Source organism: Lethenteron reissneri, chromosome 55 (genome assembly GCF_015708825.2).
Source record: "Lethenteron reissneri isolate LAM-NWPU_2019-01 chromosome 55, ASM1570882v1, whole genome shotgun sequence".
NCBI lineage: Eukaryota > Metazoa > Chordata > Hyperoartia > Petromyzontiformes > Petromyzontidae > Lethenteron > Lethenteron reissneri.
Window position 1 is genome coordinate 7,810,803 of NC_083833.1, and position 237,537 is coordinate 8,048,339.

Genomic DNA, 237,537 nt, shown 5'->3' on the forward strand with positions numbered 1-237,537 from the left:
AGGGGAAGGACGGCAAACTAAACACAAAAAGTCATAACGAGCACCATGGGAGGTTTTACTGCATACAGCGGCGTATGAATGAATGAATAAATAAATGAAGATTTTTTTATAACACGAGCGATTCGACGCAGCTATCGCGAGCCACAGAGGTCCGGCGTTTATCGACGATTCGATGCACTGTCGCCGCTTTAGCGAGAATTGTACAATCTTCTACGCAGGCCGCTCTCACGCATTAGTTTTAGCGCCACTGTGGCTAGGAGATGTTAACTCCCTCGCCTGGTAAGCAGGAAGTTAAAATTAAAATAAATGAAAAAACAACTGAATTAAATTACGACGTTTCGGAGGCAACACAAGCTTCCATCTTCAGGTGGAACCGTCACAGTCGAAGCTTGTGTTGCCTCCGAAACGTCGTAATTTAATTCAGTTGTTTTTTAATTTATTTTTATTAAATTTTCAACTACGTGACTTTACCGAAAAAACAAAAGAGTATGAATCCTTGCAGTCACGAAAACTTAAAATCTAAAAGCAGGAAGTTGTGGGTTCGATCCCGACCCTGACGCCTGCTGTATATTTGTAGTTTTTGCACGATCTTCCCATGGTCCCATGGATTTTTCTCCGGTTTTTCCATGAACATTTAGAAACAGGCACTGAGAGTATTTGCCTATCATAAATTTCCAGGTGATGAGCCACTTCGCTGAGCTATCATGTGAGAGTCAGGTCAAGAGCTGTACAGCTCAGTGGGCCTTACCTGGTCAAATGAAAAATTAAAAGTTTTTCCCCTTTTAAAAACGTAGCAGTAAAAAAAAACCTAAAAATGACTATTATACAATATTTACCACGTATCTCATGCATCATGAAATACCTCGTAATAAATTAATGCGGGGGTTGAGCGGTGCCAGGGTATTTAAACTCGCTGACTTTACGAACCCGGGACACGGAGAGTTCAATTCCCGGTCACGGCCAACATCGATGGCTCGCGATACACGAACCCATCTTGGATGCTGCCCCCCTCCCACCCCTCCGGCCAGCCCGCAACTGACCGGCCTGGTGAAGCACGGTTCAACGAACCCCCACGACCGACACGGCAGGGAGACGCTGTCATTCGGCAGTGGATCGATACATTATTCATGAATGAGATTGGCCAAACAGCCCAGTGTAGGACCGTCCTGATGGAATAAGTCATGAGACTCGGCGAGACTTTCCTGGGTAAATTAACCCTTTCCCATTCCGAAGACGTACGTGTACACATCATCGGTTTTACTTCAGATTGCGTTCTGACGACGTATGTGTACGTACATATACGTCGTCAGTAATACTTTCGATTCCGGAAGCGGAATTAGAAGGCCATGCGGGAGGGCGTGTGGCACAGTTTGGCTCTAGCTTTCGCACAGTGCGGCGGTCGTGTCGCTGCGGTAAGTACGACGTCTCTAAAAACAACGGCGCTGCCACTACGCCTCTATAAATAAAATTAATACCAAGCCGCTCGCGCGTTCCGAGATTCAGCGATGAGCAAGGACCCCCCCACCCTGCAATTTGCAGTTGTCCAGGAACGGGAAAGGTTTAAGGAGATTGTTATTATTATAATGAATGGGGACAGCAGTGGCGCATTAGTTAGCGCACTACGCGACAAAACCCCGCGTCCCGAGTTCGACTCCCAGTCATAGTGAACATCAGTGGCGAGTGATATATGAACCGGTCCCGAGTGTCCCTCTGAGCAGCGTGGTGACGCACGGCCCAATCGATGCTGCCGTGTGGGAGGAGGCCTTCATCCAGCAGCGGAGCGACAAGGCTCCCAGTAGCGCAGACCACCTCTGGATACGGTGATAACGCTGCGCCCCGTGCGTGTCGACACCACCTTCTCCCCGGTCGGCACTGTCCCTTCCAAGGCCTCAGCAGAAGCGTGGGAGACGTCACATCTGCTGTGGGCTCCGTGTTGCACCCCTGCCACGCGCCCGCTTAGCCCCCCACCCCCCAAATCCCCTCCGCCCCCTCACACGAGTGTTTGGCACGCCACCCGCCCTAGTTTTCGCAGGATCGTCCTCTTTTTTTTAAAAGATAGCCATTCTGGGAAATCTGTACATCTTTCTGGGATGTTCAAAGTGCCGGGGGATTTTTTTTTCAGTTTGCATAAAATATAGAGTTCTCCCCCTCGGCTTCTGAGCGGCCATGAAATGTCTCCACTAGACACAGCTCTCCCGGAGATCATCTCTGGAGGGTTATTTTTTGGCCTACTCTTCCATGCTGGCACAGATAACCTGCAAGACGTGACAGTAGCAGCCCCGCCCTTTACCCAAAACCTCCCCCAGGGGTAATGACCTGCCGATCAGCTGTGGTGAACCCACTCACAGTGCTGGGTCGACACAGTTGGTGAGGGAAGGAGGGGGAGGTTTAAGAAACTTTCCGCATCGTTTCAGAATCGAATGGAACCTACGGCCTCTGGATCACCGCTGTTGGGACACGCGTGAAGAGGCCTCTTTAACGAGGGCATAGTGTGTCTAGCAATTAGAACTGTAACTCAGAATTTAATAAATTGCCAGAATGAGATTTAAAAAAAGCATTTTCCCTGAACTAAATTATGTTTACTACTATTTTTATTTTACCAGGCATGGCACGCTGAGCTACGTCGCTCTCTTTCAGAAGCGACCTGGCGATAACAAATGACAGTTCAACGAAGCGGCTCATCACGTGGGCATTTATATATCAGCCAAATACTCTTAAACGCATGTTTCTAAACGTGGAGGGAAAAACCGGAAGACCCGGAGAAAAATCCACGCCACCACCATGGGGAGAGAGAGAACACGCAAACTCCAAATATACAGGTATCTTGATTTGATGCTTTCGTGACTGCAGGAATCCATACTCTTTGGTTCTTTCGGTAAAGTCACGTAGGTAGAAAAAATAATAGATCACGACGTTTCGGGCACAACACAAGCGTCCGTCATCAGCTGGGAAAGCATGGCCTGCTGCTGATGCAGACTGTCCTTTAAAACAGTCTGCATCAGCAGCAGTCCATGCGTGATTTATTTTATATACCTACGTGACTTTACCGAAAGAACCAAAGAGTATACAGGCATCGTCAGGGTCGGGATCACACCCACGACCTCCCGTATACCACCGTAGTGCCCTCTTAATTTTGGGCAATGGTGGCGTTATCTCATTTCATTCCCGGGAGAACCGGCAGAGGCAGGAGGAGAGTCGTGGCGGCACAGCCGGCGACAGCCGATGCCGGCGGCTGCGTCGCCACTTCACAGCAGGGGAGCGCGCTACTTTAAATGAAAAAAATAATACGCAAAAGTGCGCGGGCGGTTTGAGGTGGCCCGATCAAGGTCAACATCAGGGCTAGGGGCTGCAAGGGTTAGGGTTATCACGCGGGCATCTTGGGCTGCCGGTTTTAATGCAGCGCGCTCACACTGGCACCTTGGGGCAGCGGTGGCGCGGTGCGGTGGGCTTTTCCACCAGGAAAAGGTCGATGAACCGGTTGAACCCCCGCAGCTGCCGTCACCACGGCACAGCTGGTTCTCGCGATCCGACCGCGCGAGAATATTCCTGATTACATATATTCGCAAATACTTATATACGTCCGGAAATAAAGCATTTAAGGAAATTATGCACCATGATATAACGATATTTTTGCGAAACGGAGAACATGATATTTGTGGATATCACGATGCGTGACATATTGTGGTATTGCCATATTATGCATCATGGAGACAAGAGAATCGGTGCCTTTTTTGCAAGGCTGACCCTGGGTTACCCAGTCATTTTAAAGCCCTCAGACAGATACAGAATACAAGTCAACTTCCCTGACCAGGAACTGAACTCAACCTTTTCCAACTTGCGAAATTGCAAACGACCTGAGCACCGGGCACACGCAAGTCCGTTCCGATCGAGGAAAATCAACTCCTCGCACAGGATTTGCATTTTTTCTTTGCCTCTGTGTCACAATGCGATGCTTACACACATGCCGAATTGTTCTCATTTGTGCTTCTGAACTCGGGTGGCGGAGGATAAACACGAAGTCATGTCTGAGCCACGGAGGGCAGTTGACCCAAAATAATGATCGTCATCGTCAGCAACAGCCATGATCAATCCACTGCTGGATCAAGGGCTCCCCAAGCAATCACCATCTCCAATGGTTCTGTATGTATGTTGAACCTCTTTCGCGCCGTACGAAGCCAACCGTGCTAATCGGAGGTGCAAGTGACGGAATATTCCGCACAACACCTGCAAAGGAGTCGATTTCATCATTCCGCCTCCACAGCGGACGTACTCTCGGATACATTCTCTCTACTCCTTGGCTGCTACTTCCGCCATTATTATTTCCAGACCATCGTCCCTTCAAGCCGCGACGTGTCCTGACCAAGCCCCACTCGCTTTTCTGAACAGTTTGAATGGCCGTCTCTAACCCGTGTGTGTGTGCGTTCTCCAATCCACGCGTTCCTCTTTTCGGCCTCTCAATGCAACTTCCAAGCACGCGTCTCTCCACGCTTTTCAGTTTTGTGTTGCATATTTTGTCGTGAACGACCGTCCTTTCTCAACCACGTCACAGCCGGGAGCGCACGCTTATTTGGAAGAAACCAACTCACCCGAATGCGCCAAACTACAACAAGGAAAAAAAAAACGCGTTGAATTGCTTTAGAATCTACGCGGAGATTATTTGCCGCGGCTTTTTCGCTTTGGGGGGTGGGGGGGTCATGAGTCTACAAGAAGCCGCACCTCGCGAACTGCGCCCAGACATATGACGCAATCTCGCACCTGCCATTAAAAGCGACTACAGCTGTCACTTGACCCGACGTGATGCATCGCGGTGAGCGCATGTGGGGGGGTCAGTTCCACCACTGCGGACGTACGTTTCAGAAGCCGTACACACGTGGGTAATTATCATTCGTTGAACTTCTTTTGCGCCGTACGAAGACAACCGCGCTAATCGCCAGTGTTGGGGAAGGACAACAAACTAAACACAAAAAAGCAGTTCGAAAAAAAAGAAGAGATTTCAATCTAGATTTAAAAGTACATAGCCTCCAGCGGCTTCCTAATATCGGAAGAGAGGTACAGACGGCCGCAGGAGAGCATCTGAAAGCGCGCGATCCAGTGACCGTTCGATGGCGAGCCAAAAGCCACTGCGAGGATGACCGGAGTTCACGTGATGATGGTTTATGTTCCTTGACGACTTGGGCATAGTACATCAACCAATGAGGGCGGTCATTCAGTTCAATAATCACGTGTCCATCATTTTTGATAAGGGAGAAATTCTCATAAAATACAGCGGTGTCGGACGTACTCAGACGAGCTGGCATATTCATTCAGGTCGGGATGGTGGTGCGTTTTTATGAGCCTCTAAAGTTTATGAAAAAAAATTGGACAGATAATTTCTTCTGAATTACAGTCCTAATAATTTTGGTTGTCAGACTATGCCCAAAGTGTGAAGCGGTGGCGTCAGTGATAAGCACACTTCGCTGAGAACCCAGCGACCGGAATTCAACTCCTTGCCACGAATAACATCGGTGGCGAGCGGTGCACGAACTGGTATCGGGGTCGTGCCTTTCGCCAACCCACACTGGCCAGCGTGGCCAAGTATGGGCCAACAGACCCAACGACCGCCGACACATCGTGGGCAGCCATTCATCCGCACCTCCGATTTGCACGGTTGGCAACGTATGGTTCGCAAGAACGTACATACGCACATCTATCCAATTGTGGATTGGTAATGGGCGGCCAATGAAACTGTAAGCCAACCATGACTTTTGGCAGTCAGATATCTCCATCCTTCCTGGGTGAAATCAGACAGTTGCAGGAAACCTCCGACAGTTCAACGTCGCGTGTCGCCGCCTCCTCCTCCATAATCATCCTAATAATACGTACATGGTGTCGTTTTGAGAGTGTGAATGTACTTTGAATTTCTTTCGCACCGTGCATACCCAACCGTGCTCATGGTAGGTGCGGGAAAATGGACAAGTTAAACACAAGGAGCAGTCTTAAAGAAGCGAGTTTTCAATTATGTAAGTACGTTGAAAGTTAATCATTGTTAATATTTTGATTAATATGGTTTGTTTGTGTATTTAAGCAGTAGGCCACTGCTCTGGAAAATCGGCTTTCGATTGGTTACATAACGATTTTTACAAGTGAGCTTCACAGATCAGTATTTGCACCTTTACGTGTTTCCACCTTCAGTTGAGGGCAGCGACAATTTCCATTTGCCGCTGATTTTTTTTACTTGGGTTTCTTAGGAGTCGGTGCAGACGAGTCAGGCAGCAGCTAAGAGCCAAACTAAGGCACGAGGACAAGTTGGCAGAAAACGCAAAATTCGCAATCTGAAAACCCAGTCAGTCTATTTGGGGAGCCTCGTTTCCTTGATGAAAACGCGTGGCAAGCCGTTACACCCACACGCGCGCGTCCAAACGCACGCTGGCGCGCAGCTAAACACGTATTTTTTAATAAAAATGCTTGAAAATAAAAAATATTCCGTTGCAAATCTCACTCCAAAAATCGGTGAGCTTGCCTCGGTGAGTTCCACAGTGATTGTTTTAGGGGTTTTGGAGTTTCTGCTTACGAGTATCACCTGATGGGTAGATGGGAATATTACCCAGGCATAACAATACGTCGCCTATCGGCTCATTTAAAACATTCAAATAGTATGCCCATGCGCATGAGCCCTTTTGTCAATCCTACTTTTGGGTGCAGGCCTCCACATGCAGCGTCAGTCACGGAGGTTGCGTAACCGTACTTTTCCACGCTGGTCAGTAAGGGTTGGGGGTGAAACATAGCGCGGTGGGTGCTGGTGGAGGCTAGGAATCAAACTCAGGTCGCCTGTTTCATAACGCGGCGCGTTTAACCACCGCTTCACCGCTCGCCCCGCTATTTACCTTTCCACGAAGAAAAGTGCCTCGCAACAACCCAGCACGCAGTAGGTACAATTAATAACTTGGCCTTAAGATTCTACCCATGACGTGAACACGTCGAGACGGTGATCGAACGGCGGACGTGCGAAACGTGCGAAAGGACCACTCGCGAATGACCCCCCCCCCCCCCTTTAATCTCGCTCTATATCCAACAGTAAACAGAAAAAGATATTGACCGTTACGGAACCAGAGGTCAGAATGTCGCTCGCGCGTTCTAGCGAGGCCGAAAACGTCTCTCCCGAAGAAGCGTAGGCCCGATGCCCTCTTGACCGTGAGGCGTGACTTACACAATATCTGCTGTTCGTCAGTCGTGTCATTCGTGCTGGATTTATCGGCTCCGGGAAATATTCCTTATCGTGACATTTTTCTCTTTCCCCCCACGCGCCCCCACCCTTTTGTGCTCTCTCAGCCGCTGATTCCGAGTGGATTCTTGCGATGTGCGTGCGTGCCCGTCACATCTTCAATCATTCTCATCGTTACCTTGGTATGTGCACTCTACTCCGATCGCTTGCAAGTTGATGTGGGAACAAAAATATATAAAAAGGCCTCATCCCGAAACCGTACGCCGACTGTGCCGCTGACGTCACGTGACAAAGAAAATCATTCGGAGCTCTCGCATGGCCGTGCCTCACCACGTGTTGGAGAACGGTCCACAGAAGGAGATATCACAGAACTAGAGTAGATTGTCGATTATCCGGCACCACGCGATTATACGGCTGCCTTCAATATTTTCCGGTGGTCCCGGGCCGATCCGGCGAAACCGGCAAAACCACTCCAAAGGCTGTGACCAGTCCGGCGGTCGGCACCGTGTGCGTGACTAAAAAAAGTAGCGATGCTTGATTTCAGCGTCAAATATGAAATATGGTACATTATACACTACATACAACTTAAACAGTGAAAATACTGCACGTATATACATGTTTCATGGCTAACAAATAAAGAAGTAAAAACAAAAAATATACACGGTGCGATCCGGCGAAAAGTGTGTTATGTAACTCGGCGTTCGCCGGAGCACCGGTCTAAAGGCTGCATCAGTCCGGCCATTTTCAAACTCATGGTTGTTGAAACGAGAGTGTAGTGGTGCCACGTGCATCACCCCATGCAGAGTCTTCGAGATTGGAGTGGTAAGTTCAGCACAGTAAATACTGTAACTTTATCAATTAGAATATACATTTTTGTCTATTTGTATGTTTGTTTATGTCAATTGCACATAGTAAACTAATTTAAAACAATAAAAAAAGTATTCACAACACCTAAAAACATCATGTTATACGAGAATGTGCAAAAATAAGCTATTTTAAAGACTGTCGTGATTATCCGGCATTTTTGAAAATCCGGCGCCCCTTCCCCACGAACCCACCGGATAATCGAGTGACCTCTTATCAACACTCGGGCGTTCCACAGCACTTTTCTGCCCACCCTGAAACTGAGAGTAATGTTAATCCCAAAAATCAATCAAACAAATTTTCTTAATTCTCAAGAGTTACAAAACCAAAATGAATCTTGAGGTCTTCTTCCTTTTTGCACAGTCACTGATGACAGAGCGGATGCTTTAACACGACTATTGCGTGAACCCGGCTCAATCACGGGCAGCTGAAACCTGGACTAAAACTGAAGACCTCAATATTATTTCAAGTCACTAATGGCAACATCCATGTGAGCGCCGATACCGGATGTAAGGCTTCGGAGCTTTCTTGCTCTTGAATCGAATCAAGACCTCGACGGAATTTAAAATCGTGCCGATGAAAGGCATATGCCCCCCCACCCCCCCAAACTGATTCACACCTCGATCAGCTGTCACGTCACCGATAGAAGACATCAGAAGGTCTTGAATAGCTTTGCACTTGGCATTGAACTGGGGCCCAATGATTTCAATAGAGTGCTCTTGTCAAAAAACATCTGGTAATCAAGCAGCATTAATTGGTTGAGCAAGTCTGACTTCACCGATGAGATGCCGAAGGAGAAATCCAGTTCGGAATTTGCTCGCTTGATATCATTGCTCTGGAAAGCCAATCGGCTGATGGACTGAATACAATTTGTATTCTAGGTGTAGAAACAGGCATCTGTGCAGGTGGTTGGATGGATTATTGCATAGTAGTGTAGTGACATCGCAGACGTCACTATATGGTGCCGGCACTAGAGAGATGTACTCACATCGCGTACATCACGTATGTAGCAACATCGGGGATGTTACTGAGTAATGCCGGCTCTAGCGAGGCACGGCGTGCGATGTGCTCACATCGCGGACACCCCGTATATGAGGGTGTAGGACCGGCCCTGGAGGGGCTCGGTGAGCGCTGAGTCATGGCGCTGAGTGGCACCACGCTTGGCGTGTAGTGCCGAGCCCTCGAGGATGGGGTGTGAGAGTGTCGGCCCGGGAATGGGGTTAATGTGGGCCATGGCACTCTGGTTGACCCCGGAGGGCACGTGACTAGTAAAGTCTACACAGGGCCCCCGGTGGGGGGGGCTGGGGGTAGTCACGTGTCGGGCGAGATCCTTCTAGAGGATTCGAGAAGGTGAGCGTGGCCAGGGTGGAGCCAGCCATGGCCAGTAAGGATATAAACCGGGTCCCCACAGGGACCGGAGTTCAGCGTTGCTGTTGTCATCTGCAGATCTACGTTCTACGTTACACGTCCAGAAGAGTCACCAACACGTAGACCGGGACCCAAGCCGGGGTCCCGTCCGTTGTAGCTACTCCCAGTGTGAATAGTGTAGCTAGCCTGGTGGTCCACCACCACAGGTTGTTCTCTGGTAAAGGGGCAGTTACCCCGTTGTGTTGGTATTAATAAATGCGTTGCCTCCAAGAAGTACGTCTGCGACTCAGTTGAATCCACAACAGTAGGATTGTGCGAGGTAGTGGTGACGGCTCAGGGAGGCCTTCATCCAGCAGCGGACTAACAGTGACTGATTCATAATCAACGTTTTTTGGTTTAGATTGCGTTATTTATAAATGTGTCGTAACCCTCCACCACCCGACACGGCCAATCATTAAAAAGTGTCACGTTGACAAAAGACAAATAGTTCACTGCTTTAGCCCACCGGTGTGTTGAAGCGTGAAACCACAACATTTACTATTTGAGTACGACGTTTCGCTGGTAATTTATCCAGCATCATCGGGCAATTCTGGCTTCAACATACCGGTGGGCTAAAGCAGTAAACTATTTGTCTTTTGTCAACGTGACACTTTTTACTGATTGGCCGTGTCGGGTGGTGGAGGGTTACGATACACATTTATAAATAACGCGATCTAAACCCAAAAACGTTGATTATGAATAATATTGGTCGCGAAAGCCTACGTGTTAAACTAACCGTGACTGAGGCTGACGATGTGTAGAGGCATGACGGAGTTCTGCCTGTATATATGGTTTGTGTTGAAAGCTCTCTTGACCATGGCACTAACCCCGAAACCCACGTGTTAGTATCGGGTTATTAGGTTTCTCATCACAGTTATGATTAACACGACATGCGCAAAACTAGGCTTCATCGGCCGCATAAGCCGTGCGCAACTTAAATACGACTGCCATTCAGAAAGAGATATCGGACACTAATAATAAAATTAATAACACATTAAATATTCCATGCACATTGGGGGGGGAAAAACACACACACACACTGCAAAGCTGGTTACATAATGCGCTGTGTTCAGTTTCCGCAACCGTATACATTTTCCACGTAGTTGCTGCACTGGGAATGGCTCGCCCACAAACGAAGTCTGCACTTAACCGAAAGGTTCGTTTGCTGATAATTTATGCGTCGGAAATTTACCAACGCAACTGAAGTGGTCATCAAATACCCAGTATCACTGGGGTGACCGGGTGGCTCAGAGGTCAAGGGCACTTCGTATAGCCACAGGAGAGACACAACGGGTTCAAGTCTAGGTTTCAGCCGCCCGTTATTAAACCGGGGTCTCAAGCGTGACGAGTCAATGGTCTAAGCCACGTCGCCAACGGTCGCTAAAAATAAACCATCAGATTGTTTTTCGTTAATTTGCCAAAATTTGGTTCTGAATTTGGCTAAAGTACGGCTCCGAATATGAGGAATATCATATTCTTAGGTTTTTTCCGGTAAAGTCACGTAGCCAAATTCGAAAAAACCTAAGAATATGAATACTTGCAGTCACGAAAGCTTCAAATCTAGAATGAGGAATATCAGTTTGACCGTCAAACCAACGGGACTGGTTTAGGAACGGTACGATAAACAAGGAGATGGAGCAATGCGCAGGAGCGACCATGGTGGCGGCATGGGGAGACCTTCATCCAGAAGTGGATAGACGATGGCTAATGCCAATGTGGACGAAAAGGTTAACAATGTAATGTCAATTATACATGTTGCATAACCACAGAAACCCAGGTCCCAAATGCGAAGTGTTTTTTTTACGCTCACACGGCGAAATTAATCACTACAGCAATACGCAGAACAATAAGATGCCACTTTGTCTTCATAAAGACACGAAACTACAAGCAGCAGATTACACTTCGCACCTCAATCATCTGGGATTCAAATGCTCACCGAGATCACGCGCGCGCAAAATTAAATGCAAAAACTCACGACAAAACAAACGCAAAGACGGGCGTCAACTCTGCATGAGGTCGGCCGGTCGCGCACACGTGGGTCTTAACACCACACAAGTTATTCTTGGTTCTTTCGGTAAAGTCACGTAGAAGGGAAACAATAAAATAAAAAAATATAAACCAATAAAATAATAAAAATATAAAACAATAAAATTATCACGACGTTTCGATTGCAACACAAGCAATCATCATCAGGTGTGAAAACCTGACTTTACCAAATGAACCAAGAATATGAATCCCTGCAGTCACGAAAGCTTTAAATAAAAAAATACCACACAAGTTAGGAAGAATCGTGCATACGTAAGGATTACTGTTACACTTTCAAACACACGTTGGTCTATTTAATTAGCAGCAAGGAAGCTGATGAAGGGGGAGCTGACAGGGCAAAAAAAATAATTAGCATATTTGCCTAAAGTCCCTTTTGCTACGGGTTGTCTCATCAAATTTAGTGCGATGCTTTTATTTCAAAATTCTCTAGGTCAAGTCCTTACTACCGACAAGACATTAGACGAAAGCTTCGCTCATTTTACCGAGCCACCCCCCCCCCCTCCCCCAATCTTGCTACGGTCAGGTGGACGATGCGAATGCAAATGCGCTTTCAATCTTGGGAATAAAACTCCCCCAAACAATATGCTCCGCCGCATTTTAACGAGACTCGGGGAGCTCAATTAAACAGCGATGCAATTAGGCAGTTAAATAATTACACGCGCAGGCTTGGCCGTACATCCGAACCGCAACTTCTTCTTACGCGTAAGAGCGAGTGGGTGAGACGCGGCAGCCGAGTTGAATCGGAGAACGCGCCGCCCGAGTAATCATCCTTAACGGGGTTTAAGGAAGGAAGAAAGATCCCGCACGTGCCTTGGACCTTGTTACGTAGACTAGCCGTAGCTTCAGCCGCACCAACCTTATCATAATAATAAAAAAATTTACCCGTAAAAACAAAGTTTTTCACTATAAATCCTTTATATGCGTGGCGGCTAGAGTCCTCTCGTCCTCTGGCTTGAGATGGCTGCCACCTATGGGTCAGATGATTGTCTGCCAGCATTAAGCAATTGGTAATAAAAAAATTAATTATTTTTCCCTAAACAGTGTAAAATTTTGGAAAAAAATGTTTCACGAAAATTAATTGTCACGCACAACGAGTCTGTGTGGAAAATGTCAGCTCGATTGGATCACGGGAAGTGGGTTAAAAAACGACCGAAAGATTTGCACGGTCGTAAGCAAGCAAGCACGCAAGCACGCACGCAAGCAAGCGAACTTAATATAAAGGATTTAAAAACTCCTATCCAGGGGCCTGTCCTGGCTCCTCCCCCCTCAACCAGTATATATACAAGGTCGGATCTCTTGGAATTTCTCATTTACTTGATACAGCAATCGTGCTGTGACGGTTCCACCTGAAGACGGAAGCTTGTGTTGCCTCCGAAACGTCGTGATTTACATTATTTTTTTTTATTTTACTTTAATTAATTTTAATTGTAACTTTTTACCTACGTGACTTTACCGAAAAAACCTAAGAATATGAATGTGCCTTGGGACTATTCAGATTATTTTGGCACGATAAATGTCCAAAACGATAGCTCAACAAAGCTATCGTTTTGTGGCCGAGTCGTTTCTGAAAAATAAGTACATACCTCAGTGGGCTTTGCCTTCTAGGATGGGGATGGTTTCGTTAAATTTTTATGTGTTTTGGTGATTTGTTTACCTTTCTTACTTTGCACTGCTATCATGTCGTCCAAAGTAGGATTGTTTATTATAACGTCTTGACCCAGTGCCCCTACTGGACATATAGCTCATCGGATTCCTCCAGTATAAATAAATATTTAGATTCTGGCTAAGCGGCTATCCAACATGCGTTTTCTCTCGGAGAAATTTAGCTGGTGAAAACAACGGCAGGGGCTCGCACCAGCGCCGCATTGGGTCCGTTTAGCACTGGATTGGGTCTTTGATACATATGGCTGGCTTTCTGCATGGTTAAGTTGTTGTTGTTAAAAGCTATGCAACTTTTCTTGAAACTTTAATTCGTATTGGATTATTACGACCCACCCTTGCGGACGGACAGACAGGGCTAATGCATTCACGCTTTAAACATTAAATATGAATTTATAACGCGTGTAAAAATAAGAGCATCTCAAGATGCCGACTGATGTAAATGTTTATACTTAAGAGACAAGCGTCGAATCATGCGTGTGGCAATAAATTATTAACAATTTATAAAAAGTCTTTTGAAAATTGTATGATCATATTCAGAGCTGGCACCAAAGACAATTGTAATTCGTTAATTGTAATTATAATCGCAGTAGCATTTGTAACTCCAGCTACCAATGCAGCTGTAATTGGGAGTGAAGGCATAGCAGTTGGCGCACTGCTTCACGAACGTAGCGACCTTGGTCCATGACTGAGCACGGCTAACATCGTCGGTGACTCACGTAAACTATAAATGACCCAACCTCCGCTGAAGTTGCATTCAGGCTAATGGCGCAAACGAGACAGAAAATAAGAATCGTCCATAAGAGGTTTTTGGGTTAAGAATCGTCATTGAGGGAGTGGGGGAGTGTCAGTCTTAATTTCCTACAAGTCTACCGAAAACGCTATTTTTGCCTTTGCATTCGCAGGAGGTCCCATGATGTAGATGCTCACCACGAGCTCTCATTACTCTGACAGTGCATTGTCCTTGAGCTGTACGCCTTTTGGCGTCCTCTGGTCTAACACCGTTTGAGACGAGGCTCAGAGGTTCAAAAGAAAGCTGTCTCTGGTGTGGACCAATCAGGTTCAAGGACAATGCATATATTATCAGAGTGTGTTTATTGTTTGCATTCTGACTAAAAGTAGTGTGGTTAATGCAGACATCATCCCTTGTAAAAAGGTTTCAGTTTTGTTGCCAGAAAAAAGGAGAAAAACCTTATTATACTTTTTTTTTTTACAAATTAGCCTTCGTGACCCCTCGCAGCCTTGGGGCAATTTTAACAGCCGTAAACCTCGCGGCGATCAAGCAACGCCGCCTTGGCAAAAGCGCAACTCCGCCGTGGCCGCGCTAAAAACTAACCAGCGACACCTCCGACCCGTGTCAGCAGTGCACGAGACAACGGCTCGGCGGGGGGGTGTAGGTCAGAGGGCGCCACACAAAGCGCTGGGAGCAAGGGCTGACCCCGGGCACCTGCAGCGTCGCGAAAGCAAACGCCGAGTTCTTGGAGAGGCACGTGGCGAATAGCACCGCGCCAACGCAAGCGACGGTACGAAGCCGCCGATAGCTGGCGTCCAAGTAGTTGGCGAAGAACAACCGTGAACGGTTTGAGTGTCGCATCGTAGGCCACGTAAAACTGCGGACGATCTCCCGACGGCCAACGTGTGTGCGGGAATCCCTCGTTTAACGCTGTTGGACGCGTTCCTGAACAGTGCGGCGTGAAGCGGAAACAATAAAGTTTGGCGAGATTCGACGCATGTATGCACGCGCAGTGAAATGGTGGGACAAATAACCGAGGGCATGCCGCCACGTTCACTGTATCCTTCCGCGGACTGTATCGCTGTACCGTTCAGCCACGCAGCTCAAGAAAGTAGTTCGTCATCGACCACCCAGAAACCGCGTGCGCACAGCGCGTTATAACAGTGCCCGCGTTCCACGTTGTACGAAAAGTGTTCCTGAATGGAACAAGCGCGTTATAGCGAAAATGCGTTGTGTGAACAATGCGTAAAGCGAGGTCGCCTTGCAGAAACATTCGCACTCGATCCTCGATTATAATTTTACTCTGGACCGGTTTCGACGTAAAGTGTCTCATCAGCAGCCAGGCTTACTCGAATCAATGCAGGTGAACTGCCATATGTTATGGGCACATTGAAATTATGCACTCCCAGAAAGCCTTGTGGTTGACGGGAAATGTACAAAAATACTTTTCTATTACATAAAGGAGGCGAATTGTCTGCATGTTTATTTTGTCATTTATATTCTCAACGAGGATGTTAATTAATATATTGTGTTAGGTGAAATATACTGGGTCACTCATTTATGGATACTCTGCTAAAAATAATAGAGCACAATGTTTCGTGAAAACAACAATTTATTTCAAAGCCTCCAGACATCTACCACCGATCTCAATTCACTTATCAAACCTCTTACACACTCTCCCGTACAATATTCAATCAGCTGTTGAGATGAAAGCAAGAGGACCATTAGCAATCAGTGGTGTATCAATAAATGGATCAGCCTCTATATACTTGTGTTTAACTGTGTGTGGGGGAGCGGTAGTGTCGCGGTTAGCCCACTGCACTACGAACCCGGTGACCCGAGTTCGATTCCCGCTCACGGCCAACATTGGAGGAGACGAATATCTGAACCAGTCCTGGGCTTCCCCTAGGTTAACTCAACTTAAAAATGAGTACCTGGTGCGGTGTGTAAACATCAACACTGGGGGAGACAAAGACCGGGGCCGATCGTGGTGCTGGCCACCCACCCCCTCGTGTGCCACAGTGCCGGCCTTCATTAGGTGCTACTCGCCAACAGCACTTGCCCAAACAAGTCTGTTAAGTTTACAGGGGGGTCTTTGTCTCTTGCCCGGAGCATCAAGCCCGCTCCTCTACCGACGCCGATAACCTCGGCAGATGCGCCGACCGCCGGCCGAGTGGCTGGTCAAGGGTCACCTGAAACGTCCGCGGACCGAACGTCGCCTGGATGGAGCAGAATCGGAATATCAGAATATTTAATTGATACCGGGGCAATCCGATAAGCTGCAAAGCTCTTTGTCCACAGATGCCCAGTGGAGAGCGACGGGAGACCCGCGAGAGCGAGCGCACGGAGCCGCGGCCGCGCACGAGATCACCGCGGCCGCCCCGGTTCCCGCGAAACCGGCCGCAAGCGACGGTACGAAAATGGCGCCTGGGGTGGGGTGGAGGTGCCGCGTTAAAAGCGGCAATTACGGTCGCCCCCCCCCACCCCCCCCTCCTAATCACCCTCTTGAAAGTAACACGAGATAAAATGTATGTACGTTCAAATTCTTTCGCACCGTACGTAGCCAACCGTGCAAATCGGAAGAGCGGTGGGAGAGGGGAAGGACAACAAGCTAAACACAACAAAAGTTGTTCTAGATTATTTTAAATTGCAGAGCTCCAGTGGCTTCCGAATATCAGAAGGAATAGCACTCCAAACGGCCGCAAAAGCGCATCATCTTCGGCCGCAGTGCCGGGATATTGACTACCTCACCTGGTATACAGGAGGTCGTGGGTTCGATCCCGACCACTGACGATGCCTATTGTATACAATCCTTGTAACCATTCACGCTACACAGGGAAACGTGCTATTGAATGCTCACACTCCTGCTGCCGGAAATACGTACGTATGTTGAACTTCTTTCGCACCATACGTAGCCAACCGTGCTAATCGGAGGTGCGGAAAGTGCCTCCACTGCAAGAAGAGAAGCCCCTCGAGGGGGTATTTGGCCTCGTCTTTCCTCGCCAACCAGGCTTTTGGAAGAGGTGACAGTACCCATACCCAACAGATAGTCGTTGCCACCAGATGTTGGCCATAGTTGGAAACCGAACTTAGTTTGGCGAATTCATAGCCTGGTGCGCCAACCACTTCGCCACCGATCCACCTCAGAGGATTTGTATCGCGCCACAAAAGCACAGAACGCGTACAGTTCTAAATGCTTTACAGTATAAAAACCATGCTTTTATGCCAGCATAATAGAATTCACTTCACTCTGACTGACTAAACACGGTTGGTTACTACTTAAGCCCATTGCTGTATATTGTTTCATAGTTGTGATATCAATCACTGCTAGATAACCGCTTTGCATCGTAGGGATACAATTTTATGACAGGTATGAGCTCACTGATGATCACCGTGGAGATGGAGCGATGAATTACGACCATGTGCAGGAGGCCTTCATCTCGCAGTGGATCGATCGTGGCTGAAAATCATAATGAAGAGCCCATTGTGGGGTGGTCAGTGTATTTCCCTGTGCTATGCACCCGTCAAATTGCTTAACATCTATAAAACTATTTAATAAACATTTTTATTCTACCAGGTAGGGCCCACAAAACTGTTTTTCAGAGGCGACCTGGCCACAAATGATGGCTCAACAAAGTTGCTTATTATCACGTGGACATTTAGAGCGGCCAAATACTCTGAACGCGCGTTGCTTCTAAGTGTGGAGCGAACAACCAGAGAACCCAGAGAAAAACCAACGCGACCACGGGGAGAACAAGCAAACTCCAAAAATAGCAGGCGTCACGGTCGGGATCGAACCCATGACCCCCTGTATACCAGGCGAGGCAGTTAACGTCTTGCCATCGCGGCACCCCAGCGGTGAGTGATATTTCCACTGGTCCCAAACGGCAAACCACACTGACCATTGTGGTGAAGCATGGTCGAACAACCCGCAACAAAGTACGTGTATTTTGCCACACTGCCCGAAAGCTTAGCCCCGGACAGCCTTCAACACCTGTTTATGCCCAGTTGGTGGTGACCCATCCAAACACTGTAAACAGGCTGAGACCAGCTAATCTTCCGAGACTGGACGGTATCGGGCGCAATCCCGAGTGATTCGGTCACAGTCCCACACGACGTCTCGCGTAACGTTGCATACCCGACTCAATGTTTACGCAAAAAGGGTTGGATATGCAGACATGTTTTGGAAAATGACAGTTACATAATTCACAAATTCTGTTACCGGACTTCAATGAACTGCTTTAAACATTCGGAACTGTTTCGACTAATGTTGACATAAAAAATACATGTGTGTGAAAAGATCGGATTTGTGCACGCACGGGCTGTTAATTAGCCAGGGCACAGACGCGCGACTGTCGGATACGCGGACGTCGGGCTGCACAAGCGTAGGAACCGAAAATGGGAACGCGGCTCGCACACCGATAACCGACAGAAAAAAAACCACACCGAAGCCACGACGATGCATCCCTCTGTGTCTCCCCCCACCGGACAGACGAAGGTGCAGATTTAACCAACTGAACCTTCTGGCCGTACCTCTGTTGATGGTCGGCGATGCGGCAATCGACTCATCTCGACGAGCTGTACACGATGCACTATTCAAAGTAGAATTTTTCGATGGTGTATTTTTTATGCTCATGTTTGGCGTTTCGACATCGCTGAGTAGCACTGATTTCGGATTGATTGGTACCCCAGTCGAGGAGTTAAGTAACACCCCTGGAAAAAATTGTGTCCCAGAAATAAAATATCTAATTGCCCCGGCCATTTTGTACTATTTGGTACCCCGGGGTATCGCCATAAGGATCATCAACTCCTGCCACCACTGCTGGCAAAGGGCAGAGCCGTCTTAGCCCCGGGGAGGGTGGCTTCGGAGAGTGCCCTTATTTGGGTGGTTACGTCACATCACGCGTGCGGCTGGGAACGTTGTGGGGGGGGGGGGCGGCGGGGGGCAGCTGTGGTGGGATGGTGGGGGTTTTGGGGCAACCGGGCTGACGTTCGCGTCCGAGAATTGGCGTTGTGCTCAACGCTCGCCGGGCCCCGGCTGGGTTAACGAGGTCAAGATGTGGGAGGCTGACATCAAGTGGCTGTTGATTTTTTTTTTACAAAAATCGCAGCGGAATTTTTTCCCTTTGCCGTTTTTTTCCTTTTTCTCAAGCACAGCAACTAGTTGTGAGAAAACCGGCGGCCAAGTTTCAAGCCGTAAAGATTTCGGGCCGCACTCCTGCCCTGTCATTATTGGCAGACTCGGGCCAATGCACTGCTGGATGGATGGCTCCCTCCACCCAAGCCACCACCATCTCCCGTGACCCTGCCGTGTCACGGCCGACACGACACCAGTGCAACGGGCTGATTTTATCACGCACCCGCTCGAATTCTTGGACGCCGCGCTCCGTTTGTGAGCTGCCACTCCGTCATAATCCTCAACCATCATCCCTTCCGGCAGTGATGTGTCCCGCCCATGCCCACTGACTTTACTTAGCAGTTTGAATGAATGTAATTAACCCAGATACACTCTTTCCGCCTCTCAATGTAGTTCCGAGAAAACGCCCCTCGGTGCTGCTTTCTAATGAACCACGCTGGTAACGACGCCTCCCATTTATAACGATGGTAGCCGCGGGAAGGTATTCTCTCGCGTGGGTTTGTACCTGATCCACGCTCCGATCTCGTTACGTTATAAGCCACCATTCGCACAACGGTCGTATGCACTGTCAAACACCCAGCCCTCGTTGGTTTTTACAGTGCACGATACGGTACTCTACGCTGTTGTGAACACTGTACACGTGTAATGTTTTCATTTTGGCATCTGACCAGGATACCCGCGCGAGAGGCACATTTACACGTACGCGGCGATGCGTTAAGGTCCTCCCGTGTTTCTTCAGCAGCCCAGGTTCAGATTGTCGCCACATCCCTCCTAGTGAATGCCCTGACATAGCAGCGAACTTTCTCCCAAGTCCACAAGCGGTCCGTTGTGACGAGGTAATACCCCTACAGCTAGATGACCCGACGACGCGAATGCGCCCTGTCGGATATTCGAAGCTAAAGCGAGGGGGGGGGTTTGGAGCGTGGTTTAGCACTTGAATGGGCGGCTGCCAACTAGATATCTGGGTCAAGGCAAAAAAAAAGAAACGGCAATTACGGCACTGTAGCAGCAAAATAACTGGGGTACGTTCGTATGGAATGAAGATCACGTTGTTGGTGGTGGTGGTGTTCTGTTGCGGTTCTGCGCAAGCTGCACCACGCTTGGATCGACATTCGCAGTCAAAGGCAGAGCTTTAAGGGCCAATTCTCCCAGCATGCAGCCTGAAACTAGCGGCGGAACTCAGAAGCTAAGCAGGGCTTTGGGGACCTGGTGACATCACGTCGCCGGTAAAAGAAAGTAAGCGGGCTTCTTGGCGAGGGCACGTCACGGCTGGACGAAGGAACGAGGGCCCCGTTGGTCGAGACGTGTGACAGACCATCAGCTCAAGGAGGGAACGTGCCCGAGGGTTACGTGCGCCGCGGAGACGAAGCGAAGAAATCAGATAGTGCATCGCAAATAAAAAAAAATTAGACAATCGATTGTCACAATCGAGCGTCATTGCACACGATTCAATGGATGTGCCTTGAGCTTAAGGATTGATCTTAATCGATTGATTTATACATCGCCACGCCTGTAATCCATCAAAAGTCAAGGTGATTTATTGCTCAAATGGGCACTGAGGTGGGTGCTCATCTCCTGTTCACAGAAATTCCGTGGTGGAAATTCCTCATTCCCATGGAGGGGGCGAGTCTGTCTACAAGACTGCAAACGGCCGCTCGCTCGCTCGACCTCCGAGCCACCTGGCCCGCTGATAGTGCAGGCAAAACTCGCCGATTCTCGCCAACTACGTTGCCAGGCGTACGAAGATGACCCTCCTTGTTGTGCGAACAACCGAATGTTTATTTGTACAAAACGCTGCACGGTGAATTTGTATGCACGCAGGCGTACGGGGGGACCCATCAAGGCCGCCGGCGGCTGACAAAGGGCTTATCATGACAACGGTAACAATGTGCGTAATTTACATTGCCTGCAACAAGTCCCTGCAAATACAAGGCGACCCATGAATGTTTCTACATTTCTACAGAAATTACACACGCCGAAGAGTAATATTAATAATAAACTCATGGGGTGTTTTTTGTTGTTGTTGCATGTTTTGGCACTATAGTTTCATCACAATAATAATAATGTAGAGCTATTTGCCAATCCACTGTTGGATAAAGGCCTCCTCAGGTAATAAGGGGGGTGGTGGTTTACTATACTTCACCGAGTAGGTGAGTACGGATTTGTAAGTGGGGGGAGCGGGGGGCGGGGAGGGGGTATTCAGAACCGGTTCAGGCGACAAACTCGCTCAATGGCGTTGGCCAAATATCCCTGCAAATTCCTAATTTGGGATGACACGTAGCGTCAACACCGGGGTCCCCACCGTGCGGAAAACTTGGCAGGAGCCAGCTGAAAGAGGGGTATTTCGAGGCTTGGTCAGATTCTTCCTGGGTAAACAAGCGTGGTGGTGGTGATAATAAGAATAACAATCCCTTGGCCGCAATAATTGCGGGGCGCTACCGACGCCTCGCGACTCTGAACCTTGTCGAGGTTTGCCCGTCCTTCTGCGGTTCTGTCAGGCGTCGTGCCGGCTTATCCGTCCGCACGATCGCATTTCACCATCCGATTCATCTCCGGTTGTCCTCCGCTCTAAGCCCACATTGAACGTGGTGAACAACAATATTACACGACTCTGGCAAACTGCACTCGAGTAATTGCACAGGGCTCTCAGCGTCCGCGAAAGCTGTAAACAGCCACGCGCTTTTGGCAGGCAGGGGTCAGGAGCGCAACCAGAAGCGCTTTGAACCGCAGTTAAACAAGCGAGTGCCAAAGGAGGTTTTATTTTTTTTGCATCGTTATTTCCCCCTCCCCCCCCATCCTTATAAAATGTATTCCAATTGTGCTGCTATCCGCATCGTATCACGAGATGCAGGAAGTTCCACTCTGAACTGTACTCTGGCAACTAGAAATGCACGAGCCCGCTGTGCGGAAGAGTAGGACCCCGGAAGATGACGTCACGTAACGTATTCTCCGGATTGTAATAAATATATTTTAAATAAAAGGTTGGGGGTATGTGTTACAATACGGTTAAGTGTGTGTATGTGTGTGTGCGCATGGGGAGCGGTAGTGTAGCGGTCAGCGCGCTGGGCTAAGAACCTGGCGAGCCGAGTTCGATTCCCACTCAGGAACAATAACTGTGGCGAATATATGAACCGGTCTTGGGCCTCTTCCCCTAGGTCGACTCAACCTCGAGTGAGTACCTGGTGCGGCGTGGAGAGACAAAGGTGGCCGGGCGTGGTGCTGGCCACCCACCCCCTCGTGTGCCGTGTCGGCCTTCGTAGGTGCTCGCTAACAGCACTTGCTCCAACAGTCTGTTAATGGCTATATGGGGGATCTTTGTCTTTGTGTGTGTGACCAGATTTGTATTATTATTTTAAGAATGAGCACACGCTTGGGGCGGGAGGCCTTAATTCCGGAGTGTCTTATGATTTGGAAAATATACGGTGCTGCTTTAGTGCGCGCCTTGATTTAAAAGTAAACCTATATACTCTTTGGTTCTTTCGGTAAAGTCACGTAGGTAGAAATAAATAAAATAAAACAAATCATATAAGCAATCCTCATCAGGTGGGACAACCACAGCAAGAAAATGCTGAAGTCGGCGGGAGAGCTGCCGTGGCAAGAGGTTATATAGGTAAGAAAGGGGGGAGGAGGCACATTAATCAAAACGAGCATTTTTAAGCCACGGTGCTAGAATTTTTGCAAATATAGGTGATGAAAACTCATTCTGCACGAATCATTGGTGACCGTGATATTCTAAACTTAAACTATTTTTATTTTACCAGGTAAGGCCTACACCGGGCTATGTAGCTCTTTTACACAAGCCACCTGGCCACAAATGATAGCTCAACGAAGCGGCTTATCATCATGTGGACATTCATTTCAGCCAAATACTCGCGACCACGGAGAGAAATGCAAACTCCCAATATACAATAGGCATCGTCAAGGGTCGGGATCGAACCCACGACATCCTGCACACCAGGCGAGTTAGTTAACATCTCCTAGCCACCGTGATGATGATGAGAGAGACACGCAAACTCCAAATATACAGCAGCAGGCGTCAGGGTCGGGATCGAATCCACGACATCCTGCACACCAGGCGAGGTAGTTAACATCTCGTCACCCTTGACACCCTCGTCATTGGCGACCGGGCTGCACTCGAGAACCCGGTTTAATCGCAGGCAAGTGGCCGAAACCCGTCTCTGACCCCTGATCCACCCGGCCACCTCATTTTTCTTTTCATTTGCAAGCCCTCTGCACAAAGTCCCCACAACTCGTCAAGGGATAATGTTATTGTTGGCGCGTCGAGGGTTTTAAGTAAGTATTTACGAGACGTATAAACAAAGTCCATCGGAGAGAGAGGGCAACTAATCCACGCTCGGGGGTAAACAGTTCACAAAATAAATGCGCGCTCGAGCGGAACCTAATCGGGTGGACGATTCACTCCGCCCCGCTCGGGGTCGGCACCAACTCCCAGGGATTAAGCCCAAGCTGCCGGGGACCCAAGACCAATCGGAAGCCGAGCGGTGACCTCGGAGACAAACACGAGCCGTTGTGGTTGCTGTCAAGCTGTAAAATTCCCACTGCTGGGCAAAGGCCTCCCCCACCCCCCGCCCCCATTATCTTCCATTCCTTCCTTTGCTTTGTGATTCTATGAGTCTAAATCTATGGGTCTCTGTGTGAGCCTGTGGGTCTCTGTGTGAGTATTATGGGTCTCTCTGAATCTCTGGGTCTCTATGCGAGTTGTATGGGTCTCTCTGAGTGTATGTGTCTCTGTGCAAGTCTTATGGGTTTCTCTGAATCTCTGGGTCTCTATGTGAGTTGTATTGGTCTCTCCGAGTCTTCGGGTCTCTATGTATGTCTATGGGTCCCAATGTCAATCTAGCAGCGAACCGTCGGACATCATGACGTTTCACCCAAATCTACACTTTGTCACCAATATTGATTCAGAGTCGATTCAATAATTAGTTTTCATTATAAAAATTTTACTGGCACATTTGTATCGTCTCTTGATTTATTTTTGCCTCATTTGTAATTAACATACATTATAACCAGCTGATTCTCACACGCACGATTGGATGCACGCATCGCGAGCATTGGAAACGATGTCGAATGAATCGACGCCTTGTGACGCGCCGAGCTTCAGTGAGAATCAGCATCGGGGTCAAATCACAGATGGGGTGACGAGTACATTTCCTGAACTGAACTGTCAGCCTTATCAAAGTCATCTGCTTTGAACGGAAAACCTTCGAGGCAGCAGAGGAGTCTCCTAACATATTGTCATAACATTACTGGAACTAATCTAGATTTTAAGTTTTTACTGGTAGGAACATCCTGGTTACACCAGCCCACAGGGGATTATTGTGTCCGTCCGTCGTGCAAGGAGGGGCTGGGTGGGGAGGGAGGGGCTGGGTGGAGAGGGGAGGGTGAGGAGGGGCTGGGTGGAGTGGGGCTGGGTGGGGAGGGTGGGGAGGAGCTGGTGGGGAGGGTGGGGAGGGTGGGGAGGGGCTGGGTGGGGAGGGTGGGGAGGGGCTGGGTGGGGAGGAGAGAGTGGGGAGGGGCTGGGTGGGGAGGAGCTGGGTGGGGAGGGTGGGAAGGGGCTGGGTGGGGAGGGTGGCGCTGGGTTGGGAGGGGCTGGTCACCCCGTGGTGGCCTTATAAAACTCAACGTTTAACCTACTCATGCCGGCTTGTGCCCGCCCTCACAGTCGGGCATATTTGCGGAATACACCACGCCGCCGTTGACCCTGGCCATTGACTGAGCAACCCAACGTTCCTACCAGCTCCCTCCGCAGGAATGTGTTCGTGACTGCAGGGATCCATACTCTTTGGTTCTTTCGGTAAAGTCACGTAGGTATAAAATAAAATAAATCACGACGTTTCGGGCGCAACACAAGCGTCCGTCATCAAGTGGGACAACCACAGTAAGAAACACTTGCCGAAGTGGGCAAAAGGGCTGCTGTAACAAGAGGCTATATAGGTAAGAGAGGGGGGAGGAGCCAGGGAGGCTCGAGGGATTAAAGGGCGAGCACTGTTGACAGACTGACAGCCAAAAGCCAAAGGAGAGAATCGGCCCGAGAGGACGAGCACCGCGGAGACGGAGCAAAGGGATCAGTCTGCGTGGAATGTCGCATCGCAGGACCATGCGGCATGGTGATGGCGCGAGGAGGCCTTCATCCAGCAGCGGACAAACAATGACCGGTGATGAAGATGATGACTTCACCGTTGTCGTGAGCAATTTGAAAGTAAACAATAATTTATTTAACTAAAACCTGCGTTCGATTTCTCGCCACGGCTAACATTAGTGGCGAGTGACATCTGAACCGGTCCTGCATTGACGAGCATGGCGAAGTGTGGTCAAACAACCCCCACGAGCCACACAGCACGGGGACAGGTCCCCATCCAGCAGTATAGAGACAGAGGGCTGTACACGTACCCGCATACGAACAGTAAATATCATAAAAGCAAAAAACGTAGGGCGATATAAAAACTGCACACACAATGACCATCTCTTGCAAATAATGCCACAGCTCCTCTCTCTCTCTCTATTTAACGTCCGCATCACCGCAGACTTGGGTAATGGATGACCGTATCCATTACCCGAGGTGTGAAACATCGGGACATGTCATGGGAAGAAAAATATCTCACAAAGACTTGAAGAGCGGAGAGCCAAAATGTAAACGCATTGTTTCGAATGGTATATCACTGCGCGATTTGATAATAACTGCGACTTTTCATGTTACGGCAAGGACTTACAGATCTCTCCAAGGGAGATGTCTCAACAAGAGAAAGAGGACGATCCTGGGAAAGCAAAGACGGATGGGCAAACTAAATAGCTCGATCGGGGTTACACGTAGCGATCATCGCCCACTACCGGCAAGACAAACGCCCGCTCGCAGACCAGGTGCCGAATAACCTTGTGCCTGCACAGGGACAGCTGCCACTTGGGGTGCCCTTTCGAACGTTCGAGGGGAGATGTGATGCGAGCTGTTCGTCACACACGTGACCCGCTCCGGGAGGCCCCAGCATATAACGGGTGGCAGCTTTAATTAAAAACAACTTATTATTGTTATTAACCCGGGTGGAGCGACACAGGTCCTCCCCTGGGTTCGACTACTGCCTATCAACTTGATTAATGAGGCCAGACCGTAGACCTTGAAGTGCGCCCGGCGAGGGTACACCCTGACCCTGACCGCCGTCATCGCCGCCGCCGCCACCGGGGCAGAGTCCTGGCGATGATGACGGTTGGCATTTTGCTCGCTTTGTTTTCCCTCCATCTGCGCCCCCCTGCACCCCTCCTGGCCCCCAACGGGCAATTAATCCTGACGACCGGGTTTCACACATATTGTTGGCAGCGGGATTAATCCGGCGACGGGCAAAACGATGGGCAGGCAGGCTCGTGCGCACGTGTGCGTGCGCGCGCGGGGAAAACGGCAAAAAGAGGCGACAGGACACACGGCGGCGGGCCGGCAAGCCGACAGACGGACTCGAACGGTTTCCCCCCACCCACACAAAAAAAGAAGCCCTCTCTGCGAAATGTAGTGAAACGAAATAAATAACATTTTGGCAACGAAACGGTGGAGGAGAGACACAGCAGATTTGTCGCCTGACCTGAAAAACGACTACTGTCCGTACGCAATGGCGAAATGAACTTGCAGCGGCCTGGTGCATTTTTTTTGTCATTAGAAATGGTGGTGGGTGGCGGCAAGACTGGTAATCTACTTAGGTGGGATTTCAGAGAATTAAGTAATTGTTGGGATTTAGATAGTCCTTTTTGTAGTGATTACATTTTTGGGGTAATTTCTATAAATAACTGACGGCGAAGGCACCGCAACCCTGAGCTTGAATCGCACCGGACTGACCTGCCGACCCGGTCGCGATATCTCACAACACATTCCACTCCGCTCTGAGTCACGACCGAGCCGTTGGGGTACATCTGATGAACGCTCGCGACACAGTTGGCTCAGCGCGTTTCAAGAAGCAAACACAAAAAGGGTGAAACACGATAAGAATGCAAAGCGGCTGGCACCCCTGAGCTACGAACCCGATGACCCGGAGGTACCCGAACTGACCCTGAACCGATCCTTGGCCCGCTCCCTTCAGCAGCCTGCATTGACCAGTGTGGCGAAGTATGGTCAAACAACACCCACGGCCGACACGGCATTGGTAGACCTTATTATATTTATCATTTCGTATTATAGAATTCCTAAGCACGCTTATTATTCCGCAATAGATATATTTTGCCATCCTTTATTTCACCACGCGAGCTCTCTCCGAGGTTCGTAATCCCTTTGTCGAAGGGAGACCTGGAGGGGTGGGGGGGGTACCATATACAAACATTGCTACTGCACGTAACTCACAACTGACGTCACGTGGTTGTACATGTCTTCCTTACGGAGCACGCTTTGCCACACATGACTGGGCGAGTGCCTTGTGACTTCTGCCAAGAATAATACCCAAGTTCATTTATTTATCCAGGAAAGCCTCACCGAGTCTTGAGACTCTATTTGACAAGAGTTTCCTGCCACTGGTAAGGGAAAACCAGAGAAGTCGCGTAATAATCCACGCAACGACTCGCCCAAGTTTTTTTTTTGGACGTACATTGCGTACGCTTTAAAGACGCAGGCAATCGTTGCTATGATCGCGAAAGGTGCGTTTCACTTTGGGCAAAGTGCGTCAACCAATTAGGAGTGTATATAATAGAGAAACGCTCATGACAAGCCGCGGTGTCGGACGTACTCGGACAAACTATGACTCATCCGCACTGAAATGGCGATGGATTAGACGGTTATCTTCACTTGTCAAACGAATGCCTTATTCCACAACTAAGCCATCATTTTCTAAACTATAATTAACGTCAAAATCACATTGAATACGTATCACTGAGAGAATTTGACATTTTGACTGCGAGAGAGAATGCCTCGCTTTTGGAACTGCACCCAAGGGTCTAGAGCAGGGGTCGGCAACCTACGGCTCCGGAGCCGCATGCGGCTCTTTACAGGCTGCTTCTTGACGATATGTACAGTATGTACATAGATGCATTGCGGCTCTTGAAATACTAATTTTTGTACCGAATTGGAAAGAAATGGCTCTTCTTGTTATTTTGGTTGCCGACCCCTGGTCTAGAGAGACAGACGAGGTTCACAAACCCACTTGCCGTACTGCCATCTACTGGCATCCTTTATTTCACCTTGTGAGAGGAGCCCAATGAGATCCGGTGGGCTCTTTTCGGAAGGCAGCGGGTGTATAATGGCCCGGAAACCACACGACGATCCTGGCAAATCCCGAGTTCGATTTCCGGCCGCGGCCGACATGGGCGATAAAAACCCGAACTGGTCCTGGGCCCGCCTATTCTGTGCGATCCACCCACGCCTGCCTCCCATTGTGGCAAAGCCACCCAACGGCGCAGCAGCCAAACCGCCGGGGCAATCCATCCGCCAACACCGGCCACAATGAAAATGCCCTTTCCCCCCCCCCCCCAAAGCTGTTGCTAAGTATGCCTCAACCACCGGGGCTTATTTATTATTTACCACTTCACCCGGTGCAACATTCATACTAATGCGGCCCCTCGATAACACCCTCTGCTTGATATGCATGCCAAGGTCTGCGCCTCTGGGTGGCATCTAACCCCAACGAGGGAGGTATCCGGAGATGATTAAAGCATGCCGACGAGCAACTTGCCACCGCCGTATTATAGTTGACAACCGGGGGGGTGGGGGTGGGAGGGGGCGGACGAGTCACAAAACGCAGGAAGCCAAGAGGCATTCCATTCTCAGCGGCGGCCGCGGAGGCTCGGGCGATGACGGCAGCGTCCGCGAAGAGGTGCAGCGCCACCGCCGCGTCTGGCTGGGTAAAGGTCAAGCGCTCACTTCCCTCCCCGCCGAGCCTCCGCGTGACCCCCCCACTCCCGACCGTTTAACTAAACGGGCGGCAGGCGGAGGCGTTACGAAGCCGGCTCTCGTTGTCGCTACGGCGCGCGACGCAACAATTTACGTTACTCACAACACGGCCGCTGCTGCTTCCGCCGCCGCCACCGCTGCTGCTGCTGCTGCGGCTGGAGGAAGATGAGGACGGCGGCTGCCAGCGGCTTTTGCCTGCCCGCCCGCCCGTACGGTTTAGCGAGCGCGCGACGGCGATTGCGGCCGCGGAGCACAGGAGAGCAGACGGGCCGCGCCGTCCATTTGCAAATTTCCCAGACGGATTTTACAGTGCGCGGGGGTGCCCGGCGACGTCTGGACGATCACACCGACGCACGCGCGCACACGCGCTCGCTCAATCGATGGGACTGCCAGTGCGGCAGGCAGGCAGGCGGGCGGGCGAGCAGGGAGGAGAGGCGTGCGTGTGGGGAGGCCGCCCAGACACACGGGAAGGGTGGGAGGGAGTGGAGGAGGGGAGGGGATCAACACAAGGTCGGCGCAGGACTTTCCGAGCGGTGACCTTACACAGCACCACGCTCCCGGCACACTGAGCCCCCCCCCCCCCCCACCGGGATTGAGGGAGGGGGGCAGAGAGGGGGAAGCCGTAAGAGGGGATTGTGCTGCCACCACGACCGCCTTGCCAAGCTAAAGCAGGGCTAAGGGCCACGGATAGGCCCATGCTACATTATTGCACCTGTTTGTGCACCCCCAATGAATTTGCGCACGCACTGGAGCGCTGCACGTCTAGAAAATGAACCGAGTCGGGTCTACGTTTCTTCAGTCGCGATCTGTCGAGCTCTAGACGCTTCTCCACGCATCATGCTGTGACGTACGGAACGGAAACATGAAACGCTGATCAAGAAAAGCTAAAGAGTGCACAAAGAAGCATAGGGAGGCGCATTCTGGGAATCACACTGAGAGACAGAAACAGGAACAAATGGCCAAGAGGACATACACTAGGCAGAGACATTATGACTGCCAAAAGAAAGTTAGTACACGACACCGCTAGAAGAGATGACGGCCTCTGGTCGAGACTAACGAGTAGAAGCCAACGGAGGATACAAGCTCGAGAGGACGTTCACTGTAAGAGATGGAGTGATCAAATAAGCTCGTACTCAGGTGCTAGTTGGATTGTCGCGTCGCGTAGTCGCGCGGAATGGCAGCATCTTGGTTGAAGAGGCCTTTATCCATCAGCGGATAGATCATGGCTGGTGGTGGATTGAGGAGGCTTTCATCCAGCAGTGGATTGACCATGGCTGGTGGTGGATTGAGGAGGCTTTCATCCAGCAGTGGATTGACTGTGGTGAATGCTTATTAGGCAGCAGCAAGTACGTGCGTTGCCCTGGGATAAATCTCTGCCCTGTGTTTTTTTCTTCCTCCCTTCATCTTGTGATGCCTTTCACACACAGATGCTGTCAAACCCCATAGGTGGCAAAATTCAGTGAAATTTTAAAAAGTTCTATACTCTTTGGTTCTTTCGGTAAAGTCACGTAGGTATAAAATAAATCACGACGTTTCGGGCGCAACACAAGCGTCCGCCATCAGGTGAGAAAGCATGGTCTGCTGCTGAGGCACACTGTTTTAAAAGGTTTGAAATGGGTGTAGCCCAAGGGTCATAAAGTAGTGGGCGCGGCTAGTGATGTTAATGTGAGAAATTATCATGTAACTGTAAGATCGGAGAGCGGCCTCCTCGCCGAGGGCACGGAAGTGGCTATGTTCATGTGAGAGATTAGCATGTTAATGTAAGATCGAAGAGTGGCCTCCACGAGGCAAGAGCGTCAACGCAAGAGAACCACCGCAACAGTGGCCATGCCAGTGAGACACACAGCCCATAACACAGTAAGAACCAACGATACATCGAGGCTAAGGGAGCAGAATTGGCCATGTTAGTGAGACCCCAGCCCGTTAATGCAAAGGCATCCCACGGGGCAATGCAACTCAGAGAGTCGCAGATAACAGCCAAACGGCAGGAAGGATGGAAGCATCACAGCGAGTTATGACTTTACCTGGTTAATAACGTCCTGCGATTGTGAGAGATGGACTGTAGGACATGTGAGCATGAGAGTGCAATCCAAAGGATATGTGGGCATGAGAGATCTAAGCGAGAGGGATAGAGAGAGAGACACAGAGTCGGAAATAACAGCTGACATAGGCAGGTAGGATGGAAACATCACAGTCAGCTTAAGACTTCACCTGGTTACTAACGTCCTTCCAAGATTGCTCAGTTTGTACCCATCTTCTCGGTTGAAGTTGTGTCTGTGTTTATATATCTGGATGGCTTCATGAACAAATCTCTGAAGGTAGCCAGTAGGTTTGCAGAGTACCTCCGTCTTCGAAAAATCTATTTTGTGTGAGCCCACAGCGTTAAAACAATGATCAGCAACGGCAGAGGTTTTGGTCCTACCGTGTTTGAAATCAGCCTTGTGTTCACGAACGCGGTCCGAGACATGTCGTTTGGTTTCCCCAATGTAACTGCTGCTGCAACCACAACTCAGTTTGTAGACACCAGGGTATTGCATGTCAGGAATCACATCCTTAACAGATGGGATTAAATAATGGATTTTGTGTGCTGTGTTTAAACGAACCTGGATCTTGTGTTTGTTTAAGATTTTGGAAATATTTTTGATAACCCCTGTTATATATGGGAAGGTGATGGTTTTGATTGGGTCCTCAGATGGTTGTCTCCCTATGGCTGGGGAGACAGCTTTGCCGATTGTACGGTCAGAATATCCATTCATCCTGAGGGCTTGGTGTACGTGCTCCAGCTCACTGGCTAGGTGGTGCTGGTTGGAGATGCAATGGGCCCTATGGTGTAGTGTTTTGATGAGGGAATTCTTCTGGGCTGGATGGTGGTGGGAGTCAGGTTTTAGATAGGCATCCGTGTGGGTGGCTTTCCTGTAGACCGAAAGTCCCAACGAGCCATCAGGTCTCTTCTCGATCAAAACATCCAGGAATGGTAGCTTGCCATCCTTTTCCACTTCCATGGTGAATATGATAGACGAGTGTATGGAATTGATGTGGTTGAGAAATTGGTTCAGTGCTGGCAGGCCATGTGGCCAGATGACAAACGTGTCATCTACGTATGTCTTCCACAAGGAAGGATGTAGGGTGGATGTCTGGATGGTATCTGTCTCAAATTTCTCCATGAAAACATTCGCTACCACTGGCGATAAGAGAGAACCCATTGGGGTACCCTCATTTTTTTTGTAGAATGTACCATTCTGGCAGAAATCGGGCCAGTTTGTAGGTGGGTGAGTTAATAGTGGAGACGATAGAACGGAGCGGGGTACCTACTTTGGGATTTTTGAAAGGCCATAAAATCTGGGTGGTCTAGCAGCCGAAGGTTTTAGGGAGCTCTGCTTGGTCTGATCAATTAGAGAAGTCGATTTAGTGATGATATTGTTGGTTTTTGTGGCTAGGTGGTTGGTGGAATCTCTGTTGATTTTGGTATAGTTGCCATCATTAAGAAGGTCCTGAATTTTGTTATTGTAAGTGGTTTTATCCAAGATGACAGTGGCATTGCCCTTTTCGGCTGATAGGATGGCAATGTCATCTATGTTTCTTTAATTTAGAGAGTTCAAAACGCTCGTCCTTGCTGATGTTGCTAATGGGTTTCTTAGCATTTTTGAGGATAGCAGCGATTTCAGATCTAGCAACGTCTGCCGGGATGTGTCCCAAGCCTGAGGGCTACGTCGACCTGGGCAATTATATCATCCACTGGGATGTGTTCAGGGGTGACTGTGAAATTCAACCCTTTAGCTTGTACCGATTTTAGGCTGTCGGAAATTGGGATATTACTATGATTGATGACAATCTTGTTAACATCTAACTTTTGAACGTGTGGCTCTGGCTTCTTTTTTGACAGGAGGTTGAATTTAGCGATCAAGTTAACTTTACATTTAGTTGACATTGAAGTAGCAGTCTGCCTCAGCAGCAGATCATGCTTTCTCACCTGATGACGGACGCTTGTGTTGCGCCCGAAACGTCGTGATTTATTTTATTTTATACCTACGTGACTTTACCGAAGGAACCAAAGAGTATGGATTCCTGTAGTCACGAAAGCTTCAAATCTAGATTAAAAAGTTCTACTCAACGCAGTAGCCGGATCGCTCAGAGGTCAGTCACGGTACTGACCTTGGTACTGCTGCAGATCTTGTGTCTGACTGCACATTTCGGCCACCTCCGATTCAACTGGGTTCTCAATAGACTAAACTATTAAACTACGTTTTATTTTACCAGGTAAGGCCCACTGAGCTATATAGCACTTTTGCAGAAGCGACCTGACCATCACAAATGACAGCTCACCAAAGTGGCTTATCATCATGTGGAAATGTGTAGCAGCCAAATACTCTAAACGCATGTTTCTAAATGTGGAGGGAAAAACCGGAGGATGTGGATAAAAATCCACGCGACCACAGAGAGAGAGACACGCAAACTCCAAATATACAGCAGGCGTCAGGGTCAGGATCGAACCCACAACCTCCTGCATACCAGGTGAAGTAGTTAACATCTCCTAGCCACCGTGGTGATGATAAAAGAGACATGCAAACTCAAAATATACAGCAGGCCTCATTGTCGGCATGGAACCCACGACCTCCTGCATACCAGGTGAGGTAGTTAATATTCAGCAGGCGTCAGGGTCGGGATCGAACCCACAACCTTGTGCATACCAGGCGAGGTAGTTAACATGTCGCCACAGCGGCGTCCCAATAACTACTCCAAGTAAAAAAAAAGAAACCCCATCACACTAAATTTGGTTTCCACACTAAATGTTTTGCTACATTCAAGCTTGGGCAATTACAAATGTCTGTTTGACGCTCGTGCCAAGAATTTTCCGGCGGGCGGGAAAGAAGTGCTGCCCCCTACCGTGTGGACCTGGGAGCTTAATGGGATTTCAGAGGTAGCTGTGATATCCGCTTCCATGGGCCGTTCTCTAACACAAAGGGCCACGCTGGTTTGCGAGGGATCCGAAAGGATTCTTCATCTCACGACGACTAAGAGGTTTTTTTCTCAAGGCACTGGCGCGTTGGCCTCATTCTGGCATCGCAGACCAATAAAAGCCGTTGTAGGCTCAGCATAAAAGGGGCCAAAACACAAACGGTTACGCATTTCCGCACTATCAGCGGAAATAATTGTTATTTTTAAAAGGAACGCTTCAAAGGCGCACGGAACACAAGATGTGTGCACCGTGCCACGAATCCTTCTGGCGCGATTTCCAATTTGCAAACGGGGGGGATAAATCCTGCCCCGCCCCCCGTAATAACTTTACAACAATGAAATAACACACAATCCGATGCCGTGCACCCTCACGCCCTCATGGAAAGCGACCCCGGCCATGGCAAATATGCCCTAATAAGCCTGTCACGTCTTGCCCGAAGAGAACCTCCAATTATAGCCCTGTGCATTGAGCCTTCTGCCTAACATAGCCCCAAAGAGTTTTTTTCCATTGTCCGCCAAGCAGTGCAGCCGGCCAGTGGTTTTCTTCTACGCTTTGAACTGCAGGGCTTTCGCCTTTGATTAAATAGTGGAGAAAAGATAGCATTTAAAATTAAAGGACAATGAGACTTAGATCCTCCCTCCCACACCACCAACCCCCCCCCCCCCCCCCCCCCCCCCGTGCGGTCTACACAGACTGTTTGAGCACAACTGCTGTTCGTGAATATCTACGAAGCACAGCAGGGCGTACACGAGCTGGGGTGGTGTGGCAAAAACTACCTCTGCCTGGCCGCCCTTGTCCCCCAGTGCTGTTTATGCACTGCCCCAGGTACTCATTTAAGGCTGACTGAGAGGATCAAGGTGAGGCCAAGGAGCAGTTCCGTGATGATGGATGCGAGTGGTAATTGAACTAGGTTTGTAGCGTATTGTGCTAACCATTGCACTACCGCTCCCCACATTAAAAAGTTCCTCCGTATAGCCGTACAGGCTGCTGTTACGCAAGCTTCTTAACAAATGCACACACGTGCACGTGCGCTCGTGTGCATCATGACACGCTAGAGCGCCGTGCAGCAGCAATAGACTTGAAACGAAGGATGCAACACACGGAACGCTCACCCAGCATAAAAAACCTCTCGGGAGGTTGGATAATCAATACCCACGCACCGGCACGGACGGCTTGTTGGCCCTGTGAGGCTTCACACGCGTACACACACACGCACACCTACGCAACACATTGTTCAAGATGAATAAAGAAACGTGTGTAATTAATTCTTCGAATTATAAGATGCCACTTTTTTTGGGGGGAGGAGGGGTTACTGTTATTTTGAAAACAAAATTTACGGGAGCGTTTTATCACCCAGTAGTTGCGTGCACACGTGTTTGCCAGATCTCAACTTATTTTTTCGCCGGGCAGAGGTTTGGGGGTGTGCCATTACCGAAGCAATCCACATTTGTGGGAGGTTCAACCGGGACACACGATGAGCTGGCAGCCTCCTCTCGCCGTACACCGGCGCCTGTGTGCGAGTAACCCACACTTTGCCCCACCGCGCCTGCGCTGCCGATCGACCAAACAGTGCGCGGTGTTATCCATTTATACTGACGACTGGACACAGGCTGAAGGGGTCAAGCCTCCTCCTCACACTGACGTTGGCTGGCCCCAGCAGCCTACTGCACGTAGGCCCCGGCAGAGGTCGCAATCGGGTACCCGATACCCGTACCCTACCTGATACCCGGCTACCCGTACCCGGGTATCGGGTAGGGTACGGGTACCCGTTTGCGACCCTGGTGCGGCCGGGTACGGGTACGGGTAAGGAATCAAAACCCGTTTGCGACCTCTGGGCCCCGGCTACTCCTATGCCAACTCCGCCCACGACTCAGGTAGCCCCACTCATTGTCCTCATCGTGAGTTGAGCACGAGGACAGAACATTTTAAACAAAGACAAAATTGACAATTTTTTGCAAATACCTTTTTGGGGGGGGGGGGAAGGGATGGGAGCAGTGGTGGGGGGGGGGGGAGACACCAGAACAGCTTTGATGAAACCACCGCGACTGCCCCGGCTGGGGGCCAAACTGGGATGTTTGGTGGTCTTTAATTAGCTCTGCTGCAAAGGAGACCTGGGTGGGTACTTAGGCTGTCTGTAATAGCCTGTCCAGCGTTCTCACTGTGTTGTAAAGCGACACCGCTACAGAGATATTGACAATGAACGTGGTTACCGTCACTCACCACTTTGTTTGGTGGTACACGATTCTGGGAAGTGCACCCCTCCCCCCCACCCCCCTTTAAACAATCCTCGTTGACCAGCATGGTGAAGTATGGGCAAACAACCCACACGACTGACGCCGCCACGGGATAACCTTCATCCAGCATTATGATACGTCGATATAAGATAGTGTGACATTAACTCCACGATGTGACGTGTGCACGTGCAGCCATTATGTCAACCCACTGTTGGATGAGGGCCCACCCCACGCTGTGGCAGGGAGCATAGACACGGAAGTGCGGTACAACAACTGGTTTCTCTGTACTGCCATCTGCTGCCAACTGTGTAGCTCCACAGGGGTCTACAACATTTGTTCTGTGCACAGTCGTTACCGGCTAATGTAACACACATACAGTGTCACCGGTATTGCCTAAACATGCAAGATAAAATGTACCTGCAAACTACTCGGTTTGGGTTACGCGCAGCAATATCGTCCCCGTAACTGCGAAAACTTGGCAGGACCCTGCTGAAAAAAAAACGTCTTGAGACTCAATGAGACTTTCCTGGCTAAGCAAGCATAAACATTATACTGGTAGGAACCTCCTGGTTACACCAGCCCACAGGAGATTATTGTGTCCGTCGTGCAGGGAGGGGCTGGGTGGGGAGGGAGGGAGGGGCTGGGTGGGGAGGGGAGGGTGGGGAGGCGCTGAGTGGGGAGGGTGGGGCTGGGTGGGGAGGGGCTGGGTAAGAGGGTGGGGAGGGGCTGGGTGGGGAGGGTGGGGCTGGGTGGGTGGTGGGAGGGGTGGGGCTGGGTGGGGAGGGGCTGGTCACCCCGTGGTGCCCTTATAAAACTCAACGTTTAACCTACTCACGCCGGCTTGTGCCCGCCCTCACAGTCGGGCATATTTGCAGAATACACCACGACGCCATTTACCCTGGCCATTGACCGAGCAACCCAACGTTCCTACCAGCTCCCTCCGCAGGAATGTGTTAATTAATAATAATGCAAGCACTATACACGGGCTCAAACACACCCGCTTGTCTTCTGGAGAGCTAACGGGGAGATGGGGCACATTCTGTGTGATCTGACGCCCGTCAGATAGAATACATCATCCTTCCCCACGGTGATATTCTAAGGCAAAAAAATGTAACCCAATTGCTCCCCTCTCTCTCCCTGCAGTCTGTCTACGGCCATAAAGCTCCGGGTGCAGAGTAATAGGACAACGCAGCCACACACGGCGAGTGACCTGGACAACGAGAAGAGTCACAGGAACTCTTCGTATTAAAAAAAATGGGCAAGTATTACTACAAAGTGCACATGCTTCAACGACGGCCATCGTGCATACTTTTTTTTATTGTATTTTTAATGGGTGATGTTTAAATGTTTTAAAAAATGGATAAAAATAACAGAGAGAAAAAATGTCTCAAGGCCAGGGCACTTGAAAGGATGTGATCTCAACTCATCTCTCTCATTGTCAGTAAAAAAAAAACCTCTTATGATTTTAATTAACCTGGTAGCCATTGTCTAATTTAGGATTTTGATCATTTTTTGGAAGGGTTTTTGTGTGAGAGTTATCCACAATCGCATGCTAAAAAATTATCATATCGATTATCGGTTTGTAGCACACATTGCAAAGTGTAATAATACAAGTAAAGTCCAGCCATGTGTGTTCGTGTGTGTGTTGGAACGTTGTGGGAAGCGGTAGTGTAGTGGTTAGCACGCTGCGCTAAGAACCCTACGGCCCGAGTTCGATTTCCGTTCACGGCCAACACCAGTGACGATTATTTGAACCGGTCTCTAAGCCTCAAATGAGTACCTGGTACGATGTGTAAACATTGCCACTTGGAAGACAAAGGTGGCCGGGTGTGGTGCTGGCCACCCACTCCCTTGTGTGCCGATCAGCCTTCATACGTGGTCGCTAACAGCACTTGCCCCAACCCCAATAGTCTGTTAAGGCTATACAGATGATCTTTGTCTTTGTGTTGGAACATTGGGTGGGTGGGGGAGTGCAGGTGGTTCGCGCAGGGCATTACGAACCCGGTGACCCGAGTTTTATTCTTGCACACAACCATTAAGCAGTGATGAATATCTGAACCAATCCTTAGTGGCTCCTAGGTCGACTCAGCTTGAAACGAGTACCTGCTGCGGTGCGTAAACATCAGCATTGGGGCCGACATAGGCAGCCGGTCGTGTTGCCGGCCACCCGCCCTCTCGTGTGCCGTGCCGGCCTTCGTAGGTGCTCATTGACAGCACCTGACTCAACAGAACCACATGGAGACCAATGGTCCCTGCCGTTGGTACCTGATGATGGTTGCCACTGACCAATCACACTGGAGCGCGCGCCTTGCGGTTATGCAGTTCGCGAGTGCCAATCAGTGTGATCGTTGCTAAAATTCCATTATCAATCACATGCTTTTGGAAATCAATAATAAATTCCGATAACGATTATGGAAAAATGGACGACCGATGAACAACCCTAGCGTAAATCCACTCACTGTGTAGGCAGCAATTTTTACAAGCTTAGACTTTTAATGGAATACACTACAAACACGGCATATCCATTTCGATGGGAACTGAGGTGCAGGCGGATATAGGAAAAGGTCAGATATGTGAACATTCACAGAAAATGACAGTTACACTACCATGCATTAACACGGCAAAGGACAAAAGTGTTGCTCCAAACACGGGGAAATGCTTCACTGCGCTTCAGAACTAAGCGGACGTACGCGCGAGATAACTTCACGGCGTTTGAAACGGTCGGATTTCTGAACATCCATACAAAATGACGACGAGAACGTGCACAAACGCTGCGTTGCATTGGGTTGCGGGCGGGCTAATTGGTCAGGGCGGACAAGTGACGGTCGCTTATGCGACGTTGAAATGCACTTGGTAAGCTGCAACTTTACAACTCCTCCCCCCATACTCTGACTCAATTGCTCGTGCAGGTATTTTTGAGCCGGCCCCGCAGGTTCTCGTTTTGTAGATCGCGTTATTACTTTTTGGTTGAGGGCATTTTGTGGAATTTTCTCTCAAAACATTTTGACCGCCCTTCACGAGCGTTTGCCGAGCGCCACGACTCCATATTATATTCTACGCGCACAATGCGGGCGACACGCAAAGCACACCGGGAACACGTATGCGTGTGTGTGTGTGGTTAGCGCGCTGCGCTACGAATCTAGCGAACCGAGTTCGATTCTCGCTCACGGCCAACATCAGTGACGATTATCTCAACCGGTCCTGGGCCTCCCCAAGGTCGATTCAGCCTCAAATGAGTACCTGGTGCGGTGCATGAAAGCATTGCCACTAGGGAGACAAAGGTGGCCGGGCGTGGTGCTGGCCACCTACCCCCTCGTGTGCCGTTCTGGCCTTCATAGGTGCTCGCTAACAACACTTGCCCCCACAGTCTGTTAAGGCTATACAGGGGATCTCTGTCTTTTTTTGTAGCGTGCTGCGCTACATAAATGGCGACCCGAGGTCAATTTCCACTCACGCACAACACCAGCCACGATAATCTGACTACCTGGTGCGATGTGTAAACATCACCACTTTCACGTGGTGCTGACCACCCACCCCCCTCGTGGTCCGTGCCGCTCTTCATTGGTAATCGCTAACACTGCTTGCCCCCACCAGTCTGTTAAGGCTATGGGGGGGATCTTTGTCTTCGTAGAAATAACACTGTGACAGGTTGTAATGCTCACAAACAGCAGGGAGGCACAGCTCCCATCACGCCTCATGTGCAAGTCACGTGAAACCTGACATAGCAAGTACAAAGCTGTCAGCCTTGCCTAGGCCGCCACATCGATGACATCACACCCGCAATTTAAGGCAAAAGACTGGAGGACATTTTCTCAAATCTGGCAAAACTTGCCCAATGATGCTGGTTGATAAATCGCTGTCTAACAACACACCGGAGGTGCTGAAGCAGTCAATAAATTAGAACTATTGTTCACGTGACGAATGTATGAAATTGCTGTATCGGGTGGAGGAAGTTTTACAACACACGATTTTGTTACGCTAAGCCAAAAATCAACGATGACTCTAGACCACCAACTCAGAAATGAGCTGAAAGTGCGGCCGTATTTTGTCTAGACTACCAACTCACGAGAGCTGAAAGTGTGACCGTCCCTTGAGGCGAGCGGTGAAGCTTACAGCATTGTACATGCAAACTGGCAGTCACATACCATGATGGGAAGCGTGCCCTTCCGGCAACGTTGAGATTGAAAACACAGAAACCCACGAATGATTAGTGATTTGTTTACCGTTTCCTCTACCTTGCACTCCGATTGCGTTTTTGTATTGCTGTCGAAAGATTCTGACCTGCCCCTACAGGACAGCTGTAAAAAAAACACCTTAATACCTCGTCGGATACCTCCAGTGTGAATAAATATTCCATTTGATATATATTCTGATCGATTTGCAGCTGCATGTTCTCACAGATAAAAGAAGCCCTGCAACTGACTTGCTCATGCCACTACGGGGGGGAAGGCCTCCACTCGGTTGAGTTATAAAGAAGACCTCACTAGAGGAGCATAAACCATCACCATGCTAACTCCCGGTCATCCTCGCAGCGGATTTTGTCTGGGCCAATCGAACAAAGACGGTCACCGCATCGCGCGCTTTCAGGTGTGCTTCCGCGGCCGTCTGGAACGCTCTTCCTGCCGATATTAGGGAGCCACTGGAGTCTATGCACTTTTAAATCATCCATTCTTTAGAACTGCTTTTTTGTGTTTAGTTTGTTGTCCTTCCCACTGACCCCCTGGTTGGCTACATACAGTGTGAAAGTTCTACATACCGACTCTTACACACTGGCCAGATGTCTTGGATAAGGTGAAAGTACCCACATTTTACCCCATCGCAGGCAACATGCCGATCGACTGTGTTACCTTGCTTTACACTTCTGGGCGGACTTAACAAAACTCGCACAATGTTTCAAATGCCACATCGGGAGATCGAACCGATGACCCTCTGGACTTGCAAGTCCACGGCCGCATCCCCCACCTCACGCATTCTTACTCCCCTTTAATTAACCCCCTGCAGCCAAGGCCAACATCTGTTGGGCCCACGCAAGACGTTATCACAGTTGACCCAGGTCAGAGGGCTAGGCGAGGCACAGCATTGATCATTGCATCTTAAAAATATACACGCGTGCAGTACGTCGCTTATCCAACAGTCACGAATCTGCCATGGCCGATTAAACTGTCCCCAGCGCAGTCTTTGTGTACGCTGTAACTTGTCGTTTTTCTATAGATGTTCACGTATATAATCGACCTTTTTGCACATCTGCCTTTAACTCAGTCCCTAGTGAGTCAGACATGCAACGCCGTCGTACTGGAATGCCGCGCAGACGTTGAAGTCATACAACGCCTTTCATGGGTTCACCTTACCCCGTGAGCTAGTTTGTAAAATCAGTGAACCATCCTTCCCCAGCCTACATCACTGACATGCTTGCACCCTTGTGTCCCCTCAAGGTCCCTAAGATCTGGGGATGCAGATCTTCTCTGTATTCCCAGATCGAGGTTTGGATTTATGGGTGACTGAGCTTTTTCCCGTGTAGCTCACATTCTATGGAACGCTCTTCCACGAGATATCAGGATCTCTGAGTCTGTAGCCATTTTTAAAATGCTCCTTAAAACCAATTAATATGCTTCCACCCATTACATTTTTACTTTAGAATTATCTTCTTATTAAATTATATTATTTTATGCTGAGTGTCTGCTGCTGCTGTGTCCTTTACAGCGCTTTGAGATCCTTGATGAAAAGCACGACATACATGTAATTATACTCGTTGCTTCTTTCGGGAAAGTCACGTAGGTAGAAATAAAATAAAATAAAACAAATCGCGTCACCTACGTGACTTTACCGAAAGAACCAAAGAGTATGGATTCCTGCAGTCACGAAAACTTCAAATCAAGATAAATGTAATTATTATTAATAATAATATCCTGCAGCACGTTTGCCAATCAAAATCCTGAATGAATACCCCCTCGCACGGTGTTGGTCGTAAACGTTGGCTTGCTGTTGTTCACCAAGCCGATCAATGCAGATTCATCGAAAGTGAGAGAGGCCCAGCACGAGTTCAGACTTCATATGCCACTGATGTGAGCAGGGGCCGAGAATCGAACTCAGATCACGAGATTCAAGGTACAGTATATGCAGCTGACCACTGTGCCACCGCTCGGCCAGCTTACAACAATAATGTCACTTATCTAGGAAGGAATCTCCCGAGTCTGGTGATTTTGTCGTCTGCAACGTTGAGACAAATATCATTCTTCGCGAGTGATTTGTGCGCGTAAAAAATGCACGCGTGAGCCATTCACATTTACAAGATGTGAAATAATGATCAGCCTCTAGGCAATCTGTAATCATAAACGCACCCGCACATGTTTTGACTTGTATCACTTAGCAAGTTTTGAATGTGGATCACAATGGTTGCGTATTTACCCGGGAAAGCGACACATTGAATGTGCATCACAATGGTTGCTTATTTACCCGGGAAAGCGACACTTTGTGGAGTCTAAATATTATTTGTTAGTCAACACAGGTGACCTTGTACGCTTTTAACTATGGGAAGAACCCGGAGAACCTGGAGGAAACCCATACAGAACGTGGGGAGAACAAACAATTGGCACGCAGTCAGGAATCGGACCCAGCTCCGTCTTGCTGCGAGGCACAAGTCTTAGAATTTTGCCAGCCTGCCACCAAAATATATTGATATCTCACACAAATCACTTGGAATGCACTCAGTCTCGTCAGACCTCAGACGCTAAGCTGACCATGGACAGTGTTTGGGTGGGCGATCGACAAGGATAACAGGTATTATAGGCTGCGGTACTGCGTGGTGGGTAGTGAGAGTAAGAGTTCAGCAAAAATACACTGTCCTACTGAACGTACATGCCATCCACTTCTGGATTTTTACTTGAGCAGAGTATGCCGGGTTAAATAAACTCGCGAACCCACGCGGCACGAGAAGGCCATCAATCCAGCAGCGGACTGAGAAAAATCTCTCAAGTCTTTGGAAAAGAAAGAAAAAAATACGCTTGGCAATCGGATGCGTTCAGGCAGCGCATACCGGAGAGAGAGAGCGAGCGAGCCTTAAGAATCTTAAAGGAAACTAAAAGGCACTGGGCACAAAGGTCACCGGGGTAAAACGCCACCGTTTCAAAATAACACGTGCCGCATCAGAGACCGACGGCCCTTTAAAAGACGCCGGTTTTAAAACGGCGTGCGCCTTTATAGCAAAGTGGAACACACACACACGCGCGCGCATACAAGCACACGCGCGCGGGTCTATGAATCTACACTGTACGCCCTAAGCAGGCCATTATAAACTCAGCCCTTTGACATCAGCTGCTTAAGGCGGGTTAAGGCAACGGCTCTCGGCGGAGCGACCGACGCTGAGATGTCATCGTTAAAAACCACCCCCAAAAAATCCACCTCCTCCAAACACTGACCGAAACAGATGCGCAATAGCGTAATGGGGAGAGACAAAAGTGTATGTGAATAATAATTAGGGTTTGCGTAGGCGGAAGGAGGAATCAGAGCGAGAGGCAAGGTCACGGTCAGAGTCACCGCCAGAGTCACTCCTTCATCCTTGCCATCATTAATCAATCAGCATCAGCAACAAAATGGTCATTGCTCTAAGCTCTGTCATTAGCATTGTCTATCGTCGCTGTTAGCATCGGCATTATCATAATTACAATTGTTGTACTATCTTCGCACCCTTAGCACCATTATAACTACCGGAATCATTATCACAATCGTCATCACGACAACATCTCTGCCACAACCAACATCAATAAAAATTCCATCCAAAATTATAATCAATTATCATGATTACCAATGTTTATAATCATTACCATTATCACCATCACTATCTCCCTTTCCAACACCATCATAATCACGATAGTCATCAAGACCACTACCATCATTATATTTGTTACCACCCTCATTATTAACATCACTGCAACTATAATCATTATCATTACCACCTCCATCATTTAATTACGAATAACATCAACATCATAATCGCCATCACAATTAGCATAATTAAATAATTATCAAAAGCACCACGATCATCCTAATTATTACTCATCATCGTAAAAATATGGATAATTAAGCTCATTAAGGTGATTATTAGCATCATCCTAATCATTACAATGATCATCACGATCATTACCGGCATTTCCATAATCCTATTTATCCCCATCACCACAATAATTGCAATCACTATCACAACCGTATTTTACCATTATCCTAATAACCATGATCATCCTCACTGCCCAGGATTGCCATCATCCAAATCATCACCACAACCATCACCCGAATATTCACCATCACCTCCGTCACTAAACATTAATATCTTTCAAATTTTCACCATCACCACTGTCATTACAATCACCATCGTCACAACCAACATCATGATCACACAACGCCACCATTACCAACACCATAACCATCACTGTAATCTGCAACACGACCGCCATCATCCTCATCAAGATTGTCACCATTAAAACGACCATTACCACCATCAATACCAGCATAACCATCAGTACCATAAACCTAATCATCACATTAATCCTAAACACTAAACTCAAGCGCACCACCATTACCATCGTCATAATCCTATATTCACCATAGCAATCATCAATACTGTACCACCACCATCATCCGAATCATCACAATCATCATAATCCAAACTAATATCACTATCACTATCATCACCACGACCGTCATTACCATCTTCGTAGTATTGACTATAATAACCACCACCATCATAGTACCTATCCAGTACTACCATCATTCAATTCACCACCATTATTAACATCATCCTAATCATCACCACCACCAACCACCATCACAATAATCGTGACTGCCATGACGACCACCACCATCATCACGATAATCTACACTTCCATGACTACCACCACCATCACTAACCATTACCATCACGACAATCTACACTGCCATGATTACCACCATCACTAACCATTACCATCACGACAATCTACACTGCCACGACTACCACCACGACTACCACCACCATCACTAACCATTACCATTACAACACCCACTGCCATCACTACCACCACCACCATCACTAACCATTACCATCACGACAATCCACATTGCTATGACTACCACCACCATCACTAACCATTACCATCACGACAATCCACATTGCTATGACTACCACCACCATCACTAACCATTACCATCATAATCCACACTTCCATGACTACCACCACCACCATCACTAACCATTACCATCACAATACACACTGCCATCGCTACCACCACCACCATCACTAACCATTACCATCACGACAATCCACACTGCCATCACTACCACCACCATCACTAACCATTACCATCACAATCTACACTGCCATGCCTACCACCACCACCATCACTAACCATTACCAACACGACAATCCACATTTCCATGACCACCACCACCATCACTAACCATTACCATCACAATCCACACTGCCATGATTACCACCACCATCACTAACCATTACCACCACGACAATCTACATTGCCATGACTACCACCACCACCATCACTAACCATTACCATCACAATACACACTGCCATCACTACCACCACCATCACTAACCATTACCATCACAATCCACACTTCCATGACCACCACCACCACCATCACTAACCATTACCATCACAATCCACACTGCCACATTGCAATTTACCCACCATCACCACCCTCACTAACCCATTTACCATCATCCAATTCCACATTGACGAGTGACCACCCTCACCACCATCACCTAACCATTACCATCACAATCCACACTGCCACGACTACCACCACCACCATCACTAACCATTACCATCACAATCCACATTGCCATGCTACCCCACCTCACTAACCATTACCATCACAATCCACATTGCCATGACCACCACACTAACCATTCCCATCCCACTCCACATTGCCATGACCACCATCACTAACCATTACCATCACAATCCACCTGCTATGATTACCACACACCATCACTAACCATTACCATATTCACAATCCACACTGCCATGACCCCCACCATCACTAACCATTACCATCACAATCCACATTGCCATGACCACCATCACTAACCATTACCATCACAATCCACACTGCCATGATTACCACCACCACCAATCACTAACCATTACCATCACAATCCACACTGCCATGACCACCATCACTAACCATTACCATCACAATCCACATTGCCATGACCACCATCACTAACCATTACCATCACAATCCACACTGCCATGATTACCACCACCACCATCACTAACCATTACCATCACAATCCACACTGCCATGACCACCATCACTAACCATTACCATCACAATCCACATTGCCATGACCACCATCACTAACCATTACCATCACAATCCACACTGCCATGATTACCACCACCACCATCACTAACCATTACCATCACAATCCACACTGCCATGACCACCATCACTAACCATTACCATCACAATCCACATTGCCATGACCACCATCACTAACCATTACCATCACAATCCACATTGCCATGACCACCATCACTAACCATTACCATCACAATCCACATTGCCATCACTACCACCACCACCATCCCTAACCATTACCATCACAATCCACATTTCCATGACCACCACCACCATCACTAACCATTACAAACCCGACCAAAGCACCGCCAACCTCAACCAAACCCCGGCTCGCAACCATCACCGTCCACGCGGCGGTCAAACAGCAGCAAGTCAAGTTCCGACAACCACTTAACAAGCGGCGGACCAGCATCAACAAACAGCGGAGGGGAAAAAGACGAGGGGGGGGTGAGGTAGGCGAGTTAGTACGAAGCGACGATAATTTCTGATTGTAATTGTTGTTGTGATCGTCATCGTCGTTGTACCGCGAACAGTAGCGGCCTAACGCATGCGTCCAGTCGAGTCCGACCCAGCGGCTGGTGGTGGTGGTGGTGGTCATCTTCTCGCTATTAACAACGTTTTGTGTAACGCCGCCACGGCTTCTCAACACAACAAAAGGGGTCCGGCGATGATGATTCCCTCACCACCACCAACAACAACACCAACAACAACCACCAACAACACCCCCCTCTCCTCCCGCAACACCAACGCTGCCGCAAAAACGCTGAAGAAGACGAAAACAAATGCTTCACATTAAATTAATGACGACTAAAACAGAGCGATTACAGCCGAGGCGCGGGGTGATGATGAGTGGAGTGGGGTGGGGGGCCTTGCAGCGCTTACCTGGAAGCCTCCCGCGTCTTCTCAGGCGATGTGCACGGCGATAAGGGGGGAAGAGGGGGGGCGAGGTCAGGGGTCGCGACCCCTCGGGGTCATGGGTCACGACCCCGCGTTAGCGCCGCGCCACTGGTCAGCCCCGCGCGCGCGCGTGCATGTAATTAGCATCTCATTAGGGGGAGGGAGGGAGGGGGGTTGGCAGCGGGGGGCGGGGCGGAGTTTCTCGAGGGGCGTGGCCTTCTCGCGATGGGCGTGGCCTGCTCGCGATGGGCGTGGCTATGACGAGGCAGTAGAGGCAGTAGCGTTGACATATCATTAAGATTTTTAATTTTCGATTTAAAGCTTTCGTGACTGCAGGGATTCATCTTCTTGTTTCTTTCGGTAAAGTCACGTAGACGGGAAGTAATAAAATAATAAAAATAAAACATGATAAAATAATAAAATAATATAATAATATAAATTATTATGTTTTATTTTTATTATTTTATTACTTCCCTTCTACGTGACTTTACCGAAAGAACCAAGAAAACATTTTTAATATTCTTAGGGTTTTTTAGGTAAAGTCACGTAGGTAAAAATGTTTTAATTAAAATTAATAAAAGTAAAATAAAAATAAAAAATAATAATAAAAGTAAAATAAAAAATTAAATAAAAATAAAAAATCACAACGTTTCGGAGGCAACACAAGCTTCCGTATTCAGGTGGAACCGTCACAGCCCAACAGCTGTTGCCTCCGAAACGTCGTGATTTTTATTTATATTTTTTTATTTTACTTTTATTAATTTTAATTTTTTACCTACGTGACTTTACCGAAAAAACCTAAGAATATGAATCCTTGCAGTCACGAAAGCTCCAAATCTAGAATATCATTAACATTCGATTTAAAGCTTTCGTGACTGCAGGGATTCATCTTCTTGGTTCTTTCGGTAAAGTCACGTTAGAAGGGAAGTAATAAAATAATAAAACTAAAACATAATAAAATAATTCTCACGACGTTTCGGCTACAACGCAAGCAGCCGTCTTCAGGTGAAGAATGAAACACTGCCAAGCTTGGAGCGTATATTTAAGATGGGTTGGAGATGGAAAAAGAGCTAATTCTTTTGTCAAGGCGCTCTTCTTCCACCTCCAACCCAGCTTATATATAACCTCCCAGCTTGGCAGTGTTTCATTCTTCACCTGAAGACGGCTGCTTGCGTTGTAGCCGAAACGTCGTGAGAATTATTTAATTATTTTATTATTTATTATTATTTTATTACTTCCCTTCTACGTGACTTTACCAAAAGAACCAAGAAGATATCATTATTCATAATCAACGTTTTTGGGTTTAGATCGCGTTATTTATAAATGTGTCGTAACCCTCCACCACCCGACACGGCCAATCAGTAAAAAAGTGTCACGTTGATCAAAGACAAATAGTTCACTGCTTTAGCCCACCGGTGTGTTGAAGCGTGAAACCACTACATTTACAATTTGAGTACGACGTTACGCTGGTAATTGCATCCAGCATCATCGGGCAATTCGCCCATACTCTGAGCGTCTGCCCGTTCGCTATACTATTAACATTAAATTATCATACGATTTACGTGTGAGATGCGATGGATGCCCTGGCCTGTGACGCACTAACGTCCGCATGCAATTCGCAATTAATTATCATCTCATTACCGTGAGCTTTGTAAGGAAGACGCTCGGGGCCGACATATAATTAGCATTAAATTAACATGTTAATTATACATACATTAACATTTGTTCGCGTTAGCGGATGAATATATGAGAGGGGGGTGGTGGGGGTTCGAGGTCGTGGCCCCCAATGGCTCTGAGTGACTTTGCAGAGTATTGCTGAGATGGGTTTAAATGAATCTACGAGTTTACTGCAGCCCTTCACAAACTTGAGCAAAGTTGTTATGATGACAACCGCGGCGGCCACAACGATAACTCATCGTCAAACAACAAACGACATTCATTTGTAAATTCCCCAAACCACAACGGAGATGGTCCAGATGTCTCGTGACCCCCAATTTAATTCACTAAAATTTTTTTAAAAGAAACGTCCATTTAACACGGACAACGATTACGCATGAGGGAGGCATGGGAAACAATGTTCGGGGTTAATTAATTGTGGAGGGTCACAAGACTTCTGGACCACCTCGTTGCACGCATGCGAGCGCCTTTGTTAATGTTATCCACCGCGTGCTGGTGATGACCGGGATCATAGAAGTACAGTCCAACATTGTGCAACAGCCGTTGCCTTGGATGTCCACCGAGGTAGCCTATAGCACCCGGTTATGCATGGCGGTCACGAGCAAATCATCGCAGTCTCACCACACCAAGCTCACGCATCACCTCCATCATCCACTGCTGGATGAGGCCTCCCCAAGCCTCCATCAGCCATGGCCAATCCACTGGTGGATGAGGCCTCCCCAATCCACCACCAGCCATGGCCAATCTACTGGTGGGTGAGGGCCTCCCCAATCCACCACCAGCCATGGCCAATCCACTGCTGGATGAGGCCTCCCCAATCCACCACCAGCCATGGCCAATCTACTGGTGGGTGAGGGCCTCCCCAATCCACCACCAGCCATGGCCAATCTACTGGTGGGTGAGGGCCTCCCCAATCCACCACCAGCCATGGCCAATCCACTGCTGGATGAGGCCTCCCCAATCCACCACCAGCCATGGCCAATCTACTGGTGGGTGAGGGCCTCCCCAATCCACCACCAACCATGGCCAATCCACTGGTGGATGAGGGCCTCCCCAATCCACCACCAGCCATGGCCAATCTACTGGTGGATGAGGCCTCCACAATCCACCACCAGCCATGGTCAATCCATTGGTGGATGAGGCCTCCCCAATCCACCACCAGCCATGGCCAATCTACTGGTGGATGAAGCCTCCCCAATCCACCACCAGCCATGGCCAATCAACTGGTGGATGAGGCCTCCCCAATCCACCACCAACCATGGTCAATCCACTGCTGGATGAGGGCCTCCCCAATCCACCACCAGCCATGGCCAATCGACTGGTGGATGAAGCCTCCCCAATCCACCACCAACCATGGCCAATCCACTGCTGGATGAGGCCTCCCCAATCCACCACCAGCCATGGCCAATCTACTGGTGGATGAAGCCTCCCCAATCCACCACCAACCATGGCCAATCCACTGCTGGATGAGGCCTCCCCAATCCACCACCAGCCATGGTCAATCCACTGCTGGATGAGGCCTCCCCAATCCACCACCAGCCATGGCCAATCGACTGGTGGATGAAGCCTCCCCAATCCACCACCAACCATGGCCAATCCACTGCTGGATGAGGCCTCCCCAATCCACCACCAGCCATGGCCAATCTACTGGTGGATGAAGCCTCCCCAATCCACCACCAACCATGGCCAATCCACTGCTGGATGAGGCCTCCCCAATCCACCACCAGCCATGGTCAATCCACTGCTGGATGAGGCCTCCCCAATCCACCACCAGCCATGGCCAATCTACTGGTGGATGAGGCCTCCCCAATCCACCACCAGCCATGGCCAATCCACTGGTGGATGAAGCCTCCCCAATCCACCACCAACCATGGCCAATCTACTGCTGGATGAGGCCTCTCCAATCCACCACCAGCCATGGTCAATCTACTGCTGGATGAGGCCTCCCCAATCCATCACCAGCCATGGCCAATCCACTGCTGGATGAGGCCTCCCCAATCCACCACCAGCCATGGTCAATCCACTGGTGGATGAGGCCTCTCCAATCCACCACCAGCCATGGTCAATCCACTGCTGGATGAGGCCTCTCCAATCCACCACCAGCCATGGTCAATCCACTGGTGGATGAGGCCTCTCCAATCCACCACCAGCCATGGCCAATCCACTGCTGGATGAGGCCTCTCCAATCCACCACCAGCCATGGTCAATCCACTGGTGGATGAGGCCTCTCCAATCCACCACCAGCCATGGCCAATCCACTGCTGGATGAGGCCTCCCCAATCCACCACCAGCCATGGCCAATCCACTGGTGGATGAGGGCCTCCCCAATCCACCACCAGCCATGGTCAATCCACTGCTGGATGAAGGCCTCCCCAATCCACCACAAACCATGGCCAATCCACTGGTGGATGAGGGCCTCCCCAATCCACCACCAGCCATGGTCAATCCACTGCTGGATGAAGGCCTCCCCAATCCACCACCAGCCATGGCCAATCCACTGCTGGATGAGGCCTCTCCAATCCACCACCAGCCATGGCCAATCCACTGCTGGATGAGGGCCTCCCCAATCCACCACCAGCCATGGTCAATCCACTGCTGGATGAGGCCTCCCCAATTCATCACCAGCCATGGCCAATCCACTGGTGGATGAGGGCCTCTCCAATCCACCACAAACCATGGCCAATCCACTGGTGGATGAGGGCCTCCCCAATCCACCACCAGCCATGGTCAATCCACTGCTGGATGAAGGCCTCCCCAATCCACCACCAACCATGGCCAATCTACTGCTGGATGAGGCCTCCCCAATCCACCACCAGCCATGGCCAATTCACTGCTGGATGCGGGCGTGCATGTGGAATCGTTCAAGTGGCGTGGAGCCCGTGGCGCAGAGGTTAGCGCACCAAAGTTCAATACCCAGCCGCGGTTAACATCAGCCACGATCCAGTTTATATACGAAACGATCTTGGGCCCCATCCCGCACTGACCAGCGTGGTGAAGTATGGTCAAACAACCCTCACGGCAGCCTTCGTCCAGCAGTGGCTTGACCGTGTGCCGTAGTTTAAAAAGAAAGTGTAATCCGTCTTTCTCGAGAAGGGGGAATCAATTATGCAATGCCACAGTGCTGGGATGGTAACAGTCTGCGTATAGTGCCAATGTTGGATTGCAACTGGGACTGATCACGGATGATGATTGCAGGTGACCCGCCATGCATAACCGGGTGTTATAGGCTACCTCGGTGGATAGTGGTGGACCAGCAGACACCAGCTTGTTGCAACAACGTTGGACTGTACTTCTGCGCCCTCGCCCGTTATGCTGTCGACCTGGAATGACCGGGTGGGGGAGTGCCGGATGATCCTAGTAGCCACGTAGCTAGCTACACGTGTAGTAGCTACATGTGTAGTAGCTACATATGCTACGGGCCCCGCACTTTCAAGGGCCCCGCGCTAAATGCTTTCAAGCTATCAATTCCGTTCTAGATTTGAAGCTTTCGTGATTGCAAGGATTCATACTCTTAGTTTTTTCGGTAAAGTCACGTAGGTAAAAAAATTTAATTAAAATTTATAAAAATAAAATAATAAAAATCACAGCCAGATTTGCTGTATCAAATCTGGCTGTGACGGTCCCACCTGATGACGGAGACTTGTGTTGCCTCCGAAACGTCGTGATTTTTATTATTTAATTTTTATTAATTTTAATTTCATTTTTACCTATCAATTCCGGTTTAGTTATTCTGCACTTGCTCTATTACTATAGTACTATACCGCCTTCAACTTTTACGAACGACCGGGTGTTTAAGGTTAGCGACTTGTGTTGTATTATCTGGCTGTACAGCAAATGAAAAAATACAATTACTTTACGATGCAAGTTCAAAATGTGTGTTTTAATGTTTTTTTTTAATTTAGGGCCCCTTTATAACATGTGCTACAGGCCCCGCACTAGCTTAATCCGGCACTGGTGGTGGGGGGGGGCATGCGCTGAACGAGCCTGTGCCGCACAGGGAGAGCTGCCACTGGGGGTGCCCCTTTCAGGTGCGGTGACTTGGGAGGGGGGGGGGGATGATGAGCTGTGCGGACGGTTGTGAAGCGCTCCGAGGCGCCGAGGTGGACTTACTGGGCGGCTCCGATGAGCACGGGTTGGCTATGTACGGCGTGAAAGAAGTTCTACATGCACACACGTCCAGGGTGCTTAAAAAAATGTTTTACCACTTATACGGGACTGTCGTTTTTAATGGAAAAAGAACGGATAAATACACTGTAACATGATAAAAAAAAAGTATGTTAATAGCTTCATAAAGTCCAATAGTTTCCACTCGTTCACCATCATTGTCAACACATGGCCCGGAATCTTCTCCAGGTGGTCTCCAGAGCCCAGAGGCGCGTTTCTTGTGGTGGTGTTGGTGCAAATTCTCACAATTGTTAAAAACATTTTGAAGCACCCTGTATTTAAAAAAAAAACGTGATTTTACGTGTATCGAATTTCTTTCGCACCGTACGTAGCCAACCACGCTAATCGGAGGTGCGTGAGAAGGACAAAACAACTAAGCACAAACCAGTGACTGACCGTATTCTTTCAATTATAACGACGCAACAGCTTTAACCTTTATGTCAGGACATCTTGAGGGTGCGTCTTATAATACAGTGTGTGTGTGCGCGCGCCCAGATTTGTATACAGCTACTTTATTGATATCAGGGCACACAGTATGGGGCCGTCCTTAAATGACGTCACGCGATTTTGAACGAGTTTTTACCCCCCCCCCCTCGTCACACAGCGTCACAAAAAGTCAGACCCCCCCCCCTCAAATGACGTCACAAAGCTCTGCCCCCCCCAAAAAAAATGCTTCAAATCGCATTAAACTATTGTCATTGTAGTGCGTATTTAATGCGGCGCTGCACTCTGATGTTGTAGGAGAAAACATTTATTAAAAAGTCTATTTAATTAAGTAGAACGTGTTGTCTATATTTATTTAAAGTTGCGCATTTTGATGTGAATTCACATTTCTCAAACCCCCCCCCCCCTCGTCACACATCGTCACAAATGTCTGACGCCGCCCCCCCCCCCCCAGGTGCGTTACGTCATTTATGGACGGCCCCTATTACTTTCAGGAGCGTCTTACCATCCGAAGAACACAGCTTATGCCAGCAGAGGATTGAAAGAGGGCTGAGATGCTACGAGACAGTCAAGGAACCACAAACCAAGGCTGTCCGCGTTAATTGGAACCGCAGCGCAAACCACTGCACCTAATTGGTGTTTCGTCTGACGCCCCAGCTGTTGCCGTGCCTTGCGAGAATTCGACCTTTTGACCCGATGATAATCGCGGTCTGGAGGTCTGCACGCAAAGGCCGCATGCCCTTGACCCCGTAATTGAATTCCATCAGCTGAGACCACGGGGGGGAAAAATAGCCAGGCAACTTCAGGTCGCCGTGTGTGTGTGTGTGTGTCATCCTTCCCAGCATGCACCCTTTCATTAATCATCATCATTATTATCAGCCAAGGTCAGGTCACATGCTCATGCTTCCCAAGCGGCAGCCAGTCCTCTTGAGCGGCTTTTGGCTGGCCATCGAACAAAGACGGTCACTGCCTCGCGCGCTTTCGGATGCGCTCCTGCGTCCGTCTGGAACGCTCTTCCTTGCCGGTATTAAGAAGCCACTGGAGCTACGCACTTTTACGTCGTCGAGATTGACAAACGAATTCACTTAGAACTGCTTTTTGTGTTAAGTTTGTTATCCTTCCCCCGCACCTCCGATTATCACGGTTGGCTACGTACGGTGCGAAAGAAGTTAAACATACTCTTAGTTCTTTCGGTAAAGTCACGTAGGTAAAAAAATGAAATTAAAATTAATTTATTGTTTTATTTTTATTAATTTTTATTTCATTTTTTACCTACGTGACTTTACCGAAGGAACTAAGAGTATGAATCCTTGCTTCAAATCTAAAGTTAAACATACATACATACATGCGATCCTGCGATACAATAATCCACCCGGCACTGGCACACGTGAACCCAATCCATCGCTCCATCTCCTCGGTGCACGTCTTCTCGGACGCGTTCAGCTCCACCCGAGCTGCCGCTCCGCGAGAAGTCTTGGCCATGGATCCCTTCCTGCTATGACGTCTCCTTCTAACCAAGACTTCAAATTTCCTAACGGTATGTAAAGTTGCGTGTATGTTGAACCTCTTTTGCACCGTACACAGCCCAACGTGCTCATGGTGTAATTCACCTGCGTATGTTGTCTACTCCACGTGCTCCCCCCCCCCCCTCCTTCGCCTCTTCAGTGCAATTGGAAGAATGCGTTCCTCCCAGGCTTCTTTGCAGGCTTTTCGATGTTTTGTTCAATCCTTGTTTGATAATAATGGACCATGTTTTGAAACCGTACCTCGGCTCGAACGACGTGACAGCCAAAACGCAACAACACACCGCTACACGTGCCGAGTTTGTGTGTAGTTTAATTTTAATATTTAAAAAAAGGTATTATTACACGTTTAAAACAACTGCCCCCCGGAAACAGCTTACTGCAACTGGAACGTCACTTTAGTTTAAACAAACAAACAAAATACACGCAGGCCAGGTGCTGCTTCATGAGCCAATTTCAAACGCGCTTTGTACACAATTAAGTTAGATGAAGCGTTCATATTTTACCCTTGTAAACAACGTGATCGCGCGAGTGCAACTTCACGCACGGCGAGCAGACACCCAGTGGCGTGGCACCAACGAGTGTGCAGGCGGTGCAACTGCACTGGAGGAGAGAGGAGAGGGGGGAGCGGTGTCCCCGGTGCCAAGCTGCAGAGAATGGAAGGGAGATTGGACGAAGAGAGCGAGAGAGCGAGAGAACGAGAGAGCGGCCCACCAACCCCTCCAATTCCATTCCTGGCACCGGAGCCCAATGCCAAACATGCCACTTGCACTCTCTCTCTCTCTCTCAGCTTGGCCAAATGGGATTCGTTGTTCGCATTGCCGTGCAGATTGGCCTCGGCGGAGACGAGAGAGGGCCCGGTCAGCCGTCAGGCTAACGCGGACGTGAGCAGGGGACAGACATTTTCAGCTCTCACCGCAAACCCAAAGGCACCGATGTATTTGCGTCTCTTTTAGGCCCCTTACGATATAAACTCGACGTAACCCGGGTGACCTTTCCAAGAGAGCCGATGTTCCCCCATGTGTCTCAATGGGAAAGGGGCGTGGGATTGTTATTTGATCTCGTGGTCGAATCCAGGGACTGTACTGCTGCCACCACCAGCCGCACGTGGCGAGGCTGTGGTGCGGCGTTTGGCGTGACCGTCGAGTGTGCAGGCGGTGAAACTGCAACGGGGACTGCACCGCAGGTTGCCAGAGGGGGGGGGGGACCCCAATTAATTCCTTTGCGCCAGGGCTCACGCCAACCATGCCACGCCGCTGTGGTACAGACTTGGTAGCTGCACGCAATTATATATTATAATTATTATTAGAAGGCACTATAGGTAGAATAATCGCCAACTTCCCACAGTTCAATGTGGCATTCTGGGGCCCACGTGATAAAAAAAAAAATTACGATAACCTTCGAGACACTGTAGGCAAGGGGCCCTTCCTCTAAATCAGTGTCACTTCACGATGCGTTTCCAAAAAGCTCCCCCGTCTCTCGTCCGCCCAGCGGTATAAACGAGTCGGCCCGAAATTAGTCGGCCGGCAGGTCGCGCGCGGTGGGGTTAAAGGGCGCGAGCGCTCGCACGCACCTATTGCGAGAGACGCGTGGCAAGCGCGCAAGAGGAGCCCTTCTAGTGGAGGCCAGCAGTGGCACGAGCGAGCAATTGCAGGGCCGCGCCTTTACCCGTTCGACGCTAAAACGAGAACATACATCGGTGGTGCACCTTGATCACAGGATTGTGATGGGACCCATCCACCTCTGCTGCTTAAGACAAACCCAATGAGTTAGTACTTTAGGCGAAAGTTCACAATAACAACTATCACTTAAGAGCGCTGGAAAGGGCAAAAGACGAACAGCAGACTACGGAAGAGCAGACACGCATAGGGGGAAAGGAAGGCGTGCGATGAGAATTCTGAACACACTGGAAACGTGCCCCTCGACCCGCGCTGCCATCTAACGTCCGGGCCACACCACGAGCAGTCAGTTTCCGTGCAACCAGAACGGCTCTTCAAAATCGCCGCGTGAAACTTCAAAACAGCGTTGCCCCCGCGGCCGCTTTGTCCACGTTCCGAGCGAGTGGTTGTGCAGCGTGGGTGCGTGGCCACGCTCGTAACCGCATGGCTCCACTCGTCCACGTCAGAATCGCGGCCGCGGAAATGTGCAGCGCGCGATCAAATCCGTCGCGAAAAAAAAATAACCCGCCGAGCAGAATCGGCGCTTGGAAGTCGAGTCTGTCTCTCCGCCACGCAACTGCTCGCAACCCCGTTGCAGAGGACGCCCCACGCGCGGTACGCAACTGAGTTTCGCGCAACTGACCGCTCAGGTGTGTGCCCGGATTAAGGAACGCACTGGACCCTGGTGAGAATTGAACACAAAGTTATGCTGATATGACAATCTTCAGTATTTGCGAATGTAGAAAAAAATGTAATACTTTAATTCGGACACTTCGTACGCGTAGTGTAGTGTGTATCTGCCAAACATCGATTTCCACAGTCAAGTAATCGCACACACGAGCTCAGAAAGCCGAAACGCGCGCTTCGAGTTTTAACTCCCGAGAGAACAGTATGGGCTAAATGAAGCCGAAAACTGCGCTCGAGATTTTCCCGTTGGCTTGTTTTTTTTTGTTCGTTTTAAATCTCGCGTGAAACGTACAGGGTGTTTGAAAAGGATGGACCCGATTTGAAATCGCTATATCTCTGGGAACACGAACCGCCCATGAATGAAACTCTTACCACTTGAAAGGGCGGGGCATAGAGAGGGCGGGGCACAGAGAGGGCGGGGCATAGAGAGGGCGGGGCATGGAGAGGGTGGGGCATAGAGAGGGCGGGGCATAGAGTTTAAAATGATTACCGCTCGATGCCTCTCCCAGCGCACAAACAGCCCCTAGCCTCAGTCGTTCGCAAGATGGTGACCCCGCAACACACAAGGGGCGTTTTGCGTTCTGCAGTTCAGCAAGACTGAATCCGTAATTGCGGTGCAGCGTGCGTTTCAACGGCGTTTTGGCATTGATCCGCCAATGTCAAAGAGCGTTCATCGTTGGTACTGACAATTTGAGGAAACAGGCTGTTTATGTAAGGGGAAGAGCAAGGGTGACCCACGCACCTCAGAGGAAAACGTGAGAAGAGAGGCGTTTGGGACGAATTCAACTATCGTCTCGATGTTGTCCGTACAGCAGGCGGAGGGCACAGAGCATTTATAAAATGGTTAGTAAAACTTGATAACTCATTAAACCGTTTTAACTTTTTGTGTAATTGTAACATGTTGCCATCGTGAAATATACTGCTTTGAAATTGGATCCATCTATTTAGAACACCCTGTATTCTCGCTCGTTCATACGCGGTCGGGGCCGAGCGAGACCGCACGGTCCAATGTCGGAGATGACGACTCCCCTTAGAACTTCACAGAGCGGCGAGAGTTTGGCAACCTACGGCACGGGGAGGCCTTCTCATCCAGCGGTGGAATGAACATGGCAAATTGTTATTATGATGATGACGATCGCCCGCCGGCAAATAGTTACAGGGAAAAAAATCTACCGAAAAAATCTCTGCGACGAACGTGATATTAATATTAACACGAGGGACATCAGCCGATCCAATACTGCAGTTGTTCCCTTACTGAATCTGCAAATACTGCCATTAATATACAACACTAGCGAGTGTGAACGGATATAGTTACCGCAAACTCAGAAAACAATTAAAATGCCACAGCCTGAGAGTCCTGCTCTCTGCCATACCGTCACGCAATCCCAACGAGTAAACAACCTTCATCCAGCATCGTACCACCGTGCGCTAACCGCTGCGCCGTCCGCTCGTTTAGCGACTGCAATCACTGCGGCCGCCCAATTGTCCTCCGAAATGTAAATCGGTCGCTGTGCTCGCCGCACAAGCCGATGATTGGTCAACGTGATCCACGTTGACACAGAGCGCTAACCCAAATTAAAATGGAGATGCGGTCTGTTCTCCTACAGCACCGCGTGTCGTTTTCACGACGCGAATTGGATATAATGAGATGATGAATGTAGGAGGGAAGACATTTTTATAACTGCGCATTCGAAGTGAATACGACGCTGATCGAGCGAACGGAAATGCGTCGCAGCGCGAGTAGGAGCGAGCGGTCGTACGGCTGCCTCGGCAGTAGCCTCGTCGCACAACAAGGCGGGATGCTACTGGATGCTTCTAGATGCTACCCACACGCCTCGGTCTTTCTTCGACCTGCGTGCGCATCTCACGTGTTATCGCAGACTGTGCTTTAACCCTACATTATTTATTTTAAAGCGACTTTCCCATAACGCGGTTATACGACTACTACCGCGTTATAGGAGAACACGACTGTACTGCGTGCATGTACGTGTGTACATGCGTGCCTCACGTGACACGTAGAGGAATTATTCCGAAGAAGAGATTCCTCTGTGTGTGTGCGTCGCACGTGACTCGCACGTGACCCTTCATAGGTGCTCGCGAGCATCACGATCTCCCCCAACAGCACTTGCGACACGTCTGTAGGCGGGGGACTTTTGTCTTCTTCATCTCTGGCCCACACAGGCTGCAGAGAGCACGGATTCAAGTTCAGAGACCTCGAGCGCGGGTGTACGTTCCGCGTGACGTCGACAGCACTGCGTGCACCATCACGTGATGTGGACGGCGCCAACTCGAATTAAGACGGGGATGGGAGGGGGGCGGGGTACGGGGTACGTGTTTAGCAAACATCCGGCATGTGCGACAAGCGTATAACGACTTCACTCGTGATTCAACGGAGAAGACGGGCAGCGGTGGAAAGGGGAAACACGGTAGGACACAAGGAACGGAGTTTGTAAACCCTGGGGCCTACCCTGCAGCCGACACATTACAGCGCGAACCCGTCTCCCACGTGCTCCCCCCGCTCAGCATCGCTGTCATGAATCCCTACGGCGGTCGCACGACGCCGACCCGTCCACTCCCGCGACAAAAACCCCCGGGGAAATAATTCTGAATTTCGATTTAAAGCTTTCGTGACTGCAGGGATTCATCTTCTTGGTTCTTTCGGTAAAGTCACGTAGAAGGGAAATAATAAAATAATAAAAATAAAACATAATAAAATTGTATTTTATTACCTTTTATTTTTATTATTTGACTTTATCGAAAGAACCAAGAAGAAAAATAATTCTGAGTTTTATTTCCGCACCCTCCCCACCTCAACCCCAACCCACGCGTTGATCGTGATACCCCGACTCGCGGCTGCACTCGGAGATGTGGGGAATCGTCGGTGCGAGGCTCGGGAGAGAAACGTCCGGCCGACACGGGGCTTCCGTCGTCATCACCGCCACCGCCACCACCGCCAGCCGCCGGCAGTCGCAGACACAGGGCGCAGCATCAGAAAGGGGGTGAAAGCGGATCGCCGGTCTCCAGCACCGTGGCCGCCTTTATAGCCTCCGCCCACCTGCGGAGAAGGTGAGAAAACCCGGGAGACAGTCCCGATCGTCAACCTTCGAGACCATCGTCTTTAAAACTATTTAAACTATTTTTATTTTACCAGGCAAGGCTCACCAATTCATAATAAAGGGTTTTGGGTTAGATCGCGTTATTTATAAATGTGTCGTAACCCTCCACCACCCAACATGGCCAAACAGTAAAAAAATGTGCCACGTTTACAAAGGACAAAATAATTCACTTCTTTAGCCCACCGGTGTGTTGAAGAGAGAATCAACAGCATTTAAAATGTGAGTACGACGTTTCGCTGGTAATTACATCCAGCTTCATCGGGCGATTTGCCAGAATGGCGAGGCTCTCCACTTGCTCCCGGTCTTAAATAGAGCAGCAGCAGGGTGACGTCATGATTTAATTCAATAAGGTGCAGTGATTTCAGGCAGGGAGGGTATTGTAATTATATAGATTGGTAATCATTCAATTGTTATTCATTGGTATTTGTTTCCCTCATAAGGAATTGTAATTGTATTATATATTGTATTTATTTAATAATACGCTTCCAGGCCGCACTAAGCCTGTAGCTGTCAGAGTGATTAAAGTTATTTCTGTTTCTCTCAATTTCAATGGATTCTCTAATTAGTCTTGGCCAGTAATAATTAGTTTTACACAACACTTCAACGTTATCAAAATCAATTGAGTGTACTTGTTGACAAGCATGCTCTGCCACTGCCGACAGTTGTGTTTGAGATAATTTAATATTCCTTTGGTGTTGATTCGCTCTTCAACACACCGGTGGGCTAATTATTTTGTCTTTTGTCAACGTGACACATTTTTTACTGTTTGGCCGTGTCGGGTGGGGGAGGGTTACGACACATTTATAAATAATGCGATCTAACCCAAAAACCTTTACTCTTTGGTTCTTTCGGTAAAGTCACGTAGATGAAAAATAAAAATAATAATACAAATAATTAAATGAAAATAACAAAATTTAGTTATTTTCATTTTATGAATTTTTATTTTTTTTATTTTACATTTTTCATCTACGTGACTTTACCGAAAGAACCAAAGAGTATGGATCCTTGCAGTGACGAAAACTTCAAATCTAGAACCAAAAACCTTTATTATGAATAATATTTATCGCGAAAGCCTACGTGTTAAAAAGGCTCACTGAGCTATGTAGCTCTTTTTCAGAAATCACCTGGCCACAAATGATAGCTTAATGAAGTGGAAATTGACAGTTTTCAAATATCTTCTTGGTTCTTTCGGTAAAGTCACGTAGAAGGGAAGTAATAAAATAATAAAAATAAAACATAATAAAATAAAATAATTCTCACGACGTTTCGGCTACAACGCAAGCAGCCGTCTTCAGGTGAAGAATGAAACACTGCCAAGCTAGGAGCTTATGGCAGTGTCTCATTCTTGACCTGAAGACGGCTGCTTGCGTTGTAGCCGAAACGTCGTGAGAATTATTTTATTTTATTTTATTATGTTTTATTTTTATTATTTTATTACTTCCCTTCTACGTGACTTTACCGAAAGAACCCTGCAGTCACGAAAGCTTTAAATCGAAGTTTCCAAATACTCACACGATTCTAAATGGAGGGAAAAACCAGAGGGTCCGGAGAAAAATACAAGCGTCCACGGGGAGAGAGACACACAAACTCCACATATATAGCAAGCGTTAGGGTGGGGATCGAACCCACGACCTCCTGCATACCAGGCGAGGTAGTTAACATCTCCTAGCCACCGTGATGATGATGAGAGACAGAGACACACAAACTCCACATATACAGCAGGCGTTAGGGTGGGGATCGAACCCACGACCTCCTGCATACCAGGCGAGGTAGTTAACATCTCCTAGCCACCGTGATGATGATGAGAGAGAGAGACACGCAAACTCCAAACATACAACAGCAGCAGGCGTCATCGTCGGGATCGAACCCACGACCTCCTGCACACCAGGCGAGGTAGTTAACATCTCCTAGCCAACGTGGTGTTTCAAGCGTGGCTGTAATCCGATTACTTAAGTCATCGATTACTCTACCAATTGTCGATTCGATTTCTCCACTGCCCCTGCCACCTACCCCTCCCCCCCCACCCCTCCCACCCCTCCCACCCCTCCCACGCTGCCCACGCTGCCCACGCCCCGGACCTGAGTGCGGTGGCGCTGTCCTCGGTGCGGAAGGCCCGGAAGAGCGTGGTTTTGTGGAAGAGCTGGAAGCTGCAATCGCGAGCAGTGGGGCCCTGCACGGTGAAGCCCAGCAGAGGCTGGCTCTCCATCGCCACCACGTCCTGGCACGGGGAGACGGAGGATGAGGAGGTGGAAGATTAAGGAAGAGAGTAATGGCGGTAGAGGCAGGGGAGGGAGGGAGGAAGGAAGGGAGGGGTGGAAGGGAGGGAGGGAGGGAGGTAAAAGGGGGAAGGGAGGAGTAAAACATTAAGATGGAAGGGGGTCATGAAGGAATTTGAAAATAAATCTTAGATTGAAAACCAATTTCTTTAGAACTGCTTTTTGTGTTTAGTTTGTTGTCCTCCCCCCGCACCTCCGATTAGCGCCGTCGCCTACGCACGGTGCTTTAAGATGTTCAACATACGCACGTATACATGTACACACGCACACACGTATGTATACAAGCACGCACGCACCTCGCTGGCGGCGTACGTGTACAGGACCTTGTCCTTCACCACGAACCAGAGGCGCCGCCACGGCTTGCGGTTGTCCTTGGAGCGCTGGAGGTAGCCGCTCATCGACGAGCCCTCGGTGCCTGCCACCTGCGGGCACAACACGCGCACGGGCGGGCAGTTGCGACACGCGCACGGGCGGACAGGTGGTTATGACGCGCACGCATGCACGCACATAACGCAGGTACGCACACGCGAGAACGCACACGCAGGCAGGCACACACGTGACACGTACGTGCACGCACAAATGCACGTGTGTGTGTGTGCGCGCTAGTACCGGTTAGCGCTATGCTGCGCGACGAACCTGGGGACCCGGGTTCGAGTCCCGCTCACGGCCAACGCCGGTAACGATGATTTTAACCGGATCTGGGCCTCCCCTAGGTAGACTCAGCCTCAAATGAGTACCTGGTGTGATGTGTAGTAAACATCGGCACTGGGGAGACAAAGGCGGTCGGGCGTGGTGCTGGCCACCCACCCCCTTGTGTACCGTTCCGACCTTCATAGGTACTCGCTAACAGCACCTGCCCCGATTTAAAGCTTTCGTGACTGCAGGGATTCATCTTCTTGGTTCTTTCGGTAAAGTCACGTAGAATGGAAATAATAAAATAATAATCAAACATAATAAAATAATTCTCACGAGGTTTCGGCCACAACGCAAGCAGCCGTCCTTAGGTGAAGACCAGGTCTGTCGAGAAGACAGAATTCGGGTCGACAGACCTGTTCTTCACCTGAGGACGGCTGCTTGCGTTAAGGCCGAAACGTCGTGAGAATTATTTGATTATGTTTAATTTTTATTATTTTATTATTTCCCTTCTACGTGACTTTACCGAAAGAACCAAGAAGAAGCACCTGCCCCGACAGTCTGTTACAGGCTACACGGGGGGATATCCGTTCTTCGTTTGTGCCTCCATCTGTTGGGCAGCGGTTGCCAGCACAGCAGCGCCCTCGCCGGCCGTGCCGGCCCTCAAGAGGCGCTCGCTAACAACGCTCGCTCCAGCGGCCTGTCAACGGCTACCCGGTGGGGCTGGCGCGAGGGGAAGCCCTCGCCTTGCCGTCCCGTCTGGGCGTCTGCGCGGCACGGTGTCCGTCCGTCCGCCTGCGGGATGGGCTGTCTGCACGCGCGGGGCATCCGTCGCAGTCTGCCGTGCGCCAGAGGTCGCAAACGGGTTTTGATTCCTTACCCGTACCTGGCCGCACCAGGGTCGCAACCGGGTACCCGTACCCGTACCCTACCCGATACCCGGCTACCCGTACCCGGCCGGGTATCGGGTAGGGTACGGGTATCGGGTACCCGATTGCGACCTCTGGGATGAAGCCATGTTGCAGGCGCGGGTGGCTTGATTCTAGGAACTTGAATTGTGAGAAGAGACAAGACGTTGGGAAATGAGTGACAAACAGTTACTCACCAGTGACTCACGGCCTACCCGTACCCGTACCCGGCCGCACCAGGGTCGCAAACGGCTACCCGTACCCGGCCGGGTACGGGTAGCCGGGTATCGGGTAGGGTACGGGTATCGGGTACCCGATTGCGACCTCTGCCGTGCGCCTTGCCGGCCTTCACAGGGGCTACGTAGGCTACGTTGGAGCGGGGGGGCGGGCCGAGGGGGGGGGGGCGGGGGTCTGTTGGCACCTGCTGGAGTGCCGCGGGAACCCTCTTGAGTTTGCGTCCGGGCGAGGGGGTGATGCTGTGTAGCACCGACGACAGCGCCCCCCCCGGCGAGCGGCTCTGAGACGGGGGACTCCGCCCCAGCAGCACCGTCTCGTCTGTCCACGCCGCCAGGGAGACAGCGCACGCAGCGGCGTCACTCGCAACAGCCGTGGGGGGAGCACGGGGGGGGGGTGGGGGGTAGAGCGAGGGGGGTGGGGGGTAGAGCGAGGGGAGAGGTAGGAGAGTGCGTGGAGGGGAGTAGAGTGAGATGAGAGGGGAGAGGTAGGAGAGTGCGTGGTGGGGAGTAGAGTGAGATGAGTGGGGAGAGGCAGGAGAGTGCATGGAGGGGAGTAGAGTGAGATGAGAGGGGAGAGGCAGGAGAGTGCGTGGAGGGGAGTAGAGCGAGATGAGAGGGGAGAGGCAGGAGAGTGCGTGGAGGGGAGTAGAGTGAGATGAGAGGGGAGAGGTAGGAGAGTGCGTGGGGGGGGGGGGTAGAGTGAGATGAGAGGGGAGAGGTAGGAGGGCGCGTGGAGGGGAGTAGAGTGAGATGAGAGGGGAGAGGTAGGAGAGTGCGTGGAGGGGAGTAGAGTGAGATGAGAGGGGAGAGGTAGGAGAGTGCGTGGAGGGGAGTAGAGTGAGATGAGAGGGGAGATGTAGGAGAGTGCGTGGAGGGGAGTAGCGTGAGATGAGAGGGGAGAGGTAGGAGAGTGCGTGGAGGGGAGTAGCGTGAGATGATAGGGGAGAGGTAGGAGAGTGCGTGGAGGGGAGTAGAGTGAGATGAGAGGGGAGATGTAGGAGAGTGCGTGGAGGGGAGTAGCGTGAGATGAGAGGGGAGAGGTAGGAGAGTGCGTGGAGGGGAGTAGAGTGAGATGAGAGGGGAGAGGTAGGAGTGTACGTGGAGGGGAGTAGAGTGAGATGAGAGGGGAGATGTAGGAGAGTGCGTGGAGGGGAGTAGCGTGAGATGATAGGGGAGAGGTAGGAGAGTGCGTGGAGGGGAGTAGAGTGTGATGAGAGGGGAGAGGTAGGAGTGTACGTGGAGGGGAGTAGAGTGAGATGAGAGGGGAGAGGTAGGAGAGTGCGTGGAGGGGAGTGGAGTGTGATGAGAGGGGAGAGGTAGGAGTGTACGTGGAGGGGAGTGGAGTGTGATGAGAGGGGAGAGGCAGGAGAGTGCGTGGAGGGGAGTGGAGTGTGATGAGAGGGGAGAGGTAGGAGTGTACGTGGAGGGGAGTAGAGTGAGATGAGAGGGGAGAGGTAGGAGAGTGCGTGGAGGGGAGTAGAGTGAGTTGAGAGGGGAGAGGTAGGAGAGTGCGTGGAGGGGAGTAGAGTGAGATGAGAGGGGAGAGGTAGGAGAGTGCGTGGAGGGGAGTAGAGTGAGATGAGAGGAGAGAGGCAGGAGAGTGCGTGGAGGGGAGTAGAGTGAGATGAGAGGGGTGAGGTAGGAGAGTGCATGGAGGGGGGGAGAGTGAGATGAGAGGGGAGAGGTAGGAGAGTGTGTGGAGGGGAGTAGAGTGAGATGAGAAGGGAGAGGTAGGAGAGTGCGTAGAGGGGAGTAGAGTGAGATGAGAGGGGAGAGGCAGGAGAGCGCGTGGAGGGGAGTAGAGTGAGATGAGAGGGGAGAGGTAGGAGAGTGCATGGAGGGGAGCAGAGTTAGATGAGTGGGGAGAGGCAGGAGAATGCGTGGAAGGGAGTAGAGTGAGATGAGAGGTAGGAGAGTGCGTGGAGGGGAGTAGAGTGAGATGAGAGGGGAGAGGTAGGGACCTTCACCGACCACGTTTGCCGAGCGATGCGTAGCACTGGTCGCACACGCGCTCTGGACGATCCTTGCGGTACTTGAGCGGGTACCGGTGGTAGGAGCAGCCCTGGCAGATGATCTGAACCCCCCCCCCCGCCCCGTGGGAAAACACCGATGGGGTGGGGGTGGTGTGGTGGGTCAGGGGTTGTGGTGGTGGGGGGGGCGGGAGGGGCGAAAGAAATGCGACGAGGGTTACTTATCTCCGCGCCGTTTCCTGCGTAACCGCGGCGCTATCGGCGGGCGCACACACATTGCCAGTTTCATCGAACACCAACGGCGCGTCGGATCCCAGCGGCACGACGCTCCCTCGGTTGTTGGGAGTTTTGTCGGTTTAAACGTCGCCGTTGGGTTATTTTTACGTTCTGTCATGTTGGTTACCTAAGTTCGCTCCTGCAAAGGAGGCCCTCTCCTTACCCCGGGGGGTCTCTTGAGTCTCAAGCTGCTCACACAAGATCAACTCGAACTCAAACTCGCTCGCTTACATCGCTCGCCGTCATCTCGCCGATTCATTTAGCCACTCACACGGTCAGCTCATTCGCTCGCTCATTCACCCAGCGTGGAGAGATGCGTGCTAGGAATTACGCTGAGAGACGGGAAAAGGAACATGTGGATTAGAGAACACGCCCGTGTCAATAATGACCTCATCCTAACTAAGCAAACAGATGTGTGTTTTTGTTAATGTCTTGCAGCAAGTACGTACAGAACAACAAAGACCTACTACCCCTTTGCCTGACCAAAACATACAGAACTCCTACCGAAGCAATGAGGGCAATTCACCAGCAGACTTGCCGATAAACACCCGCTACACTACGTCCACCGACGATCCCTCAAGTGACGTCATACCTCACCGTTACGTAGAGTGACCGGGGCTGGGCGGAATGCGCGATCGACTATAAACAATTTTTTTTTATTTGACCAGGTAAGGCCCACTGAACTACATAGTTATTTTTTCAGGAGTGACCTGGACATCACAAATGACAGCTCAACGAAGCTGCTTATCGTCACGTGGACATTTATAGCAGCCAAGTACTCTAAACGGGTGACGTCGATTCTAAACGTGGAGGGGGAAAAACCGGAGGACCTGGAGAAAAAATCCACGCAACCACGGGGAGAGAGAGAGAGAGAGACGCAATCTCCAAATATACAGCAGGCGTCGTCATGGTCGGGATCGAACCAATGACCTCTGGCAAACCAGTAGTCAACATCTCCTAGTCACTGTAATGAAGAATGAGATAGACACGCAACTCCAAATATACAGCAGGCGTCATCAGGGTCGGGATCAAACCCACGACCTCCTGCAAACCAGGCGAGGTAGTTAACATCTCCTAGCCACCGTGATGACGAATGAGAGCGAGACACGCAACTCCAAATATACAACAGGCATCAGGGTCGGGATCGAACCCACGACCTCCTGCAAAACCAGGCGAGTTAGTTATTATCTCCTAGCCACCGTGATCATGATGAAGAGAGATAGAGACACACAAACTCCAAACATACAGCAGACGTCGTTAGGGTCGGGATCGAACCCACGACCTCCTGCATGCCAGGCGAGGTAGTCAACATCTCCTAGCCACCGTGATGAAGAATGAGAGCGAGACACGCAAACTTCAAACATACAGCAGGCACCAGGGTCGGGATCGAACCCACGACCTCCTGCATGCCAGGCGATGTAGTTAACATCTCCTAGCCACCGTGATGATGATGAAGAGAGACAGAGACACGCAAACTCCAAACATACAGCAGGCGTCATCAGGGTCGGGATCGAACCCACGACCTCCTGCATCTCAGGCGATGTAGTTAACATCTCCTAGCTACCGTGATGATGATGAAGAGAGACAGAGACACGCAAACTCCAAACATACAGCAGGCGTCATCAGAGTCGGGATCGAACCCACGACCTCCTGCATGCCAGGCGATGTAGTTAACATCTCCTAGCCACCGTGATGATGATGAAGAGAGACAGAGACACGCAAACTCAAAATATACAACAGACGTCATCAGGGTCGGGATCAAACCCACGACCTCCTGCAAATCAGGCGATGTAGTTAACATCTCCTAGCCACCGTGGCGCCGTGAGGGACGTCGCGAATCACCTTGCCGCAGGCTCGGCAGTGGTGCCTACGCCAGGTGAGCGTGAAGTCGCAGGTGCAGATCATGCACATGGTGACGCGCGAGTCGGGGATCCAGATGGGAGCCTTGTGTCCCAGCTGGGACTCGGAGCGCTGGAACGTGTCCATCTGCAGGGGGCGGCGGGGCCGCGGGAAGGACGGGGGGGGGGGGCGTGGGGCAGGGAGGGGTGGGAACGCGCAAGTTCAAAGTTCAAGTTTATTTGGGGTTTCTAATAATAATTTTGAATTGTTGGGATTTGTAACGCGCCCAGTTTGCGGTCACTCTGGGAGACCGCGATTCTTATTTTTGGATGTTCGGGGGAATGACGAACACCGAAGGCACAGAGGGGCTGAGTGAACATCGCCACGGACGATGCGAAACTGCCGATCTGTAGGGACCAGAAGAAGTGCAATTTAGGGAAATGGCTTATCCAGCCATTGTCGCATCTTCAAGGCCCTGGTTTCTCCCAGGATTTGGCTGGAATTCCGCTACGCTCGGTTGACGGGGGTGGTGGTTCCATCCTTTTTGATGCGTTGGGCTACAGAGGGTGACCTCCGTTTAACTGACAGAAGGAGATTTGTTGACGGGTCTTTTTTGAGGGTGTGTTTTTTTGCTGTGTCAGTACGGTACAACACACCGTGGCATGTATGTCACACGGGAAAAGGTGTCAATATGTTGAATAACAAAAAAGAGACGCCATGCCACAAAAGACAACACAACTGGCGATGGGACGGTGGTGTTACAGCAATAACGCGGTGATGGTAACGTCCACGGAAGGGCGGTGGTGACATATTTTCATTTTTATTATTATTATAATACTCCTAATAAGAAGTTCGCTCGTTTCTCAGTCCGCTTGTCCTGGTGAGGGTCGCGGCGGCGGCAGCGTGTCGAGTAGTGATGGTCCAGATCTCCCTTTCCCTGGCAACAAACTCCAACACTACTACACTATACACTACACTACAATACACTGCTGTACACTACACTGCTGTACACTACACTGCTATACACTACACTGCTATACACTACACTGCTATACACTACACTGCTATACACTACACTGCTATACACTACACTGCTATACACTACACTGCTATACACTACACTGCTATACACTACACTGCTATACACTACACTGCTATACACTACACTGCTATACACTACACTGCTATACACTACACTGCTATACACTACACTTTACTCCCGCTCTTCTCTCTCCCCCCCTACTGCCGAGGCCTACGATACACTACACTATACACTACTATATAACCTCGTGCCACGGCAGGTCTCTCGCCTACTTCAGCAGTTTTTTTCTTGCCGTGGTTGTACCACCTGATGACGATTGCTTGTGTTGCGATTTACACTACACTGTACACTACACACAAATACATTGCTATACATTACTATACTGCTATACACTACACTACTATACTATACACTACACACAAATACACTGCTATACATTACTATACACTACACTATACTGCTATACACTACACTACTATAATATACACTACACTATACACAAATACACTACAGTATACACTACACACTACGCTACTATACACTACACTATACACTACTATGCACTACACTATACACTACTATGCACTACACTATACACTACTACACACTACGCTACACTATACACAACTACACTACACTATACACTACTACACACAGACTCTAGCTCTTCCTGGGGAATGCCCAGGCGTTCCCAGGCCAGCCGAGCGACATCGTCCCGCCACCAGCAGCGTGTCCTGGGCCGGCCCCGGGGCCTTCGTCCAGTGGGACGTGCTGCTGCCCGGTAGAGTTCCCGGGGCAGTCTACCCGGGGCATCTAATACCAAGTCATATTCATAATTATTTCCCTTTTTTTTTATCCAAGAAAGTCACACTGAGTAGTAGGGCCCTTTCTCAGGGGGGGGTCCTGGCATTGGGTTTTCATTTCAAGACGAGTTCTTTATTTTTATCATCATTATTATTATTATTAATCACGTGAGTGGAATGAAATCAGGGCGCGCCGATTAAAAAAGCCCACGCCTTGCGAGAGGGGACAACGCTCAATCCCCATACAGACGGAAACAGATGGCGATTCATCCACTCGCTGTAGCGCCTCCTGCTGGCGAGCTCAGGGTCAGGCACCGCCTCCTCGACACCCACTGGACGGGAATTTCGCAACAACGTCTGTGTATGCGGTGATCCACCAACCTCCCTCTCTGCTGCTGCTGCCTCCGCAGCGCTGGATCACTACAGGGAGCCACGTGCAGCGGCGTAGCCACCACCACCACCACTGCCACCACTGCCACCACCACCACTGCCGCCGTCACCACCACTGCCACCACCACCGCCGCCGCCACCACCGCCGCCGCCGCCGCCGCCGCCGCCGCCACCACCACCACCACCGCCACCACCACCGCCGTCACCACCACCACCACTGCCACCACCACCACCGCCACCACCACCACCACCACCACTGCCATCGCTGCCACCACCACCACCGCCACCACCACCGCCACCACCACCACCACCGCCACCACCACCGCCACCACCACCACCGCCACCACCACCACTGCCACCACCACCACTGCCACCACCACCACCACTGCCACCACCACCACCACCACTACCACCGCCACCACCACTGCCACCGCCACCACCACTACCACCACCACCACTGCCACCAAAGGCAAAGACACCCCCCCCCCCGTGTAGCCTTAAGAGACTGTTGGGGCAAGTGCTGTGATCACGTAGCACCTATGGAGGCCAGCACGGCACACGAGGGGGTGGGTTGCCAGCACCACGCCCGGCCGCCTTTGTCTCATTTGAGGCTGAGTCGACCTAGGGGAAGAGGCCCCGGACCGGTTCAGACATCGTCAGTGGTGTTGGCCGTGAGCAGGAATCGAACTCGGGGTCGCCGGGTTCGTTGAAAAGCGCGCCAACTCGCTTCACTCGCCACCACCACCGCTGCCGCCACCACTGCCACCACCGCCACCCGGCTAAGACTCACCTGGCCGCTGCCGCCGTCACCGCTACCGTCACCACCGTCACCACCGGCGCCTCCGCACGTGTGGGTGAAGGAGATGCGCTTGCGTGTGTAGTCGTCGATGGCGCGGGAGATCGCCAGCAGCCACTCGTCCCGCTCGCTCGCCGAGCTTGACGGAGGGGGGGGGTGGTGGGGGGGGGGGTCACAGGGAGATCGTCAGCCCACGTCCGTCACGAGCACCGGGAGATCCGGCACAGGGCACCGGCGATTCGTTCGGCGGAGGCACCGGGTGAGCGCACACGTCGGTGAATCGGTACAAACGTCAGCGCCGGATGGGCCGCGTCTCTCGTTCATCTTCCCGCCTACATCCCTCTCATCTCACTCCATCTGTCTCTCTCTCTAGCCTCCATCTCTTGTGTAATCTCACTTGGAGTTTATAAATGAAACTCGCCTTTTGCCCGTCCAAGGACCGGGTGTATTGCAGTAAATCTGAAACTTGCAAGGAAAAAGCAGACCGCGACGTGATATTCATTGCATCAATTCGTGTGCAATTTGTAAGGGCGCGGTGACACAGACCCATTTCATTTTAAGGTTATAATCCCTCGTTTATCATGACGTCCTTTTTACTTCGATGTCTACAACAGCGTCACGGAGATCGCGTGACGACGTGAGGGTTCTGCCTTTGTAGTGAGGGTTGTGAGTTGACCCCGAGGAGGGGGGAGGAGGCGCCTCGGCCCCCCATGTGGAGTGACGTCACCCGCTAATTATTATTAATGGAAGGGGGGGGGGGTGTCCGTTTGGGGAACGTCACCTGCTTATGATAATTAATGAGGGGGGCTGTTCAATGTTGAGTGACGTCACCCGCTCATGATTATTAATTAGGGGTGGGTGTCCATTTGGAGGACGTCACCTGCTCATGATTATTAATGCGGGGGGCTGGTCGATGTGGAGTGACGTCACGAGCGTTAAGGACATTCCTGGGTGATTATGGGTGGGTGGGGGCTTAGGAATTCCGCGGTGAGAAGTTCGCGACTTTGTGGTGCGTGGAGGAAAACCACCACCACCACCACCACCACCGCGTTCTGAGGCTCCGCGCAGATGGATGTAAGAATCTGTCGCTGCACTGCCATCTACTGGATGAAGCGTTACAGTTTTTGTAGGAATCCACAAAAACCCGCAACACACAACACACGACAAAAAGGCACGCACAAGAGTGCGCGGTAACGCTCAAGGCTCTGCACGGATGGATTCGATAATCCGTGGCCATCTTAGCGCCTCGTGGCCACCTCGCCGCCTCTCGTCCCAGAACTCGCCCCAGGCCTCGACCTCGACTCACCTTCTGAAACAGTAAAAGTCGGCCGCAAAGTCCTTCCACGTCTTCGCTTTACCACTCGCACTCCTCCGGACGCGACATTTAAAACTAAACTATTTTTTTTTGGCACCTAAGCTCCACCGAGCTATGCCGCTCTTCTTTCAGAAGGGACCTGGGCCACACAACGAAGCGGCGTATCGTCGTCGTCGTCGTTGTGAGAGAGACGCAGACTCTAAATACACAGCAGCAGGCGTCGTCTGGGTCGGGGTCAAACCCACGACCTCCTGTATACCAGACGAGGTAGTTAACATCTCCTAGCCACCGTGATGATGATGAGGGTGAGAGAGACATGCAAACCCCTAATATCCAGGCGTTGTCAGGGTCGTGATCTACCCCACGACCTCCTGTGTACCAGACGAGGTAGTTAACATCTCCTAGCCACCATGATGATGAGGGTGAGAGAGACACGCAAACTCCTAATATCCAGGCGTTGTCAGGGTCGTGATCGACCCCACGACCTCCTGTATACCAGACGAGGTAGTTAACATCTTCTAGCCACCGTGAGGATGATGAGGGCGAGAGAGACACGCAAACTCATAATATCCAGGCGTTGTCAGGGTCGTGTTTGACCCCACGACCTCCTGTATACCAGGCGAGGTAGTTAACATCTCCTAGCCACCGTGGTGATGATAAGAGAGGGAGACATGCAAACTCCTAATATCCAGGCGTTGTCAGGGTCGTGATCGACCCCACGACCTCCTGTATACCAGGCGAGGTAGTCACCACGGCGCGCGTGCAGAACCACAATGGACATAAATCTCAATTTGGTAAACGCGCTGCCGCCGTCGCCTTCGCGACCGAACCATTCCGGTGTTCGCCGCGGTCTCTCGTCGCCGCCCCCCCCCCCACCTCCCCGCGTCTCGAGGCCACAAAAGGAGCTTTGTGTCTCTTTAGCCGTTCAGCTGCCACACCTGGGTTCAATAAGGGACCACGGCGGCTTCCTCGCGCCTCGGCATTCCTCATCCCTCTCGCTTTCGCTCTCTTTCTCCCTCGGACGAAGCTAAAATGCGAAACATTCCGCTCTTGCGTTTGCCAGAGATACGCTCAGGAGCAAAGTAGCACGGCGAGAGGGCTTCGGCAGGGAGAGAGTTCGTGTCATGTTTCTGTTCCTCCTCCTCCGTTGTAGGAATGCAGACCACAGTGGCTTTACTGTAGACTAACACTGGACCCCTCGACTAACACTGGACCCATAGACTAACACAGGACCCATAGACTAACGCTGGACCTATAGAGTAACACTGGACCCATAGAGTAACACTGGACCCATAGAGTAACACTGGACCCATAGACTAACGCTGGACCCATAGACTAACACTGGACCCATAAACTAACACTGGACCCATAGACTAAGACTGGACCCATAGAGTAACACTGGACCCATAGACTAACACTGGACCCATAGAGTAACACTGGACCCATAGACTAACGCTGGACCCATAGAGTAACACTGGACCCATAGAGTAACACTGGACCCATAGACTAACACTGGACCCATAGACTAACACTGGACCCATAGACTAACACCGGACCCATAGAGTAACACTGGACCCATAGACTAACACTGGACCCATAGAGTAACACTGGACCCATAGACTAACACTGGACCCATAGACTAACACTTGACCCATAGACTAACACCGGACCCATAGAGTAACACCGGACCCATAGACTAACACTGGACCCATAGACTAACACTGGACCCATAGAGTAACACTGGACCCATAGACTAACACTGGACCCATAGACTAACACTGGACCCATAGACTAACACCGGACCCATAGAGTAACACTGGACCCATAGAGTAACACTGGACCCATAGACTAACACTGGACCCATAGACTAACACTGGACCCATAGACTAACACTGGACCCATAGACTAAGACTGGACCCATAGACTAACACTGGACCCATAGACTAACACCGGACCCATACACTAACACCGGACCCATAGACTAACACCGGACCCATAGACTAACACTGGACCCATAGACTAACACTGGACCCATAGACTAAGACTGGACCCATAGACTCACACTGGACCCATAAACTAACACTGGACCCATAGACTAACACTGGACCCATAGACTAAGACTGGACCCATAGACTAACACTGGACCCATAGACTCACACTGGACCCATAGACTAACACCGGACCCATAGACTAACACCGGACCCATAGACTAATGCTGGACCCGTAGACTAACACTGGACCCATAAACTAACACTGGACCCATAGACTAACACCGGACCCATAGACTAACACTGGACCCATAGACTAACACCGGACCCATAGACTAACACTGGACCCGTAGACTAACACTGGACCCATAGACTAACACTGGACCCATAGACTAACACTGGACCCACAGACTAACACTGGACCCATAGACTAGCACTGGACCCATAGACTAACACTAGACCCATAGACTAACACTGGACCCGTAGACTAACACTGGACCCGTAGACTAACACTGGACCCGTAGACTAACACTGGACCCGTAGACTAACACTGGACCCATAGACTAACACTGAACCCATAGACTAACATAGGACCCGTAGACTATGTTATTCTTGCCGTGTGGCAGCGTTGTAGTTCAGGAGCTAAGTGCCAATGTCGAGGTCTGCTGCAGCTGTCACGACGAGAGGGCTTCAGCAGAGAGAGAGAGTTCGTGTCGCTGTTCCTCCTCCTCCTCTGCTGAAGGAGCTCAGACCACAGTGGGTCTACTGTGCGGTCCATAGTGTGGGTCTCCGAGTCGTTATGTCTTTATGTGTGTCTGTATTGGTTCACTATATGGGGTCCACAGCTTTGGTTGCATGGCCACAACCACACTAAATGTTGGATGTGTCTTCAATGTCCCATCGATGAAGGAGATTCGCGCATTGGCCCGCTGTTGGATGTTCTCCTGATGCGGTCGATGGGTTCCACCGGGAGGAATTTCAAAGCCGCGAGGTGATGACGTTTGGGTCTCGAATGAGGAGGCGTTTACGATTGCGGACGTCCGCGCTGTTCCACTCTGTTCGCCAGCGATCTCCCGGGCCTGGGTGGCAGCAGCAGCGGCGGTGGCGGCGGCGGTGCGATCCCAGAAGGGTTGGCGGAGGATCTTGAGTCGGCTGCGGCAGCAGCAGGCCGACCGCGTCGAGAGCGCGGCGTGTTCACCGTTGTGGCCGGGTCGCCCACCCGCAGGAGCGGAGTACACCCCCACCGTGCGGCGGTGCCCCCCGGCGCTCGCGGCACCTCCCGGCGCTTGCGGCACCCGCAAGGGGCCCCAAGCGGCCCCCACGGGGCCCACGACACAACGAGGAACGGCCGCGGGCCGCTCGCGCGTTTTGCGCCGCGTCCGCGATTCGCGCCGGCAAGCTCCGTCTCTAAGTCCAGGGACGCGGGGGGCGTGGGAGGGGGGGGTGGCCACTCTCTGCGGGGGCGGACAGCAGCTGTGCTGTGCGCACGTGGGGGTCACGCACTGCCAGCACACACGCGGTTTCCTCATTAGCGATGCCGCCCCCCCCCAACCTCGCCCTCCCCCCGTCGTGATTTTATTTTCATTTGGTCATCTTTCTGCTCGTAACGCGGGAGCCGCATCCGTAGCTCATTGCGATGCCGATGCAATATCCGTCTGTCTGCCCGCCCGCCCGACCCTTTCCTTCTGTCCGTCCGTGTGTCAGTCAGTCTGCCTGTCTGCCTGTCTGCCTGTCTGTCTGCCTGTCTGTCTGACTGCCTGTCTGCCTGTCTGCCTGTCCATCTGTTTTTCCATTTGTCACCCTGTCTGACTGTCCATGTGCCTTTCTGTCCATTCATCTGTCTGTTCATAAGTCCGTCCGTATGTATGTCTGTTTGCCTGCCTGTCTCTCCATAGGTCTGTCCGTCTGGTGGTAAATACAAGAAAAGAAAAAAACAAACATCGTCTTATTAATAATAAAAATAATAAAATAACGTAACATTATACCCGCGTCCCGGCGCAGAGGTTACAACGCGAGTTGGGAGCGTGCGAGTTGGAACGCGTTCGTGCGTGCGTCCGTGGGTGTGCGTGCAGTGAAATCCCCAGACTTACACAACAGAGGCTCACTTATAGAACGGAGTGGACAGCTTGTGTGCGTGCGTTTTTTTTTGTTTTCACGTTCTCAGAGAGATCCATTTTCACGATTAAAAAAAAAAGTACGTAATGTCGGGCCAGACAAAGGAAGAGGACGCGTCCCAAAGACCACGACCGCCACGGAGATGGATAGATCGGATGGATCGGTTTTCTGTGCATTGGTTTGATGGAGCGGTAGCAACACCGGCACCGTTACGGGCGATGACGGTTCATCCAGCAGTGTATAGATGCTGATTATTATAAAATAAATAATAACACTCACAATGACCGCATCAAAAAAAGACAAAGATCCCTCGTGTAGCCTCAACAGACTGTCGGGGCAAGTGCTGTTAGCGAGTAGCACCTATGAAGGCCGGCACGGCACACGGGTGGGTGGGTGACCAGCACCACGCCCGGCCGCCTTTGTCTCCCCAGTGCGGATGTTTACACACCACACCAGGTACTTATTTGAGGCTGAATGACCACCTCTTACACACACACACACCGAGGCTCGCTCAATGTCCTGACCTTCCAGCTTGCCGTTTGCTCGACAAGTGCTTTAAGTTTCAGTCAAAATCTCTCCCCTTTGCAAGAGTTTTGTTTAAACTTGTTGAGTTGAAAATAAATTGCCAGGCATGACTGGCCCATGCACGCGCATACACACACACACGCACACATGCACGCACACACAAAAACGCGCACACACACGCGCATGCACGCGCACACAAGCACGCACGCGTGCACACACACACATGCACGCACACACACGCACGTGCATGCACGCGCACGCAAGCACGCACGCAAGCACGCACGCAAGCACGCACGCATGCACACACACGCACACACACGTGTGCGAGCTTTCCGTTGGGAAACATTCCTGGGTCGGCGTGCAGCACGCAGCTCCCGATTGGTCGACTTCCTTCCATCGGCACAAACGGACCGAGTGGCAGCCACGGGGCGTCCAATACCAACAACCTTTCGTGCGCCAGATCTAACTCTCGCTCGCTCTCTCTTGCTCTCTCTCTCGCTCTCTCTCTCTCTCGCTCTCTCTCTCGCTCTCTCGCTCTCTCACGCTCTCTCTCTCTCTAGCTTGCCCTCACGCCTTCTCCCGGCTTCGTGGAAAACGTGACGACCGCACCGGCGGCGGAGACGCCAGCGTGGCACGGTAGGCCTCGCTCTCGAGTAGCCGAGCAAAGTTCAGGAGGTCATCAGACAACGATGATGATCATCATCATCGTTTTAAATCGTCGAGATTGAAAACTCATTTCTTTCAAACTGCCCTTTGTGTTTAGTTTGTTGTCCTTCCCCCACACCTCTGATTAACACGGTTGGCTACGTACGGTGCAAAATAAGTTCAACATACACGCGTGCATACATGATGCCAGGTCATTAGATAATTATGATGAATGATAATTGACAATGGTATTGATGATGCCATTAGGTCATGACATAAGCACGTTGATAATATTAATGATGTCGATAATGGCCAGGAGGCCATCAGAAAATGCTGTTAATGATGCCAGAGGTCAGAGAAAATCATGTTGATGATAGTGATGATTCCAGGAGATCATGAAATAATGATGATGATGGTCTTGATGATGATGATGAGGATGCCAAGTTCAAGTTGATGTTGTGTGGCCAGGGTGAGGACACAAGAGACCACGATGAGACTCGCCCCCCTCCAAGGACAGCAACTGTCCTGCTGTGTCACCCAGACTGTCACTGTGTGTCACCCAGACTGTCACTGTGTGTCACCCAGACTGTCACACTGTGTCACCCAGACTGTCCTGCTGTGTCACCCAGACTGTCACTGTGTCACCCAGACTGTCCCTCTGTGTCACCCAGACTGTCACTCTGTGTCACCCAGACTGTCACTCTGTGTCACCCAGACTGTCCTGCTGTGTTACCCAGACTGTCCTGCTGTGTCACCCAGACTGTCACTGTGTCACCCAGACTGTCCCTCTGTGTCACCCAGATTGTCACTGTGTGTCACCCAGACTGTCACTGTGTGTCACCCAGACTGTCCCGCTGGGTCCATCCGCAACTCGCCCATCACACCGAGACCCGAGTTTGGGGGGAGGGGCCGTAGGGGACGTGGGGGGGGGGGAGGCCGTGTGGTCACTTGGCCCCCACCCTCCCTCTGCCAACCCAAACAGGATCGCGGGCGGACGAGGAAGGAAGCGATGCCCTCACCTGGCGGAGAGGATGAAGGACCGCTCCACGCTCACGATGATGAGCTCGTTCTGGTAGGCCTCCTGCGACGGCTTGCTCACCTGTGCGTGCACAGTACACAAAGACCAAGGCAGGAAGAACGTTGAGATTTATAAGGGCACAAGGTGATCAATACGGTCTGAATTGGTCCGTAATAAGGTAAGGCACTGATAAGGGGTTGACAGGTATGTTAGACACGACACAAATATACACTACACTATACACTACACTACACTATACACTACACTACTATACACTACACTACTATACACTACACTATACACTACACACTGCACTACTATACACTACACTATACACTACACATTGCACCACTATACACTACACTATACACTACACACTGCACCACTATACACTACACTACACACTGCACTACTATACACTACACTACTATACACTACACACTGCACTACTATACACTACACTATTAAACTATACCTGATAATTGGTTCTTTACCCTTCTATCTGGCAACAAAACTGACACCTTTTTGCAAGGAGTCATGTTTGCATAGACCGCAATACCTGCAGTCATAATACAAACAAAAGAACATAACTCTGATAATGTGCACTGTCCTTGAAGTTGATTGGTCCACACCCGAGACAGCTTTCCTTCGAGCCTAGTCTCATATGGGTTGGACCAGATGACGCCAAAAGGCGCCTTTTGGCATCATCTGGTCCAACCCATATGAGACTAGGCTCGAAGGAAAGCTGTCTCGGGTGTGGACCAATCAACTTCAAGGACAGTGCACATTATCAGAGTTATGTTCTTTTGTTTGTATTATGACTGCAGGTATTGCGGTCTATGCAAACATGACTCCTTGCAAAAAGGTGTCAGTTTTGTTGCCAGATAGAAGGGTAAAGAACCAATTATCATATTTTTACTGGCAAATGAGGTCCCCATAGTGTAAACTATACCTGTCAACCCATATAGTTTATTCCCATACTTTTGTACAGGGAAACTGAGATTTCAGGTCCACATGGCGTACAGCCGTTTCAATACGGGCACAAACATTTTTGTTTGCCTATTTGTTAGTGTTTCTTCCTCGTGATGGGACTCTGCAGGATGAACGTTGAGATGTATAAGGGCCACGGGGTGACCAACAAGGCCTGAATTGGTCCGTAACAAGGCAAAGGCCTTGTTACGGCAACACCACCAACAACGACGACGACTCCCCGTGACGTACCTTCATGCCCGCGAGCGACAGCATGTTGTTCAGCTTGTAGGTGCCTCCTTGCTGCGGCGTGGTGTACAGCAGAGTGTCGTTCATCTGTGGCCACGGGGCACGGGGAGGTAGTGAGAGTGGGGGGGGGATAACAGCGCAGGTTGAGAGCGTTGCGTGCGTTGGGTCCGTCCGTAGCGTGGGGTCAGGGACGGCACTCGTGGGCAAGATCCGATGCGGTGAGATCAACGTCGGTTGTGCCACTCGCACGATACAGAACCGGGCAGATTGATCAGAGGGTTGGTCAGAACTTGGCGGTGAATTCCAGCGGCATTCGGATATGCCATGGTGGCCAATGTTATGATGTCAGCTACCCATTCCAGCTACACACACCTACCCACTCACTCACCCGTCTACTTACCTATCCAACAACACAGCTACCTACCCAGATACCCATCTCCAAACCAGGCTAACCCACCCAATCAACCAGCTACCCATGCAACTACCCACCCAGCTACCCAGACACCTACGCAGCTACGCACCCATCTACTCAACTACCCACCCAGCTACTCACCCACCCAGCTACCCAGCCACCAAAACAGCTACCCACCCAATCAACCAGTTACCCATGCAACTACCCACCCAGGTACCCACCCATCTACCCACCCACCAAGCTACCCAGCCACCTATTCAGCTACCCACCCAGCCACCAGCCACCAGCCCACTCAACTACCCACCCACCCAGCTACCCAGATATCCACCCACCCAGATATCCACCCACCCATCTACCTACCCAGCTACCCAGCCACCCACCCAGATACCCACCCACCCATCTACCTACCCAGCTACCCAGCCACCCACCCAGCTACCCACCCACCCATCTACCTACCCAGCTACCCAGCCACCCACCCAGATACCCACCCACCCATCTACCTACCCAGCTACCCAGCCACCCACCCAGCTACCCACCCACCCATCTACCTACCTAGCTACCCAGCCACCCACCCAGCTACACAGCTACCCACCCATCTACCTACCCAGCTACCCAGCCACCCACCCAGCTACCCACCCACTCATCTACCTATCCAGCTACCCAGCCACCCACCCAGCTACCCACCCACGTATGTTTTCTAGTAACCCGTGAGCGTGCTCTCGAACCCTCCGAGCGCCGGCTGTGCCACAGCCTCCCGATCCGCGGCAGCGTTTCCGCTCCGCGCGCGGCAGTCGCGGCACGGCACATTCCAGGGTCCCCCCCCACCCCCCCTACCCCCCCCCCCCCGTGTGCCTCCCAGCGTCCCCACTGACCCACATTTGCAGCTGTTGCTCCACACCGCCGTGCCACGTGTGTTTCCGCACAATGCTGCTGCTGCTGCAATGTGTTCAACTACGGTGGAACAGAGTCCGAGACTTGGCCACCACCACCACCACCAGCAGCAGCAGCGCGAGCAGCAGCCGTGATCGATCCACTGCCAGATGGAGGCCTTCCACCTCAAGCCGTTTGCGTCCCTCGGGGGCCCTGCGGCCGAGAGACTCGCGCCGCCTCTTAGCTCGTCTCGACGACGCCGGCGCAACGCGGCACGGGCCCCCGATATCCGCCGCTCCATCTCCGCGGTAGACGTAACCCCACCCCCCCCACCACCACCACCGCCGCCACCGCCACCACCGCCACCACCCGCCTTGCCTTGGCTGCCCCCGTGCTCGCTCCGAGCTGCATCTGGCTCACGGTTGCCCAGCGAATGCGTAACGAGGTCGCGCCCGGTCGCACGCACAAGTGCTCGCCGCAAATGAACCTCAATAGACCTCGCCGATCTGGTCAAGCGGCGTCAACCGTCGTCACGCCAACTCCGGCCGCCACCCTCACAGCGGCAGCGGCGGCGGCTTTCGGCAGCTCGCAGTCGAACACAGATGGCGGCGGTTACCGCGGCGTCGCGCGGCGCTTTCAGGTGCGCTGCTTCTGGGGCCGTCTGGAACGCTCTTCCTTCCGATGTTAGGAAGCCCCTGGGAGCTGTGCAACTTTTAAATCATCATCGTCTAGATTTGAAGTTTTCAAGAGCAAGGCATTTTGCCTTGCTCCTAATCCCTCTAGCAGCGCTCCACTTCCCCTACCCCACACACCCCCCTCTCTATCTCTCCTCCCTGGCTCCTCCCCCCCTCTCTTACCTATAAAGCCTCTTGTTACAGCAGCCCCTTTTGCTCACTTCAGCAATTGTTTCTTGCTGTGGTTGTCCCACCTGATGACGGATGCTTGTGTTGCGCCCGAAACGTCGTGATTTAATTTATTTTATACCTACGAAACTTTACCGAAAGAACCAAAGAGTATCTTTTAAATCATCATCTAGGTTAACAAACTCACTTCTTTAGAGACGCTTTTTGTGTTTAGTTTGTTGTCCTTCCCCCGTAACCTCCGATTTTCACGGTTGGCTACGTACGGTGCGAAAGAAGTTCATCGTACGTACAGTGAAACCTTGGATTGCGAGTAACTTGGTCTGCGAGTGTTTTGCAAGATGAGCAATTTTTTAAAATAAATACACTGGTCAACAAAAAATTATAATTTTTTTTCTGGCTTGGACTTTTCCAGCTGTTTTAGACTAATTTCAGGGTGCCGATTCCAAATCTGATCTCAGATTTGCTCTATCACATCTCATTTTATGCTATCGGCATACCCCATTTTCATTGATTTTACCCGAAATTAACTCTGTCACTTATGATTGCAAGTTGTTGTGAGTCAGTGACTGCTTTAGTGTTAAAATATGGTGCTGTATTTTTAGGATAGTGTGTCTATAATATAATTTTATGTAGATATCCACATTTATTTAATATTTTTCTTCTGCAGTTTTTATTGAAAATGCAATATTTGATATCTTAAAAACCTGATATGATAGACAGCACCCCAAAATTACCTTAAAACCGTTGGAATACCTTATGCCAGAAAAAGTGTGTTGACCAGTGTAATAATTTGATGAACGAGCGATGTCTTGCAATACGAGCAGTACGTACAGTATACGCTTTGTCTGCCGAGCGTCACGTGATCACAACTGAGCCGATGGTTCTCTCTCTCTTTCTCGCTGCGGGATTGTGGGTAATCATCTCCCATGCTCGGTCTCAGTCGGCGTATACTGTTTACTATAGTACTGTATAGTGTTGTGACCACGAGTCTGTGCGTAAAGCGTTGTTTTATTTTGTGTCCAAGTGTAGTGACTGTTCTTTAGTAACTGTACTGCAAGTGAAAGTCGTCCTCCACAATAACCCTCCTCCTCTCCTCTCTCTCGTCTCCCTCACACCAGCCACGATTAAATGTAATTAATAAATGTGATTACTTTATATTAAATAAAAATAATAAAAATATAAAAAGCTATTATGTATTAATCATTTTTATATGAACACAATATTATTGGGTTGCGGAACGAATCATCTGAGTTCGCCATTATTTCTTACGGGGAAATTCGCTTTGATACACGAGTGCTTTGGATTACAAGCACATTTCCGAAACGGATTCTGCTCGCAATCCAAGGTTTCACTGTACGTGCATTGCTTGCTGTTCTTTCCCCGCACCTCTGGTTTGCACGGTCGGGAGATAGGTACATAGGTAAGTAGGTAGGGTATGTCGGTGGGTAGACAGACAGATGCGTAGATATGTAGGTAGGTATAGAAGTATGATAATTGGTTGTTTACCCTTCTAACTGGCAACAAAACTGACACCTTTTTACAAGGAGTCATGTTTGCATAGACCGCAATACCTGCAGTCATAATGCAAACAAAGACATAACTCTGATAATGTGCACTGTCCTTGAAGTTGATTGGTCCACACCCGAGACAGCTTTCCTTAGAGCCTAGTCTCACATGGGTTGCGCTTTTTGGCGTCATCTGGTCCAACCCATGTGAGACTAGGCTCTAAGGAAAGCTGTCTCGGGTGTGGACCAATCAACTTCAAGGACAGTGCACATTATCAGAGTTATGTCTTTGTTTGCATTATGACTGCAGGTATTGCGGTCTATGCAAACATGACTCCTTGTAAAAAGGTGTCAGTTTTGTTGCCAGATAGAAGGGTAAACAACCAATTATCATATTTTTACTGGCAAATGAGGTTCCCATAAGGTATAGAAGTACTGAAGGTAGTCATGCATGTGGCTATTTAGGTAGGTTCATAAGTAGCTAGATCAATCAGTGGCTCGCTAGGTGTGTAGATAAGCAAGTTGGTTCCGTGATGACGTTGTCCTGCTGCTGCTGCTTCTATTTAAGACCGCAAGCAGCTGGATGGCTTCACTATTCTGGCAAATCTCCCGTTGATGATGCCGGTTGATGTAATTACCAGCGAAACGTCGTACTACTCAGATTGTAAATGTTGTGGATTTACTCTCCAACACACCGGTGGGCTGAAGTGGTCACTAATCGGCACGTTTTGTTCGCGTGACAAATCTCTTACTGGCCGTGCCGGGCGGTGGAGGGTCACGACAACAACATTTACACTCGCAGCGATCTAAACAATAAAACCTTCATCGCGAATAATGTTGAGCTGATTGGTCAGAGACACGGCGAGGAGGGAGCTGAGCGGTCAGAGACACGGCGGGGAGGGAGCTGAGCGGTCAGAGACACGGCAGGGAGGGAGCTGAGCGGTCAGAGACACGGTGAGGAGGGAGCAGAGACACGGCAAGCGAGCGATGCGGCAAGAAGGGAGGCTGGCAGAGAGGCAGGAAGGGAGGCACGGGGTGGAAGGGAAGTGGAGAGAGGTAAAGAGGGGAGGTGTGGAGAGGGGGTGCGGATAGTGGGGGAGAGATGGGGAGGAGAGGGGGTACGGAGAGGGGGTGTGCGGAGAGGGGCCCTGATGAGGGAGTGAGGAGGGGGGTCAGAAGGTGGGTCAGGAGGGAGGGTTGAGGTGAGGAGGTGGGGTGCGTCTGCGCTCCGTACCAGGTAGAACACGCGGGGCTGCATCACTTTGCGTGAGAGCTTCATGAGCGTCCCCTCCTTGAGGAAGACCTGTGCAGAGCAGCAGGCGGTGGCCCCGCGGGACGGGGGGGGGGGGGGGTCACGCGGGGGCAGCGGCAGGCGTCAGACGCAGCTACGCGGCGGGGCGAGCGACCCCCGTGCGACCCGGCGCTCGGGGTGAAGCTGCCGCTGACGCGTCGAGCGGCGGCGCACAAACTAACAACAACGACAACAAACTCGACGCTCGCGTCGATAACGGCGCCGCGGCCTTAAAAGGAAAAAAATTGGTGTGTTTTTTTTTAACAGGCGACGTTTCGGGCGATGGTCCTAACTTATGAAAAATAAAGAGCCCGGAGGGATAGAGGGTGGGTGTGCAAGTGGGTGAGTGGGTGGGTGAGTGTGCAAGTGGATGAGTGGGTGGGTGAGTGAGCGGGTGAATGAGTGAGTGGGTGAGTGAATAAGTGAGTGAGTGGGTGAGTGAGTGAGCAAGTGAGTAAGTGAGTTGGCGAGTGAGCAGGTGGGTGAGTGGATTGGTGAGTGGGCGAGTGAGCAAGTAGGTGAGTGAGTGAGTGGGTGGGTGAGTGAGTGGCTGAGTAAGCAAGTGGGTGAGTGGGTGGGCGAGTGAGCAAATGGGTGAGTGGGTGGGTGAGTGAGTGGGTGAATGAGTAAGTGGGTGAATGGGTGGGTGGGTGAGTGGGTGGGTGAGCGAGCAGGTGGGTGAGTGGAATGGCGAGTGAGTGGGCGAGTGAGCAAGCAGGCGAGTGAGTGGGTGGGAGAGTGAGTGGGTGAATGAGCAAGTGGGTGAGTGGGTGGGTGGGTGAGTGAGTAGGCGAGCGAGCAAGTGGATGGGTGGGTGAGTGGGTGATCAAAAGGACAAGCAAATGTTGTTCAGCGACAGCGCGTTACAAGTTGACACGATCATTCCTATTACAAGAGTGAGAGAATGATGCAATACGAACAGGCTTCACCCATTCTGGCTTTATCCAGGCGTTAGGATATCAACACACCGACTAGGCACCTATAACAAGTCTACATGACCCCCGCGTACTTGTGGTAAAACACGCCAACGAACATGCCAACAAGCATGCTTTGACAATGCACGCCTTGTCCTTGACGCCGATTGGCCTGCGCCAGAGAGAACCTCCGATCGCCAACGGTTGGCCACGTACGGCACGAAAGAAGTTCAACACACGCACGTACGTTACGGATGTTCGTCAGCGCTCGAGACGAAAGGGCCGCCGAGAGGCAAACAGTAACAAGGACCATGCAAACGTCAAAGCATGAATAGCTCGAGTTTAAAATCTGTTAAGGCGATACAGGGGAATCTTTGTTTGGCATCGTTGTTGTTGTTTATTGTTGTTGTTTATGGATGTTGTGGTTATGGTTGCTGTGGCTGTGGTTGTTATTGTTTATGGTTGTTATTGTTTATGGTTGTTGTGGTTGTGGCTGAGCTAGCAACCACTCACCCTCCCGGGCTGAACTATCTCGTGATGTCCCGTCAGGCTGTACTGAATCTGCATCAGCTTCTCAAAGTTGTCCTGCAGAGACACGTGGAGAGATGGACACACAAACAGACAGACAGACACACAGATGGACATGTGGAAAGATGGACAGACGGGACACGTGGTGAGACGCACGGGCACACGGACAGATGAACACGTGGACAGATGAACATGTGGACGTGCGGACACACACACAGATGGACAGATGGACACACGGGACAGACGCGGGGGATGTCAGTGCTAATGACCCGACCATGTGGGGTTGTTCAGGGTCATGCTAATCCTAAACAAACACACCCAGCTTATCCGCACAAGGGGAGGGGGGGGGGGGGCAGCCACGATCATTCGGATTAGGGGAAGGGGGGGTCCAAATCAGCTCCCCACTCAGTGGAGGAGGGGGGGGGGGGATTGGGAGAGTTCACAGCGATGAGATAACAGGGGTCAAACATCATACAGGATCATATTATCAGTCCCAAGGACATGATCAGCAGTCGCATCAGCAGTATCGTCTGCAGCCAGAGCAGCAGCAGCAGCAGAAGAATCAGGATCAGGATTCGTAGAAGCGGTAGAATCGTCAGCGGTCACGGCGGCAGCATCATGATCAGTAGCCAGTATCGTCATCAGCAAGAGTATGATAATGAATCAGCAGCTGTAGCAGGCAGGCAGCAGCATCAGCGGCAGAAGCGTCAAAACAAATGATAGCACAGCAGGACGATCATCATCAGCATCGCCATCATGAGCAGCAGCAACAGAATGATCAATCATAAAGACCTCTGCATTATCAGCAGCGTCACTCTTGTGTTTGTGTGTGTGCGTAGGGGTGTGAGTAGTGGGGAGCGGTGGTGTAGCGGTTAGCGCGCTGCGCTACGAACCTGGCGACCCGGGTTCAATTCCTGCTCACGGCGAACAACACCGGTGACGATTATCTGAACCGGTCCTAGGCCTCCCCTAGGTCGACTCAGCCTCAAATGAGTACCCAATGCAGTGTGTAGACATCGCCACTAGGGAGACAAAGGCGGTCGGGCGTGGTGCTTGCCACCCACCCCCTCGTGTAATGTTCCGGCCTTCATAGGTGCTCGCTAACAGCACTTGCCCCTACAGTCTGTTAAGGCTATACGGGGGATCTTTGTCTTTGTTGTAAGGGTGTTAGTGTGGGGGTCCAGCCTCAAATGAGTGCCTGCTGCGATGTGTAAACATCGCCACTGGGGAGACAAAGGCGGTCGGGCGTGGTGCAGGCCACCCACCCCCTCGTGCACCGTGCCGGCCTTCATAGGTGCTCGCTAATGGCACTTGCCCCAATAACCTGTGTAGGCTATACGGGGGATCTTTGTTTTATGAATGAGTGTAGGGGTTTACGTGTGCGTGGGTGGGTGTGTGTGGGTGTGTGTGTGTGTGGGTGGATGGGTATGTGTGGGTGTGTGTTGGTGGGTGTGTGTTGGTGGGTGTGTGGGGGTGTGGGTGTGGGGGGGGGTGTGCGTGTGTGCGTGTGTGGGTGTGTGTGGGTGTGTGGGAGGGGGTGTGGGGAGGTGTGGGTGGATGCGTGTGGGTGCGTGTGTGTGTGTGCCGTTATCGTGTCACCTACCCCCTGTTTCATGCTGTCGTTGGCATGGTCAGCCACCTCGCTCACCATCGCCAGGGCGGCTGCTCGCGATGGAACACAAACAAAGACAAATATCCCCTGTGTAGCCCAAACAGACTGTTGGGGCAAGTGCTGTTCGCGAGCACCTATGAAGGCCGATGCAACACGTACACACACACACGCGCGCGCGCCCACGAGCACATGTCCGGTAATTTCCCAACGACTCTGTTCCCGATTCCTCCGTCGGCGTCATTCCCGGGCGACGGGACGATCCGTTCGGATCTCCCCAGCGGGGGGCAGGGGGTGACATCGATCGCGTGAGAGAACGGCCCGAGGAATCGGACATCGCAGATCTACCTCCGAGCCTGCCGCTCAAGTGACCTCTGGAGGCGCTGCCCCACCCGCCCTGCGACCGGGACCGATGGTCGTTTCGTGGCAGCTGCATTGATCGTCGTGTATCATTCTCGGAGTTGGAATTTTAAAACGAAATTAAGTAAAAAAAAACGGTGAAATTGCGAGTGGATTTTAAGATACTGCTATGAACCTTTAAGGCTCAAAAAGGACTCACACCACCCCACATCACTTGCAAGCGATTAATACATTTATATATCCCGTCAAGGTCCTTCAGATCTTCTAATCTCCAACTGCTCAGCACTCCCAGGTCTGGGTTGCGCTCTTTTGGCGATCGTACTTTTGTTAGCGTGGCACCCAAGCTACGGAACGCGGCTTTGCCGCTTGAAATCATCCAATGGGAGTCGGTGGATATCTGCAAGTCTGCTGTGAAACCCCCGTCGCTTCAAAGTGGCGTTCCCTGCTTCAGTGTTATCGCTTTCACCGCTGGTTCTGGTTTTGTTTCACTGCTTTTCATGCACGGCGCATTGCGATCCCAGGATGGAAGGCCGCATTATACATTTAAATCTAGATTTTAAGCTTTCGTGACTGCAGGAATCCATACTCTTTGGTTCTTTTGGTAAAGTCACGTAGGTAGAAAATAAAATAAATCACAAAATAAATCACAATTGTGATTCATTGTATTTTATACCTACTTGACTTTACCGAAAGAACCAAAGAGTATACATTCGAATTATTATTTTAACAAGAATCTGGCATGATGGCTCTTTGTATACGCGTGTATGCTGTAAATGCTTGTCACACCGTGTGTAGCCAACCATGCTCATCAGAGGTGAGGGGGAAGGACAACAAACTAAACACAAGAAGCAGCTCTGTGTTCATGTGAAGTCATTGGTAACAGGCGTGAGACCAATCAACTCAGCGGGCTTGAGAGAACCCGGTTTAATGACAACTGTGTGAGCCTATGCATCTCTATGTGAGTTTATGGGTCTCTGTGTAAGTCTGTGGGTCTCTGCGCAAGTCTATGGGTCTGTGTAAGTCTGTGGGTCTCTGTGTAAGGCTGTGGGTCTCTGTGTAAGTCTGTGGGTCTCTGTGTAAATCTGTGGGTCTCTGTATAAGTCTATTGGTCTCTGTATACTTTGTGGGTCACTGTATAAGTCTATTGGTCTCTGTGTAAGTCATTCGTGACCGGGCTTAGACCATCAACTCACTGCACTTGAGAACCTGGTTTCATCACAGGCAGCGGGTAGAACCCGGATTCGAACCCATGGGCTCAGCGAAGCTGGCTCTGCGACCTCTTAGCCACTCAGCCACCTACCTCCACCATTTTTATTCTCATTATTGATCGAATAATGATTTTAATCCATTTCGGTTCCGTTCCTGGATTTGGAAATTTTGGTTCCATGTCGGTCGCAGTCTTCCGATCGTTCATTCTGGGCGTTAATTCGCTCCGTTCCGCGTTCTGTTCCGCATTCCGTTCCACGTCGCTCACCGTCTTCCGATCGTTCATTCTGGGTGTTAATTCGCTCTGTTCCGCGTTCCATTTTGCGCTGCGGTCCATATTTCCGTCGATCGCTGCACTGTCTGCGGTGTGGACCGCCGGCGAGGTACTCGGCAAAACCCAGGACCGGCCACAACCGCTTCTCCCCATTTCGGAACGGAGCGGGGCGGAGTTGGGGACAGCAGCGGAGGAGAGACGGAGGCTTTACCTTGCGTGTCCTTGTAGTCTGCGGATTCCGGAGTGAGGTTCTTGAGGTAGTCTGCGGGGATACAGCGACAGCAGTGCGATGAGACGACGTAAAAAAATTGCCACGGGAAAATTGCCACGGAGAAATTGCCACGGAGAAATTGCCACGGAGAAATCGCCACGGAGAAATCGCCACGGAGAAATTGCCACGGGGAAATTGGCACGGAGAAATCGCCACGGAGAAATTGGCACGGAGAAATCACCACGGAGAAATTGCCACGGAGAAATTGCCACGGAGAAATTGCCACGGAGAAATCGCTACGGAGAAATTGCCACGGGGAAATTGGCACGGAGAAATCGCCACGGAGAAATTGCCACGGGGAAATTGGCACGGAGAAATTGCCACGGGGAAATTGCCACGGGAAAATTGCCACGGGGAAATTGCCACGGGGAAATTGCCACGGGGAAATTGCCACGGAGAAATTGCCACAGAGAAATTGCCACGGCGAAATTGCCACGGGGAAATTGCCACGGGGAAATTGCCACGAAGAAATTGCCACGAAGAAAATTGCCACGAAGAAATTGCCACGAAGAAATTACCACGAAAAAATTGCCACGGAGAAATCGCCACGGAGAAATTGCCACGAAGAAATTGCCACGGAGAAATTGCCACGAAGATATTGCCACGAAGAAATTGCCACGGAGAAATTGCCACGAAGATATTGCCACGAAGAAATTGCCACGGAGAAATTGCCACGGAGAAATTGCCACGGGGAAATCGCCACGGAGAAATTGCCACGGAGAAATCTCCACGGGGAAATCGCCACGGAGAAATTGCCACGAGGAAATCGCCATGGAGAAATTGGCACGGAGAAATTGCCACGGAGAAATTTCCACGGGGAAATTGCCACGGAGAAATTGCCACGGAGAAATTGCCACGGAGAAATCGCCACGGAGAAATCGCCACGGAGAAATCGCCATGGGGAAATTGCCACGGAGAATTGCCATGAAGAAATTGCCACAGAGAAATTGCCACGGAGAAATTGCCACGGAGAAATTGCCACGGGGAAATTGGCAGGGAGAAATTGGCAGGGAGAAATTGGCACGGAGAAATCGCCACGGAGAAATTGCCACGAAGAAATTTCCACGAAGAATCGCCATGAAGAAATGGCCACGGAGAAATTACCACGAAAAAATTGCCAAGGAGATGACGTGGGAGGGGGAGGGGACATCCAGACTGACAGCTGCAGAGAGACAGAGAATCCAACAGGCAGATTGAGGAGACACACAGACTGACAGACAGAGGATTGGGCAGCCAAGGGACGTAGAGAAAACAAAACTATATTTTTTATTTTACCAGGTAAGGCCCAGTGAGCTATATAGTTATTTAACGGAAGTGACCTGGCTATCACAAATGATAGCTCAACGAAGTGGCTTATCATCATGTGGAAATTCATAGCAGCCAAATACTCGAAATGCACATTGATTGTAAATGTGGAGGGAAAAAAGAATGGATGACCCAGAGGAAATTCCACACGACCACAGGCAGAGAGACACGCAAACTCCAAATATACGGGCATGGAACTCACGACCTCCTGTATACCAGACGAGGCAGTTAACATCTCATAGCCACTGTGGCGCCCCACAGAGATGAGGAGAGGGAGAGAAACCGAGAGACACGGGCAGATGATGGAGCTTGGAGGACAGACCAGGAGATGGGACAGGCAAACAGCCGAGAGAAAAAAAAACACACGCGAACAAGTGACGTGCACAAGCAGGCAATCCGACTTGCAGGTAACACAGACGTATGTCTGCATCCATAAGAGGGTTTTTTGGGGGGGTTAAATCGCGTACACACACGCGCGCACGTTTCCAAAACTTTTCAAGAAACCTGTCCGAGCAAACTTTTATTCGGGGGAAAAGTATTTTATTTAGAAATTAACTTACAATCGTGCACCCATTTAGATGACTAACAGTTACACAATTATTTTTGCACTAATCCCTTAGTTCGTAATATAAATGTGTCGTTAAACCCGCCGCCACCCGACACAGCCAATTAGTAACATATGTATGTATGTTGAACTTATTATGCTCCATACGTAGCTAACCGTGCTAAGACAGATACACACACAGACACAAAGATTCCACCGTGTGGCCTTAACAGACTGTTGGGGCAAGTGCTGTTAGCGAGCACCTATGAAGGCCGGCACGGCACACGAGCGGGTGGGTGGCCAGCACCACGCACGACCGCCTTTGTCTCCCGAGTGGCGATGTTTACACACTGCACCGGGTTATAATTTGAGGCTGAGTCGACCTAAGGGAGGCCCGGGACCGGTTCAGATAATCGTCACTGGTGTTGGCCGTGAGCGGGAATCGAACCCGGGTCGCCAGGTTCATAGCGCAGCGCGCTGACCGCTACACTACCGCTCCCCACACAGACACACACACAGCTACACACACAGCAACACACACAGCGACACAAATACACAGCGACACACAGACAGCGACACACACACGCAGCCACACACACAGCGACACACACACAGCGACACACACTGCGACACACACACACAACGACAGACACACACAGCCACACACACACAGCGACACACACACACACAGCGACACACACACACAGCGACACACACACACACAGCGACACACACACACAGCGACACATACACACACACAGCGACACACACACACACAGCGACACACACACACAGCCACACACACACAGCGACACACACACACAGCCACACACACACAGCGACACACATACACACACAGCGACACACACACAGCGACACACACACACACACAGCGACACACACAGCGACACACACACACAGTGACACACACAGCCACACACACACACACACAGCGCCACGCACGCAGGCACGCGAGAGCTTGCCCTTACCGGTGAGCAGGAGCCGGTACTGGGGGATCCTCTGCACCGGCTTGAGCAGGTGGTGCTTCAGGGCCAGGTTGGCGCAGCGGGGGCTCATCTGAGAGTCGTGGGGGCGGGGCGGGCGGGGGCACGGGGGGGGGGGGGCGGGGGCACGGGGGGGGGGGGGGCGGGCGACGACAGTGGGGGGGGGGGGGGGGTTGCCTACGTTGAGCACGAGTTTTGACGCACTTCTGAAACGCTTGGCCAAGACGGTCCCTGGCACCGGAGTGATCGTCCGGAGCCGGTCCCCAGTCCTGGAACGGGTCGGCGAATCGGTTCCTGGGAACTGGGGACGGGGAGAGCTCGGGGAGCCGAGTCAGCCCCGGCTCTCGGACGCTTCAATCAACCGGCCCCCCGGGTTCTGGACCAGCCGCGGCTCAAGAATATATATTTTCTCCCGCGTCGGTCAACTTCTGGTTCTGGAACGGTTGATCGAGCCGGTGACCCTGATCTCAATTCCCCCCCCCAGAAAAAACGGCTGGATAAAAACTGCTTCCAGATCTAGAACAGCTGGTTAAGGCAGTGCCCCCCTCTCTCTTCTTGAAGACTTGGCTAAGCTAAGTCAGGTCCTGTGAAACTTTGGCTGAGCCCGTGCCGGTTCTGAAACCCGTGCCGGTTCCGGAACCCACCTTGATTGTATAACCTGTCTGGGATCTACAACCCATCTACGTTCTAAAACCCCGTCACGGTTCCAGAATCCATCACATTTCCAGTCCTCTCTCTCTCCGAGTCGTCCTCTCTCTCTCTACGGCAGCGAGCGAGGAGCGAATGCTGCGCAGCGGCAGCAGCGGCGCCTGCCGTCGCAGGCTTCCGGCACTATTGATATATCATCATCATTTTAACACGTAGTTGGCTTTCGCGACCAATATCATTCCTTGGGTTACATCGTGTAAATCGACAATTACAATGTTGCGGCATGGCTCACCAGCACACCGGTGCGCTGTACTAGAACCGAATTGGCACGTTCTGTTTACGTGACGCAATTGGCTGTGTCGGGTGGTGGCGGGTTTAACGACACGTTTGTATATTTACGCGATACAACCCAACAAAAACCTGCATCATCACCGTCATCATCACCGTGACGACGACGATGATCATGATTTACATCGTCCATCGCGACGCTCTCGCCGAACCTCGAAGTCCCGCACGACGGCGGCGAACGGCGGGAACTTGCGGCAGCACTCATCCAGCAGCAGGGTGATGCGGTCGAACTCCTTGATGTAGGCCGAGTACATCTTGAGGTAGGGCCCCTTGCGCATGATCACGTCGGCGATGCGCTCGCGCTCCTCCTCCCTGACGCGCGCACGGACACGCACGCACACAAAGACAAAGATCCCCCGTGTAGGTTTAACAGACGAGGGCAAGTGCCATGGGCGAGGATGCGCCTACAAAGGCCGGCCGCGGGCGCACGAAGGGGGTGGGGGGTGGCCAGCACCACGCCTGGCCGCCTTTGTCTCCCCAGTGGCGATGTTTACTACACATCGCACCAGGTACTCATTTGAGGCCGAGTCGACCTAGGGGAGGCCCAGGACCGGATCCGATAATCGTCACTGGTGTTGGCCCGTGAGCGGGAATCGAACCCTGGTGGGGGTGGTGGTGGTGGTGGGGGGGGTGGTGGTGGTGGGGGTGGAGGTGGAGAAGGTGGTGGTGGTGAAGGTGGTAGTGGTGGTGTTGGTGGTGAAGGTGGTGGTGGGGGGGTGGTGGTGGTGTTGGTGGTGGAGGTGGTGTTGGTGGTGGTGGTGGGGGGTGGTGGTGTTGGGGGGTGGTGGTGCTGGGGGTGGTGGTGTTGGTGGTGGTGGTGGTGGGGGTGGTGGTGGTGGTGGGTGGTGGAGTTGGTGGTGGTGGTGGTGGAGAGGGGTGGTAGTGGTGGTGGTGGTAGTGGTGGAGGTGGTGGTGGTGGTAGTGGTGGAGGTGTTGGTCGTGGAGGTGGTGGTGGTGGTGGAGGTAGTGGTGGTGGTGGTGGTGATGGTGTTGGTGGTGGTGGAGGTAGTGGTGGAGGTGGTGGTGCGTGTGACTGACCAGTGAGCCATGCGCTCCTCCAGCTCCTGCAGCAGGCTCTGGTTGAGCTCGTAGAGCTGGGGCAGGTAGAGGAGGATCTGGGACAGCGTCTTCTCGTCCACCAGGGGCTTGCCCGCCTCCACGCCGGCGCTCACCACCGCGCCACGGAAATCCTGCAGCGGGCGGGTGAGCGGGTTGATCAGTGGGTGAGCGGGTTGACCAGCGGGTGAGCGGGTTGACCAGCGGGTGAGCGAGCGATTGGGCGAGCGGGTCGGTGGGTTAGTTAGGCGAGGGAAAGAATAAGTGAGTGAGTGAGTGAGTGAATGAGTAGGTGGGTGGGTGATTGAGTGAGTAAAGAAGCCGGTTGGTGAGTGAGTGGAGAGGATGGGTAGCTAAATGGGTGAGTGGGTGGGTAACTAAATGGGTGAGCGAGTGGGTGAGTGAGCGAGCGAGAGGGTGGGCGAGTGAGTGAGCGAGTTGGCGGGCGAGCGGGTGGGCGAGCGGGTGGGTGGATGAGTGAATGAGTTAGTGGGTGAGTGAGTGTGCAAGTGAGTGATGGCATGAGCGAGCGGGCGGCATGCTGAACAACTGAATGTGTAAATAAACTAAAAAACTCACAATGTGTAGCAGCTTCAGGACATCAACAAACCTAGAGAGACACGAGGCACATGGTCACGACACTTTGTGTGTGCAGGCCTAAGTGTTCAAGGCGGGTCAGGGATAGAGGTAAGGATAGGGTTTGTGTATTAAGAGTGGAGTGGAGGGGGTGGAGGTGGTGGAGGGGTGGGCCGCCGTGATACGTACACTCTCTCCGAGCTGACCATCTCGCGCGCGATGTGGAACGCCTTGTTCCTCTTCACTTCCACATCGCTCTGAGAGAGAGAGAGGAGAGGCACAAACAACAACACAAGCACCAAACCCTTTAGCCTCTAATCAAATAGCAACCGCGTGAGAAACGTTAGTCGCATACAAAAGGAATTAGAATGGGTATTCTGTATGAATGAGAAATTCACATGTGAACACCAAAAATGTAATTCTTACATCGGAGGCAAAGCTGCAGCCCTGCAACTGAAAGTGCGCCACGGTGGCTCGGAGATGTTAACTACCTCACCTGGTATACAGGAGGTCGTGGGTTCGATCCCGACCCTGACGCCTGCTGCTGTATATTTGAAATTTGCGTGTCTCTCTCCCTGTGGTCACGCAGATATTTCTCCAGGTCCTCCGGTTTTCCCCTCCACATTTAGAATCAACATCGCGCGCTCAGAGTATTTGGCTGCTGTGAATTTCCACACGACAAGCCACTTCGTTGGAGCTATCGTATCTGAGAGCCAGCTCGCTAATGAAATAGAGCTACACAGGCTCAGTGGGAACTTGCCTGGTAAAATAAAAAGAGTTTGGTGAAGAGTTAGTTAGCTTGCTCGCGCAACTCCTGGCGGCAAGGGCCCTCTCCTACATGACAGCCCCTCTTGACGATTCTCGGCCTACTCAGAACCAGGATATTTAGCTTCACCGGAGGAATCCGATGAGCTAGCAAGCTCTTCTCCACAGATCTCCAGCGGCTCACAGATGTCCAGTACTCGCCCACGCCGGCCAGACACGCTGGGAGAGGTTGGCGTACCCACACTTTACCCCACCGTACGCGACCCGACGGCCGGGTGGGACAGAGGCGATGGAGGCGGAACGAAAAGGTTCTTGCGCAGCGACAACGCCGCGGGGGGGGGGCGGCGGGTGGAGCCGAGAGCCAGGCCACTGTGCGTCCCCTGGCCGCTGTGCCCTTCCTGGCCGCTGTGCATCCCCTGGCCGCTGTGCGTCCCCTGGCCGCTGTGCGTCCCCTGGCCGCTGTGCGCTCCCTGGCCGCTGTGCGTTCCGTGGCCGCTGTGCGCTCCCTGGCCGCTGTGCGTCCCCTGGTCGCTGTGCCCTCCCTGGCCGCTGTGCGCTCCCTGGCCGCTGTGCGTTCCCTGGCCGCTGTGCGTCCCCTGGCCGCTGTGCGTCCCCTGGCCGCTGTGCGCTCCCTGGCCGCTGTGCCCTCCCTGGCCGCTGTGCGTCCCCTGACCGCTGTGCCCTCCCTGGCCGCTGTGCGTTCCCTGGCCACTGTGCGTCCCCTGGCCGCTGTGCCCTCCCTGGCCGCTGTGCGTTCCCTGGCCACTGTGCGTCCCCTGGCCGCTGTGCGTCCCCTGGCCGCTGTGCGCTCCCTGGCCGCTGTGCGCTCCCTGGCCGCTGTGCGCTCCCTGGCCGCTGTGCGCTCCCTGGCCGCTGTGCGTCCCCTGGCCGCTGTGCGCTCCCTGGCCGCTGTGCGTCCCCTGGCCGCTGTGCGTCCCCTGGCCGCTGTGCGTCCCCTGGCCGCTGTGTGCTCCCTGGCCGCTGTGCGCTCCCTGGCCGCTGTGCGTTCCCTGGCCGCTGTGCGTCCCCTGGCCGCTGTGCGCTCCCTGGCCGCTGTGCGTTCCCTGGCCGCTGTGCGTCCCCTGGCCGCTGTGCGCTCCCTGGCCGCTGTGCGTCCCCTGGCCGCTGTGCGTCCCCTGGCCGCTGTGCGTCCCCTGGCCGCTGTGCGCTCCCTGGCCGCTGTGCGTCCCCTGGCCGCTGTGCGCTCCCTGGCCGCTGTGCGCTCCCTGGCCGCTGTGCGCCCCCTGGCCGCTGTGCGTCCCCTGGCCGCTGTGCGTCCCCTGGCCGCTGTGCGTCCCCTGGCCGCTGTGCGTCCCCTGGCCGCTGTGCGTCCCCTGGCCACTGTGCGCTCCCTGGCCGCTGTGCGTCCCCTGGCCACTGTGCGCTCCCTGGCCGCTGTGCGCTCCCTGGCCGCTGTGCGTTCCCTGGCCACTGTGCGTCCCCTGGCCGCTGTGCGCTCCCTGGCCGCCACGCCGAACCGGGAAGGGAGTCGCACGGTGGCAGCCAAGGGCGTCGCGGCTTCCACCCCGTGGCACACAAAGAGCTTCCCACCCCCCCCACCCTCGCCCCCCCCCACCCTCGCCCCACCCACCCTGCCCCCCCCCCCACCCTGACCCCCCCACCCTGGCCCCGCGGAGGAGCGTGCGCGAGCTGCAGAGGAGCCGCCGTCTCCTTAGCAGCGGAGCTTCCCGCGCCAGAACCCACGACGGTTTGGGGTCGCGGGGGGACCCGGGAGGGGGGGGTAAGGGGGTAAGGGGGAGGAGGGGTGCGGAGGGCGACGGTGGCGGAAAGGCGGCAGTGGCAGTGGGGAGCGGCAGGGTGCCTGCGTGTGTGTCCCTGTGTGTCTGTGTGTGTCCCTGTGTGCATGTCCCTGTGTGTGTCCCTGTGTGTCTGTGTGTCCCTGTGTGTGTGTGTCCCTGTATGTGTGTGTCTGTGTGTTTCCCTGTGTATCCCTGTGTGTGTGTGTCTGTGTGTGTCCCTGTGTGTGTGTCCGTGTGCGTGTCCCTGTGTGTCCCTGTGTGTCTGTGTGTCCCTGTGTGTGTGTGTCCCTGTGTGTGTCCCTGTGTGTCCCTGTGTGTGTGTGTCCCTGTGTGTGTCCCTGTGCGTGTGTCCCTGTGTGTGTCCCTGTGTGTCTGTCTGTGTGTGTGTCTGTGTGTGTCCCTGTGTGTGTGTGTCTGTGTGTATCCCTCTGCGTGTCCCTCTGTGTGTCCCTGCGCGTGTCCCTGTGTGTGTGTCCCTGCCGATGACTGGTACCAGCGGTATCAAGATCGGCCTCAGTGGAGGGGGGACTGGGGGGGACGGGGTTATGGGGGGGGGCGGAGGCAGCGGGGGGGGGGGGGCCCTCAGTGGCTTTCATCTGAATGCGTCCATTCACGGGGAAGATAGAGCGGTTGTGCAATGGGGGGTGGGGGGGGGGGGAAACCGGATTGTCCGGGGCGGTTTGGGAAGGGGCCGCCAAGTCACGACGCCTGTGTGATTAATGTCCCGTGCAGACCTGGGGTCAATAACAACAACGATGATGATAGCGGTAACGATACCTACGACACTTGCCGACAGCAAACGTGAGCTGGAACTACGATTCACGACCGCGCTGCGATTGCGGTTCAGTACGACTCGCGCAATCGCCGCACCTCCGATTAGCACGGTCGGCTACGTACGGTGCGAAAGAAGTTCCACGTGCGTAGTTTCTTGTCCTTCCCCCGCACCTCCGACTAGCGCCGACTAGCGCGATGGGTTTGGCGCGGCGCGCTCTGCAACCGGCGACCCGAGTTCGATTCCCAGCCGTGACTAACGTCGAGTGGCGAGTGATAGCTTAATCCCCCCCCCGCAACTTCACCAACACACATTGACGGGCGCGGTGAAGTATGGTCAAAATCTTCCATCATTGAGATGGTGTGGGGAGGCCTTCATCCTGCAGTGGACTGGTGAAAAGTGCGGTAAATAAACTTTTGATCATTCTAGAGCCTACTAATAGTCTCCCCATTGCAGCACACACCGTTAGCGAGCACCGATTTAGGCTGGGCCAGCTGACATTTACACACCGCACCAGGAGTCAGCCTAGCGGGAGGCCTAGGAACGGGTTCAATTGCCGCTCGCCACTGATGTCAGAATCAGCAACTTTATCAATTCCGGAGAAATCCGATGAGCTGCAAAGCTCTTTTTCACAGATGTCCAGCGGGGGCACGGAATCAGAAAGAAAGACGTAAGCCGGGTTCGTAACGCGGCACGCTAACCGCTGCACCACCACTCCCCCATGCAAAGACAAAGATTCCCCGTGTAGCCTGAACACAGCTGTTGGGGCGAGTGCTGCGACTAGTGAGCGCTCGTCGATCCGTGAGTCTTCCCGGCACGTGAATCACGGCGCCGAGTCTCACCAGCGGCGGAGCACGCGGGCGGCAGCAGCGTTCCCGGCTGCCTTGAGCGACATGGAGCACCCCGCCTTCTCCTCCTCACGCTCCTCCTCCTCGTCGTCCTCGTCGTTATCCTCCGACGAGGTGTCGGGCACGTCCTCGTCCGACTGGATACTGTCGCCGAAGCTCTTCATCCGGCCGGTCCTGAGAGTCGCACGACGATGGTAAAGACGCCGGTAACGACTGGCTGACAACAACGATGACGACAATGACGATGCCGGCGACAATGACAATAATGACGATGACGACGATGACGACGACAACAATGACGATGCAAACGCACGCTCCCACGCCCCCACGACCCCACGACCCCGCGACCCCACGACCGCGCGACCACACGACCCCACAACCCCTCGACCCCTCGACCCCTCGACCCCTCCGCCGCCACGCAATCACCTGGCGCCAGCGTCCGAGAAGCTGCCGTCCTCTGCGTCCAGGAAGGAGTTCATGTCCACGTAGGAGAAGGGTTCTTCTTCTTCGTCGTCATCATTGTCGCCGTCAACACGGCGGCGGCGGTCCGAGTCGCCGCGGAGGGCCTCCACGCGGGGGTCACCCCACCGTGGGTCGCCGCCACTGCGGAGGAGATCCTGGAGGCCGAGGCTTCTCCCACGCGGGCGTGGCGGTGGCACCGCCGCCACGCGCTCCACCACACGCTGCTCCACGCGCTGCTCCACGCTCTCGTACGCGGCGTCTGTTGGGGCGGGACGACGGTCGGCTCCTGAGTCAGCACGAAACGTCAGTTGGCTCGACGGTCGGTTGGCTAGACGTCGGTTGGCTCGACGGTCGGCTGGCTAGACGGTCGGTTGGCTAGACGGTCGGTTTGCTAGACGGTCGGCTGGCTAGACGGTCGGTTAGCCAGACGGTCGGCTGGCTAGACGGTCGGTTGGCTAGACGGTCGGTTTGCTAGACGGTCGGCTGGCTAGACGGTCGGTTAACCAGACGGTCGGCTGGCTAGACGGTCGGTTTGCCAGACGGTCGGTTGGATTATAGCTCTGTCGACTTGTTAGTTGGCTGACCAGTTGGATTATGGGTCAGTAGTTTAGTTAGTCAGTACGCTGTTCAGTTGGAAAATGCGTCAGACAATTAGTCAGTCGAAAGACAACTCAGTCGATTAGTCGAACAGTCGGTTAGCCAGCGAGTCAGTCGGTTGTATGACGAGTTCATAATTTAGTCAGTAAGTTTGTTTGTTGGTCAGTCAGCTGGGTAAAGGGTCAGTGGGTTACTCAGTTGGTTCGTCGGGTCAGTCCACTGGGTGACTTAAGTTGTAAGAGGCCGGTCAGCAGGCCGGTGAGCGGCTCGTACCCGAGTCAGCGCACCCGTGCTTGGGCGTGCTGGCGCATGGGAAGGAGATGGAGCGTGGTTTGGAGGGTGGCGTGCGGAGCCCCAGGGGGAGAGGGGGGTCCACCACTCCGTCGTCCCGCGTGACCCCGCGCGACCCTGTGCGCGTGTACGTCCGCACCTGCACGTGAGACAAAGCCGCCGCCGCGGCGACGGCAGCGTCATCTCGGGGACTCGGCGAAGGGAAGCGAGCTCATTGGTCAGCCAGCTGGTGACGTGATTGGTCATTTAGTCAGTCAATGGGGCAAACAGCTCATAGGTCAGTCATTCTTTGGGAAAGACTACGAGTCACCGTAGAAGTCTGTGGGCCTCTGTGCGAGCCTGTGGGCCTCTGTGCGAGTCGCTGGGTCTATATGCGAGCCTGTGGGTCTCTTCGCGTGTCTGTGGGCCTCTGCACGAGTCTGTGGGTCTATATGCGAGTCTGTGGGTCTATATGTGAGTCTGTGGTCTTCCTCACGTGTCTGTGGGCCTCTGCGCGAGTCTGTGGGCCTCTGCGCGAGTCTGTGGGTCTATATGCGAGTCTGTGGGCATCTGTGCGAGTCAGTGGGTCTATATGCGAGTCTGTGGGCCTCTGCGCGAGTCTGTGGGTCTATATGCGAGTCTGTCGGATTCTCACTTTGCTGCGCTGCACCTGGCTCTCGCTGCTCCTCCGCGTGAGCGACGTCGCGAGCTCCCCCCTCTGCTGCTGTTTCCCTCCTCGCCACCGCAGGTCCCTGCCGCCGGGCGAGGGCAACGGTCACGGTGGCGAAGCGAGGCACGAGCGAAGCCACGACAAAGTTTCGCATCCCAAGCAGTTGAAGGGGGGGGCCACCCCCGAAAAAAATATACTGGGGTGTATCCAGCATCGTCAACTATAATTCAGCTTAGAATTTTTTTTTATAAAAGTAAAAACACAAATTCTTAAAATAACTCGCTCATTCTGAAATCATCGTGAAAAATGATCCAAACTCTGTACGGACTCCACAATTAAAAAAAAAAATTACTATTTTTTTTACTTTAAACTCTGTCAGACGACGACCACATTAAACATTTTAGGCAATTTGTTACCAGGCTCGCGATTGGCAATAAGAGGCTACGCCGTTACGCGCGCCTCGTCAACCAAAGTGACTTAAAAGTCAGGCGCTAAATGAAAGGACAATCAGGCAGCTGCGATGACGCCGCACCCCGCGGACTTGTGCGACGTGGCGGGAGTGCGACGTGCCGCCCCCCAATTCCCGTTTCCCGGTGCGGGCGAACCTCTCAGCGCGTCGCACGCAAGAAGCCGTCCGGCTCTACACGCCCGCGTCCGTGTCGGCGCCACCGCTCACCTGCAAACCCCCTGCGCCGGCGCAGGTGACGACTCTGTGCCCCCAAACAGCCGGATCTCGACTTTGCTCTTTCCCGAAAACCGCAGTGGAAGGAAGCTCCTGAAGGAGCTCCTCTTCTTCCCTTCACCGGCGACGGCGCCGCCGCTCCGTTCGTCTCCCTCCGCCGGCCGGGGGGAGTACTTTACGATCGGCCTCTGGGTGATGTCGGCCGGCTGGAACGGCGGCGGGATGTCCTTGAGGCAAGCCGCCGCCTCCGCCGCCCGGGAGCTCTTCCGGCCCACGTCGTCGCCCCTTCGGATGTTCCTTCTTGGGAGGGAGCGTCGGCGGGGGAGGAGGCCCAAAGTTCGGCCGCCTCCGGTCTATCGAGTGGCCGGCGCCGCCACCGCTGCCGCCGCCGCCGGCGCCCCTCCGCGTCGCCACCCAGTCCGTGTCGCTGTCCCGCTGGGCTCGCTCCAACTCCGCGGCCGTGCCGGGCGCCGGCGACCGGACATTTCCTCCTCCCCGCTTCGGTTTGAGCGGCGGAGGCACCGGTCGTCCGCTCCGCGTCCTTCTCGTGTTGCCGGAGCCTCCGGCCCAGCTCGGTTGCCGCATCTCCTGGCGTGACGTGCGCGTCAAACGCTGCCCGTTCTCTGACGGGAGGCCGGGGTTCGTTTTGGCACGTCGCCGACCGACGGCGCCCGTCGCCGGGGCGTTCTGCCGGGGACCGGCTTCCGCCGCTCGCCATTTCTCCGCCGGCGTCCACGCCCGCGATATTCCGCGCCGTCGAGCCACCCTGCGGCCATTCCGTCGGCGTCGGCGCGCCAAGCTGCGGGAGAGAATGCAGCTCGACGGCGCCGGCGGCGCCTTCCGGCTTCCGTGCCGCGGCCTCGTCCGCCCGCGGGCGAGGCCGCCGGTCGTCGTCGCGACCCGTTTCGTCGGAGGCCACGCTCTCCGTGGCCCTGTCTGGGAAGCGAGGTGTCGGCACCAGACGTCTGGGCTTGGGGACGGGGGCCCCGGCATCTCCGCGCGCTCTCGGCCGTCCGGGGGAGCCCGACGACCTCTCGCTCGACCTCTTGCCGGCGCTCGCCGGACGTCGCGGCGTCAATCCCGCATCTGGAGGCGCCGCGACCGGGAAGCGGCTCGATGGCTCCCCCTCGACGCCGCCGCCCGGCGAGGGGCAGCGGCGGTCGCGCACGGCCGGGCCGTCCGGCGCGAGTTCTCCGGGATCCGCGCCGGCCTTCGGCGGAGGAGCCACGGGGCGGACGGCGCCCGCCGCCCGTGCGTCCGCCGCCTCGTGGCGCAAGCGCGGCGCCACCTCGGCGAGAGGCGGGCTCTCCGATCCCTTCGTGCCCGGATCCGGCGATCCGCAAACGCGGCGGCAGCGGCGGCGGCGGTGTCGGCGACGGCTTGGGTGAGTCGAGCACTGGTGCCGCACGGCACGATTCCGGCTGCGCCGCATCGCCGCCGCCGCCATCGAACTCCGTCTGGTGCAGCAGCAGCGCCACTGCCTCGCAGCCGTGTACGTGGATCGCGGCGTCATGCCGGTCGGAGACGCGCCGGAACCGGCACGCCGCCTCGCAGCCCTTGCACGACGCGGCCACGCGGCTCACGGCGCACAGGCAGCAGCTGCCAGCGTCGCCGCCGCCACCATCGCCGCGCTGAGTCAGCCCCAGCCCGTGGGCGGCGCCGAAATCCAGGTGGTGGTGGCAGCAGCACGAGCCAAGCAGCGCCGCCGTCGCCGGGACATCCGGTTTGCGGTTGCGGCTGCCACACTCGCGACACGGCTTGGTGCCGTCAGCCGGGCCCACCGCCGCCACCGCCGCGACCGCCTGCTGCTGCTGCTGCTGCTGCTGTTGCTGCTGCTGCTGCTGTTGCTGCTGTTGCTGCTGCTGCTGCTGCTGCGGCTGCTGCTGCTGCTGCTGCGGCTGCTGCTGCGGCTGCTGCTGCGGCTGCTGCGGCGTTGGCTTCACCTCGGCCACCGGCGGCTTCTTGGCCACCTTAGGTTTGGGGGCCACGGGAGGTTTCTGACTCCTGGGCGACGCATTATTCGCCTGCCCGGCGTGAGCGATCTCGCCGGTGTGGATGGCCTGGTCCGTTTTGCCGATTTGATCGGCGTCGTTCACCCGGTCCGTGTGGTTGTTCTGGTCCGCGTGATTCGCCTGGGGCGCGTGGTTAGTCTGGTCCGCGTGATTCGCCTGGGGTGCGTGGTTGATTTGATCGGAGTGGTTGGCCCGATCTGCGTGGGTTACTTCCCCGGTGTGGTCGCCCTGGTCCTTGTGGTTGGCGCGGTCGGTGTGATTGGCCTGCGGGGCGGGCGGCCTGGGAGGTTGGGAGGGCCGGGGTGGCGCTGGCAGCCGCGGCTTGGGCGCCACAGGTGGCTTCTTGATCTCTGTGCCGTTACAAAAAATTAAAACGAGCAGCGGTTAACGTCTCTGCGGGAACGTGTTTCTTCAAAAGTTACAAGGCCACGGTGCAATCGAGCAATGTTAGGGCAACCGTTGCTGGCAACAACTGACACAGAATTTCCTATCGTCCAAAATGTAGTCGCCCCAAAATATGGACAAATCTGATCGCTGCTCCCCCAAGTAGGCAGCCAGGATGGCGACTTCCAATCAAATCGCAGACCGAGGTCACGTGACCAGCCGAGGTCGCGTGCTCTGCAGACCAATCACTGCTCATCATCAAAACACACCTTTCAACAAGCTCCGTTTTCACTGGCTTGACAGAGCTCTGCCACTCTGTGACTTTTCTGAAGCAAACTCCTGCTGCATTTAACGAGATTAAAGACACTCTCATGGCTAAAATTACTAAATAATCTCAATGCAGCAGTCTTGCGATTCTCAATAAGATTTTCACAAGCGACCTGGCCACAAATGATAGCTCAACGAAGTGGCTCATCACGTGGAAGTGTATCACAACCAAAAACTCTAAACGCGTGATGTTGATTCTAAATGCGGAGGGGAAAAACCGGAGGACCTGGAGAAAAATCCACGCCACCACGGGGAGAACGTGCAACTCAAAATATACAGCAGCAGGCGTCAAGGTCGGAATCGAACCCACAACCTCCTGTATACCAGGTGACGTAGTTAATGTCTCACTATACTGGGTGAAGAAAGGGCGGTATATCATTATCTGGGGAGAGGCGGCGCAGTGGTTTCGCACCCTACGCTGCGAACTCAGCCACCAGAGTTCGATTTCCGGCCACGGCTAACATCAGCGGGAAGCGACGTCAGAGCCGGCCCAGTTATTATCATTATTGTCACGTCCAAACCATTGTCAAAAGCCATTATTCAGTTGGTCGCACATTTTTTGATCGATGAGTGGTAAAAGAGGTTGACAGAGAGCCTTTGTAAAACCCGGATGAGGAGGCGTGGAGCCTGTCGAGCAGAGCCCCAAGTATTTGCGTGGTGAGATTTCTCCGATGGTCTCCGATTACCTCCCACAACTCGAAGCCACAAACTCCCATTCGTGGAATTGCCCAAACATTGCGTGGATGGAGCAGTACTCTCCCAAAATGAGTCTTGCGACTCGGTGAGGCTTGTCAGAGTAAAGAGCAATTACAATTATTCTTAGATTTTTTCGGTAAAGTCATGTAGGAAAAAAACATTAAAAAGTAAAATAAAATAAAAATCACGACGTTTCGGAGGCAACACAAGCTTCCGTCTTCAGGTGGTACCGTCACAGCCACGACAGCTGTATCAAGTAAATGAGAGATTGCAGAAGCTACCACCACTATTATTTATATATAAACGGAGTGGTAGCTTCTGTAATCTCTCATTTACTTGATACAGCTGTCGTGGCTGTGACGGTACCACCTGAAGACGGAAGCTTGTGTTGCCTCCGAAACGTTGTGATTTTTATTTTATTTTACTTTTTAATGTTTTTTACCTACGTGACTTTACCGAAAAAACCTAAGAATATGAATCATTGCAGTCACGAAAGCTTCAAATCTAGAAGCAATTACAATTGTTTACTATCATCATCTCCTGTCGAGAACCCTCAGCTACAGCGGTGGCAACTCTACGTTCCTATGGCAGGAGCAATTCTACCCATAGGGCACCACGCACGACCCCCCCAGCGCTGTATGAAGCGAGTTGCCGCTTCTTCTCTAAAACCCCGAGAATGTCAAGAATCTCCGCAGCTTGTCGGCGGATCACTCGCAGCCCACGCAACCGCGGGGTTTGGCCAACCTGGAACAGACCAGGAGCCAAAAAAGTATCCACGAGTTCTGAAAAAGAGGCACGTATACATATACATATATAAAAGTGTGTGCGTGTGTATATAGTGATTATTTTTTTGGCACAGCACGGGAGACATTCATCATCCCTCTGCTGAGACTGCGATAGCGTGTTCTACTCTTAGTTCTTTCGGTAAAGTCACGTAGGTAAAAAATTAAGTAAATAATAATTAATAATTAATTTAATAGAAAAAATAGAAAAATCACGACGTTTTGGAGGCAACACAAGCTTCCGTCTTCAGGTGAAACTGTCACAGCAAAATATCTGTATCAAGTTCTACGTTACGCCGCCTTCGATAGAGGCCTGTTAAAGACGCCACACGCACGGCTCGTGGGAGACGCCGCTCCGCCACCACGGTGCCACCGGGCACTGTCGTGGCGCAAGCTCCCGCGTGTCGATAGCGGAGCGGGAGCCGGGGGGGGGGGGGGTCGTGCGGACCGGGGAACGTGTAACCGCTCGTCTCCTGCTTCTCACTTATATCCAAATCACGTCGTGAAAACACAAAACACGCGGCGTTATAGGAGAACAAACCGCACTATCAAAGTAGCAGAGAATAACGGACGTCTCCCGTGCTGTGCCGAGAAAACCGTCAATATATACACACTTAAATTTCGATTTAAAGCTTTCGTGACTGCAGGGATTCATCTTCTTGGTTCTTTCGGTAAAGTCACGTCCTCAGGACGGCTGCTTGCGTTGTAGCCGAAACGTCGTGAGAATTATTTTATTATGTTTTATTTTTATTACTTTATTATTTCCCTTCTACGTGACTTTACCGAAAGAACCAAGAAGATATACACACTTGTGTATATATATGTAGACTTGACTCTTTGCAGAACTCATGGGTTACTTTTTGACTCTTGGCCTGTTACAGGCTGGCCACAACTGATGTAGAGTAACAACTGTCGTTTTACATCCAGGTGGTTAACGAGGGGGACAAATTGGCCAACAGGACCAGAGTGGCGAATCCTCGCTGTCATGTTGCCTCCCGCCCCCTCCTCCTCCTCCTTTGTATTGTTTAGAAAGCGGGCATCGAGTTGTTTTATGTTTGACGGCGCATTTACGGGCGACCGCAGTCGCACACTTCCTGCATGGTTTAAACATTTCTTCCTGTGTCCGGTCATCCTTGCGGCGGAGGCTTTTGGCCGCCCATCGAACAAAAGCGGTCCAACTCGAAATCGCGCGGCGCTTTCAGATGCGCTTCTGCGGCCGTCTGGAGCGCTCTGCCCACTGCTATTAAGGAAGCCACTTGGGAGCTATGAACTTTTAAATCATCATCGAGATTGACAAAGTCATTTCTTTCGAAATTATTATTGTGTTTACTTTGCTGCCCTTCCGCCCGCACCTGTGATTAGCACGGTTGGCTACGTACGGTGCAGAAGAAGTTACACGTGCGTACACACATCATGCATTCATTTCCCCCCATCAAAGTGTCCGCATCTGCAATGGCTTGTACCACTCGTTAGGGACATCACAATATATATGTATTCATACTGGAGGAACCCGATGATCTATAAAGCTCTTTTTCACAGATGTCCAGTCGGGGCACTGGGCAAGAACGCGACAACAACAAACACAAAACAACAACACAATACGAGTGCAAAGTGTACGAACGGTAAACAAATCACCCAAACACAGACAAATACTAAGCCATCCCCATCCTACCAGGCAAAGCCCACTGAGGTATTAACTCGTTTTTCAGAAGCGACCTGGCCACAAATAATGATAGCTCAACAAAGCGGCTTATATCGTGGAAATTTATAGCAGCAAAATAATCGAAATAAACCTCGATGCACTGTTCATAAATATAGAGGGAGAAACCGGAGAACCCTGAGAAAAAACATCCACAAGATCATGGGGAGAGACATGCAAACACGAAATATACAGCAGGCATCGTCAGGGTCGGGATAAAACGCACGACCCTGTACACCAGGCGAGGGAGTTAACATCTCCTAGCCACCGTGGCGCCCCAAACGGTTGTAGCTGCTGCCTTCTAGTATCGGGGGCTATGCATCCCAAGGGTTAAGCAATGACAACCATTCAAGCGCACACAAAACACGCAAACTCCAAAAATACAGCAGCCGTGGAACCCACGTCCTCCTATATACCCAGGTGAGGTAGTTAACATCTCCTAGCCAAAGTTGCGCCCAAAACGGTTGTAGCTGCTGCCTTCTAGTATCGGGGGTCATGCATCCCAAGGGTTAAGCAATGACAACCATTCAAGCGCACACAAAACACGCAAACTCCAAATGTACAGAAGGCGTCAAACCTACGACCTCCTGTACACCAGGCGAGGTAGTTAACATCTCCTAGCCAAAGTTGCGCCCCAAACGGTTGTAGCGTCTGCCTTCTCGTATCGGGGGTCATGCATCCCAAGGGTTAAGCAATGACAACCATTCAAGCACACACAAAACACGCAAACTCCAAAAATACAGCAGCCGTGGAACCCACGTCCTCCTATATACCTAGGCGAGGTAGTTAACATCTCCTAGCCAAAGTTGCGCCCAAAACGGTTGTAGCGTCTGCCTTCTAGTATCGGGGGTCATGCATCCCAAGGGTTAAGCAATGACAACCATTCAAGCGCACACAAAACACGCTAACTCCAAATATACAGCAGCCGTCGAACCCACGTCCTCCTATATACCAGGCGAGGTAGTTAACATCTCCTAGCCAAAGTTGCACCCCAAACGGTTGTAGCGTCTGGCTTCTAGTATCGGGGGTCATGCATCCCAAGGGTTAAGCAATGACAACCATTCAAGCACACACAAAACACGCAAACTCCAAATATACAGCAGGCGTTGAACCCACGTCATCCTATATACCAGGCGAGGTAGTTAACATCTCCTAGCCAAAGTTGCGCCCCAAACGGTTGTAGTGTCTGCCTTCTAGTATCAGGGGCTTTGCATCCCAAGGGTTAAACAATGACAACCATTCAAGCGCACACAAAACACGCAAACTCCAAATGTACAGAAGGCGTCGAACCTACGACCTCCTGTACACCAGGCGAGGTAGTTAACATCTCCTAGCCACCGTGGCGCCCCAAACGGTTGTAGCGTCTGCCTTCTAGATACGGGGGCTATGCATCCCAAGGGTTAAGCAATGACAACCATTCAAGCACACACAAAACACGCAAACTCCAAAAGTACAGCAGGCATCGAACCCACGTCCTCCTATATTATACCAGGCGAGGTAGTTAACATCTCCTAGCCAAAGTTGCGCCCCAAACGGTTGTAGCGTCTGCCTTCTAGTATCGGGGGTCATGCATCCCAAGGGTTAAGTAATGACAACCATTCAAGCGCACACAAAACACGCAAACTCCAAATATACAGCAGGCGTCAAATTGACCGTTGAGAAAAGTGAGCTGGCGTGGGCAACGCGGCACCGCCGCTAGGAAGGGCGATGGGCGGTGGGGCGAGATTGATGAGCGACAGCCCAAGTCTGGCACAAGCGCCGCGGTTGACATCACCGCCGCTTTGTGGTGGTGAATGGTGGCTGTTGTTGCTTGGGGAGCCGTGGTGTTGGTGTGGTGGTTTTCCCAACCATCCCCGGTGCACGTGGCTTCGATTCCCGGCTACGGCTCGCATCGGTGCAGATACACGTGGGATATCTGCGGGAGGGAAACCCTGGGTCACCTCGGCACTGAATGAGTACCTGGCGTGGTCTGTGAACATCAACTTTGGGGAGATAAAGGCGGTGCTGTCATACCAACCTTACGAGGTGCTCGCTAACAGCACTTGCCCCAACAGACTACGCAGCTACAGGGGGATCTTTGTGCGTGCGTGTGAATGTTACATTGTCTTGTATGTGCATGCTAGAGTGTGTGTGTGTGTGTGCATGCAAGAGTGTGTGTGTGTGTGCATGGTAGAGTGTGTGTGCATGCTAGTGTGTGTGTGTGTGTGCATGCTACAAGTGTGTGTGCACGCTAGTGTCTGTGTGTGTGCATGCTAGAGTGTGTGTGCGTGTGTGTGCATGCGAGAATATGTGTGTGTGCATGGTAGAGTGTGTGTGCATGCTAGTGTATGTGTGCATGCTACAAGTGTGGGTGCATGCTAGTGTGTGTGTGTGCATGCGAGAATATGTGTGTGTGCATGGTAGAGTGTGTGTGCATGCTACAAGTGTGTGAGCACGCTAGTGTCTGTGTGTGCATGCTGGAGTGTTTGTGTGTCTGTGTGTGTGCATGCTAGAGTGTGTGTGGATGTTAAAATGTCTGTGTGTGTGCATGCTAGAATGTGTGTGTGTGTGCATGCTAGAGTGTGTGTGCATGCTACAAGTTTGTGAGCACGCTAGTGTCTGTGTGTGCATGCTGGAGTGTTTGTGTGTGTGCATGCTAGAGTGTGTGTGGATGTTAAAATGTCTGTGTGTGTGCATGCTAGAATGTGTGTGTGTGTGTGCATGCTAGAGTGTGTGTGTGCGTGCATGCTAGAGTGTGTGTGTGTACATGCTAGACTGTGTGTGTGTGCATGCTAGACTGTGTGTGTGCATGCTAGAATGTGTGTGTGTGCAGGCTAGAGTGTATGTGCATGCTAGACTGTGTGTGTGCGTGCATGCTAGACTGTGTGTGTGTGTGCATGCTAGAATGTGTGTGTATGTATGCTAGAGTGTGTGTGTGTGCATGCATGCTAGAGTGTGTGTGTGTGCATGCTAGACTGTGTGTGTGTGTGCATGCTAGACTGTGTGTGTGCATGCTAGACTGTGTATGTGCATGCTAGAATGTGTGTGTGTGCATGCAAGACTGTGTGTGCGCGTGCATGCTAGACTGTGTGTGTGTGTGCATGCTAGAGTGTGTGTGAATGCTAGACTGTGTGTGTGTCTGCATTCTAGGACTGCTTCTTGTATTTAGTTTGTTGCCCCCTCCAGCACCTCCGATTAGCACGGTTGGCTACGTACGGCGCGAAAGAAGTTCAACATACATACAAAGTGTTTGTTGTGTGTGCGTGTGTGCGCATGCTGGAGTGTGTACGCGTGTGTGGGTACTCTTGACATCACCGCAACGTTAACGGAGCTCGCCACGCAATGCAGGGCACATCAATTGTTATGCAGGATGGGCAGGCAGCAGAGGCGGGGAAGGGCAGCTTGGCCTACGGGGTCACTTTGGAGGTCAGCTTTTGTGCCAAGGAAGTTGGGCCAAACCATTCCTCTGATGATGATGGGGGGGGGGGGGGTTCTTTTGCCACGGCAGCGTTGCCTCTGCCCGATCCCACCCTCGGCCCCCCAACCCTCGTGCGATAAGTGAACTCTTCCAGTCCGGAGCAACACACTGCTCCCTCTGTTGTTGACAGATACACTCGACTGTTGGGGCTGCTGTTGTACGTAAACACAGCCACGTTGTGTCCCCCCCCTACCACCACCACCACGTTGTGTCCCCTCCCTACCACCACCACCACCACGTTGTGTCCCCTCCCTACCACCACCACGTTGTGTTTGGGACAGAGGTCGCAAACGGGTTTTGATTCCTTACCCGTACCCGTACCCGGCCGCACCAGGGTCGCAAACGGGTACCCGTACTACCCATACCCGGCCGTACCCGTACCCGGCCGGGTACTGAAGTGTTTGTGTGTATGTGTGTGCATGCTAGAGTGTGTGTGCATGCTAGAGTGTGTGTGCATGTTCAAGTGTCTGTGTGTGTGCATGCTACGGGTAGGGTACGGGTATCGGGTACCTGATTGCGACCTCTGGGATGAAGCCATGTTGCAGGCGCGGGTGGGTTGATTCTAGGAACTTGAATTGTGAGAAGAGACAAGACGTTGTGAAATGAGTGACAAACGGTGACTCACCAGTGACTCACGGCCTACCTGTACCCGTACCCGGCCGCACCAGGGTCGCAAACGGCTACCCGTACCCTTACCCGGCCGGGTACGGGTAGCCGGGTATCGGGTAGGGTACGGGTATCGGGTACCCGGTTGCGACCTCTGGTTTGTGATGGGGTCGTCTGACCATACTTCACCCTGACGGCACGGGCTCAGACATCACTCGCCACCGATGTTAGCCGTGGCCGGGAATTGAACTCGGGTTGTCCAGCTCCGCACAGAGGCAGTGCTGTTAGCGAGCACCTATTAAGGTCATCTGTGAGCCAAGTAAATTTGCAAGGTGGGGTTTAATGCAAACGGCGATCAAATGCTATTGATGGAACGTACGTACGTTGAACTTCTTTCGCGCCGTATGTAGCCAACCGTGCTGATCGGAGTTGCGGGGGGTAAGGACAACAAACCAAACACAGAAAGCAGTGTGTCCGTACTCTTCAGCGGTGGTGCAGTAACTAAGCACACGACACTGTGATCCTGCTGAACCGAGTTCTATTGCCATCCATGGCGAGCGTCAGTGGTGAGTGACCTCTGAACCGGTCCTTCACTTCACCCCCCCCACAACGGGCACTGACCAGGGTGATGACGTGTGATCAATCAACCCCGGGCCGAGCAACGTGGCACAGAGGTCGCAACCGGGTACCCGATACCCGTACCCTACCCGATACCCGGCTACCCGTACCCGGTACCCGTTTGCGACCCTGGTGCGGCCGGGTACGGGTACGGGTAGGCCGTGAGTCACTGGTGAGTAACCGTTTGTCACTCATTTCGGGTAGGGTACGGGTAGGATACGGCTACCCGTATCTCCGAGCCACCGTGATGATGATGAGAGAGAGAGAGAGACGCAAACTCCAAATATACAGCAGCAGGCGTCAGGGTCGAGATGGAACCCACGGACCACCTGCATACCAGGCGAGGTAGTTAACATCTCATAGCCACCGTGGCTCGGTTGCTTAAGCACAGGTCCAAAACAAGAAGCAGCGAGCAACAAGCCTCACCGTTCAAGAGTTGTAGTCGATGAGGGGCTCCGATGGTTATTGAATTGAGCGGGGTAATTTACGTGAACTTGGGGCGGGAATTCTCAAGGATAGAAGCAGCAAGAGAATTGTTGTGACCTGCAGTGTGGTGAGTGCGTGGGTGGATGGGTGAGTGAGTGAGTCGTGTTGGTTTGCCCTGCGGTGTCAGCGATTCGTCGCTGTGTGAGCAAGCATGAAAGAGTCGGTGTGGTGGTGGACTGAGTCATCGGCCAAAGCATTGTGGAGGACTCCATGAGTACAGGTCAGGGCAACATAAACCATGTTGGTAGCGATAGAAGAGTGATAGGGAGGCGACTGACTGCTGGTGAGTCAGCGGAGTGAGAGAGCCTTCCACCCCCTATGTCACATTGACCGGAGTGGTGAAGTTTGGTGAAAACAACCCCCCCAAGAACGACACGGCTTGTGGAGGCCTTTGTCCAGTGGTGGGTTGGCCAAGGGCTGCGAGTTCTAATCGTCTGACTATTGCTTGCCTACTCTGGTAAGTTGATAAATACTCTGCACGAGTTTGTGTGTGGCTGGCTATTTGGTATGCATGACTCTCTGCGTGCCCATTAACCTCACGTGCTGTGAATGTCCTTTGTACAGTACTGGTGCCTGAAAGTAATCATTCATAGGCGCTCCTGGTGTTTAGGCTCTGAGTAATGCGGCCGTAATAATAAAGAGCGGGCCTTTCTCAATCCACTGTTGGATGAAGGCCGCCTCCTCTCTCCCGTCGTGTCGATCAGGGGCGTTGTTTGACCATACTCCACCACTCTGGTCAGTGCGGGGTGGGTGAAGGGGCAAGCGCATCAGGACCGGTTCCGATATCACTCGCCACCGATGTTAGCCCTGCCCATGGAATCTAGCACGGGCCGCAAGGGTTTGTGAGCTCACTCTGCTCACCATCAGAGAAGTGAGATGCAGACGGGACAGAGATGAGCAACCAATATCATCCATGACACAGGTTTTTTTTTGGGTTAGATCGCGTAAATATATAAATGTTGTGTCGTGAAACCCGCCACCACCCGACACAGCCAACTAGTAAGGGGTTTGTCACGTAAACAGAACGTGGCCAATTCGTTACAAGTACGGCACTAGTGTATAGTGTAGTGTGTAGTGTATAGTGTATTGTAGTATAGTGTATAGTGTAGTGTATCGTGTAGTGTATAGTGTAGTGTGTAGTGTATAGTGTATTGTAGTATACTAGGACAGCACTAGTGTAATATGTAGTGTATAGTAGTATATTGTATAGTGTAGTGTATAGTAGTGTAGTATATAGTGTAGTATACTAGTACAGCACACCGGTGTGTTGGAGAGCCAAGCCACAACATTTACAATCTTGAGTACGACGTTTCACCAGTAATTACAACTAGCTTCATCAGGCGACAGCCAGACTTAATCGGCCACAGACCGGCTGAACTATTGTGGAGGACAGAGATGATAGGTTGGAGCAGTGGCTCTTCTTGAGCGGGGCTGCACGCTGCACCCCCTGGGGGTGCAGTGATGCCCTTGCTGGGGGTGCACGAGACATGGGCAGATTTTTTTCGAAGGTAAATCATCGAAACACAAATTAAGCTCGGGCACGCAAAGTTACAACTTTCTTTGTTTCACCAAACCCTTTGTGTATTTGTTAACGTTGTAATACAAAGTTACGGTTGTGAACCAAAGGGGGGTGCAAGGCTGCAGTAAAGGTTCAGAACCGCTGGATTAGAGGAATTCCCTTTAGTTGTGACACTGTAATTGGTTTATTTCAATTGGGATTTCAATTTGAGCTGATATGTGATGCGCTCCTTTTATTTTTTACTCATGAATCCAGCCTCCCTCCATGAGTCTCTTTGGGGGGAGGGGGTGGGGCTTTAAGCATTTGCTTGGTTCGTTGGGATCCATTGGTTTGCTTGTGCCGAGCGCTGCCAACGCATCTTTAGTCAGGGCGTCACGGTGGCTAGGAGATGTTAACTACCTCGCCCGGTGTGCAGGAGGTCCGTGGGTTCAATTCCGACCCTGACGCCTGCTGCTGTATATTTGGAGTTTGCGTGTCTCTCTCCCTGTGGTCACGTGGATGTTTCTCCAGGTCCTCCAGTTTTGCCCTCCACATTTAGAACCAACATCACGCGTTCAGAATATTTGGCTGCTGTAAATTTCTCACTATCGTCATCATCAAATGGCTAGGAGATGTTAACTACCTCGCCTGGTATGCAGGAGGTCCGTGCGTTCGATCCCGACCATGGCGCCTGTTGCTGTAATATTTGGAGTTTGCGTGTCTCTCTCTCTCTCTCATCATCATCACGGTGGCTGGGAGATGTTAACTACCTCGCTTGGTGTACAGGAGGTCGTGGGTTTGATCCCGACCCTGACGCCTGTGGCTGTAATATTTGGAGTTTGCGTTTCTCTCTCATCATCATCATCACGATGACTCGGAGATGTTGACTACCTCGCCTGATATACAGGAGTTCGTGGGTTCGATCTCGACCATGGCGCCTGCTGCTGTATATTTGGAGTTTGCGGTGTCTCTCTCTCTCTTTTCGTGGTGATCGCGTGGATTTTTCTCCAGCTCCTCCGAATTTTTTCTTCCCTTCCACATTTAGAAACAACATCACCACGCGTTCAGAGCATTTGACTGCTGCTGCTACAAAATTCCCACACAACAACAACGACGACGACGACGACGCTGATAAGCCATTTCGATCAAAGCTATCAATTGTGAATGAATCTAGATTTTAAGTTTTCGTGACTGCAGTCGGCTTTCAACTGTGATCGCCAGGGTGATTCTGAAAACAAACCTACCTCCACTGTACAACTCAGTGGGCGTTATCTGGTAAAATAGAAGCGTCCCATGAAAGCGAATCTCCCTGCCAAGAGAAAGAGCATATTCCCACAACAAGCCACCACCAGACCTTCCGGACGTGGTGGAGTGTTATTTGTGATTTTTTTTCCTCTCTGTCTAATATATATAATTAAATAACTCCCCGCGTCAGCTCAGTAACCCGAGTGGTGACAGATGGCCACGGGGTGGTGGTGGTGGTGGGGGCACGTGTTGTGTAGTGTTGTGTAGTGGTGTGTAGTGGTGTGTATTGTAGTGGTGTGTAGTGTTGTGTAGTGTTGTGTAGTGGTGTGTTGTGTAGTGGTGTGTATTGTAGTGGTGTGTAGTGTTGTGTAGTGGTGTGTTGTGTAGTGGTGTGTATTGTAGTGGTGTGTAGTGTTGTGTAGTGTTGTGTAGTGGTGTGTTGTGTAGTGTTGTGTAGTGGTGTGTTGTGTAGTGTTGTGTAGTGTTGTGTAGTGTTGTGTAGTGGTGTGTAGTGTTGTGTAGTGGTGTGTTGTGTAGTGGTGTGTAGTGGTGTGGTGTGTAGTGTTGTGTAGTGGTGTGTAGTGTTGTGTAGTGGTGTGTAGTGTAGTGGTGTGTAGTGTTGTGTAGTGGTGTGTAGTGTTGTGTAGTGGTGTGTAGTGTTGTGTAGTGTTGTGTAGTGTAGTGGTGTGTAGTGTTGTGTAGTGGTGTGTAGTGTTGTGTAGTGGTGTGTAGTGGTGTGTTGTGTAGTGTTGTGTAGTGTTGTGTAGTGGTGTGTAGTGTTGTGTAGTGGTGTGTAGTGTTGTGTAGTGGTGTGTAGTGTTGTGTTGTGTAGTGTTGTGTAGTGGTGTGTAGTGGTGTGTAGTGGTGTGGTGTGTTGTGTAGTGGTGTGGTGTGTTGTGTAGTGGTGTGGTGTGTTGTGTAGTGTTGTGTTGTGTAGTGGTGTGTAGTGTAGTGTTGTGTAGTGGTGTGGTGTGTAGTGTTGTGTATTGTTGTGTTGGGCAGTGTTGTGTAATGTTGTGTAGTGCTGTGTAGTGTTGTGTAATGTTGTGTAGTGTTGGGTAGTGTTGTGTATTGTTGTGTTGTGTATTGTTGTGTTGTGTATTGTTGTGTTGTGTAGTGTTGTATAGTGTTGTGTAGTGAACGGGCAGAGTTTGCGTGGCCCCCTCCAACATTCTGCACGGGGTTCGTGGCTTTGTGTTGTTGCGTTTTTGTGTTGTGTGTCTCTGTGTGTGTCTGTGTGTGTGTCTGTGTGTGTGTGTCTGTGTGTGTGTGTGAATGTGTCAGTGTGTGTGTATCTGTGTGTGTGTCTGTGTGTGTGTGTCTGTGTGTGTGTGAATGTGTCAGTGTGTGTGTGTATGTGTGTGTGTCTGTGTGTGTGTGTCTGTGTGTGTGTGTGAATGTGTCAGTGTGTGTGTGTCTGTGTGTGTGTCTGTGTGTGTGTCTGTGTGTGTCTGTGTGTGTCTCCGTGTGTGTGTCTGTGTGTGTAAGTGTGTGAATGTGTGTCTGTGTGTGTGTGTCTGTGTGTGTGTGTCTGTGTGTGTGTGTAAGTGTGTGAATGTGTCAGTGTGTGTGGGGAGCGGTAGTGTAGCGGTTAGCGCGCTGCGCTGCCCTATGCACTCGGCGTCCCGAGTTCGATTCCCGCTCACGGCCAACACCGGTGACGATTAAATGATCTGAACCGGTCCTGGGCCTCCCCCTAGGTAGACTCGGCCTAAACACGAGCACCCAGGGGAGACAAAGGCGGCCCCGGGGCGCCATGCCGACGTTAATAGGCGCTCGCAAACAGAACCTTGTCGTCGTAGCGATCGACCTTTGTGCCTTGGAGAGAAGCAACTCGCACGGTGACACTGACAATCGTCTCAGCAGTCAACGTGGAAATGATTAACTACTCCGCTAGCGAATAATAATAACGTCTCTGGCTATAAGGAACGCTTAATCGATTAGCCACATCAATCCGCATGTTGTGGAAAAACAATATTAGCTTTTTTTTATTTACACGCTTTTATTTAACTCACTTTGTCTGTTGTTGTCGTTGTTGTATCCTCAAATCTTGTAACTCAATTTTAACCCACTTCCCAATGTAGCATCGACTGCAAACTTGGTATACTTGTGTCTTACTGATGACAATACTATATTCTATCATAAAAATGTAAAATATATTTTTAAACATTCTTTTGACACACTTTCTATTAACTCACTCTGTTGTTGTTTTCGTTGTTGTTGTATCCTCAAATCTTGTAACTCAATTTTAACCCACTTCCCAATGTGGTATCGACTGCAAACTTGGTATACTTATGGCACACTGATGACAATACTATATTCTATCATAAAAATTAAAAATACATATTTTGAAACATTCTTTCTTAGATGTTATGCGTCGGCTTGGGTCTAATTGTCCACGCTCAACTTACTTTGTGGGCAAGCTTCGGGGCCACTTCCTGGAGTCGTGGAGTTTTGCCATTTAAAAAGTTTGATTTTAATGACTTATTCGTTGTTGTTTGCTGTGTGTGTGTGTGTGAAAATCAGGGAGTTGTGTGTGTGCTAACTTAATCCTGTAGTCGAGTGCTTGAGCCGTGTACTTTACAGAGTGCGTTACGTACAATTACACACAAGTGCTGTCGTGTTGCAGATAACATTGAAAGCCAGCACACAACCTAGCTAGTTGACGTAAGGTGCAGACAGAGAGATCCACAAGGACACTTTCACGGTCTTACACACAAGCACTAAATAAAGGCAAAGATCCCCCGTGTAGCCTTCGCAAGACTTCTGGGCCAAGTGCTGTTTGCGAGCACCTATTAAGAAGGCTGGAACGGCACACACGTGATTGGGGCTAGTGTGGCCACCACTGTTTTAGATGCACCACTCGGCCGCCTTTGTCTTCCCGGCGCTTGTGTTTCACCAGACACGTAGAAAAAAACACAAAGACAAAGATCCCCCGTATAGCCTGTCACATACTGCTGGGGCAAGTGCTGTTATAGCGAGTAAGTAGCACCTATGAAGGCCGGAACGGCACAACAGGGGGTTGGGGTGTCCAGCACCACGCCCGGCCGCCTTTGTCTCCCCAGTGACGATGTTTACACACCGCACCGGGTACTCATTTAAGGCCGAGTCGGCCTAGGGGAGGCCCAGAACCGGCTCAGATAATCGTGAGTTGGAATCGATCCCGGGTCGCCAGGTTCAGTAGCGCAGCGTAGCGCTAACCACTCCACCACCGCTCCCCACGTACAAAGATAAAGATCCCCCGTATATCCTTAACGGACTGCAGGGGCAAGTGCTGTTAGCGAGCACCCACGCACGGAATCGTACGATGCATTTAAGCTGGAGGAATCCGATGATCTGCAAAGCTCTTCATTCACAGACGTACACGCTGTATGTACACCGCTAAACAAGTACACGCAGCAAGGCAGCGTGTGCAGTAACGTGTCTGTGTGTCTGTGTGTGCGTGTGGTCTTTGTGCGATATGTAAACATCGCCACTAGGGAAGACAAAGACGGCCGGGCGTGGTGTTGGCCACCCACCCCCCTAGTGTGCTGTGCTGGCCTTTATAGGTGCTCGCTAACAGCATTTGCCCCTACAGTCTGTTAAGGCTACACGGGGTGTCTTTGTCTTTGTGTGACCGAGTGCTGTGTTGTACATCATACCAGCGCTCGTCATGCTGTCGCTGGCATCAGCAGCACGCTAGCAGTGGAGCTGCAGTTGCTGGGCGGGTGGCTCTCGCCAGAGTTGTCGTCGTCTGAAGATCACGAGACCACCATCGACTTCGCGAGACGCTGCTGCTGCTGCTGCTACCTCCACGGAGAGCTCAGCTCACCCCCCGGGCAAGATCCAAGAAATTAAGATTAAGATCCAATCTTGATCCAGCGCCGTGATTCACGCAACCACCACTATCATCATCATCATCATCTTGATCCAGCACCTTGATCCAGCTGCTTGATTCACACCACCACCATCACCACCTTCATCCAGCACCTTGATCCAGCACCTTGCTTTACACAACCACCACTATCATCATCACCGCCTTGATCCGCAATCTCCACGTTGATTCGGCAACTTCCCAGCCCGATCCGAAACGTAAACCTTGACCCAGCAGATCCTCCTTGATCCAGCAGATCCACCTCGATCCAGTAGATCCTCCTTGACCCAGCAGATCCACCTTGATCCAGCAGATCCACCTCGATCCAGCAGATCCACCTTGATCCAGCAGATCCACCTTGATCCAGCAGATCCACCTTGACCCAGCAGATCCACCTCGATTCGCAGAAGCTACCAAGCCGATCGCAGCAGAAGCTCCAACTCGATCCCCGGCGCCTTCCAGCAGCTGCAGCACAGCAACAAGGACCGGCTGTATGAAGTTGTTCCTTTCTCTCTGCCTCTGTTTCTCTCCGCTTGCTCGCTCTCGCTCTGTACCCTCTCCTCCTCCTCCTCGCTCCTCCTCCCTCTCTCTTTCCCTCGATCGCGCTCGACTCCTGCTCCTCGATCCCGTTTCTCTCTCCGTTCTCTTCGCCTCTACCCCGGCTGCACTCTCTCCTCCTCCTCCTCTCTCACATCCTACAAACTCCTCCTCTCTCTCACATCCTACAAACTGCTTCCCCTCCTCCCTCCTCCTCCTCCTCCCTCTCTACCCTCCCTCTCCCCCCTCTCCCTCTCTCCACCACCTCCGTTTTTTTACGATCAGTGGAAACAAGAAGATGCTCGGTGTAGCCGGCACTTTGCTTCGTTCATCATTTCGTATTTTTTTAAATAACTTTGCTTTATGTAAATAATCCACCTCTCGCTCACTCTCTCTCGTTCTGCTCCACCTCCTCTCACCACCACCTCCTCCTCCTCCTCTCTCACATCCTCCAAACTCCTTCTCCTACCTCCTCCTCATCCCCTCCCCTTCCTCATCTCTCCACCACCACCACCTCCTCTCTCCACCACCACCACCTCCTCCTCTCTCACATCCTCCAAACTCATTCCCCTCTCTCTTTCCCCTCCCTCCTCCTCCCTCTCCCCCCTTCTGCCCCCTCTCCCGAACCGCAAACAAAATCCCATTGGCGCTCACCCTACACCACACACGATACAAAGACAAAGGTTCCCCGTGTAGCCTGAACGGACTTTTGGGGCAAGGGCTTTTAGCGTGCACCTATGAAGGCCGGCACGGCACGCGAGAAGGGGTGGGTGGCCAGCAACCAGGGGCGATGTTTACTACACATCGCACCGGGTACTCATTTGAGGCTGAGTCGACCTACGGGAAACCGGTTCAGATAATCGTCACCTATGTTGGCCGTGAGTGGGAATTGAACTCGGGTCGCCGGGTTCGTAGCGCAGCGTAGCGCTAACCGCTGCACCACCGCTCTCCACACATAGTGACACACACACACAGACTCACACACACAGTGACACACACAGACTCACACACAGTGATACACACACAGACTCACACACACAGTGACACACACACATACTCACACACACAGTGACACACACACAGACTCACAGTGACACACAGACTCACACACACAGTGACACAGTGATATACACACACACAGACTCACAGTGACACACAGACTCACACACACAGTGACACAGTGATATACACACACACAGTGACACACACACAGACTCACACACAGAGTGACACAAACACAGACTCACACACACACAGTGACACACACACAGACTCACACACACACAGTGACACACACACAGTGACACAGTGATATACACACACACAGTGACACACACACAGACTCACACACACAGTGACACACACACAGACTCACACACACAGTGACACACACACAGACTCTTAGTGACACACACACACAGACTCACACACACAGTGATACACACACAGACTCACACACACAGTGATACACACACAGACTCACACACACAGTGACACACACACAGACTCACACACACACAGTGACACACACACAGACTCACACACACAGTGACACACACACAGACTCACACACACAGTGACACACACAGACTCACAGTGACACACAGACTCACACACAGTGATACACACACAGACTCACACAGTGACACACACACAGTGATATACACACACAGTGACACACACACAGACTCACAGTGACACACACAGACTCACACACAGTGATATACACACACAGTGACACACACACAGACTCACACACACAGTGGCACACACTCAGACACACACAGTGATATACACACACAGTGACACACACACAGACTCACACACACAGTGACACACACACAGACTCACACACACAGACTCACACACAGTGATATACACACACACAGTGACACACACACAGACTCACACACACAGTGACACACACTCAGACACACACAGTGATATACACACACAGTGACACACACACAGACTCACACACACAGTGACACACACACAGACTCACACACACGCACTCACACTCGGCCTACAAATCTTAACACCGCCAGTTTACACTCAGGGTTGTGAAAACAGTTGTTTGCATTACCGGTAACCGCATGAAAAACCGGTTTCAAACTATCACCGCTTCAGCACGGCGCGTGTTTATCTTTGAGGAACCAATAGCAAAGCATCTGTCACTGGTTGTGGTTGGTGGTGGTGGTGGTTGGTTGTGGTTGATGGTGGTTGGTGGTGGTGGTTGGTTGTGATTGATGGTTGTGGTTGATGGTGGTTGTGGTTGGTTGATGGTGGTTGGTGGTGATGGTTGGCGTTGGTTGGTGGTGGTGGTGGTTGTGGTTGGTTGTGGTGGTGGTTGGTGGTGGTTGTGGTTGGGTGATGGTGGCTGGTGGTGGTGATTTGTGGTGATTGGTGTGGTTGGTTTGTGGTGGTGGTTTGTGGTAGTGGTTTGTGGTGGTGGTTGTGGTTGGTTGATGGTGGTGGTTGTTGGTGGTGGTTGTGGTTGGTTGATGGTGGTGGTTGTTGGTGGTGGTTGTGGTTGGTTGATGGTGGTGGTTGTTGGTGGTGGTTGTGGTTGGTTGTTGGTGGTGGTTGTGGTTGGTTGTTGGTGGTGGTTGTTGGTTGTGGTTGGTGGTGGTGGTGGAAGGGAGCAGTGTAGTGGTTAGCGCGCCGCACTACGAACCTGGCAACCCGAGTTGGATTCCCGCTCACGACCCACACCACCCCCAGTGTCGATTAACTTGGCATCCGGATCATCGGGACTGTGAACATCGCCACTGGGGAGACAAAGGCGGCCGGGCGTGGTGTTGGCCACCCCACCCCCTCGTGTGCCGTGCCGGCCTTCATAGGTGCTCGCTAACAGCACTTGCCCCAACAATCTGTTCTAAAGCTACACGGGGGATCTTTGTCTTTGGTTGGTGGTGGAACGTTTTAAGCACTTCACAGCAGCCAACGTTCTAAGACTCTCGGAACCGGTAAATAACGGTTACCGGTTATCCTTGAACAACCCCAGGCACACCCCACGTGCGCACGTGTGATGATGGTGATGACGAAGCACGCTGACTGCCACTCACTCGCCCCGTCTCCTTCATAGCTGCTCGCAAACTACGTGCCATATACACACACAGTACACACAGTATACACACACACTACACACACAGTACACACACAGTACACACACACAGTACACACACAGTATATACACAGTACACACACACAGTACACACAGCACACGCACACACACAGTACACACAGTACACACACAGTACACACAGTACACACACAGTACAGACAGTATACACACAGTATATACACACAGTACACACACAGTATATACACACAGTACACACACAGTATATATACACACAGTACACACAGTACACACACACAGTACACACACACACAGTAGACACACAGTACACACACACAGTACACACAGTACACACACAGTACACACACAGCACACGCACACACACAGTACACACACAGTACACACACACAGCACACACACAGTACACACAGTATAAACACACACACAGTACACACAGTATACAAGGGGGCGACAGGGGCTGGTTGATGTCACGTGGCTCTGTGTGTGTTTTGGTTGTTATCGAAGGCAACTGCTGGAAACTTGTTTTTTAAAGATTCCTACCCCGTGTCTGGCAGCGGGAAAGATGATTTTAACCACGCAGCAAATCGGGACTCAGTAGAAAAAAAAACTTCGATTGTTCTAGCTACTTTATCGTCGATAAAAAATATTACAAAGATTCCCCGAATAGCCTCTTGGGGCAAGTGGTGCCAGCGAGCAAAACTTTGTAGGTTGCAAACGGAATGGTGGTGGCGGTGTGGCCAGGACTAACGTTCGGCCGCCTTTGTCTCCCCAGTTCTGAAGTTTGTACACTGGACCGGGTACTGTAGTCATTTAAGGCTGAGTAAACCTAGGGGAGGCCCAGGGGTGGGGGGGGAGAGATGTTCGCTCCCTCGCCCTTGGCGTGCTCGCGTGAATCTTCCTCTGGGTCCTCCCGGTTTTTAAAAAATCCTTTATATTAAGTTCGCTTGCTTGCTTAGGACCGTGCAAATCTTTCGGCCTTTTTTTTAACCCACTTCCCGTGATCCAATCGAGCTGACATTTTGCACACAGACTCGTTGTGCGTGACAATGCATTTTCGTGAAAAAATGTTTTCCAAAATTTTACACTGTTTAGGGAAAATGTTTTAAATATTTAATTACCAATTGTTTAATGCTGCCAGACAATCATCTGACCCATAGGTGGCAGCCATCTCAAGCCAGAGGACGAGAGGACTCTAGCCGCCCCGATGCCACGCATATACAGGATTTAGAGTGAAAAACTTTGTTTTTACGTGTTTACTTTTTCCCCCTTCACATTGAGAATGAACATCCACGCGTTTAGAGGATTTGGCCGCGAGAACATTTCCTACGCGATGCTGACGGTGACGATGATAAGCCACTTCGTTGGGCTATCAATTGTGAGAACCAGGTCGCTTCTAAAAAAATAATGTTTACAAAATACTTTTTTTTTAACACGCTTTAATGGAATTTACTAGTAATGGAAGAACTCCACGACTCTAAGAATTGGCCCCGAAGCTTGCCAAAACATAAGGGACCGTGGTGGTTTACAGCCAACGTCAGTTTACCGTGGACAATTAGAGCCAAGCCGAAACATAACTTAAAAACATGTTTAGAGATATTTATTTTTAATGATAGAATATGGTATTGCCATCGGTATGACATAAGTATACCGAGTTTGCAGTCGATACCACGTTGGGAAGTGGGTCAAAATTTAGTTACAAGATTTGAGGATACAACAACAACGAAAACAACAATAGAGTGAGTTAATATAAAGCGTGTAAAAATAATCTTTAAAAATATATTTTTTTAATTTTTAATGATAGAATATAGTATTGTCATCAGTAAGACACAAGTATACCAAGTTTGCAGTCGATACCACATTGGGAAGTGGGTTAAAATTGAGTTACAAGATTTGAGGATACAACAACAGACAGAGTGAGTTAAATGAAAGTGTGTAATAATAAAAAATTAACCCGTAAAAACAAAGTTTTTCACTCTAAATCCTTTATATGCGTGGCGGCTAGAGTCCTCTCGTCCTCTGGCTTGAGATGGCTGCCACCTATGGGTCAGATGATTGTCTGCCAGCATTAAGCAATTGGTAATTAAATATTTTAAAAAATCCCTAAACAGTGTAACATTTTGAAAAGATTTTTTCACGAAAATGAATTGTCACGCACAACGAGTCTGTGTGCAAAATGTCAGCTCGATTGGATCACGGTAAGTGTGTTAAAAAACGACCGAAAGATTTGCACGGTCGTAAGCAAGCAAGCACGCAAGCAAGCAAGCGAACTTAATACAAGTAAACCCGTAAAAACAAAGTTTGTCACTCTAAATCCTTTATATGCGTGGCGGCTAGAGTTCTCTCGTCCTCTGGCTTGAGATGGCTGCAATCTATGGGTCAGATGATTGTCTGCCAGTATTAAGCAATTGGTAATTAAATATTTAATTTGTTTTCCCTAAACAGTGTAAAATTTTGGGAAAAAAATTTCACGAAAATTAATTGTCACACACAACGAGTCTGTGTGGAAAATGTCAGCTCGATTGGATCACGGGAAGTGGGTTAAATAACGAGCGAAAGATTTGCACGGTCCTAAGCAAGCACGCGAACTTAATATAAAAGATTTAAAAATATATTCGCCTGTGGAGGACGCGGGGATCGATCCCGCGACCTTTGGCATGGGAAGCGAGGGCGCTACCAACTGCGCTACTCCACCACGGCCTGTGGAGGGGTTACGCTCTGGGCTCTTACACTCTGACGTTCAGCCAAAGCCATGAATGCGTTCTATTTGAATATATGTAAAATAAAATTTTTTTGCCTAAAAAGTGTAAAATTTTGGGAATTTTTTTCACGAACAATAATTGTCTGGCACAACGAGTCTGTGTGGAAAATGTCAGCTCGATTGGATCACGGGAAGTGGGTTAAAAAACGACCGAAAGATTTGCACGGTCCTCAGCAAGCAAGCAAGCACGCGAACTTAATATAAAGGATTTAAAAAGAGCTATACGTAACATCTCAGTGGGCAATACTTGGTAAAATATAATTTTTTAAAAATGTTTTTAGTTAAAAATATATATTCGTCACTGATGTTGGCCGTGAGCCGGGTTCACAGAGCGATGCGCTAACCACCGTGGTACCGTGACCCCTGACACAGAAACACAAAGACAAAGATCCCCCCTATAGCCTCTAAGGGGCCGTCCATAAATGACGTCACGCACCTGGGGGGGGGGGGTCAGACATTTGTGACGATGTGTGACGTGGGGGGGGGGGTGTTTGAGAAAGGTGACGTCACATCAAAATGCGCAACTTTAAATAAATATAGACAACACGTTCTGCTTCATTAAATAGACTTTTTAATAAATGTTTTCTCCTACAATATCAGAGAGCAGCGGCACATTAAATACGCACTACAATGACAATAGTTTAAAGCGATTTGAAGCATGTTTTATATTTGGGGGGGCAGAGCTTTGTGACGTCATATTTGAGGGGGGGTCTGACTTTTTGTGACGCCGTATGACGATTGGGGGGGGGGGGGGGGGTAAAAAATCGTCCAAAATCGCGTGACGTCATTTATGGACGGCCCCTCACAAAGGCGAGACGGCACACGAGGGGGTGGGTGAGACCATTTCCACACCCGGCCGCCTTTGTCTCCCCAGTGGTGGTGTCTTTTACACCCAATACTCATTTAAGGCTGAGTCGACCTAGGAGAGGTGATGTCTTTTACACCCAATACGAGGTTACTAATTTAAGGCTGAGTCTACCTAGGCGAGGCACACACATACGAAGACAAAGATCCAACGTAAAGCCCTTTGGACTGTTGGGGCAAACACACACATTCAGTACAGTCCACACATTTCGAAAACACACAGACAAAGATCCCCCGTGTAGCCTACACAGTCTGTAGGGAAGAGGGCTTTTCGCGAGCTATTAGTGAAGGTTGACAAGGCACACGATGTGGGGGTAGGTGGCCAACACCACGCCCGGCCGCCTTTGTCTCCCAAGTGCTGATTGTTTACACACGTCATCAAGTACTCATTTAAGGCCGAGTGGACCTAAGGGAGGTCCAAAACCCGTTAAGATTTTATCGTCAACACGGACACACAAGCTTACGCATTCGCCACTCAGTGTCGGCGACATCAATGCAACGCTTGTGCCAGGCTAGGTGCACAAAATGCAATCTCCACGTGTTATACACCATTACGCAGACTGTAGGGGCAAGTGCTGTGAGCGAGTAGCACCTGTGAAGACAATGGAGTGGGTGGCCAGCACCACGCCCGGCCGCCTTTGTCTCCCCAGTGGCGATGTTTTTACGCACCGTACCAGGTACTCATTTGAGGTTGAGTCGACCTAGGGGAGGCCCAGGACGGGAATCAAACTCGGGTCTCCGGGTTCCGAGAGCACAGCGTAGCGCTACCCACCACTATACTCGGGGCCGTCCATAAATGACGTCACGCGATTTTGGAGGATTTTTGACCCCCCCCCCTTCGTCACACGTCACAAAAAGTCAGACCCCCCCCCGCAAATATGACGTCACAAAGCTCTGCCCCCCCCCTCCAAAACCATATTTCCATTTTGAAAATAAAACATGCTTCAAATCGCTTTAAACCATTGTCATTGTAGTGCGTATTTAATGTGGCGCTGCACTCTGATGTTGTAGGAGTGTTGTTATAGCAATTAGTGTTGTTATAACAATTCTATATATTTATTTAAAGTTGCGCATTTTGATGTGACGTCACATTTCTCAAACCCCCCCGCCTCGTCACACATCGTCACAAATATCTGACCCCCCCCCCACCAACCACTACCAACTACCACCATCAACCACCACCAAGCAACCACCACCAACCAACCAACCACCACCACCAACCACCACCACCAACCACCACCAACTACCACCACCAACCACCACCAACCACAACCACCACCAACCACCACCAACCACAACCACCACCAACCACCACCACTACCACGACCACCAGTGTGACAGATGCTTGCTTTGCTATTCGTTCCTAAATTTAATTAAAAAAAGTGTGTGTGTGTGGGGTGTGTGTAAAGCCGCTGTTCCTCACCGAGAAGTCCTCCACAGTGAATGTCAGTTCCCGCCTTGTGTGTGTCACCCTCCAAATAAGAACACCTAGTAAAACCCATAAAGGGGCTCTCACCTCCCCTCCCACGACCCACCTCCCCTCCCCCGACTGACCGACTGACTGACCTCTTGGTCGGCTGGCCAGCTGCTTCGTTCCGCCAGCGCGTGTGACCTTCCCTTCCAGATTTGGCCGTGACGGCCGAGGAGTTTGACAAGAATAAATCAACAAAATCGGGGCAACTCGTTAAACGCATCTGGGGAAGAGGAAAAATAGTTCGTTGAAACTATACCTCTGAGATTTAAAAAAATATATATATTAGAATTAAAGAAACCCAACCGACCTACCCCCCCCCCCCACCCATCTGCGACTTGTTTTCTCAGTGGTGTTGCATTTTCTAACAATTATTCCGATGCTTTTTTGGCAGGAAAGGTAAAAACATTCTGCAAGTCCGAGCCGTGCCGTCTTCCATTCTTTCTAAAAAAAAACCCCCACCCCAACCTTGGCTCTGGTTCGTCGTGATGACATTGCCGGCTGCGAATTTCGAAGAAAAGTTTTACGCAGAGATTTCGCGTAATGTGGGGTTTATTGCAACTTACATTGCAACGCAAACTGTGGATTTATATAGCGGTCTGAATGTGACGCTCCACAACAAACTGCCTAGCACCTCGTCAGCTGAGTCATACGTCTCTAAGAGATGTTTTAGTCTCTGTGTGGCTTCTGGTGTCCCCTAGGTGAGTCTGCGTTTTATTTGAGCTAATGGGTTTTCTGTGAGTCTACGGGTCCTTATCTAAGCATTGGGTATCTGTCAGTCTATCGGTCTCTGTGAGTCCATGGGCCGCTATGTGGGTCTATGGGTCCCTATATGAGTCGACGGGTAGTCTGTGTGAGTCTATGGATCCTTGTGTGAGTATATGGTTCACTCTGTTAGCTAGGGTCTCTGTGAGGCTATGGGCTATCTGTGTGTTCATGAGCCCTTACGTGAGTCTTGAATCCCTAAGAGTCTATGGATCTTTATGTGAGTCTTTGGGCCCATGTGTGAATCTACGGAACTCTGTAAGAGTCTGCGGTTTGTTATGTGAGTCTACAGGTCTCTATGAGCCTATGGGGCTCTGTGAGTGTACAGGTTCCTATGTTAACATAGCCACTTCCGTACCCAGTTACATGCTAATTTCTCACATTAACATCACTAGACCCAGCCACTCCTTTAAAACCCTTGGGCTACACCCATTTCACACATTTAAAACAGTCTTCATCAGCAGCAGGCCATGCTTTCCCACCTGATGACGGATGCTTATGTTGCGCCCGAAACGTCGTGATTTATTTTATTTTTTATACCTACGTGACTTGACTGAAATAACCAAAGAGTAAGATTCCTATGTGAGTTTACGGGTCTTAATGAGTCTACGGGTCTCTATGAGACTATGGGGCTCTGTGAGTCTACAGGTTCCTATGTGAGTCTATGGGTCTCTCTGAGCATATGGGTCTCTGTGAGTGTACAGGTTCCTATGTGAGTTTACGGGTCTTTATGAGTCTACGGGTCTCTATGAGACTATGGGTCTCTGTGAGTGTACAGGTGCCTATGTGAGTCTACGGGTCTCTATGAGACTATGGGTCTCTGTGAGTGTCCCCTATGTGCCCAACATCCCGTGTAGGTTCCGCTCGAGTGTTGTGCTTGTGCCTGGATGTTGACATCCTCTGGGTCTGTTCCATTCCTTGGCTGTCACTCCATCGTTCGTCTTGAAAACTATCTGTCATCCCTTGTGTGCCCTCCCCAAGTCGACTCAACACTATTAACTATTTATATTCTTGGTTCTTTCGGTAAAGTCACGTAGAAGGGAAACAATAAAATAATAAAAATATAAAACAATAAAATTCTTGTGTTGCAATTGAAACGTCGTGATAATTTTTTGTTTTATATTTTTATTATTTTATTGTTTCCCTTTTACGTGACTTTACCGAAAGAACCAATAATATGAATCCCTGCAGTCACGAAAGCTTTAAATCTAAATATAAACTAGTTTTTATTTTATTTTACCATCTAAGGCCCACTGAACTATACTTTTCCAATGAGTTTAATGGTTGATTCACCTGCGTATAGTCCCACACCCATGCGTTCATCTTTCGTTCTCTGTCATTAAACTATTAAATTATCTCCATGCTTCTGTGTGCACGTTTCTATCATTGTTCCGTATTTTGTTGTTGTTCCGTCATGTTCTGTGTTTTATTGTTCATTTCCATGTTTCTGAACCACGTATAATATAGGAAGTGGGATGGACCGATTAAAACATATTTTATACGCAATCGGAGGGTGGGTGAGTGCGTGCACGTGTGACTATGTGAGTGGGTGAGTGACTCTGTATGTACGTGTATATGTTGAACTTCTTTCGCACCGTACATGGCCTGGCACATCGGAGGTGCAGGTGAAAGAAAGCAAACTAACACACAATAAACAAATCAGAAGTGGAGGTTTATTTATTTATTTTATATGTAAAAGTGCATAGCGCTCCAGTGGCTTCCTAGGCATGAGAAAGATGAGTGGCAAATTAAACAAATAAAGATGGGGTCCCCCCCCCCTCCTCTTTTAAATGTTAGATTGTATGGGAAGGCCAGTCGGAACAGATGGTGTCTTGCACAGAGCACGAAACTGACTGCGTTTCGAACGTCGGGTGTCAGGCGGGAAGTTCCAGATTTGTGCGTGTGCTGTGTCTATGTGTGCTTTGTCTAAGTGTGCTGTGTCTATGTGTGCTTTGTCTATGTGTGCTGTGTCTATGTGTGCTGTGTCTATGTGTGCTTTGTCTATGTGTGCTGTGTCTATGTGTGCTTTGTCTAAGTGTGCTGTGTCTATGTGTGCTTTGTCTAAGTGTACTGTGTCTATGTGTGCTTTGTCTGGCACAGTAGGGGGCACAGGTGGTGCATCAGCCAGTCATCTCGGTCATCTAAGTCAGTCGACTCGTGGCACCTGGGTCTGCCCCGTGACCTCCTGCCAGCGGGCGTTAGACACTTCACGTGGCCTCAAGGTGCACATGGCCTGGCACAGGCGTCGTGGTGACGTCACCGCCACTTAGTGGCGAATGGCGGTTGTTGTTGTTGTGTCTATGTGTGCGGTGTAGAAGGGTCAATGCCCGAAACGTCGTCTATTAGATATAGTATTTCCCTTTCAAGCACATACAAGCACAATGCGTTATTACTAACGAATGTGTTGAGATTTTTTTTTTATTAATGAGTAAAAAAACACATGTTTCCCTAAATAATGATAATTATCGGGTCAATTAAGTGTTTGCTTTACCGCCAATACCAACACAGCCGCCATTCGCCACTGAGTGACGGCGACGTCACCATGGAGTCTGTGCCAGGCTAGGTGCACTTCGAGGCCCTCACGTGGAGTTGTCGAAGGCTCGCTGATGGCAGGAGGAGGTCTCGGGACAGACCCGGCAGGTGGCATGGGTCGGTTGACTGAGATGACCGGTAGATGCACTTAGCCGTAACACCCCCCCCCCCACACCTTAGCGTGCCAACTATAACAACAACAACTTTTGATTTAAAGCTTTCGTGACTGCAGGTATTCATCTTCTTGGTTCTTTCGGTAAAGTCACGTAGAAGGTAAATAATAAAATAATAAAAATAAAACATAATAAAATAATTATCACGACGTTTCGGCCACAACGCAAGCAGCCGTCCTCAGGTGAAGACCAGGTCTGTCGGGGAGACAGCGTCTGAATGCAGACGCTGGTCTTCACCTGAGGACGGCTGCTTGCGTTGTGGCCGAAACGTCGTGAGAATTATTTGATAATGTTTTATTTTTAATTATTTTATTATTTCCATTCTACGTGACTTTACCGAAAGAACCAAGAAAACAACAACAACCGCCATTCGCCAGTAAGTGGTGGTGACGTCACCACGACGCTTGTGCCAGGCTATGTGCACCTTGAGGCCGTTCACACACACACAATGTTAAAGCCACGTGAATTCCCCCATTAATTATACTATGTGACACTATTTTTGCTCCTGGGCACTAAGTGTTATTCTCGATTTGAAGTTGTCGTGACTGCAATGATCCATACTCTTTGGTTCTTTCGGTAGTCACGTAGGTGAAAATACAATGAAATAAAAAGGAAAACAACTGAATTAAATCACGACGTTTCGGGCGCAACACAAGCATCCATCATCAGGTGGGTTCGACTACAGCGAAAACATGTGTTGCGCCCGAAACGTCGTGATTTAATTGACTTGTTTTCATTTTTATTTCATTTCATTTTCACCTACGTGACTTTACCGAAAGAACCAAAGACTACTAACTGTTATTTGCAATACATTTCAAAAGATCACTGTCCTGGTCACAAAGGCAAAGTTTGTGGGGAATAATAGCCATTTATGTACTTTTGAGGCATAAGCAATTAGGAAATAACACTTGCAATCTCAGGAACATTTTTTTATTACACTGTTATCAGACAACTCACGCGATTAATCTCATTCATAAAAACGCACACACATTCATTCATTCATAAATTCCCCCCGCCCTCCACCCCCCGTGGCGGTGACGTCACCGGTAGCTGGCACACCCTTTTACGACAACACCCGCGCGCGTTGCGTCCTTTTACGACATCAACCAACCAGAAGCCGCAATTTCCCCCCCTCTTCTCGCTTCACGGTCAAACCGTAAAGCAGGTTTCGCGGGAGACTTCGTTACAAAACGTAGTTCGCATACGCCGAGTGGAAAAAAAATTATTTAAATTTTCTTTGTCGTCCAATCAGCATCGAGAGCTCCGACGATCACGTGCAGCGCGGGAACCAATGAGACGCCGGTGTGTGTGTGGGGGGGAGGCGAGAGGGCGCTTAACCGCAGTGGGAAATGTAATGGGGGTTATTCATTGTCACGTGACTAATCACCGGGGGGGGGGGGGCACCACCCCCCACTACCCCCCCACTACCCCCCACGGTTGTTTGAGACTCAATGGAGGGCGCGGATTTTGATGAAGACGTCGTGTTTAAGGTTGAACTCTTTTGTTGTTTGGACTTGTTTAACTCTTCCCCGCCATCAACACCCCCCCCCCCCCAGCAACCCGCTACCACCCCCCCCACCAACACCACCACCACCACACCACCACCAAACCTCCACACCACCACACTACTCCACCACACCACCCCACCACCAACACAACACCGCCACCAAAACACTCCACCACCAACACACCTCCACCACCACACCACTTCACCACCACACCACTCCACCAACACAACACCACCACCACAACACCAACACCACCACCACCGCCACCACCACCACTCCACCACCACCAACACAACACCACCGCCACCACCACCAACACCACCAACACCACCACCACCGCCACCACCACCACTCCACCACCACCAACACAACACCACCGCCACCACAACACCGCCGCCACCAACACAACACCACCACAACACCAACACCACCACCACACCGCCACTCCACCACCACCAACACAACACCACCGCCACCACCACACTACCACCACAACACCATCACCACCACCACCGCGTCGTGTTCGTCACGCCCCCGAGGTTGACGTGCCACAACGAGGCTCGTAGCGTCGTGCAATCTCGCTGTGATCCAACCGTGTTAGTGGAGGACCGCGGAGCTTGGGAAATTGGTGGTGTATGTACAGTGCGTGTACAGTACGTAGCAGTGTGAGCGCTGCGCTACAAACCCGGCGATTCTGGGCCTCCCCTAGGTCGACTCGGCCTCAACTGAATGTTTTGCACATCGCCACGAGGGAGACAAAGGCGGCCGGGCGTGGTGCTGGCCACCCATCCCATCTTGTGCCCTGTCATAGGTGCCGCTTGCTAACGGCACTTGCCCCTACAGTTTGTTAAGGCTACACGGGGGATCTTTGTCTTGTGCATGTACGTGTGTATGTTGAACTTTCTTCGCACCGTACGTAGCCAGCCGTGCTAATCGGAGGGCGGGTGAGTGTGTGGATTGATTGACTGAGTGGGTGATGGAGAGCAAAGCCACAACATTTACAATCCGAGTATCGTAACGTTTCGCCAGTATGATAATTGTTTTCTTACCCTTTTATCTGGCAACAAAACTGACACCTTTTTTACAAGGAGCCACGTTTGCATTGACCACAATACCTGCAGTCGTAATGCAAACAAAAAACACAACTCTGATAATGTATGCACTGTCCTTGAAGTTGATTGGTCCACACCCGAGACAGCTTTCCTTAGAGCCTAGTCTCACATGGTGTTGGACCAGATGACGCCTTTTGGCGTCATCGTTTTGGCGTCATCTGGTAAAAACAACAATTATCATATTTTTCTACTGGCAAATGAGGTTCCAATGGTGTTTCGCCAGTAATTACAACCGGCATCATCAGGCTGACAACAAGATCTGTGGAGAAATCCTCCTCCTGTTTAGTTCCTTAAATAGAGGGGGTAGATGGGATGACATCATATTCTTGGTTCTTTCGGTAAAGTCACGTAGAAGGGAAATAATAAATAATGAAAATAAACAACAAAATTCTCACGACGTTTCGATTGCAACACGAGCAATCGTCGTCAGGTGTAAAAACCACAGCAAGATAATGTTTGACATCACTTGTGAGCCCTTCTTGAGCGAAGTGGGGGGCGGGGGGGGGAAGAATTAATGAATGCATAACAAGTATAACCCGTAAAAACAAAGTTTTTCACTATAAATCGTTTATATGCGTGGCGGCTAGAGTCCTCTCGTCCTCTGGCTTGAGATGGCTGCCACCTATGGGTCAGATGATTGCCTGCCACCATTAAGCAATTGGTAATTAAATATAATTTATTTTTTCCTAAAAAGTGTAAAAATTTGGAAAAAAAATTTCACGAAAATTAATTGTCACGCACAACGAGTCTGTGTGCAAAATGTCAGCTCGATTGGATCACGGGAAGTGGGTTAAAAAACGACCGAAAGATTTGCACGGTCGTAAGCAAGCAAGCGAACTTAATATAACGGATTTAAAAATGAAAATGGCTATCCATTGCTGGCTGGGTCATTCATCCGGTAACCAACGCAAACATTTTGCATGCACATGATGAGGTGGACCATCCGAAGATGTGGCCGTGCCGACTCATTCTCACTGCCCGCCTGTGTCTGTCAAGGGTGGCACCAGTAGGGTTTTTTACAATCGGGTTTAATTGATATGAGTTGTTAATTGATATGAGTTGTTGGCTGGCTGTGGAGTGGCAACGCTGCGCTATTTCCGTATGTACCCCGCAAAAATAGCGTTTTGTGTAAAACAAATTTCAGATAGCCCATACTCTTAGTTTTTCTGGTAAAGTCACGTGGGTAAAAAAATATATAATAATAAATGGAACAGTTACACCTGATGACGGAGGCTTGTGTTGCTTCTGAAATGTCGTGATTTAATTTAGTTATCATTTATTATAATTTTTTGACCTACGTGACTTTACCGAAAAAACCTAAGAGTATGAATCCTTGCAGTCACGAAAGCTTCAAATTCAGATAGCCCGCACCTCCATATACCCCGCAGGGTCTTGCTTTGTTTGTAAAAGTGGTATACCCCGCGGGTTATATGCGGGAAAATACGGTAAACCCCGGCCGCTCACCCCAGTTGGATGCCCTGCCACGGCGAACATCAGTGGCGCGTGCGGTCATCGTAGCCGGCGCTGGCGTGGGGCTGCCCCCTCTTCACCGGTCCAACGTGGTGAAGTATGGTCAAACAGCCCCCCTTGATTGACATGGCGTGGGTGAGGCTTCGCCCAGCAAGTGGATTGACAAAGAGCTGTGAATAATGTATTGTTTTGTAATTGTTACTTGCTTATGGTTCCTTGCTCTTCAAATCTAGATTTACAAGTTCCTTATCAACAACAAGGCAACTCCTATGACTAATTGGGAATGGGACGCAAGCGTAGGATTGATCACCCTGTCGCTGGCCGCCTTTGGGGAGGGTGTATAGTGTGAAAGGCCGAAACACCCTAGGAACCAAAGGTTCACCACTGACGATGTGCTCCCCAAATTTCACCAGGCTCATTGTTCATGAACTCTTGGAAGTGCTTGCACAAAGGATAGTAACATCTCATCCTGTGTTCTTGGAATCTAGATTTGAAGTTTTTGTGACTGCAAGGATCCATACTCTTTGGTTTTTTCGGTAAAGTCACGTAGGTGAAAATAAAATAAAAACTGAATTAAATCACAACGTTTCGGAGGCAACACAAGCTTCCGTCTTCAGTTGGAACTGCTCCAGCAAAATTACTGTAGTGAGCAGTTCCACCTTAAGACGGAAGCTTGCGTTGCCTCCGAAACGTTGTGATTTAATTTCAACCGAGAAGATGGATTCTGGCTTGGCAATCATTGGAAGGATTTGATAAACCATTTCGGGTCTTAATTGATTGTGTTCACGCTTACGGTGACTTTCAGACTGAATTCCATTCTCTCCCCCCTCCTCTTTTCCTAACATATGTAATAAAAGGACTCGAACACTTCTTTCTGTCTTCGTGTCTTTATTCAGGTTCACGTCTTTACCCACACGGCACGCTGTTATAACTCCTGTATTTGTAGCCCCCGGCTATTCACTGCTATTATAGCTTCCTCACCCCTCTGACTCTCTGCTTCATCTACTGTAACCTCCTCCCTGCAGACTCGCTGCTACCCCTATGTGCAGACCCTCTGGCTGTCACTGTATGCAGACCCGCTGCCCACTCTCTCTGTGCAGCCCCGCTGCTGACTGCAGCCTCCTTGCTGCTTCGGGTCGGTCACCGCTGGCCAACGGTGCCGATCCTCGCTTCCCCCGTGTTCGTGGCGATCTCGCCACACCCCGCTTCGCCCTTCGTGGCCTTCCTCTGTTCCTGGTTCCCCGTCACTCCCCTTGCTCTTCCGGTTCCCCTCCTTCTATACTCAACCCCTCTCCCCCCCACGTGACCTAACTCCTCCCCCCCTGACGGCACCTCAGAAGGGCCGTTTACAACCGCATTACATCACCCTCCCCCCTAAAGAAAATCCAGCCGACCTCGGCTGAATTGCAACCTGAAAAGCAATGCGGGTGTAAAGGGCCAACACGCAAAAAGACACGAAGCATTGAAGAACATTATAACAATAACACAACATAACACAATCTAACGAAACGTGAGGGATTTCGAGCGAGTACGGGTAGCCGGGCCGTCCCGGACGGTCGGCGGCCCACCCGCCGAGCGGGAACGTGGAAGGGTTTTAGGGGCGACGGGCGCAAGTTCTTCCGTCGCCATTGGAGGCCCGCCACTGTCCCGCTCGCGTCCAGAAACATCCCGTACTCGCGTCCGCGGAGGGATAGGAAGAGCTGCAGGTCCCGTGGGTTCTGCGGCTCCGGTCGGCGTCCCACAAGCGGAAGGTCCTCCTCCCTGCGCTGTCACGGCCGGCTTGTCTGTGAAGGGTACGACAGGCGCTCTCGCAAGGTCAGCAGACACAGGCAAGGGCGAGTCGGCAGCAACAGACCCCGGCAAGGCAACTTGGGGAGATGACGCATCCGGCCGTGGGGCAATGTATGGCTTCAACCGGGACGTGTGCACGAACCAACGCCGTGCACCAACCTGAACACGCGCCGACTGTGGGTTGGGAACCTCAATGAGGCGGACCGGACCCTGCCAAGGTCGATGTAATTTAGGAGATGTACCTGGCCGCACCTGTGGGCAATGAAGCCAGGCCAGGTCCCCCTTTTTCCAGGGACACTCCCCCTTTGAACGTCGGGCACACCGCTCATTCCTGGCCTGAGCCTTGGCAGTAGCCATGCGGGCATTTTCCCTCGCCTCAGCGACACGCCGAACGTTGTCCTTAATATACTCAGGAAGAGGCTTAACAGGCCCCCTCGCACCGGTTCCCAACTGGTCATGAATCGGCGGCACGTTCTCACGGCCGTACATAAGGAAAAACGGCGAGTATCCAGTAGCCGCGTGCGGCGTCATGCGATACGCCGAAAGCACCCCAGGGATATGCAAATCCCAATCAGATTGGTTTTCCCCGACTGTATGGCACAGCATGGCGGACAGAGTCCGATTCAACCGTTCCACCATACCATCCGTTTGCGGGTGGTAGGGGGACGTCCGTATCTTTTTAGTTCCAAGAGCCGCACACACCTCCCCCAACAATTTAGACGAAAAGTTACGTCCCTGATCCGTAAGGAGCCTCTCCGGAGCCCCTTTGTCCATTACATACCCAAATAGAAAGGCGTCCGTGATAGACGCCGCTGACTGGTCAGGCAAGGGCCAGGCCATCGGCCAGCGAGAGAGGTACTCCACCCCCACCAGTAAATACTTATTCCCTTTAGCTGATGGCGGAAAGGGTCCCAAAATATCTAACGCCACCAACTCATTAACCCGAGATACTTTAATCGATTGTATCGGCGGAACATATGGATGTTTAGGCGGCTTACGGCGGGCACAATCGGGACACGCGCGAACGTGACCGACGACATCCGTCGTCATGCCGTGCCAATAATAGTCTCGTTGCAGCGTCAATAGGGTTTTCTGCACCCCCAGGTGTAAAAGTGTGTCACAGTGCAAAGATCTAATCAACTCATAGCGCAATGACGCAGGCACAACGAGACGCCAGTGTTCCTGTATCCCTTCCCTCCACATCAGTAACCCATCTCGGAGAGCAGTTTCCGAATTACCACCCGCACCGACTTCCTTACCCGCCTTCTCCGTTCGTTTCCGTAACGACACCAAAGAATCGTCCAACATTTGCTCCCGAACCCACACAGACCTTGGAAGACGCAAAATCCCGTCAGCCGGTCCCCCTTCAACCGGTCCCGGTGTAAGCGGAGGTTCGAGAACATCCACTGCCCGCGCGACAGGCTGAGGGGGGGGCTGAGCCGGTCCACACCTATGCGTCCCCGACGCACACGCACAAGGGGATTGTTGCGGCAACCTGGACAGTGCGTCCGCGTTAGCGTGACGCACACCCTTCCGATGGTGAATTTGGAAGGAGAATTCTTGCAACGTGTCCAGCCATCTCGCCAATTGTCCGGATGGCTGGTCCATCTTAAGAGCGTACTGCAAGGCCGCATGGTCCGTTCGGACAATAAACGACCGACCGTACAGATACGGTCGAAATTGGCGGAGAAAATACACAATAGCCAAAAGTTCCCTGCGAGTGACGCAGTAACGAGTTTCCGCGGGAGACAAAACCCGACTCCCGTACGCCACCACACGCTCAACACCACCTTTTGACTGGGACAACACCGCCCCAATCCCGGTGTCACTCGCATCAGTATCCAGAATGAAGGGATGTTCAAAATCCGGATAATCCAACGTCGGCGCAGTAGCCAGTAGGTCGCGCAGGCTCCGAAACGCCGCCTCCTCCGGCGGTCCCCACACAAATTTGTGCCCCTTCCCAGTAAGGAGATGCAAAGGCCTGGCGATAGTAGCGAAATTCGGAACAAACCTCCGGTAATATGAGGCGAACCCCAAAAACCGACGCACATCACCCACCGTGGCGGGGGTTGCCCAATCCCGGACACACGCAGTTTTCTCTGGATCCGTGGCCACCCCGTCCGCACTAACAATATGTCCCAAGTATCGAACGGAACGTTGCAGTAGATGACATTTCTTAGGCTTGAATTTCAAATTAGCAGAACGCATTCTGGCAAAAACGGCCTCCAACCGCAATAAATGCTCATCAAATGTGCGGCTGAAGACAATAATATCATCTAAATAAATGAGACATGTCTCCCACTGCAACCCCGTCAATACCAACTCCATCAATCTCTGAAAGGTGGCAGGGGCTGCATTCAACCCCATCGGCAGACAGTTAAATTGGAACAACCCCTGCGGCGTACGGAACGCTGTCTTTTCCCGCGAGGGCTCGTCAAGGGGAAGCTGCCAGAAGCCCGAAGAGAGATCTAGCGTTGAAAAAAACTTAGCCCCTGACAAGGCGTCGAGAGAATCGTCCATACGCGGCAGGGGATACGCATCTGCCACCGACACTTTATTTAACTTCCGAAAATCCACACAAAATCGTAATTTACCATCTTTCTTTTTAACCAACACGACAGGCGCACCCCACGGGCTATTAGACGGAGATATAATATCCGCTTTCAACATGTCTTCCACTGCCCCTCGAACGTGCTCACGCTCAGCCGGACTCATCCGACGCGAGTTCAAGCGGATAGGGGCCGCGTCCCCCGTTTCGATGTGATGAGAGAGCAGCGAGGTGCGTCCCAAGTCCAAATCGTCCGAGCTAAACACATCGGAATAGCTCGCTAATAATTTATGAATCGCACAACGCTGCTCAGCGGAAAGGGCCGAATTTTCCGCACATAATTCGGCGATCCAACGATCGTCCACCCCTCCGTCGTGTGAAACACCACCCACCAGCCCCCCGTCCGGAATGTCACTCTGAGCCGTAAACGCCGTAGTGGCGTGTGCCACAACGGTACCAGCCGGCACACACACGCTTTCAAAAGTCGCATTTAACACCTGCAAAAACGGGCGCTGATCCGGACGGACAATGGTTTGCGCCCCCACCAGTGCCAATCCGCCCGTAACAGCGGCGGACGGCGACAGCAAAATTCCACAAGCACTCTGCCGACCCGGAACCGGCTTCCGGTATCGTAGGGGAATGAGCATCTGCGAGCCAGGTGGAATATCAACTGAAACTTCCGATAACGCCTGCACCTGGGCAACCGGAGCCGGTCGCCCCCAGGTGGACTGTAAAAACGCCAATTTGCGGCCCCCTGGCAGTTCAATGCAATTTTCATTGATTCTAATTAAAATGGGCATCTTAGCCAAAAAATCCGTGCCCAACAAGCAAGGAACCGCCAGGGACCTCGAAATTAACACAACGCCCGAGGCCGAGACCCCCCCGATAGAAATATTAGCGTCCACCTGTCCCACGATGCCCATACTACCCCCGTTCGCAGCGATGCAGGAAGCGTAAGCCGGCCTCACGGCCCCCGGTGGGATGTTCAAAAGATGGAATATGACATCCGAAATAATGGTCGCGGACGCCCCGGAATCCACCAAAATACGCACGTCCACCCCTTGGATCGACCCCGGTACAGTGGACGAACCTGTAGCGGCCGCGACAACCCGCCGAGCCAACTTACGCCACTGCGTTATCGAGCGACAAGGCGCAGATACTGGCCTCCCATATTTTAGAACATCCGCGTCGCACAACAACGGCGATGAGTGAGGTGTCAGGCCTTGCCGGGTGTCTGGTGCGCACCGACTTGCCTGTGCCGGAGGGTCTTTCTTTGGGACGTCCGCGATCGAGGCCTCCTGCTGGGGCGGCCCCGGAACCCGGGCCCAGCAGTCCCTGGCATAGTGGCCCCGACGGCCGCAGCGGAAACAGTCGACGTCGGGTCGGCGCGCAGCAGGCACCCCGTCCCGACGTGGCCGCGCCGGCGGCGGAGCCCGCGGCCCCGGCTCGCTTCGAGCCGGCCACGGAGTGGAGGCGGCCGACAGCTCCTTTGGGCCGGTCGCATCCGGCACGTACACGGCCTTTGTAGGGTCCCACCCTACGGCCCCCCCATCGACGACAGGACCGCCCGTCCACGCCGTGACTTGTTTCCAGCGGCGGAGATTGAACTGGGCGTCCAAACACTTGGCCGCGGTCCGGGACGTGAGTTTCTCGTGACCGCACGCCGGCATTGGAATGCCCAGATCCCGGGATAACTCTAACATCTTCCCCAAGATGAGAGGTTCCAGCAGGTCAGGCTCCGTCTCCGGGTAAGCGGCCATCGCGAGTTCCAGCACGGCGCCCCTGTACGCTACAGGCGACTCCTCCGGTGCGCGTTGCCGCTGCACGAAGCGGCGATGGGCGTCATCCGGTGGCTCGTACGCGTCCGCCATTTCGTCGAACACTCCACGCAATGTTTTCTTCTTCGCAGCTTTTATAGAGCGAAAAAAACGAACAGACTCATCGTCAAGGAGAGTCGGAAGCACCTCCAGCGCCTCGGCGTCCGTCCACCTTGCCGTTCGTACCGCCGCCAAAAATCGACAAGCGAACGCACTCCAATCGCCCCCGATGGAGAACTCCTTAACAGTTGTAAGGTGACGACTGCGGCTCCTTGGCCTGCTTCCGTCCGTCACCGACTCTTCCGGCGGCAAGTTCAGCAAGGCGTCGCAACGCGGTGTCTCCAAGATGGCGGACGATCCTCGTGGCGGCCCCAAAATGGCGGCTTCCCGCCTTCCGTGGTGCGCCACGCCCAAGATGGCGTCTTCACGCCGCGTGGTCGATGGCGGCGCCATCGAAGACGACCCGGGCTCCTGCCGATCACCACCATCACCTACCAACGCCGCCCTTGGCGTGACAAGGTCACACAACTCCGTGATGACGGTTTTTAGGGTCGCCAGTTGCTCCGCCATCCGGGTCCATCTTAAATCTTCGTCCTTCAACGCAGATGGGTCGGACGCAGCGGCAACCTCCTCCACACCCGGGCCCTCACGGATCTCTCCCTCCGCCGAAGTGAAGCCGACCTCAGGAGGAAGATCGTCGTCGTCCGATGATGAAGCCGACGCCGGAGATGGGATATTCTTCTTCCTCAGTTGTTTCGCCATGCCGTTTCACTTCTGACTCCAGTGTAATAAAAGGACTCGAACACTTCTTTCTGTCTTCGTGTCTTTATTCAGGTACACGTCTTTACCCACACGGCACGCTGTTATAACTCCTGTATTTGTAGCCCCCGGCTATTCACTGCTATTATAGCTTCCTCACCCCTCTGACTCTCTGCTTCATCTACTGTAACCTCCTCCCTGCAGACTCGCTGCTACCCCTATGTGCAGACCCTCTGGCTGTCACTGTATGCAGACCCGCTGCCCACTCTCTCTGTGCAGCCCCGCTGCTGACTGCAGCCTCCTTGCTGCTTCGGGTCGGTCACCGCTGGCCAACGGTGCCGATCCTCGCTTCCCCCGTGTTCGTGGCGATCTCGCCACACCCCGCTTCGCCCTTCGTGGCCTTCCTCTGTTCCTGGTTCCCCGTCACTCCCCTTGCTCTTCCGGTTCCCCTCCTTCTATACTCAACCCCTCTCCCCCCCACGTGACCTAACTCCTCCCCCCCTGACGGCACCTCAGAAGGGCCGTTTACAACCGCATTACACATAGATGGACTCGTCCATCTGACCAACTGCCAAATCGCTGTCTGTGGTGCTGACTTGAGGACAAACCGCCACTTTTTTCAAATTTTCTTGCTGTGGATTTCACACCTGATGACGATTGCTTGTGTTGTAGTCGAAACGTCGTGAGAATTTTGATTGGTTTATATTTGTATTATTTTATTATTTCCCTTCTACGTGACTTTACCGAAAGAATCAATAATATGAATCCCTGCAGTCACGAAAGCTTTAAATAAAAATGTAATTTAGTTAAAACATTTTATTTTCACCTACGTTACTTTACCGAAAAACCAAAGAGTAAAGTTCCTTATTGTCAAGTTCCTTACTGACAAGTTCCTTACTGACAAGGTGCGTGCTCTTTATGAATGAGCAGATGACAGCTCATTGCAACCACGAGTTCCCCTTTCGCGCAAGCCGTGATCTTACACAGCCACCGCTAAACAGCGTAGACTTGCACAGACTTACAGAGATGCGGTTGCATGCCTGTACGCCGTTCGCATAGTCCCGTGGACTATCATCGAGTCCTGTCGTTTTTTTTTACGCGGCCAAGTGCCTGTGAAGTTTGATTGCACGTACACGCTACACAAATGAATGGATCGGAATCAAAAATCTGTATTAATCCTGGAGAAATCCGATGAGCTATGAAGCTCTTTGTCACGCGACGCGCTGCAGAATTAAAATGGAACAAAGGCTGACGCGTGCGCAAAGGAGCGTGGACTTGGACCACGGTTGGATTTACGGTCCAGTACACACATTGAGAGACAAAAAAAATGAAGACGTGGGCTCGAGAACATCTGTAGGTTAAAGGCATGGTATCAATATTATATTCTTTTAAGCAATCGATTTCAGTACGTTGTTTACACCATGTTTTTTATGGATACTGTGGCTTTTTTTATATTTCTCACTATAATGCCATCGTGTTTGAGGCTGTATCTGCATTATAATTACTGTGGCAGATTTAAGTAACTTTTTTTAGAGATACAGCATGGGATTTGATGATAATCAAAATCTAACTTAATTTTTCTTTAAAAAAAAGCTACTTTTTACATTGCGGTTATGATTCACTCGCCATTTTTTATTTATCTTATCTGTTAATATTATTTATTTATGTAACTTTAACTTGCTGCGTTGGTTGTTGTTGTTGATGAAACACCGATTTAAGAGCTTCTTGGCTCACAGGGTAATTAAATAAGTAATCTTTTTAAAACTTTTTTTTTAAACACGCTTTTATGAAATGTACGCGTAATGGCAGAACTCCACGACTCCAGGAAGTGACCCCGAAGCTCGCCATAACGTAAGGGACCGTGCCCAATTACAGCCAACGTCAGTTTACCGTGGACAATTAGACCCAAGTCGAAACATCACATATAAAAAAGAATGTTTAAAAATATATATTTTTTATGATAGCATATAGTATTGTCATCAATATGACATAAGTATACCAAGTTGGCAGTCGATATCACATTGGGAAGTGGGTTAAAATTGAGTTACAAGATTTGAGGATACAACAACGACAACAACAACAACAACAGACAGTGAGTTCAAAGAAAGTGTGTAAAATAGACTGGACTGAAAGGTGAAGTTGCTTTTGGATGGGACGCGTCACTTGAGTGGATGTGGGCCGGTGGTCGAGACTGATAAAGAAAGGAATGGCAGCAAAAGGAGGGAGCACGCCGGAGAGTAATTCACCGCAGACGTGGGGCGCGTCTGCAAGAACTGGATTGCACCGAACCTCACAAAAATTATATTCAGGGCCTACCTTGGCTCCTCCCACCCTCAACCAGTATATATACAAGGACTGTTTTCTTTGAATTTCTCTTACTTGATACAGCTATCGTGCTGTGACGGTTCCACCTGAAGACGGAAGCTTGTGTTGCCTCCGAAACGTCGTGACTTTTATTTTATTTTTATTTTACTTTTATTAATTTAAAATTTTTACCTACGTGACTTTACGGAAAAAACCTAAGAATATGAATAAGAACTGGATTGTTATATCGCAGGATCGTGGGCGATTGTGGCAACGGCTTGCGGAGACCTTAACCCGTCAAGTTTGATTCATCACGGCCTGCAGCTGATGCTTGTAATGATTGATTTTGATGATGATGGATAACATTGACATTATATTCTTGGTTCTTTCGGTAAAGTCACGTAGAAGGGAAATAATAAAATAATATAAATATAAAACAATTAAAATTCTCACGACGTTTCGACTGCGACACAAGCAATCATCATCAGGTGTGAAATCCACAGCAAGATTTTTTTTTCAAATTTTGTTGCTGTGGATTTCACACCTGATGATGATTGCTTGTGTTGCAGTCGAAACGTCGTGAGAATTTTTATATTTTATATTTCTATTATTCTATTATTTCCCTTCTACGTGACTTTACCGAAAGAACCAAGAATATGAATCCCTGCAGTCACGAAAGCTTTAAATCGAAATTTTACATTGACATTGTTACGATAATTTTTCTCCGGGTGTCGGGCACCAGGGCTCGCCTCTTTACCAGCACCTCGAGGATGCGGGCTTCACTCAACTGGACTCGGCCGAGCGGCAGAGGGACCCCGGGGGGCGACCGGAGGAGCACGCGGAGACGCAGATGGAGAGCCGCGTGTCATGCGTGAGTTCTTCCCCTCCCCCCCCACCCCGCACTGGTGTCTCTGAAATGGTGTGGAACTCTACCCCCTTTGCACATCCGCAACATCAAATGCATTATGACTTTTAAGAAACATCGAATAGGCCTCTTATCTGTTCGTTCAGGCTTTCGAGCACGCCGAGTTGTTAACTTGTCTGCAAAATCTGGGCCCGTTATCAATGACATTATTAGTCTTGGTTCTTTCGGTAAAGTTACGTAGAAGGGAAATAATAAAATAATAAAAATATTACTTTTTGTTTTATATTTTTATTATTTTATTACGTCCCTTCTACGTGACTTTACCGAAAGAACCAAGAATATGAATCCCTGCAGTCACGAATGCTTTAAATAAAAAAATGACATTATTATTATTGATGTGATTTAAGGTGGTTGTATCGTAGATCTTCGTGGGTCTGCAGTTGTGATTCCAGGACAAAGATAATGGGGGGCTACTAAACGCGCCGCCACTTAATATGGTCGGGGGGGCGGGGGGGGGGGAGCATCACCCAGCGTAAAGCTCCATGAGCGAGAGAACTTCCTGCTGACGTACTGGCCCCCGCCGTAGGAATGTGGAATCTCCACCGTAAGCTGTGGGCTGAGGACCGAATCAATGTCCACGTCGGAAAGAAACCCCTTGCAATTTAACTTTGCGTAGCATCCCCTTTTCACATGATGCATTACCGCGAGTATGAAATTAACACTCGTTTAAATCTATTCGACGTACGGTATACAGAACGATTTGCCTCCCTTACGATGTCATGAATCTGTCAGGATTTGGAGTAGCGTTTCAACAGAGTATGGGGACGGCTTCACCCAGCAGTGGACTGACCAAGGGCTTTACATTTTGTTTTAGAAATTAATAAAACAGTGGGGCCCAAGACGGACATTCATTGGGGTGGTCCAGCATTTGTCCTTACCCCTCCGGTCCAAAATTTGTGGAGGTAGTGGCCTTATTGGCACAAGACACAGAGGAAATTTTGAAGAAAACGATGAAACGTGCAGTGGACACCTACGGCCTATCTGCTCATGGATTGTGATGATGATGAGTGACCTCCCCCCTGATTGGTACCTGAAGTTTCCACACCCATGACTGTCTCCCCCCTCAGTGGGCAAATTATATCTCGACTTTGTCCCGTGACGTTGACACTGAAGCCTTGGTTTCGTTTGCCGGTGCGTATCATTGTGCAGTTGTTAACAGACACCTTCCCTTTGACCGTTGTACTGTAGTCGCTTTACAATCACTTCAACAACACGGAGAGTCTTGAACGGCGGGATGGTGACTCAGAAGATCGGGGTGCACCAGCCGCCGCGAGTTGCAATTGCAAAGACGAGGAGGTAGCCGTGATGGTTTAGCCTTGTCAGTCGAAGGCCACGGAGACTTTCCACCACCGTCTTTACAGGGCTCGGTCTGAAGGGACGAGGAAGAGAGGTGGGCCAAAGACAAAGACAAATTGAGGGCAACCCCCTTCCTTGGCTATATTTGGCCGTTTTTCTGGCCGAAGGCGCAGCAGAGAGCTCTATACGGCACAACGGTACATTCCCGCACGGTCGTACTTCCCACAAAGAACACGATCTGGGAATGACATCTGCGGGGAGGGTGACGTAGCGAGCCGGTCCGTGCAAAACCCTGGCCGTTAAAACTGTCACGGAGAGTGAACGCAGACAAGAGGCGGTTTTAAAACGAGACGCGGAACGGAATGGCTTTGCCACTGTGCTCCGTTACAAACCGCTGGCGCTGGCCCGGCGCGCGTCTTTATTCGTGAGAACTTCAGTTGTGCCCGCGTGCTCGCGTGAGATGATTACATTTCTCCCCCCCCCCCTCCGGAGCGTGACGACATGATTAAATTCGTCATTCTGTATCGGGCTTGCCATGCCCGCTCCACCAGCGTGGATATCCAGTGTCCCGTTCCAAGCGATGTAAAATAATACGTAAATAATCGCTGGCTGGCCGCACTGGTATGGTGGGGTGTGACGTATCGGGTGTGTGAATTCTAGGGCACAGGAAAACAGTGGGCGGTTATCATAATCGTAATAATAAATATCAGTCGTATACCCCAGGAAAGCCTTACTGAGTTTCAAAGACTATATTCAAGAAGGGGAGCCGCTACGGTGGTGTGTTTGGTCAAGTCCTTCATTGAGAGTTCGGCTCCGTGTGGGAGGAAACCGGAAAACACGGAGAAAACCCACGCTTTTTGTAGGCCACACGGAGCGGTATCTTTTACTGAATTTTCCACGGATAGCCGACTCCGGAGTCGACTGGAATGCACGGGAGTTGATTTCTCTCTGAACTAGAGTTGCCCAAACAAAAGTGGCTTTTCCACGATTTTTTCCGAATAACTCGAATCATCGCGTGAGTTTTTGTGGAGGGGTGTGGGGTGGGTTTTGGGGGGCGGGGGGCTGCGGAGATCTTATCCAGAAATTTCTATTTCCGCTCGCCGAGAATTCTGACGTAGAATTCAGGGCAGTCCGGGAAACACAATCTTCCGGGAGAATTTTCTCACCCAGCCCGAACTGGTGGCAGCCAACTTGAGTTGTGTCAAAATTTGGCAATGGATTTCATTGTCGGGGAAGTTAGGACAGTTGGGGCGGGGGGGGGGGGTAAAAGTGAAGTTAACGTAAACACACACATATTCTTAGGTTTGCCTCCGAAACGTCGTGATTTTTATTTTATTTTACTTTTATTAATTTTATACCTACGTGACTTAACCGAAAAAAACCTAAGAATATGAATCCTTGCAGTCACGAAAGCTTCAAATCTAGAAGTAAAACACACAAACAGGCTGGAGAGCCATACAGCTCATCATGCAGCATTGCACGCCACAGATGGTCGACACCGCAACAGAGAAACGGGCTCTCGTGCAGTAAACAATTACAACACACGGTTATGAATTTTAACAGCAAACGTGAAAGAAGAGACTTTGTATGTATGCATGTTGAACTTCGTTCGCACCACCGTACGTAGCCAACCGTGATTAACGGAGGTGCTGGGGACAAACAAAAAACTAAACACAAGCAGCAGTTTTAACGAAATTAGTTTCAATCAGTTTCCACTGCTCAGCTCCCACATTCCAGCGCAGCAACATATTGAAACGCAGGATGAAACATTATCAACAGCAACGGAACGTGCGACGGACAACAGCAAAATAGGTTCTAAAGCGCGACGAACTAAAACGCATGGCATCTGCTGGCGTCAGCAGTCTCGCCGTCTTGTCCTGTCCTCTGGGCTGTGTGCGTTGCGTTGGCCCAGAGGGCCCGCTTCGTGCCTTGGTGGGGGTGTCGCGACGCGACCGCTCGCCATATGCTGCTCGCTCTTCGGCGTCGTGGAATCCTACCGTGGGGGTCGCCGGCGGCGTTTATCGTGTCTTGCGTCCCCCCGGTGGCCGCCCCCCTCGCTTGAGCACCTGTCGTTTACAAGCGGAGCGGGCTTGGGGGGGGGGGGGGAATGCGAGCCACGTTTTCTCAGCACACTCTACTCTCCGTGCCTCCATTCACGTCGCAGCTACCGCGGCGGCGGCTGCTGCTGCTGCTTCCATTGAGGCGCTCGCAAAAATTTACTGCGGAGGAGGAGGAGGAGGCAGGGGTGGCCCAGAGGTCAGAGTGCCGAGCCGGTGCTGCTGAGATCCTGCGTTTCAAAGCGGGGTTTTCAGCTGCCTGTGATAAACCCGGGCTGTCAAGAAGAGCGAGTTGATGGTTTCAGCCTGGCTACCAATGACTCGCAGAGAGATCCATATGCTCGCATAAACCGAGTTGTGATGAACACATTGGATATAAGCCATGGATTGTGCTTGCACCCAACTTCTACCGTGTTGAACTCTTGGCTGGCGAGGTTGCCTTGTTCGTGGAAACGCCCGAATGTGGACGTCTCGGCAACTTCTTTTGTTCAGCCGCTTCCGGCCTTGCTGACCTGGGGCCTACACTCAGGGTCTTTCTAAACGAGCATCATCGTCACCTTCGGGGACGAAGCCTTCGAGGCCTTGCCGGGGGGTCGCGGCGGTGGCGCAAGAGCGGCTGAACGTAAACGTCACCGAGTTAAACAACATTTTTGTTAAAAATAACACCACGGGCTTGAGCTTGTTGTGTCTCGCTGACAACCGATCGTATAAACGTTGCTCGGTGGAGGCACGCGCGCGTCGCTAAACCGTTGGCCGTAAATCTCAGAATCTGGGCCTGCGCTTTCATGGCCTCGCGTCTGCCGCTTTTTACCCGCCTTCTGTTCCTCTGTTCCTTGTTTTCTGACACCTCTTTCATTTTTCGCTCGCAAGATGTGGTGGGGGCGGGGGGGGGGGGGCGGGTGGGGGGGGGGCCGGTGCTTGACAGGGCACGGTTTTTTTGTATTTTTTGGAAGAGGCGGTCACACGATTTCACAAGTGTCCAAAAATGAGACAGAAGGTGCTCGGACGACTGTTGGCCACCTCCGGTTGATAGCGGGGAAGTTACAGGTGTGTGTATATACGGGTGTGTATATACGGGTGTGTATATGCGGGTGTGTATTATAATGTTGTGTATATACAGGTGTGTATATTTCTGTGGAGAAATCCTTTGAGGTTGAACAAGGGCAAGGGAGGGTCCACGGATGGGCTCTTGCCCCCCGCCCCTCCCCCCCCCAAGGATGCACTAGGAGTTGAAGAAGAACTCTGGTTGCCCCTCACCCCACCCCCCGCCCCCCACCCTCACCCGCGCTGCCCTGACTACCCCGGCTCTCCCTGGGGCTCGTTGTTGTCGGTGCCGTTCCCTGGTTGCTCCGTCGCAGGCTATGCATGACCACAGTCCTTTATTTGACCGAAGTGAGCTCATTGCGATTCCATAATAGAGGTGTTTTTGTTTGTTGGGTTAAGACCGTGTAAATATAAATGTGTCATTAACCCGCCACCACCTCCCGACACAGCCAATTGGTAAGGTTTGTCGCGTGAACAAAACGAGGCAAATCGTTATTCGCTCGGCACTGACCGGTGTATTGGAGAATAAGCTCTTACGGCATTTACAATTCGATTACTGACCCATTGCGATCCGTTGCAGCGTTTGCAACGCTGGGGCACCTGCCTAGCTGGGGTTACGCAATGAGGGCTGTCCAGTTTTGAACGTTAACTTTTGGTGGAGATATCGGCACACAGCGACCGATTCTTTCGAACGATGATGTCACTGAATCTATATAAAAAAAGTTTCTATATTCACAGACAAGGTTGAGAAAATGATGTGAAACCCAAAACTTAAGATGGCTTTTGTGCGTGCAGTCGTTGGTGAATGGCTGGGACCATCGGCTCGTAACACTTGAGAACCCGGTAAAATGATGGGCATCTGCCTGGATTCAAACCCAGGATCTTATCGGTGCCGGATCTGATCCCTAGTCAACCTGGCCACCTCACCGAATGCGGTTTAATTACGGTTGGCTGGTGGTTTTAAATCATTCGTTAAACTCGTTATCAGGAGCGGAGAAAGAAAGTATAAATGAGCCGTTCGCAGGATGGCCGTTGTGGCAAGATGTTAACTGCCTCGCCTGGTGTACAGGAGGTTGTGGGTTCGATCCCGACCCTGACGCTTGCTGTATATTTTGAGTTTGCATTTTTTCCCCGTGGTCGCGTGGATTTTTTTTCGGGTCCTCCGGTTTTTTCGTCCACATTTAGCTTCAACATCACGACGCGTTTAAGAGCAGGCCACTTCGTTGAGCTATCATTTGTGACAGCTCTGTCCTTTCTGAAAAATATCTACATCGCTCAATGGAGCCTTACCTGGTAAAATAAAAATAGTAATGAGATGTTCACACTCACCGCATTCTCAATGGCCGTGACGCGAGCATGAAAATGTGTCCTGGAACAGGCTTCTTCAGCGGCTTAAGCGCTCTAAATATTACGCGGACGATTAAACTTTAGGATTGGGCAAAGTCGCTTTAGTTACTTTACAGGCTCCATTGGTCGCATAAATTCACGTATATATAATTAGGTGAATTATTTAAATATTCCATGCATTGCAAGATGGTTTCTGAATTGTGAGCATGTGTGTGGTGGGTGCCCGTGTCGGTTTGTGTGTCTGACTTTTGTGTGTGTGTCATTCTGTCAATAAGTCCGTGCTTGTATGTGGTTGTTTGTATGTCCTGGTGGGGGGGGGGGTCCCCTTTTCAAAAACGGGGACTGCAGTGATTGCAACAACTACCGGGGCATCCCCCTCCTCCGTGTGCTAGGAAAGTTTTTGGCAAGGATTAATCATTCAACTTCGCCTTGCCAGGCACGCTAAGGAGAGGCTTGTGGATCCCAAATGTGGTATTGGACTTGGGTGGTCCTGCACGGATGCCATATTTCTGTCCATCTGCTACAGCAGAGGTGAAGGGAATTTCAAGATGACCTACATCTGTTTTATTGATCCGGGTCAAGTCCCGTGATACCATCAATAGGCCTGGGCTCTGGGTTGTTCTTCGTGCTTTCGGAGTCCCTGACCATCTGCTCACAATCATGAACGACCTTCATGATGGTGGGCAGGCCTGGGTAAGAGCTGCATGGCTGGAAGTTGGAGCCATTTCTTGTTCTCCTTGGGGCACGACAGGCATGTCCTGTGATCCCTGCAATATTTTTGTGACCACGTAGTTCAATAATCCTTCTATGGCTACACCGGAGCACTTTGCAGTCTGGTGAAGATAGAATGGGAGGCTGATCGATGACACGGCTGCGGACAAGGGATGGCTCCCTATTGGTCGGCTAACCACGTGATATATGCTGATGATTTAATAATCGATTGATCACTCTGAGAGGAGTTGGAGACTCTCCTCTTCAGCCTGCAGTATGCCACTAAGAGATAGAGCCTTACCGTCGGCTGTATGCATATGTGTGTCAGTCTGTGTGTGACTGCCTGTTCGTCTGTGTGTCTGATTGTGCGTCTGTCAATCTGTTTGTGTCTGACTGACCACCCACCTCACTCTGTGTGTTTGTGTCAGTCTACGTGCATGTCTGTGTACGTGTCTCTTGGTCTGTGTGTGTCTGTCTGTGTCTATATGTGTATATATTTGACTGTCTCAGACTGTCTCTGTCAATCTCCTTGTCTGACTGTGTGAACAGTCCTGTGTGGAAAGCGGTGGTCTGGCGTACTCTTTGGGTCTTTCGGTAAAGTCACGTAGATAGTTCTAGATTTGAAGCTTTCGTGACTGCAAGGATTCATATTCTTAGGTTTTTTCGGTGAAGTCACGTAGGTAAAAAATTTAAATTTATAAAAGTAAAATAAAAATAAAATAAAAAGATCACGACGTTTCGGAGGCAACACAAGCTTCCGTCTTCAGGTGGAACCGTCACAGCACGATAGCTGTATCAAGTAAGAGAAATTCCAAGAAAACAGTCCTTGTATATATGCTGGTTGAGGGTGGGAGGAGCCAAGGTTTAAAGAAAATAACAAAAGACTACGACGTTTCGATCGCAACACAAGCGGTCGTCATCAGGAAGAGGGGGTTAGCTTCTAAAGGCCAACTGTGTTACAAGGTTGTTAAAAAATCTAATAGTTGTATGGAAACCCTCCCCGTAGAGGTGGTTAAATCTTGTCTGGCGGTTAGCACGCTGCGCTACAAATCTGGCAACTCATGTTCGATTCCCGCTCACGGCCAACACCAGTAACGGTCACCCGAACCGGTCCTGGGCCCTCCCCAAGGTTGCCTCGACCTCAAACGAGTACCTGGCGCGATGTGTAAACATCGACACGAGGGAGACAAAGGCGAGCGTGGTGCTGGCCACTCACCCCTTTGTGTGCCGTGCCGGCCTACATAGGTGCTTGCAAACAGCACTTGCCCCAACAGGTCTCATACTCTTAGGTTTTTTCGGTAAAGTCACGTAGGTAAAAAATAAAATTAAAAGTTAATAAAAGTAATAATGGAAATAAAATAAAATAATAAATCACGACGTTTCGGAGGCAACACAAGTCTCCGTCATCAGGTGGGACCGTCACAGCTAAAATTACTGCATCAAGATTATTTTATTTTATTTCCATTATTACTTTTATTAACTTTTAATTTAATTTTTTATCTACGTGACTTTACCGGAAAAAACCTAAGAGTATGAATCCTTGCAGTCACGAAAGCTTCAAATCTAGAATTAATACCCAACAGGTCAGTTGAGGCTACACGGTGGGCTCGCTTTGTCTTTGTCTGAACAGTCCTGTGCAGAATGGATCAGGAGGCCCTTCAATCTTCTCTTGTCGCACGTTCGAGGACTTGGAGCTTATGCCGCATCAAGCGACCAGGTGGGTGGGCTCTTGTGACACCTCGGTGGAGGCCACGTAACACACGCAGATTTACGACAAGCTGGCAAGCCAATACAGTCAAGGAGCATTCGCATCGTTGGGAGATTTTACCAAGGGGGGCAAAGATCAATAATAATTCACGATACTGTTAAATCTGGATAACTCCTGCCCATTTCAAAAACATCGTTCCAGCATGGGAGAGAAGGCCAAAATACCTTCTAGGGGGCCTCTCTAGAGCTGCCTGCGGTGGGAGACCCTTCTACCAGCAGTGGCACGAGAAAGTAATTGCAGGCCTTCATCTGAACCTGTAAATACCTTCATGTGCATTCATCGTGAAGCAGTCAGACTGATTAATGATGCAGCACTCACGACAGTAAAACCTTGGATTGCGAGTAACTTGGTCTGCGAGTGTTTTGCAAGACGAGCACATTTTTAAATAAATATTAATTTGATAAACGAGCGAGGTCTTGCAATACGAGTAGTACGTGTATACGCTTTGTCTGCCGAGCGTCACGTGATCACAACTGATATACGAGTGCTTTGATATACGAGTGCTTTGTATTACAAACACGTTTCCGCAACGAATTATGCTCGCAAGTCCAAGGTTTTACTGTATCTAACTCCAGTATACTCGCTCATCCGGCGGCCAGTCACCTCTTTACGCCCTCGCTGCTACCATCGTGACTGTTCCAGCGGACTTCACTCATTGATTCTCCACCCATGTCGAGTACTCGGGTCAACCACGCTGACTCGATTCCTGCATACCGGTGTTCAGCCACCAGAATGTAGGTCACAACAACACACTCACCCATTCACTCACCCAAACACTCACCCACCCACTCGCCCACTCACCCACCTACCCTACCCGCTCACCCACACACCCACTCACCACACTGCAGGTCACAACAACACACTCACCCATTCACTCACCCAAACACTCACCCACCCACTCACCCACTCACCCACCTACCCGCTCACCCACGCACCCACTCACCACACTGCAGGTCACAACAACACACTCACCCATTCACTCACCCCAAACACTCACCCACCTATACGCCCACTCACCCACCTACCCGCTCACCCACGCACCCACTCACCACACTGCAGGTCACAACAACACACTCACCCATTCACTCAACCAAACACTCACCCACCTACACGCCCACTCACCCACCTACCCGCTCACCCACGCACCCACTCACCACACTGCAGGTCACAACAACACACTCACCCATTCACTCAACCTAACACTCACCCACCTACACGCCCACTCACCCACCTACCCGCTCACCCACGCACCCACTCACCACACTGCAGGTCACAACAACACACTCACCCATTCACTCAACCTAACACTCACCCACCTACACGCCCACTCACCCACCTACCCGCTCACCCACGCACCCACTCACCACACTGCAGGTCACAACAACATTTAGAATCGACATCACCCGTTTAGAATATTTTGCTGCTCTACATTTCCACACGACAAGCCACTTCGCTTGGCTGTCATTTGTGATGGCCGGGTCGCTTCTGAAGAAGAGCTACATAGCTCGGCATGACCTTACCTGGTACAATAAAAAAATCGTTTAGTTTCGTTCACTATGATAAACAAAAACAAACAATTTGGCTGTCCTGGTGCTCTGCCACCCAGGCCGACGCGTGGCGCCGGCGGGAGGTGGCGACCGTCGTGACGCGAGGCCGCCTGCTCGAGGAGGACGTGGAACTGCTGGGGCTCTTCGCCCCGGAGGTGCTCACGTGGGCCGCTGAGCCGCTCGCCCCGACCTCCGCGACCCCGCGAGGCGACCTCGCGGCCCGGGGCACCGCCGGGGACCAGCTCGACGGCACGAGCGTCGACGCTCGGTGAGTCCCCCGGCGGTCCGATTCAGTCGGCGCCCCCTCGTCGCTGGAGTTGCCCAAATATCCAAATATTGGGCCACAGATCCTGGGTGATAGTTGTAATTGGGCCGCTTTGGGCCCGTCGGAGCTGACACGTTTGCTGGTGTGGACTCCCACCTCGGGTTGAGCTCCCCCGGAACAGAGTAAGATGTTGTTTCACCAGAGCGGTTTACGTCGTGGTGCGCCGACAGTGTGTACGCGACAGCGAGGACACAACGAGCCCAGGACTGAGACGGTGTAAGAGTTCCGACGGTTTATTTCTTCTCCTGCCGATGTTAGGGGAGATTCTCGTGCGATGCTACACGCATCTCACTTCCACTTAAAGACCCCCAATTGCAATGGAAACAACAGCACGGAATAGTTTTCCACTTCACCTTGACCTTTGCGAGGTCACGGCTTGAAGGGATTTAAAAAAAAAATTGCGCGGTATTCACGGCCGGGATAGAGAGTGGTGTGGAGGCAGTGATGTTGGTGTGAAGCAGGAACCCGGCTCAACACTATGGGATGCGGGTGAAGTCATCACGTGACATCACCACCACACACTTGCCTGCCGACCCTTGCGCCAGCCAGCAAAACTTTCTTTGTCACGTGAAAATGAGCTTTTTTGAACTTGGCGGGCCCGAAAAGCCCCAGGTGAACGTGTGTTTGTCTTTGGAAGTCTTTAATTCGCGACAAAAATTGTAATGTTTCAAACCGCACAATGACGTCACATGCCACTTAAAAATTGTAGCTTTACAAGATGACGTCACACACTGATGTCATGGAGTGGGCAGGGGGAGGTGATGCGTGTGTGCCTTGGGCAACAATCTGAATACTTTTAGCGCTGGTTTTTTTATCCCAAACTTTTGGGCAACCCTTCAATCAATTTGCCCGGTTTTCTATAAGGTAGTCCCGAACACCAACACAACTTAATAACATAATTTAATTCATATTTGATCATCTATCACAGACTTATCATGGTCTCCTGTTCCAGACAGACGGACAGACGATGCTAATGCATTAACGTGCCTTCCCCCTTCACCAACACGCACCGACCAGCCGAGCGAAGTGTGATGAAACAATCTCCATTCCTGACAACGGGCGCAGAGTGACCTTCAGCAGTATATTGACAAATCGACTGTACATTGTTATTATTATTATTATTTGCTTGTTATTTTTTTCACTGCCGGTTTGCATGCTCACCAAGAGTTGGTACGTGATGTTGTGGATTTGCTCTCCAACACACCGGTGTAATGTACTAGTAACGAATTGGCACGTTCTGTTGACGTGACCAACCTTACTAATTGGCTGTGTCGGGTCCTGGCCGGTTTAACGACACATTTATATTAACGCGATCTAACCCAAAAACCTGTATTATGGATGTCACCTCTGTTGTCCTATCTCTGCACGGCCGGCTACGTACGGTGCGAAAGAAGTTCAACATAAGTCCGTACATTTGTCTCCGCAGGAAGCCATCGGCGTGGTTGGCTGTCGCGGCGGCCCTGCTCGCCGTGGTGGCGGTTTGGGCGACCTCACCGACGGCTGGCGGTGCGACAGCAGTGCCGGTGGTTTGGTGGAGCGCGGCCGCGGTAGTGGCCGCGGCGGGGGCGCTGGTTGCCCTAGCCACGACGGCGAGGGCTCTGTGGCGCCGGCTGGACGGGGCGCGGCTGGAGCGTCGCTGCGTCTCGACCGGCGCTTTCGCCGGGGACTGCGCCGCCCTCACCGCTCTGGCCAAGAAGTCGCTTCGGCTGGTGCAGGAGAGCGAGGTCATCACTCGCGGGTTCACCCTGTGAGTGGCCCCTTCTGTGTGCGTGTGTGCGTACGAGGGTTGGGCGGCGGTGGCAGCGGCAATAGTGCGGGTGTTCCATTATGACAGGTTGCCGATTTAAAATCGAATCTTGAAGTGGGGAGCGGTAGTGTAGCTACGAACCTGGCGACCCGAGTTCGATTGCCGCTCACGGCCAACACCAGTGACGATTATCTGAACTTGTCCTGGGCCTCCCCTAGGTCGACTCGGCATCAAATAAATACCTGGTGTGGTGTGTAAAACATCGCCACTGAGGAGGCAAAGGCGGCCGGGCATGGTGCTGGCCACTCACCCCCTTGGTGTGCCGTGCCAGCCTTCATAGGTGCTCGCTAACGACACTTGCCGCAACAGTCCGTTAAGGCTATGCGGAGGTATCTTTGACTTTCTGTGTATGAGCGTTGGACGGCGGTGGCGGTGGCAGGAGTGTGGGTGTTTGTCTCGACAGGGTACTGGTTAAAATCGAATCTTAAAGAAGGAGTTAGTCGTCGGGCAGAATGCGTGTGATGGGGTGTAGAGCGTTGGTCCATCCCACCTATTCCAAGGGGGGTTAGTCCCGCGTGTAAGGGTGGGCCAGAGGCCGTCTAGAGGGGCTGTCTATAGCCCTGTCTCGTGGAGGCCCTTCTGCCAACAGTGGCGTGAGCAAGCAATTGCGGGGCTGCGCCACCCGATTGGACGAACGGGCGTCCACCAGGGCAATCGAGCGATCAGACCGGCTCATTGCGTGCTTGCGAGCGACGGCGATAGCTTGGGCAGGCCTTCATCCAGCAGTGGATAGACTTTGTCGAATGACGACAACGACGACGATCTTAAGAGCGACTATCATTACTTTTCATCTTCGTATTCCAATGCGGCTTTCACTCGTTACCCATTCAATCCATTCATCATCATTTGCTGTCATCAATTTCGCTTTCATCGAATTCACGCATCGCAGATTCGCCCCCATCGCTCCCTCTCATCTATTTCATTCACCTCATCTCCACCATTACATTCACACGTTGTTCATTAGTTCGTTGGTTTCTCAATCCGCTCGTCCTGGTGAGGGTCGCGGCGGCAGCGTGTTGAGTAGTGCGGTTCAGACCTTCCTTTCCTTGGCAACGGATTCCAGCAATACTACACTATACACTACTGTACACTACACTATACACTACACGACTATACACTGCTATACACTACACTACTCTACACTATACACTACACTACTATACACTACACTGTACACTATACACTACACTGTACACTACACTACTATACATTACTATACACTACACTAACCAATACTCTAGCTCTTCCTGGAGAATTCCCAGGCGTTCCCAGGCCAGCCGAGCGACATAGTCCCACCAGCGTGTACCGGTCTTAATTCTTCGCAAAGTGCCTCGGTTGAGGTGCGATATCAATCCCTTCGCGATCGGACGATCGACGGTCTTTCGCACGCAGGGTGAGCGCCAGCTGCTCCGTGCGGACCCTGGACCTGGGCGCCAGCGCTCAGCTCCCGATGCTCCGCCGCTCGCTCTACTGGGCCCTGCGCTCGTCCACGCTGGCGCTGCGCGATGCCACGCGTGGCCTCGTCGCTTCATATCCTTCCAGAGCCAGGGCGACTCGCCGGTCGAGCGAGCGCATTCGTCCGCGGTAAAAATGTCGATCGATTACTTTTTTTTTATTTTTGCGGTCAGTTACTCGGGGGGGGGGGGGGGGGTGGCCCCCTTGAATGTAATGTAATTTATATTTCTATAGGGAGCGCTTGGCGTAGCTTACAAAACGCTGACAGAATGGAATGGTGTGGTTGGCAGGGGCAGTAGTGCTGCAAGGGTTGAGGAATGAGCGACAGCGATAGAGGGGTACTTGGGGATCACGACAGGGTAGGGGAGAGTCGGGGAGGAGGGGAGAGTCGGAGGGGAGGTAAGAGGAAGAGAATGGGATATGGAGAAGAGGAGGTTAAGGAGGGGGGACTACTTAATCTACAGGGGATGTGTTGAGTCTATGGGCAGTGTTGAGCCTACGTGCAGTGTTGAGTCTATGGGTAGTGTTGAGTCTATGGGCAGTGTTGAGTCTACGGGCAGTGTTGAGTCTATGGGTAGTGTTGAGTCTATGGGCAGTGTTGAGTCTACGGGCAGTGTTGAGTCTATGGGTAGTGTTGAGTCTATGGGTAGTGTTGAGTCTACGGGCAGTGTTGAGTCTATGGGCAGTGTTGAGTCTACGGGCAGTGTTGAGTCTACGGGCAGTGTTGAGTCTATGGGTAGTGTTGAGTCTACGGGCAGTGTTGAGTCTACGGGCAGTGTTGAGTCTATGGGTAGTGTTGAGTCTATGGGCAGTGTTGAGTCTATGGGTAGTGTTGAGTCTACGGGCAGTGTTGAGTCTATGGGTAGTGTTGAGTCTATGGGCAGTGTTGAGTCTACGGGCAGTGTTGAGTCTATGGGTAGTGTTGAGTCTATGGGTAGTGTTGAGTCTACGGGCAGTGTTGAGTCTATGGGTAGTGTTGAGTCTACGGGCAGTGTTGAGTCTATGGGTAGTGTTGAGTCTATGGGTAGTGTTGAGTCTACGGGCAGTGTTGAGTCTATGGGTAGTGTTGAGTCTACGGGCAGTGTTGAGTCTACGGGCAGTGCTGAGTCTATGGGTAGTGTTGAGTCTACGGGCAGTGTTGAGTCTATGGGTAGTGTTGAGTCTACGGGCAGTGTTGAGTCTACGGGCAGTGTTGAGTCTATGGGTAGTGTTGAGTCTATGGGCAGTGTTGAGTCTATGGGCAGTGTTGAGTCTATGGGTAGTGTTGAGTCTATGGGTAGTGTTGAGTCTACGGGCAGTGTTGAGTCTATGGGCAGTGTTGAGTCTACGGGCAGTGTTGAGTCTACGGGCAGTGTTGAGTCTATGGGCAGTGTTGAGTCTACGGGTAGTGTTGAGTCTACGGGCAGTGCTGAGTCTACGGGCAGTGCTGAGTCTATGGTGCAGTGTTGAGTCTATGGGCAGTGCTGAGTCAATGGGCAGTGCTGAGTCTATGGGGCAGTGTGGAGTCTATGGCCAGTGCTGAGTCTATGGCCAGTGCTGAGTCTATGGGCAGTGCTGAGTCTATGGGCAGTGCTGAGTCTATGGGCAGTGCTGAGTCTATGGGCAGTGCTGAGTCTATGGGCAGTGCTGAGTCTATGGGCAGTGCTGAGTCTGTGGGCAGTGCTGAGTCTGTGGGCAGTGCTGAGTATGTGGGTAGTGCTGAGTCTATGAGCAGTGCTGAGTCTATGGGCAGTGCTGAGTCTATGAGCAGTGCTGAGTCTATGGGCAGTGTGGAGTCTATGGGCAGTGCTGAGTCTATGGGCAATGCTGAGTCTATGGTGCAGTGCTGAGTCTATGGTGCAGTGTTGAGTCAGTGGGCAGTGCTGAGTCTATGGGGCAGTGTGGAGTCTATGGCTAGTGCTGAGTCTATGGGCAATGCTGAGTCTATGGTGCAGTGTTGAGTCAGTGGGCAGTGCTGCTCAATGTATAGGGGAAGTTGACTCCAGTGGAGGGGTGCAAGGTGGGAGAAGGATCGAACACGCGATTGGGCACGCGAGGAAGAGGAAGGACAGCGAGAGAGAGAGAGAAGATTGTGAACGATGATGACGAGAGGAGGGGACATGGAAGGAGACGAGAGAGGCGAGTCGTGGTGGCTGTTCTCACACCGTGCCTCCCCCCCAGAAGCAGGAGGCTTCCTGCAAGCCACGTGATTCCCACGCCACCGACTGGACCACATCGGTGCCTTCGTTTGGCTCCACGAGCCTCTTGAATTAACACTGAACCCCTTTGGGTAAACCTTAGGATTGTTTACAAACTATGCCTACTTGTAACATTGGTCGCGAAAGCCTCCTACGCGTTAAACTCGTATTCAAGAGTCAATTCTCTCAGTCCTTGTCTTGTGTAGCAGTGTGTACCAGCCCCCGCCGGACCCTGATAGAACTGTGTCGCTCTTTATTTCAGAAGCGACGTGGCTACATCACACATCTTTACGTGGAATTATTTATCCGCCAAACACTCTAAACGCGCACGCTGATTCCAAATGTGGAGGGAAAAAACTGGAGGATCCGGAGAAAAATCCACGCGACCACGGGGAGAACATGCACACTCCAAATATACAGCAGCAGGCGTCAGGGTCGGGCTCGAACCCACGACCTCCTGTATACCAGGCGAGGGAGTTAACATCTCCTAGCCACCGTGGTGCCCGATATACAAGGACCATTGCCTGAAACACCACCTTTTGTGTTTTTATTATTCAGAGCAGCGTTTATTGATGATTTGTGATCTGTGCGTATGCACCAGTTGCCCACGCGGTGTCTCAAAAAATATGTTCTCATACGAATGACTGCCCAATTTGGAAGAATAAAACAACAGCCCATGACTCACCCGGCGACTCCATGCCAAACAATACAAACCCGCGACTGAGAGAAATCACGCGGCTTATACAGCCCCCTTTGTGCGTGCACTCCTGGAAGGAGGCCTCACGCTGTGTTGATCGCGTGGGAGTCGGTTTGACCGTACTTCACCACGCTGGTCAGTGTGCGTCGATGAAGGGTGTCTCCCAGGAACGACTGATGTTAGCCGTGCCCGGGAATCGAACTCGTGTCGCTGGGCTCTCGGCGCTGCGCCACCACTCCCCGGATAATAACTCCGCCCCTTTTTCACTTACCCAGAATGGTCTGAAGTGAGTCTCAAGACTATTTTCTCAGGAGGGTCCTGCCACATTGGGATGTTTGGTCAATTGCATGAATGATTTTTTATTATTATTGTGGCAGGAAACGGTAGTATCTCAAAGAAAAAAAACCCGCACCACCCACACACGATGGGGTAACATTGAAATCTCCACGCACAACCACAGCTGCGCTTGCCATCATCGTCTTGGCCACCTCGCAGCCTTTGCCAGTTAGGACCGGTTCTGATATTTTTCTTCTTGGTTCTTTCGGTAAAGTCACGTAGAATGGAAATAATAAAATAATAAAGATAAAACATAATAAAATAATTCTCACGACGTTTCGGCCACAACGCAAGTATCCGTCCTCAGGTGGAGAACAGGTCTGTCGAGGAGACAGTCTGAATGACAAGCCCCAGGCTTGGAGCGACTATTTAAGCTGGGATGGAGGGGCGAAGAGCGTCTTGACAAAATAATTTGCATATCAAGAGGAATTTAGCATATTTTTGGGAAATGCAGATATGCGATTAGTACTACTTGTGAAATGAGTAGGAGGTTTGGCGAGGGGTTTAAAGTCATTATGCCCGTGCATTATGCAGGATTAGGGGAGGGGATAGGGGTAGCATTAATACAAAAAAAGGTTCTGATATCGTTCACTCCCGAAGTTAGCGATGCATGGAACTCAAACTCAGGTCGCCGGGTTTGCTGCGCGGCGCGCTAGCCGCCACGCCCTCGCTTTGCCCGTAATAATTGTAATAATAATTCTCTTTGCTTGCCCACGCTAACTTGAAAAAACGATGCCGGTCAATGTGGAAGCAATCATCTGCTCGCGTCCCCGTGCCGTCCGTGCCCCTTGTGTCTCTGTCCGTGCGGCGCCGAGGGCCCCCCACTCCGCCTCATCGTTTATAAATACCGCGGGGGAAGCTGCGGCTTCTGGAAATAGCTGCGCCTGGGAAGCGACGCAGCCGCTGCCGCCGCCGCCGCCCTTAACGCGAGCTGACACGTGAGTGTCGGGGCCCAGTGGCGGCGTTGGGGCGGGGTGGGCCGGCAGTCTTGGGCCCCTGTGACATCGGCGATGCGCGCTGACCGCCGGCGCTCGAGGGTGCTGCCGGCAATACGATCGGTGGATTGTCACGATTCGGGGGGGCGTTGCAATTTGATTCGAACGCCGAATTATTTCCGCGTCTTAGATTTTCTCGCGCCGTTATTTTTCTCGCTCGTCTGTAGAAACTTTTGTTTGCCCCGTGGCCAGTGACGGTTCATCGTCGTCGCCGGCAGCCACGATTCATCTGCTGCTGGATGAAGGCCTCTCCCCCCCCCCCCCCCAAATCATCTACCTATCGCCTGCACACGAGCTGCTTTCATCACTCCAGCTCTCTATGGATGTAATCTCGGACACGTTCCGTTCCTTGGCTTCCACTCCCTTATTAATCTTGACCATCGTCCCATCATCCCTGACCCAAGTCCACTTTTATTTTGCTTGTTCTCTCACACGCACGTCCTTGTGTCTGTCTCTCGGTGTAATTCCAAGCGTACATTTCCCCGGAGATGATCACGGCAGCAAAAATACCGCACGTCCTCGCTTCACTTGAAACACACGGTCGACATTCAGGCTTGTGAAAGCGGCATGCGTGATTGGGGTAAAAACATCCCGATGTAGCAAACCCTCCAGAAAAGAAGACTTTAGACTGGGTTGCACTTTCCTGGCAAGCCATTGGGGATTCTACCAATTTACGTTGATCGTCAACTATCCGGCGGCTTCGGAGGGGGAGGTAACAGATTTTCTAAAATGCAGGATAATCGCTAATCATCATTATATAAAATAGCTTATTGTTGCACATTCTTGTATGACATGTTTTCAGGTGTTATATACATTTTTTAGTGTTTTAAATGTGTTTACTATATGAAATTGGCATGAATATATATACAAATAGATGCAAATAAATATCCTTACTTTAAAAAGTTACTGTATTTACTGGACCGTACTTACCACTCCAATCTCAAAGACTGCATCATGGAGTGATGTGTAGACACGTGCAGTGTTTTCATCGTTTAAGTTGTATGTAGCGTATAATGCACCATATATTTTTGACACTGAAATCAAGCGTAGCTGCTTTTCTTGTGCACGCTACGTGATGCCGATCGCCGGACTAGTGAGAGCCTTTGGAACGGTTTTGCCGGTTTCGCCGAATCGGCCCGGGACCGCCGGATAATGTCGAAAGCCGCCGGATAATCGCGCGGTGCCGGATAATCGACGATCAACTGTAATGTCACGCTGCCGGTGACCAAACCTACCGGAATGCGCCGGATCTCATCTTATCTCGGGAGCTAAAAATCAGGATTGTGCCAGATGGCTTTTTTTGGGTGACGGGTGGACCCACCCTGTGTGTGAAGCACGTGTTGATAAGCTTCTGCACAGCTCCGTTACGAGCAGCAGAGGGCAGTGCAGCAAAAGCATTATTGTAGCCTGCCCCCCCCCCCTTCACTAACTCACTAACCAGCACGGTGTAGCAAGGTCAAGTAACCACCCCACCGCGAGACCCCTATTTCGTGGGGAGGCCCTCATTTGAAAGACGATTGACTAGGGCTGTAAATGATCACGAACGCGTATAACGTGTTATAATAAAACATAGTTCTTGGTAAGTTATTGAGCCTTTTTAAAAAAACGTCCAGCTGCCTTTTAGCGGAGCAGCAAACATGGAGAGGCGACGCTCCCCGCGTGAACTCTTGCGACCTGGCGTCTGGATTCTTGTTTTTCTGGATATTTTTTTGTCTTAAGATGTTTTCAATTTGGGTTCGGAGGTTTACGGCCTTTGTCAGGCGGGGCAGGGGGGGTGCAGGGAAGGGAGCGATGGGGCGAATTTTCTGGAGGTTTTTTGTGGTTGCGCCATTGCAGCTCAGTGATTGATGGGTTCGCGGTTTGTAACCCCCCACCCCCCCCCATTCTAGATTTGAAGTTTTCGTGACTGCAAGGATTCATACTCTTTGGTTTTTTCGGTAAAGTCACGTAGATAAAATTTCTTTATAAATAAAATCACGACGTTTCGGGCGCAACACAAGCATCCGTCTTCAGGTGGGGACAACATAGTGAAAGCACAACCGCTTAGATGTTGGACGTTCCGCTCCCCGTGCCGGCAGCTTCTTCGGGAGATAAATTTGGACATCGCTGCGAACAGCCGCTCGGGTACGCAACCCAGCAAGCGCGCAGCAGAAGAGCTATGAAGCGGATGTGGCGAAGAGGGGGGGGGGGAGATAGAGGGAGAGAGAGATCGTTCAGAGGCCTCGATGCACAGTAGCAGCACAGCAAGAGCTAGAGATTTACAAAAAAAATCTGAAGACAGAGAGAGAGAAAAATATGTTTTCAGTAAATCGTGAGCACGTGGGCTCTGGCATCACGTGCTGACCTCACTTGTTTAACGGATCCTGTTGTGATTCTGTTGTGGTTTTGCGGGTTCTTGGCTCTTGAGAAGTTGCGCAATGCGACGTTCATCCAAGGCGGCGGGCAGCGAAAAGTCCCTTTGTGTTCGTTCATACTGGCGGTCAGATGGGTTTGTTAGCCAAGGCGTGTTGTTGACGACGTGTTGTGGCCTAACTCGCCGCAGGGGCAAGAGACACACAAGTCGGTGTGATGCGTGAGTGTGCGCAGACGGCAGGACACAACGCAACTACTGTTCACTTCCACGTTATTGCTCCTCCCAGAGTTGAATCCCCGTTGCGCTATCGGTCGTGAGACGGGTGAATCCATCACAGAGCAGTGCGACCCTCCTTTGTTCGAGAATGGCCCACGGAAGGGGATATCACAGAACTACGTCTGAGATCCCTTCAAGTGACCTCTGCACTCCACAGCGCCGGGGAAGCAACACTCTCCCATCCATCCTACCAGAGGGAGTAATATATTAATATTGCGTGACAGTAACGAAGATATTTGTAATTTACATCGAGAATTTAGCCAAATTAAGCGCAGGCACCAAATCGTTATGCGATAATTATTTGAACCGGTCCTGGGCCTCCCCTAGGTCGACTCAGCCTCAAATGAGTACCTCGTGTGGTGTGTAGTAAACATCGCCACTAGGGAGACAAAGGCGGTCGGGCGTGGTGCTGGCCACCCACCCCCTCGTGTGCTGTGCCGGCCTTCATAGGTGCTACTCGCTAACAGTACTTCTGTTATGGCTGTATGGGGGATCTTTGTCTTGGCACTTTGCAGGAGCAGAGAGACTGGGCTGAGGAGGGTGAAAAGAGGGTGACGTTTCCGCTGGTGAGGGTGAGGGAGGTGAGGGTGAGGATGCACGGTAAGAGAGGAAGAGAGGGCAGCTGGAGGGGAGCTCCAGAGCGCCGCAGGGTGAAACCCGCGACAGCGAAGATCGTTCACTGCGACGGCGACGTCTAAGAGGGCAGTGCTCTCGATTGAAGTGTGGCGATTTGACGGTGGCCTGCACAGAGAGGGGGTGAGGGGGGTGTCTCATGGTGCTCCGATAATTGTTATTATCGCAGCACCGTGAGAGGTGATGGCTGAGAACTTACCGCTGAGTGGCAGTCTTAAGGAGGGAACACGCCTGCCAGGCTGACACTGCCCTGACATTGGAGCGGTGACATCATCTCGTGTGTGGGAGCTAAGATTGATCGTGGGAGATTGTGACAGCTTCAATAGAGAGATCGCCTTCATCCAGCAGCGGATAAGATCATAGCCCGATGACGGTGATGATGGTGAAGATGATCTGTTGGTACCATTGCCTTGACTCGTGCACGTGCCCTTTGGACGCGGAGGCAGACAATGTCACCAACTACCTGTGCGCGGTCCCCCTTGCGGAGCTGGGCCTGGGCATGGAGCTCCACTGTGGGGCCACGGTGGGCGTCGGCGCGGAGCTGCGAGATGAGACCGCGATTCTCGATCGGGCTGCGGAGCTCACCGACGGCTTCTCCCTGCAGGCGCTGAAGGTGCCGTCTTGTTTTCACTTCCTCTTCCGGAGAGGTTCACTCTAATTTCTTTTGGTGGTCTTCGCCAAATTTTATCCCGATTTGTGCTCTCGGAGTCATTTAACCCTTTCCCATTCCGATGACGTGCGGACGTGTACGTCATCAGTTTTCCCTCCGATGCCGTTCCGATGACGTACGTGACCTGATACGTACCAAGGCTCCCACAAGGCCATGCGGGAGGGCGTGCGGCACAGTTGTGACGCCAGCTATCGTAGAGAGTGCGGTGGTCGTGTCGCTGCAGTTCTCTGCGGGTGAGTGCAATGTCTTTAACAGCAACGGCGCTGCTACTACGCCTATCTAAATAAAATTAACGCTGAACCGTTCGCGCGTTCCGAGATTCAGCGGTGAACGGGACACCCACCGTGCAACTTGGAGTCGTCTCGGAACAGGAAAGGGTTAGTGGGCATTATCTGGTAATATAAAATTATGATAATTGTTTTTTTACCCTTCTATCTGGCAATAAAACTGACACCTTTTTTACAAGGAGTCATGTTTGCATTGACCACAATACCTGCGGTCGGAATGCAAACAAAAAACACAACTCCGATAATGTATGCACTGTCCTTGAAGTTGATTGGTCCACACCCGAGACAGCTTTCCTTAGAGCCTAGTCTCACATGGTGTTAGAACAGATGAAGCCAAAAGGCGCACAACTCAAAGACAATGCACCATCAGAGTATTAGAGCTCGGGGTAAGCATCTACACCATTGGAACCTCATTTGCCAGTAAACTGGCAAATGAGGTTCCAATGGTGGAATATAAAATTAGTTTAGCATTTTTTTGGTGATTTTCTTACCGTTCCTATACTTTGCACTCCTATCGTGTTTTTGTATTGTTTGTTGTAACTTTCTTACCCGCCCCTACTGAACATCTGGGAATTCATTTAAGGGCTGAGTTGACACAGGAGAGATCCGGGACTTGTTTAAGATACCACGTGTATCTGCACCGATGCGAGCCGTAGCCGGGAATCGAACCCACGTGCACCAGGGATGGTTGGGCAAACCAACACACCAACACCACGGCTCCCCACGCAACAACAGCCACCATTCATCACCATAACGCGGCGGTGATGTCAACCGCGGTGCTTGTGCCAGACTTCGGCTGTCAGTCCATCATCAATCTCCCCCCACCGCCCATCGCCCCTCCTAGCGTCGCGTATCCAACGCCAGCTCACTTTTCTCAACAGTCAATGCGACACCTGCTGTATATTTGGAGTTTGCGTATTTTGTGTGCGCTTGAATGGTTGTCATTGCTTAACCCTTGGAATGCATAGCCCCCGATACTAGAAGGCAGCAGCTACAATCCTTTGGGGTGCCACAGTGGCTAGGAGATGTTAACTACCTCGCCTGGTATACAGGACGTGGGTTTGATGCCTGCTCTATATTTGGAGTTTGCGTATTTTGTGTGCGCTTGAATGGTTGTCATTGCTTAACCCTGGTGATGCATAGCCCCCGATACAAGAAGGCAGCAGCTACAATCCTTTGGGGTGCCACGTTGGCTCGGAGATGTTAACTACCTCGCCTGGTGAACAGGTCGTGGGTTCGATGCCTGCTCTATATTTGGAGTTTGCATGTCTCTCTCTCTCCCCGTAGTCATGTGGATGTTTTTTCTCCGGGTCTTCCGGTGTTTACATCCACATTTAGAAACCGTGCATTGAGGTTTATTTAGATTTTGCTGCTTGCACAAGATAAGCCACTTTGTTGAGCTATGATTTGTGTCCAGGTTGCTTCTGGAAAACGAGTTAAAACCTCCGTGGGCTCTGCCTGGTAGGATGGGGATGGTTTCGTGTTGTATTTGTCTGTGTTTGGGTCATTTGTTTACCGTTCTTGTACTTGGCACTGCTATCGTATTTTTGTATTGTTTGGTGTTGTAACGTCTGTCAAAAAGAGCGTATTAGCTCATCGGATTCCTCCTGCAGTATAAATTAGTGACCTCCAGTCCTTGCAGCAGAGGGAGAGCAGCACTTTTCCAGCGTGCCCTACTGCAGAGATTAATATTTTGCGCGTGACTGTCAAACCGGTATTTTAGAAATGAGCCAAACTCATCGGAGAGCCAAATTTGACGTGATAGGTTATTATTTGTTTACATTCCAGACTGAGGCCATCAACTCACTGCTCATTAGTACCCAGTGTAAAATCACAGGCGGCTGCGGCTTCAACCGAAAACCCGGATTGGAACCCAGGCTCGCAGCGGTGCTGGCTCCAAGTGTAAAATCAGAGGCAGCTGCGGCTTCAACCGAAAACCCGGATTGGAACCCAGGCTCGCGGCAGTGCTGGCTCCAAGTGTAAAATCAGAGGCAGCTGCGGCTTCAACCGAAAACCCGGATTGGAACCCAGGCTCGCGGCAGTGCTGGCTCCCAATGTAAAATCACAGGCGGCTGCGGCTTCAACCGAAAACCCGGATTGGAACCCAGGCTCGCGGCAGTGCTAGCTCCCAGTGTAAAATCACAGGCGGTTGCGGCTTCAACCGAAAACCCGGATTCGAACCCAGGCTCGCAGCAGTGCTGGCTCCAAGTGTAAAATCACAGGCGGCTGCAGCTTCAACCGAAAACCCGGATTGGAACCCAGGCTCGCAGCAGTGCTGGCTCCAAGTGTAAAATCACAGGCGGCTGCGGCTTCAACCGAAAACCCGGATTGGAACCCATGCTTGCAGCGGTGCTGGCTCCAAGTGTAAAATCACAGGCGGCTGCAGCTTGAGCCGAAAACCCGGATTGGAACCCAGGCTCGCGGCAGTGCTAGCTCCCAGTGTAAAATCACAGGCGGTTGCGGCTTCAACCGAAAACCCGGATTCGAACCCAGGCTCGCAGCAGTGCTGGCTCCAAGTGTAAAATCACAGGCGGCTGCAGCTTCAACCGAAAACCCGGATTGGAACCCAGGCTCGCAGCGGTGCTGGCTCGGCGCGCTGACCTCCGAGCCACCTCCGCTTCGGGATAACAATTCGGCTGACGCGGAACATGCGGGCGATTTTGCGGTAATGGGATGGACCCAGGCATATTACGAGCGGGAAATGAAATTAAAACGGAGCGACAAACCTGCTGCGCAAAGATCGTGTCGAGATGATGAAGCGCAAATGATGCTCCCGCGTTAAACCCCGTGGTGATTGAGCAGACCCTCCCCCGGGTGGCTCGGAGGTCAGAGCCGCTGAGCTGGCACCGTTGAGGCCTTGGGTTGCAATCCGGGCTTCGGCCATCCGTGATTAAAGCCGGCTTCTCAAACGCAGCGAGTTGATTGCCCCATACCGGTGTGTTTCTTGGGCGGTATTCACGTAGGAAGTGTAAATATATTATATTCTTAGGTTTTTTCGGTAAAGTCACGTAGGTAAAAAATTAAAATTAATAAAAGTAAAATAAAATAAAAATCACGACGTTTCGGAGGCAACACAAGCTTCCGTCTTCAGGTGGAACCGTCACAGCCACGACAGCTGTATGCTTGTATACTTGATACAGCTGTCGTGGCTGTGACGGTTCCACCTTAAGACGGAAGCTTGTGTTGCCTCTGAGACGTCGTGATTTTAATTATATTTTACTTTTATTAATTTTAATTTTTTACCTACGTGACTTTACCGAAAAAACCTAAGAATATGAATCCTTGCAGTCACGAAAGCTTCAAATCTAGAATGTAAATATATTAATAGTTTTAACACGAGGGCTTTCACGATGAATATTATCCAATAGTCGAGATTTGTTTTGGTTTAGGTCGTGGAATTGGCACATTTTGTTTACGTGACAAACCTTACGAATTAGCTGTGTTGGGTGATGGCAGGTTTAACGACATTTATATCCACGCGATCTAACCCAAAAAACATCTTATGGATATATTCATCATCATCATCACGATCAGACATTGTTCATCCACTGAATTTTTTTTTTACTTTTTCTTTCACGATGTGTAAGGCCCACTGAGCTATCATAGCTCTTTTTTAGAAGCGACCTGGCTCTCAAAAATGATAGCTCAACGAAGTGGCGGCTGATATCATCATCGCGTGGACATTTATAGCAGCCAAATACTCTAAGCGCGTGATGTCGATTTTTAAATGTGGAGGGAAAAACCGGAGGATCCGTAGAAAAATCCACGCAACCACGGTGAGAGAGAGACACACAAACTCCAAATATACAGCAGCAGGCGTCAGGGTCAGGATCGAACCCACGACCTCCTGCATACCAGGCGAGGTAGTTAACATCTCTTAGCCACCGTGATGAGAGAGAGAGACTCCGCAAACTCCAAATATACAGCAAGCGTCAGGGTCAGGATCGAACCCACGACCTGTATACCAGGCGAGGTAGTTAACATCTCCTAGCCACTGCTGGATGAAGGCCTCCCCATGCTCTCACTTTGCGTTCCATTGCTGCCGCTACCGTCCATCTCACTCCTGCACATGGAGCTAATCTCGTCGCCCCACCTCCGCGGTTGTCATCCTCTTGGACGTGCTCTCTCATTCGCCTGCCATTCCATCGCCAGTCTCGCCCATCATCCCGTCTCGCGAATACCATTTACTTTTATCGGCAATATTACGTCTTAGGTTCGTCGTCGTTCCCTTATCATGCGTTCCTTACAATATATACTTTAATTGGAAACTATATAATCGCATTCGGAGTGATTTTCACAGTGCTTGGCCGAGCACATGCTTTGGGCGTGGACGTCATTGCCCCATTTGGGGCTAGCGGGGACGACGCAGCGGGTCTCCGGAGGGAGCCCGGCTAGCGCTGGGTAGCCCGGGATTGGCCCGTCTAGCCCGCGCCTCCGCACCACAACTATGCGCGTTGTTATTTTTAAGCGGAGGAGCTAAGCACGCCACCGCCGCCACCGCCGCCGCCACCTGCCGCAACTAAAGCCGGTCCGAAATGACGACGGGCAAAACGGACGAACAGGGCAGCCCTCGTCATTTACCGACGAGCTGCTCGCCGGATGAGCTGCGTACACCGCTCGCAATTACGCGCCAAAAGCGTGGACGTCGGGCAACAATGCTGGGGGGCGAGGGTGGCGGGGGAAGAGGCAGGGGGGGGGGGGCCGGGGGAGCGGCCGCCACTGTTTTATTGGCGTCCGCGCCAGCCCACGGCGTCGCGAGCGCGCTGTTTTCACAGCTGTTCGCAAGAGGCCGAAATAAGAACGGGAGGTGCCAGGGGAGGGATTGGGATGGAGCGCCCAGGGGATGGCGCTTGGAGAGTGCCGGAGACGCCTCTCTAATCGGGGTGCAGCCACTTGGCATCGTGGGTTGTCCGCACCTTCCCAAGTGTTTCGATTTGAGATGCGGCTGAGAAATGTTCGCCCCCGTACGTTTTGGGACAACAGTGATGGGCGTGTTCGAGTGTTGCGTCTCCTTCCTTCTACACGGCCACGTAGATCGGAGAATCAGAATTCAGATTTATCGATGCCGGAGGAATCCGATGAGCTGTAAAGCCCTTTTATCACAGGTGTCCAGTCGTTGCCGGTTGCGCTGCATGAACAGAACCTTTAAGTTCACAATCAAGCACGTGTCAGTTATCTGGCAGTTACGTAGATTTAATATAATTACAGCGCAGTCGAACTCCGCTTATCCGTGACAACGTTGGGCGGAGGGGCGGGGTGGTGTGAATTTCTCGGATCCCGTCTGTAATCTACCCCCTAACCGCAGGGAACAATTCGCTGAGTGGGACAGCCCCAACTTTCACGGTGTCGCTGCACCCCTTAATAGAGATCTGTTGGCTCCAGCGACCTCCGTTCGCTCTCGTAGAGATCTGTGAGCATTCGTAACGTGACCGGTCACTGCGCGTCTGTAATCGAGCCAATAGCCACTGGGAATAATTGTTTGGAAGGCCACTTCCAAATTCCACAGCGTGGCCGTGCCCCCTGCTCTGCCTGCCAGCCTTCGTTAGTTCTAGCCCCTGTCTCCCTCCCTGCTTGCCCGTCTGTCCGTCTGCCCGTCTGTCCGTCTGTCCGTCCCTGCGCCCCCTTTCCTCACAGGTGCTCTACCAGCTGTGGGTCGGGCAGAGTTCGGAATTCCTGCGCCGCCTCGTGCTGGCGCTGTACGCGGCCCCGCGCGGCCACGAGCAAGGTGGGGGGGGGGGGGTCACAGGGCGGAGGTCACGGCAGTGGGGGCGTGAGGTTGTGTTAGTGGCGGTGGCGGTGGGAGGAGTTGGGATTGAAGTTGGGGTCAGGGAGCGCCCGCTGTGTTTTTCTCGGCCGGGTTGTATTGCGAGAGGGCAGTGCAGCGAAAGCAATCGTTGCGATGTGCTACGCTACCAACCGGCACTGACCAGCGTGCTGACGTGTCGTCATTTAACGCCCACGAAACCCACGTCCAGCAGTGGATTGTTGAACTGTAATCATTCTACGCTCCCATCGCGAACCCTCTCTGATCCTCCCTGTTGAACTGTAATCATTCTACGCTCCCATCGCGAACCCTCTCTGATCCTCCCCCTGCGTGTCGTTCGCGCCCCACCTCCGCCATGCCCTCTTTGTCTCCCCCCCCCCCCCTTCTTGACCCTGCTAGGCCCACGCAACCGCCCCTCGACCCCGGAGCACGCTTTCGTCTCGGCCGCGTCCCCGCGCGTCTCCGACAGTCTCCGCCGGCTGGACCGCAGCTTCGAGCTGCACCGCGTCGGGTGCGGGGGGCGGGCGGCGGAAGGCGGCGAGCGGCCACGCTCGGCGGCGGAGCTGGCGACGGGGGGCCCCGGCGACCCCAGGGGGTCCGGCGGGGGGCCGCGCTCGGAGCTTTGGAGGCTGCACGCGGCCGTGCGGAGTCTCCAGCTGCACCTGAAGATGGCGCTGCAGGAGTGAGTTTGGCGTTCGAACGGTCGCTCGGATCTCGTCGCAAGTCGCGGGCTAAGTCGTGGACCTTTAATCGGTGTGTCCCCCGCGTGTCGGTCGCGGTGGGTAAGTCGCCGAGAGCAACGCAAATTTTTATGCCTGAGGCTTCCTTCGTCTTGACGAGAGTTATCGTGACCTCCCCCGTTGCACGGAGACAGATGGACAGCTGGCTGGCGACCCTTGCATTAATTTGGGTGATTTTCTAGAGGGTAAGCATACGAGAGCAACCCAACTTCTTTACACCTGAAGCTTCCTTCGTCTTGGGTTCATCTTGACCAGAGTTATCGTGACCTCCCCCGTTACGCACATGGACAGAGCTCGCGCACGATTTCAGGCTCGGCTGTAAAACCGGAACGCCGGAAGCATCCGGAGCGCTGTTCTAAGAATTATTTTGGCATGCCACATCCGTCTCGCTCTATTTTGTCCTCACCGTACCGTATATTTTTATAAACCTGTTCACAGATGGCTGGCAATATATGATATAGTGATATAGGATTATTATGGAAAGGCATTACTGTGTACACTAAACTAAACTCTTATTTTACCAGGTAAGGCTCCACTGAGCTGTATAGCACTTTTTCAGAAGCGACCTGGCCACAAATGATAGCTCAACGAAGTGGCTTAGAATGTAGAAATTTACAGCGGCCAAATACTCTAAGCGCGTGACGTTGATTCTAAATTTGGAGGGAAAAAACGGAGGACGCCGGAGAAAGATCCACGCGCCCACGGGGAGAGAGAAATGCAAACTCCAAATATACAGCAGCAGGCGTCAGGGTCGGGATCGAACCCACGACGTCCATGTCCACCAGGCGAGGTAGTTAACATCTCCTAGCCACCGTGGCGCCCCCGCTACCCTAGCGGGTCGTGTCCTACACCGACACTCGCTCCTCCCAAGCCGGCCGAGCAACATTCCGGAAAGTGTCGAGTGAAAGATTAAACCACCTGAGTAAAACGTCTTAAGTAGGAAAACGTCGTTCGTAACATCGCGCAGATAACGGTGATGTCGTAGCGTTGTCACTGCCCCACCCACCGCCCCCACAGCTCCCTCTCTCTGGAGGACGAGCTGGAACGTCTCTTGGAGCCGGGCCTCGACGCCTCCACCGCCGCCGCCAACGGAAGCAGCGGCGGCGTTGGCGACTCAGAGGCGGAGACGGCGGCGGCGGTCGAGGCGGCGGCCGAGCTGCTGAGTTTGCTCGGGCCGAGGATGGAGGCCGCCAGGGCCTGCTGGGACGAGACCGTCACCCGCTCCAGGGCCCTGCGGCGCCGCGGCGATCGCGACGGCGCGGCCGGTAAGAGCGGAGCGAGAGGCGGAGCGTTCGTCGCGCGGCGGTCAAACCCGCCGTGTTTTTTATTGTCCTTTTCGCGCACTCGGTCCTGACTGTGCTGTAACGTGTCGAATCACGAGACGAAGGAATAATTCGGGAACAAGTCGGTTGAAGTGGATATCGCACAACTACATCCGAGACCCCACCCGGCCTGGCACAGACAACGATATCCGTCGCATGACATTCAAACTGCAGCTGGAAATTAGCCGAATTTTAAGATTGTGGTTATTTTGTGAGACATTCAACTCACTACACTTGAGTACCCAGCTTTAAACACGGGAGGCTGAAACCTGGGGCACCACGGTGGCGGGATGTTATCTGCCTCGCCTGGTATGGAGGAGGTGGTTAGTTCAATCGTAACCCCGATGCCTCTATGTTTGCAGTTTGAATATTTTCCCCGTGGTCGCGTGGACTTTTCTCCAGGCCCTCCGGTTTTTCCATCCACGTTTAGAATCAACGTGCATTCCAAGTATTCAGCTGCTGTGAATTTCCATGTGGTAAGCTATAATTTGTGGCCAGGCCACTTCTGAAAGAGCTATGTAGCTCAGTGGCCCTTACCTGGTAAAATAAAACATCAGTTTAATAGTTTAGTTTATTGAGAACCAGAGGTGTGGACTCGAGTCATGTGACTTGGACTCGAGTCAGACTCGAGTCATGAATTTGATGACTTCAGACTCGACTTGGACTTGCATAACAATGACTTTGTCCCACCTCTGTTGAGAACCCAGTTGAATCGGAGGTGGCTGAAACCTGGAGTCCAACCTAAGATCTGCAGCAGTGCCAAGCTCAGCACCGTGACTGACCTCTGAGCGATCCGGCCACTGCGTTGAGTAGAACTTTTTAAATTTCACAGAATTCCACCGCCTGTGGGATTTGACAGCGTCTATATGTGAGATGCATCACAAGATAAAGGGAGGGAGAAAAATACCACGGGGCAGAGATTTATCCCTGGGCAACGAACGCCCTTGCTGCTGCCTGATGAGTGTTCATCATCAGCCGTGGTCTGTCCGCTGCTGGATAAAGGCCTCCTCAACCAAGATACCGCCACCCAATGGTGGTGCCGACTCGGCACTCCGACCTCTGACCCCTGAGCCATCTCACTGTACGAATCGTTGTTAGTCGATGAATCGATGCATCATCATCATCATCATCGCGCACCCAACTGGGTACTGCGAACACTCGCAAGGCAAGGGCCGTTCGCTATTCGCGTCGTCGCTCGGTGCCAGCGCTCTCCACCCGCGTCACGTTGCCCCTCCCCCCCCTCCCGTTCCGCCGTGTCGCGCGCAGCCGACGTGCCGGGCAGAGCGGAACCAACACGCAGCGTCGACGAGGATCGGCCTGCGTTGGTGATCATCGACGATCGCGACCCCATCCCGGAGGAGCAGGTACTTGCGCAGTACATAACAAAGATCCCTCCCCTATAGTCTTAATGGACCGTTGGGGCGAGCGCTGTGAAGGCCGGAACGGCACACGATGGGGTGGGTGGCCAGGACAACGCCCGGCCGGCTTTGTCTTCCTAGTGGTACTCATTTGAGGCTAAATCGACCTCGGAGGGGACCCAGGACCCGTTCAGACATTATTCCCCGGTGTTGGTCGTGAGCGGGAATCCAACACGGGTCACCGGGTTCATACCGCAGCACGCTCACCACTGCACGACCCCTTCACAGTACATACACCCACACACCCACACACCCACACACCCACACACCCACACAGGACACACACCCACACACCCACACACCCACACACCCACACACTCACACACCCACACATCCACACACCCACACACCCACACACCCACACACCCACACCCCCACACCCCCACACACCTACACACCCACACACTCACACACCCACACACCCACACACCCACACACCCACACACCCACACAGGACACACGTACTCGCGTGGTGACCACGTACTCGCGTGGTGACCACGTACTCGCTCGCACAACGGGGTTACCGCTTTATCCATAATGGAAGAACCGTGTCATGGTGATAACGCGTTGTGTGCTGATGCCGTTTCTGTCGCTGATACTGCCGTTGCTGCTGCCACTGTTGATGCCACTCCTGCTGTTGCTGCTGTTGCTACTGCTGTTGCAGCCACTGTTGCTGCTACTGCTGATGTTGCTGCTGCTATTGTTGATGTTGCTGCTGCTACTGCTGCCGTTGCTGATGTTGCTACTGCTGATGTTGCTACTGCTGTTGTTGCTGCTGCTTGCTACTGCTAATGTTGCTGATGCTGCTGCTGCTACTGCCACTGTTGATGCCGCCACTGCTGCTGTTGCTGCTTGCTGCTGATTTTACTACTGCTGCAACTGCTGTTGCTGCTGCCACTGTTGATGCCGCTGCTGTTGCTGCTGATGTTGCTGCTGCCACTGCTGCTGCCGTTAATATTACCGCTGCTGACGTCATCCCTAACGGTAATAACGTCGACCCACGATGCCGCCGCCGCCGCCGCTCCCCCCGCAGGAGTTCGAGTCCTTCGCGGGGGACCCCGAGGACGGCCCCCCGCCGCCGGGGAGCGACGACCCCCGTGGCGAGCGGCGATCGCCGGACCCCGAGGAGCGGGAGCGCCTGCGGCGTCGGCTCGAGGAGGCGCGGCGGGAGCGCGAGGAGGCGCGCCGCATGCTGGACGAGCTGAAGAGCGTCCTGGGGGTGCGCACGTCGCTGGAGCAGCGCGCCGTCTTGAGGAGCGCCCTCTTCCCCGCGGCAGGTGACGGAACCCTGGCCCCCCTCGGCCCTGCGACCCGTCTGGAACGCGCTCTCTTCCTTCCGATGTCAGGAAGCCACGAGGAGCTACGGCGCTTTTAAATCTCGTTTGTAAAATGTACTTCTTGAGAACTGCTTTTTATGTGTTTCGTTTGTTGTCCTTCCACACCCCCCCCCCCCCGCACCTGGCTACGTACGGTGAGAAAGAAGTTCAACGTACGTACGGGTCGAGAGGTCAAGATTGTGAATGCAGTTTGTTATATGAAGAGCGGGCGGCGGTGGTGGTCGTTGCGGTGGTGGTGGCAGTGGTGGTAGTGGTGGTAGCGGCAGTGGTGGTGGTGGCAGCGGTAGTGGCGGTAGTGGTGGTAGCGGCAGTGGTGGTGATGGCAGCAGTGGTGGTGGTGGTAGCGGCAGTGGTGGTGATGGCAGCGGTGGTGGTGGTAGTGGTGGTAGCGGCAGTGGTGGTGATGGCAGCAGTGGTAGTGGTGGTAGCGGCAGTGGTGGTGATGGCAGCGGTGGTGGTGGTAGTGGTGGTAGCGGCAGTGGTGGTGATGGCAGCAGTGGTGGTGGTGGTAGCGGCAGTGGTGGTGATGGCAGCGGTGGTGGTGGTGGTAGCGGCAGTGGTGGTGATGGCAGCGGTGGTGGTGGTGGTAGCGGCAGTGGTGGTGATGGCAGCAGTGGTAGTGGTGGTAGCGGCAGTGGTGGTGATGGCAGCGGTGGTGGTGGTGGTAGCGGCAGTGGTGGTGATTGCAGCGGTGGTGGTGGCAGTGGTGATGGCGGCGGCGGTGGTGGCGCACGCCCATATGGAGGCGAGGGTTGGTGGATGACGTCGAGATGTGTGAAAGTCTCAAACCCGCCGGGACGCACGTGGGTGGCCAGGAGATGGCAGTACAGCAAGCGAGTTTGCGGATTCAGATTCCACGAGTCCCGCGCAGGGCGGGAGGGTTGCCGCGTTGCGATGTTTTGGCCGTTTCCATGAACGATCGGGAATGTGGGAGGGGGAACTGTTGAAAAAAACATAACCATACGATGCGGGGATAACAAAGTCCCGCACAGATGGGTTCAGGAATCGCATTAACTGTACTGCCTTCACCTGGCAACCTCGCAGCCCAAGCCTACCAACAGCTGCCGTTCCCTCCCGCCTCGTCGTCGTGTCTCACCCGAATGCTCGCTTAGGCTCAACCCTGTCGAGCGACGCAGGAGCGAGACGGAGTAAGACCGTGAGAGATGGTGGTGGCAAGAACAACCCAGCCATGTGACGTGACAAAAAACACGCAAGGCAAACGGCTTCTTTCCACTTGTATTTATTTTTTTCCCCTTCTAGCGCCGCGGGAAACGTCGCTGCAAGCGCGGCCCTCGAGCTCGGCGGAGACCCCGACGGAGACGGCTGCCAGGAGCCCCGCCGTCGACGATCACAGCCGTGACGACGACGGTGACGACGGAGGAGGAGATGGCGGCGACGGGGAGAGCAGAAACGGGGTAACTTCCTCCCGAGACGACTTGGGCGGCAATTGCGAAGACGACGGTGGTGCAAGGGCTATCGGCGTATGGGACGCTGCTGCTGCCTCTGCTGCCAGTGGCGATGAAGCAACTTCATCTGCTGCTGGTGCTAGCGAAGCGAACATATATTCGACTGGCGGTTGTGATGATGATGACGAAGCTGAAAGAGAGTCAACTCCTAGCAGCAGTGAAACTAAGAGGGAGTTTGCGGCTGGCAGCGATGTTGATGATGCCAAGACAGAAGCTGGTGGTAGTGGTGGTGGTGATGATGGCGACGACGATGATGCCAACGGAAACACTTCTGCTAGTCGCGATTACGACAATGACGCTGACGAATCCAATGGAGACCGCGCTGCTGGCGTTGAAGGAGAAGGGGGGGAGACCGCGGGAAGTGACGGCGATGACGCCGGCGGGCGTGGCGCCCCCCACGGCCCCCCGCCAGCCTCGCTGCGCGAGAGGCTGGCAGCGGCACAGCTCAGCGGCTGGCACGGCGCCACCAGGGACCCACGCTCCGTCCACCTGACGTCGATGGTGGCGACGCAAGCGGCTACCCTCTCGCGAGGGCTCCTGTCCCTGCAGGAGCAGACCTTTGGTGACGACGGTGATGATGACGACGACGACGATGACGACGACGACGCCGATGATGATCGCGAATCTCAAGAGTGAGGATGACACGAAGTGTGAGGTGGTTGTGTTGCTGTGAAGTGGCGATTGTGTCTTAACGTTTACGAATAAATCACCTCCAGGAATTTGCCTTTGGAACTAAACTTTAAATATTTTGTTATTTTCCAGAAAAAGCCCGCTAAGCTATTGGCTCTTTTTTCAGAGGCCACCTGGACACACGTGATGATAGCTCAACATCGATGCGGCTTGTATCATTGTCTAAACGCCACGTGACGTCGATTCTAAACGTGGAGAGACAGAGCACGCGGACTCCAAATATACACCAAGAGGCATCGTCAGGGTCCGGGATAGAACCCACGACCACCTGCGTACCAGGCGAGGCAGATAAGACAAGGCCACAGACGGACACGTGTCACTGGGGCTACGGTCCCCCCACTCTTGAAGTGACCGCTGGTTTGGACAATTCAAAATTCAACACTGGCAGGACTGCATACACTCCTCACCTTCACTTATAAACTAGGCATTTAAAAACAAATCTTAAAAGGTTCAGGTTATGTAAAAGACTTGTACCTTTGATGCCCGTGATCCATAATAGAGGTTTTTGGGTTAGATCGCGTAAATATAGATGTCGTTAAAGCCGCCACAGTCAGTAAGGTAAGTCACGTCAACAAAACGTGCCAATTTGTTACCCGTTCAGCACACCGGTTGTGCGTTGGAGAGTAAACCTGCTACAACATTTACATTTATAGTGTAGTGTATAGTGTAGTGTATAGTGTAGTGTATAGTGTAGTAGTGTATAGTGTAGTGTATAGTAGTGTAGTGTGTAGTAGTGTAATGTGTAGTAGTGTAGTGTATAGTGTAGTGTATAGTGTAGTGTATAGTAGTGTATAGTAGTGTAGTGTATAGGGTAGTGTATAGTGTAGTGTATAGTAGTGTAGTGTATAGGGTAGTGTATAGTGTAGTGTATAGTGTAGTGTATAGTAGTGTATAGTGTAGTGTATAGTAGTGTAGTGTGTAGTGTATAGTAGTGTAGTGTATAGTGTAGTGTATAGTAGTGTAGTGTATAGTAGTGTAGTGTACAGTGTAGTGTACAGTGTAGTGTATAGTGTAGTGTGTAGTAGTGTACAGTGTAGTGTACAGTGTAGTGTACAGTGTAGTGTAGTAAACCCGCTACAACATTTACAATTCGAGTACCATGACGTTGAGCTATCATTTGTGATAGGTTGCTTCTGAAAAAGAACTACGTAGCTCAGTGGGGCCTTACCTGGTAATATAAAAATACACTATGGGGACCTCATTTGCCAGTAAAAATATGATAATTGGTTCTTTACCCTTCTATCTGGCAACAAACATGACTCCTTGCAAAAAGGTGTCAGTTTTGTTGCCAGATAGAAGGGTAAAGAACCAATTATCATATTTTTACTGGCAAATGAGGTCCCCATAGTGTAGATGCTTGCCCCGAGCTCTCATACTCTGATGGTGCATTGTCTTTGAGTTGTGCGCCTTTTGGCGTCTTCTGGTCCAACCCATGTGAGACTAGGCTCGAAGGAAAGCTGTCTCGGGTGTGGACCAATCAACTTCAAGGACAGTGCACATTATCAGAGTTATGTTCTTTTGTTTGTATTATGACTGCAGGTATTGCGGTCTATGCAAACATGACTCCTTGCAAAAAGGTGTCAGTTTTGTTGCCAGATAGAAGGGTAAAGAACCAATTATAATATAAAAATAGTTTAGTTTAGTTTTACATACCTACTTGGGGGGGGGGGGGGGGGGGGGAGCAGATTAAGTGTATGAAGGAAGATTGACGGAAGTTTGCGTTGTGGATTGTATCGTGTCCCAATGAAGCTAGCGTGGGCTTGTCGTAATAACGATTGCCAGTGTTATTGAATGCTCATGTTGTTGAATGCTCGTGTTGCTGCACCCGACTCTCCAAAGCCGCTGGTGGGAAATTCCTCACTGCCGCGACGACTACAACAATGACGAGGCTCTCCGAAGGGCAAGCTGGGCCCGCTGTCGTGAAGCTTTTATGGCGTCTCGCGTTTTTGAAGAGCGCGAGTGGGGGGCCTCACCCGGTCGTTTGCGCGCTGAACCCCACGTGGCAGCAATGGCGTCGCTAACGAAACTCGCGCGCGCGCACGCACGGTTTTTCCGCAATCTCAATAAAAGCGTTTCTTCTTCTTGGGTCTTTCGGTAAAGTCACGTAGACAGGTTCAAAGAAAATAATAAAAAATAACAGAAAGCCTTTTCCTGAAGACGACCGCTTGCTTTGCGGTCGAAACGTCGTAGTTTTCTGTTATTTTTTCATAATTTTCTTTGAACCTATCTACGTGACTTTACCGAAAGACCTAAGAATAGGAATTCCTGCAGTCACGAAAGCTTTAAGTCAAGATTTCAAAGCGTTTCTTATTTCTATCGAACTAACGTCGAGCTCTTCGCCTGGCGCGTACCGTCTTGATTTGAACGCAAGTGAGATTATTTCGCGTGCGACCCGCGCCGTGAGCTTCTTCAACGGAACCTCTTATCGGCCGACTGCGATGGTTCACGCCACAGCACCTAAGTGCGCCGTGCTCACGTCATTTGGCGTTATCCACCTAAAGTAGAAACTCCTTTGCCACCAACTTCACACTGATGAACGTCACGCGGCTGTGCCATGTGATCCAGTGGGCCTCAGTCTCGTTTGGAATGATCCGTCTCCGATTTCGCTCCAGTTGCTGCTAGTTGGCGTTACGCCACGAGACGGTGTCCGTCCGGAACTCTCATAGGGCACTGCTTCAGCCCCTCTTAAAGAACAGCCCACGGAAGCAGATATCACAGAACTACGTCTGAGATCCCCTTCAAAGTCACCTTATTTATTCATCACGAAGGAGTGCTGCCACTTTCCTTCCCACCTGCCCTGCTACAGATGCTCATGGTTCATCACGTGGCAGTCAGACTGATTTTCCTTAATTCTCAGAGCTGGTGTTTCGCCAAATTTAAATGACAGACCAATTTAATTGTGTTGACTCTGTTTGTGCAGTCATTGGTGAATGGGCGGAGGCCCTTCCACTCACTAGACTTGAGAATTTAGTTTAATCATAACTTAGTCGATGGGAGTAGATGGCTCTCTATGTGAATGGATCTCTATGCAAGTCATCGGTGACCAGGCTGAGGCCACGAAGCCACTAAACTTGCAAACCCAGGCTACCAAAGCCCCATTCTGAACCCATAATCACTGCGTCACTAACTCGGCGCTCTCACCCCTAAATCACTCTCTTAAAAAAAGCCACATTTTTAGCACTTTCATTCGAACATCCTCGCCACCACCCCGTGTCGGAGTAATATCCCTGAAAAACGAACTTATCGAACCGCTCCCGAAAGTCCCTTCAGCAGGCTCCTTCGTGAACCGCTTTTGTCCGCCGTGTAACAACAAGCCAGGCATGCACCGCACGGAGAAATCCCGACGTGTTAACCCTCGGACAACGGGGGGACAATCCCGAACCGACACCTCCGATTCGCGCGGTTGGCTACGTACGTTGCGACAGAAGCTCAACGTACACGAGTACAAACCAGCTGGCCGAGATCACACTCTGGTAATGAGCCTTACGAATTCCCGCGTCGTCGTCGTCGTCCTTGGCACGACGGCTCCCTAACAACACCGCGGGTTGGATGTCACCGTCCCGCTCACCGGCAGTTGTCGGTGTCTCCGGGCAACGTCTCCGAGCTTCGTCACACGCCCAGCAGCCTCGGTCTGTCCGACTGTCTCACGGTGCCAGACACCACCGGTGCGGCGGTGCCGGCGCCGCCGGTGAAGGGTCGTGGCGGTGCCAGCTCGCCACGCTCCGTGCGCCACCCTCTCTGCTCGGACGCCTCGGAGGCGCTTGAGCCATCGTCCGCACCGCTCGCACCGATGCCACCGACACGAGAACTCGAGGTGCCGGGGCCCGGCCTGGGGCTGTGAGCGGCACAGGGGGCAGAGAGAGAGTCAGTGCCGGATTATCCCAGTAGCACAAGTAGCTACACGTGTAGTAGCTACGGGCCCCGCACTTTCAAGGGCCCCGCATTTTCAAGGGCCCCGCGCTAAATGCCGTCAAGCTATCAATTCCGGTTCAGTGATTCTGCACTTGCTCTATTACTATAGTACTATACCGCCTTCAACTTTTATGAACGACTGGGTGTTTAAGATTATCGATTTGTCGTATTAGCTGGCTGTATAGCAAATTAAAAATACAATTACTTTACTATGCAAGTCAAAAATGTGTGTTTTAATATTTACGCGTTTTTTTTATTTAGGGCCCCTTTATAACATATGCTACATGCCCTGCACTAGCTTCATCCGCACTGGAGAGAGTGTGCGTCGTGTAGTTTCATGGCGGTTTGATCCGGGTTCTTCACCGTCTGCACCTCGGCAGCGGCTCCGTTTATTTATGGATCGCGTGCTTGTGTCGCGGTGCTCAGGCGAGCGCTTGGTGGAACTCGGTTGCCGGAACTGAGCCAGTGGTGGAAATTCCACATTCCTATGGAAAAATTCACAGTCTGCCCATAGCTCCACTTGGGTCAAGCAATTTTGGGTTTTATTTTTAAATGAGCGTAAGTCTCGATATCCTTTGTGACGGTACATAAACAGCATCCTGCAATAATAGTAGAATGCCAAAGTTCAGCCCTTTCGGCCTCTAAATTATTCCTAGAATTTCTTACAAATCTCGCAACGTTTCACAGGAACACCACCGAGTCAAAATCCATTCAGTGCCCAGCAAAACCCAAGGGGGGCGGCTTTGATCGCTCGCTGGCGTCCCCACGGCAGAGTTGGCGCGGGCCCCCTGCTCGCCTCGGTCGGAGCCGCACCTGAATTGGAAGTCGCGGGGGAGGAAGCGGCCCAAGAGGAAGTCTCCGCGGGAGCGAGCGATCTGGCGCCGTAGGTCGTGCCGGGTCAGGCCGTAGCCGTCCAGCAGGAGGTCGGCGAACAGCAGGCGCCCGGCCGCGTACATCTGCTCGCGTCGTCACGAACGGCGCGGAGAGAAGAGTCGGTGGCGCGCGCCGTGGCCCGAGTGTAGCTAACGGTGCTCGCGCCGCCGATTTTGGCAACGTTTGGCTTCGTTCTAGATTTGAAGCTTTCGTGACTGCAAGGATTCATATTCTTAGGTTTTTTCGGTAAAGTCATGTAGGTTAAAAATTTAAATTAATAAAAGCAAAATAACAAATAAAAATAAAATAAAAATCACGACGTTTCGGAGGCAACACAAGCTTCCGTCTTCAGGTGGAACCGTCACAGCACGACAGCTGTATCAAGTAATTTTAATTTTTTACCTACGTGATTTTACCGAAAAAACCTAAGAATATGTTTGGCTTCATATGCCTCCCCCCGTGTGCATCCGTACTCCCAACGGTGTGTAGAGGCTTTCTCGACTGGCACTGGGACGACTGGCTATACCGCAGGGGGTCGGTAAACCAAAATAATAATGAGGCATTTTTTTCGAATTCGGTCAAAAAAAACAACTCGGGAACCACTCTTTGGTTCTTTCGGTAAAGTCGCGTAGAGAGAATAAATAAAGTAATAAAGTATGACGTTTCTATTGCAACACAAGCAACCGTCATCAGGTAGAACTACATTTGAGAGAGAGAAAAAACACAGACACGGAGACGCACAGACAGACACACAAGCAGAGAGAGAACACAGACACAGAGAGACGCACAACATAGATACACAGAGACCCAATGCCTCTGTGCCGAGGCCTTAAATAGAGAGAGGGGGGGGGGGGGCAGAGAGAGAGAGAGAGGTGGGTCTGCTGGGGCAGCTTCTGGAGCAGAGAAATTAGCATGTCAATGAATCCACCCCGAAGCGACCGAGGGAAAGAAGATCGAATGGCCCTATTAAACGTCGTACTCTATTTAATGTATTTTCTTTCTACGTTGCTTTACCGAAAGAACCAAAGAGTAATTCCTGCAGTCACGAAAGCTTCAGATTTAAAAGTGCGTAGCTCCCAGCGGCTTCCTGATATCGGAAGGAAGAGCGTTCCAGACGGACGCAGACGCGCATCTGAAAGTGCCGCGCGATGCAGTGACCGTCTTTGTTTAATGGCCAGCCCAAAGCCGCTGCGAGGATGACCCGAGTTCGCGTGATGGTTTATGCTCCTTGACGAGGTCAGCTAGTGGACAGCTTTCCACTCAAATGCGAATCAACTCGTTCCACGCCGCTGCACGCGCCTGATGATTGTTAAACACGTCCCCCACGTGACGCTCTCTGCGTCACGTGGGACACGTGTGCGTGCACGTGCGCATACACGGAGATCTCAATCCTGACTTGAATCGGCTTTCAACGCGCACAGCGGTTCTATGCCGTACGATGCACAGTCGCTCATTGCTTCGCCTGTTTTGCAAAATAGCGCTGTTGTGAATGTGGTGCATGCGTGTGTCTGTATGCGCACGCAGAGAGTGTTGCCCGAGTTCGATTCCCGCCCGTGGCCCCCCACGCCGGCGACGATTGTCAGCGCCGGTGCGGTGCGTGAACATCGCCGCTGGGGAGACAAAGGCGGCCGGGCGTGGTTGTAACCACACCCATTGGGTCTAGGGGGGGGTCGGGGGGGGATCTTTGTCTTTGTACCAGGAACATGCCGGGCCGCACCGCGTGCCGTCTCGCCAGCAGTGGAGCCGCGGGCCCCGGGAGAAGCGCGGTGAGCGACAGGTCGTAGTGCAGCAGCCGGAACGAGTCCCCACGGCCCTGCCGGGGCACACGCAGTACACACGCAGCACACACACAAAGTACACGCAGTACATACACGCAGTGCACACGCAGCACACACAGTACACACAGTACACACACACAGTGCACACGCAGCACACACACACAGTACACACAGTACACACACGCAGTACACACAGTACACACGCGCAGTACACACACAGTAAACACACGCAGTGCACACGCAGTACACACACGCAGCACACACGCAGCACACACACAGTACACACACAGTATACACACGCAGTACACACAGTACACACACGCAGCACACACGCAGTACACACGTAGTAAACACACGCAGTACATGCACACAGTACATACACAATACATACACACAGCACACACGCAGTACACACGCAGTACATACACACAGTTCACACGCAGTACATACAGTGGCAGTAGCCACGGGCTGCTGAAACCAGATTCGAGCTCCAGGCTCTCCGTGGTGCCGGCTCAGTTCTCTGATCTCCGAGCTACCCAGCCGCCTCCACATCCACTGTACTGCGTGTGCTGTACGTTGAACTTCTTTCGCGCCGTACGTAGCCAACCGTGCCGATCGGAGGGTACGGAAACCGGGGTTCAGTTTCTCGCTCGGATCATTGCCGGAATGCCGCTAGGCTGCCTTGGAGTCTGGCTCATCGGCGTAAGGCACTACACCACTGGAGTACAAGGTGCGTCTATCCATAACGATCCTGTAATTGTTGTGCGCCACATCGCTACGATCTGAAGAACAGGTGTTACATGACTGTTTCGTACAAAGTGGACAAAGTACGGTGAGATCAGTGGAGCGTGGCCAAAACAATTCCCACGACGGCGCTCCGGACTTTTTCCAGCTCCCACGAATCGCCGCGGCACAACTCAACGTCCCCCCTCTTCCCAACAAACCTGGATGCATGGCGCGGTCCGGTTGCGGTTCTTCTCCTCGTACAGGGACTCCACCATCCGGAGGCAGGGGTGGTGCGGCCGTCCGGCGGCCGAGTCGACGACGACGACCACGACCACCTGGAGCTGCTGCCGGGGGCCTCCGCGGGGGGCGGCCCGGAGCAGGGCGTCCACCTCCACGTCGGTGACGTTCGGCACGCGGCGCGCGCTGCACCGGCACCTGCCGCACGCACGGGCGCCGGGGATGCGCGCCGGTAAAGGTCAAGGGTCGGGTAAACGGTTGGTCGGACGGTTGGTCGGGAAGTTGGGTCAGAGTCGGGCTATTGGGTCAAAGGTCAGTCAGCTGGTCAGCTAGTTGGCTGGGCAGTAGGACATTTGCTCAGCTGGTCAATCGGTTTGTTGGTCAAATGAATGGTTAGTCGTTTGGTCAGTGGGTCAACCGGTTGAGGAGAACGCCACGTGGATAGTTGGTCTGTTGATCAGTTGAGATGCAGGGCAGTTGATGAATAGTCCGAGTGGTCTACTGGTCAGGTGGTTGAGTCACCTGGTTAGTCGGTCTGCCGCGTGTCGTCAGATGGGTGGCCAACCGGTCAATGTTGCCGTTTGATCCCTCGGCTCAATCGGTGAGTCATTCAGTCAGCGGCCACTTCTCGCTTCACGCTGGGAGCTTCGTCAACTGGAGTTGGCGCCGTGCATTTGCGCCTGTCTCGTTTTATTGTATATTTACATAGAGCAGCTCGGTTCAAGGCGCTTTATATATATTGAGTGATTTTTGTGTTTAGTTTGTTGTCCTTCCCCTGCACCTCCGATTAGCGCGGTTGGCTACCTACCGTAACAGAGGGTTTGTGGGGGTCACGGAAGGGCTATAGGGGAGGGACGGGAAGGAGCGGAGGGGCGAGGGGAGGGGAGGGAATGGGCGACAGAGAAGAGGAAGTGAGGCTTTGAGAGAGGGAGGTGAAGGAGGAGGACTGCTCAAAGTCCGGGGGAAGTCGCCGTCCGACGGGAGCCAGCGGCGTTATCGGCAGTCACCTTTGTCCCGCTGACGGCCTCGCTGGCGCACGGCCTCCCAGCGCCGCGCGCAGAGACACGGGGCACGCCAGCTCCACGTGGCCACTCTCAATACCCGGCAGCGTCCTGGGTAAATACAGGGGCGTCGCAGTGGCAAGATGTTCATGACCTCGCCCGGCACACAGGAGGTTGTGGATTTGATCCCGACCCTGACGACGCCTGCTGCTGTATATTTGGAGTTTGCGTGCCCTCTTTTCCCGTGGATTTTTCTCCGGGTCTCTCCGGTTTTTCACTCCACGTTTAGAATCAACATCACGCGTTTAGAGCATTCGGCTGCTGTAAATTTCCACGCGTTGAGCTATTATTTGTGATGGCCAGGGTCGCTTCTGAATAAGAGTTACGTAGCTCAGTGGGGCCTTACCTGGTAAAATAAAAAATATAAAAATAGGTTTTATCCTAATAAGATAATTGTTTTTAAATCCTTTATATTAAGTTCGCTTGCTTGCTTAGGACCGTGCAAATCTTTCGGTCGTTTTTTAACCCAAAATTTTTTTTCCAAAATTTTACACTGTTTAGGGAAAAAAAACATTTAATTACCAATTGTTTCATGCTGCCAGACAATCATCTGACCCATAGGTGGCAGCCACCTCAAGCCAGAGGACGAGAGGACTCTAGCCGCCCCGATGCCACGCATATAAAGGATTTATAGTGAAAAACTTAGTTTTTACGGGTTTACTTGTTTTACCCTTTTATCTGGCAACAAAACTGACACATTTTTTACAAGGAGTCATGTTTGCATTGACCACAATACCTGCAGTCGGAATGCAAACAAAAAACACAACTCTGATAATGTATGCACTGTCCTTGAAATTGATTGATCCACACCCGAGACAGCTTTCTTTAGAGCCTAGTCTCACATGGTGTTGGACCAGATGACGCCAGGTTTTATCATTTCTGTGTTCAGATGTTACAACACCAAACAGAAATCTTTTGCAAGGAATCAAGTCTGCATTAACCACACATACTTGTGGTTAATGCACAAGTATATGTTTTATTGCCAGAAAGGGTAAAACCTTTTCGTATATTTTGATGCTGGCAATGGAGGTCTCATTAAAATCAAAACTCATATTCTTGGGTCTTTCGCTAAAGTCACGTACATAGCTTTGAACCTATCTACGTGACTTTACCGAAAGAGCCAAGAAGATGATTTCCTGCAGTCACGGAAGCTTTAAGTCAAGATAAAAACACAGTTTAGTCGTACCCCGATGTACGTCCCCCCCGCCACCCGCCTCAACCCCCACACACTGTCACGTCAGCTGGCGTCATCGTTGTCCGTCCTGTCACTCGTGATCCGTCGCCTCTCGGCCTTCGCCACCACCACCACCACCCACCACCACCGCCCACCACCGCCCACCACCACCCACCACCACCCACCACCACCACCGCCCACCACCGCCCACCACCGCCCACCACCACCCACCACCACCCACCACCACCACCGCCCACCACCGCCCACCACCACCCACCGCCCACCACCGCCCACCACCGCCCACCACCGCCCACCACCACCCACCACCACCACCGCCCACCACCGCCCACCACCATCCACCACCACCCACCACCACCACCGCCCACCACCACCCACCACCACCACCGCCCACCACCGCCCACCACCACTACGACTACCGTGTCCATCGCTTCGACTGACGTCGTTCCGATACTCGTTGTTCGCACTTTTCGGCAAGCGCGTCTCCGACGTAAATAGGGCGATTGCTACGTATCAAATGCGATGCTGTATATTTCTGAGGATAATTCGTAGGGGTATAACAATCCAGCCAACCCCCCCCTGCTCCCTTTACAAACCAACGGCTTGTCACGATGGAAGGTGGTGATTCTATTAAAATAATTTATGTACTATTATATATTTATAAAATAAGAGATGGATATTTTATTAACACCGTGCTTGGTGAATGTAGCGGCCTCCAGCGCGGCGGACATTTGAGCCCATCGCGTGCGACAATAAACACATCCCTTTGCCAATCCACTGCCGGGTGAAGGCCTCAAGCCCCCCCTCCCCCTCTCCGCCGCGGGGGGGGGGGGGGGGCGTTTGACCATACTTCACCACGCTGGTGGAAAGAGAAGGGACCCAAAGACCGGACCGAGCCAACTTTTGTAACGGGAACATCATTATAATTGTTTCATCGGTTTATGTGTGTGTGTGTGTGCGCGTGTCACGAGTTTCAGGTGCTTCTGTAAAGCCGTTTGTTTTTTTGCGCCGATCTCCGTTTGCTTCGTCGCCGCCCGCTCTGCTTCCGCGATCTTTTGCCTTTGTCATTTGTGTGTGCCAAGTCCGCTCTCGCCGATGTCAAACCCCTCTCTCTCCTGATCTCTCCACATTTGTGTGAGCCAAGTTCGCTCTTGCCGATGTCATACCCCTCTCTCTCCTGATCTCTCCTGATCTCTCTACATTTGTGTGAGCCAAGTTCGCTCTTGCCGATGTCATACCCCTCTCTCTCCTGATCTCTCCTGATCTCTCTACATTTGTGTGAGCCGAGTCCGCTCTTGCCGATGTCAAACCCCTCTCTCTCCTGATCTCTCCTGATCTCTCTACATTTGTGTGAGCCGAGTCCGCTCTTGCCGATGTCAAACCCCTCTCTCTCCTGATCTCTCTACATTTGTGTGAGCCAAGTCCGCTCTCGCCGATGTCATACCCCTCTCTCTCCTGATCTCTCTACATTTGTGTGAGCCGAGTCCGCTCTTGCCGATGTCAAACCCCTCTCTCTCCTGATCTCTCTACATTTGTGTGAGCCAAGTCCGCTCTTGCCGATGTCAAACCCCTCTCTCTCCTGATCTCTCTACATTTGTGTGAGCCAAGTCCGCTCTCGCCGATGTCAAACCCCTCTCTCTCCTGATCTCTCTACATTTGTGTGAGCCAAGTCCGCTCTCGCCGATGTCAAACCCCTCTCTCTCCTGATCTCTCTACATTTGTATGAGCCTAGTCCGCTCTCGCCGATGTCAAACCCCTCTCTCTCCTGATCTCTCTACATTTGTGTGAGCCAAGTCCGCTCTTGCCGATGTCAAACCCCTCTCTCTCCTGATCTCTCTACATTTGTGTGAGCCAAGTCCGCTCTCGCCGATGTCAAACCCCTCTCTCTCCTGATCTCTCTACATTTGTGTGAGCCAAGTCCGCTCTTGCCGATGTCAAACCCCTCTCTCTCCTGATCTCTCTACATTTGTGTGAGCCAAGTCCGCTCTCGCCGATGTCAAACCCCTCTCTCTCCTGATCTCTCTACATTTGTGTGAGCCAAGTCCGCTCTCGCCGATGTCAAACCCCTCTCTCTCCCGATCTCTTCACAGTTCCCGCCTGGTCAATCAAAAAGAAAGTGGACGCTCTCCGACTCGGACTCCGAGAGGCGTTCTGACCGGGCGGGCGATGCGCGCGACCGTCGTGAGAGGAGGAACAGCTCCGTGGCGTCGTCGCGACCCTGGCGACCGCGGTCCTCCCGTGACAGCGCCGACGCCGCCGACGCCGCCGCCACCGCCACCTCAGCTCCTCCTTTCTCTCCCTCTCCGCCACGATTTGCGGTTGCAGCGCCGCGAGGAGCCGGGCCGGCACGGGCAGGCGCCGGTAGCGACGGTGCCGGCTGTGCCGGTGGTGGCGGCGGCGGCGGTTGCGGCGCTGGCACCTGTAAGCGGTGTGTGGACTCGCGGGGACGTCCGGTAAGTCCGGCACTCACCCCTGGGAGGCGGAAACAAAAACAGCGGAAAGGAAACATCACGGATTGCGCGACGCCGTCCACCCACACGTACGCGCGGTTTTTTAAATTCTTTACATTAAGTTCGCTTGCTTGCTTAGGACCGTGCAAATCTTTCGGTCGTTTTTTAACCCACTTCCCGTGATCCAATCGAGCTGACATTTTCCACACAGACTCGTTGTGCGTGACAATTAATGTTAGTGAAACATTTTTTCCTAAATTTTACACTTTTTAGGACAAAAATATTATATTTAATTACCAATTTCTTAATGGTGCATGCAATCATCTGACCCATAGGTGGCAGCCATCTCAAGCCAGAGGACGAGAGGACTCTAGCCGCCACGTATATAAAGGATTTATAGTGAAAAACTTAGTTTTTACGGGTTATACTTATTTCTTTCTTCGGAAGCGATTCCCTTTTAGTGAAAGCGTTCCGTTCCCCGTGTTGGAGACTGTGGCAGTGGAGCGTGCGTGCGTGCGTGCGGTCGGGTGGTGGTCGGTCAAAGTGCACCTGGCCTGGCACGGGCGCCGTGGTGACGTCACCGTCACTTAGTGGCGAATGGCAGGCGTTGGTATTGTTGGTAGGTCGACTCAGCCTCAAATTATTACCCTGTGCGGTGTGTAAACATCGCCACTCGGGGAGACAAAGGCGTCCGGGCGTGGTGCCGGCCACGCGACCCCCCTCGTGTACCGTGCCGGCCTTCACAGGTGCTGCCACTCGCTAACAGCACTTGCCCTAAGAGTCTGTTAAGGCTACACAGGGGATCTTTATCTCTGTTGTGCGTGCGCGGTACCGACGGCGTGGCGGTAATGCTCCATCCACGCTGCCAGAATGCTGCGGATTCGCTGGCGGAACCTCTTGACCTCAGGCTGACCCCTCGGTATGTGAAGTTCGGCACGGGGGGAGTCGAGAGCGGCCATGGAAAACTGGGGGGGGGGGGGGGGGGGGAAGAGGAATTCACACGCACTGCATCATCGCCATCACCGTGGGGTGGTGAGGCGGTGAGTGGGGTGGTGAGTGTGGTGGTGAGTGTGGTGGTGAGGCACTGAGTGTAGTGGTGAGGCAGTGTGTGTAGTGGTCAGGCAGTGAGTGTGGTGGTGAGGTGCTGAGTGTGGTGGTGAAGCGGTGTGTGTAGTGGTCAGGCAGTGAGTGTGATGGTGAGGTGCTGAGTGTGGTGGTGAAGCAGTGTGTGTAGTGGTGAGGCAGTGAGTGTGGTGGTGAGGTACTGAGTGTGGTGGTGAGGCACTGAGTGTGGTGGTGAGGTTTTCCGTGGGTTTGTGGTAATTAATTGAAGGGAGAGGGGTTACCAGCCCCTCACATCCGTCCAGAGTCCCCGTTTGGCCGCTGTGGTGGCAACAAATGCCTTGAGGGGAAGAGCCGATTTTGGAATTCGCCTCCCCTCCATGGCATTGCTCACAGACACCGCAGCGTTACTGTCCGGCAGCACCGACAAGGTATTTGTGCCATGGCCGGGAGTCGGAGCCATTCCCTGTTCACCTTGGGGCGCGACAGGGATGTCCTCTGGCTCCCGCATTATTTTACATCTTTTTCGACCGCGTGGTTCGTGAAGCCTTCGATGGCCGTACCGGAGGAATTTCCATCTGGTACAGATACAACGGGAGGCTTCATCATGGGACCTCCCTTGCAAGTATTTATAAACAGTTGTCTTAAGATGTTAAATCACCAAGCAGAAACCTTCTGCAAGGAATCATGTCTGCATTAACCACACATACTTGTCGTGAACAGACACAATTCCTTGTGTAAAGCCTATTAACACATTCCTGCGGAGGGAGCTGGTAGAAACGTTGGGTTGCTCGGTCAATGGCCAGGGTCAACGGCGGCGTGGTGTATTACGCAAATATGACCGACTGTGAGGGCGGGCACAAGCCGGCGTGAGTAGGTTAAACGTTGAGTTTTATAAGGGCACCACGAGGTGACCAGCCCCTCCCCACCCTCCCCTCCCCACCAAGCCCCACCCTCCCCACCCAGTCCCTCCCCACCCTCCCCTCCCCTCCCCACCCATCCCCTCCCTGCACGACGGACACAATAATCCCCTGTGGGCTGGTGTAACCAATAGGTTCCTACCAGTATTATATACAATGGGAGGCTGATCGATGCCCAGGTGCGGTCCAGGGATGGCTCCCTATTGGTCAACCATGTTATGTATGCCGATGATCTGGTGATTGCCGCTCACTCAGAGGAGGAGTTGGAGGCACTGCTACTGAACCTGGAGCGTGCCACTCAGAGGTGGGGCCTTTCCATCAGCCCCACCAAAACTAAGAACCTGCCTGGGTATGTTGTGCCATCAAACACTCCACCCCCTCACCTCCCTATTGGTGATAGGGCAGTTGTGGAGAGAGTCGAGAGTTTTACACATGCGGGCAGTGTGCTCAGGACCAGCTCCGGTTTGTCAGCCGAGGTCTCACTCCGAGTCAGTTGAGCGGCAATATCTTTTCATCAGCTCCGTAAAAGCTGTGTGAAAGCTACCTGGTCTGTCGCTCCACATGAAGCTTCGGGTCTTCTTGGCCATGGTCATGCCCTCCCTTCTCTATGCTTGCAAAACGTGGACTGCCCTATTGGAACATCTTCGCCGGTTAGAAACATTTAGGCTGGCCTGCCTACGATCCGTCCTGGGTTTAACCATGTGGATTGTGTGAGGATCTCACAAATCCTTGAAAGATCTGGACAAAGTCCCATTGGTGAGCTCCTCCAGCAGGCAAGGCTGCGTTGGCTGGGTCATGTGGCCCGCATGCCCAGCCACCGAATGCCTAGACAGCTTTTGTGTGGCCAGATCGAGGGGGCTAAACGAGCACTGCATGGGCTAGAGACGAGATGGAGCGATGTGGTACAAGAGGATGTAGAGCTGAGTGGACTTACCGATGACTGGTACCAGCGGTGTCAAGATCGGCCTCTGTGGAGGATGCTTTTGAGCAGTTGGAGGCATTCGCCCTCCAGCAATACTGGAGGGCAGAGGAGCGATGCTCACAACAACGAGCGGAGCACCGGGTGGCTAAAGCACAGCGAGTTGGCACAGTAGAGGGTACAGGTAATGCATCGGCCAGTCATCTCAGTCAGTCGACCCGTGGCACCACCTGGGTCTGCCCCGTGACCTCCTGCCAGCGGGCGTTCGACACTTCGCGTGGCCTTAACGTGCACATAGCCTGGCACAAGCACCGTGGTGACATCACCGCCACTTAGTGGCGAATGGCGGTTGTTGTGGTGAGGAGGTGAGAGTGGCGGTGAGGCGGCGGTCGTGGTGAGTGCGCGCTCACCGGCGACACGGAGAGGCGCACGCACTCCTGCTGACAGCGGAAGAGCAGCGTCACCGCGTGACGCGCCATCACGCGCAGCGTCATGAAGTCGCCAACCTGCAACAGACCGTCGGGGCAAGTGCTGTTAGCGAGCACCTATGAAGGCCGGCACGGCACACGAGGGGGTGGGTGGCCAACACCACGCCCGGCCGCCTTTGTCTCCCCAGTGGCGATGTTTACACACCGCAGCAGGTACTCATTTGAGGCTGAGTCGACCTAGGGGAGGCCCAGGACTGATTCAGATAATCGTCACCGGTGTTGGCCATGAGCAGGAATCGAACTCGGGTCACCGGGTTTGTAGTGCAGCAGAGCGCTAACTGCTGTGCCACCGCCCCCCACACACACGCACACACATAAAGATCCCCCGTATAGCCTGAACAGACTGTAGGGGCAAGTGCTGTTTGCAAGCACCTATGAAGGCCGGCACGGCACACAAGGGGGTGGGTGGCCAGCACCACGCCCGACCGCCTTTGTCTCCCTAGTGACGATGTTTACACATCGCATCAGGTACTCATTTGAGGCTGAGTCGACCTAGGGGAGGCCCAGGACCAGTTCAGATAATCGTCGCTGGTGTTGGCCGTGAGCGGGAATCGAACTCCGGTCGCCGGGTTCATAGCGCAGCACGCTAACCACTACACTACCGCTCCCCACAATGCATACACACATACGCACACACATATGCACACACATACACACGGGCACGCGCGCAGTGCCACTGATGCTCACCGGCATTACACCGTGTGGCCGCGCACCCTGTGGGTACCTAGAAGGGCCCAATCAAGATTAGGATTTGCGCGTTCAGTGGCGCTCGCGCAAGCGCCACTGAACGTGCAGCAACTCCGAGCGCCTCGCGCCGCGTCCCGTCTCCACCGCTCAGTCGCCCCGCCGCAGCCTAGCCAGGGGGGGGGACCCCCAGTGGGCAGCTGTCTCAACGCGTGTCGTTCTGCCAGTAGGGGGGAGGGGTGGTGGTGGTGGGGGGCGATGTTGCCTCCGTGTCTTTACCCGGTGAGGCCATTTTTGCGAGTAGCTTTCATGAACATTCGGGCCGTGAAACGCTCGGTGCGGGGGCGGTTGGACGTGTGTAGTCACCGCATTGCGGCAACCGCGCAACGGCCGCCATCCTCGCAGCGGCGGATTTTAGCTGCTCACCATCGAACAAAGATGGTGGTGGTGACCGCATCTGATGCGCTTCTGCGGCCGTCTAGAACGCGCTTCCGATGTTAGGAAGCCACTGGCAGCTATGCATTTAGTTGATAAACTAATTTCTTTAGGACCCCCCCCCCTTTTCCTGAAGATGACCGCTTGTGTTGCGATCGAAACGTCGTAGTTTTTGGTCATTTTTGTTATTTGCTTTGAACCTGTCTACGTGACTTTACCGAAAGACCCAAGAATCTGATTTTTGTAGTTTAGTTTTGTGGCCCTTCCCCCGCACTTACGATTAGACGGTTGGCCACGTACGGTGCGAACGAAGTTCAACATACATACAACATACATACAACATACATACAACATACATACAACATACATACGGTGGCCGTGGCTTTGTTCGACGCGACCCACCCACGGACACTCACGGGGACGGTGAGGGGTCGCTCGGCCCTCCCCGACCGCGGCCAGCGCCACGCGCTCACGGGGCTGCCCTTGGCGTCGCACAGCGCCACGCCAGTGACGTTCATCATCACGGCCATGCGCTGGGGGCTGAGGGGGGCAGGCACACGGGTTAGAGTGAGTGGTGGCACGTGGGTGTCGGGTGGAGGGCGGCAGGCAGGTGAAGGGTGGCACACGGATGAGGGTCGACACAAGGGGAGATTGACCTCTGAGAGTGGGAGACGCGACAGAGCGGGGATTAGTCTGTGGCTCTGACGACTTCGTGTTCCCATCTGTCCCCTGTGTTCCGGTGTCCCTGTCTCTCCGCGTCTCAATGTCTTGCTGTGCCTCGGTGTCCCCTCTATCCCCGTGTGTCCCCATGTCCCCTCTATCCCCGTGTGTCCCCATGTCCCCTCTATCTCCCCCCGCGGGACCCCCCCGTAATTCCCCCCCGTAATCACCGTGGGGTCCCCTCTATCCACGCGGGCCCCCCCCCATAATCCCCGTGGGGTCTCCCCTGCCCCCCCTACGCCCCCCGCGCCGCGTCACCTGGCTGCGTGGAACACGAACCCCCGCCCGTCGGGGGTGAAGGTGGCGAGGAGCGCGGGGCGCTGCTCGTCGTCCGCGAAGGCGACCGTGTGGGCCCCGGCGCCGCGGGGCCCCGCGGGGACCTGGACCACGGCCACGCGGCCCGACGGGTAGCTGGGGGGGGGGGGGGGGGGCGCGTTGGCGGCCGCCGTCAAGGAGTTTGCGGGGCGGTGAAGTAGTCGCTCGTGGCGACGAGACGTCGACGTCGCTCGTGTCTCGTCACGTGATCGTAGTCATCACGTGATTGTAGTCGTCACGTGATCGTAGTCATTGCGTGATCGTAGTCATCGCGTGATCGTAGTCATCGCATGATCGTAGTCACGTGATAGTAGTCGTCACGTAATCGTAGTCGTCGTGTGATCGTAATCACGTGATAGTAGTCGTCACGTGATTGTAGTCACTTGATTGTAGTCATCACGTGATCGTAGTCGTCGTGTGATCGTAGTCACGTGATCGTAGTCACGTGATAGTAGTAATCACTTGATTGTAGTCGTCACGTGATTGTAGTCGTCGTGTGTGATCGTAGTCATCACGTGATCGTCGCCGTAGTCATTATGTCGTGCCGGTAAATCATTACCAGATATCATTAAGCCATCACCAGCGGGGTCATCATCGTCGTCGTATTATTATTGTCAATACATCCTTCATCAAAATCATCACCACCCGTATGATCATCTCACCATCGCAGCCAACGTGACAACCACCTCGCTATCGTCTTCACTGTCTTAGTGATGACGATAGCTGTGCTAGTAACGAATTGGCATGTTCTGTTTACGTGACAACCCTTACTAATTGGCTGTGTCGGGTGGTGGCGGGTTTAACGACAAATTTATATATTTACACGATCTATGGATCACTGTCTTCGACAGCACCCTCATCATCCATCAGATATCATCACCACTGTGGTAATCACCGCATCATCACCACCGTTATCATCCCACCATCGTAACCGCCACCGCCACATCATCATCGCCACCATCACCGCTACCAACACCCCACCATAACCACATCATCACCACCACCCTTAACATCTCACCATAAGTGCGCCGCGGTGGCACACTTACGGTATGCAGGAGGTCGTGGGTTCAATCCTGATCCTGACGCCTGCTGTATATGTGTAATTTGCACGTTCTCCCAGTGATCACGTGGATTTTTCCTTCCACATTTAGAATGAACACCACGTGTTTAGAACAGGGGGTGGGCAACCTGCGGTTTCGGAGCCGCACGCGGCTCTTTCAGGGCTGCTGTCTTCGTGACGTCGTTTATCAAGGACCCACCGTCTCGTATTCACCATACGGTGCATCGCGGCTCTTAAAATATTGTTGGGGGTTTTTTTCATACAATTTGAAAAACAAATGGCTCTTCTTGTCATTTTTCCTGCCAACACTCTGGATTAGATCAATTGGCTGCTATACATTTCCCACGTGATAAGCCACTTCATTGAGGTGGCGTCACGTGTGGCCAGGTCGCTTCTGTGAAAGAGCTGCATAACTCAGCGGGCCTTACCCGGTAAATAAGTTTAGTTTCATAACCCAACATCATCATCACCACCACCACCATAATCACCACCACCACCATAATCATCACCGCACCATAGCCACCACTTCACCACCACCACCACAACGAGGAGGATACTAGACGACGACGCTTCCGTCCGGTAGTTGGCAGTGCAGCGTCTGTGCGCCGACCGCCTCCCCTGCCGCCGCTCCCCCCGTGAGGAGCAGCCCCTCGGCTCGCGCGACGGCGGCACACAGCGCCGAGCGTCCGCTCGCCGGCCGCCCCCTCGCCGCCCGGCAGCCCGCCGGCCCCGCCGGCCCCGCCGCTGCCGCCGCCGGGAGTGGGGGGGCGGCGAGGAGGTGGGCCGGTTTGGCCGAGTCGGCGCCGGCGACGCCGCCGCCACCTTCCCCGTAGCGGCGCAGGATCAGGGGGTGCGACGCGCCGGCTCTGGCGCGTGCGTGGCTCTCCGCGTCGCTGGGGGGGAGGGGGGTGAAGGAGGAGGAGGACAACGGCGACGACGGGGGTGAGAATCACGCGGCTCCATCGCTTTGCCCGCGACCGCTTTGTCCGCGCGCGAGCGGGGTGGTCACGCGTCGACGAGATGACAAGACGAATGGGCCGCAGTTGCCGAATGTGCGGCAGGCGGCGAAAAACGTCGCCACGAATCCGCCAAGCAGGCCTGGACCTCTCCTGTAAAGCAACTGCTCGCATGCAACTGGTGGCAGGGATTCAGCTGCGTGCAACCAAGTTGCATGCGTGCAACCAAGTTGCACGCAACCGATCGCTCGGGTGCAAGATGCGGCTTTAGAGCGTCAGTTGGCGGCACCTACGTGACGCGGAGAGAGGCCTGCAGCCTGCGTGCGGCCCAGGAGCAGTGCTCCATCCATGCCTGTGCGTCGCGACCTCCGAACCCTTCGTCCAGTAGCCCTGCTCTCCCACACAGACCACACGGGGAGGCACGCTGCCCTCTGAATCAGGCCTGGGCCCTGCACCACCAAAATGTCCCTCTGTGGCCCACCCAACGTGACCCTCGTTAGCGGTATATCACTCTCAGGGTAGCCCCCCACACAACAACAAAGATGGTCAACTGCATCAGACGGCACTTTCAGGTGCGCTTCTGCGGTCCGTCTGGAACGCCCTTCCGATATTCGAAAAGCCGCTGGGATCTACGGCGCTTTCAAATCATCATCTCGATAGACGAACTAACTTTTTTAGAACTCATTTTTGCGTTTAGTTTTTTGCCCCCACCCCCCTCCCGGCATCTCCGATTGGCACGGCTGGCTACGTGCAGCGCGAAAGAAGTTCCAAAGCCACGTGCGTAGCGGCGCCACCGTCGGTGGTGGCGATGTGCGAGGCGTTACCGCGGATCGCCAGCGAGAGGGACGACATCGAGAAGCTGAGGACCGACGCAGGCAGCCCGGGCTGCGATGGCGACGAACGGCTCTGTGCACCTGGTGGGAGGGGGGGGGGAGCAACGGCACAAGGCAACGCAACCGCAGGTATGTACGTCCGTAGCGTACATGTGTGTTGGACCGCGCTAATCGGAGGTGCGTGGGTGGGGGGTGGGCGGACAACAAACTAAACATTAAAAGGTCCCGGAATGAACTGGCCGCTTCGCTTTCACGAGACCCTCCACCGTCTGATGCAGCCAAACAATTACATCGTCGTCACGAATCCAGTAAGTCGTGATAACGCCCTAGATGTCCTGAAGATGGCTCGACGTGGTTTCAAGCGAAACGCCGGATCTAGGATCCCCTCCCTGTGGTTTCGAGGATTGTTCTTCAGCTCAGCGGTGCGTGAGCTGGAGCAACGGCATGAAACACCTCGAGCCATCTTCGGGACATCTCGGGCGTTATCACGACTTACCGGATTTGTTATTTTGGCCTCCTGGATCTTGTTTATGTGATGATGTAATCTTTCGGCTGTGTCAGATGCCGGAGGGTCCTACGACAGCCAAGTGACCAGATCATTCCGGGACCTTTTTAATGTTTAGTTTGTTGTCCTTCCCCCGTACCTCCGATTAGCGCAGTTGGCTACGTACGGTGATAAAAAGTTCAACGTACACACATTTGGCGCGTCGTTAAAACGCTTGCACACCGTGTGACCAAGTTAATTCGTTTGGCTTTGGCGGGCGACGGAATATCGACCAGATCGTTACGGGCGGGGGGACCGAGCGGCCTAAAACTCAAAAAAACAATTATGAATCGCAATAGAGGCCGCGAAAATCTGGGCGGTCAGACGAGAGCCGTGTGTCCTTGGGGTCGCTCCTGCCTCTGACGGGCGTTAACGAGCGACGAGCGTGGAACTCACCTGCGTCGCTGCGGGGGCTCGGGTTGGAAGCCTCCGTCTTCTTGGCCCTGGCCCTGTCACCTGCGGCGGGGAGGGGGGGGAGCGCAACTCCGTGAATGCAAACGAGCGTCACGAGGAGCCGTGCATGTGCACGAGTCGAACTTCTTTCGCACCGCGCTGATTGGAGGTGCGGAGGGGTTGAGATGCAGGGTGCTGCTGGTGGCGGCGAGGGAACGGGCCGCCGGTCAGCTTCACGTGGGCCTCGCCCGCGAGGAACCCACCGGCAGACCGACCGACTGATGGGATTGTGATGCCATTCTGGCGATGGGAGCGTGATGTGTTGATGGCGATAATGATGCCTGTAGCGGCGATGGCAGTTCGCTGGGATGACGGGAGGAATGGGTGATCGAATGATGATGATGATTATTGATGGTGATGATGACCCATTTATGGAAATACGTATGATGATGACAGGGTGGGTGATACAATGATGATCGTGATGATGATGGGTGGGTGATGGAACGATAACGACGGCAATTATTACAACAATGACGATATTAATGATGACGACAGCAACAACGTCAATGACATCCATGGCGACGACGATTGTATCGGCAAGGATGACAATAGCGACGAGGACGACGACGACGTGAAACAGAACGGTGACAACCACAACAACGAGGACGATAACAACAACAACAACGGACGATGACGTACGACCCCCGGGCCTCTCACCGTACCTCGTGGTGGCCCCGGCGCCACCACCCCCGGCCGGTGCCTGTTCCCCGTCTCAGGCCTGCGCCGCCGCCGCCTTCGCCTCCCGGTTCTTTGGCGCCGCTTTCTCCGCTCGTCCGTCGGGGAGCTTGGCGGGTTCCGGTGTTCCACCGCCGTCGCCGCCGTCGTCACTACCGTCGCCGTCCGTGCCGCCGACGGCGCCGGTTGACGGAGCGGCCAGCGCGGAGAGCTCCGGCCAGCTGCACTGGATGATGTTGCGCAAGCCCTGGAACGGGATCACGGGCGGCCGTCACGACGGTGCCGATGCCGCCCCCCCCTCCCACCTCGTGCGCAAATTTATTTGTCCGCTCGCTGGCCTCGGCGGTGGCACTGGGAATAACGGTCGTACACGGATGCGAACTGACGCACCTCGATGATGGTAAAAAAATTCCTTGAGATGGACAAAGACAAAGATCCCCCGTGTAGCCTTAACAGACTGTAGGGGCAAGTGCTGTTAGCGAGCACCTATGAAGGCCGGAACGGTACACGAGGGGGTGGGTGGCCAGCACCACGCCCGACCGCCTTTGTCTCCCCAGTGGCGATGTTTACACACCGCACCAGGTACTCATTTGAGGCTGAGTCGACCTAGGGGAGGCCCATGACCGGTTAAGATAATCGTCACCGGTGTTGGCCGTGAGCGGGAATCGAACCCGGGTCGCTGTGTTCATAGCGCAGCGTAGCGCTACCCGCTGCACACCAGAGGTCGCAACCGGGTACCCGATACCCGTACCCTACCCGATACCCGGCTACCTGTACCCGGCCGGGTACAGGTACGGGTACCCGTTTGCGACCCTGGTGCGGCCGGGTATGGGTACGGGTAGACCGTGAGTCACTGGTGAGTAACCGTTTGTCACTCATTTCCCAAGCTCTTGTCTCTTCTCACAATTCAAGTTCCTAGAATCAACCCACCCGCGCCTGCAACATGGCTTCATCCCAGAGGTCGCAATCGGGTACCCGATACCCGTACCCTACCCGATACCCGGCCGGGTACGGGTAGGGTACGGGTACGGCCGGGTACGGGTACCCGTTTGCGACCCTGGTGCGGCCGGGTACGGGTAAGGAATCAAAACCTGTTTGCGACCTCTGCTGCACACACGTGCACAAGGGTGTCCAGAGGGTGCGACGGTCGGACAGCGCGATGTGGTCGGCTAGGTGACGGCTAAGCCGTAGCGAGGAACAAATGTTCGCCGCTGGGAACAAATCTTCGTTCTCGCGGGGGTTACAAATAATCACCAAGATGTATTGTTCCTGGTCGGCGGTGGAGGGGGGGTGGAACCAATAACATTTCTTAACTTTCGAATATTTGGCTGTTGTAAATGTCCACGTGATGATGATGATAAGCCACTTCATTGAGCCCTCATTTGTGGCCAGCTCACTTCTGAAAAACAAGTTCATACCTCTCTAGATTTGAAGCTTTCGTGACTGCAAGTATTCATATTCTTAGGTTTTTTCGGTAAAGTCACGTAGATAAAAAAATCAAAATTAATCAAAGTAAAATTAAAATAAAATAAAAATCACGACGTTTCGGAGGCAACACAGGCTTCCGTCTTCAGGTGGAACCGTCACAGCACGCTTGCTGTAATCAAGTAAAACAAAAATTTCATACCTCAAGTGGGCTTTGCCTGGTAGGATGGGGTATGGTTTTAGTGGTGTATTTGTTTGTGTTTAGGTGATTTAAATTTTAAAAAATCCTGTACTTTGCACTACTTTCGTGTTTTTTTTATTGTTTGTTGTTGTAAGCTTTGTAGCTCATCGGATTCCTCCAGTATAAATCAATATTCTGATTTAAAATAAATATTCTGATTTAAAATAAATATTCTGATTTAAAATAAATATTCTGAAGTGCTGTTGTCGAGCACCACCTCGGGCCGGGCCAGACTGCAGCGCTGTATCGGCTCAGCGGGCCTTACCTGGTCAAATAAAAAACATAGTGTCCTGCAAACAAATAATGAGTCGGTGGATCACGTGCTTGATGGTGCGGGCCGTCGTGTCCCACGTGGCGCGTGCGGGCGTCACCTGGGGGAGGTTGAGGCCGGCGCGCATCACCGAGTCCAGCACCAGGCCCAGCTCGAGCAGCAGGAGCCGCACGCGTTCCGGTGTCGGGCCCCTCCACCCATCGCCGAGGGGTCTGCAGAGCGCGCGACGGACGACGGAGCGGTGGCGCAGTGGTTAGCGCCACCGCTCCTCATACACGTACAAAGATCCCCCTATAGCCTTAACAGACTGTTGGGGCAAGTGCTGTTAGCGAGCACCTATGAAGGCCGGAACGGTACACGAGGGGGTGGGTGGCCAGCACCACGCCCGACCGCCTTTGTCTCCCCAGTGGCGATGTTTACACACTGCACAAGGTACTCATTTGAGGCTGAGTCGACCTAGGGGAGGCCCGGGACCGGTTCAGATAATCGTCACTGGTGTTTGCCGTGAGCGGGAATCGAACTCGTATCACTGGGTTCATAGCGCAGTGCGCTAACCGCTACACTATCGCTCCCCACATGCATGTATGTACACGTACATACATGCATACGCACACCTACGCATTGACACAAACGCACTGATATTTAACGCATAAATCCACACCTATAAGAAACGCATACATCCACGCTTAGCCACACAGCCTTTTTGGGTGCAAGTGCTGATAGCGAGCAGCTATGAATTCTAGATTTGAACTACACTTATTTGGCCAATCTTTTTGACAGACAACTATTACAGGTTATTGATAGACAGCCAGGCATGTTTTACCATGTTTAGTTGTTTCTTCTTTTTTCACACTATTGTTATGTAGGCCAGGCTTAGTCACAAACCGTACCTCTCCATAACAAAGGCTCACCCTCTTAAGCCTCACCTTACCATATTAATAAAAAAGTGTGCCGTACTTGGCCCTTCCCCCCTCTCCAACCATTATATATACGGAGTGGTAGCTCTTGCAATCTCTCATTTACTTGATACAGCTGTCGTGGCTGTGACGGTTCCACCTGAAAACGGAAGCTTGTGTTTCCTCCGAAACGTCGTGACTTTTATTTTTATTTTATTTTACTTTTATTAATTTTAATGTTTTACCTACGTGACTTTACCGAAAAAAACCTAAGAATAGCAGCTATGAAGGCCGGCGCGAGGAGGAGGAGGAAGAGCCGGTGGCGGCAGCGCGCCGCTCCCCGCGGTTCACGGGCGAACGTGGGCAACGCTCCGAGTCGCTCGGCACCTCTTGACTTGCCCGTCCTGCAGGGAGAAGAAGCCGAACCGCTCCTCGGCCCCCGGCTGCTGCTCCTCCGTGGGGGACTCCCGCGGGCCGCCGTGGCTGCCCTCCTCCCTGGGGCTGCCCCCCGGCTGCCCAGGTCTCCGCTGCTGCCCAGGAACCCTGAGGCCCGGACCCTGGCTGAGAGAGGAGGAGAGGAGTCACGGGGGGTGGGGGGGTGCAGATGCCGGGCGTGGGTACAGGTGCAGCCCCGCAATTGCTTGCTCGCGCCACTGCTGGCTGGAAGAGTTTCTGCTAGCGAGAGAGAGAGAACTCCGGAGGGCATTTGGTCCACACTCTTTCGACTACCCACATAGCCACACTCTACAGCCCCCACACGTTGACCTGCCGATCGATGTAACCACAGCGCCCCCCCCCCACCCCCCGCTCTTCTCGGCGGTGACGTCAGATTCTTGGACGAAACCGGGCCCGTTTTTGAAATCGTGACCGAAACGAAACCGGGTAAGGCCCCCACTGAGCTTCGTAGCTCTGTTTGTCAGAAGCGACCTGCCCACAGAAAGATAGCTCAACGAAGGGGCGCATCGTCATCGCGGGGAAATTCACAAGCGGCCAAATGCCCTAAACGCACGCGTCCATTCCTACATTGCGGAGGGTTGGAACAAAACCCGGAGGACGCGGAGAAAAATCCACGTGACACACGGGGGGAATATCCACGGTGTAACCAAGTCCCCGTCGCATCGAAGCATTTTGTTTTGCCGTGGGCACCTGGGCCTCGCGCTTGTCCATGGAATATTTCTACCCTCCCACTCCTCGTGCGTCGTACTGGGCTCTTGTTCAATAAAAAAGTAATATTTTTAAAAAGTTTTTTTTAAACACGCTTTAATGAAATGTACCGTACTAGTAATGGATGAACTCCACGACTCCAGGAAGTGGCCTCGAAGCTTGCCATAACATAAGGGGCTGTGGTGATTTACAGCCAATGTCAGTTGACCGTGGACAATTAGACCCAAGCCGAAACATAACATATAAAAAGGAATGTTTTTAAATATGTTTTTTTATTATATAATATAGTATTGTCATCAATATGACATCAGTATTCCAAGTTTGTAGTCGATACCACATTGGGAAGTGGGTTAAAATTGAGTTGCAAGATTTGAAGATATCAACAATAGACAGAGTGAGTAAAATAAAAGCGTGTAATAATAAAAAAAATATTGCCCACTGGGGTTTTACCTGTGCCGACAATAAGATCTCAACCTAAATCACACCGACACAACAACAACAACAGCAGCAGCGGCTGCACCCGTGGCACCGTCGCGATGTTACCTGTTGGTTGGCGCACCCCGTGGGCTGCCAGGAACCCCCTGCGCCCGTGCGGGGACCCGGTACACCTGGCCGGGGACCCGGGGAACTCCGCGCTGCGGGTAGACGAGAAAGAGAGGGCTCCGTCAGACCGCGCCGGGCAGTTAAACACTCGCTCCAGCCTGCGTCGTTTTGACGTTGCGTTTGTCTCGTGTTTGTATTGGCGGTGGCGCGGCCTGGATCGTTCAACGAGAACCAATCTCAATGTTGGGACTCCGCAATGGGAGCGGTGCATCACGTGGAAATGTATAGCGTCCGAATACTCTAAACGCACAGTTAGTTGTTGATTCGAGAGGGGAAAACCGGGAGGACCCGGAGAAAAATGCGTGCGACCACGGGCTGAGAGAGGAGGACACGCAAACTCCACGTGTTGTCGTGATCGCGTAGCGTGGCCACCGTCACCACCCGGCGATGTGCCGGAACGGAAGAAGGGATTGCGGAGAGGATGAATGGAACTCGAGCCAAGAACCTTGCCCATGGGCAAGAGAGACGAGGAGGAGGATGAGAGGGCACCTGGTGGAAGAAGAAGGGGAAATCGTCCAGCACAGGCATCACGCTGTCCGCGTCGGGCAGGGTCCACTCGGGGGCTTCCATTGTCGTCGCTCGGCACCCTCCCCCCCGCCCCCCGTAGGTACGCTCAGCCTGAACGCACGGAGAGACACATGGGGACACGAGGTGAGATGTGGAGACTTACGAAGCGTGCGCTGCAGCCCTGAATAAAAGACACCTGATGATGATTGCTTGTGTTGCCGTCGAAACGTCGTGAGAAATTTTTATTGTTTTATATTTATATTATTTTATTGTTTCCCTTCTACGTGAATTTACCGAAAGAACCAAGACTATACAATGAATGTCTTTAGTTTAACACGGGGAGCTACGTGTAGACAGCGAAGACGTGACGGACGCCACGGTACACACACACACGCGCACACACAGAGCCCACGTAAGACACGGAGTGTGCGTTGGGCGTTCCGTTGCTGTTCAACAGTTGGAGCGGTGGCGCAGCGGTTGACGCGCTGAGCATTTGTGAACCGGCCGGCAAGCGTCAGCGGGCAGCCAAGGATGGTGACATCTGAACCGCGTTGTGTGCGCGTCTACGCGGCCACCCCCCCTCCCTCCTCCTTACGCCAACTCGGCCCTGTCCAGTGTGGCGAGGTATGGTTGAAACTACGCTCACGGCCCGATACGGCGCGCAAGTGGAGCGCCATCGTCATCCAGCAGCGGATGGACAACGGGACCCGACGTTTAGAGTCGTGAACAGATCTAACAGCGGCACAGATCGTCCGCATCTGTCAATGGCGCTGCACACCGATACACGACGATCAATATGGCACGCAAACAGATAAAGACAATTAATTACAAGTGATGTGATCTCACTCTTTACCCAGCGCCCCACCAATGATGATGAGGTTAGTTATGATGAGAGTTATGATGATGGTGGTGGTGGTGTTGAAGAGTTTGAAAACTCCTCTGTCCGGTGTCAAAAAACCGTGACTCCAGCACTCGGCGACCAATAACTCGTTGCCGTCCAATCTCGCGTCCGTTCGCTTTGTTGGCGCAGTCAATCGGTGAGTTAAGTCGTTTATAATTTACGGAAAGAACCAAAAGAACCTCCCCAGCACCCCAGAATTAATTCCAACACCAGGGTGGTCAGAGCGTCCCCTCCATTACCACCGATCGAATCCCACCGAACAGAGACTCCACACATCAAACAAACCTCCTACCGTGTCCTCAAGCCTTGGGACGTTTCAATCGCGACGTGGAGCCCCCCCACAACACATTGCCAGCGCCGTGCCGCCAAGAGAAACGCACACGCGGCAGAAGGAAGACGAATCGGGGGGGGGGGGGGGGGTTGGTTGGCCGTGGGGAGGGAGACAGAGAGACCCTGGCAGGCCGGCCTGTGCGTGCGTGCGTGCGCGTGTGTGCGTTCTTCGTGGGAGTCAACGGGGCGTCGGTAAACGCACGTTGCCAGGATACATCTCGCCGCAATGAACTCGGAGAAGTTAGCGCTGTGCAACAACAAAAAAATGCCCCCCTCTGTCTCGTTCTCTCGCTCTCGCTCGCTCTCCTTCACGGCGCGGAATAACCACGGCGCGCTCGTTGGAGAAACTCCAGCTCGGCTGCCGTGCCATGATTTTTTTCCCACCGATTTCATTGACTCGAACGAGTATATGGGAGTAATCGGTTACTTCATCATGAGTTGTCGAAGTAATCTGCGGAATGTTTTTTTTTACACCCCCTCCAAAACCACCACCCCCACCCTTAACCATACCCCACTCGCTCCCACCCTGAATAGCTGGGGCAGGAAATACAATATTTTTCGGAGCTCAGCCCTGGACAGCTCCGTCTGAAGTGAATGCTTAATAGTGAGGCGTGCGTGTTTAAACTTAGACAAGCCTGGCTCTGCTGACGAACAGCCTGGATATCCAAACCGGTCCAGACTTTGTTTGCCTTAACAAACGCTCCTTGATGGCATTATTGTATGAAGGCAAAGGCACACATGTCAACCCCTTATCAGTGCCCTACCTGATTACAGACCAACTCAGACCTTATTAGTGCCCTTATAAATCTCAACGTTCATCCTACAAAGTCCCATCACAAGGGAAAAACACAAATAGACAAAAACATCGTTTTTTTGTCCTATTGAAACGGCTGTATGCCGTATGCACCTGAAATCTCAATTTCCCTGTCTCAAGAATACGGGGTAAACCTTATGGGTTGACAGCTATGCTTCAACATTGGAGTCTATGGGAGACTTTAACATTGGAGTCTATGGGAGACTTTAACATTGGAGTCTTGGAAGACTTTAACATTGGAGTCTATGGGAGACTTTAACATTGGAGTCTCTGGGAGACTTTAACATTGGAGTCTATGGGAGACTTTAACTTTGGAGTCTATGGGAGACTTTAACATTGGAGTCTATGGGAGACTTTAACTTTGGAGTCTATGGGAGACTTTAACATTGGAGTCTCTGGGAGACTTTAACATTGGAGTCTATGGGAGACTTTAACTTTGGAGTCTATGGGAGACTTTAACATTGGAGTCTATGGGAGACTTTAACTTTGGAGTCTATGTGAGACTTTAACATTGGAGTCTCTGGGAGACTTTAACATTGGAGTCTATGGGAGACTTTAACATTGGGGTCTATGGGAGACTTTAACTTTGGAGTCTATGGGAGACTTTAACATTGGAGTCTATGGGAGACTTTAACCAACCTGTTTTTTTCTAAGTCGTGATTTATACGGTGCATTCTCAATGCTCGGTACTCCGTGCCGATAGCGGCCTTGGTGAGTGGTCGCGCCGTCATGCACGCCACACGTGCTGCTGCACCACGTGGGATGCCGCTGGCTCCACAACGTGCCAGCATTTAGATGGCATCTTTGGATTGTCCACCAATGTGACGACACACTGGTGGTGTGGTGCATCAACCCTGGCGCTGGGTAATGATTGTCCACCAATGTGACGGCACACTGGTGGTGTGGTGCATCAACCCTGGCGCTGGATAATGATTGTCCACCAATGTGACGACACACTGGTGGTGTGGTGCATCAACCCTAGCGCTGGGTGATGATTGTCCACCAATGTGACACACTGGTTGTGTGGTGAATCAACCCTGGCGCTGGCTAATGATTGTCCACCAATGTGACGACACACTGGTGGTGTGGTGCATCAACCCTGGCGCTGGCTAATGATTGTCCACCAATGTGATGACAGACTGGTGGTGTGGTGCATCAACCATGGCGCTGGGTGATGATTGTCCACCAATGTGACGACACACTGGTGGTGTGGTGCATCAACCCTGGCGCTGGCTAATGATTGTCCACCAATGTGATGACAGACTGGTGGTGTGGTGCATCAACCCTGGCGCTGGGTGATGATTGTCCACCAATGTGACGACACACTGGTGGTGTGGTGAATCACCCTGGCGCTGGCTATTGATTGTCCACCAATGTGACGACACACTGGTGGTGTGGTGACTCAACCCTGGCGCTGGCTGATTGTCCACCAATGTGATGACACACTGGTGGTGTGGTGACTCAACCCCAGCGCTGGGTAATGATTGCCCACCTATGTGACGACACACTGGCGGTGGGTGAATGGCCACGAAGTGGCGGTGACATCCCCACGGCGCCTGTGCCAGGCCAGATGCACTTTGAGGCCACGCGAAGTGACGAAGGCTCGCTGGCAGGAGGTATCGGGACAGACCCATGTGCTATGGGTCGGCTGACTGAGATGACTGGTAAATGCATCAGCTGTACCCCTACTGTGCCAACTTGCTGCATTTTAGCCGCCCGGCTTCCGCTCGTTGTTGTGAGCGTCGCTCCTCTGCCCTCCGTTGTTGCTCGAGGGCGACTGCCCCCAACTGCCCAGTAGCAGCGTCCTTCACGAGCCTCTTCCATAGAGGTCGATCTTGACACCGCTGATACCGGTCATCGGCAAGTCCGCTCAGCTCCTCACCCTCCTGTACCACATCACTCCAACTCTTCTCCAGCCCGTGCCGTGCCCGTTTATCCCCCTCTATGCGGCAAAACGGAAGCTGCTTGGGCATGCGGTGGCTGGGCATGCGGGCTACATGACCCAGCCAACGCAGCCTTGCCTGCCGGATGAGCTCACCGATGGGACTTTGTCTAGATCTTTCAAGTATTTTTGAGCTCCTCACACAATCCAGCCTGGTTAAACCCAGGATGGATCGTAGGCATGCCAGCCTGAATGTTTCTAAGCGGTGCAAATGCTCCATTAGGGGGGTCAACGTTTCACAAGCATAGATAAAGAGAGGGCATGACCGTGGTTGAGAAGACCCGAAACTTCGTGCGGAGCGAGAGACCAGGTAGCTTCCACACAGCGTTGCGCAGCTGATGAAAAGATAATGCCGCTCGACTGATTCGGAGTGAGACCTCTGCTGTCAAACCGGAGCTGGTCATGAGCACACTGGCCAGGTCTGGAAAATTCTCGACTCTCTCCACAACTGCTCCATCACCAATAGGGAGGCGAGGGGTGGAGTGTTTGGTAACAACATACCTAGGCAGGTTCTTAGTTTTGGTGGGGCTGATGGCAAGGCTCCACCTCTTAGTGGCAAGCTCCAGGTTCAGCAGCAGCGCCTCCAACTCCTCCTCTGAGTGAGCAGCAATCACCAGGTCATCAGCATTACATAACACGGTTGACCAATAGGGAGCCTTCCCTCCTTTTCTACCAAAGCACTACGGTGGAAACACCAAAATAAGCCCGTGATAGAGACCCACCCCCACCCCCACCTCCCCTCCCCGCCCCGCCCCACCTCCCTCGACCCCTCCCTCCAAACAGTTTAGTCCCCACCCCTCACCCCCCTCCACCCCTCACCCCCTCACCCCCCTCCCCCCCTCACCCCCCCCTCCACCCCTCACCCCCTCCCCCCCTCATCCCCCTACCCCTCACCCCCCTCCCCCCCTCACCCCCCCTCACCCCTCACCCCCCTCCCCCCTCCACCCCCCTCCCCCCCTCACCCCCCTCCACCCCACACCCCCCTCCACCCCTCACCCCCCTCCACCCCACACCCCCCTCCACCCCACACCCCCCTCCACCCCACGCCCCCCCTCACCCCTCACCCCCCCTCCACCCCTCCACCCCTCACCCCCCTCCACCCATCACCCCCCTCCACCCCTCACCCCCCTCCCCCCCTCACCCCCCCTCACCCCTAACCCCCCCTCACCCCCCTCCCCCCCTCACCCCCCCTCACCCCTCACCCCCCCTCACCCCCTCACCCCCCTCCCCCCCTCACCCCCCCTCACCCTCTCACCCCCTCCACCCCTCAACCCCCCTCCCCCCTCCCCCCCCTCCACCCATTTAGTCCCCGCCCCTCCACCCCTCCCCCCCAAACCCCCACCGCCGCCTCTTCCCAGCGTGCACCGCGCGCGGTAACGCTCTGGCTGCGATGGACGACTCGGAGCGACCCGTGGTGAACGGCAAGAAGGAGGCGGCGGAGGAGGAGAAGGAGGAGGCGGAGGAGGCGGGGGAGGAGGAGGAGGACGACGCCACCGCCGCGGTGGACGAGTCGGCGGGGGCGCAGAAGCTGAAGAAGAAGAAAAAGAAGAAGAAAAAGAAGGCCGGTAACGAGGCACTTTGCGTCGGCCGTGAGGCAGCCCTCTCCCGCGTTTAGTTTTGCTACAGCGGATAGGGGCCGCGACGCTCTGTGCCCGCGCGCCATTGGTCGGCGGGGCCGCTCGCGCCAGCCGTTGGGCCAATCGCGTGCCGCGTTACTGGCGCGGTCGCCTATCGAGTGTAGGGTATTGAGGTTGAGGCCTTCCCGCTCCCCTCCCCATGCCATGTTAATCTCATGTCGCGTACACGTGAACGCGTGACACGCATGTTGCGTGTCATGCGTTCACGTGTGTCTGCGCGCGCGCGTGTGTTGAACTTTGCGTAGGCAACCGTGGTTGCTGATCGGAGGTGCGGGAGAGGAGGAGGGGTGGGGCGATACGACAAAGTAAAGGCAAAAATCAGTTCTATAGAAACGATCTTTGATTTGATATTGATCTGAAGAAATACGTTTATCGATTGTGATGATTTGGAAGTGGCCGTAGCTCTCCACTGGTGGCACAGCTGTCAAACCCAAACACTTTAGCCGCGCGTTCCTTGTTACGGGGAAGTTTTCATGTCCACAGGGCGTACAGCCGTTTCAATACGGGCAATAAAAAAACATACAATGTTAGTGTTGCTCCCTTGTGATGGGACTTTGTAAGGATGAACGTTGAGATTTATAAGGGACACGGGGTGACCAATAAGCTCTAAATGGCTCGCAGAGCTATACCAAATAAATGAAACTGATAAGGGGTTGATAGGTATGTAGTCGTGACTTCCTCATATCGGAAGCGAGAGCGTTCCAGACGGCCGCAGGAGCGCATCTGAAAGGGCGCCGTCGTCTTTGCTTGACAGCTGAGAGAGGCAACGGCGGTGATGGACGCGCACAGCCACAGTAAAATGGACATCTGTGAGTGGAAGAAGAGCTTCATGGCTCATCGGATTCCTCCTGAGTCTGATTGCCAGTCCACTGCTGGGCACGGCGTTGCTGGACCTGACGGTTAACGTGACCCCGGCTTGTGTCGGTGGTGGATTGAAGGTCAGGCAGCATAGGGCGTCTGAGCGTAGTAGCGTACAACACTATGTGTCGCTGCTCTTTCTCCAACAGCATGCACTAGCCCAGTAACAGCCTATAACACCTGTGTTTCGCAGGGTGGCGATTTACCCGTGGTAAAAGTGAGGGCGCGTAACGAATGGTGATTTGGTCATAGGCGTGCGAATAGCAGTATTTGTCATGCGACCACAAATCTGTTTTAATTACAAACACAAATTTAATTAGTACTGTGAAAGTGGCGGGTACGCCACGAAGTTCGTCGGCTGCTGTAAAATAGCGTGGTATGAGAGCCGACTTGCACTTGTACGGAAGCAGATTTTTGTTATTAAAATTGTGGATTATGGTAAGATTAAGACCAGTTAGACACCCTGCACCACTTAGCGTGACTTCACTCGGGGTTGAATAGTGTGCTTTTTAAAAAAAATGCTACAAACTGGAATGCGCACAGATTTTTTGGAAAGTTTCAACTTAAACTTCAATCAATCTTCATTTGAAGCTTTCGTGACTGCAGGAATCCATACTCTTAGTTTCTCCAGTAAAGTCACGTAGGTACAATGGACGCTTGTTTTGCACCCAAAACGTCGTGATTTATTATAAACTTCAACGTTGATTACATGAACCTGGCAACCCGAGTTAGATTCTGAACCGCGGCTAACATCGCTGGTGAGCGAGATCTGAATCGTTCTTCCCAAACTCGCACTGGCCCGCATGGTGAAGTATGGTCAAACGATGCGATGCATCCAGAAGTGGTTTGGCAAATGATTGCAACGTATTCGCAATGTATCACTTTATTAACTGTCGTTATTAAATGATAACTTGGAAATTATTGGCGGTGCTCGTTAACAACAGCTTTGGTCTTTGACATTTCACACGATTAAACAATGCTATTGGCTCTTTTCGTAATAAAGATATTGATTTTGTACATTATCTGCTGTTAAACACAAATTCCCCTTTGTTCACAAACCTCAAAGTCAGCAATAACAAATTAATATGCAGCTTTACCTTGCTTTATGCGGGTTCGGTTTGTGTGATTTTGCGTATTTGCGGCTTGCCAATTTCTAGCATAAATTCATTACACGCGTTTTGAATTTACTCACGTGCGTCTAAGCGATCGGACGTGTGTGTTACTGTATGCGCTACTTGGCAGGCAGCTGGCCCATGCAGTTTTGCTTTGTACTGCGCCCTTCTCTTAGAAGGCATCTAACTCCGATTAGCACGGTTGTCTACGGTACGGTGCGAAAGAAGTTCAACACGAAGCGAGTGAAGCCTGTGGACGGTATTCACAGCGCTCGCGACAGGGGTTTTGGGAAGGGTGCGAGCTCCCCTAGGGAGGTTGCAAATCTCCTCTCAAACCCCTGACGGCTGTCAACCGTTATAAATTGTCACAACTCCACTGGGGGTCATGCGAGGGTGTACACCCGCCCTTGCGTGTGCCCGCGCTCGCGCCAGTGATGTAAACACAGAACGTGCAGCATGAGACGTGACCTCAAAAAGTGGTGGCGTCTTTTTGGAGGTAGGGATAAAATTGTGTGTGTAGCACGCTAGCCAACCAAACTCCAGCCCTTACCCCTAACCACACTCGCTCACCAGACTGTAGCTCTAAAACCTAGCAAAGTGTTCAACCAAACTCTTTCACTACTAGCCTTAACCACACTAGCCCTACCTCCTAACCACTAGCGAACCAAACCTTACCCCTAACTAAACTAGCTAACCATACCCTAGCCTCACCACTAACCCTAACCAAACAGGTGACCCACTCCCTAGATTTAAAAAAAACCCCAACCAACTTGCCATCCAGGTGCTCGTGCGAACCTGAACCCTGACCACACCAACGGTGTCCTCTGCCCCCCCCCGCCCAGCCGGAGACACTGACAAGGAGGCACCGGCGGCAGACGGAGTCGAGGAGGCACCCAAGACGTCGGAGCAGCTGACGTCCCCTACTGCTCCTGCTGTCGCCGACGGCGCTGGAGAGAAGGAGGACGGGGATGAAGGTGGTGCCCTGCCCCCCCCCCCCCCCCGCACTTCTCGCCACTCGCTCGCTCGACGGCGGCTGACTGAGTCTCGCGTGGCTTCCCCCGTCCCTGGTGGCCACCACCGTGGCTTTGTGCAGTCTCCATTCTTTTAGGGGGGCATTTCCAAGCACCGCCAAAAGATTTTGGAAACCCGAGGAAAAACACCATTTGAGGCCCCCTCTTTTAAGGGGCGCCCACCCCCCCCCAAACCTTTCTGAGGCTCCCTCATATCAGAGGGCCAGGGCTAAAAAAACCTGCTCCACCTATCCTCCCTGGTACATGGCTTTAATCCGTTGTTTTGAAGGCAACGGTTGTGTGGGTCACGAAGATATTTTGGGGGCCTCGAAACCTGTAGGACTGTGAGGGAGCCAAGAGGTGGTAGTACATCAAACGGGTGCTTGACCTGTTTTCTGCAAAGCCTTGACTATCACCTCGAATGTGTTGGTTTTTCTCCGGGTTCTTTGGCTTCCTCTCGCACAAGAAACATGCCCGCTAAAATAAATTGGCTGGCATTGGAACTCATTGCGGTTTTCCTGGTTAGACGAAAGACTTCTTATTCTGTACGAAAACTCAACATGTCGGCACAGCGGATTGAACATGGGCGCACGTCCATTGTGCCAATTACGTGGGCGTATCTCGGCCGCGATCATACTAGCTGTTGCGTTGTCGTCGTTAATTGCTTGTTTGGTTTCCCAGACGGTGAGGTCGATGGCGAAGGCGACACGGGCGCAGCCAAGAAGAAGAAGAAAAGGAAGAAGAAGAAGGGGGGGGTGGTGCCCGGGGTGGCACAGGTCCCGGGAGGCAGCGCGCCCGTGGGAGAGAAGGGTGAGTCGAGGAGTTGTCGAGTTGAGAGTTGTTGAGAGTTGGGTTGAGTCGAGGAGTTGAGAGTTTGACATTTGTCTTGCATTCCAAGCTTACGCCGCTTAATATTCCTTGGATTTGTTTCGTGTAATTTTGATTTTCAGCCAACGAATGTTGCAGCTCCCTCCTGAGAATCCTTTTATAATTGACCTCTGGTGCGTGCAGTAAGGCAGCAGAAATTTCCCACAAACACTATCACAAAGGGATATTCGGCAGATGACAGCAATACTAATATTTTTATTCTCAGGGCTTGAATTTCTCAAATTTATGGGGAGAATCATACGTATCATTTGGCTGTTATTCTGCTGTCATTGGTGGCCAGGCTGGCACCATCAACCCAATCGATCTTTATTTTACGTGCCAATATCGCCCTCAATAAAGTAGGCATCGGTGCACATTACAACGTAACGGGAATGGAAAAAAACCCCTCAAGACCCTCAGTGGCTTTCACCTGCTGAGCTAAATAAATTGCAACTGCAAGCAAAGCTCAATAAACTTGAGAAGCCCTGTTGTAATTATAGGCGGCACCCTGAGTTTGCCCCCTGGGTTCTGAGCTGTGCCAGCTCGGCTCTCTGCCCTCTCAGCGGAGTGAATAATTGCAGTATGATACGTTATGACACCAGTTGGCCGGTAAAGCAAGACTATATATACCCGATTCATGGTCACATAGAATAAACACCGATGCGGACAGCAGATGCAAGGTTTTTTTTTAAGAGCTAGGACGATTAGTCGATTATGTTTATAAACAGAAACAAAATGTAATCAACTACTTCCTTTGCGCTTTTACTGTGGTTAGGGGTAGGGCTAGAGTTTGGTTGACGTTGCCAAGCCCCCACCGATCGCCTCCCGTCCCAATGGCACGCGTGGCGAGACATTTTCTGTAATCTGATTTATTGGGTAATCAAACCGATAATTGTTAGGCCCGTCGATAACTTCCGTAATTGGACTGCAGCTCCCACCCAGCTCTGCTTGGCTAACCCTGGTGGGAGGCCCGTCGCAACAAACTTTAATTAGTTTCCTTTGCGTTGGTTTCCAGTGTCCAAGGACGGAGTGGCGTGTGCTCAGACGGACCCGCCCACGATCCCCATATGCGAGCTGTACGCCAACGGCGTCTATCCCAGGGGCCAGGAGTGCGAATACCCGCTGGACCAGGATGGGTGAGTGCGTGGCAGACGCTTGAGGACTCCCATCGGCCACGCGATGGCACTCTCTCGCCCTTGTTCCTTCGATCCCTCAAACTTTCAACTTTTTCCAGGAATGCATTGTGTCCTCACTCTTTTCTATTTTACCAGGCAAGACCCACTGAGCTACATAGCTCTTTTTTTACCGTAGCGACCCGGCCACAAAGTGGCTTATCATCGCGTGGAAATGTATAACGGGCAAATACTCTAAACGCAAGTCGATTCTAAATGTGGAGGGAAAAACCGGAGGACCCGGAGAAAAATCCACACGACGACCACAGGGAGAGAGACACGCACACTCCAAATATATAGCAGGCGTCAGGTTCGTTATCGAAGTGACGACCTCCTGCGTACCAGGCGAGGGAGTAAACTCGCCACTGTGGCGTCCCTCCGCCGCAACAAAGTCCGTTGTTGTCTGTGTGTCTGCGTACTCGTCTCCAAACTTATTTACCACCCACCTTCAGTGCACACTGATCAACGTGTTGATGGACAAAAAGGGCTGTGCCATGCACGTCGGGTCATGCGACTCTGGGACGCTGTGTAAATGGTTACCACGCCCCCTTAAACAGTCAAGCTGTGTGATTTAAGAGATTTTGGAGTAATTGCCAGGCGCGCCATTTTCGAGACTTTTTGTGGTCTTGTAAAGATGTTGCGACTTGTTTGAGATCCCCGTTGAGTATTCTAGGAAAGCCTCGCACCGCTGGCAACGTGTGCGTGCGTGTACATGCGTGTACGTGCGGGAGAGCGATTTTGAGCGTGTCAGTGAAGGCGTGGGCATGTGCGAGTGCATGAGCGCGCGTGGAGTAGTGGTTTAGTGCCCTGCGTTACGAACCCTTCCGATCCGAGTTCAATTATAGGTCATCGCTAACGTCGGTGGAGATTATCCGAACCGGTCCTGGGCCTTCCCTAGGTCGACTCGGCCTTGAACGAGCACTGTGTGTGGTGTTTAAACATCGGCCTGGCATGGCACTGGCCCAATACCCGCTTGCGCTGCGGTCTGGCCCGTCCCGAGGCGGTATTTATATATATATTTATATATATATTTATATATATTTATATATATATATTTAAAAAATCTGAATATTTATACTGGAGGAATCTGATGAGCCATGAAGCTCTGTTTCATAAACGTCCAGTAGGGGCACGGGTTAAGAGCGTTACAACAACAAACAATACAAAAACACGATATGAGTGCAAAGTGCAGGGCAGGCAACCAAGTCGCCCTAAAACATACAAATAAAACTCAACCATCCCCATGCTACCAGGCAAAGCCCACTGAGTGAGGTATTAACTTGTTTTCAGAAGCGAGCCGATCACAGATGGCAGCTCGACAAAAGTGGGTCTGATCGTCGCGGGGAAATTTACCAGCAGCAGCAACAATGTATGACATGGGGAACGTGCGGTGTCTTGTGCGCGCGCTGCGCTGCGTAGACGCGTGGCGTCGTGGCGCACGACGAGCGAGGAGAAGCGAGCGCTGGACCAGGCCAACGAGGAGGACTGGATGGATTTCCGGCAGGCGGCCGAGGCGCATCGGCAGGTGCGCAAGTACGTCACGTCGTGGATCAAGCCCGGCCTGAGCATGATCGAGATCTGGTGGGTACCCGCGCGGTGGCACGTGCGCGCGCACACACATGGAGGGTAAACAATCAGCAGCAGCTCCACTGTTTGTGTGTGGTTGTCTGTTGTTGTCTGATTAGATGTGTGTGAGGGTGTTGGGTTGTATCCGAATCCGGCCGGCACGCGCTGGTTTGTACAATGAGTTTCTCATCCTAGATTTGAAGCTTTCGTGACTGTTCCATGTAAAATTTAATGAAAACAACTAAATTAAATCACGACGTTTCGGGCGCAACAAAAGCGTCCGTCATCAGGTGGGAAAGGGCTTTCCCAAAGAGTGAGTTTCTCATCGTTTGCAGAAATGAATCGTTATTATCTTCGTTGTAGTCCAAGTCGTCGTCATCATCACATGTCATTCGCATAAAGTGTTATATCTGGTTTGAAGACAATCTTTGTGCCGGCGGTACGTGCACTCAGTTAATTTATTTAAAAGGGACATATGCGTGCGTGTGTTGGGGAGTGGGGAGCGGTGCTGTAGTAGTTAGCATGCCTTCATTACGAACCTGGCGCCCGAGTTCATTTCCCGCTCACGGCCAACACCAGTGACGATTATATTAATGAGGCCCTGGCCCTCTGCTCGATCGACTTGGCCTCAAATGAGTACCTAGGTGCAGTGTGTAAACATCGCCACCAGGGAGACAAAGACGGCCGGGCATGGTGCTGGCCACCCACCCCCTCGTGTGCCTTAGTGGCCTTCATCAGTGCTCGCTACTCGCTTACAGCACTTTCCCCATCAGTCTGTTGAGACCACGCGATGGGGGCGGGTCCTTTTGTCCTCAGTGAGAAGCTGGAGGGCTGCTCGCGGCGGCTCATCAAGGAGAACGGCCTCAAGGCGGGGCTCGCCTTTCCCACGGGCTGCTCGCTCAACAACTGCGCGGCCCACTACACGCCCAACGCGGGCGACGCCACGCTGCTGCACACCGACGACGTTTGCAAGATCGACTTTGGCACGCACATCAACGGTAGCCGCTCGCTCCCTCTCAGTGCGTCGGCGTGCGCGTGCCGGTCGTTAGCGCACCGGGCTACGAACCCGGCTCGTCCGGGTTCGATTCACGCTCGCGGCCAACACAGTTGCCGATTTTCTGAACCGGTCCTGGTCGACTTCAGCCTCAATTGAGTACCTGGTGCGGTGTGGAGCTGGCTACCCACCCCCTCGTGTGCCGTGCCGGCCTTCATCGGTGGTTGCTGACAGCACTTGCCCCAACAGTTTGTTGAGGCTATACGGGGATCTTTGTCTTTGTGTGCACTGGCATGGCCTCAAAAGCACACACAGCTTGGCACAAGTGCTGTGGTGACGTCACTGCCTGTTAAGTGGCGAACGGCGGCCGCTGTTGCGCCGGTGTGCAAGCCGTGTCAACGGATGGACTTGTATTTTTACGCAATCTAACCCCGAAAGCCTACGTGTTAACGTAACACAACTTTGCGCTAATGTTTTGTTCGGATATGGTTCTTTTTCATGAGCGTTGTCGTCGCCCATCCCCTCCAACCCCCCACTGTTAGAGATGGACGTAGCTTATGCATGAATTCTTGCAGCCTCGGTTAAAAAGTGTCAAGAACGCCGTATCGCCGGTGGCGATCGGTGCGGGCGAAAGCTCGGTTGGCCGGCACTGCGAGAGAGAGTTTGTGTTGTGCGCGAGCTTGTGACACGGCGTGATTCCGTGCGGCCGTGTCCTGGCAGGTCGCATCATCGACTGTGCCTTCACCGTCACGTTCAACCCGAGATACGACAAACTCCTGGAGGCCGTGAAGGCAGCCACCAACACCGGCATAAAGGCAAGCGTCTCGGTGGTGGCAGATGAGACACTGTTTGTGTCGAAGCCGGTCCCGAGAATATAATGCACTCCTAGAAGGCCGCGGCGGCTGATGGGTATTGTCAGAGATATGTTGATAGTTTTAACGTAGGGAGAGACGGAGGGGTTATTTGTCCACAATGTTTTCTCCGTTCAGTGCATGCATGAAACATGGCACGTGTTTGGCGCTGCCGCTTATGGCGAGAGGCGAGCGATGTGATTGGACGTGACGTTTGCTTGTGGCAATTCTGTGAAAAAATTTAAACCACTGTGAACCACTGCACAATTGTGAAAAAATGTGAATCATTATCAACCACTGAGAATTACCGTGAATCGCTGCGCCACCATTGCGAGCCACCATACACTGCGGTGCTCTGCCGAGCTAGGTTGCTAAAAAGCTAACGTTTTACAACGCTCGACTCGGCCTCTCGACCTAACCCCCCGCATCTGCAGATGGCTGGCATCGACGTGCGTCTGTGCGACATCGGCGAGGCCATCCAGGAGGTGATGGAGTCGTACGAGGTGGAGCTCGACGGAAAGACCTATCAGGGTAGGATGGGGTGCGGTGGCGGTGGCCGGGCAGTGTTGCGCTTCCATCGCGGGGCGCAGGAGCGATGCTCTCGCAACAACGCGTGGAGCGCCGGGCCGCTAAAACACGGGCGAGTTGGTACAGCGGGCAGCACAGGCGGTGCATGTGCCGGTTCTACTCAGTCAACGCACAACGCCCGGGGTCACTGTCCTGCGATCTCCCTGCCGGCAAACGAGCCTCCCGCACTTCACCTGACGGCCTTGAAGTCCACCTTGCCCGGCACCGGTGCTGTGGTGACACCCGATGAGACGATACGTGTGCCCTTTGCACGGGGTGACCCAGGGTGCAGAGTACATGGAACGAATAATCTTCGGGGGGGGGCACAAAAAGCAAATGACGCAAACGCGCAAACAACAACGAAAAAAAAGATCCATTTCTCGGCAAGATATTGTTTCAATAACGTGCGCGAGAGCATTCGCAAGCAAAACTTTACAGTCGCACGTTTTGCGCAGATTAATCGCGAACGTTCAGTGCTGTGGAATGTAACACCACCCGCCCCCCCCCCCCCCCCCCCGTCTAAGCCACCCAGCTTCCTGCAACAAACAAGAAGTCTGTGACGATTACCGTTGTGGCAGTTTCTGTGATGAATTCTCAAAAGAGGGGCTTCACACGTGGTTATAAATCCGAGGTTTCAACTTCAATTTACGTCCACGATTGGGTTACGGACTGTGAACCTAATCAGCCGCAATGCACCCATTCTCAACGGATCTCGCAAATGAAGCGGGATGCAGCAATGACGAGCTCTTGGACGGGCGCAAATGGGATAATAGCCTCGGTCTGCTGTGGGCACAAGTGGTGGGCAGTGCAGCATAATCCATTGTTGTCCCGTACTTCTATGCTCCAGCGTCTGCTCTCCCGGCCTTCGGTCCACGGTGACCAGCGTGGCTGAGTACAGTCGAATAACTCCCGTGCCCCGCACGGCGTGGCAAGGCCTTCGCTCGGTCGGTGGGGTTGACGTGTACACAACAGCGCGTGTCATTTGCGAAGCAACACTAAACCAACCGGTGTTTAGCGCGTCGACCCACCCGAGTGACGTTGACCCCCCGAGTGACGTTGGGGTAGTTGTTCGCAAACCGTCGTTTACGGCTGGACTAACCCGTCCGACCGCCGCCGCCGCTCCCTTTTCTTGTCTTGCAGTGAAGCCAATCAGGAACTTGAACGGACACTCGATCGGACCGTACAGGATACACGCCGGCAAGACCGTGCCCATCGTCAAGGGCGGAGAGGCCACGAGGATGGAGGTGACCGCCGCTGTAATTTGTCGGTTTCGTCTCCTGTTCCCCCGTCCCGCGGCATGAGACAAGGAACCCGTTCGGTGGGGGAGGGGGGGAAATCTTGCGGAGCGGTGTGCGTTCGCTGCGTTGTAGGACGGCCCAGCAGAAGTGCACGCCGCAGAGCTGTACATACGCAATGTGCGTTACAGGCGGAGACCGCCGGTAATGTTCATCACACGACAAAGCTGATCGTTGTAATTCTTGGCAATTTAGCGAAATTAAGTGCGGAACCAAATTTTGTCTGTTTTTTTGCGCGGTCATTAGTGACCGGCCTAAGACCTCCAGTTCACGTGCATCGTGCCAGCCTTCTTTGGTGCTCGCTAACAGCACTTGCACCAAAAGTCTGTTAAGGCTACATGTGCGTGTGCACTTGTTTTCAAATGTGTGCGTGTGTTGCGTGCGTGTGTTGCGTGCGTGTGTGGTACTTGCGTGTGTGGTGTACGTGCGTGGTACGTGCGTGGTACGTGCGTGTGTGCTGCAGGAGGGGGAGGTGTACGCCATCGAGACTTTTGGCAGCACGGGCAAGGGCGTCGTGCATGACGACATGGAGTGCTCTCACTACATGAAGAACTTCGACGTGGGACACGTGCCTCTCCGGTAATTATTTACCTCTGCGCTGCGCGCGCACCCCCACAGCCCCACCATCCCTCACTCATTCTCCCACTTGTAACAAATTAAACTTAACAAGGGGGACGTTCTCGGGAAGGCGCGGGAGATTGAACGAGATGGGGGGGATAAAAGTCAACGGGTTCTGGCAGAAGCGACGGCGCCAATGTGCTGCAGCTGAGTGCGAGAGAGAGATTGGAGCGAGCGAGAGAGAGAGATTGGAGCGAGCGAGAGAGCGAGATTGGAGCGAGCGAGAGAGCGAGAGAACTCTGAACGACCAGGAGAGGGCGATGCTCGCCTCGGCTATTTCTGTGTGAAAGAGATACGCTGTCTGGCGAATGCGAAAACTCCCCCACCTTTTGATCCCAGGAGGAGTAAAAAAAAAAAAGGCCCCGTAGGCTGGAAACATGTTTTAACGGTGCCGTCGTTCGCTCGCGCGCCCGTCCGGACAGGCTGGCGCGCACCAAGCACCTGCTGGGCGTGATCAACGAGAACTTCGGCACGCTGGCATTCTGCCGGCGCTGGCTGGACCGCCTCGGCGAGAGCAAGTACCTGCTGGCGCTGAAGAACCTGTGCGACATGGGCGTGGTGGACGCGTACCCGCCGCTGTGCGACATCCGCGGCTCGTACACGGCGCAGTTCGAGCACACCATCCTGCTGCGGCCCACGTGCAAGGAGGTCGTGAGCAGGGGCAGCGATTACTAAAGGCCCGCCCCCTCAACGGGTGGTGGTGGGAGGGGGTGGAGGCGATGAAACCGCGCCGCTACGAAGCAACGACAAGAAACAAAACACTGCACACTCCCCATTGCGCCCCGTTCGGTTTACCCTTCTGGCTTGCCAACGTTTGCAGTGCGGTTGGTTTAAAAGGGACGGCGTATCCCGCTCCCTCTCCGAGTCCCGTTCCAAGTCGATTCATCGTCCTGCCGCCTCCACCCTTTCGTTTGCCGTCGTGAGTCGACGAATCCCCTCCACCCCCGCCCAACACCGCCCCCCCCCTCCCCCGCCCCACCGAGCTTCTGCGCCACCGACAGAATGCCGTCGCACGCTTCTGCCACTTGTTGGCGCCGCCCCCCCGGAGTCGGCAACGGGCGCGCGCGCGCAACCGCTTGTGTGGTCTGCGCGTGCGCAACCCCGCGCTCCCCCTCCCTCGCTGTAGTCTTGGAGAAGACGAAGCTGACGATTGCTTGGTGATTGGCTCCGGCGGACACCGCCGCCGCCGTTCTCGGTTGGGGGCAGGACGGTGGGAGCGGCGTCGTGTGAAAGCCCCCCCCACCCCACACCCCACACCGGCAGAGACGCGCTCGCTCTCAGGTTTTACTCGTTTTCCCCAAATTCACTCGCACCCGACGCAAAAAAAAAAAACGGTTCGGGATTTATCCGCAGTGGGGGGTGTCACCGTAGCGCCGTTTGTTTTTTTGTTGTTGTTCACCGGCGTGTTTGTTAGCTCGCAAGGCAGGAAGTGACATCGAACGCAAGAGGCTGCTTAACTTATGCAACAGCATAGACGCTTTAATCGTCGCATCCTGGGCGAATCTGCCGCCCGAACGGTCGTTGTGCCCTCGGTCCGTGGTCGGGTGTGCCGCGTTCACGCCCGAGTATTTGGAGATTGGCGGAGTTGGTTGGGGGTGTGGGCGCAGCAGGTAGGAGCCCCTCGGAGAGGCCGGGCCGAGCGACCGATCTACAGAGATCGCCCGCATAGGGCGAGAGTGAGCGTTGGTTTGGTGCGGCGTTGTGGTCGCGAGCGGCTCGGCTGCGGAGCTCACCGTGCCCGGTGAGTCGCCGCTTGCTGAGTGGGAATGTTTGTCTGCTAAGCGCACAATTTGAGCTTCCCGTGTTGAAGTGTTTTCCCCTTAGTTGGGTGACAGGCGCGACTGGCCTGCCCACGTGGGAGCGGGGGGCAGGTGGGGAAAGGGGCCCGCACTGCGATGTAATCCTTGGATTACAAATAAAAGAACCTCACGAAAATGTAACTTGGCGGCTTTTGTGACTCAATGCGCACTTGTCCACGCGACACCGTTGGCCATCTTCCGAAGCGTAGTATTATTTCCTGGCTTGTTACTGTGTTATCTGCTTGATTCGATTATTTCTTTCCCGCGTTTGTTGCCTATGAGGCTTTGCGGACGGAAGCGCGCGTATGCCTGCGCGTACGAACGAACACACATGAGAGATCGCCTCCTTAGTGACCGATTGCCACTTCCTGGCCCGGCCATCGGCCACCGATTGTGGCGGCTTGCAAATTCACGCTCGAGTAGGTGTGGTTGGTGGTGGTGGTGGTGGTCATTCGCTCAGATGCCCATAAGCCGCTGCCTCGTGATGGTTTATACCAGCGGGCCTCGCCGGGTAGCTGCGTAAAACGGCGAGTTAGTGCACCTTTTCGTGAACTCTATCATCTTGCAGGCCTGCGGCGTTTCTCCAACGGTTTCGTAAGCTCCTCCACTGAGGTTGCCGCAGTAGCCCACCGTGTTGCTCGTCCAGGGGGGAAGGGGGGCTCTCGACAAGGTTGACACGAGGTAGCGATGATGGCAGCAGCGACTGTTTTGTTACCGTGCCCTCCGGATTCTAAGTTCGCTCCGAAAAGTAAGACTCGTACCATAACGTGTGCCCGGTGTATATAAAGTTATACAACTATCCTGACACGCACCCACATTACACACCTACCAGATTATAATGCACACCCCACCGCCACCCCTTTGCTTTCGTATACAGGTGGAATAAGTGCATCCTAAAACGGTAATATGAATACGGTGTCACGTCAGTGGTCTTTTGGGCTTCTCTGGCAGACACAATCGGAGTTCGCTTGAGGTTCAACTGCTCTCCCGTTGTCTTCGCACCCAGCCATGAAATCCACACCTTCATTGAAGAGTCAATGCTGGCAACAGACTTCCGGTGGCCTAACTGTTTGTTGGCTCAGCTATTCGTTGGCTCGGCTATTCGTTGGCTCGGCTATTCGTTGGCCCAGCTATTCGTTGGCTCAGCTATTCGTCGGCCCAGCTATTCGTTGGCTCAGCTATTCGTCGGCCCAGCTATTCGTAGGCTCGGCTGTTGGTGGGGGGGGTCGTTGCCATGACGGCGCGTGCCAAAATTCGTGGATTAAAATTGTGCTTCGTTAAACTTGATGCCGGGTGTTAAATCACGCGATCTGAAAATTTGTTGAAAAAAAAAACAAGAATAAAACAGGTGTTAGTTCAAGATGTTCAAACACCAAATAGAAACTTTTTGAAATTCGATTGTGTATTTATTTACAACGCTTGCGAATATCAACTGTACGCAAAGTATCCCTTTTTAGGCTAATTGAACACGCTGCAAACGGAGAGCCCCTTAAACTGACGAAACAAATGAGGGAGTTCCAATCAGGACGACAATTACTCTTTGGTTCTTTCGGTAAAGTCCTCCGGTGAGAGGACGGTCGCTTGTTGTTGCGATCGAAACGTCGTGATCTATTATTTTTTCTACCTCCGTGACTTTACCGAAAGAACCAAAGAGTATGGATTCCTGCAGTCACGAAAGCTTCAAATGAAGCTCCGACGACAATTGATTCTCCAGCTGAACGGCGAGGCCAACGGGAGGAGTAGTGACTGCAAACACGACGTGGGGAAAATATCGACGTTTACGCCGAATACACCGTGGGAGATATTTACGTCTGTCGTGACCGTCTGAATCGGGTTTATCTCTTCACCTTTAGTCAGCCGCGGAACAAACGAAAAGTTTTGGCGCTGCTGTACCGTACTCTTTGTTTTTTTCGGTAAAGTCATGTAGGTAAAAAATAAAAAATGTAAAGCAACTAAATTAAATCACGACGTTTCGGGCGCAACATAAGCGTCCTTCAGGTGGGGACAACGTAGCGAGAAAGCACAACCGCTTCAGTGTGTCTAAGAGATGGCTGTGACGAGGAATTATATAGTCACGCTGCTGTACCGGTTGGTGCTGCGCGCTATGGGCCAATAGCGACGATGTCGATTTGTCTTCTTGGTTCTTTCGGTAAAGTCACATAGAAATAAATTAATAAAATAATAAAAATAAAACATAATAAAATAATTCTCACGACGTTTCGGCCGTCTTCAGGACAGACCTGTTCTTCACCTGAAGACGGCTACTTGCGTTGTGGCCGAAACGTCGTGAGAATTATTTTATTATGTTTTATTTTTATTATTTTATTAATTTCTTTCTACGTGACTTTACCGAAAGAACCAAGAAGATGAATCCCTGCAGTTACGAAAGCTTTAAATCGAAGGATGTCGATTTGGTTTATCTTGGCGGGGTGCGCACATTAACGCAGGGGGTATCGTGGAGCGATTTACGCGTGACGGGAAGCCTGCATCGGCGTCTCGTGCTAGTTTTGAAAGGGTCCCCCCAGGAGCAGCTATCCCTGTGCGTCGCAAAGTGACTCGCCACGTTGCCTGCCATCAGCCAGTAGTCTGCCAGTAAGGGGTGGACGATTTTTGTGTCATCGCGAGGGAGTCGTTTGCCGGGAATGATTTTAGTTTGTCAAAACACAAATGTGTTCCGTGATGCTGCTGGCATCGGGTTAATACATACCGCAGTATAACCCCCCCCCCCCCCTCTTAACGACGGTCATTGGATCCACGAAACCGGTCATTTAAGCGAGTATAGGAAATGCATGTTAAAGGCTTAATTTGTTCCGACGGCATCGAAAGTTACCCCCTTTTTTCCCCACACAAAAAATATGAAACTATGAATACACAAAGAGACTAGCAACATCATAAGCACAATGTTAAAGAAACGCGGTTAATAGGTGCGTTAATTAATATTTATCGTACCTACAACAGCCCGCCGTTAACAGGGGGATGGTCTGTAAGCGAACACACTGGGCTCTATGGAGGCACTACACGACTATACACTACACTACTATACACTAAATTATACACTACATTACTATACACTACTGTACACTACATTATACACTACTATACACTACACACTGGGCTCTATGGAGGCACTCCATGACTATACACTACACTATACTCTACACCACATTATACACTACACTACATTATACACTACACTACATTATACACTACTATACACTACACACTGGTCTCTATGGAGGCACTACACGACTATACACTACACTATACTCTACACTACATTATACACTATACTCTACACTACTATACACCGCATTATACACTACACTACTAAACACTACTGTACACTACATTATACACTACACTACTATACACCACTACTGTACACTACACTATACACTACTATACACTACACATTGGGCTCTATGGAGGCCTGTCAAGCGATGAGTCGTTAACAGGTGTGGCCGTGAAGATGGGTTCTACTGTGTTAACCAGCGCGGGCCTTCCCGTGGTTCGAACCGCGAAACCCTCTGCTGCAACAGCTCAGAAAGCGATACGCGCCACCCGCTGGGCCCGCGTTGCATTGCGTGTCCAGTTCCTGTGCGATGGTTTTGTTGTGGTCGCTCGCCGCTGTGGTCGGACTGCCCTCTCAGGATATCCAGGCCCTGTGAGCGGGCAGGGGGGTACCATTTGTGTGACTCGGCTGTCTATTGCTGTTAGGGGGTTTTGTTTTTGTTTGGTTGTTTCTGTGACTCTTTAGCCTCACCCGGCCCTTTCATGTTTGGCCACGAGCGTTGGGGAGCGTGAAGGGGAAACCTTCGATGATCCGCTTAAGTCGGTGGCTCTTCTTCTTAATCTGGGGTGCACGAGACATGGCCACGTTTTTTTAGAAGCCAAATAAGCGAAACCTCAAATTAAGCACTGGGCACATAATTACAACTTTCTTTCATTAAACACCTACTATGTATTAACATTTTTTGTTACGATTGAGAATCCAAACGGATGCAAGGCTGCAGTAAAGGTTAAGAACTACTGGCTTAAGTCAATGAAGGCCACCACTACCACCGCCGCCTCACAGCCTCGATCGTTCGAAGTTCATAGGACTTGTCGAGTGCGCGATTGTCCTCCCGAGGAGGACTCTCCTCTGTGTCTCGCCGTGACACGCGAGAGTGCCCGTTCGCCGCACATTCACCGCGACAGATTGATACTCCGCTTGTCCGTGAGAGAGAGGCGAGTGGATAATACTGGTAGGAACCTCCTGGTTACACCAGCCCACAGGAGATTATTGCGTCCGTCCGTCGTGCAGGGAGGTGCTGGGTGGGGAGGGAGGGGAGGGGTCGGGCTGGGTGGGGAGGAGCTGGGTGGGGAGGGAGGGGAGGGGTCGGGCTGGGTGGGGAGGGGCTAGTCACCCCGTGGTGCCCTTATAAAACTCAACGTTTAACCTACTCACGCCGGCTTGTGCCCGTCCTCACAGTCGGGCATGTTTGCGGAATACACCACGCCGCCGTTGATCCTGGCCATTGACCGAGCAACCCAACGTTCCTACCAGCTCCCTCCGCAGGAATGTGTCGTGCGCGCGATGTGAGGTTGAATCGGGCCTGTTGGCGACGCGGGGGCATCATCGAGGCTAACCAAACTAAACTTTGTATTTGACCAGGTAAGTCCCCGCTGAGCTATAACGTAGCTCTCTTTTTTTTCTCAGAAGCGACCTGGCCACCACACGCCTTGACATCGTGGTTGTGGGCTGCACTGCCCTCTGCTGACAAGGTCCCTGCCTAGCAGCAGCAGCAGCAGCAGCCGCCACAGCCTATAACAGCTGTTATGCATGGTGGTCACCCTCCCCCCCTCCAGCACTGTGCAGGCTCAGTTCTGCTCGGCTTCTCGGGCGTGGCGAGGTCATGGGTCAAGGAACAGGTCGAAGAGCCACGGCGTTCGCTGTGTCGGGGGCCCCCCTCATCCAGCAGTGGGTTGACTACAAAGGGCTGTGCGTGTGTGTGTGGTCGCACGTGGATGATCAGTTTAACAGGTCGTCGGCTTTCGCGAACAGTATTCATAATCCAGGTTTTTTTTCGGGGGGGTTAGATGGCGTAAGTATATATATAAAACGACACGTATACATCTTCTTGGTTCTTTCGGTAAAGTCACGTAGAAGGGAAGTAATAAAATAATAAAAATAAAACACAATAAAAGAATTCTCACTCCCACTCTACTCATTTGTGAGAATTATTTTATTATGTTTTATTTTTATTATTTTATTACTTCCCTTCTACGTGACTTTACCGAAAGAACCAAGAAGATTAATCCCTGCAGTCACGGAAGCTTTAAAACGACACGTATATTTACGTGATTTAACCCCACAAAAAAACCTGTATTACGGCTGATAAGCACAACAGCGTGAGTGCCAAATGCGTGGTTGGCAGAGTTGCCCCCCCCCCCCTCTCCCCATCTCTCTGTCGGCTGTATTATCCCTCAACATCCCAGGAGTGCGTGCACACAGGGACGCGAGGGCTACGAGCTGTATGCATTTGGGGACAAACCGGTTCGCTGCCGTTTCCTGTTGCGGCATTGCGGCCAAGTTTCGAAAACCAAACGATACGCAAACCACGCCGACCATGGCTCGGCGTGGTTTGCGTGTTGCGTTGTACGGCGTGTGCGCGTGTTGTATACATTCTCTTCGCACGTGGAAATAAATCCCAAGCTCTTTGGTTGCCACTCCACGGGAACGGTTCCGACTCTTGCGCAAGAAGTGCAGGGCTCATTTGTGAAATTAAGACTCATTTGTGAAGGTGGGCCGTGCCTGCCACGGAACGCTCCCTCGCTCGCTCGCACGCTCGCCCGCTCGCTCGAATGACGATACACTCACTCCGCTTAGTTCCAAATACAATCACGAATCATTTCAAGGTCACACTCGCCATCGTCGAGGTCCTCTTCATGAACTCGCCCCTGTCTGCTGACCATTTTCATGTCCCCCGCCACGCACTCTCCTACCTCTCCCTTCTCATCTCACTCTACTCCCCTCTCATCTCACTGTCCTATCTCTTCCCTCTCATCTCACTTTACTCCCCTCCACGCACTCCCCTACCTCTCTCATTTCACTCTACTCCCCTCCACGCACTCTCCTACATCTCTCCTCTCATCTCACTCTACTCCCCTCCACGCACTCTCCTACCTCTCCCTTCTCATCTCACTCTACTCCCCTCTCATCTCACTGTCCTATCTCTTCCCTCTCATCTCACTTTACTCCCCTCCACGCACTCCCCTACCCCTCTCATCTCACTCTACTCCCCTCCACGCACTCTCCTACATCTCTCCTCTCATCTCACTCTACTCCCCTCCACGCACTCTCCTACCTCTCCCCTCTCATCTCACTCTGCTCCCCTCCACGCACTCTCCTGCCTCTCTCCTCTCCTCTAACTCTACTCCCCTCCACGCACTTTCCTACCTCTCATCTCGCTCTACTCCCCTCCACGCAATCTCCTACCTATCCCCTCTCATCTCACTCTATTCCCCTCTCATCTCACTCTCCCCTCTCATCTCACTCTACTCCCCTCCACGCACTCCCCTACCTCTCCCCTCTCATCTCACTCTACTCCCCTCCACGCACTCTCCTACCTCTCATCTCACTCTACTCCCCACCACGCACTCTCCTATCTCTCATCTCACTCTACTCCCCTCCACGCAATCTCCTACCTCTCATCTCACTCTACTCCCCTCTCATCTCACTCTCCCCTCTCATCTAACTCTACTCCCCTCCACGCACTCCCCTACCTCTCCCCTCTCATCTCACTCTACACCCCTCCACGCACTCTCCTACCTCTCCCCACTCATCTCACTCTACTCCCCTCCACGCACTCTCCTACCTCTCCCCTATCATCTCACTCTCCTCCCGTTCATACGCTCACCCACCTCCCCCCTATTACTTCACCGCTATCATCACTAAGTGGCGGTGATGTCACCACGGCGCTTGTGTCAGGCTATGTGTACGTCAAGGCCACGTGAAGTGTCGAACGCCCCCTGGCAGGAGGTCACGAGACAGACCCTGCAGGTGCCACGGGTCGACCGACTGAGATGACTGGCCAATGCACCACCTGCGCCCCCTACCGTGCCAACTGGCTGTGCTTTAGCCACCCGGCGCTCCGCTCGTTGTTGTGAGCGTCGCTCCTCTGCTCTCCGTTGTTGCTGGAGGGCGACCGCCTCCAACTGCCCAGTAGCAGCAGCAGCGTCCTTCATGAGTACCTGGTGCGGTGGACATTTTCTCGGTCAACTGTTCTCTCCTTTGACTGCAACTCCATTACTGGTCTTGACCAACGGCCATCGTCCCTTCTCGTCACGGTGGCTAGGAGATGTTAACTACCTCGCCTGGTATACAGGAAGTCGTGGGTTAGATCTCGACCTTGACGCCTGCTGGTGCATTTGGAGTTTGCGTCTTTCTCCCCGTGGTCCCGTGGATTTTTCTCCGGATCCGTCCAAAATCACGTGACGTCATTTATGGACGGCCCCAATGATTTAATAACAAGACGCGTGTTTCCAGCGCCAGGCCCTCCGGGAGTGACAGCACAGGTGTCTTCAAAGTCGGCTGTTCCGTGTACGGTTTCCAAACGTTAATAGTTCACGTTATGTTTACTTCGTTTCTGACAGACACACGCAGCGTGCTTGCCACAGATGAACCAACAATGCCTCGCTAAGCTTGTCAAGGAGCATCGTAGACCATCAACCACGCGAACTCCGCTCACCATCCTCGCAGTAGCAGCAGCAGCAGCGGCCTCTGGCTAAGCCATCGAACAATGACGGGTGGTCACGGCATCGCGCGCTTTCAAGAGGCGCCTCTGGTTCGTAGCGCAGCGCGCTAACCGCTACCCTACCGCTTCCCTAGACGGGCAGCAAACAAGAACAACAGCTCGCTACTAAGTGACGGCCACGTCACCACGGCGCCTGTGCCAGGCTCGGTGCACTCTACGACCACGTGAAGTGGTCGCAGGGCAGACCCAGGTGCCATGGGCAGCAGAGGGCAGTGTAGGGCAATACATTGTGCGTTCATTGTGCTGGGTAAAACCACGTTGTGGTTTTATTATTTTTTAAATTATTTTTTCTATCTACGTGACTTTACCGAAAGAACCAACGAATATACAACCAAACTCTGTCTGGCTTCACCAAATCGCACTGATCAACATCACCGCCGCTGTTTGCAGTCTGGTGAAGCAATTGCTGGGTACAACCAAACTCTGTCTGGTTTCAACAACTCGCACTGATCATCATCACCGCTGCTGTTTGCAGTCTGGTGAAGCAATTGCTGGATACAACCAAACTCTGTCTGGCTTCACCAAATCGCACTGATCATCATCATCACCGCTGCTGTTTGCAGTCTGGTGAAGCAATTGCTGGATACAACCAAACTCTCTCTGGTTTCACCAAATCGCACTGATCATCATCACCGCTGCTGTTTGTAGTCTGGTGAAGCAATTGCTGGATACAACCAAACTCTGTCTGGCTTCAAATCGCAGTGATCATCATCACTGCTGCTGTGTGCAGTCTGGTGAAGCAATTGCTGGGTACAACCAAACTCTGTCTGGTTTCAACAACTCGCACTAATCATCATCACCGCCGCCGTGTGTAATCTGGTGAAGCAATGCCCATGGCCAACACGGAGTCGGGGGTGGGGGGCATGTACGTGTTATTACGCCAGCCAGACTTTCAGGTGTTTAACGTCACTGCTCGTAACGATGTGTCATCACGTGAATGATTTTAATGTACAACATATTTTTTGTGTATACGCTGTGCGTATACACAAACGGCCTCTCGTATGGCTTCGTCTTACCGGTGCTGGAGACCCAAGGCCGCCAAGTGGCGACCAGTACAAGGACCATGCAAGCACCAAATGATGAATAGCTCGTGTTAAGCAGCTATATCTAAGGGACCCCCTTTGGTTTTCAATTGTGCTAAACAAAATGTATGTGAACATATACGTAGGGTTTAACACGTAGGCTTTTGCGAGCAATACTATTCATAATAAACGTTTTTGGGTTAGATCGCGGTTATTTATAAATGTGTCGTAACCCTCCACCACCCGACACGGCCAATCAGTAAAAAAGTGTCACGTTGACAAAGACAAATAGTTCACTACTTTAGCCCACCGGTGTGTTGAAGAGTTTGTGGTTTCACGCTTCAACATACCGGTGGGCTAAAGTAGTGAACTATTTGTCTTTTGTCAACGTGACACTTTTGTACTGATTGGCTGTGTCGGGTGGTGGAGGGTTACGACACATAAATAACGCGATCTAGCCCAAAAATGTGTATTATGAATATACGTAGGGTTTGATGAAACAAGGTTAAGTTGTAACTTACGTGTTCGTTCTTAATTAGTTTTTTCGATGATTTATCTTCTAAAAAAAAATCTGCCCATGCCTCTCACCCCCAGAAAGGGCATCTCTCACCCCCCCAGGGGGCTGCAGTGTGCAGCCCCAGCCGTAGAAGAATAAGGAGAAGAACCACACTGCCCTAGGAGATACTCGGTACAGATTTCCCAGGACGGCGGCGGGTGCCTTCAACAGAAGGGACAATCCTCGGAAACCCGGGACGGGTGGCAACCCCCGTATAGCCAGCAGCACGGCTCGGCATGCCGCGTGCCCTGTTGGGTGGCATCGTTACGTGTTTGCTCGTGAGCGTCTTGAGTAGCACGGAGGCCCTCGGGGGGTTGAGACGAGGGCTGGGGCGGCCACATCGCTGCTGTCAAGCAACACAGTGTGTGTGTGTGCGTCCTGTCAATATGAATGAGCTTTGGCTGCGTGATTGAAACATGTGAGGGCGGAGCATGCATCTCCGTCAACTCAACCTCACGGAAGGCAGCGACCCAACCAACAAAGTCACAGAGCTGGTCGGAGTGCCTTTCGAAAGCTGAACTTGACACGTCAAAGTGAACGTCGCGACGATCAACCTCTAATGGAGCGAGCTGTTAAAACACATTCCTGCGGAGGGAACTGGTAGGAAGGTTGGGTTGCTCGGTCAATGGCCAGGGTCAACGGCGGCGTGGTGTATTCCGCAAATATGCCCGACTGTGAGGGCGGGCACAAGCCGGCGTGAGTAGGTTAAACGTTGAGTTTTATAAGGGCACCACGGGGTGACCAGCCCCTCCCCACCTAGCCCCACCCCTC

The 237,537-nt window shown here is 52.1% G+C and overlaps 5 protein-coding genes and 1 long non-coding RNA gene across 6 annotated transcripts; 3 read left to right on the top strand and 3 right to left on the bottom strand.

Annotated features, from left to right (window-relative positions):
- Positions 1-55,461: 55,461 nt before the first annotated feature.
- On the bottom strand, positions 55,462-100,493 carry FGD6 (FYVE, RhoGEF and PH domain containing 6). The gene is made up of 19 exons (XM_061574368.1): positions 100,352-100,493; positions 96,402-96,469; positions 96,216-96,246; positions 95,619-95,770; positions 94,733-94,892; positions 93,570-93,657; positions 90,672-90,722; positions 88,615-88,673; positions 86,997-87,068; positions 85,513-85,581; positions 80,632-80,715; positions 79,412-79,491; positions 71,799-71,943; positions 68,777-68,920; positions 66,660-66,762; positions 64,874-65,007; positions 63,208-63,333; positions 62,714-62,853; positions 55,462-60,574 (listed from the first exon to the last, which is right to left on the bottom strand). Exons 2-19 carry the CDS (start codon positions 96,419-96,421, stop codon positions 60,508-60,510), a joined length of 1,725 nt encoding a protein of 574 aa, XP_061430352.1. The 5' UTR covers positions 96,422-96,469; positions 100,352-100,493; the 3' UTR covers positions 55,462-60,507.
- A 2,764-nt stretch (positions 100,494-103,257) lies between these two features.
- Positions 103,258-124,144, bottom strand: LOC133356723 (mushroom body large-type Kenyon cell-specific protein 1-like). Its single transcript, XM_061574366.1, has 3 exons — positions 123,916-124,144; positions 120,490-121,166; positions 103,258-105,400 (listed from the first exon to the last, which is right to left on the bottom strand). The coding sequence occupies exons 2-3, from the start codon at positions 120,500-120,502 to the stop codon at positions 103,644-103,646; spliced, it is 1,770 nt and encodes a 589-aa protein (XP_061430350.1). The 5' UTR covers positions 120,503-121,166; positions 123,916-124,144; the 3' UTR covers positions 103,258-103,643.
- Positions 124,145-134,315: 10,171 nt separating this feature from the next.
- On the top strand, positions 134,316-182,866 carry VEZT (vezatin, adherens junctions transmembrane protein). Its single transcript, XM_061574399.1, has 13 exons — positions 134,316-134,397; positions 146,959-147,087; positions 155,227-155,313; positions 156,971-157,179; positions 158,663-158,983; positions 160,436-160,572; positions 168,388-168,578; positions 174,557-174,647; positions 175,086-175,368; positions 176,444-176,691; positions 178,015-178,112; positions 179,200-179,443; positions 180,764-182,866. Exons 1-13 carry the CDS (start codon positions 134,359-134,361, stop codon positions 181,603-181,605), a joined length of 2,919 nt encoding a protein of 972 aa, XP_061430383.1. The 5' UTR covers positions 134,316-134,358; the 3' UTR covers positions 181,606-182,866.
- Positions 181,340-204,015, bottom strand: LOC133356745 (uncharacterized protein C3orf20-like). Its single transcript, XM_061574400.1, has 16 exons — positions 203,940-204,015; positions 203,221-203,280; positions 202,272-202,361; positions 201,741-201,837; positions 201,049-201,384; positions 199,375-199,527; positions 198,813-198,936; positions 197,200-197,295; positions 194,721-194,853; positions 193,595-193,910; positions 190,193-190,297; positions 189,167-189,383; positions 188,141-188,257; positions 186,385-186,527; positions 185,228-185,494; positions 181,340-181,512 (listed from the first exon to the last, which is right to left on the bottom strand). Exons 3-15 carry the CDS (start codon positions 202,297-202,299, stop codon positions 185,269-185,271), a joined length of 2,091 nt encoding a protein of 696 aa, XP_061430384.1. The 5' UTR covers positions 202,300-202,361; positions 203,221-203,280; positions 203,940-204,015; the 3' UTR covers positions 181,340-181,512; positions 185,228-185,268.
- Positions 189,296-194,726, top strand: LOC133356746 (uncharacterized). Its single transcript, XR_009756890.1, has 3 exons — positions 189,296-189,417; positions 193,764-193,891; positions 194,224-194,726. It is a non-coding gene; the product is annotated as an uncharacterized LOC133356746 (long non-coding RNA).
- Positions 204,016-214,398: 10,383 nt separating the features above from the next.
- On the top strand, positions 214,399-227,533 carry METAP2 (methionyl aminopeptidase 2). Its single transcript, XM_061574250.1, has 11 exons — positions 214,399-214,611; positions 217,496-217,627; positions 218,345-218,473; positions 219,546-219,666; positions 221,122-221,283; positions 222,085-222,266; positions 222,983-223,077; positions 223,548-223,644; positions 224,821-224,924; positions 225,439-225,554; positions 226,016-227,533. Exons 1-11 carry the CDS (start codon positions 214,437-214,439, stop codon positions 226,266-226,268), a joined length of 1,566 nt encoding a protein of 521 aa, XP_061430234.1. The 5' UTR covers positions 214,399-214,436; the 3' UTR covers positions 226,269-227,533.
- The last annotated feature ends 10,004 nt before the right edge of the window (positions 227,534-237,537 follow it).

Excerpts from the sequence above, each read along its gene's own strand:
- FGD6 (XM_061574368.1), bottom strand. The coding sequence starts at position 96,421 with ATGGTCAGCTCGGAGAGAGT. Across the intron at positions 68,921-71,798 it reads GTGACGGCGGCAGCGGCCAG|ATGGACACGTTCCAGCGCTC; the intron begins GTGAGTCTTAGC and ends CGCCCCCTGCAG. Across the intron at positions 66,763-68,776 it reads ACTGCCGAGCCTGCGGCAAG|ATCATCTGCCAGGGCTGCTC; the intron begins GTGATTCGCGAC and ends GGGGGGGTTCAG.
- VEZT (XM_061574399.1), top strand. The coding sequence starts at position 134,359 with ATGGAGGGCGCGGATTTTGATGAAGACGTCGTGTTTAAG. Across the intron at positions 175,369-176,443 it reads CTGAAGATGGCGCTGCAGGA|CTCCCTCTCTCTGGAGGACG; the intron begins GTGAGTTTGGCG and ends CCGCCCCCACAG. Across the intron at positions 176,692-178,014 it reads CGATCGCGACGGCGCGGCCG|CCGACGTGCCGGGCAGAGCG; the intron begins GTAAGAGCGGAG and ends TGTCGCGCGCAG.
- LOC133356745 (XM_061574400.1), bottom strand. The coding sequence starts at position 202,299 with ATGTCGTCCCTCTCGCTGGCGATCCGCG. Across the intron at positions 194,854-197,199 it reads TGCGCCTCTCCGTGTCGCCG|TTTTCCATGGCCGCTCTCGA; the intron begins GTGAGCGCGCAC and ends CCCCCCCCCCAG. Across the intron at positions 189,384-190,192 it reads AGGCCGTCAGCGGGACAAAG|GTGCCGGTGCAGCGCGCGCC; the intron begins GTGACTGCCGAT and ends TGCGTGCGGCAG.
- METAP2 (XM_061574250.1), top strand. The coding sequence starts at position 214,437 with ATGGACGACTCGGAGCGACCCGTGGTGAACGGCAAGAAGGAGGCGGCG. Across the intron at positions 221,284-222,084 it reads CTGAGCATGATCGAGATCTG|TGAGAAGCTGGAGGGCTGCT; the intron begins GTGGGTACCCGC and ends TTTTGTCCTCAG. Across the intron at positions 225,555-226,015 it reads GTGGGACACGTGCCTCTCCG|GCTGGCGCGCACCAAGCACC; the intron begins GTAATTATTTAC and ends CCGTCCGGACAG.